At 47.2% G+C, this 268,913-nt stretch overlaps 5 protein-coding genes and 1 long non-coding RNA gene across 7 annotated transcripts; 3 read left to right on the top strand and 3 right to left on the bottom strand.

Annotated features, from left to right (window-relative positions):
- The first annotated feature begins 29,336 nt into the window (after positions 1 to 29,336).
- FBXO41 (F-box protein 41) lies at positions 29,337 to 132,864 on the top strand. Its single transcript, XM_075261872.1, has 13 exons — positions 29,337 to 29,516; positions 83,577 to 84,544; positions 106,034 to 106,259; positions 109,956 to 110,035; positions 110,135 to 110,463; positions 110,671 to 110,903; positions 112,815 to 112,930; positions 127,279 to 127,431; positions 127,518 to 127,613; positions 127,747 to 127,865; positions 130,337 to 130,495; positions 130,573 to 130,688; positions 132,070 to 132,864. The coding sequence occupies exons 2-13, from the start codon at positions 83,811 to 83,813 to the stop codon at positions 132,130 to 132,132; spliced, it is 2,424 nt and encodes an 807-aa protein (XP_075117973.1). The 5' UTR covers positions 29,337 to 29,516; positions 83,577 to 83,810; the 3' UTR covers positions 132,133 to 132,864.
- Positions 129,140 to 130,021, top strand: LOC142196650 (uncharacterized). The gene is made up of 3 exons (XR_012715269.1): positions 129,140 to 129,176; positions 129,486 to 129,549; positions 129,964 to 130,021. It is a non-coding gene; the product is annotated as an uncharacterized LOC142196650 (long non-coding RNA).
- Positions 132,865 to 137,450: 4,586 nt separating the features above from the next.
- On the bottom strand, positions 137,451 to 142,367 carry CCT7 (chaperonin containing TCP1 subunit 7). Its single transcript, XM_075261891.1, has 12 exons — positions 142,274 to 142,367; positions 140,612 to 140,765; positions 140,431 to 140,537; positions 139,958 to 140,083; positions 139,824 to 139,876; positions 139,569 to 139,740; positions 139,334 to 139,498; positions 139,070 to 139,258; positions 138,889 to 138,986; positions 138,513 to 138,645; positions 138,228 to 138,434; positions 137,451 to 137,966 (listed from the first exon to the last, which is right to left on the bottom strand). Exons 1-12 carry the CDS (start codon positions 142,277 to 142,279, stop codon positions 137,748 to 137,750), a joined length of 1,629 nt encoding a protein of 542 aa, XP_075117992.1. The 5' UTR covers positions 142,280 to 142,367; the 3' UTR covers positions 137,451 to 137,747.
- Positions 142,368 to 142,733: 366 nt separating this feature from the next.
- Positions 142,734 to 149,455, top strand: PRADC1 (protease associated domain containing 1). 2 transcript variants are annotated; one of them, XM_075266615.1, is made up of 5 exons: positions 142,736 to 142,871; positions 147,423 to 147,523; positions 147,744 to 147,853; positions 148,477 to 148,644; positions 148,998 to 149,176. In XM_075266615.1, exons 1-5 carry the CDS (start codon positions 142,811 to 142,813, stop codon positions 149,116 to 149,118), a joined length of 561 nt encoding a protein of 186 aa, XP_075122716.1. In that variant the 5' UTR covers positions 142,736 to 142,810; the 3' UTR covers positions 149,119 to 149,176. The 2 variants fall into 2 exon arrangements, with proteins under 2 accessions (XP_075122724.1, XP_075122716.1); XM_075266623.1 differs by lacking the exon at positions 147,744 to 147,853 and having other exon boundaries at positions 142,734 to 142,871; positions 148,998 to 149,455.
- Positions 149,456 to 149,652: 197 nt separating this feature from the next.
- GLOD5 (glyoxalase domain containing 5) lies at positions 149,653 to 169,149 on the bottom strand. The gene is made up of 4 exons (XM_075261901.1): positions 169,046 to 169,149; positions 155,383 to 155,532; positions 153,921 to 154,076; positions 149,653 to 150,260 (listed from the first exon to the last, which is right to left on the bottom strand). Exons 1-4 carry the CDS (start codon positions 169,082 to 169,084, stop codon positions 150,123 to 150,125), a joined length of 483 nt encoding a protein of 160 aa, XP_075118002.1. The 5' UTR covers positions 169,085 to 169,149; the 3' UTR covers positions 149,653 to 150,122.
- Positions 169,150 to 201,337: 32,188 nt separating this feature from the next.
- On the bottom strand, positions 201,338 to 211,383 carry SMYD5 (SMYD family member 5). Its single transcript, XM_075261847.1, has 13 exons — positions 211,284 to 211,383; positions 209,887 to 209,995; positions 209,584 to 209,723; positions 209,193 to 209,314; positions 207,988 to 208,057; positions 207,772 to 207,876; positions 207,402 to 207,464; positions 206,865 to 206,935; positions 206,683 to 206,789; positions 206,463 to 206,519; positions 206,289 to 206,383; positions 202,043 to 202,113; positions 201,338 to 201,760 (listed from the first exon to the last, which is right to left on the bottom strand). The coding sequence occupies exons 1-13, from the start codon at positions 211,374 to 211,376 to the stop codon at positions 201,628 to 201,630; spliced, it is 1,236 nt and encodes a 411-aa protein (XP_075117948.1). The 5' UTR covers positions 211,377 to 211,383; the 3' UTR covers positions 201,338 to 201,627.
- Positions 211,384 to 268,913: the final 57,530 nt, after the last annotated feature.

The raw sequence follows: 268,913 nt of genomic DNA, 5'->3' as shown, positions 1-268,913 counted from the left end.
CCTGCTGTGCAGGGATCTTGTCCTAAGCTCTGTCTTATTGTTAGCTGTAAAGCTGGGGTATTGTTCCTATAAGTTTTCAATATCCATATTGTAATTTCCCAGATTCCCAAATTCGGAGGGTGTTTCCAATTTCCTCATTTCTGAGGGATGATCTACTTGGTTTGGGGATTAGCCGGATGGCCTTACCTTCAGATGTTCAGCTCTGATGCGGGATTATGTCAGGTCAGATGTGATGCTCCTGTTGCTTACAGCCGGTCTGTGGGTAGGATTCTTCTCTTGTATTCTTGTCTTGTATTGTTTCCCTTCTTATCTGTATTTCTTCATTGGGATATTTTAGTCCACCAATGGTTTGTTCTCAATATGATTGATATTTTCCAGTATTTCCCTGTCTGCAGTTCATTACAAGGTTTAGAGGTGTGAGCTCAGCAGCTCATGTCCATGCTGCTGCTCTGCTCACTGTACACTCGCCGCCCTCTTCTGGTCCGTGCTTGTACAGAGCATGCACCGCTGCATGCTCTGTACAGTGGCTGGGATTGGTAAGTGACGCCACGGGCCCCACAGACATCATTATTATACGTAGGGGTCTTTTCAGACCCCCGAGTATAATGATCGGGGGTTCAGGAAAGGTAAACAAACATAAAAAACTGTTTACTTACCTTTCCACGCTCCGGGCCGGTTTGGGCCTACTTCTGGACACTCCCTGACGTCACTGGACACAGAGCCCGGTCATATGACATTCAGGGTCATGTGACTTCTCAGTCATGTGACACCCCGGACGTCATTAAGGAAGGCCGACAACACCGAGGACTGCAGCGGAGCAAGAGATAGGTAAGTAACATTGTTTTTTATGTTTGTATCCCCCCCTCAGTCTCCGATTATTATACTCTGGGTCTGAAAAGACCCCAGAGTATAATAATTGTTCATGGCTGCTCACAATGGGACATAAGTGTACAGGGGCCACTATGGGACATAATACTGTGTGCAGGAGCAACTATGGGGCATAATAGTATGTGCAGGGGCCACTATGGGACATAATACTGTGTGCAGGGGCCACTATGGGACATAATACTGTGTGCAGGGGCCACTATGGGACATAATACTGTGTGCAGGAGCAACTATGGGGCATAATAGTATGTGCAGGGGCCACTATGGGACATAATACTGTGTGCAGGGGCCACTATGGGACATAATACTGTGTGCAGGGGCCACTATGGGACATAATACTGTGTGCAGGAGCAACTATGGGGCATAATAGTATGTGCAGGGGCCACTATGGGACATAATACTGTGTGCAGGGGCCACTATGGGACATAATACTGTGTGCAGGGGCCACTATGGGACATAATACTGTGTGCAGGAGCAACTATGGGGCATAATAGTATGTGCAGGGGCCACTATGGGACATAATACTGTGTGCAGGGGCCACTATGGGACATAATACTGTGTGCAGGGGCCACTATGGGACATAATACTGTGTGCAGGGGCAACTATGGGGCATAATAGTATGTGCAGGGGCCACTATGGGACATAATACTGTGTGCAGGGGCAACTATGGGGCATAATAGTATGTGCAGGGGCCACTATGGGGCATAATACTGTGTGCAGGGGCCACTATGGGGTATAATACTGTGTGCAGGGGTCACTATGGGGTATAATACTGTGTGCAGGGGCCACTATGGGACATAATAGTGTGTGCAGGGGCAACTATGGGGCATAATAGTATGTGCAGGGGCCACTATGGGACATAATACTGTGTGCAGGGGCCACTATGGGAATTTATACTGTGTGCAGGGGCCACTATGGGACATAATACTGTGTGCAGGGACCACTATGGGACATAATACTGTGTGCAGGGGCCACTATGGGGGATAATACTGTGTGCAGGGGCCACTATGGGACATAATACTGTGTGCAGGGGCCACTATGGGGGATAATACTGTGTGCAGGGGCCACTATGGGACATAATACTGTGTGCAGGGGCCACTATGGGGACATAATACTGTGTGCAGGGGCCACTATGGGACATGATACTGTGTGCAGGGGCCACTATGGGACATAATACTGTGTGCAGGGGCCACTATGGGACATAATACTGTGTGCAGGGGCCACTATGGGACATAATACTGTGTGCAGGAGCAACTATGGGGCATAATAGTATGTGCAGGGGCCACTATGGGACATAATACTGTGTGCAGGGGCAACTATGGGGCATAATAGTATGTGCAGGGGCAACTATGGGGCATAATAGTATGTGCAGGGGCCACTATGGGACATAATACTGTGTGCAGGGGCCACTATGGGACATAATACTGTGTGCAGGGGCAACTATGGGGCATAATAGTATGTGCAGGGGCCACTATGGGACATAATACTGTGTGCAGGGGCAACTATGGGGCATAATAGTATGTGCAGGGGCCACTATGGGACATAATACTGTGTGCAGGGGCCACTATGGGACATAATACTGTGTGCAGGGGCAACTATGGAGCATAATAGTATGTGCAGGGGCCACTATGGGACATAATACTGTGTGCAGGGGCCACTATGGGACATAATACTGTGTGCAGGGGCCACTATGGGACATAATACTGTGTGCAGGGGCCACTATGGGGCATAATACTGTGTGCAGGGGCCACTATGGGGTATAATACTGTGTGCAGGGGCCACTATGAGACATAATACTGTGTGCAGGGGACACTATGGGACATAATACTGTGTGCAGGGGCCACTATGGGACATAATAGTGTGTGCAGGGGCAACTATGGGGCATAATAGTATGTGCAGGGGCCACTATGGGACATAATACTGTGTGCAGGGGCCACTATGGGACATAATACTGTGTGCAGGGGCCACTATGGGACATAATACTGTGTGCAAGGGGCCACTATGGGATATAATACTGTGTGCAGGGGCCACTATGGGGCATAATAGAGTATGCAGGAATGCGGGTCGGGGGGGGGGGGTCGGTTGGGGTCTTCAGCTGGCGTCGGTGGAGGGGGGGGGGGTTGGGCATGTCAAAAGTTCGCCATGGGGCCCCGCCGGTCCTAGTTGTGCCACTGCCTACATACTAGACTAAATGTTCAGAAATATTGGGTATGGATATAGAAAACAGCAACCAAGGTTCTGATGGTGGTACCCAGCATCTCCTCCTGTTTACTCCCAACTAACTCCCAGCTTATTCCCGGCTCAGTCCCGGCTCACTCCCGGCTTATTCCTGGCTCACTCCCGGCTTATTCCTGGCTCACTCCCGGCTTATTCCTGGCTCACTCCCGGCTTATTCCCGCTTATTCCTGGCTCACTCCCAGCTTATTTCCGGCTCACTCCCCGCTTAATCCTGGCTCATTCCGGCTTATTCCTGGCTCACTCCCCGCTTATTCCTGGCTCACTCCCCGCTTATTCCCGGCTCACTCCCGGCTTATTCCCGCTTATTCCTGGCTCACTCCCAGCTTATTCCTGGCTCACTCCCAGCTTATTCCCGACTCACTGCCAGCTTATTTCCGGCTCACTCCCCGCTTATTCCTGGCTCACCCCCGGCCTTATTCCTGGCCCACTCCCGGCTTATTCCCGCTTATTCCCGGCTCACTCCCCGCTTATTCCTGGCTCACTCCTAGCTTATTCCTGGCTCACTCCCGGCTTATTCCTGGCTCACTCCCAGCTTATTCCCGGCTCACTCCCCGCTTATTCCTGGCTCACTCCCAGCTTATTCCCGGCTCACTCCCGGCTTATTCCCCGGCTCACTCCCGGCTTATTCCTGGCCCACTCCCGGCTTATTCCTGGCCCACTCTCCTGGCCACTCCCGGCTTATTCCTGGCTCACTCCCGGCTTATTCCCGCTTATTTCTGGCCCACTCCCAGCTTATTCCTGGCTCACTCCCGGCTTATTCCCGCTTATTCCTGGCACACTCCCGGCTTATTCCTGGCTCACTCCCAGCTTATTCCCGGCTCACTCCCAGCTTATTTCCGGCTCACTCCCCGCTTATTCCTGGCTCACCCCCGGCTTATTCCTGGCCACTCCCCGCTTATTCCCGGCTCACTCCCGCTTATTCCTGGCTCACTCCCGGCTTATTCCTGGCTCACTCCCGGCTTATTCCTGCTCACTCCCAGCTTATTCCCGGCTCACTCCCCGCTTATTCCTGGCTCACTCCCAGCTTATTCCTGGCCCACTCCCGGCTTATTCCTGGCCCACTCCCGGCTTATTCCTGGCTCACTCCCAGCTTATTCCTGGCCACTCCCGGCTTATTCCTGGCTCACTCCCAGCTTATTCCTGGCTCACTCCCGGCTTATTCCCGGCTCACTCCCGGCTTATTCCTGGCCCACTCCTGGCTTATTCCTGGCTCACTCCCGGCTTATTCCCGGCTCACTCCCAGCTTATTCCTGGCTCACTCCCGGCTTATTCCTGACCCACTCCCGGCTTATTCCTGGCTCACTCCCGGCTTATTTCTGGCCCACTCCCGGCTTATTCCTGGCTCACTCGCGGCTTATTCCCGCTTATTCTGGCACACTCCCGGCTTATTCCTGGCTCACTCCCGGCTCAGTCCCGGCTCACTCCCGGCTTATTCCTGGTTCACTCCTGGCATATTCCTGGCTCACTCCCGGCTTATTCCTGGCTCACTCCCGGCTTATTCCTGGCTCACTCCCGGCTTATTCCTGGCTCACTCCCGGTTTATTCCTGTCTCACTCCTGGCTTATTCTGGCTCACTCCCGGCTTATTCCTGGCTCACTCTTGGCTTATTCCTGGCTCACTCTTGGCTTATTCCTGGCTCACTCTCGGACAAGGAGTAAAAAACACTGCACATTTACTGACAAGTGCTTATTTTACTGACAGGTAAGACGGTACGTATATTCACCACAGCAGGGAGGCATCTCTGCTCCCTCCCTGCTCAAAGCACACAAGGACAGTGTACAGCAGTCAGCGTGGCGGTATAATGTTCTGTGATCCAGTGGCCGGCGCCCAGTCCAGCACACAATGTGACATCTGCTTATTAATCTGTAGACACTTAGTCATCACCAGAGAACATTAGTCAGAAGGAAAAACTACTGACCTACATTACAGCTACCAAGTATATGGCTAAACCCCAAAAGTACTACTCTATGCCCCATATAGACAATATTCATGTATATAGGAAACAGTAGTTATATTCTTGTACATAGGAGCAGTATTATAGTAGTTATATTCTTGTACATAGGAGCAGTATTATAGTAGTTATATTCATGTACATAGGAGGCAGTATTATAATAGTTATATTCTTGTATATAGGAGGTAGTATTATAGTAGTCATATTCTTGTACAGAGGAGGTAGTATTATAGTAGTTATATTCTTGTATATAGGAGTAGTATTATAGTAGTTATATTCTTACACATAGGAGTAGTATTATAGTAGTTATATTCTTGTACATAGGAGTAGTATTATAGTAGTTATATTCTTGTACATAGGAGTAGTATTATAGTAGTTATATTCTTGTATATAGGAGTAGTATTATAGTAGTTATATTCTTGTACATAGGAGTAGTATTATAGTAGTTATATTCTTGTACATAGGAGCAGTATTATAGTAGTTATATTCTTGTACATAGGAGCAGTATTATAGTAGTTATAATTCTTGTACATAGGAGTAGTATTATAGTAGTTATATTCTTGTACATAGGAGGTAGTATTATAGTAGTTATATTCTTGTACATAGGAGTAGTATTATATTAGTTATATTCTTGTACATAGTAGTAGTATTATAGTAGTTATATTCTTGTATATATGAGGTAGTATTATAGTAGTTATATTCTTGTACATAGGGGTAGTATTATAAGTAGTTATATTCTTGTACATAGGAGCAGTATTATAGTAGTTATATTCTTGTACATAAGAGGTAGTATTATAGTAGTTATATTCTTGTACATAGGAGTAGTATTATAGTAGTTATATTCTTGTACATAGGAGCAGTATTATAGTAGTTATATTCTTGTACATAGGAGGTAGTATTATAGTAGTTATATTCTTGTACATAGGAGTAGTATTATAGTAGTTATATCTTGTACATAAGAGGTAGTATTATAGTAGTTATATTCTTGTACATAGGAGTAGTATTATAGTAGTTATATTCTTGTACATAGGGGCAGTATTATAGTAGTTATATTCTTGTACATAGGAGTAGTATTATAGTAGTTATATTCTTGTACATAGGGGCAGTATTATGTAGTTATATTCTTGTACATAGGAAGTAGTATTATAAGTAAGTTATATTCTTGTACATAGGGGCAGTATTATAGTAGTTATATTCTTGTACATAGGAGTAGTATTATAGTAGTTATATTCTTATACATAGGAGCAGAATTATAGTAGTTATATTCTTGTACATAGGAGGTAGTATTATAGTAGTTATATTCTTGTACATAGGAGTAGTATTATAGTAGTTATATTCTTGTACATAGGTGTAGTATTATAGTAGTTATATTCTTGTACATAGGAGGTAGTATTATAGTAGTTATATTCTTGTATATAGGGAGTAGTATTATAGTAGTTATATTCTTGTATATAGGAAGGTAGTATTATAGTAGTTATATTCTTGTACATAGGAGTAGTATTATAGTAGTTATATTCTTGTACATAGGAGTAGTATTATAGTAGTTATATTCTTGTATATAGGAGTAGTATTATAGTAGTTATATTCTTGTACATAGGAGCAGTATTATAGTAGTTATATTCTTGTACATAGGAGTAGTATTATAGTAGTTATATTCTTGTATATAGGAGCAGTATTATAGTAGTTATATTCTTGTACATAGGAGTAGTATTATAGTAGTTATATTCTTGTACATAGGAGGTAGTATTATAGTAGTTATATTCTTGTATATACAGTCCTATGAAAAAGTTTGGGCACCCCTATTAATCTTAATCATTTTTAGTTCTAAATATTTTGGTGTTTGCAGCAGCCATTTCAGTTTGATATATCTAATAACTGATGGACAACAGTAATATTTCAGGAGTGAAATGAGGTTTATTGTACTAACAGAAAATGTGCAACATGCATTAAACCAAAATTTGACCGGTTGCAAAAGTATGGGCACCCTTATCATTTTATTGATTTGAATTCCCTAACTACTTTTTACTGACTTACTGAAGCACAAAATTGGTTTTGTAACCTCAGTGAGCTTTGAACTTCATAGCCAGATGTATCCAATCATGAGAAAAGGTATTTAAGGTGGCCAATTGCAAGTTGTTCTCCTATTTGAATCTCCTCTGAAGAGCGGCATCATGGGCTACTTAAAACAACTCTCAAATGATCTGAAAACAAAGATTGTTCAACATAGTTGTTCAGGGGAAGGAGACAAAAAGCTGTCTCAGAGATTTAACCTGTCAGTTTCCACTGTGAGGAACATAGTAAGGAAATGGAAGACCACAGGGACAGTTCTTGTTAAGCCCAGAAGTGGCAGGCCAAGAAAAATATCAGAAAGGCAGAGAAGAAGAATGGTGAGAACAGTCAAGGACAATCCACAGACACCTCCAAAGAGCTGCAGCATCATCTTGCTGCAGATGGTGTCACTGTGCATCGGTCACAATACAGCGCACTTTGCACAAGGAGAAGCTGTATGGGAGAGTGATGAGAAAGAAGCCGTTTCTGCACGTACGCCACAAATAGAGTTGCCTGAGGTATGCAAAAGGACATTTGGATAAGCAGCTTCATTTTGGATGAAGGTCCTGTGGACTGATGAAAGATTGAGTTGTTTGGTCATACAAAAAGGCGTTATGCATGGCGTCCAAAAAAAACAGCATTCCAAGAAAAACACATGCTACCCACTGTAAAATTTGGTGGAGGTTCCATCATGCTTTGGGGCTGTGTGGCCAATGCCGGCACCGGGAATCTTGTTAAAGTTGAGGGTCGCATGGATTCCACTCAGTATCAGCAGATTCTTGAGAATAATGTTCAAGAATCAGTGACGAAGTTGAAGTTACGCCGGGGATGGATATTTCAGCAAGACAATGATCCAAAACACCGCTCCAAATCCTCAGGCATTCATGCAGAGGAACAATTACAATGTTCTGGAATGGCCATCCCAGTCCCCAGACCTGAATATCATTGAACATCTGTGGATGATTGGAAGCGGGCTGTCCATGCTCGGCCACCATCTAACTTAACTGAACGCGAATTGTTTGTCCAAAATACCTTCAACCAGGATCCAGGAACTGATTAAAAGCTACAGAAGCGACTAGAGGCTGTTATCTTTGCAAAAGGAAGATCTACTAAATATTAATGTCACTTTTCTGTTGAGTTGCCCATACTTTTGCACCGGTCAAATTTTGGTTTAATGCATATTGCGCATTTTCTGTTAGTACAATAAACCTCATTTCCAATCCTGAAATATTACTGTGTCCATCAGTTATTAGATATATCAAACTGAAATGGCTGCTGCAAACACCAAAATATTTAGAACTAAAAATGATTAAGATTAATAGGGGTGCCCAAACTTTTTCATAGGACTGTAGGAGGTAGTATTATAGTAATTATATTCTTGTACATAGGAGGTAGTATTATAGTAGTTATATTCTTGTACATAGGGGGCAGTATTATAGTAGTTATATTCTTGTACATAGGAGGCAGTATTATAGTAGTTATATTCTTGTACATAGGAGCAGTATTATAGTAGTTATATTCTTGTACATAGGAGGCGTATTATAGTAGTTATATTCTTGTACATAGGAGTAGTATTATAGTAGTTATATTCTTGTACAAAGGAGCAGTATTATAGTAGTTATATTCTTGTACATAGGAGGTAGTATTATAGTAGTTATATTCTTGTACATAGGAGTAGTATTATAGTAGTTATATTCTTGTACATAGGAGTAGTATTATAGTAGTTATATTCTTGTACATAGCAGGCAGTATTATAGTAGTTATATTCTTGTACATAGGAGTAGTATTATAGTAGTTATATTCTTGTACATAGGAGTAGTATTATAGTAGTTATATTCTTGTACATAGCAGGCAGTATTATAGTAGTTATATTCTTGTACATAGGAGTAGTATTATAGTAGTTATAGTCTTGTACATAGGAGTAGTATTATAGTAGTTATATTCTTGTACATAGGAGCAGTATTATAGTAGTTATATTCTTGTACATAGGAGTAATATTATAGTAGTTATATTCTTGTACATAGCAGGCAGTATTATAGTAGTTATATTCTTGTACATAGGAGCAGTATTATAGTAGTTATATTCTTGTATATAGGAGTAGTATTATAGTAGTTATATTCTTGTACATAGGAGTAGTATTATAGTAGTTATATTCTTGTACATAGGAGTAGTATTATAGTAGTTATATTCTTGTACATAGCAGGCAGTATTATAGTAGTTATATTCTTGTACATAGGAGCAGTATTATAGTAGTTATATTCTTGTATATAGGAGTAGTATTATAGTAGTTATATTCTTGTACATAGGAGTAGTATTATAGTAGTTATATTCTTGTACATAGGAGTAGTATTATAGTAGTTATATTCTTGTACATAGCAGGCAGTATTATAGTAGTTATATTCTTGTACATAGGAGCAGTATTATAGTAGTTATATTCTTGTACATAGGAGTAGTATTATAGTAGTTATATTCTTGTACATAAGAGGTAGTATTATAGTAGTTATATTCTTGTACATAGGAGGTAGTATTATAGTAGTTATATTCTTATACATAGGAGCAGTATTATAGTAGTTATATTCTTGTACATAGGAGGTAGTATTATAGTAGTTATATTCTTGTATATAGGAGGTAGTATTATAGTAGTTATATTCTTGTACATAGGAGGTAGTATTATAGTAGTTATATTCTTGTACATAGGAGCAGTATTATAGTAGTTATACTCTTGTACATAGGAGTAGTATTATAGTAGTTATATTCTTGTACATAAGAGGTAGTATTATAGTAGTTATATTCTTGTACATAGGAGCAGTATTATAGTAGTTATATTCTTGTACATAGGAGGTAGTATTATAGTAGTTATATTCTTATACATAGGAGCAGTATTATAGTAGTTATATTCTTGTACATAGGAGGTAGTATTATAGTAGTTATATTCTTGTATATAGGAGGTAGTATTATAGTAGTTATATTCTTGTACATAGGAGGTAGTACTATAGTAGTTATATTCTTGTACATAGGAGTAGTATTATAGTAGTTATATTCTTGTACATAGGAGCAGTATTATAGTAGTTATATTCTTGTACATAGGAGTAGTATTATAGTAGTTATATTCTTGTACATAGGAGTAGTATTATAGTAGTTATATTCTTGTACATAGGAGCAGTATTATAGTAGTTATATTCTTGTACATAGGAGTAGTATTATAGTAGTTATATTCTTGTACATAGGAGTAGTATTATATTAGTAATATTCTTGTACATAGGAGTAGTATTATAGTAGTTATATTCTTGTACATAGGAGTAGTATTATAGTAGTTATATTCTTGTACATAGGAGGTAGTATTATAGTAGTTATATTCTTGTACATAGGAGTAGTATTATAGTAGTTATATTCTTGTACATAGCAGGCAGTATTATAGTAGTTATATTCTTGTACATAGGAGCAGTATTATAGTAGTTATATTCTTGTACATAGGAGTAGTATTATAGTAGTTATATTCTTGTACATAGGAGTAGTATTATAGTAGTTATATTCTTGTACATAGGAGCAGTATTATAGTAGTTATATTCTTGTATATAGGAGGTAGTATTATAGTAGTTATATTCTTGTACATAGGAGGTAGTATTATAGTATTTATATTCTTGTACATAGGAGTAGTATTATAGTAGTTATATTCTTGTACATAGGAGTAGTATTATAGTAGTTATATTCTTGTACATAAGAGTAGTATTATAGTAGTTATATTCTTGTACATAGGAGTAGTATTATAGTAGTTATATTCTTGTACATAGTAGTATTATAGTAGTTATATTCTTGTACATAGGAGTAGTATTATAGTAGTTATATTCTTGTACATAGGAGTAGTATTATAGTAGTTATATTCTTGTACATAGGAGGTAGTATTATAGTAGTTATATTCTTATACATAGGAGCAGTATTATAGTAGTTATATTCTTGTACATAGGAGGTAGTATTATAGTAGTTATATTCTTGTATATAGGAGGTAGTATTATAGTAGTTATATTCTTGTACATAGGAGTAGTATTATAGTAGTTATATTCTTGTACATAGGAGTAGTATTATAGTAGTTATATTCTTGTACATAGGAGCAGTATTATAGTAGTTATATTCTTGTACATAGGAGTAGTATTATAGTAGTTATATTCTTGTATATGGGAGGTAGTATTATAGTAGTTATATTCTTGTACATAGGAGTAGTATTATAGTAGTTATATTCTTGTACATAGGAGTAGTATTATAGTAGTTATATTCTTGTACATAGGAGGTAGTATTATAGTAGTTATATTCTTGTACATAGGAGGTAGTATTATAGTAGTTATATTCTTATACATAGGAGCAGTATTATAGTAGTTATATTCTTGTACATAGGAGGTAGTATTATAGTAGTTATATTCTTGTACATAGGAGTAGTATTATAGTAGTTATATTCTTGTACATATGAGTAGTATTATAGTAGTTATATTCTTGTACATAGGAGGTAGTATTATAGTAGTTATATTCTTGTACATAGGAGGTAGTATTATAGTAGTTATATTCTTGTACATAGGAGGTAGTATTATAGTAGTTATATTCTTGTACATAGGAGTAGTATTATAGTAGTTATATTCTTGTACATAGGAGCAGTATTATAGTAGTTATATTCTTGTACAAAGGAGCAGTATTATAGTAGTTATATTCTTGTACATAGGAGTAGTATTATAGTAGTTATATTCTTGTACAAAGGAGCAGTATTATAGTAGTTATATTCTTGTACATAGGAGGTAGTATTACAGTAGTTATATTCTTGTACATAGGAGTAGTATTATAGTAGTTATATTTTTGTACATAGGAGTAGTATTATAGTAGTTATATTCTTGTACATAGGAGTAGTATTATAGTAGTTATATTCTTGTACATAGGAGTAGTATTATAGTAGTTATATTTTTGTACATAGGAGTAGTATTATAGTGTTATATTCTTGTATATAGGAGTAGTATTATAGTAGTTATATTCTTGTACATAGGAGTAGTATTATAGTAGTTATATTCTTGTACATAGGAGTAGTATTATAGTAGTTATATTCTTGTACATAGGAGGTAGTATTATAGTAGTTATATTCTTGTACATAGGAGTAGTATTATAGTAGTTATATTCTTGTACATAGGAGTAGTATTATAGTAGTTATATTCTTGTACATAGGAGGCAGTATTATAGTAGTTATATTCTTGTACATAGGAGTAGTATTATAGTAGTTATATTCTTGTACATAGGAGCAGTATTATAGTAGTTATATTCTTGTACATAGGAGCAGTATTATAGTAGTTATATTCTTGTACATAAGAGGTAGTATTATAGTAGTTATATTCTTGTACATAGGAGTAGTATTATAGTAGTTATATTCTTGTACATAGGAGTAGTATTATAGTAGTTATATTCTTGTACATAGGAGTAGTATTATAGTAGTTATATTCTTGTACATAGGAGTAGTATTATAGTAGTTATATTCTTGTACATAGGAGCAGTATTATAGTAGTTATATTCTTGTACATAGGAGGTAGTATTATAGTAGTTATATTCTTGTACATAGGAGTAGTATTATAGTAGTTATATTCTTGTACATAGGAGTAGTATTATAGTAGTTATATTCTTGTACATAGGAGTAGTATTATAGTAGTTATATTCTTGTACATAGGAGTAGTATTATAGTAGTTATATTCTTGTATATAGGAGCAGTATTATAGTAGTTATATTCTTGTATATAGGGGGCAGTTTTATAGTAGTTATATTCTTGTTTGGGGCCTATGTTCGGAGTATGGAGCACAGGTGATGTTCGCACCTCAGTACATTGTTCTCTCTTGGTATAGATATTTGTCACATCACTGGATCTTTATAATTTTTCTGCTCAGATATTTGGCTGCCGTTATGTAATTGTAGAGGATGTCAATAATTAATGATCACGTCTTTGCTGTCTGTCATCACACGTCTCGAGGAGACAACAATACATTATCATTTATTTTACTGCTGTTACAGTACGAGACAAAATTCAGAGACTGCAAGGAAACTATCAAAAATTATCCCAGCAGCACAGAGTTTTTCAGGAGAAGTGTGTGTGTATCTTGTTGGAAGTCACAGACTGATCTTTTCTGGAAGAAACAGGACCTTCCCAAAACCACAGGAGAGGAGTGTGCTGACAATGTGGGAGTCCCCAGCAGCACAGAGTATTTTAGGAGAGGAGTGTGCCGGCGAGCACGGTGATACTGATACCAGAGGAGGATTGGGCTCTGCAGCCATTGAATCCACAGTGTTGGTGAATCTTCTGTACTATACTGCTCAGCACTCAGTGGCGCCCCCACTCTGTCACTACACGTGATCTGCCTACACTTTGAGGCTGAGTCTTTTCGGTTTCTCCACTTTTTAATATTTAGGAAGGGAGACCTCAGGAAGTGACTCCTAATACAAGCGACCTCTAGAGAACCTGCCATTGTGTCCGTAATCTATATATAGGTGACAGCAGGGCGAGGGGCTGGATATTATACACCGGGGGCAATGGGGCAGGGGCTGGATATTATACACAGGGGGTAATGGGGCAGGGGCTGGATATTATACACTGGGGGTAATGGGGCAGGGGCTGGAGATTATACACTGGGGTAATGGGGCAGGGGCTGGAGATTATACACTGGGGTAATGGGGCAGGGGCTGGAGATTATACACTGGGGTAATGGGGCAGGGGCTGGAGATTATACACTGAGGGTAATGGGGCAGGGGCTGGATATTATTATACACCGGGGGTAAGGGGGCAGGAGCTGGATATTATTATACACCGGGGGTAAGGGGGCAGGGCTGGAGATTATACACTGGAGGTAATGGGGCAGGGGCTGGATATTATACACTGGGGGTAATGGGGCAGGGGCTGGATATTATACACCGGGGGTAATGGGGCAGGGGCTGGGTATTATACACCGGAGGTAATGGGGCAGGGGCTGGGTATTATACACCGGGGGCAATGGGGCAGGGGCTGGATATTATACAGCGGGGGTAATGGGGAAGGGGCTGGATATTATACACTGGGGGTAATAGGGCAGGGGCTGGAGATTATACACTGGGGGTAATGGGGCAGGAGCTGGATATTATTATACACTGGAGGTAATGGGGCAGGGGCTAGATATTATACACTGGGGGTAATGGGGCAGGGGCTGGATATTATACACTGGGGGTAATGGGGCAGGGGCTGGATATTATACACCGGGGGGTAATGGGGCAGGGGCTGGAGATTATACACCGGGGGGTAATGGGGCAGGGGCTGGAGATTATACACTGGGGGTAATGGGGCAGGGGCTGGAGATTATACACTGGGGGTAATGGGGCAGGGGCTGGATATTATACACTGGGGGTAATGGGGCAGGGGCTGGATATTATACACTGGGGGTAATGGGGCAGGGGCTGGATATTATTATACACCGGGAGTAATGGGGCAGGGGCTGGATATTATACACCGGGGGCAATGGGGCAGGGGCTGGATATTATTATACACTGGGGGTAATGGGGCAGGGGCTGGATATTATACACTGGGGGTAATGGGGCAGGGGCTGGAGATTATACACCGGAGGTAATGGGGCAGGGGCTGGATATTATACACCGGGGGCAATGGGGCAGGGGCTGGATATTATTATACACTGGGGGTAATGGGGCAGGGGCTGGATATTATACACTGGGGGTAATGGGGCAGGGGCTGGATATTATATACTGGGGGTAATCGGGCAGGCGCTGGATATTATACACTGAGGGTAATGGGGCAGGGGCTGGATATTATACACTGGGGTAATGGGGCAGGGGCTGGATATTATACACTGGGGGTAATGGGGCAGGGGCTGGATATTATACACCGGAGGTAAGGGGGCAGGGCTGGAGATTATACACTGGAGGTAATGGGGCAGGGGCTGGATATTATTATACACCGGGGGAAAGGGGGCAGGGGCTGGATATTATACACTGGAGGTAATGGGGCAGGGGCTGGATATTATTATACACCGGGGGTAAGGGGGCAGGGCTGGAGATTATACACTGGAGGTAATGGGGCAGGGGCTGGATATTATATACTGGGGGTAATGGGGCAGGGGCTGGATATTATACACCGGGGGTAATGGGGCAGGGGCTGGGTATTATACACCGGAGGTAATGGGGCAGGGGCTGGATATTATACACCGGGGGCAATGGGGCAGGGGCTGGATATTATACACTGGGGGTAATGGGGCAGGGGCTGGATATTATACAGCGGGGGTAATGGGGAAGGCGCTGGATATTATACACTGGGGGTAATGGGGCAGGGGCTGGATATTATTATACACTGGAGGTAATGGGGCAGGGGCTGGATATTATACACCGGGGGTAATGGGGCAGGGGCTGGATATTATACACTGGGGGTAATGGGGCAGGGGCTGGATATTATACACTGGGGGTAATGGGGCAGGGGCTGGATATTATACACTGGGGTAATGGGGCAGGGGCTGGATATTATACACTGGGGGTAATGGGGCAGGGGCTGGATATTATACACCGGGGGTAATGGGGCAGGGGCTGGATATTATACACCGGAGGTAATGGGGCAGGGGCTGGATATTATACACCGGAGGTAATGGGGCAGGGGCTGGATATTATACACCGGAGGTAATGGGGCAGGGGCTGGATATTATACACCGGGGGGTAATGGGGCAGGGGCTGGATATTATACACCGGGGGGTAATGGGGCAGGGGCTGGATATTATACACCAGGGGCAATGGGGCAGGGGCTGGATATTATACACCGGGGGTAATGGGGCAGGGGCTGGATATTATACACTGGGGGTAATGGGGCAGGGGCTGGATATTATACAGCGGGGGTAATGGGGAAGGGGCTGGATATTATACACTGGGGGTAATGGGGCAGGAGCTGGATATTATTATACACTGGAGGTAATGGGGCAGGGGCTGGATATTATACACTGGGGGTAATGGGGCAGGGGCTGGATATTATACACCGGGGGTAATGGGGCAGGGGCTGGATATTATACACTGGGGGTAATGGGGCAGGGGCTGGATATTATACACTGGGGGTAATGGGGCAGGGGCTGGATATTATACACTGGGGGTAATGGGGCAGGGGCTGGATATTATACACCGGGGGCAATGGGGCAGGGGCTGGATATTATTATACACCGGAGGTAAGGGGGCAGGGGCTGGATATTATACACCGGAGGTAATGGGGCAGGGGCTGGATATTATACACCGGAGGTAATGGGGCAGGGGCTGGATATTATACACCGGGGGGTAATGGGGCAGGGGCTGGATATTATACACCAGGGGCAATGGGGCAGGGGCTGGATATTATTATACATTGAGGGTAATGGGGCAGGGGCTGGATATTATACACCGGGGGGTAATGGGGCAGGGGCTGGATATTATACACCGGGGGTAATGGGGCAGGGGCTGGATATTATACACTGGGGGTAATGGGGCAGGGGCTGGATATTATACACCGGGGGTAATGGGGCAGGGGCTGGATATTATATACCAGGGGCAATGGGGCAGGGGCTGGATATTATACCCTGGGGGTAATGGGGCAGGGGCTGGATATTATACACTTGGGGTAATGGGGCAGTGGCTGGATATTATACACCGGGGGTAATGGGGCAGGGGCTGGATATTATACACTGGGGGTAATGGGGCAGGGGCTGGATATTATACCCTGGGGGTAATGGGGCAGGGGCTGGATATTATACACTGAGGGTAATGGGGCAGGGGCTGGATATTATACACCGGGGGTAATGGGGCAGGGGCTGGATATTATATACCAGGGGCAATGGGGCAGGGGCTGGATATTATACCCTGGGGGTAATGGGGCAGGGGCTGGATATTATACACTTGGGGTAATGGGGCAGGGGCTGGATATTATACACTGGGGGTAATGGGGCAGGGGCTGGATATTATACACTGGGGGTAATGGGGCAGGGGCTGGATATTATACACCGGGGGCAATGGGGCAGGGGCTGGATATTATACACTGGGGGTAATGGGGCAGGGGCTGGATATTATACACCCGGGGGGTAATGGGGCAGGGGCTGGATATTATACACTGGGGGTAATGGGGCAGGGGCTGGATATTATACACCGGGGGTAATGGGGCAGTGGCTGGATATTATACACCAGGGGCAATGGGGCAGGGGCTGGATATTATACACCGGGGGTAATGGGGCAGGGGCTGGATATTATACACTGGGGGTAATGGGGCAGGGGCTGGATATTATATACTGGGGGTAATCGGGCAGGCGCTGGATATTATACACTGAGGGTAATGGGGCAGGGGCTGGATATTATACACCGGGGGTAATGGGGCAGGGGCTGGATATTATATATTAGGGGCAATGGGGCAGGGGCTGGATATTATACACTGGGGGTAATGGGGCAGGGGCTGGATATTATACACTGGGGGTAATGGGGCAGGGGCTGGATATTATACACTGGGGGTAATGGGGCAGGGGCTGGATATTATACACTGGGGGTAATGGGGCAGGGGCTGGATATTATACACTGGGGTAATGGGGCAGGGGCTGGATATTATACACTGGGGGTAATGGGGCAGGGGCTGGATATTATACACCGGAGGTAATGGGGCAGGGGCTGGATATTATACACTGGGGGTAATGGGGCAGGGGCTGGATATTATACACCGGAGGTAATGGGGCAGGGGCTGGATATTATACACCGGAGGTAATGGGGCAGGGGCTGGATATTATACACTGGGGGTAATGGGGCAGGGGCTGGATATTATTATACACCGGGGGGTAATGGGGCAGGGGCTGGATATTATACACCAGGGGCAATGGGGCAGGGGCTGGATATTATACACTGGGGGTAATGGGGCAGGGGCTGGAGATTATACACTGGGGGTAATGGGGCAGGGGCTGGATATTATACACCGGAGGTAATGGGGCAGGGGCTGGATATTATACACCGGGGGTAATGGGGCAGGGGCTGGATATTATACACTGGGGGTAATGGGGCAGGGGCTGGATATTATACACCGGGGGTAATGGGGCAGGGGCTGGGTATTATACACCGGAGGTAATGGGGCAGGGGCTGGGTATTATACACCGGGGGCAATGGGGCAGGGGCTGGATATTATACACTGGGGGTAATGGGGCAGGGGCTGGATATTATACAGCGGGGGTAATGGGGAAGGGGCTGGATATTATACACTGGGGGTAATAGGGCAGGGGCTGGAGATTATACACTGGGGGTAATGGGGCAGGAGCTGGATATTATTATACACTGGAGGTAATGGGGCAGGGGCTAGATATTATACACTGGGGGTATTGGGGCAGGGGCTGGATATTATACACTGGGGGTAATGGGGCAGGGGCTGGATATTATACACCGGGGGGTAATGGGGCAGGGGCTGGAGATTATACACTGGGGGTAATGGGGCAGGGGCTGGAGATTATACACCGGGGGGTAATGGGGCAGGGGCTGGAGATTATACACTGGGGGTAATGGGGCAGGGGCTGGAGATTATACACTGGGGGTAATGGGGCAGGGGCTGGATATTATACACTGGGGGTAATGGGGCAGGGGCTGGATATTATACACTGGGGGTAATGGGGCAGGGGCTGGATATTATTATACACCGGGAGTAATGGGGCAGGGGCTGGATATTATACACCGGGGGCAATGGGGCAGGGGCTGGATATTATTATACACTGGGGGTAATGGGGCAGGGGCTGGATATTATACACTGGGGGTAATGGGGCAGGGGCTGGAGATTATACACCGGAGGTAATGGGGCAGGGGCTGGATATTATACACCGGGGGCAATGGGGCAGGGGCTGGATATTATTATACACTGGGGGTAATGGGGCAGGGGCTGGATATTATACACTGGGGGTAATGGGGCAGGGGCTGGATATTATATACTGGGGGTAATCGGGCAGGCGCTGGATATTATACACTGAGGGTAATGGGGCAGGGGCTGGATATTATACACTGGGGGTAATGGGGCAGGGGCTGGATATTATACACTGGGGGTGATGGGGCAGGGGCTGGATATTATACACTGGGGTAATGGGGCAGGGGCTGGATATTATACACTGGGGGTAATGGGGCAGGGGCTGGATATTATTATACACCGGGGGAAAGGGGGCAGGAGCTGGATATTATTATACACCGGGGGTAAGGGGGCAGGGCTGGAGATTATACACTGGAGGTAATGGGGCAGGGGCTGGATATTATTATACACCGGGGGAAAGGGGGCAGGAGCTGGATATTATTATACACCGGGGGTAAGGGGGCAGGGCTGGAGATTATACACTGGAGGTAATGGGGCAGGGGCTGGATATTATTATACACCGGGGGAAAGGGGGCAGGAGCTGGATATTATTATACACCGGGGGTAAGGGGGCAGGGCTGGAGATTATACACTGGAGGTAATGGGGCAGGGGCTGGATATTATATACTGGGGGTAATGGGGCAGGGGCTGGATATTATACACCGGGGGTAATGGGGCAGGGGCTGGGTATTATACACCGGAGGTAATGGGGCAGGGGCTGGATATTATACACCGGGGGCAATGGGGCAGGGGCTGGATATTATACACTGGGGGTAATGGGGCAGGGGCTGGATATTATACAGCGGGGGTAATGGGGAAGGCGCTGGATATTATACACTGGGGGTAATGGGGCAGGAGCTGGATATTATTATACACTGGAGGTAATGGGGCAGGGGCTGGATATTATACACTGGGGGTAATGGGGCAGGGGCTGGATATTATACACCGGGGGTAATGGGGCAGGGGCTGGATATTATACACTGGGGGTAATGGGGCAGGGGCTGGATATTATACACTGGGGGTAATGGGGCAGGGGCTGGATATTATACACTGGGGTAATGGGGCAGGGGCTGGATATTATACACTGGGGGTAATGGGGCAGGGGCTGGATATTATACACCGGGGGTAATGGGGCAGGGGCTGGATATTATACACCGGAGGTAATGGGGCAGGGGCTGGATATTATACACCGGAGGTAATGGGGCAGGGGCTGGATATTATACACCGGGGGGTAATGGGGCAGGGGCTGGATATTATACACCGGGGGGTAATGGGGCAGGGGCTGGATATTATACACCAGGGGCAATGGGGCAGGGGCTGGATATTATACACCGGGGGTAATGGGGCAGGGGCTGGATATTATACACTGGGGGTAATGGGGCAGGGGCTGGATATTATACAGCGGGGGTAATGGGGAAGGGGCTGGATATTATACACTGGGGGTAATGGGGCAGGAGCTGGATATTATTATACACTGGAGGTAATGGGGCAGGGGCTGGATATTATACACTGGGGGTAATGGGGCAGGGGCTGGATATTATACACCGGGGGTAATGGGGCAGGGGCTGGATATTATACACTGGGGGTAATGGGGCAGGGGCTGGATATTATACACTGGGGGTAATGGGGCAGGGGCTGGATATTATACACTGGGGGTAATGGGGCAGGGGCTGGATATTATACACCGGGGGTAATGGGGCAGGGGCTGTATATTATACACCGGAGGTAATGGGGCAGGGGCTGGATATTATACACCGGAGGTAATGGGGCAGGGGCTGGATATTATACACCGGGGGGTAATGGGGCAGGGGCTGGATATTATACACCAGGGGCAATGGGGCAGGGGCTGGATATTATTATACATTGAGGGTAATGGGGCAGGGGCTGGATATTATACACCGGGGGGTAATGGGGCAGGGGCTGGATATTATACACCGGGGGTAATGGGGCAGGGGCTGGATATTATACACTGGGGGTAATAGGGCAGGGGCTGGATATTATACACTTGGGGTAATGGGGCAGGGGCTGGATATTATACACCGGGTGTAATGGGGCAGGGGCTGGATATTATACACTGGGGGTAATGGGGCAGGGGCTGGATATTATACCCTGGGGGTAATGGGGCAGGGGCTGGATATTATACACTGAGGGTAATGGGGCAGGGGCTGGATATTATACACCGGGGGTAATGGGGCAGGGGCTGGATATTATATACCAGGGGCAATGGGGCAGGGGCTGGATATTATACCCTGGGGGTAATGGGGCAGGGGCTGGATATTATACACTTGGGGTAATGGGGCAGGGGCTGGATATTATACACTGGGGGTAATGGGGCAGGGGCTGGATATTATACACTGGGGGTAATGGGGCAGGGGCTGGATATTATACACCGGGGGCAATGGGGCAGGGGCTGGATATTATACACTGGGGGTAATGGGGCAGGGGCTGGATATTATACACCCGGGGGGTAATGGGGCAGGGGCTGGATATTATACACTGGGGGTAATGGGGCAGGGGCTGGATATTATACACCGGGGGTAATGGGGCAGTGGCTGGATATTATACACCAGGGGCAATGGGGCAGGGGCTGGATATTATACACCGGGGGTAATGGGGCAGGGGCTGGATATTATACACTGGGGGTAATGGGGCAGGGGCTGGATATTATATACTGGGGGTAATCGGGCAGGCGCTGGATATTATACACTGAGGGTAATGGGGCAGGGGCTGGATATTATACACCGGGGGTAATGGGGCAGGGGCTGGATATTATATATTAGGGGCAATGGGGCAGGGGCTGGATATTATACACTGGGGGTAATGGGGCAGGGGCTGGATATTATACACTGGGGGTAATGGGGCAGGGGCTGGATATTATACACTGGGGGTAATGGGGCAGGGGCTGGATATTATACACTGGGGGTAATGGGGCAGGGGCTGGATATTATACACTGGGGTAATGGGGCAGGGGCTGGATATTATACACTGGGGGTAATGGGGCAGGGGCTGGATATTATACACCGGAGGTAATGGGGCAGGGGCTGGATATTATACACTGGGGGTAATGGGGCAGGGGCTGGATATTATACACCGGAGGTAATGGGGCAGGGGCTGGATATTATACACCGGAGGTAATGGGGCAGAGGCTGGATATTATACACTGGGGGTAATGGGGCAGGGGCTGGATATTATTATACACCGGGGGGTAATGGGGCAGGGGCTGGATATTATACACCAGGGGCAATGGGGCAGGGGCTGGATATTATACACTGGGGGTAATGGGGCAGGGGCTGGAGATTATACACTGGGGGTAATGGGGCAGGGGCTGGATATTATACACCGGAGGTAATGGGGCAGGGGCTGGATATTATACACCGGGGGTAATGGGGCAGGGGCTGGATATTATACACTGGGGGTAATGGGGCAGGGGCTGGATATTATACACTTGGGGTAATGGGGCAGGGGCTGGATATTATACACTTGGGGTAATGGGGCAGGGGCTGGAGATTATACACTGGGGGTAATGGGGCAGGGGCTGGATATTATACACCGGGGGTAATGGGGCAGGGGCTGGATATTATACACTGGGGGTAATGGGGCAGGGGTGGATATTATATACCAGGGGCAATGGGGCAGGGGCTGGATATTATACACTGGGGGTAATGGGGCAGGGGCTGGATATTATACACCGGGGGTAATGGGGCAGGGGCTGGAGATTATACACTGGGGGTAATGGGGCAGGGGCTGGATATTATACACTTGGGGTAATGGGGCAGGGGCTGGATATTATACACCGGGGGTAATGGGGCAGGGGCTGGAGATTATACACTGGGGGTAATGGGGCAGGGGCTGGATATTATACACTTGGGGTAATGGGGCAGGGGCTGGATATTATACACTGGGGGTTATGGGGCAGGGGCTGGATATTATACACCGGGGGTAATGGGGCAGGGGCTGGAGATTATACACTGGGGGTAATGGGGCAGGGGCTGGAGATTATACACTGGGGGTAATGGGGCAGGGGCTGGAGATTATACACTGGGGGTAATGGGGCAGGGGCTGGATATTATACACCGGGGGTAATGGGTCAGGGACTGGAGATTATACACTGGGGGTAATGGGGCAGGGGCTGGATATTATACACTGGGGGTAATGGGGCAGGGGCTGGAGATTATACACTGGGGGTAATGGGGCAGGGGCTGGATATTATACACCGGGGGTAATGGGGCAGGGGCTGGATATTATACACCGGGGGTAATGGGTCAGGGACTGGAGATTATACACTGGGGGTAATGGGGCAGGGGCTGGATATTATACACTGGGGGTAATGGGGCAGGGGCTGGAGATTATACACTGGGGGTAATGGGGCAGGGGCTGGATGGCCCGTTCGGCCATCGTATTTCATATCTAACCATATGAATGCCATAACAAATGTTTTACAATTTGTAATTTTTAGGTATTTTCTTTAAATGATCCCAAACTTGTCACTTTCCTGCCGTTCTGATTCCTATTCCGGCGTCTCCAGAGTAAGGACAGACCTGCAGCCTCCTCGCGTTTCTTCTTCTTTTCCCAGGTTTCAGTATCAGGTATACAGCGCCATCTATCAGCCGAGATCTGTAACTACAAGGAACAGAAAACCTGAGGATTCAGCCCCAACAATCCACAGAGACCAGATCTGTCCTCAGAAAGAGGTAGAGAGAAGACAGTAATGGCCGGAGCTCGTAGGGCTTATTCAGACGGCCAAATAAAGTACATTACACAGGCCATATACAGCACATTACACAGGCCATATACAGTGTTGGCCAAAAGTATTGGCCCCCCTGCAGTTCTGTCAGATAATCCTCATGTTCTTCCAGATAATGATTGCAGTCACAAATTCTTTGGTAATATTTTCATTTAATTTGTCTTCAATAGAAAACCACAAAAAGAATTGTCAAAAAGCCAAATTGGATATAATCCCACAGCAAACATAAACAAGGGGGTGGACAAAAGTATTGGCACTGTATGAAAAATCATGTGATGCTTCTCTAATTTGTGTAATTACCAGCACCTGTTACTTACCTGAGGCACCTAACAGGTGGTGGCAATAACTAAATCACACTTGCAGCCAGTTGAAATGGATTAAAGTTGACTTCACCTCTGTCCTGTGTCCTTGTGTGACCACATTGAGCATGGAGAGAAGAAAGAAGACCAAAGAACTCTCTGAGGACTTGAGAAGCAAAATTGTGAGGAATCCTGAGCAATCTCAAGGCTACAAGTCCATCTCCAAAGACCTGAATGTTCCTGTGTCTACCGTGCGCAGTGTCATCAAGAAGTGTAAAGCCCATGGCACTGTGGCTAACCTCCCTAGATGTGGACGGAGAAGAAACATTGACCAGAGATTTCACCGCAAGATTGTGCGGATGGCGGATAAAGAACCTCGACTAACATCCAAACAAGTCCAAGCTGCCCTGCAGTCCGAGGGTACAACAGTGTCACCCCGTACTATCCAGCGTCAGCGTCTGAATGAGAAGGGACTGTATGGTAGGAGACCCAGGAAGACCCCACTTCTTACCCACAGACAGAAGCCAGGCTGGAGTTTGCCAAAACTTACCTGAGAAAGCCAAAACCGTTCTGGAAGAATGTTCTCTGGTCAGAGGAGACAAAAGTAGGAGAAGGCCTCAACATAGAGATTACATGAAAAAAAGAGAGAAGAAGACGCCCCCTACAGTCAGACATGGCGGAGGTCCCTGATGGTTTGGGGTTGCTTTGCTGCCTCTGGCACTGGACTGCTTGACCGTGTGCATGGCATTATGAAGTCTGAAGACGGCCAACACATTGTGCAGCATCATGTAGGGCCCAGTGTGAGAAAGCTGGGTCTCCCTCAGAGGTCAGGGCTCTTCCAGCAGGACAAGGACCCAAAACACACTTCAGGTCAGCACTAGAAAATGGTGGTGAGAGAAAGCCCTGGAGACTTGTAAAGTGGCAGCAATGAGTCCAACCCTGAATCCCATAGAACACCTGTGGGGGGGGGGGGGGGGGGGAGAGATCTCTTGGTGGCAGTTTGGAGAAGGCCCCCTTCACATCTCAGGGGGGACCGCGAGCAGTTTGCCAAAGAAGAAGGGTCTAAGATTCCAGCAGAGCCTTGTAAGAAACTTATTGCTGGTTAGCGGAAGCGGTTGTGCGCAGTTATTGTGTCTAAAGGTTGTGCTACCAAGTATTAGGCTGAGGGCGCCAATACTTCTGTCCGCACCAGTTTTGGAGTTTTGTGTAAAATGATCAATGATGTGACTTTTTTTCATTCTCTTTTGTGTTTTTTCATTGCAAACAAAATAACTGAAGATATTACCAAAGAGTTTGTGCTTGTAATCATTATCTGGAGACACCGAGGATTATCTGACAGGACTGCAGGGGGCGATACTTATACTGTATATACCCTGTGTCACTTATATACTATATAAGAGTCTGTGCTGTGTAATCATTATCTGGGGGACACCGAGGATTATCTGACAGGACTGCAGGGGGCGATACTTATACTGTATATACCCTGTGTCACTTATATACTATATAAGAGTCTGTGCTGTGTAATCATTATCTGGGGGACACCGAGGATTATCTGACAGGACTGCAGGGGGCGATACTTATACTGTATATACCCTGTGTCACTTATATACTATATACAGAGTCTGTGCTGTGTAATCATTATCTGGGGGACAGCGAGGATTATCTGACAGGACTGCAGGGGGTGATACTTATACTGTATATACCCTGTGTCACTTATATACTATATAAGAGTCTGTGCTGTGTAATCATTATCTGGGGGACACCGAGGATTATCTGACAGGACTGCAGGGGGCGATACTTATACTGTATATACCCTGTGTCACTTATATACTATATAAGAGTCTGTGCTGTGTAATCATTATCTGGGGACAGCGAGGATTATCTGACAGGACTGCAGGGGGCGATACTTATACTGTATATACCCTGTGTCACTTATATACTATATAAGAGTCTGTGCTGTGTAATCATTATCTGGGGGACACCGAGGATTATCTGACAGGACTGCAGGGGGCGATACTTATACTGTATATACCCTGTGTCACTTATATACTATATAAGAGTTTGTGCTGTGTAATCATTATCTGGGGGACACCGAGGATTATCTGACAGGACTGCAGGGGGCGATACTTATACTGTATATACCCTGTGTCACTTATATACTATTTAAGAGTCTGTGCTGTGTAATCACTATCTGGGGGACAGCGAGGATTATCTGACAGGACTGCAGGGGGCGATACTTATACTGTATATACCCTGTGTCACTTATATAGTATTTAAGAGTCTGTGCTGTGTAATCATTATCTGGAGACACCGAGGATTATCTGACAGGACTGCAGGGGGCGATACTTATACTGTATATACCCTGTGTCACTTATATACTATATAAGAGTTTGTGCTGTGTAATCATTATCTGGGGACAGCGAGGATTATCTGACAGGACTGCAGGGGGCGATACTTATACTGTATATACCCTGTGTCACTTATATACTATATAAGAGTCTGTGCTGTGTAATCATTATCTGGGGGACAGCGAGGATTATCTGACAGGACTGCAGGGGGCGATACTTATACTGTATATACCCTGTGTCACTTATATACTATATAAGAGTCTGTGCTGTGTAATCATTATCTGGGGGACAGCAAGGATTATCTGACAGGACTGCAGGGGGCGATACTTATACTGTATATACCCTGTGTCACTTATATACTATATAAGAGTCTGTGCTGTGTAATCATTATCTGGGGACAGCGAGGATTATCTGACAGGACTGCAGGGGGCGATACTTATACTGTATATACCCTGTGTCACTTATATACTATATACAGAGTCTGTGCTGTGTAATCATTATCTGGGGGACAGCAAGGATTATCTGACAGGACTGCAGGGGGCGATACTTATACTGTATATACCCTGTGTCACTTATATACTATATAAGAGTCTGTGCTGTGTAATCATTATCTGGGGGACAGCGAGGATTATCTGACAGGACTGCAGGGGGCGATACTTATACTGTATATACCCTGTGTCACTTATATACTATATAAGAGTCTGTGCTGTGTAATCATTATCTGGGGGACAGCAAGGATTATCTGACAGGACTGCAGGGGGCGATACTTATACTGTATATACCCTGTGTCACTTATATACTATATAAGAGTCTGTGCTGTGTAATCATTATCTGGGGGACAGCGAGGATTATCTGACAGGACTGCAGGGGGCGATACTTATACTGTATATACCCTGTGTCACTTATATACTATATACAGAGTCTGTGCTGTGTAATCATTATCTGGGGGACAGCGAGGATTATCTGACAGGACTGCAGGGGGCGATACTTATACTGTATATACCCTGTGTCACTTATATACTATATAAGAGTCTGTGCTGTGTAATCATTATCTGGGGGACAGCGAGGATTATCTGACAGGACTGCAGGGGGCGATACTTATACTGTATATACCCTGTGTCACTTATATACTATATAAGAGTCTGTGCTGTGTAATCATTATCTGGGGGACAGCAAGGATTATCTGACAGGACTGCAGGGGGCGATACTTATACTGTATATACCCTGTGTCACTTATATACTATATACAGAGTCTGTGCTGTGTAATCATTATCTGGGGACAGCGAGGATTATCTGACAGGACTGCAGGGGGCGATACTTATACTGTATATACCCTGTGTCACTTATATACTATATAAGAGTCTGTGCTGTGTAATCATTATCTGGGGGACACCGAGGATTATCTGACAGGACTGCAGGGGGCGATACTTATACTGTATATACCCTGTGTCACTTATATACTATATAAGAGTCTGTGCTGTGCAATCATTATCTGGAAGACACCGAGGATTATCTGACAGGACTGCAGGGGGGGCACGACTTTTGGCCAACATTGTATACAGGTAGCACAGGGTATATATACAGACAGTACACGGTATATACAGGCAGTACACGGTATATACAGGCAGTATACGGTATATATACAGGCAGTACACGGTATATATACAGGCAGTATACGGTATATACAGAGAGTACACGGTATATACAGGCAGTACACGGTATATACAGACAGTACATGGTATATATACAGGCAGTACAGGGTATACAGTACATACAGGCAGTACACAATATATACAGGTAGTACACGGTATATACAGACAGTACACGGTATATACAGGCAGTACACGGTATATATACAGGCAGTACACGGTATATACAGGCAGTACATGGTATATACAGGCAGTACACGGTATATATACAGGCAGTACACGGTATATACAGGCAGTACACGGTATATACAGGCAGTACACGGTATATACAGGCAGTACACGGTATATATACAGGCAGTACACGGTATATACAGGCAGTACACGGTATATACAGGCAGTACACGGTATATACAGGCAGTACACGGTATATATACAGGCAGTACACGGTATATACAGGCAGTACACGGTATATACAGGCAGTACACGGTATATACAGGCAGTACACGGTATATATACAGGCAGTACACGGTATATACAGGCAGTACACGGTATATACAGGCAGTACACGGTATATACAGGCAGTACACGGTATATATACAGGCAGTACACGGTATATACAGGCAGTACACAGTATATACAGACAGTACACGGTATATACAGGCAGTACACGGTATATACAGGCAGTACACGGTATATACAGGCAGTACACGGTATATATACAGGCAGTACACGGTATATACAGGCAGTACACGGTATATACAGACAGTACACGGTATATACAGGCAGTACACGGTATATACAGGCAGTACACGGTATATACAGGCAGTACACGGTATATATACAGGCAGTACACGGTATATACAGGCAGTACACAGTATATACAGACAGTACACGGTATATACAGGCAGTACACGGTATATACAGGCAGTACACGGTATATACAGGCAGTACACGGTATATATACAGGCAGTACAGGGTATATATACAGGAAGTACACGGTATATACAGACAGTACACGGTATATACAGGCAGTACACGGTATATACAGGCAGTACACGGTATATACAGGCAGTACACGGTATATACAGGCAGTACACGGTATATATACAGGCATTGCTGTTACTCTGCTGACTATGAGGAGAATCCCATTTTATATCAGAATCTGACAAGATGCCTCAGTCCTGGGGACCGTCTACAAATATACCAGGGCTGTAGTCAGCGTAGTCCCCGCCCTGTGGCCGGCAGGTGCAGGCTATCCTCGGCTCTGGCAGGCTGCGGCCTCCCTGCGGTTATACTGAGGCAGATCTCGGGTACAGTCCAGTCCACACCTGCAGGATGTGTCGGTGCGGCAGTACTGGGGGCAGGCTCTTTGTAGACGGTGCCTTAGTGTGCGGCACATCTGGGCAGCTCAGGAGGTCCTCACGTTAGAAGACACTGCGGGCATCTGCAGGGAGGAGGAGGAGGAGGAGGCACCCCAATATTACCGGGCACAGGAGGTGAGTGGGGCCTGCACCGTGCCCGGGTCACTGCCAGCCTGACAGGAGGAGGCGGCGGTGCAGACATGGAGGGGCGGCATGTCTCCTCTATACACTGAGGGCACCTGTACTGGGGGGTCACTGCAGCAGGAGGTAGGAGGGGGGCGCCACAGCCCAATATCGTGACATGTCGTGTGTGTCAGCCCACCTGTGTACGTGTATAGACGGCTATCTATGTGTGTCCTGTATGTACAGTATATATGTGTGTGTGTGTGTGTATACTGCCTTCTATAGATATATATATATGTATGTACTGACCTCACATCTGTATGACATCATCTACACACATCATATCTGTCAGTCATCTATCTCCTATCTCTCTATCTATCTATCTATCTATCTCCTATCTATCTATCTCCTATCTATCTATCTATCTATCTATCTATCTATCTCCTATCTATCATCTATCTATCTATCTATCTATCTATCTATCTATCTATCTATCTTTCTCCTATCTATCTATCTATCTATCTATCTATCTCCTATCTATCTATCTATCTATCTATCTATCTATCTATCTCCTATCTATCTATCTATCTATCTATCTATCTATCTATCTATCTATCTCTTATCTATCTATCTATCTCCTATCTATCTCTCTATCTATCTATCTATCTATCTATCTATCTCCTATCTATCATCTATCTATCTATCTATCTATCTATCTATCTATCTATCTATCTATCTCCTATCTATCATCTATCTATCTATCTATCTATCTCCTATCTATCTATCTATCTATCTATCTATCTCCTATCTATCATCTATCTATCTATCTATCTATCTATCTATCTATCTATCTCCTATCTATCTATCTATCTATCTATCTATCTATCTCCTATCTATCTATCTATCTATCTATCTATCTATCTATCTATCTCCTATCTATCTATCTATCTATCTATCTATCTATCTATCTATCTATCTATCTCTTATCTATTTATCTATCTCCTATCTATCTATCTATCTATCTATCTATCTATCTATCTATCTCCTATCTATCTATCTATCTATCTATCTATCTATCTCCTATCTATCTATCTATCTATCTATCTATCTATCTATCTCTTATCTATCTATCTATCTCCTATCTCTCTCTCTATCTATCTATCTATCTATCTATCTATCTATCTCTTATCTATCTATCTATCTCCTATCTCTCTCTCTATCTATCTATCTATCTATCTATCTCCTATCTATCTATCTATCTATCTATCTATCTCTTATCTATCTATCTATCTCCTATCTCTCTCTCTATCTATCTATCTATCTATCTCCTATCTATCTATTTATCTGTCTATCTATCTCTCTATCTCTCTATCTATCTATCTATCTATCTATCTCCTATCTATCTCTCTATCTATCTATCTATCTATCTATCTATCTCCTATCTATCTATCTATCTATCTCCTATCTCTCTCTCTATCTATCTATCTATCTCCTATCTATCTATTTATCTGTCTATCTATCTCTCTATCTCTCTATCTATCTATCTATCTATCTATCTATCTATCTATCTATCTCTTATCTATTTATCTATCTCCTATCTATCTATCTATCTATCTATCTATCTATCTATCTATCTCCTATCTATCTATCTATCTATCTATCTATCTCCTATATATCTATCTATCTATCTATCTATCTCCTATCTATCTATCTATCTATCTATCTATCTATCTCCTATCTATCTATCTATCTATCTATCTATCTATCTATCTATCTCTTATCTATTTATCTATCTCCTATCTATCTATCTATCTATCTATCTATCTATCTCCTATCTATCTATCTATCTATCTCCTATCTATCTATCTATCTATCTATCTATCTCTTATCTATTTATCTATCTATCTGTCTATCTATCTCCTATCTATCTATCTATCTATCTCTCTCTCTCTATCTATCTATCTATCTCCTATCTATCTATTTATCTGTCTATCTATCTCCTATCTATCTATCTATCTATCTATCTATCTCCTATCTCTCTATCTATCTATCTATCTATCTATCTATCTATCTCCTATCTATCTATCTCCTATCTATCTATCTATCAATCTATCTATCTCCTATCTATCTATCTATCTATCTATCTATCTCCTATCTATCTATCTATCTATCTATCTATCTCCTATCTATCTATCTATCTATCTATCAATCTATCTATCTCCTATCTATCTATCTATCTATCTATCTATCTATCTATCTATCTCCTATCTATCCCCTATCTATCTATCTATCTATCTATCAATCTATCTATCTCCTATCTATCATCTATCTATCTATCCATCTATTTATCTATCTATCTATCTCCTATCTATCTATCTATCTATCTATCTATCTCCTATCTGTCTATCTATCTATCTATCTATCTATCTATCTATCTATCGCCTATATGCTATTGTGAGGTGGTGTGCGGTAGTAATGTAGTATTATGGGGTAATGTGAGGTAGTAATGTAGTGTCACGGAGCAAAGGTATACGTCTTCCTCCGGATGGTCTTTTGAATCAACACGGACGCAAGAGGTCGGGAGACAACAGCAATTTATTGTAATCCACAAAGTTAGTAGCCGGCAGCGGTCACATCAACCGTAATAACAATAAGTCCACAGAAGTCACAATCCAATGATAGCTTTGGTTCCTTGGTCCTGTAACTAAGTCCTGGCTCTCTGCAGAGCTGTGCACAGGCCGGCTAACACATACTAACTGCTAGCTATATACTATATACTAAGACTGTTACACCTATATCTGTGGGGGGGGAGGGCTGAGTCACAGATCCTTCCCCCCTCACCTATACCAAGGAGAGCAGACTCCCTGTCTACTATGGACAATGCACCATCCAACATCTTCTTGGAGACACAGATCAGATTATCTCCACCCATTGTCCTCACTGGTCCTCACTAGTTAGAGGTATTTGCATACAATGTGCTAACACACTAGACCCCAATCAGCCAACTACACACTGATGTATACAACAGGTTAGAGAATACATTCCACATGAAATATATATTACACATTGCCTATAGTATAGACTCTAACCATCCCGTGACAACCCCTCCCCCTCTCAAAACATGTGCATGACACAATTGGCCTACACAGGTAAATTGGGGAATGCACATCAGTCTCTATAGCTCATATGTCTTCCTGCCGGGATAACCCATCTGCGTTCTGGTGTTGGTTCCCTCGGCGGTACTGAATGGTAAAGTTGTAGGGTTGAAGGGCTGGCATCTGGCAGAAAATCCGGTCGATCCATGTTGGCGTCTCTCTGAGCTTGGCTTCGGGTCACTGCTCCCACAAAGTGGCACTGTAGATTTCCAACATCGTTGCCTAACAGAACATCGGCCGGCAGCCCGCTCATCACACCAATTGTGCATCGTTTTGGTCCATAACCATAGTCGAGTTCCACGGTAGCTTTAGGAATACGTTTCCGAGTACCTCCTGCCAACTCGATAGAAAGGCCAGGGCCCTCCTCTAGGGCCTCGGGTCGAACCACTCGGGGGTCCGCTACCGTTAGGAAAGCTCCCGAGTCCCGGAATCCAACAACTGTTCGGCCATCCAGTAGGACCTCCTGCAAGTGCTTCCGCTGAAGGTTTGCAGGATGTGTGGCAGAAGGCTGAATCCCATAGACCCCTGGAGGTGGAACAGATGGGTCATTCATGGAGTCATCTGGAAATGGGGCCAAACTTTCTGTCCTAGGGGTGGTTCCCAGGTAGTGAATAGGCCGGGATGCCACGGTGGCCCGTGCCCCCATGTTAACAGGGCAACTAGCTTGCAAATGTCCAGGCCGCCCGCACCCAAAACATCTGCGCTCTAGCATTCTTCCAGTAGGTCGTTGTCTAGGGACAGGGTTGTTCATAGCTGGAGGCCGATGGGCTGGGGCAGGGGTAGAGGGGGAATTGTAATCCTGAGGCCGGACACGAAAGGTGGGTGGCTGGATGAAGGTTGTCTGGCGGACTGTGGTAGTTTTCCGCTCCTCTGCAAACAACCTCTTCCACTGCGGCTTGATGGTCAGGCCCTCATCTGCAAGAGAAGCAGCTTGCTCCACTGTGGCTGGGTTCCGTTCCAGCACCCACTCACGGATCTCAGCGGGGCACTGGGAAAAGAACTGTTCCTTAAGTATGACTTGGAGGATCTTATCGACTGTGACAGCCTCCTCTCCTTCTAGCCATCGCTTGCATGCTTGCTTCAACTTGTGGGCGAACATGTGGAAGGAGCTTCCCCCATTGTAAGACAAAGAGCGGAACTGAACTCGGTAGGACTCTGGAGTGACTGCATAATACTTCTGCACCGCTCTTTTAATGGCCTCATAGTCCCGCTGATCACTAGGGTCCATGGCTCTGAGAGCTTCCGCAGCCCCATCTCGTAGGTGCCCCACCAGATACCGGACCCAATCCTTCTCTGGGACTTCCATCAGGTGGCACTGGTGTTCGAAGTCCTGAAAATATCCATCAACATCCCCAGCCGCTTCATCAAAGGTCTTGAAGTGTTTATGGGAGACATATGGTGGTTCTCTTACTGTTGGGCTGGGGGTCGACGTTTGATTATAATTCCGCGCAGTTATCTCAGCCATTCGCATTTCATGCGCCATTCTTTCCTTTTCATGCGCCATTCTCTGTTCCTCCTTCTCCGTTTCCTGAGCCCTCTGTAATGCTCTACTCCTTTGCTCTGCAGTTGCTCCTAGCCCCAGCACTGCCAATTCCTCCTCATACAAAACAACCCATCTGCTCTTTTGGGTCTGTACCTGCCACTCCCGTATCTCTCCAGTCTCCTGGGGGCAGCCCTCCTCATGGTCGCTTTGCAGGGTCATCTCCTCCAGTGCCTCGATCAGTTGCTCTTTCGTTCTTCCCTGGTAACTCAGGTTTAGTTCCCGGGCCCTTACTTGTAGACTTGCCATAGTCCAGTTCCTGTATTCTGAGGTTGTGGCTCCATTAATCGCTGAGCTGCTGTAGTCCATCTCGCTGTCCGCTGTTGATCCCACCGCTGCCAACCAGTTGTCACGGAGCAAAGGTATACGTCTTCCTCCGGATGGTCTTTTGAATCAACACGGACGCAAGAGGTCGGGAGACAACAGCAATTTATTGTAATCCACAAAGTTAGTAGCCGGCGGCGGTCACATCAACCGTAATAACAATAAGTCCACAGAAGTCACAATCCAATGATAGCTTTGGTTCCTTGGTCCTGTAACTAAATCCTGGCTCTCTGCAGAGCTGTGCACAGGCCGGCTAACACATACTAACTGCTAGCTATATACTATATACTAAGACTGTTACACCTATATCTGTGGGTGGGAAGGGCTGAGCCACAGATCCTTCCCCCCTCACCTATGCCAAGGAGAGCAGACTCCCTGTCTACTATGGACAATGCACCATCCAACATCTTCTTGGAGACACAGATCAGATTATCTCCACCCATTGTCCTCACTGGTCCTCACTAGTTAGAGGTATTTGCATACAATGTGCTAACACACTAGACCCGAATCAGCCAACTACACATTGATGTATATAACAGGTTAGAGAATACATTCCACATGAAATATATATTACACATTGCCTATAGTATAGACTCTAACCATCCCGTGACATGTAGTATTATGGGGTAATGTGCGGTAGTAATGTAGTATTATGAGGTAATGTGAGGTAGTAATGTAGTATTATGAGGTAATGTGAGGTAGTAATGTAGTATTATGGGGTAATGTGAGGTAGTAATGTAGTATTATGGGGTAATGTGAGGTAGTAATGTAGTATTATGAGGTAATGTGAGGTAGTAATGTAGTATTATGAGGTAATGTGAGGTAGTAATGTAGTATTATGAGGTAATGTGAGGTAGTAATGTAGTATTATGAGGTAATGTGAGGTAGTAATGTAGTATTATGAGGTAATGTGAGGTAGTAATGTAGTATTATGAGGTAATGTGAGGTAGTAATGTAGTATTATGAGGTAATGTGAGGTAGTAATGTAGTATTATGAGGTAATGTGAGGTAGTTATGTAGTATTATGAGGTAGTGTGAGGTAGTAATGTAGTATTATGAGGTAATGTGAGGTAGTAATGTAGTATTATGAGGTATTGTGAGGTAGTAATGTAGTATTATGAGGTAATGTGAGGTAGTAATGTAGTATTATGAGGTAATGTGAGGTAGTAATGTAGTATTATGAGGTAATGTGAGGTAGTTATGTAGTATTATGAGGTAGTGTGAGGTAGTAATGTAGTATTATGAGGTAATGTGAGGTAGTTATGTAGTATTATGAGGTAGTGTGAGGTAGGGTAATGTGCTGTAGTAATGTAGTATTATGAGGTAATGTGAGGTAGTAATGTAGTATTATGGGGTAATGTGCGGTAGTAATGTAGTATTATGAGGTAATGTGAGGTAGTAATGTAGTATTATGAGGTAATGTGAGGTAGTTATGTAGTATTATGAGGTAATGTGAGGTAGTAATGTAGTATTATGAGGTAATGTGAGGTAGTTATGTAGTATTATGAGGTAATGTGAGGTGGTAATGTAGTATTATGAGGTAATGTGAGGTAGTTATGTAGTATTATGAGGTAGTGTGAGGTAGTAATGTAGTATTATGAGGTAATGTGAGGTAGTAATGTAGTATTATGAGGTAATGTGAGGTAGTAATGTAGTATTATGGGGTAATGTGCGGTAGTAATGTAGTATTATGAGGTAATGTGAGGTAGTTATGTAGTATTATGAGGTAATGTGAGGTGGTAATGTAGTATTATGGGGTAATGTGCTGTAGTAATGTAGTATTATGAGGTAGTGTGAGGTAGTAATGTAGTATTATGAGGTAATATGAGGTAGTAATGTAGTATTATGAGGTAATGTGAGGTAGTTATGTAGTATTATGAGGTAATGTGAGGTAGTAATGTAGTATTATGGGGTAATGTGAGGTAGTTATGTAGTATTATGAGGTAGTAATGTAATATTATGGGGTAATGTGCGTTAGTAATGTAGTATTATGGGGTAATGTGAGGTAGTAATGTAGTATGTAGTACGTAGTATGAGGTAATGACGTCTTCTGGCAGGTAGTGGAGTTTTGTGAAGAAGTTCTGAGGACTTATGAGGAGATCTTGTGGTATTGTGTATGTAATGTAATGAGTAATAGTAAGGAGACATGGAGGTGTGTGGTAAGGTGAGGCCTTGTAGGTTCTCCCAGTCTCTAGTACAAGTCTCTGGGGCCCCCGGCTGCTGTGTGGTTGGTTGTGCGCCATGTACAGTGCGGTCCTGTGCACTCACCTCAGTTACTAGAGCGCCCCCTGGTGTCCTAGAGGTGTCACACAGATGGCGGCTCCCCTCAGGACTGCCCGGGTGCGGCAGTGTCCACCATGGTGAGAATCGTTATAGATCGCACATATGGCCGTCTCGTCTGTATACTGGATGGCGATCGCATGTGAGGAGGCGGGAAATGTGCGTTCTGTGTGACATGGCCTTACACGTGAGAAGATGTGACCTACTAGTGAGGTGGTGACGTCATGTCTTACTGAGTCCATGTGATAGTGAGGTCATGTCATGTAATAATCAGCTCATGTAATATGAGGTCATGTGATAATGAGGTCATGGCATATAGTAACGAGGTAATATGATGTAATAATGAGGTCAAGTGATAATGAGGCTATGCTATGTGATAATGAGGTCATGTGATGTTATAATGAGGTGCTCTGTGAATTAGGTCCTTACATGTAATAATGAGGTCATGTGTTAATGAGGTCATGTGATGTAATAGCGAGGTCATTGATAATGAGGTCCTGTGATGTCATAATGTGGTGATGTCATGTAATATTGAGGTCATGTGATATAATAATCATGTGTTGCTCTGTGTATTAATGAAGGGACACTATAGCTTACACACTCAGTGACTTATCTGACAATGGGGCGTCTCCCGTCAGCGGAGGTTCCGTCATTGTCTGATGTGTGGAGGTCTCAGAGGTTGGACCCCCACCATGATGGCGCAGTCTTATATGGTGTACATACGAGAGAGCTCTGCCCCAGGTCATGTGCACTCACTGGCCAAAAATAATACTGCACCGAGGATCAATCGCGTCCTGTCCAGGAGAATCTTCCTGTGATGACAATATTACACCGAAAGAGAAAGTTATTAGTAAACCTGAACAATGGGGCGCAGGCTCTGGGACGCTGATGGCACCTCTAGCCTGGATACAAGATACTATATACAGCAGGACATGGCGGTATACAGCAGACCTTCGATGGGGCTTCTAGAATCTGTCCACCAACCTGCCAGTGCCCTTTGGTTAAGTCCAGAACAAACAAAGGGCAGAGCGCTGAGCGTGCTTATGGTGTAGATGAGTATGAGTTGGTCCCTCACCTGCAGCTGTTGTGAATGAGTCCCAACACCAATGCAAGCCTCGAGGTGGCGGTGGAATCCACAGACTGGTCACCGAGGACCGGACGGTAATGGAAGGAAGGAGGCCAGTGGTTAGAGATGGACGTCTGCGCTCTCTGCTCCACAGATTGGAGTGTCAACAAGATGAATAAAATATAGGACCTTTATTGGAGAAAAACATACTGCACAAGGCGTTGCGAGCTCCACAAGCTCTTCTTCAGGTGCACAGTTACTTGCTAGGTGAGGTCAGATGTGTGCACCATGGTGCACCAGGGTTACCAGACTCCAGGAGAGGCAGTACAGCACGCCCTTCTAGAGTCACAGTGCACACCTGACGTTCGGTTGCAGTTTCTGCTGAACAAGCAGGATGAGCAAACAAAGTTACTCGCCTGGAACTGCGGCAGTCCATGGACCCAGTTGTCAGGGGACAGTATGCAGCAACGTGACCCAGTTCATGGCACCGCCAACACCCGGGGTGATATGAGGCTCCATTTTGAGACCTGGGTTTAAAGTTCACAGTCCGAGCTGCCTGTTCCCCCTCTGAGTGTCCTCCCATCACAACCTTCCTCACCCCCATAGTAGTTGGTACAGTCTTACTCGTCTTGGAGACGTCTTCAGTAGCTCCTCGGTGGCTCGGTACCGTTCCACTAAACACACCAGTGGTCAGCCATTGTAGGTCCCACCTGTGTAACCCAGCGCTGAACCTTAGGTGGAAGTGACCTGGTGTACTTGTCCAGTACCAGTCTCTCCACCATCTGGGCCGGAGTGGCCTCCTCAGGCTGGAGCCATTTCTTTACCAGATACACCAGGTCATGCCTCTGGGATCGGGGCGGAGGACTCTCAGAGAAAGTCCATGGTGCACTCTCCCAGCACCTACGTGCATGTTGACCCTGGGATATGCCAAGATCTCACCTCTCAGTTTAGGGTACTCCTTAGCCTCCTGTTCACACAGGTCATAGAAGGCCTTCTGAGGTTCCCGGTGAGAATCGGCTCCACAACATCGGCCCACTCGACAAGTCCCTCAAAAACCCAAAGATATGTCTCCACGTCATTTATGGATGCGATCCTTAGCAGGACACTCTATACGGCAGCTCGGGCAGCGCTCTGTACCCTCTGGGTCTCTCTTACACCTGTACTCTCTACTGCCGTCCTCTGGTCGACCAGAGCATTGCCGAGCTGCGTCATAAGCCACAAGTTCATCTCCTACAGCTGTGCCTGAGCTTCGTGCGTTCACCTCTCGGCTTCCATCTGGGCTTGTTGCTGCTGCGGTAGGACGACCTGCCCAAACTGTTTTACAAAGTCCTCCATGCTGGAGCTCTGCTTTAACCTCTCCTGCAGCCTTCACCCAGGACATAGGACAGGGGGAAAAAATGGATGTTTGACTCTTTAAGACCATTTAAATTGGCATGCCCGCATCCGAAGCTCCATATGTGGGGGAGGTACAAGCAGAGGTGCGGACCCAACCAGTCACAGACAGCGACACAGAATCTGTAGCAAACAGGTTTATTTAGAAAAAAAACTGCAAAATAAATAAATGGTCACGTCAGGCACAAAAAGGAGCAAAATAAAATACAGCCTTAACTTCAGGCAAAAAAAGAGCAACAAAACCTGCTCGTCTGAGCGCTAACTAAGTACTAACTAGTACTACCAGTCACACAAACCAACCAAAAGAGGACAGAGCCAGGCACCTCCTCTCCTTCCTGGATCTCCTCAGAAGTTCAGCTCTGCAGCCTTTTATGGCCCAGTAACGAACCCGGGGCTGAGGCCTATTCAAGACCCAGCCGGGACCTCAAATAGCTCAGAAATCAGGAGGAGATATACCGGGACTCCAGCACTCTGCCTGTCACCTTCTCATAGTACACAGTGACTGCACCATCAGAATAGTGAGCGCAGCTCTGGAGTATAATACAGGATAAGTAATGTAATGTATGTACACAGTGACTGTACCAGCAGAATAGTGAGTGCAGCTCAGGAGTATAATACAGTATAAGTAATGTAATGTGTGTACACAGTGACCAGCAGAATAGTGAGCGCAGCTCTGGGTTATAATACAGGATAAGTAATGTAATGTATGTACACAGTGACTGCACCAGCAGAATAGTGAGCGCAGCTCTGGGGTATAATACAGGATAAGTAATGTAATGTATGTACACAGTGACTGCACCAGCAGAATAGTGAGCGCAGCTCTGGGGTATAATACATTATAAGTAATGTAATGTATGTACACAGTGACTGCACCAGCAGAATAGTGAGCGCAGCTCTGGAGTATAATACAGGATAAGTAATGTAATGTATGTACACAGTGACTGCACCAGCAGAATAGTGAGCGCAGCTCTGGGGTATAATACAGGATAAGTAATGTAATGTATGTACACAGTGACTGTACCAGCAGAATAGTGAGCGCAGCTCTCGGGTATAATACAGGATAAGTAATGTAATGTATGTACACAGTGACTGTACCAGCAGAATAGTGAGCGCAGCTCTGGAGTATAATACAGGATAAGTAATGTAATGTATGTACACAGTGACTGTACCAGCAGAATAGTGAGCGCAGCTCTGGAGTATAATACAGGATAAGTAATGTAATGTATGTACACAGTGACTGCACCAGCAGAATAGTGAGGGCAGCTCTGGAGTATAATACAGGCGAAAGTAATGTATGTACACAGTGACTGTACCAGCAGAATAGTGAGCGCAGCTCTGGAGTATAATACAGAATAAGTAATGTAATGTATGTACACAGTGACTGTACCAGCAGAATAGTGAGCCCAGCTCTGGAGTATAATACAGGATAAGTAATGTAATGTATGTACACAGTGACTGCTCCAGCAGAATAGTGAGCACAGCTCTGAAGTATAATACAGGATAAGTAATGTAATGTATGTACACAGTGACTGCACCAGCAGAATAGTGAGCGCAGCTCTGGGGTATAATACAGGATAAGTAATGTAATGTATGTACACAGTGACTGCACCAGCAGAATAGTGAGCGCAGCTCTGGAGTATAATACAGGATAAGTAATGTAATGTATGTACACAGTGACTGTACCAGCAGAATAGTGAGCGCAGCTCTGGAGTATAATACAGGATAAGTAATGTAATGTATGTACACAGTGACTGTACCAGCAGAATAGTGAGCGCAGCTCTGGAGTATAATACAGGATAAGTAATGTAATGTATGTACACAGTGACTGTACCAGCAGAATAGTGAGCGCAGCTCTGGAGTATAATACAGGATAAGTAATGTAATGTATGTACACAGTGACTGCACCAGCAGAATAGTGAGCGCAGCTCTGGAGTATAATACAGGATAAGTAATGTAATGTATGTACACAGTGACTGTACCAGCAGAATAGTGAGCCCAGCTCTGGAGTATAATACAGGATAAGTAATGTAATGTATGTACACAGTGACTGCACCAGCAGAATAGTGAGGGCAGCTCTGGAGTATAATACAGGCGAAAGTAATGTATGTACACAGTGACTGTACCAGCAGAATAGTGAGCGCAGCTCTGGAGTATAATACAGGATAAGTAATGTAACGTATGTACACAGTGACTGTACCAGCAGAATAGTGAGCGCAGCTCTGGAGTATAATACAGGATAAGTAATGTAATGTATGTACACAGTGACTGTACCAGCAGAATAGTGAGCGCAGCTCTGGGGTATAATACAGGATAAGTAATGTAATGTATGTACACAGTGACTGTACCAGCAGAATAGTGAGCGCAGCTCTGGAGTATAATACAGGATAAGTAATGTAATGTATGTACACAGTGACTGTACCAGCAGAATAGTGAGCGCAGCTCTGGAGTATAATACAGGATAAGTAATGTAATGTATGTACACAGTGACTGTACCAGCAGAATAGTGAGCGCAGCTCTGGGGTATAATACAGGATAAGTAATGTAATGTATGTACGCAGTGACTGTACCAGCAGAATAGTGAGCGCAGCTCTGGAGTATAATATAGGATAAGTAATGTAATGTATGTACACAGTGACTACACCAGCAGAATAGTGAGCGCAGCTCTGGAGTATAATACAGGATAAGTAATGTAATGTATGTACACAGTGACTGTACCGGCAGAATAGTGAGCGCAGCTCTGGAGTATAATACAGGATAAGTAATGTAATGTATGTACACAGTGACTGTACCAGCAGAATAGTGAGCGCAGCTCTGGGGTATAATACAGGATAAGTAATGTAATGTATGTACACAGTGACTGTACCAGCAGAATAGTGAGCGCAGCTCTGGAGTATAATACAGGATAAGTAATGTAATGTATGTACACAGTGACTGTACCAGCAGAATAGTGAGCGCAGCTCTGGAGTATAATACAGGATAAGTAATGTAATGTATGTACACAGTGACTGTACCAGCAGAATAGTGAGCGCAGCTCTGGGGTATAATACAGGATAAGTAATGTAATGTATGTACGCAGTGACTGTACCAGCAGAATAGTGAGCGCAGCTCTGGAGTATAATATAGGATAAGTAATGTAATGTATGTACACAGTGACTACACCAGCAGAATAGTGAGCGCAGCTCTGGAGTATAATGCAGGATAAGTAATGTAATGTATGTACACAGTGACTGTACCGGCAGAATAGTGAGCGCAGCTCTGGAGTATAATACAGGATAAGTAATGTAATGTATGTACACAGTGACTGCACCAGCAGAATAGTGAGCGCAGCTCTGGAGTATAATACAGGATAAGTAATGTATTGTATGTACACAGTGACTGTACCAGCAGAATATTGAGCGCAGCTCTGGAGTATAATACAGGATAAGTAATGTAATGTATGTACGCAGTGACTGTACCAGCAGAATAGTGAGCGCAGCTCTGGAGTATAATACAGGATAAGTAATGTAATGTATGTACACAGTGACTACACCAGCAGAATAGTGAGCGCAGCTCTGGAGTATAATACAGGATAAGTAATGTAATGTATGTACACAGTGACTGCACCAGCAGAATAGTGAGCGCAGCTCTGGAGTGTAATACAGGATAAGTAATGTAATGTATGTACACAGTGACTGCACCAGCAGAATAGTGAGCGCAGCTCTGGAGTATAATACAGGATAAGTAATGTAATGTATGTACACAGTGACTGTACCAGCAGAATAGTGAGCGCAGCTCTGGAGTATAATACAGGATAAGTAATGTAATATATGTACGCAGTGACTGTACCAGCAGAATAGTGAGCGCAGCTCTGGAGTATAATACAGGATAAGTAATGTAATGTATGTACACAGTGACTGTACCAGCAAAATAGTGAGCGCAGCTCTGGAGTATAATACAGGATAAGTAAGGTAATGTATGTACACAGTGACTGCACCAGCAGAATAGTGAGCGCAGCTCTGCAGTATAATACAGGATAAGTAATGTAATGTATGTACACAGTGACTGTACCAGCAGAATAGTGAGCGCAGCTCTGGAGTATAATACAGGATAAGTAATGTAATGTATGTACACAGTGACTGCACCAGCAGAATAGTGAGCGCTGCTCTGGAGTATAATACAGGATAAGTAATGTAATGTATGTACACAGTGACTACACCAGCAGAATAGTGAGCGCAGCTCTGGAGTATAATACAGGATAAGTAATGTAATGTATGTACACAGTGACTGTACCGGCAGAATAGTGAGCGCAGCTCTGGAGTATAATACAGGATAAGTAATGTAATGTATGTACACAGTGACTACCAGCAAAATAGTGAGCGCAGCTCTGGAGTATAATACAGGATAAGTAAGGTAATGTATGTACACAGTGACTGCACCAGCAGAATAGTGAGCGCAGCTCTGCAGTATAATACAGGATAAGTAATGTAATGTATGTACACAGTGACTGTACCAGCAGAATAGTGAGCGCAGCTCTGGAGTATAATACAGGATAAGTAATGTAATGTATGTACACAGTGACTGCACCAGCAGAATAGTGAGCACAGCTCTGGGGTATAATACAGGATAAGTAATGTAATGTATGTACACAGTGACTGCACCAGCAGAATAGTGAGCGCTGCTCTGGAGTATAATACAGGATAAGCAATGTAATGTATGTACACAGTGACTGCACCAGCAGAATAGTGAGCGCAGCTCTGGAGTATAATACAGGATAAGTAATGTAATGTATGTACACAGTGACTACACCAGCAGAATAGTGAGCGCAGCTCTGGGGTATAATACAGGATAAGTAATGTAATGTATGTACACAGTGACTGTACCGGCAGAATAGTGAGCTCAGCTCTGGAGTATAATACAGGATAAGTAATATAATGTATGTACACAGTGACTGTACCAGCAGAATAGTGAGCGCAGCTCTGGAGTATAATACAGGATAAGTAATGTAATGTATGTACACAGTGACTGCACCAGCAGAATAGTGAGCGCAGCTCTGGAGTATAATACAGGATAAGTAATGTATGTACACAGTGACTGCACCAGCAGAATAGTGAGCGCAGCTCTGGAGTATAATACAGGATAAGTAATGTAATGTATGTACACAGTGACTGCACCAGCAGAATAGTGAGCGCAGCTCTGGGGTATAATACAGGATAAGTAATGTAATGTATGTACACAGTGACTGCACCAGCAGAATAGTGAGCACAGCTCTGGAGTATAATACAGGATAAGTAATGTAATGTATGTACACAGTGACTGTACCAGCAGAATAGTGAGCGCAGCTCTGGGGTATAATACAGGATAAGTAATGTAATGTATGTACACAGTGACTGCACCAGCAGAATAGTGAGCGCAGCTCTGGAGTATAATACAGGATAAGTAATGTAATGTATGTACACAGTGACTGCACCAGCAGAATAGTGAGCGCAGCTCTGGAGTATAATACAGGATAAGTAATGTAATGTATGTACACAGTGACTGCACCAGCAGAATAGTGAGCGCAGCTCTGGGGTATAATACAGGATAAGTAATGTAATGTATACGCACACAGTGACTGCACCAGCAGAATAGTGAGCGCAGCTCTGGAGTATAATACAGGATAAGTAATGTAATGTATACGCACACAGTGACTGCACCAGCAGAATAGTGAGCGCTGCTCTGGAGTATAATACATGGTGTAACTCAGGATCTGACACTGGGATAAATTTATGGGTGACCTTGGGGGTTGGTGGAGATCAGGATACATGAGCGCTGTGTCTGTATAGTATTTAGACCTTGATTAATATTTATGCACTGAAGAGGAGAGGGTAAATCTTTGTAAACATGGCTGAATACAATTGTTACCATGGCAGCTGCGGAGCAGGAACCTGGCGAGATCTTAAAAGCTTCCCGACTTTTCTGGAGTTAGTATTGTGCGGGCAGATGCCGAGGCTGCTGTGCTCACTACAGGCACTTCACTAATTATAGGGCCAAGCGGCCACAGCAGAGCGCCCCCTACCCACCTCCACCCCCCATCCGGTATACATCCAGCAGACCGCACAGTTATGGACCACAATACCCCCTATACATACAGGCAGCCGGGCCCTACAGGTTCACACCACCATACCCTACTATTACCCCCTACACATACAGTCAGCCGGACCCTACAGCTTCACACCACAATACCCTACTATTACCCCCTACACATACAGTCAGCCGGACCCTACAGCTTCACACCACAATACCCTACTATTACCCCCTATACATACAGGCAGCCGGGCCCTACAGCTTCATACCACAATACCCTACTATTACCCCCTATACATACAGTCAGCCGGACCCTACAGCTTCACACCACAATACCCTACTATTACCCCCTATACATACAGTCAGCCGGACCCTACAGCTTCACACCACAATACCCTACTATTACCCCCTATACATACAGTCAGCCGGACCCTACAGCTTCACACCACAATACCCTACTATTACCCCCTATACATACAGGCAGCCGGACCCTACAGCTTCACACCACCATACCCTACTATCACCCCCTATACATACAGGCAGCCGGACCCTACAGCTTCACACCACCATACCCTACTATCACCCCCTATGCATACAGCCAGCCGGACCCTACAGCTTCACACCACAATACCCTACTATTACCCCCTATACATACAGCCAGCCGGACCCTACAGCTTCACACCACAATACCCTACTATTACCCCCTATACATACAGCCAGCCGGACCCTACAGCTTCACACCACAATACCCTACTATTACCCCCTACACATACAGACAGCCGGACCCTACAGCTTCACACCACCATACCCTACTATCACCCCCTACATATACAGTCAGCCGGACCCTACAGCTTCACACCACCATACCCTACTATCACCCCCTATACATACAGCCAGCCAGACCCTACAGCTTCACACCACAATACCCTACTATTACCCCCTACACATACAGTCAGCCGGGCCCTACAGCTTCACACCACAATACCCTACTATTACCCCCTACACATACAGTCAGCCGGACCCTACAGCTTCACACCACCATACCCTACTATCACCCCCTATACATACAGGCAGCCGGACCCTACAGCTTCACACCACAATACCCTACTATCACCCCCTATACATACAGTCAGCCGGACCCTACAGCTTCACACCACAATACCCTACTATCACCCCCTATACATATAGTCAGCCGGGCCCTACAGCTTCACACCACCATACCCTACTATTACCCCCTATACATACAGGCAGCCGGGCCCTACAGCTTCACACCACAATACCCTACTATTACCCCCTACACATACAGTCAGTCGGACCCTACAGCTTCACACCACAATACCCTACTATCACCCCCTATACATACAGGCAGCCGGACCCTACAGCTTCACACCACAATACCCTACTATTACCCCCTACACATACAGGCAGCCGGACCCTACAGCTTCACATTACAATACCCTACTATTACCCCCTATACATACAGGCAGCCGGACCCTACAGCTTCATACCACAATACCCTACTATCACCCCCTATACATACAGGCAGCCGGGCCCTACAGCTTCACACCACAATACCCTACTATTACCCCCTATACATACAGCCAGCCGGACCCTACAGCTTCACACCACAATACCCTACTATTACCCCCTATACATACAGCCAGCCGGACCCTACAGCTTCACACCACCATACCCTACTATCACCCCCTACACATACAGTCAGCCGGACCCTACAGCTTCACACCACAATACCCTACTATTACCCCCTATACATACAGGCAGCCGGACCCTACAGCTTCACACCACAATACCCTACTATCACCCCCTATACATACAGCCAGCCGGACCCTACAGCTTCACACCACAATACCCTACTATTAACCCCCTATAAATACAGGCAGCTGGACCCTACAGCTCTGGGCCACAATACCCCACCATCACCCCTGTATAGGGCCAGAGGGTCCCTGCGGCTCCGATTCACCATCTTCCACCCACACATGCACCATATTGCTTTTCTGACCCTGTGTGACTTACGACTTCTCAGCTACCTCAGTATATGAACACTTCCGTATACACTGTGACCTATATACACGTTGTGAGGACTGTGGGTCACCGCTATTACATGTCTGTGGTCGGCACGTGTTGGATTATGTGTACGGAGAAGTTGCCGGTTGCGTGCGTCAGCCGCTGTGAGACGCCATAAGCCCACCACTTCCTCTTCTATAAGATTACAGGCTTCCATTAGACGGTGTGCAATGTATTGATCCTTATGTACGGTGGAGTCTATGGGGCCGGATGAATGGATGACGCACCTCCGCCTCTAAGACCCCGAGTCGTTGCCGCCTGATTTTCCGTGGTGTTTATTATGGAGACTTACGCTCCTATTTGTAGATAATGTGAGCGCCACTTATCTCATCTACTGAATAGTCACTTCTGGTCGCCGCTGCTCCCGGTAGGAGACGCTTCAGGTGACGGCGACGTTCCTGTGCGCGTAATCCGGTTAATATGATGAAGAGTTTGATTCATTTTTACATAACAAGACTCTTGAAAGTTTCGGAATCGCCAGCAGATTAAGTCAACGGGAGCGGCATAATCCACTTACTGGAAATGTCTACCTGCTCCCTGTCAGCGGATCCCACACACGTAGCCTGTAGACACTGCATGTACCTCCATATGGTGTCTGTATACCGCACAGTGGTACGCTTCCTGCCATATGGTGTCTGTGTACCGCACAGTGTTATACTCCCCGCCATATGGTGTCTGTATACCGCACAGTGTTATACTCCCCGCCATATGGTGTCTGTGTACCGCACAGTGATATATACTCCTCGCCATATGGTGTCTGTGTACCGCACAGTGTTATATTCCCCGCCATATGGTGTCTGTGTACCGCACAGTGTTATACTCCCCGCCATATGGTGTCTGTATACCGCACAGTGGTATGCTTCCCGCCATATGGTGTCTGTGTACCGCACAGTGTTATACTCCCCGCCATATGGTGTCTGTATACCGCACAGTGTTATACTCCCCGCCATATGGTGTCTGTATACTGCACAGTGTTATGCTCCTCTCCATATGGTGTCTGTGTACCGCACAGTGATATACTCCTCGACATATGGTGTCTGTGTACCGCACAGTGTTATATTCCCCGCCATATGGTGTCTGTGTACCGCACAGTGATATATACTCCTCGCCATATGGTGTCTGTGTACCGCACAGTGATATACTCCTCACCATATGGTGTCTGTGTACCGCACAGTGTTATACTCCTCGCCATATGGTGTCTGTATACCGCAGACTTTTATGCTCCCCGCCATATGGTGTCTGTGTACCGCACAGTGGTATGCTTCCCGCCATATGGTGTCTGTGTACCGCACAGTGTTATACTCCCCGCCATATGGTGTCTGTATACCGCACAGTGTTATACTCCCCGCCATATGGTGTCTGTATACTGCACAGTGTTATGCTCCTCTCCATATGGTGTCTGTGTACCGCACAGTGATATACACCTCGACATATAGTGTCTGTGTACCGCACAGTGGTATGTTCCCCGCCATATGGTGTCTCTGTACCGCACAGTGGTATGTTCCCCGCCATATGGTGTCTCTGTACCGCACAGTGGTATGTTCCCCGCCATATGGTGTCTCTGTACCGCACAGTGGTAAGCTCCCCACCATATGGTGTCTGTATACCGCACTGTGGTATACTCCCCTCCATATGGTGTCTGTGTACCGCACAGTGGTAAGCTCCCCACCATATGGTGTCTGTGTACCGCACTGTGGTATACTCCCCTCCATATGGTGTCTGTATACCGCACAGTGGTATGTTCCCCGCCATATGGTGTCTGTGTACCGCACAGTGGTATGTTCCCCGCCATATGGTGTCTCTGTACCGCACAGTGGTATGTTCCTCGCCATATGGTGTCTCTGTACCGCACAGTGGTAAGCTCCCCACCATATGGTGTCTGTATACCGCACTGTGGTATACTCCCCTCCATATGGTGTCTGTGTACCGCATAGTGGTATACTCCCCTCCATATAGTGTCTGTATACCGCACAGTGGTATGTTCCCCGCCATATGGTGTCTCTGTACCGCACAGTGGTAAGCTCCCCACCATATGGTGTCTGTGTACCGCACTGTGGTATACTCCCCTCCATATGGTGTCTGTGTACCGCACAGTGGCATACTCCCCTCCATATGGTGTCTGTATACCGCACAGTGGTATGTTCCCCGCCATATGGTGTCTGTTTACCGCACAATGGTATGTTCCCCGCTATATGGTGTCTGTGTACCGCACAGTGGTATACTCCCCTCCATATGGTGTCTGTATACCGCACAGTGGTATGTTCCCCGCCATATGGTGTCTGTGTACCCCACAATGGTATGTTCCCCGCTATATGGTGTCTGTATACCGCACTGTGGTTTACTCCCCTCCATATGGTGTCTGGGTACCGCACAGTGGTATGCTTCCCGCCATATGGTGTCTGTGTACCGCACAGTGTTATACTCCCCACCATATGGTGTCTGTGTACCGCACAGTGGTAAGCTCCCGGCCATATGGTGTCTGTATACCGCACTGTGGTATGTTCCCCGCCATATGGTGTCTGTGTACCGCACAGTGGTAAGCTCCCGGCCATATGGTGTCTGTATACCGCACTGTGGTATGTTCCCCGCCATATGGTGTCTGTGTACCGCACAGTGGTATACTCCCCTCCATATGGTGTCTGTATACCGCACAGTGGTATGTTCCCCGCCATATGGTGTCTGTTTACCGCACTGTGGTATGTTCCCCGCCATATGGTGTCTGTGTACCGCACAGTGGTATACTCCCCTCCATATGGTGTCTGTATACCGCACAGTGGTATGTTCCCCGCCATATGGTGTCTGTTTACCGCACAATGGTATGTTCCCCGCTATATGGTGTCTGTGTACCGCACAGTGGTACGCTTCTCTAGAGGAGTCCTTATCATTAGGCTTCTGAGTGCAGCCGGTCCGTAGATTTTACTTCACTGTGTACAAGTATGGAGTCTGATAATACTGCAACAATGTGCACAAGATCTAAGACACCTAATATATCCAAGATGGCCACACTCTTACTTTTTGTCTCTTCAATCCTGTGAAGAGTGTAAAAGATTTACTAAGAGAGTCTCTAAATCCTGGCACTATCCTTGGGCTCGAGGAGATCCCATAGAATAGATCCACCATAGATCCCTTCTGTACAGTGGGATTCCCTTAGTGTGGTGGATTTCTATGGACAGCAGTGAGGAATATGCAATCAAGGCCTCATTGGTGAGAAAAATGGAGTTTGCTCTGAGCGCCACCTTCTGGAAGCAGTGACCACCTTGTGGATACCTTTATGTGGTGCACTGCGGTGAGCACTGGTGGTAATACTGGTTGGCACTTGACTTCTGTGTGGTACTGCAATGCTGATCACATCCCTGGTATCTAATGGTTAGTACATATACCTCTGGTTAATAGATCACATCCCTGATATGTAGAGGGTTAGCACATGTACCTCTGGTTACTAGATCACAATCCTGGCATGTAGTGGGTTAGTACATGTACAGTGTTGGCCAAAAGTATGTGCACCCCTGCAATTCTATCAGATAATACTCGTGTTCTTCCAGATAATGATTGCAATCACAAATTCTTTGGTATTATCTTCATTTATTTTGTCTTCAATGGAAAACCACAAAAAGAATTGTCAAAAAGCCAAATTGGATCTAATTCCACAGCAAACATAAAAAAGGGGGTGTAAAAGTATTGGCACTGTTTGAAAAATCATGTGATGCTTCTGTAATTTGTGTAATTAACAGCACCTGTTACTTACCTGAGGCACCTAACAGGTGGTGGCAATAACTAAATCACACTTGCAGCCAGTTGAAATGGATTAAAGTTGACTCCACCTCTGTCCTGTGTCCTTGTGTGACCACATTGAGCATAGAGAAAAGAAAGAAGACCAAAGAACTGTCTGAGGACTTGAGAAGCAAAATTGTGAGGAAGCATGAGCAATCTCAAGGCTACAAGTCCATCTCCAAAGCCCTGAATGTTCCTGTGTCTACCGTGCGCAGTGTCAGTAAGAAGTGTAAAGCCCATGGCCCTGTGGCTAACCTCCCTAGATGTGGACGCAAAAGAAACATGGACCAGAGATTTCACCGCAAGATTGTGCGGATGGCGGATAAAGAACCTCGACTAACATCCAAACAAGTCCAAGCTGCCCTGCAGTCCGAGGGTACAACAGTGTCACCCCGTACTATCCAGCGTCAGCGTCTGAATGAGAAGGGACTGTATGGTAGGAGACCCAGGAAGACCCCACTTCTTACCCACAGACAGAAGCCAGGCTGGAGTTTGCCAAAACTTACCTGAGAAAGCCAAAACCGTTCTGGAAGAATGTTATCTGGATCTAGTGGGTTAGCACATGTACCTCTGGTTAGTAGATCACATCCCTGGTATGTAGTGGGTTAGCACATGTACCTCTGGTTAGTAGATCACATCCCTGGTATGTAGTGGGTTAGTATACGTACCTCTGGTTAGTAGATCACATCCCTGGTATGTAGTGGGTTAGTACATGTACCTCTGGTTAGTAGATCACATCCCTGGTATGTAGGGGGTTAGTACACGTACCTCTGGTTAGTAGATCACATCCCTGGTATGTAGTGGGTTAGTACATGTACCTCTGGTTAGTAGATCACCTCCGTGGTATATAGTGGGTTAGTACATGTACCTCTGGTTAGTAGATCACATCCCTGGTATGTAGTGGGTTAGTACATGTATCTCTGGTTAGTAGATCACATCCCTGGTATGTAGGGGGTTAGTACACGTACCTCTGGTTAGTAGATCACATCCCTGGTATGTAGTGGGTTAGTACATGTACCTCTGGTTAGTAGATCACCTCCGTGGTATATAGTGGGTTAGTACATGTACCTCTGGTTAGTAGATCACATCCCTGGTATGTAGTGGGTTAGTACACGTACCTCTGGTTAGTAGATCACATCCCTGGTATGTAGGGGGTTAGTATACGTACCTCTGGTTAGTAGATCACATCCCTGGTATGTAGGGGGTTAGTACACGTACCTCTGGTTAGTAGATCACATCCCTGGTATGTAGTGGGTTAGTACATGTACCTCTGGTTAGTAGATCACATCCCTGGTATGTAGGGGGTTAGTACACGTACCTCTGGTTAGTAGATCACATCCCTGGTATGTAGTGGGTTAGTACACGTACCTGTGGTTACTAGATCACGTCCGTGGTATATAGTGGGTTAGTACATGTACCTCTGGTTAGTAGATCACATCCCTGGTATGTAGTGGGTTAGTACACGTACCTGTGGTTACTAGATCACGTCCGTGGTATATAGTGGGTTAGTACATGTACCTCTGGTTAGTAGATCACATCCCTGGTATGTAGTGGGTTAGTACATGTACCTCTGGTTAGTAGATCACATCCCTGGTATGTAGGGGGTTAGTACATGTACCTCTGGTTAGTAGATCACATCCCTGGTATGTAGTGGGTTAGTACACGTACCTGTGGTTACTAGATCACGTCCGTGGTATGTAGTGGGTTAGTACATGTACCTCTGGTTAGTAGATCACGTCCGTGGTATATAGTGGGTTAGTACACGTACCTCTGGTTAGTAGATCACGTCCGTGGTATATAGTGGGTTAGTACACGTACCTCTGGTTAGTAGATCACATCCCTGGTATGTAGTGGGTTAGTACACGTATCTCTGGTTAGTAGATCACATCCCTGGTATGTAGTGGGTTAGTACACGTACCTCTGGTTAGTAGATCACATCCCTGGTATGTAGTGGGTTAGTACACGTACCTCTGGTTAGTAGATCACATCCCTGGTATGTAGTGGGTTAGTACATGTACCTCTGGTTAGTAGATCACCTCCGTGGTATATAGTGGGTTAGTACATGTACCTCTGGTTAGTAGATCACCTCCGTGGTATATAGTGGGTTAGTACATGTACCTCTGGTTAGTAGATCACATCCCTGGTATGTAGTGGGTTAGTACATGTACCTCTGGTTAGTAGATCACCTCCGTGGTATATAGTGGGTTAGTACATGTACCTCTGGTTAGTAGATCACATCCCTGGTATGTAGTGGGTTAGTACATGTATCTCTGGTTAGTAGATCACATCCCTGGTATGTAGGGGGTTAGTACACGTACCTCTGGTTAGTAGATCACATCCCTGGTATGTAGTGGGTTAGTACATGTACCTCTGGTTAGTAGATCACCTCCGTGGTATATAGTGGGTTAGTACATGTACCTCTGGTTAGTAGATCACATCCCTGGTATGTAGTGGGTTAGTACACGTACCTCTGGTTAGTAGATCACATCCCTGGTATGTAGGGGGTTAGTATACGTACCTCTGGTTAGTAGATCACATCCCTGGTATGTAGGGGGTTAGTACACGTACCTCTGGTTAGTAGATCACATCCCTGGTATGTAGTGGATTAGTACATGTACCTCTGGTTAGTAGATCACATCCCTGGTATGTAGGGGGTTAGTACACGTACCTCTGGTTAGTAGATCACATCCCTGGTATGTAGTGGGTTAGTACACGTACCTGTGGTTACTAGATCACGTCCGTGGTATATAGTGGGTTAGTACATGTACCTCTGGTTAGTAGATCACATCCCTGGTATGTAGTGGGTTAGTACACGTACCTCTGGTTAGTAGATCACATCCGTGGTATATAGTGGGTTAGTACATGTACCTCTGGTTAGTAGATCACCTCCGTGGTATATAGTGGGTTAGTACATGTACCTCTGGTTAGTAGATCACCTCCGTGGTATATAGTGGGTTAGTACATGTACCTCTGGTTAGTAGATCACATCCCTGGTATGTAGTGGGTTAGTACATGTACCTCTGGTTAGTAGATCACCTCCGTGGTATATAGTGGGTTAGTACATGTACCTCTGGTTAGTAGATCACATCCCTGGTATGTAGTGGGTTAGTACATGTATCTCTGGTTAGTAGATCACATCCCTTGTATGTAGGGGGTTAGTACACGTACCTCTGGTTAGTAGATCACATCCCTGGTATGTAGTGGGTTAGTACATGTACCTCTGGTTAGTAGATCACCTCCGTGGTATATAGTGGGTTAGTACATGTACCTCTGGTTAGTAGATCACATCCCTGGTATGTAGTGGGTTAGTACACGTACCTCTGGTTAGTAGATCACATCCCTGGTATGTAGGGGGTTAGTATACGTACCTCTGGTTAGTAGATCACATCCCTGGTATGTAGGGGGTTAGTACACGTACCTCTGGTTAGTAGATCACATCCCTGGTATGTAGTGGATTAGTACATGTACCTCTGGTTAGTAGATCACATCCCTGGTATGTAGGGGGTTAGTACACGTACCTCTGGTTAGTAGATCACATCCCTGGTATGTAGTGGGTTAGTACACGTACCTGTGGTTACTAGATCACGTCCGTGGTATATAGTGGGTTAGTACATGTACCTCTGGTTAGTAGATCACATCCCTGGTATGTAGTGGGTTAGTACACGTACCTGTGGTTACTAGATCACGTCCGTGGTATATAGTGGGTTAGTACATGTACCTCTGGTTAGTAGATCACATCCCTGGTATGTAGTGGGTTAGTACATGTACCTCTGGTTAGTAGATCACATCCCTGGTATGTAGGGGGTTAGTACACGTACCTGTGGTTACTAGATCACGTCCGTGGTATATAGTGGGTTAGTACACGTACCTCTGGTTAGTAGATCACATCCGTGGTATATAGTGGGTTAGTACACGTACCTCTGGTTAGTAGATCACATCCCTGGTATGTAGTGGGTTAGTACATGTACCTCTGGTTAGTAGATCACATCCCTGGTATGTAGTGGGTTAGTACACGTACCTCTGGTTAGTAGATCACATCCCTGGTATGTAGTGGGTTAGTACACGTACCTGTGGTTACTAGATCACGTCCGTGGTATGTAGTGGGTTAGCACATGTACCTCTGGTTAGTAGATCACATCCCTGGTATGTAGTGGGTTAGTACATGTACCTCTGGTTAGTAGATCACATCCCTGGTATGTAGTGGGTTAGTACACGTACCTCTGGTTAGTAGATTACATCCCTGGTATGTAGTGGGTTAGTACACGTACCTGTGGTTACTAGATCACGTCCGTGGTATATAGTGGGTTTGTACATGTACCTCTGGTTAGTAGATCACCTCCGTGGTATATAGTGGGTTAGTACATGTACCTCTGGTTAGTAGATCACATCCCTGGTATGTAGTGGGTTAGTACATGTACCTCTGGTTAGTAGATCACATCCCTGGTATGTAGTGGGTTAGTACACGTACCTGTGGTTACTAGATCACGTCCGTGGTATATAGTGGGTTAGTACATGTACCTCTGGTTACTAGATCACATCCCTGGTATGTAGTGGGTTAGTACACGTACCTCTGGTTAGTAGATCACATCCCTGGTATGTAGGGGGTTAGTACATGTATCTCTGGTTAGTAGATCACATCCCTGGTATGTAGTGGGTTAGTACACGTACCTCTGGTTAGTAGATCACATCCCTGGTATGTAGGGGGTTAGTACACGTACCTCTGGTTAGTAGATCACATCCCTGGTATGTAGTGGGTTAGTACACGTACCTCTGGTTAGTAGATCACATCCCTGGTATGTAGTGGGTTAGTACATGTATCTCTGGTTAGTAGATCACTTCCCTGGTATGTAGTGGGTTAGTACACGTACCTCTGGTTAGTAGATCACATCCCTGGTATGTAGGGGGTTAGTACACGTACCTCTGGTTAGTAGATCACATCCCTGGTATGTAGTGGGTTAGTACACGTATCTCTGGTTAGTAGATCACATCCCTGGTATGTAGTGGGTTAGTACACGTATCTCTGGTTAGTAGATCACATCCCTGGTATGTAGGGGGTTAGTACACGTACCTCTGGTTAGTAGATCACATCCCTGGTATGTAGTGGGTTAGTACACGTACTTGTGGTTACTAGGTCACGTCCGTGGTATATAGTGGGTTAGTACATGTACCTCAGGTTAGTAGATCACCTCCGTGGTATATAGTGGGTTAGTACATGTACCTCTGGTTAGTAGATCACCTCCGTGGTATATAGTGGGTTAGTACATGTACCTCTGGTTAGTAGATCACATCCCTGGTATGTAGTGGGTTAGTACACGTACCTCTGGTTAGTAGATCACATCCCTGGTATGTAGTGGGTTAGTACATGTACCTCTGGTTAGTAGATCACCTCCGTGGTATATAGTGGGTTAGTACATGTACCTCTGGTTAGTAGATCACATCCCTGGTATGTAGTGGGTTAGTACATGTATCTCTGGTTAGTAGATCACATCCCTGGTATGTAGGGGGTTAGTACACGTACCTCTGGTTAGTAGATCACATCCCTGGTATGTAGTGGGTTAGTACATGTACCTCTGGTTAGTAGATCACCTCCGTGGTATATAGTGGGTTAGTACATGTACCTCTGGTTAGTAGATCACATCCCTGGTATGTAGTGGGTTAGTACACGTACCTCTGGTTAGTAGATCACATCCCTGGTATGTAGGGGGTTAGTATACGTACCTCTGGTTAGTAGATCACATCCCTGGTATGTAGGGGGTTAGTACACGTACCTCTGGTTAGTAGATCACATCCCTGGTATGTAGTGGATTAGTACATGTACCTCTGGTTAGTAGATCACATCCCTGGTATGTAGGGGGTTAGTACACGTACCTCTGGTTAGTAGATCACATCCCTGGTATGTAGTGGGTTAGTACACGTACCTGTGGTTACTAGATCACGTCCGTGGTATATAGTGGGTTAGTACATGTACCTCTGGTTAGTAGATCACATCCCTGGTATGTAGTGGGTTAGTACACGTACCTGTGGTTACTAGATCACGTCCGTGGTATATAGTGGGTTAGTACATGTACCTCTGGTTAGTAGATCACATCCCTGGTATGTAGTGGGTTAGTACATGTACCTCTGGTTAGTAGATCACATCCCTGGTATGTAGGGGGTTAGTACACGTACCTGTGGTTACTAGATCACGTCCGTGGTATATAGTGGGTTAGTACACGTACCTCTGGTTAGTAGATCACATCCGTGGTATATAGTGGGTTAGTACACGTACCTCTGGTTAGTAGATCACATCCCTGGTATGTAGTGGGTTAGTACATGTACCTCTGGTTAGTAGATCACATCCCTGGTATGTAGTGGGTTAGTACACGTACCTCTGGTTAGTAGATCACATCCCTGGTATGTAGTGGGTTAGTACACGTACCTGTGGTTACTAGATCACGTCCGTGGTATGTAGTGGGTTAGCACATGTACCTCTGGTTAGTAGATCACATCCCTGGTATGTAGTGGGTTAGTACATGTACCTCTGGTTAGTAGATCACATCCCTGGTATGTAGTGGGTTAGTACACGTACCTCTGGTTAGTAGATCACATCCCTGGTATGTAGTGGGTTAGTACACGTACCTGTGGTTACTAGATCACGTCCGTGGTATATAGTGGGTTTGTACATGTACCTCTGGTTAGTAGATCACCTCCGTGGTATATAGTGGGTTAGTACATGTACCTCTGGTTAGTAGATCACATCCCTGGTATGTAGTGGGTTAGTACATGTACCTCTGGTTAGTAGATCACATCCCTGGTATGTAGTGGGTTAGTACACGTACCTGTGGTTACTAGATCACGTCCGTGGTATATAGTGGGTTAGTACATGTACCTCTGGTTACTAGATCACATCCCTGGTATGTAGTGGGTTAGTACACGTACCTCTGGTTAGTAGATCACATCCCTGGTATGTAGGGGGTTAGTACATGTATCTCTGGTTAGTAGATCACATCCCTGGTATGTAGTGGGTTAGTACACGTACCTCTGGTTAGTAGATCACATCCCTGGTATGTAGGGGGTTAGTACACGTACCTCTGGTTAGTAGATCACATCCCTGGTATGTAGTGGGTTAGTACACGTACCTCTGGTTAGTAGATCACATCCCTGGTATGTAGTGGGTTAGTACATGTATCTCTGGTTAGTAGATCACTTCCCTGGTATGTAGTGGGTTAGTACACGTACCTCTGGTTAGTAGATCACATCCCTGGTATGTAGGGGGTTAGTACACGTACCTCTGGTTAGTAGATCACATCCCTGGTATGTAGTGGGTTAGTACACGTATCTCTGGTTAGTAGATCACATCCCTGGTATGTAGTGGGTTAGTACACGTATCTCTGGTTAGTAGATCACATCCCTGGTATGTAGGGGGTTAGTACACGTACCTCTGGTTAGTAGATCACATCCCTGGTATGTAGTGGGTTAGTACACGTACTTGTGGTTACTAGGTCACGTCCGTGGTATATAGTGGGTTAGTACATGTACCTCAGGTTAGTAGATCACCTCCGTGGTATATAGTGGGTTAGTACATGTACCTCTGGTTAGTAGATCACCTCCGTGGTATATAGTGGGTTAGTACATGTACCTCTGGTTAGTAGATCACATCCCTGGTATGTAGTGGGTTAGTACACGTACCTCTGGTTAGTAGATCACATCCCTGGTATGTAGTGGGTTAGTACATGTACCTCTGGTTAGTAGATCACCTCCGTGGTATATAGTGGGTTAGTACATGTACCTCTGGTTAGTAGATCACATCCCTGGTATGTAGTGGGTTAGTACATGTATCTCTGGTTAGTAGATCACATCCCTGGTATGTAGGGGGTTAGTACACGTACCTCTGGTTAGTAGATCACATCCCTGGTATGTAGTGGGTTAGTACATGTACCTCTGGTTAGTAGATCACCTCCGTGGTATATAGTGGGTTAGTACATGTACCTCTGGTTAGTAGATCACATCCCTGGTATGTAGTGGGTTAGTACACGTACCTCTGGTTAGTAGATCACATCCCTGGTATGTAGGGGGTTAGTATACGTACCTCTGGTTAGTAGATCACATCCCTGGTATGTAGGGGGTTAGTACACGTACCTCTGGTTAGTAGATCACATCCCTGGTATGTAGTGGGTTAGTACATGTACCACTGGTTAGTAGATCACATCCCTGGTATGTAGGGGGTTAGTACACGTACCTCTGGTTAGTAGATCACATCCCTGGTATGTAGTGGGTTAGTACACGTACCTGTGGTTACTAGATCACGTCCGTGGTATATAGTGGGTTAGTACATGTACCTCTGGTTAGTAGATCACATCCCTGGTATGTAGTGGGTTAGTACATGTACCTCTGGTTAGTAGATCACATCCCTGGTATGTAGGGGGTTAGTACATGTACCTCTGGTTAGTAGATCACATCCTTGGTATGTAGTGGGTTAGTGCACGTACCTGTGGTTACTAGATCTCGTCCGTGGTATATAGTGGGTTAGTACATGTACCTCTGGTTAGTAGATCACATCCGTGGTATATAGTGGGTTAGTACATGTACCTCTGGTTAGTAGATCACATCCCTGGTATGTAGTGGGTTAGTACACGTATCTCTGGTTAGTAGATCACATCCCTGGTATGTAGGGGGTTAGTACACGTACCTCTGGTTAGTAGATCACATCCCTGGTATGTAGTGGGTTAGTACACGTACCTCTGGTTAGTAGATCACATCCCTGGTATGTAGTGGGTTAGTACATGTACCTCTGGTTAGTAGATCACCTCCGTGGTATATAGTGGGTTAGTACATGTACCTCTGGTTAGTAGATCACCTCCGTGGTATATAGTGGGTTAGTACATGTACCTCTGGTTAGTAGATCACATCCCTGGTATGTAGTGGGTTAGTACACGTACCTCTGGTTAGTAGATCACATCCCTGGTATGTAGTGGGTTAGTACATGTACCTCTGGTTAGTAGATCACCTCCGTGGTATATAGTGGGTTAGTACATGTACCTCTGGTTAGTAGATCACATCCCTGGTATGTAGTGGGTTAGTACATGTATCTCTGGTTAGTAGATCACATCCCTGGTATGTAGGGGGTTAGTACACGTACCTCTGGTTAGTAGATCACATCCCTGGTATGTAGTGGGTTAGTACATGTACCTCTGGTTAGTAGATCACCTCCGTGGTATATAGTGGGTTAGTACATGTACCTCTGGTTAGTAGATCACATCCCTGGTATGTAGTGGGTTAGTACACGTACCTCTGGTTAGTAGATCACATCCCTGGTATGTAGGGGGTTAGTATACGTACCTCTGGTTAGTAGATCACATCCCTGGTATGTAGGGGGTTAGTACACGTACCTCTGGTTAGTAGATCACATCCCTGGTATGTAGTGGGTTAGTACATGTACCTCTGGTTAGTAGATCACATCCCTGGTATGTAGGGGGTTAGTACACGTACCTCTGGTTAGTAGATCACATCCCTGGTATGTAGTGGGTTAGTACACGTACCTGTGGTTACTAGATCACGTCCGTGGTATATAGTGGGTTAGTACATGTACCTCTGGTTAGTAGATCACATCCCTGGTATGTAGTGGGTTAGTACACGTACCTGTGGTTACTAGATCACGTCCGTGGTATATAGTGGGTTAGTACATGTACCTCTGGTTAGTAGATCACATCCCTGGTATGCAGTGGGTTAGTACATGTACCTCTGGTTAGTAGATCACATCCCTGGTATGTAGGGGGTTAGTACATGTACCTCTGGTTAGTAGATCACATCCCTGGTATGTAGTGGGTTAGTACACGTACCTGTGGTTACTAGATCACGTCCATGGTATATAGTGGGTTAGTACATGTACCTCTGGTTAGTAGATCACATCCGTGGTATATAGTGGGTTAGTACACGTACCTCTGGTTAGTAGATCACATCCCTGGTATGTAGTGGGTTAGTACACGTACCTCTGGTTAGTAGATCACATCCCTGGTATGTAGTGGGTTAGTACACGTACCTCTGGTTAGTAGATCACATCCCTGGTATGTAGTGGGTTAGTACACGTACCTGTGGTTACTAGATCACGTCCGTGGTATATAGTGGGTTAGTACATGTACCTCTGGTTAGTAGATCACCTCCGTGGTATATAGTGGGTTAGTACATGTACCTCTGGTTAGTAGATCACATGCCTGGTATGTAGTGGGTTAGTACACGTACCTCTGGTTAGTAGATCACATCCCTGGTATGTAGTGGGTTAGTACACGTACCTGTGGTTACTAGATCACGTCCGTGGTATATAGTGGGTTAGTACATGTACCTCTGGTTAGTAGATCACCTCCGTGGTATATAGTGGGTTAGTACATGTACCTCTGGTTAGTAGATCACCTCCGTGGTATATAGTGGGTTAGTACATGTACCTCTGGTTAGTAGATCACATCCCTGGTATGTAGTGGGTTAGTACACCTACCTCTGGTTAGTAGTCATGAGGTTAGTGTCTTATACATACAAGTCCTCACTATTGCAGCCATCCTTATATGTGTATTGGGGGACCCCATTTTGACAAACACACGGACCCCCACAGTCTAGTATTTGCCAGGGTGGGGCGGTGGGAGATGTTAATGTTTGGAATCATTCTCACATCCGGAGCTCTGCGAATAACACTAAAGTGGTGATAACACGAGAGGAGATCACAGTGTCAGGCGTGAGTCATTACAGCACAGCTGAATATCGTCACAGTGTGGCGGTGGGGACAATATGTGTGCTGTGTGAGCGGAGAGCCACCTGTGACTAGAGGAAGTGCTCTGTGTGCCATAGAGGAGAGTGGAGCCGTCTCATGGTATCACCGCATGTGCTACACCGGTACCTCAGCCATATCTTACACCCTCTCTTCTGCCTGGTGTCTCGTATATCTCACATGTATGGTTACCTGTTCTTGTATTGTGTGTATGAGGGAGATACAAGTGTGTGCGGCACAGAGAGGCAGTCTCCTGTACAGCAGATATACAGACATGGCAGCTTGTATGTCTATGCAGAGGACGGCCATCCACATACGAAGCAGCTACGGTAGGTATCTGTCAGTACGGCTGTAGGGTAAAGCTGCGCAAAACCTTCAAAATAATTCTCTTCTATGAAAGATGTGCAGATTTAGTTGGGTCTAGAGTAAGAAGAGTCCTGGGGGATGGACAGCGCCCCTCACAGGGGGATCTTTGCTGTAGCTGAAGAAAGAAATCTGATGTGAAGTTGTCTTGGTTTCCTAAAAATCTCGATGGTTGTTTAGGTGTCAGGCTGGTTGACGGGCTGGTTGTTAGTTTCATTGGCTGGTTGGTTGATGATCAGATTGGTTTGCAGTCTGGTTGGATGACTGTTGAGTTGGTTGATTGGTTGGTTGTCTTATTGGTTTGTTTGTGCTCTAGGCGGTTGGGTTAGTTGTTTGGTTGCTTGTGTGGATTGTTGGTGGGTTGGTTGTTTGTCTTGTTGGTTGGTTGGTCGTCCCGTTGATTTGGTTGTAGGTGCCCATCTCACTGGCATGCATAAGCTTTACCATATCTATGGAGCAGATCTTTACCACTGTCCCAACAATAAGAAGTGCCGCCTTCTCTGAGTAATGTCTGTGAAGGTTTTAGGTCTTTAGACTGTAGTTCTACTTGTCCTAGTCAGATATTCAGACTCTCAAGGATGTTTCACAACTCGCTCCTACTTCTATGGCCTGAGGGAGCCGCTGGGATGGGCACTGATGGTCAACAAGTCTAAGGATTTGTGAGTTAATGCTGTAAGATACAGCTACATAGAGATAGTAACCCACTGACCGGGATGGTGTATGTACTAGGTATATACTGTACAGTGATGGAACCCTGGTGACGGTGTATGTACTCGCTATATACTGTACAGTGGTGGTACTCTGGTGACGGTGTATGTACTAGGTATATACTGTACAGTGATGGTACCCTGGTGACGGTGTATGTACTCGCTATATACTGTACAGTGGTGGTACTCTGGTGACGGTGTATGTACTAGGTATATACTGTACAGTGATGGAACCCTGGTGACGGTGTATGTACTAGATATATACTGTACAGTGATGGTACCCTGGTGACGGTGTATGTACTAGGTATATATTGTACAGTGGTGGTACTCTGGTGACGGTGTATGTACTAGGTATATACTGTACAGTGATGGTATCCTGGTGACGGTGTATGTACTAGGTATATACTGTACAGTGATGGAACCCTGGTGACGGTGTATGTACTAGATATATACTGTACAGTGATGGTACCCTGGTGACGGTGTATGTACTAGGTATATACTGTACAGTGGTGGTACTCTGGTGACGGTGTATGTACTAGGTATATACTGTACAGTGATGGTATCCTGGTGACGGTGTATGTACTAGGTATATACTGTACAGTGGTGGTACTCTGGTGACGGTGTATGTACGAGGTATATACTGTACAGTGAAGGAACCCTGGTGATGGTGTATGTACTAGATATATACTGTACAGTGATGGTATCCTGGTGACGGTGTATGTACTAGATATATACTGTACAGTGATGGTACCCTGGTGACGGTGTATGTACTAGGTATATACTGTACAGTGATGGTACTCTGGTGACGGTGTATGTACTAGATATATACTGTACAGTGATGGTACCCTGGTGACGGTGTATGTACTAGATATATACTGTACAGTGATGGTATCCTGGTGACGGTGTATGTACTAGGTATATAGTGTACAGTGATGGTACCCTGGTGACGGTGTATGTACTAGGTATATACTGTACAGTGATGGTACCCTGGTGACGGTGTATATACTAGGTATATACTGTACAGTGATGGTACCCTGGTGACGGTGTATGTACTAGATATATACTGTACAGTGATGGTACCCTGGTGACGGTGTATGTACTAGGTATATACTGTACATTGATGGTACCCTGGTGACGGTGTATATACTAGCCATATACTGTACAGTGATGGTACCCTGGTGACGGTGTATGTACTAGGTATATACTGTACATTGATGGTACCCTGGTGACGGTGTATATACTAGCCATATACTGTACAGTGATGGTACTCTGGTGACGGTGTATGTACTAGGTATATACTGTACAGTGATGGCACCCTGGTGACGGTGTATGTACTAGGTATATACTGTACAGTGATGGTACCCTGGTGACGGTATATGTACTAGGTATATACTGTACAGTGATGGTACCCTGGTGACGGTGTATGTACTAGGTATATACTGTACAGTGATGGTACCCTGGTGACGGTGTATGTACTAGGTATATACTGTACAGTGATGGTACTCTGGTGACGGTGTATGTAATAGGTATATACTGTACAGTGATGGTACCCTGGTGACGGTGTATATACTAGGTATATACTGTACAGTGATGGTACCCTGGTGACGGTGTATGTACTAGGTATATACTGTACAGTGATGGCACCCTGGTGACGGTGTATATACTAGCCATATACTGTACAGTGATGGTACCCTGGTGACGGTGTATATACTAGGTATATACTGTACAGTGATGGTACCCTGGTGACGGTGTATGTAATACGTATATACTGTACAGTTATGGTATCCTGGTGACGGTGTATGTACTAGATATATACTGTACAGTGATGGTACCCTGGTGACGGTGTATGTAATACGTATATACTGTACAGTTATGGTATCCTGGTGACGGTGTATGTACTAGGTATATACTGTACAGTGATGGTACCCTGGTGACGGTGTATGTAATAGGTATATACTGTACAGTGATGGTACCCTGGTGACGGTGTATGTACTAGCCATATACTGTACAGTGATGGTACCCTGGTGACGGTGTATGTACTAGATATATACTGTACAGCGATGGTACCCTGGTGACGGTGTATGTACTAGGTATATACTGTACAGTGATGGTACTCTGGTGACGGTGTATATACTAGGTATATACTGTACAGTGATGGTATCCTGGTGACGGTGTATGTACTAGGTATATACTGTACAGTGATGGTACCCTGGTGACGGTGTATGTAATACGTATATACTGTACAGTGATGGTACTCTGGTGACGGTGTATGTACTAGGTATATACTGTACAGTGATGGTACCCTGGTGACGGTGTATGTACTCGCTATATACTGTACAGTGGTGGTACTCTGGTGACGGTGTATGTACTAGGTATATACTGTACAGTGATGGAACCCTGGTGACGGTGTATGTACTAGATATATACTGTACAGTGATGGTACCCTGGTGACGGTGTATGTACTAGGTATATACTGTACAGTGGTGGTACTCTGGTGACGGTGTATGTACTAGGTATATACTGTACAGTGATGGTATCCTGGTGACGGTGTATGTACTAGATATATACTGTACAGTGATGGTACCCTGGTGACGGTGTATGTACTAGGTATATACTGTACAGTGATGGTACCCTGGTGACGGTGTATGTACTAGGTATATACTGTACAGTGGTGGTACTCTGGTGACGGTGTATGTACTAGGTATATACTGTACAGTGATGGTATCCTGGTGACGGTGTATGTACTAGGTATATACTGTACAGTGGTGGTACTCTGGTGACGGTGTATGTACGAGGTATATACTGTACAGTGAAGGAACCCTGGTGATGGTGTATGTACTAGATATATACTGTACAGTGATGGTATCCTGGTGACGGTGTATGTACTAGATATATACTGTACAGTGATGGTACCCTGGTGACGGTGTATGTACTAGGTATATACTGTACAGTGATGGTACTCTGGTGACGGTGTATGTACTAGATATATACTGTACAGTGATGGTACCCTGGTGACGGTGTATGTACTAGATATATACTGTACAGTGATGGTATCCTGGTGACGGTGTATGTACTAGGTATATAGTGTACAGTGATGGTACCCTGGTGACGGTGTATGTACTAGGTATATACTGTACAGTGATGGTACCCTGGTGACGGTGTATATACTAGGTATATACTGTACAGTAATGGTACCCTGGTGACGGTGTATGTACTAGATATATACTGTACAGTGATGGTACCCTGGTGACGGTGTATGTACTAGATATATACTGTACATTGATGGTACCCTGGTGACGGTGTATATACTAGCCATATACTGTACAGTGATGGTACCCTGGTGACGGTGTATGTACTAGGTATATACTGTACATTGATGGTACCCTGGTGACGGTGTATATACTAGCCATATACTGTACAGTGATGGTACTCTGGTGACGGTGTATGTACTAGGTATATACTGTACAGTGATGGCACCCTGGTGACGGTGTATGTACTAGGTATATACTGTACAGTGATGGTACCCTGGTGACGGTGTATATACTAGCCATATACTGTACAGTGATGGTACCCTGGTGACGGTATATGTACTAGGTATATACTGTACAGTGATGGTACCCTGGTGACGGTGTATGTACTAGGTATATACTGTACAGTGATGGTACCCTGGTGACGGTGTATGTACTAGGTATATACTGTACAGTGATGGTACCCTGGTGACGGTGTATGTACTAGATATATACTGTACAGTGATGGTACTCTGGTGACGGTGTATGTAATAGGTATATACTGTACAGTGATGGTACCCTGGTGACGGTGTATATACTAGGTATATACTGTACAGTGATGGTACCCTGGTGACGGTGTATGTAATACGTATATACTGTACAGTGATGGTACCCTGGTGACGGTGTATGTAATACGTATATACTGTACAGTGATGGTATCCTGGTGACGGTGTATGTACTAGATATATACTGTACAGTGATGGTACCCTGGTGACGGTGTATGTAATAGGTATATACTGTACAGTGATGGTACCCTGGTGACGGTGTATGTAATAGGTATATACTGTACAGTGATGGTACCCTGGTGACGGTGTATGTACTAGCCATATACTGTACAGCGATGGTACCCTGGTGACGGTGTATGTACTAGGTATATACTGTACAGTGATGGTACTCTGGTGACGGTGTATATACTAGGTATATACTGTACAGTGATGGTATCCTGGTGACGGTGTATGTACTAGGTATATACTGTACAGTGATGGTACCCTGGTGACGGTGTATGTACTAGGTATATACTGTACAGTGATGGTACCCTGGTGACGGTGTATGTACTAGGTATATACTGTACAGTGATGGAACCCTGGTGACGGTGTATGTACTAGGTATATACTGTACAGTGATGGTACCCTGGTGACGGTGTATGTACTAGGTATATACTGTACATTGATGGTACCCTGGTGACGGTGTATATACTAGCCATATACTGTACAGTGATGGTACTCTGGTGACGGTGTATGTACTAGGTATATACTGTACAGTGATGGCACCCTGGTGACGGTGTATGTACTAGGTATATACTGTACAGTGATGGCACCCTGGTGACGGTGTATGTACTAGGTATATACTGTACAGTGATGGTACCCTGGTGACGGTGTATGTACTAGGTATATACTGTACAGTGATGGTACCCTGGTGACGGTGTATGTACTAGATATATACTGTACAGTGATGGTACTCTGGTGACGGTGTATGTACTAGGTATATACTGTACAGTGATGGTACCCTGGTGACGGTGTATGTACTAGCCTTATACTGTACAGTGATGGTACCCTGGTGACGGTGTATGTACTAGGTATATACTGTACAGTGATGGTACCCTGGTGACGGTGTATGTACTAGATATATACTGTACAGTGATGGTACTCTGGTGACGGTGTATGTACTAGGTATATACTGTACAGTGATGGTACCCTGGTGACGGTGTATGTACTAGGTATATACCGTACAGTGATGGTACCCTGGTGACGGTGTATGTACTAGGTATATACCGTACAGTGATGGTACCCTGGTGACGGTGTATGTACTAGGTATATACCGTACAGTGATGGTACCCTGGTGACCGTGTATGTACTAGGTATATACTGTACAGTGATGGTACCCTGGTGACGGTGTATGTACTATGTATATACTGTACAGTGATGATACTCTGGTGACGGTGTATATACTAGCCATATACTGTACAGTGATGGTACCCTGGTGACGGTGTATATACTAGCCATATACTGTACAGTGATGGTATCCTGGTGACTGTGTATGTACTAGGTATATATTGTACAGTGATGGTACCCTGGTGACGGTGTATATACTAGGTATATACTGTACAGTGATGGTACCCTGGTGACGGTGTATGTACTAGGTATATATTGTACAGTGATGGTACCCTGGTGACGGTGTATATACTAGGTATATACTGTACAGTGATGGTACCCTGGTGACAGTGTATGTACTAGGTATATACTGTACAGTGATGGTACCCTGGTGACGGTGTATGTACTATGTATATACTGTACAGTGATGGTACCCTGGTGACGGTGTATGTACTAGGTATATACTGTACAGTGATGGTACCCTGGTGACGGTGTATATACTAGCCATATACTGTACAGTGATGGTACCCTGGTGACGGTGTATATACTAGGTATATACTGTACAGTGATGGTACCCTGGTGACGGTGTATGTACTAGGTATATACTGTACAGTGATGGTACCCTGGTGACGGTGTATATACTAGCCATATACTGTACATTGATGGTACCCTGGTGACGGTGTATGTACTAGGTATATACTGTACAGTGATGGTACCCTGGTGACGGTGTATATACTAGGTATATACTGTACAGTGATGGTACCCTGGTGACGGTGTATGTACTAGATATATACTGTACAGTGATGGTATCCTGGTGACGGTGTATGTACTAGGTATATACTGTACAGTGATGGTACTCTGGTGACGGTGTATGTACTAGGTATATACTGTACAGTGATGGTATCCTGGTGACGGTGTATGTACTAGGTATATACTGTACAGTGATGGTACCCTGGTGACGGTGTATGTACTATGTATATACTGTACAGTGATGGTACCCTGGTGACGGTGTATGTACTAGATATATACTGTACAGTGATGGTATCCTGGTGACGGTGTATATACTAGGTATATACTGTACAGTGATGGTACCGTGGTGACGGTGTATGTACTAGGTATATACTGTACAGTGATGGTATCCTGGTGACGGTGTATATACTAGGTATATACTGTACAGTGATGGTACCGTGGTGACGGTGTATGTACTAGATATATACTGTACAGTGATGGTATCCTGGTGACGGTGTATGTACTAGGTATATACTGTACAGTGATGGTACCCTGGTGACGGTGTATGTACTATGTATATACTGTACAGTGATGGTACCCTGGTGACGGTGTATGTACTAGATATATACTGTACAGTGATGGTATCCTGGTGACGGTGTATATACTAGGTATATACTGTACAGTGATGGTACCGTGGTGACGGTGTATGTACTAGGTATATACTGTACAGTGATGGTATTCTGGTGACGGTGTATGTACTAGGTATATACTGTACAGTGATGGTACCCTGGTGACGGTGTATGTACTAGGTATATACTGTACAGTGGTGGTACTCTGGTGACGGTGTATATACTAGGTATATACTGTACAGTGGTGGTACTCTGGTGACGGTGTATATACTAGCCATATACTGTACAGTGATGGTACCCTGGTGACGGCGTATGTACTAGTTATATACTGTACAGTGATGGTACCCTGGTGACGGTGTATGTACTAGGTATATAGTGTACAGTGATGGTATTCTGGTGACGGTGTATGTACTAGGTATATACTGTACAGTGATGGTACCCTGGTCACGGTGTATGTACTAGTTATATACTGTACAGTGATGGTACCGTGGTGACGGTGTATGTACTAGGTATATACTGTACAGTGATGGTATTCTGGTGACGGTGTATGTACTAGGTATATACTGTACAGTGATGGTATCCTGGTGACGGAGTATATACTAGATATATACTGTACAGTGATGGTACTCTGGTGATGGTGTATGTACTAGATATATACTGTACAGCGATGGTACCCTGGTGACGGTGTATATACTATCCATATACTGTACAGCGATGGTACCCTTGTGACGGTGTATGTACTAGGTATATACTGTACAGTGATGGTATCCTGGTGACGGTGTATATACTAGCCATATACTGTACATTGATGGTACCCTGGTGACGGTGTATATACTAGCCATATACTGTACAGTGATGGTACCCTGGTGACGGTGTATGTACTAGGTATATACTGTACAGTGATGGTACCCTGGTGACGGTGTATATACTAGCCATATACTGTACAGTGATGGTACCCTGGTGACGGTGTATGTACTAGTTATATACTGTACAGTGATGGTACCCTGGTGACGGTGTATGTACTAGGTATATAATGTACAGTGGTGGTACTCTGGTGACGGTGTATGTACTAGGTATATACTGTACAGTGATGGTACCCTGGTGACGGTGTATATACTAGCCATATACTGTACAGTGATGGTACCCTGGTGACGGTGTATGTACTAGTTATATACTGTACAGTGATGGTACCCTGGTGACGGTGTATGTACTAGGTATATAGTGTACAGTGGTGGTACTCTGGTGACGGTGTATGTACTAGGTATATACTGTACAGTGATGGCACCCTGGTGACGGTGTATGTACTAGATATATACTGTACAGTGATGGTACCCTGGTGACGGTGTATGTACTAGGTATATAGTGTACAGTGGTGGTACTCTGGTGACGGTGTATGTACTAGGTATATACTGTACAGTGATGGTACCCTGGTGACGGTGTATATACTAGCCATATCCCGTACAGTGATGGTACCCTGGTGACTGTGTATGTACTAGGTATATACTGTACAGTGATGGTACCCTGGTGACGGTGTATATACTAGGTATATACTGTACAGTGATGGTACCCTGGTGACGGTGTATGTACTAGGTATATACTGTACAGTGATGGTACCCTGGTGACGGTGTATGTACTAGGTATATACTGTACAGTGATGGTACCCTGGTGACGGTGTATATACTAGCCATATACTGTACAGTGATGGTACCCTGGTGACGGTGTATATACTAGGTATATACTGTACAGTGATAGTACCCTGGTGATGGTGTATATACTAGCCATATACTGTACATTGATGGTACCCTGGTGACGGTGTATATACTAGGTATATACTGTACAGTGATGGTACCCTGGTGACGGTGTATGTACTAGGTATATACTGTACAGTGATGGTACTCTGGTGACGGTGTATGTACTAGGTATATACTGTACAGTGATGGTACTCTGGTGACGGTGTATATACTAGGTATATACTGTACAGTGATGGTATCCTGGTGACGGTGTATGTACTAGGTATATACTGTACAGTGATGGTACCCTGGTGACGGTGTATGTACTAGGTATATACTGTACAGTGATGGTACCCTGGTGACGGTGTATGTACTAGGTATATACTGTACAGTGATGGAACCCTGGTGACGGTGTATGTACTAGGTATATACTGTACAGTGATGGTACCCTGGTGACGGTGTATGTACTAGGTATATACTGTACATTGATGGTACCCTGGTGACGGTGTATATACTAGCCATATACTGTACAGTGATGGTACTCTGGTGACGGTGTATGTACTAGGTATATACTGTACAGTGATGGCACCCTGGTGACGGTGTATGTACTAGGTATATACTGTACAGTGATGGCACCCTGGTGACGGTGTATGTACTAGGTATATACTGTACAGTGATGGTACCCTGGTGACGGTGTATGTACTAGGTATATACTGTACAGTGATGGTACCCTGGTGACGGTGTATGTACTAGATATATACTGTACAGTGATGGTACTCTGGTGACGGTGTATGTACTAGGTATATACTGTACAGTGATGGTACCCTGGTGACGGTGTATGTACTAGGTATATACTGTACAGTGATGGTACCCTGGTGACGGTGTATGTACTAGCCTTATACTGTACAGTGATGGTACCCTGGTGACGGTGTATGTACTAGGTATATACTGTACAGTGATGGTACCCTGGTGACGGTGTATGTACTAGATATATACTGTACAGTGATGGTACTCTGGTGACGGTGTATGTACTAGGTATATACTGTACAGTGATGGTACCCTGGTGACGGTGTATGTACTAGGTATATACCGTACAGTGATGGTACCCTGGTGACGGTGTATGTACTAGGTATATACCGTACAGTGATGGTACCCTGGTGACGGTGTATGTACTAGGTATATACCGTACAGTGATGGTACCCTGGTGACCGTGTATGTACTAGGTATATACTGTACAGTGATGGTACCCTGGTGACGGTGTATGTACTATGTATATACTGTACAGTGATGATACTCTGGTGACGGTGTATATACTAGCCATATACTGTACAGTGATGGTACCCTGGTGACGGTGTATATACTAGCCATATACTGTACAGTGATGGTATCCTGGTGACTGTGTATGTACTAGGTATATATTGTACAGTGATGGTACCCTGGTGACGGTGTATATACTAGGTATATACTGTACAGTGATGGTACCCTGGTGACGGTGTATGTACTAGGTGTATACTGTACAGTGATGGTACCCTGGTGACGGTGTATGTAGTAGGTATATACTGTACAGTGATGGTACCCTGGTGACGGTGTATGTACTAGGTATATACTGTACAGTGATGGTACCCTGGTGACGGTGTATATACTAGGTATATACTGTACAGTGATGGTACCCTGGTGACAGTGTATGTACTAGGTATATACTGTACAGTGATGGTACCCTGGTGACGGTGTATGTACTATGTATATACTGTACAGTGATGGTACCCTGGTGACGGTGTATGTACTAGGTATATACTGTACAGTGATGGTACCCTGGTGACGGTGTATATACTAGCCATATACTGTACAGTGATGGTACCCTGGTGACGGTGTATATACTAGGTATATACTGTACAGTGATGGTACCCTGGTGACGGTGTATGTACTAGGTATATACTGTACAGTGATGGTACCCTGGTGACGGTGTATATACTAGCCATATACTGTACATTGATGGTACCCTGGTGACGGTGTATGTACTAGGTATATACTGTACAGTGATGGTACCCTGGTGACGGTGTATATACTAGGTATATACTGTACAGTGATGGTACCCTGGTGACGGTGTATGTACTAGATATATACTGTACAGTGATGGTATCCTGGTGACGGTGTATGTACTAGGTATATACTGTACAGTGATGGTACTCTGGTGACGGTGTATGTACTAGGTATATACTGTACAGTGATGATACTCTGGTGATGGTGTATATACTAGCCATATACTGTACAGTGATGGTACCCTGGTGACGGTGTATGTACTAGATATATACTGTACAGTGATGGTATCCTGGTGACGGTGTATATACTAGGTATATACTGTACAGTGATGGTACCGTGGTGACGGTGTATGTACTAGGTATATACTGTACAGTGATGGTATTCTGGTGACGGTGTATGTACTAGGTATATACTGTACAGTGATGGTACCCTGGTGACGGTGTATGTACTAGGTATATACTGTACAGTGGTGGTACTCTGGTGACGGTGTATATACTAGGTATATACTGTACAGTGGTGGTACTCTGGTGACGGTGTATATACTAGCCATATACTGTACAGTGATGGTACCCTGGTGACAGTGTATGTACTAGATATATACTGTACAGTGATGGTACCCTGGTGACGGTGTATGTACTAGGTATATACTGTACAGTGATGGTATCCTGGTGACGGAGTATATACTAGATATATACTGTACAGTGATGGTACTCTGGTGATGGTGTATGTACTAGATATATACTGTACAGCGATGGTACCCTGGTGACGGTGTATATACTATCCATATACTGTACAGCGATGGTACCCTTGTGACGGTGTATGTACTAGGTATATACTGTACAGTGATGGTATCCTGGTGACGGTGTATATACTAGCCATATACTGTACATTGATGGTACCCTGGTGACGGTGTATATACTAGCCATATACTGTACAGTGATGGTACCCTGGTGACGGTGTATGTACTAGGTATATACTGTACAGTGATGGTACCCTGGTGACGGTGTATATACTAGCCATATACTGTACAGTGATGGTACCCTGGTGACGGTGTATGTACTAGTTATATACTGTACAGTGATGGTACCCTGGTGACGGTGTATGTACTAGCCATATACTGTACAGTGATGGTACCCTGGTGACGGTGTATGTACTAGGTATATAGTGTACAGTGGTGGTACTCTGGTGACGGTGTATGTACTAGGTATATACTGTACAGTGATGGCACCCTGGTGACGGTGTATGTACTAGATATATACTGTACAGTGATGGTACCCTGGTGACGGTGTATGTACTAGGTATATAGTGTACAGTGGTGGTACTCTGGTGACGGTGTATGTACTAGGTATATACTGTACAGTGATGGTACCCTGGTGACGGTGTATATACTAGCCATATCCCGTACAGTGATGGTACCCTGGTGACTGTGTATGTACTAGGTATATACTGTACAGTGATGGTACCCTGGTGACGGTGTATATACTAGGTATATAGTGTACAGTGGTGGTACTCTGGTGACGGTGTATGTACTAGGTATATACTGTACAGTGATGGTACCCTGGTGACGGTGTATATACTAGCCATATCCCGTACAGTGATGGTACCCTGGTGACTGTGTATGTACTAGGTATATACTGTACAGTGATGGTACCCTGGTGACGGTGTATATACTAGGTATATACTGTACAGTGATGGTACCCTGGTGACGGTGTATGTACTAGGTATATACTGTACAGTGATGGTACCCTGGTGACGGTGTATGTACTAGGTATATACTGTACAGTGATGGTACCCTGGTGACGGTGTATATACTAGCCATATACTGTACAGTGATGGTACCCTGGTGACGGTGTATATACTAGGTATATACTGTACAGTGATGGTACCCTGGTGATGGTGTATATACTAGCCATATACTGTACATTGATGGTACCCTGGTGACGGTGTATATACTAGGTATATACTGTACAGTGATGGTACCCTGGTGACGGTGTATGTACTAGGTATATACTGTACAGTGATGGTACTCTGGTGACGGTGTATGTACTAGGTATATACTGTACAGTGATGGTACCCTGGTGACGGTGTATGTACTAGGTATATACTGTACAGTGATGGTATCCTGGTGACGGTGTATGTACTAGATATATACTGTACAGTGATGGTACCCTGGTGACGGTGTATGTACTAGGTATATACTGTACAGTGATGGTACCCTGGTGACGGTGTATGTACTAGGTATATACTGTACAGTGATGGTACCCTGGTGACGGTGTATGTACTAGGTATATACTGTACAGTGATGGTACCCTGGTGACGGTGTATATACTAGCCATATACTGTACAGTGATGGTACCCTGGTGACAGTGTATGTACTAGGTATATACTGTACAGTGATGGTACCCTGGTGACGGTGTATGTACTAGGTATATACTGTACAGTGATGGTACTCTGGTGACGGTGTATGTACTAGGTATATACTGTAAAGTGATGGTACTCTGGTGACGGTGTATGTACTAGGTATATACTGTACAGTGATGGTACTCTGGTGACGGTGTATGTACTAGGTATATACTGTACAGTGATGGTACCCTGGTGACGGTGTATGTACTAGCCATATACTGTACAGTGATGGTACCCTGGTGACGGTGTATGTACTAGCCATATACTGTACAGTGATGGTACCCTGGTGACGGTGTATGTACTAGGTATATACTGTACAGTGATGGTACCCTGGTGACGGTGTATGTACTAGGTATATACTGTACAGTGATGGTACTCTGGTGACGGTGTATGTACTAGATATATACTGTACAGTGATGGTACCCTGGTGACGGTGTATGTACTAGGTATATACTGTACAGTGATGGTACCCTGGTGACGGTGTATATACTAGGCATATACTGTACAGTGATGGTACTCTGGTGACGGTGTATATACTAGCCATATACTGTACAGTGATGGTATCTTGGTGACGGTGTATATACTAGCCATATACTGTACAGTGATGGTATCCTGGTGACGGTGTATATACTAGCCATATCCCGTACAGTGATGGTACCCTGGTGACGGTGTATGTACTAGATATATACTGTACAGTGATGGTACCCTGGTGACGGTGTATGTACTAGATATATACTGTACAGTGATGGCACCCTGGTGACGGTGTATATACTAGATATATACTGTACAGTGATGGCACCCTGGTGACGGTGTATGTACTAGATATCTACTGTACAGTGATGGTACCCTGGTGACGGTGTATATACTAGGTATATACTGTACAGTGATGGTACCCTGGTGACGGTGTATGTACTAGGTATATACTGTACAGTGATGGTACCCTGGTGACGGTGTATGTACTAGATATATACTGTACAGTGATGGTATCCTGGTGACGGTGTATGTACTAGGTATATACTGTACAGTGATGGTACCCTGGTGACGGTGTATGTACTAGGTATATACTGTACAGTGATGGTACCCTGGTGACGGTGTATGTACTAGGTATATACTGTACAGTGATGGTACCCTGGTGACGGTGTATGTACTAGGTATATACTGTACAGTGATGGTACCCTGGTGACGGTGTATGTACTAGGTATATACTGTACAGTGATGGCACCCTGGTGACGGTGTATGTACTAGGTATATACTGTACAGTGATGGTACTCTGGTGACGGTGTATGTACTATGTATATACTGTACAGTGATGGTACCCTGGTGACGGTGTATGTACTAGGTATATAGTGTACAGTGATGGTACCCTGGTGACGGTGTATATACTAGCCATATACTGTACAGTGATGGTACCCTGGTGACGGTGTATATACTAGCCATATACTGTACAGTGATGGTACCCTGGTGACGGTGTATATACTAGCCATATACTGTACAGTGATGGTACCCTGGTGACGGTGTATATACTAGCCATATACTGTACAGTGATGGTACCCTGGTGACGGTGTATATACTATCCATATACTGTACAGTGATGGTACCCTGGTGACGGTGTATATACTATCCATATACTGTACAGTGATGGTACTCTGGTGACGGTGTATGTACTAGGTATATACTGTACAGTGATGGTACCCTGGTGACGGTGTATGTACTAGATATATACTGTACAGTGATGGTACTCTGGTGACGGTGTATATACTAGGTATATACTGTACAGTGATGGTACCCTGGTGACGGTGTATGTACTAGCCATATACTGTACAGTGATGGTACCCTGGTGACGGTGTATGTACTAGGTATATACTGTACAGTGATGGTACCCTGGTGACGGTGTATATACTATCCATATACTGTACAGTGATGGTACCCTGGTGACGGTGTATATACTAGCCATATACTGTACAGTGATGGTACCCTGGTGACGGTGTATATACTAGCCATATACTGTACAGTGATGGTACCCTGGTGACGGTGTATATACTAGCCATATACTGTACAGTGATGGTACCCTGGTGACGGTGTATATACTATCCATATACTGTACAGTGATGGTACCCTGGTGACGGTGTATGTACTAGATATATACTGTACAGTGATGGTACCCTGGTGACGGTGTATGTACTAGGTATATACTGTACAGTGATGGTACCCTGGTGACGGTGTATGTACTAGGTATATACTGTACAGTGATGGTACCCTGGTGACGGTGTATGTACTAGGTATATACTGTACAGTGATGGTACCCTGGTGACGGTGTATATACTAGGTATATACTGTACAGTGATGGTACCCTGGTGACGGTGTATGTACTAGGTATATACTGTACAGTGATGGTACCCTGGTGACGGTGTATGTACTAGGTATATACTGTACAGTGATGGTACCCTGGTGACGGTGTATGTACTAGGTATATACTGTACAGTGATGGTACCCTGGTGACGGTGTATGTACTAGGTATATACTGTACATTGATGGTACCCTGGTGACGGTGTATGTACTAGGTATATACTGTACAGTGATGGTACCCTGGTGACGGTGTATGTACTAGATATATACTGTACAGTGATGGTACCCTGGTGACGGTGTATGTACTAGGTATATACTGTACAGTGATGGTACCCTGGTGACGGTGTATGTACTAGGTATATACTGTACAGTGATGGTACCCTGGTGACGGTGTATGTACTAGATATATACTGTACAGTGATGGTACCCTGGTGACGGTGTATGTACTAGGTATATACTGTACAGTGATGGCACCCTGGTGACGGTGTATGTACTAGGTATATACTGTACAGTGATGGCACCCTGGTGACGGTGTATGTACTAGGTATATACTGTACAGTGATGGCACCCTGGTGACGGTGTATGTACTAGGTATATACTGTACAGTGATGGTACCCTGGTGACGGTGTATATACTATCCATATACTGTACAGTGATGGTACCCTGGTGACGGTGTATATACTAGCCATATACTGTACAGTGATGGTACCCTGGTGACGGTGTATATACTAGCCATATACTGTACAGTGATGGTACCCTGGTGACGGTGTATATACTATCCATATACTGTACAGTGATGGTACCCTGGTGACGGTGTATATACTATCCATATACTGTACAGTGATGGTACCCTGGTGACGGTGTATGTACTAGGTATATACTGTACAGTGATGGTACCCTGGTGACGGTGTATGTACTAGATATATACTGTACAGTGATGGTACTCTGGTGACGGTGTATATACTAGGTATATACTGTACAGTGATGGCACCCTGGTGACGGTGTATGTACTAGCCATATACTGTACAGTGATGGTACCCTGGTGACGGTGTATGTACTAGGTATATAGTGTACAGTGATGGTACCCTGGTGACGGTGTATGTACTAGGTATATACTGTACAGTGATGGTACCCTGGTGACGGTGTATGTACTAGATATATACCGTACAGTGATGGCACCGGCTGTTGTATAGTTGGTTGTCCTCTCTGGCCGGTGGCCTCTCGGTGACATTCGGTGACGTACATCTGTTGCTTCGTCTGGTGTAGACGTCTCCTCTCACGTTCCATCATGGCGGCTCCTGCGTCCTACGATCCGTCGCCATCTCCTGTTTATTTTTATTCTGATGAAAGAGACATTAGACCTGTAACGAGGAAACGGCTTGAGAATAGATATGAAGGAATCACTGAGGGCGTCACGAGGCGTCCCTCACCATGGGAACAGGTAATAAGAAGAAGAAAGTGTGTCAGCCCCGAGACATCCGCCTCTCCGAGGAGAAGACTCCTTATCAGCCCGCCACATGCCGCACACGCTAACAACACGCTGACGTCCCACAATCCAGAGCACACGGGAGTGATCTGTCATGTGTGAACGAGGCTTAACCACAGCAGCCAAACATCAGGGGTGCAGTTATTACCCCCCCTTAGCACCCTGCGGTATAACATGGGGTATATAGGACATCCATCTCCTATCCGTCCATCTGTCCGCCATGTTTCCTCTCCGCAGAACCTTCTAGATAACGTAGTTTGAGGAGTTGGCGGTGTAACGTCTCTCGGTATGGCGGGCGGCGCTCCTGCCATGGTAAGCGGGTATTTATATGGATAACACTTCACCTTGATGTCACTTGATAGTTCCTCCTGTAAATTGGGTATTTGCATGAACTATAAATAAGATGAAAGGCTGGCGCGCCCGGCGCTGAGAACATCCTGCAAATCCTCGCCGCCTGGCGCTGTTCACACTTACATCTGTCAGGTGATTCGCTCCTTGTCTTACTTTACAGAGACTTATGATTGTCTTCGGATTGCGGCGGCGGCTGCTTCAGGGGTCTTGGGTCGTAGGTGGAGGTTCCGGAGAATATGGGGCAATAAAGTGGGGGGCTGGTGCTTCTAGACCGCCGCGTCTGAGCTGTACCGACCTCCGCATCACCCAGCTTTCCAAGGAACTGAGCTGACGTCTCGACTTTGTTGCAAGTTTCTTTAGGTTTGTGTTTTCTAGGAAGCGTCTACGTGCCAGACAGGGTTTTGCCGTTTCAGCCGGAGCGCTGTCACGGGAGGGGGTGAGGGCTGGCAGTGACAGGCGCCCCCTGTGGTTACTGGAGGAAGGGGGGGGGGTAGAGTCTTTCTTTGCCTCCTCTCGCTCCTTCCTCTCCCCGGCTGTCACACAGCATCTCGTCTCCCTGAAGCCACCGCGTCACGCTGCGTCCACCACTCACTAAAGGTTATCCCTCTAAATCTTCCATAAACCGGTCCTGACACCCGTCATAGGACAGGGGCCCCGGGGGCCACCGCCTTCCCCGAGCTCTCGGAGCCGGAGATTTACAGCTAAATTCTGGGAGCCGAAGAAAGTGAAGCCCTAATATGTGGTGCGGGCCCCCGATGGAGCGTTCCCAGAATATCGGATGTATGTGATTATCGGACATGTAATATGCGTGTTCAGCCGCCCTCAGTGTAGGATGTGGTCACAGCGGTCACCAGGGGGCAGTATTTATAGTCTCTAGTTGCCCGCAGCAGATTCTCATTATTTGGACTGTATGGCTGGACACGACAGGGGGTAGAGTGCCCAATATACACGCTCGGGGCAGGTTTTATGCGCCCCCAGGCAAAACACGTCAGAGAAGAGAATCCGTCTCTGCAGGTTTCTATATATACTCGGAACAGAAACAGGAGGAGCCCAAAGAGCCAAAGATTCACCGTGAAGATCTTCACTTACAGGAATTGTGTAGTTCGGGGTAATGGTCGATAGAAACCAAAATCATTAACCAATTGGCATCTGTAATCCAACCTCAGCCAGTAGGAGGCGGTAGTACGAGGCTGCTAGCACAGGAGTACATGGGGCTGGGGTGTCAGTGCCGAGATTGGGTTGTCAGCAGACATCTGTCTGCTAGGAATCAGACTATACTGCCAGATAGCACGACCAAGTGTGCCGTCTGTGGGGGGGTCCCGTGCGCCGCTCCCGCCCTGCTCAGTGGAATTGGAATGGAATGAACCCCCAATAGAAAGAGATGTAACACAGAAGGCAGGATGGCACTCTGATGTCATCGCGGTGTGACGTCAGCGCCCTGGCACCCACTGGGCCTCCCCGTATGCTCTGATGTCTCTGCACATGCTCAGATGAACCATCACCAGTATCCGATTTACAGAACGAGAGAGAATTGTTTTAACCACTTGTTGTCCGTGTGACTTTATCTGCACCGTACGGGGTTGTTAGTCCGCCATCCTACACTCTCCCAATCCTTACATTGTCATACAGTGCTAAAATAATACAGCCCTACAGACGTACAGTAACCTTATAATACACTCTACACACAGCTACTTTATAGTGACCACATAATACGGGCAAACATACCGTCATATAAGGAGCACATAACTACAATAATCTAAGACTTCACCCCGAAAGACAGTAGTGCCGCGTAATGTGTCGTAACATATAATATAGTAAAGCATTACCTGAATAATGCTGCCATATAGTGAGCACATAACTAATCTATTACCTAACAATACACCCTGCAAACAGTACCAACATGTAATATACAGTGATCACATAATACGGGCAAACATTGCCTAAATAATACCGCCATATAGTGAGCACATAACTAATCTATCACCTACCAATACACTCTGCACACTGCCATATAGTGAGCACATAACTAATCTATCACCTACCAATACACTCCGTACACTGCCATATAGTGAGCACATAACTAATCTATCACCTAACAATACACTCTGCACACTGCCATATAGTGAGCACATAACTAATCTATCACCTAACAATACACCCTGCACACTGCCATATAGTGAGCACATAACTAATCTATCACCTAACAATACACTCTGTACACTGCCATATAGTGAGCACATAACTAATCTATCACCTAACAATACACTCTGTACACTGCCATATAGTGAGCACATAACTAATCTATCACCTAACAATACACCCTGCACACTGCCATATAGTGAGCACATAACTAATCTATCACCTAACAATACACTCTGTACACTGCCATATAGTGAGCACATAACTAATCTATCACCTACCAATACACTCCGTACACTGCCATATAGTGAGCACATAACTAATCTATCACCTAACAATACACTCTGTACACTGCCATATAGTGAGCACATAACTAATCTATCACCTAACAATACACCCTGCACACTGCCATATAGTGAGCACATAACTAATCTATCACCTAACAATACACTCTGTACACTGCCATATAGTGAGCACATAACTAATCTATCACCTACCAATACACTCTGCACACTGCCATATAGTGAGCACATAACTAATCTATCACCTACCAATACACTCCGTACACTGCCATATAGTGAGCACATAACTAATCTATCACCTAACAATACACTCTGTACACTGCCATATAGTGAGCACATAACTAATCTATCACCTAACAATACACCCTGCACACTGCCATATAGTGAGCACATAACTAATCTATCACCTAACAATACACTCTGTACACTGCCATATAGTGAGCACATAACTAATCTATCACCTACCAATACACTCTGCACACTGCCATATAGTGAGCACATAACTAATCTATCACCTAACAATACACTCTGCACACTGCCATATAGTGAGCACATAACTAATCTATCACCTAACAATACACTCTGCACACTGCCATATAGTGAGCACATAACTAATCTATCACCTACCAATACACTCTGTACACTGCCATATAGTGAGCACATAACTAATCTATCACCTAACAATACACTCTGTACACTGCCATATAGTGAGCACATAACTAATCTATCACCTACCAATACACTCTGTACACTGCCATATAGTGAGCACATAACTAATCTATCACCTAACAATACACTCTGTACACTGCCATATAGTGAGCACATAACTAATCTATCACCTAACAATACACTCTGTACACTGCCATATAGTGAGCACATAACTAATCTATCACCTAACAATACACCCTGCACACTGCCATATAGTGAGCACATAACTAATCTATCACCTAACAATACACTCTGTACACTGCCATATAGTGAGCACATAACTAATCTATCACCTACCAATACACTCTGCACACTGCCATATAGTGAGCACATAACTAATCTATCACCTAACAATACACTCTGCACACTGCCATATAGTGAGCACATAACTAATCTATCACCTAACAATACACTCTGCACACTGCCATATAGTGAGCACATAACTAATCTATCACCTACCAATACACTCTGCACACTGCCATATAGTGAGCACATAACTAATCTATCACCTAACAATACACTCTGCACACTGCCATATAGTGAGCACATAACTAATCCGCACTGACGCCTGTGACTTCTTTCTCTCTGCAGTGGTGGAGGTGGCAGATTGCAGCTCGTCTGAGTGATCCGCTGACGCGACAGATCTCGGCGCCTTCTTTTCCATCTCCTGTGGACGTCAGAGATGAGCCCATTCTTGTGCAGACTGTTGAAGTCTTGCTCTCCCCGCACTTGTTACCCATCCAGATTCCCCGGCACACCATGACCCTCTGCGGCATCCTGCTGGGATTCGGGCTGGAGGACCAGCAGCCCCGTCTGAGCTGAGGCATGGCCTCTCTGGATCTGCCCTATCGGTGTCCACGGTGCGGTGAGCACAAACGTTTCAGGAGCCTGTCCTCGCTGAGGGCCCACCTGGAATATAACCACACCTACGAGACCCTCTATGTCCTGTCCAAGACCAACAGCATCTGCGACGCCACGGTTTTCCCCCTGACCAGCGAGGCGGCCTTGCTGACCCCTGCCCATCGTAGGGAGGTCTTTGAAAGCACATCTTTCCAGGGCAAGGAGCAGAGGTTCACTTGGGACTTAGTCCAAGCAGAAGACTTCAGCCAAGCCTCCACGTGTTTCACCCAGGAGGTGGAGATTCCACTGGGGGAGATTTTCACCAAGACCACCATGGCGTCTCACTCCCCTCCTCCGGCCGCGGTGGCAGCAGCTGCCGCGGCCTCTGCGGCTGTGGACGCCGCCTATGAGGAAGGTCTGGCCAGATTGAAAGTCAGGGCGTTTGAGAAGCTGGAGGTGGACAAGCGCCTGGAGAAGCTGACCGAGGAGGTGGAGCAAAAAATCGCCACCCAGGTGGGAAGGCTGCAGGTGGAGCTGGAGAGGAAGAGTACGGAGCTGGAGAAGGCCAAGCAGGAGAGCGTCCGTCTGGGGAGGGAGAAGCAGGAGCTGGAGGACCGGGCATCAGAGCTGACCAGGCAGGTGGACGTCAGTGTGGAGATGCTGGCCTCCCTCAAGCAGGACCTGGTGCAGAAGGAGCAGGAGCTGACCAAGAAACAGCAGTAAGTGACCGGCCCAGACAGGACGCCCACCCCCAAACTGCAGGGGGACACAGTGGTGCACAGGGGGCAAAAAGGTCTCAGGACACTCCCCAACCTACAACTAGTCCATATGTGACAGACCACATAGCAGACCCCTCAGATATAGACCTCAGGTCAGACCCACTATGTATAGACCCCAGATCAGGCCCACTATATATAGACCCCAGATCAGACCTCCTATATATAGACCCCAGACCAGGCCCCCTACATATAGACCCCAGACCAGGCCCCCGTATATATAGACCCCAGGCCCCCTATATATAGACCCCAGATCAGGCCCCCTATATATAGACCCCAGATCAGGCCCCCTATATATAGACCCCAGACCAGACCTCCTATACATAGACCCCAGTCCAAGCCCCCTATATATAGACCCAAAACCAGGCCCCCTGTATATAGACCCCAGATCAGACCTCCTATACATAGACCCCAGACCAAGCCCCCTATATATAGACCCAAAACCAGGCCCCCTGTATATAGACCCCAGATCAGACCTACTATATATAGACCCCAGACCAGGCCCCCGTATATATAGACCCCAGGCCCCCTATATATAGACCCCAGATCAGGCCCCCTATATATAGACCCCAGACCAGGCCCCCTATATATAGACCCCAGATCAGGCCCCCTATATATAGACCCCAGACCAGGCCCCCTATATATAGACCCCAGACCAGGCCCCCTATATATAGACCCCAGATCAGACCTCCTACATATAGACCCCCAGATCAGGCCCTCTATATATAGACCCTAGATCAGGCCCTCTATATGCAGACCCCCAGACCAGGCCCCCTACATATATAGACCCCAGACCATGCCCCCTATATATAGACCCCAGACCAGGCCCCCTATATATAGACCCCAGACCAGGCCCCCGTATATATAGACCCCAGACCAGGCCCCCTATATATAGACCCCAGACCAGGCCCCCGTATATATAGACCCCAGACCAGGCCCCCGTATATATAGACCCCAGATCAGGCCCCCTATATATAGACCCCAGACCAGGCCCCCTATATATAGACCCCAGATCAGGCCCCCTATATATAGACCCCAGACCAGGCCCCCTATATATAGACCCCAGACCAGACCTCCTACATATAGACCCCCAGATCAGGCCCTCTATATATAGACCCTAGATCAGGCCCTCTATATGCAGACTCCCAGACCAGGCCCCCTACATATATAGACCCCAGACCATGCCCCCTATATATAGACCCCAGACCAGGCCCCCTATATATAGACCCCAGACCAGGCCTCCTATATATAGACCCCAGACCAGGCCCCCTATATATGGACCCCAGACCAGACCCCCTATATATGGACCCCAGATCAGACCTCCTACATATAGACCCCCAGATCAGGCCCTCTATATATAGACCCTAGATCAGGCCCTCTATATGCAGACCCCCAGACCAGGCCCCCTACATATATAGACCCCAGACCATGCCCCCTATATATAGACCCCAGACCAGGCCCCCTATATATAGACCCCAGACCAGGCCCCCTATATATAGACCCCAGACCAGACCTCCTACATATAGACCCCCAGATCAGGCCCCCTATATATGGACCCCAGACCAGACCCCCTATATATAGACCCCAGACCAGGCCCCCTACATATATAGACCCCAGACCAGGCCCCCTACGTAAAGACTCCAGATCAAGCCCCTTATGTGTGTGTATATACACTTAGACTCCTGTGAGTAGACAGTAGACCCCATGTACAGATACTAGACCCTTGTATGCAGACTCCAGACCCTGTATACAGACAGTAGACTCCCATATACAAACACCAGACTTGTATACAGACTCCCTTGTAACCAGACCCCGGACTGTTCTCCCGACTACAGACCGTACTCCTCTGTTTCCAGACACTAGGCTTGTTCCTGCACGACCCCCACACCTGGGCACCATCTTGATGCCGGGGTGGCCTCAGGAGTGGAGAGAAGTTTGGGGAGACTGCTGAGAGATGTGACCTATCCCTGGCAGTCTCTCCATATAAGATAAGATAAGATATTCCTTTAATAGTCCCACAATGGGGACATTTCAGTGATACAGTTTCATAGATGTACAGTAGTATATAACAAGAGAGAAACACATACAGCTCATGGCAGATAGAGAAATCCTAGGAATCAGAGCAACTAAAAAGGAATGAAACAGACACACTGCAGGATCATTTAGTTCTCTGTGCGGAGTGATGTTAATAATAATAATAATAATAATAATACAGCCGACTTGGTTGTAGGACACGAGGAGGGGGGTCACAGCATGTAGATATAACAAGCAGAAATTTTGCAGAGGTGGGGGACATATGCAGCTATCATGATAACACGTGGTAGTTCCTATGGTAGGTGGTGAGACCTCCTGCTCACAGCTGATAGTTCGGTATCTTGTATCAGCACTATTGTCCATTAACCACCAAAAATGCCCCAAATCTCCTTCATCACAGCCCTCCTCCTCCTCCTCCTCCTTCTCCTCCTCCTCCTTCTCCTTCTCCTCCTCCTCCTTCTCCTCCTCTTCCTCCTTCTCCTCCTCTTCCTCTTCCTCCTCCGTCCTTCTTACCACTGTGTTCTACTGCCCAGAGAGGTCTGGAGCCATCCCGGTATACATGGTGCTGCTCTCTTGCCAAGCTTCCATAACTCCTGGGGTAGGTGGGTGATGGTTCCCAGGTTGTAACAGAGTCCCACGTGTCCACAGTAATAGAAAGAAATACCAGTCAGCTGTAGCATCTTCACACATCAGCAATTGATGCCATATATATATATTACCTATAGCCTCGGCATATTCACCAGACTGTAACAAACCCTCAGCTGTGAGCAGCGCGGGCTCAGGCAGGTCTGGAGGGAGGGTGAGGAGCTCGTCCTGGTAATTGGGCTTGCTATGGTTACACGCCATTGTCGGACACAAGTATAATTGTAAGTCTGTATATCGGGGGGAGCGCAGGCCGGACAATGGGGGCCCCAGAGGAACACAAGGGCCATTGTATCCATAGAGGCGTCACCCGCTACTGCCCAGAGAGGCAGCGATAGTCACCGACTGTCACATCACTATGGTGCAGTCCTATGTATCACCACAGATCACAGTGAGGGCAGTGTTCGCAGCTCTGGTGGTGACTGGAGGAGGTGACGTGGGATTGTTAACCCTTTATTACACCCTGCTGTCAGTGAGTGGTAACAGATGGCCGACATGTGACTGTACCTGATGTGACGTAGATGACTAGAGGTACTCACACGTCTCACATATATATATATATATATATATACACTCACAGTATAGACCCCTCACAGCACACAGGCTTAGCTCAGCTCTCCCTCATAGAGAACCAGGTTATGGATCCAGAAGCAAGAAATGGCGCCCCCTATGTCTACACAGGCATTGCAGCCACATAGTGCCCTACTGTATAGCCATACAGTGCCAGTGCCCAGAGGGCTGTAAATTATACACACATAGAGCCATACAGTGTCTACGTAGAGCCACAATGACTCTATAGGCGCCTTTATACAGTATACAGCAATATCCATATAGTATACATAATTGTCCATATAACTTACAGCAGTATCAATGTAATATACAGTAATGTGCAGTGTCCTTATAGTATACAGCAGTGTCCATATAGTATACGGCAGTGTCCATATAGTATAAGGCAGTGTCCATATAGTATAAGGCAGTGTCCATATAGTATAAGGCAGTGTCCATATAGTATACAGCAGTGTCCATATAGTATAAGGCAGTGTCTATATAGTATACGGCAGTGTCCATATAGTATAAGGCAGTGTCCATATAGTATACGGCAGTGTCCATATAGTATACGGCAGTGTCCATATAGTATACGGCAGTGCCCATATAGTATACGGCAGTGTCCATATAGTATACGGCAGTGTCCATATAGTATAAGGCAGTGTCCATATAGTATAAGGCAGTGTCCATATAGTATAAGGCAGTGTCCATATAGTATACGGCAGTGCCCATATAGTATACGGCAGTGCCCATATAGTATAAGGCAGTGTCCATATAGTATACGGCAGTGTCCATATAGTATACGGCAGTGTCCATATAGTATACGGCAGTGTCCATATAGTATAAGGCAGTGTCCATATAGTATACGGCAGTGTCCATATAGTATAAGGCAGTGTCCATATAGTATACGGCAGTGTCCATATAGTATACGGCAGTGTCCATATAGTATACGGCAGTGTCCATATAGTATAAGGCAGTGTCCATATAGTATACGGCAGTGTCCATATAGTATACGGCAGTGTCCATATAGTATAAGGCAGTGTCCATATAGTATACGGCAGTGTCCATATAGTATACGGCAGTGTCCATATAGTATAAGGCAGTGTCCATATAGTATAAGGCAGTGTCTATATAGTATAAGGCAGTGTCCATATAGTATACGGCAGTGTCCATATAGTATACGGCAGTGTCCATATAGTATACGGCAGTGCCCATATAGTATACGGCAGTGTCCATATAGTATAAGGCAGTGTCCATATAGTATAAGGCAGTGTCCATATAGTATACGGCAGTGTCCATATAGTATACGGCAGTGTCCATATAGTATACGGCAGTGCCCATATAGTATACAGCAGTGTCCATATAGTATAAGCAACTCCATCCTCAGCGGCCAGCAGGACATCTATCTCTGTGCAGTATATATGCCCCCACCAGGGTCCCCCTACCACAACCCCGACACTTACGAGGTCCTACAAAGGGAAGCTGTCCACTTCCAACCCAAAGGCAGAGTACTAATATGCGGAGACCTGAATGCAAGGACAGGCACAGAGTTAGACTACCTGCCCCCGGACGACAACCCACATACGCACGGTAGTGAGATCCACCACCCAGAACCCACACAGACAAGAAGAAACAGCCAAGACAGAATTGTCAACAAGAGTGGGAGACAACTGCTGAACATGTGCCGAAGCCTAGGACTGTACATAATAAACGGACGTACCACAGGCGATCCCAGAGGACGCTTCACACTAAACTCTCAAGTGGGCAACAGCGTGGTGGACTATGCCATTACAGACGCAGACCTGTCAGACATAGAAGACTTCACAATCGCACCTGACTCCCATCTATCAGACCACAACCAGATCCTACTATACATGAGAACCAGGAACAAAACACCCACACATGAGCCCCAACAGTCCGGCCTCTACAACCTACCAAGACATTTCACATGGGCCAACCACCAGGCCATAGAATATAGCAACGCAACCAACCGACCCGAAATCAAGACACTGCTCACAAACTTCCATACAAACAACTATCAGCCAGACCAACAGGGAGTCACCAGAGCTGTGAAGGATCTCAAGTACATCCTACAGACCACAGCAGAACTAGCAGGCCTGAAACGAACCAAACCCATAAGACAAACCAACAAACAGTCCCACAAATGGTTCGACAGCGACTGCAAAGCACTACGCCATACCCTAAGAACAGCCTCCAACCAAAAACACAGGGACCCCAACAACAAGGAGGTGAGGGAAGCCTACAACAATCTATGCAAGCAATACAAGGGCACCCTCAGAGAGAAGAAACAGAGGGACCTCTCCCACAAAATAGAACAACTAGAGGACTCCCTCCAGGACAGCTCATTCTGGGAGACCTGGCACCACATGGGCACAAAGCCCAAGAAAAACTCTCTCCACATCCAAAATGGCAATATCTGGCTCAACTACGTCAGAGGTCTCTACAAAAACATCCCAGAAGAAGAACTAACTCCAGAACAGCAACAGATAATCACCAAACTGAGGGACATGGAGAAAGTCATCAAAGACTTCCAGAACCCTCTGGACTCACCAATCACCATAAAAGATATACAGGAAAGAATTGCCGTGCTGAAAGGCAAAAAGGCCAGTGGCCCTGACGGCATCCTACCAGAGATGATCAAATACAGCTCTCCAGCAATACACGCGGCACTGGCAAAGCTATTCACCCTCGTGCTCAATGCTGGACACTTCCCCAAAGACTGGAACAAAGGCCTCATAACCCCCATCTACAAGAATGGGGACCAATATGACCCCAACAACTACAGAGGGATCTGCGTCAGCAGCACATAGCTAGGGAAACTGTTCAACAGCATCATCAATAACAGAATCCTCACCTTCCTCACACAACACGGGGTCCTCAGCAAGAGCCAAGCAGGGTTCATGCCAAACCACCGCACCACAGACCATATCTACACCCTGCACAGCCTCATCAAGACGCACGTCCACAACACCAGAAGAGGCAAGATATTCGCCTGCTTCGTGGACTTTAAGAAGGCGTTTGATTCAGTATGGCACCCAGGCCTACTCCTAAAACTCCTAGAGAGTGGAATAGGAGAAAGAACGTACGACGTCATCAAGAGCTCCTACACCGGAAACCAGTGCAGTGTGAAGGTGAATGGGAAAAGGACCGCATACTTCCAACAGGCCCGAGGGGTCAGACAAGGCTGTAGCCTGAGCCCAACGCTCTCCAACATCTATATCAATGAACTGGCTACAGCCCTGGAGGCCTCACCAACCCCAGGCCTCACCCTGAACAATCGAGAGGTGAAGTTCCTGCTATACGCCGATGACCTCCTACTCCTGGCCCCCACCGAGAAAGACCTCCAAGAAAACCTGTCAGTGCTGGAAAAATTCAGCACCACATGGGCCCTACCCATCAACCAGAAGAAGACCAAAGTCATGGTATTCCAGAAGAAGGGCCACAATAAAGCCTCCACCACCTCACAATTCACACTGAACGGCTCCACACTGGAGAAAACCAACAGCTACACCTACCTGGGGCTGGAGCTCAGCCAATCAGGAAGCTTCAAAGCAGCAATAGAAACCCTGAAAGCAAAAGCCTGCAGAACCTTCTACGCCATCAGAAGACAACTGTACCACCTCAAACCACCGGTGAGGGTCTGGCTGAAGATATTTGACGCTGTCATCTCCCCGATCCTTCTCTATGGCAGTGAGGTTTGGGGCCCAGCCACCTACCCAGACCAGTCAAGGTGGGATTCCAGCCCAACAGAGAACTTCCACCTGGAGTTCTGCAAATACCTGCTACATGTCCATCGCAACACCACCAACATGGCCTGCAGGGCAGAGCTAGGCAGACTCCCCCTATGGCTCACCATACAGAAGAGGGCGCTAGCTTTCCAGGCACACATCCAGGGGAGCGACTCCTACCACCACCAAGCATGGCTAAGCCACCTGAGCAAACCAGACATTCACCAACCAAACAGCAGCCAACCACCAAACCAAAAACACCAACAGATGATAACCAAGGCCGAAATAAAGGCGACCACAGAGGCAAACAGAGAGCGGTACATTGAAGAATGGAGAAACGAAATAAATAACTCCAAGAAACTCACCAATGTGTACCAATCCCTACAAAGGGACTACACCATGGCCACCTACCTGGAGAGAATACGCCACCCCAAGCACAGACAGACCCTGAGCCGGTACAGACTGAGCGCCCACAACCTAGAGATAGAGACGGGGCGATACAGGCAGACGTACAAGCCACGGGAGAAGAGACTGTGCCAGCACTGTGACCAGGGGGTCCTAGAAGACCAGACCCACTTCCTGCTACACTGCACCAAATACTCAGCTGTGAGGGCCGTCTACTACCAAAGACTCTCTGCCCACATCCTAGACTGGGAGAAGAAGAAACTCTACATCCTACTGGGAGAAGAAGAGGCCACTGTGGAGATCGCTGCCCAATACGTGTCCAGCTGTCACCAAACCAGAGGAAGATGAGACTCCACGGACTGTTATATTTATCCCAATACACCCGCCCCACCCCCACCTCCCCATATAGCAGTCACCAACGAAGAGGAAGATGAGACTCCATGGACTGTTATATTTATCCCAAAACACCCGCCCCACCCACCCCCACCCCCATATAGCAGTCACCAACGAAGAGGAAGATGAGACTCCATGGACTGTTATAACCGAACCCCCCCCCCCCCATACCCACCACCCACCCAACCCAACTCCCCCACCCACCCACTTTACTAGCTTTGGCAATGCCAAATACCTATTCGGACGTGCCAATAAAGCATTTTTTGATTTGATTTGATTTGATACAGCAGTGCCCATATAGTATACAGCAGTGTCCATATAGTATACGGCAGTGTCTATATAGTATACAGCAGTGTCCATATAGTATAAGGCAGTGCCCATATAGTATACAGCAGTGTCTATATAGTATACAGCAGTGCCCATATAGTATACAGCAGTGTCCATATAGTATAGAGCAGTGTCTATATAGTATACAGCAGTGTCCATATAGTATAAGGCAGTGTCCATATAGTATAAGGCAGTGTCCATATAGTATACAGCAGTGTCTATATAGTATACAGCAGTGTCCATATAGTATAGAGCAGTGCCCATATAGTATACAGCAGTGTCCATATAGTATACAGCAGTGTCTATATAGTATAAGGCAGTGTCCATATAGTATAAGGCAGTGTCCATATAGTATACAGCACTGTCCATATAGTTTACAGCAGTGTCTATATAGTATACAGCAGTGTCCATATAGTATAAGGCAGTGTCCATATAGTATACAGCAGTGTCCATATAGTATACAACAGTGTCCATATAGTATAAGGCAGTGTCCATATAGTATACAGCAGTGTCCATATAGTATACGGCAGTGTCCATATAGTATACGGCAGTGTCCATATAGTATACGGCAGTGTCCATATAGTATACGGCAGTGTCCATATAGTATAAGGCAGTGTCCATATAGTATAAGGCAGTGTCCATATAGTATAGAGCAGTGCCCATATAGTATACAGCAGTGTCCATATAGTATACAGCAGTGTCCATATAGTATACAGCAGTGTCCATATAGTATACAGCAGTGTCCATATAGTATAAGGCAGTATCCATATAGTATACAGCAGTGTCTATATAGTATACAGCAGTGTCCATATAGTATACAACAGTGTCCATATAGTATAAGGCAGTGTCCATATAGTATACAGCAGTGTCCATATAGTATACAGCAGTGTCCATATAGTATAAGGCAGTATCCATATAGTATACAGCAGTGTCTATATAGTATACAGCAGTGTCCATATAGTATACAGCAGTGTCCATATAGTATAAGGCAGTATCCATATAGTATACAGCAGTGTCTATATAGTATACAGCAGTGTCCATATAGTATACAACAGTGTCCATATAGTATAAGGCAGTGTCCATATAGTATACAGCAGTGTCCATATAGTATACAGCAGTGTCCATATAGTATACAGCAGTGTCCATATAGTATACGGCAGTGTCCATATAGTATAAGGCAGTGTCCATATAGTATAAGGCAGTGTCCATATAGTATACGGCAGTGTCCATATAGTATAAGGCAGTGTCCATATAGTATAAGGCAGTGTCCATATAGTATAGAGCAGTGCCCATATAGTATACAGCAGTGTCCATATAGTATACAGCAGTGTCCATATAGTATAAGGCAGTATCCATATAGTATACAGCAGTGTCTATATAGTATACAGCAGTGTCCATATAGTATACAGCAGTGTCCATATAGTATAAGGCAGTATCCATATAGTATAGAGCAGTGCCCATATAGTATACAGCAGTGTCCATATAGTATACAGCAGTGTCCATATAGTATAAGGCAGTGTCCATATAGTATAGAGCAGTGCCCATATAGTATACAGCAGTGTCCATATAGTATAAGGCAGTGTCCATATAGTATACAGCAGTGCCCATATAGTATACAGCAGTGTCCATATAGTATACGGCAGTGCCCATATAGTATAAGGCAGTGTCCATATAGTATAGAGCAGTGCCCATATAGTATACAGCAGTGTCCATATAGTATAAGGCAGTGTCCATATAGTATACAGCAGTGTCCATATAGTATAGAGCAGTGCCCATATAGTATACTGCAGTGTCCATATAGTATACAGCAGTGTCCATATAGTATAGAGCAGTGTCCATATAGTATAAGGCAGTGTCCATATAGTATACAGCAGTGTCCATATAGTATAAGGCAGTGTCCATATAGTATACAGCAGTGTCTATATAGTATATAGCAGTGTCCATATAGTATACAGCAGTGTCCATATAGTATAGAGCAGTGTCCATATAGTATAAGGCAGTGTCCATATAGTATACAGCAGTGTCCATATAGTATAAGGCAGTGTCCATATAGTATAAGGCAGTGTCCATATAGTATACAGCAGTGTCTATATAGTATATAGCAGTGTCCATATAGTATAGAGCAGTGTCCATATAGTATACAGCAGTGTCCATATAGTATAGAGCAGTGTCCATATAGTATAAGGCAGTGTCCATATAGTATACAGCAGTGTCCATATAGTATAAGGCAGTGTCCATATAGTATACAGCAGTGTCTATATAGTATATAGCAGTGTCCATATAGTATAAGGCAGTGTCCATATAGTATAAGGCAGTGTCCATATAGTATAAGGCAGTGTCTATATAGTATATAGCAGTGTCCATATAGTATAAGGCAGTGTCCATATAGTATAAGGCAGTATGGCCCCATCGTTCTGCCTGTTAGTTTTAACCTAGCGTCCATAGAAGGAAGAATTGACTTGGAATTGGGTCTGTCTTTCATCGTGCAGGGGGGTCTTTAGCATGTACGTTACAATAGTCGCACCCCTCTGAAGAAGAGCGGCTCGCAGGTCACTCAGCCCCTCCTCCCCACCCACCACATCGGCAGTCAGATTGCCGGTGACCCCACGCCTGTGTGTGAGGTCCAGCAAGTGGGTGACCCTGCGGCGCCAAAAGATGCCACACAGGTGAGTATTAGAAGATGAGGTGAGTATGAGAATAGCGCAAATGCAAACCCCCATCCCCCTACTGGTCTCCTTCATGGCCTCAATGACTATGGCTCGCTCCCCTTCCCTTCCTGGGACCATGGTGAGGTCCTATATGGGGGCCCTCCACCTTAACGAATAAGCCCCTTTTATGGGGCGCTCCTGGGGCTTATCTTGCCGCTCACAAGCGGCTACTTTTTGTCTTGGGGATCCTTATCTTGGCTTTCGGTAGCTTTATTAGACCCTGGCCTAGTCTTCCGAAGCCCCCGGCCAGCCTCCACATCAGCAGTGCCCTGCACCAGCTATTATTCTACTTTATTCCCCAGCTTCAGCCACGGACTAGGCTACAAATAGGCCTGCACTCCTCGGGTTCCATAAAATATAACTTTTAATAAGCCATTTAATGGCTTATTAAAAGTTATATTTTATGGAACCCGAGGAGTGCGGACCTACTATTTTTGGTTAAAGATTCAGCTGTGGAGTTGCCTTATTCAGTCCGGAGGTTAAAGGCCGTGCACCCGGAGGGTTATCTTGGAGCATACTTATATGGTGAGATCGAGACTTTCTTTTCTTTTTTTCGCATCTACAAATAGGCCTGCCCTTTTCCTGAGTTTCCAGGGCCTTCAAACTCTTCGGGGGCCTTCTCATTGACCAGGGGGCTGTTCTAGGAAGACCCCTTCCTTCTGACCAGCTTGCCAATCCCCTTGGACCTCCTTCACTGCTTTGGCTGGCTCATCAATGCCGAAAAGTCCTGCCTTGTGGCTCCTCTGAACATGGAATTCCTGGTCATGATTCTCGATTACACCAGGGCAAGTTTCTCCTGCCGTAGTCCAAGACCCTGGCCCCTGATCTGATATGTTTCACCTTCGGTGGGTTCCTCTGTGCTCTCTTTGCTTCTTCCTGCGAGTCCTGGGCACAATGTGCTTAGCTTTTGATGCTCTCCCTTTGGCTCAGTTCCACTAGAGCCATTGCAATTGCCGTTTTTGGCTCGATGGAACAAGTCTACATCCATCTTGACCACCCGTCTTTCCTGTCTCTGTTTGCCGAGGGTTTCCTTGAGGACTTTCCTCTCCAGGAATCTCTCAGTGTCCCGGCTGGGAAAGAGGTCTTTGGTGCCTTGACCGTTCCGGGAATGTGGTCCAAAGCTGAAACCTCCTTCAGATCTATCTTCTGGAACAGGGGGCCATTTTCTTAGCCCTATCTCATTGGACCTCTCTTCTCCAAGGATGTCTGGTCACAATCCAGACCAACAGCTCCTCAGTGGTCACCTACTTGTCCCATCAGGAACACCAGGTGCAGTGCGACCGTACAAGAAGCCTCCTTATCTCTCCTTTGGGTGGAGTTCTGGCTCTTTTGACACTCCATACTCATGGTATGGACCATTGAGCGGCAAACTAGCTAAGTCGAGTAAACTTTGACCAGGGCAAGTGGTTGCTTCATCAGCAAATCTTCCTTCAGCTGTGCTCTCTCTGGGGTACGCCCGAAGTTGACCTCTTCGCCTAACATCTGAACCATCCCTGGATCCTTGAGCAATTTCTACCAACGCTCTCGTGACTTCCACCTTCTGTACCTGTTCTCTTCTCTTCCTCTTCTCTCAAAAAACTTAAGCCCGATGGGGTTCCAGCCATCCAGGTGGTGACAGATTGCCCCTACCAGGCCTGCTGTGTGGACCTCATGTTCCTGCTGGCAGACGCTCCTTGGCCCTTTGCTCTGCAGGTTGACCTGTGTTCCTCCCCACCTTGTTCAGCCGCTTGCCGCATGCCTGTTGGAGCCGAGGTTCTGAGGCATTGTGGGTTTTCGGAGCCTGCTATCCAGTCCATGCTCAAGGCCTGGAAACCCGGATCCTGGCTTTTTTCCAGTCTTGTCTGGATCAAGGCCTTGGACTTTCTTTTCTTAAAGGACAGGTTTTCTGCCTCTTTATTCTTTTTCAGAAGACCTTGGCCTTCCCGCCTCAGGTGAAGACTCTACTACAGAGAGTGGCACACTGCCCCCCCCCATAGCGTCCACCTGTTGGTTCCTAATTTCGTCCCTGAGGTGCTTCAGGCTCCCCACTTCGAGACTGTGGGTTATACCTCTTCAACTTCTGTCCTGGAAAGTCACTTTTCTGGTGGCCATTACTTACATCCGCAGAGTCTCCGAATTTGCTGCCCTGTCCCAGCAGCCTCCCTTTCAGGTTCTCCAGAAGGACAAGGTTTTCCTTAGTCCACCACCTAAGGTGGTTTCTTAATGTACATCAATGAGGACTTAGACTTTCCATCTTTCTGCCCGGACCCCAAGGTGAGCGTTCTCTTCTCTCCTGGATGATGTCCAGGCGATTTGGGTCTATTTGTGTCTCGCTACCCTTTCCATCTTCAGGGCCTGTCTGGTTCCAAGGTTTCCATCTCCCGATGGATCCAGTCTCCGATTTAGCAGACCTATCGACTTCCGGGTAGGCATCTGCCCTTCCATGTGACAGCTCTCTCCACAAGAGCTATCGGAGTATCCTGGCCTCCATCCACACCTCACCGAGTCTTACCAGATCCTTTCTGCGTCCTCTGCCGATGCCATTTTGGGTCGTAAGATTCAGGAAGTAACTGTGCGCTAGGTTGTTTCCCACCCTCGGCTCTAGGACATCCCATGGTGCTTTGTCCACCAGTGAATACAACGAGAAAAGGATTTTACGGTGAGTACGGAATACAATCCCAAAATCCCTCTTCTGATATTAACCCCTTCATGATTATGGACCACAGATGGCATTGTCCCCTCCATTATACGAGACCACCGGGCATGTCGGTGTTAACACCATTTAATGTCTGAGCTGACTAGGGATGGTGACATTAACCCCTTCAGTACATGGATATTACCATCCCTTATTCCCTGTATAGACCCCCAAGGAGGCAGTGCAGTAACATGGCGGCTCTGCACACTGTAGCAATGGTGCCATCTACTGGGGAGAAGTTAGAACTGCTGCACAAAACATAAATTACTGATTTGCAGCAACATCTGTGCTCATACAGATACTGAGATACCCCCGGACCATCAGTATGAGATCACTAGGTGGTAGACATACATGTGCTGAGATACGCCCGGACCATCAGTATGAGATCACTAGGTGGTAGACATACACGTACTGAGATACCCCCGGACCATCAGTATGAGATCACTAAGTGGTAGACATACATGTACTGAGATACCCCCGGACCATCAGTATGAGATCACTAAGTGGTAGACATACATGTACTGATACCCCCGGACCATCAGTATGAGATCACTAGGTGGTAGACATACATGTACTGATACCCCCGGACCATCAGTATGAGATCACTAGGTGGTAGACATACATGTACTGATACCCCCGGACCATCAGTATGAGATCACTAGGTGGTAGACATACATGTACTGATACCCCCGGACCATCAGTATGAGATCACTAGGTGGTAGACATACATGTACTGATACCCCCGGACCATCAGTATGAGATCACTAAGTGGTAGACATACATGTACTGATACCCCCGGACCATCAGTATGAGATCACTAGGTGGTAGACATACATGTGCTGAGATACGCCCGGACCATCAGTATGAGATCACTAGGTGGTAGACATACACGTACTGAGATACCCCCGGACCATCAGTATGAGATCACTAGGTGGTAGACATACATGTACTGATACCCCCGGACCATCAGTATGAGATCACTAGGTGGTAGACATACATGTACTGATACCCCCGGACCATCAGTATGAGATCACTAGGTGGTAGACATACATGTACTGAGATACCCCCGGACCATCAGTATGAGATCACTAGGTGGTAGACATACATGTACTGAGATACCCCCGGACCATCAGTATGAGATCACTAAGTGGTAGACATACATGTACTGAGATACCCCCGGACCATCAGTATGAGAATCACTAAGTGGTAGACATACATGTACTGAGATACCCCCGGACCATCAGTATGAGATCACTAAGTGGTAGACATACATGTACTGAGATACCCCCGGACCATCAGTATGAGAATCACTAAGTGGTAGACATACATGTACTGAGATACCCCCGGACCATCAGTATGAGATCACTAGGTGGTAGACATACATGTACTGATACCCCCGGACCATCAGTATGAGATCACTAGGTGGTAGACATACATGTACTGATACCCCCGGACCATCAGTATGAGAATCACTAAGTGGTAGACATACATGTACTGAGATACCCCCGGACCATCAGTATGAGATCACTAGGTGGTAGACATACATGTACTGATACCCCCGGACCATCAGTATGAGATCACTAGGTGGTAGACATACATGTACTGATACCCCCGGACCATCAGTATGAGATCACTAGGTGGTAGACATACATGTACTGATACCCCCGGACCATCAGTATGAGATCACTAGGTGGTAGACATACATGTACTGATACCCCCGGACCATCAGTATGAGAATCACTAAGTGGTAGACATACATGTACTGATACCCCCGGACCATCAGTATGAGAATCACTAAGTGGTAGACATACATGTACTGATACCCCCGGACCATCAGTATGAGATCACTAGGTGGTAGACATACATGTACTGATACCCCCGGACCATCAGTATGAGATCACTAGGTGGTAGACATACATGTACTGAGATACCCCCGGACCATCAGTATGAGAATCACTAAGTGGTAGACATACATGTACTGATACCCCCGGACCATCACTATGAGAATCACTAAGTGGTAGACATACATGTACTGAGATACCCCCGGACCATCAGTATGAGATCACTAGGTGGTAGACATACATGTACTGATACCCCCGGACCATCAGTATGAGATCACTAAGTGGTAGACATACATGTACTGAGATACCCCCGGACCATCAGTATGAGAATCACTAAGTGGTAGACATACATGTACTGATACCCCCGGACCATCAGTATGAGATCACTAGGTGGTAGACATACATGTACTGAGATACCCCCGGACCATCAGTATGAGATCACTAAGTGGTAGACATACATGTACTGAGATACCCCCGGACCATCAGTATGAGAATCACTAAGTGGTAGACATACATGTACTGATACCCCCGGACCATCAGTATGAGATCACTAGGTGGTAGACATACATGTACTGATACCCCCAGACCATCAGTATGAGATCACTAAGTGGTAGACATACATGTACTGAGATACCCCCGGACCATCAGTATGAGAATCACTAAGTGGTAGACATACATGTACTGATACCCCCGGACCATCAGTATGAGATCACTAGGTGGTAGACATACATGTACTGATACCCCCAGACCATCAGTATGAGATCACTAAGTGGTAGACATACATGTACTGAGATACCCCCGGACCATCAGTATGAGAATCACTAAGTGGTAGACATACATGTACTGAGATACGCCCGGACCATCAGTATGAGATCACTAGGTGGTAGACATACATGTACTGATACCCCCGGACCATCAGTATGAGATCACTAGGTGGTAGACATACATGTACTGATACCCCCGGACCATCAGTATGAGATCACTAGGTGGTAGACATACATGTACTGAGATACCCCCGGACCATCAGTATGAGATCACTAGGTGGTAGACATACATGTACTGATACCCCCGGACCATCAGTATGAGATCACTAGGTGGTAGACATACATGTACTGATACCCCCGGACCATCAGTATGAGATCACTAGGTGGTAGACATACATGTACTGAGATACCCCCGGACCATCAGTATGAGAATCACTAAGTGGTAGACATACATGTACTGATACCCCCGGACCATCACTATGAGAATCACTAAGTGGTAGACATACATGTACTGAGATACCCCCGGACCATCAGTATGAGATCACTAGGTGGTAGACATACATGTACTGATACCCCCGGACCATCAGTATGAGATCACTAAGTGGTAGACATACATGTACTGAGATACCCCCGGACCATCAGTATGAGAATCACTAAGTGGTAGACATACATGTACTGATACCCCCGGACCATCAGTATGAGATCACTAGGTGGTAGACATACATGTACTGAGATACCCCCGGACCATCAGTATGAGATCACTAGGTGGTAGACATACATGTACTGAGATACCCCCGGACCATCAGTATGAGAATCACTAAGTGGTAGACATACATGTACTGATACCCCCGGACCATCAGTATGAGATCACTAGGTGGTAGACATACATGTACTGATACCCCCAGACCATCAGTATGAGATCACTAAGTGGTAGACATACATGTACTGAGATACCCCCGGACCATCAGTATGAGAATCACTAAGTGGTAGACATACATGTACTGATACCCCCGGACCATCAGTATGAGATCACTAGGTGGTAGACATACATGTACTGATACCCCCAGACCATCAGTATGAGATCACTAAGTGGTAGACATACATGTACTGAGATACCCCCGGACCATCAGTATGAGAATCACTAAGTGGTAGACATACATGTACTGAGATACGCCCGGACCATCAGTATGAGATCACTAGGTGGTAGACATACATGTACTGATACCCCCGGACCATCAGTATGAGATCACTAGGTGGTAGACATACATGTACTGATACCCCCGGACCATCAGTATGAGATCACTAGGTGGTAGACATACATGTACTGAGATACCCCCGGACCATCAGTATGAGATCACTAGGTGGTAGACATACATGTACTGATACCCCCGGACCATCAGTATGAGATCACTAGGTGGTAGACATACATGTACTGAGATACCCCCGGACCATCAGTATGAGATCACTAGGTGGTAGACATACATGTACTGATACCCCCGGACCATCAGTATGAGAATCACTAAGTGGTAGACATACATGTACTGATACCCCCGGACCATCAGTATGAGATCACTAGGTGGTAGACATACATGTACTGAGATACCCCCGGACCATCAGTATGAGATCACTAGGTGGTAGACATACATGTACTGATACCCCCGGACCATCAGTATGAGATCACTAGGTGGTAGACATACATGTACTGATACCCCCGGACCATCAGTATGAGATCACTAGGTGGTAGACATACATGTACTGATACCCCCGGACCATCAGTATGAGATCACTAGGTGGTAGACATACATGTACTGATACCCCCGGACCATCAGTATGAGATCACTAGGTGGTAGACATACATGTACTGATACCCCCGGACCATCAGTATGAGATCACTAAGTGGTAGACATACATGTACTGATACCCCCGGACCATCAGTATGAGATCACTAGGTGGTAGACATACATGTACTGATACCCCCGGACCATCAGTATGAGAATCACTAAGTGGTAGACATACATGTACTGATACCCCCGGACCATCACTATGAGATCAATAGGTGGTAGACATACATGTGCTGAGATACGCCCGGACCATCAGTATGAGATCACTAGGTGGTAGACATACACGTACTGAGATACCCCCGGACCATCAGTATGAGATCACTAGGTGGTAGACATACATGTACTGATACCCCCGGACCATCAGTATGAGATCACTAGGTGGTAGACATACATGTACTGATACCCCCGGACCATCAGTATGAGATCACTAGGTGGTAGACATACATGTACTGATACCCCCGGACCATCAGTATGAGAATCACTAAGTGGTAGACATACATGTACTGATACCCCCGGACCATCACTATGAGATCAATAGGTGGTAGACATACATGTGCTGAGATACGCCCGGACCATCAGTATGAGATCACTAGGTGGTAGACATACACGTACTGAGATACCCCCGGACCATCAGTATGAGATCACTAGGTGGTAGACATACATGTACTGATACCCCCGGACCATCAGTATGAGATCACTAGGTGGTAGACATACATGTACTGATACCCCCGGACCATCAGTATGAGATCACTAGGTGGTAGACATACATGTACTGAGATACCCCCGGACCATCAGTATGAGATCACTAGGTGGTAGACATACATGTACTGAGATACCCCCGGACCATCAGTATGAGATCACTAAGTGGTAGACATACATGTACTGAGATACCCCCGGACCATCAGTATGAGAATCACTAAGTGGTAGACATACATGTACTGAGATACCCCCGGACCATCAGTATGAGATCACTAGGTGGTAGACATACATGTACTGATACCCCCGGACCATCAGTATGAGATCACTAGGTGGTAGACATACATGTACTGATACCCCCGGACCATCAGTATGAGATCACTAGGTGGTAGACATACATGTACTGATACCCCCGGACCATCAGTATGAGATCACTAGGTGGTAGACATACATGTACTGATACCCCCGGACCATCAGTATGAGAATCACTAAGTGGTAGACATACATGTACTGATACCCCCGGACCATCAGTATGAGAATCACTAAGTGGTAGACATACATGTACTGATACCCCCGGACCATCAGTATGAGATCACTAGGTGGTAGACATACATGTACTGATACCCCCGGACCATCAGTATGAGATCACTAGGTGGTAGACATACATGTACTGAGATACCCCCGGACCATCAGTATGAGAATCACTAAGTGGTAGACATACATGTACTGATACCCCCGGACCATCACTATGAGAATCACTAAGTGGTAGACATACATGTACTGAGATACCCCCGGACCATCAGTATGAGATCACTAGGTGGTAGACATACATGTACTGATACCCCCGGACCATCAGTATGAGATCACTAAGTGGTAGACATACATGTACTGAGATACCCCCGGACCATCAGTATGAGAATCACTAAGTGGTAGACATACATGTACTGATACCCCCGGACCATCAGTATGAGATCACTAGGTGGTAGACATACATGTACTGAGATACCCCCGGACCATCAGTATGAGATCACTAAGTGGTAGACATACATGTACTGAGATACCCCCGGACCATCAGTATGAGAATCACTAAGTGGTAGACATACATGTACTGATACCCCCGGACCATCAGTATGAGATCACTAGGTGGTAGACATACATGTACTGATACCCCCAGACCATCAGTATGAGATCACTAAGTGGTAGACATACATGTACTGAGATACCCCCGGACCATCAGTATGAGAATCACTAAGTGGTAGACATACATGTACTGATACCCCCGGACCATCAGTATGAGATCACTAGGTGGTAGACATACATGTACTGATACCCCCAGACCATCAGTATGAGATCACTAAGTGGTAGACATACATGTACTGAGATACCCCCGGACCATCAGTATGAGAATCACTAAGTGGTAGACATACATGTACTGATACCCCCGGACCATCAGTATGAGATCACTAGGTGGTAGACATACATGTACTGAGATACCCCCGGACCATCAGTATGAGATCACTAGGTGGTAGACATACATGTACTGATACCCCCAGACCATCAGTATGAGATCACTAAGTGGTAGACATACATGTACTGAGATACCCCCGGACCATCAGTATGAGAATCACTAAGTGGTAGACATACATGTACTGATACCCCCGGACCATCAGTATGAGATCACTAGGTGGTAGACATACATGTACTGATACCCCCGGACCATCAGTATGAGATCACTAGGTGGTAGACATACATGTACTGAGATACCCCCGGACCATCAGTATGAGATCACTAGGTGGTAGACATACATGTACTGATACCCCCGGACCATCAGTATGAGATCACTAGGTGGTAGACATACATGTACTGAGATACCCCCGGACCATCAGTATGAGATCACTAGGTGGTAGACATACATGTACTGATACCCCCGGACCATCAGTATGAGAATCACTAAGTGGTAGACATACATGTACTGATACCCCCGGACCATCAGTATGAGATCACTAGGTGGTAGACATACATGTACTGAGATACCCCCGGACCATCAGTATGAGATCACTAGGTGGTAGACATACATGTACTGATACCCCCGGACCATCAGTATGAGATCACTAGGTGGTAGACATACATGTACTGATACCCCCGGACCATCAGTATGAGATCACTAGGTGGTAGACATACATGTACTGATACCCCCGGACCCTTATGCCCCCCCTCCCTTGTTTAGTCCCTTCTGTGTCTTTTGGTTGTGCTGCCCCCTGGGGGTCTTATTTCTTTCCACTGTACAGATGGCTGGTGGAGAACCTAATACACGGAGCCATGACTGTTAGCGCTCTGCGCCATCGCCACGCTCCTGTATCCCCCTCATTATGTAGGAACAACACTTAGAGAGAGGTGCGAGCTCACGTCCTGCGGCTTGGCATTGTCAACGCGGGGTTAACGACATTATAAATAAACACAAAACGCCACCCCCCCTCCGAAAACAAGGAAAGACGCCAGAAACGTAACCCCTTAGTGCCAGCGGAGCAGCAGAAAGTGCAGCCTGTACGATGGATCAGCGGCACTTCTCATATACCTGGTGCTTCCGCTTCTCACCATTTTCAGGATCTCTGGTTGCTGTCAGTGACTGTGCTCAGTCTTGTCTACGTCCTGCTCTTACAGCTGCAGGGTGTCACAGTGTGTCGGTGCAGACAATCCTCCTCCAGTTCTCTTTCTTACCTGTCCTGATACATAGTAACAAGCTCAGCAGCTGTGAGAGCAGGACAAAGCTTTGTCATCCTGTGTAAGCTGCAGACTTTGCTTTATCCCACAGGGAAGTGGTAGAAATCGACTTGTTCCTGAAAGAGACAGCCAGCCGAGAAGCCAACGCCAAAGTGCGCCTGCAGCAGTTCATAGAGGAGCTCCTGGACCGCGCCGACAGGGCCGAGAAACAGCTGCAGATCATCAGCAGCTGCGGCACTACCCCCAATGGCAGCCTGGGCAGGTGCAGCATCCCTGGGTACAAAGTGACGGACTCTCGGGTACAAGGATCCAGGCAGGTAGGTCTATGGGCGGGGAGCTCTTACAAGAGGGGGGTTCTAGAGGTAGGTAGGTCTATGGGCCGGGAGCTCTTACAAGAGGGGGGGTTCTAGAGGCAGGTATGTCTGTGGGCGGGGAGCTCTTACAAGAGGCGGGGATTCTAGAGGTAGGTAGGTCTATGGGCGGGGAGGTCTTACAAGAGGGGGGTTCTAGAGGCAGGTAGGTCTGTGGGCGGGGAGCTCTTACAAGAGGGGGGTTCTAGAGGCAGGCAGGTCTATGGTCGGGGAGCTCTTACAAGAGGGGGTTCTAGAGGCAGGTATGTCTGTGGGCCCGGAGCTCTTACAAGAGGGGGGTTCTAGAGGCAGGTAGGTCTATGGGCGGGGAGCTCTTACAAGAGGCGGGGATTCTAGAGGCAGGTAGGTCTGTGGGCAGGGAGCCCTTACAAGAGGCTGGGTTCTAGAGGCAGGTAGGTCTGTGGGCCGGGAGCTCTTACAAGAGGGGGGTTCTAGAGGCAGGTAGGTCTGTGGGCTGGGAGCTCTTACAAGAGACTGGGTTCTAGAGGCAGGTAGGTCTATGGGCGGGGAGCTCTTACAAGAGGGGGGTTCTAGAGGTAGGTAGGTCTATGGGCGGGGAGGTCTTACAAGAGGGGGGTTCTAGAGGCAGGTAGGTCTGTGGGCGGGGAGCTCTTACAAGAGGGGGGGTTCTAGAGGCAGGCAGGTCTATGGTCGGGGAGCTCTTACAAGAGGGGGGTTCTAGAGGCAGGTAGGTCTGTGGGCAGGGAGCTCTTACAAGAGGGGGGGTTCTAGAGGCAGGTATGTCTGTGGGCTGGGAGCTCTTACAAGAGGCGGGGATTCTAGAGGCAGGTAGGTCTGTGGGCAGGGAGCCCTTACAAGAGGCTGGGTTCTAGAGGCAGGTAGGTCTGTGGGCCGGGAGCTCTTACAAGAGGGGGGTTCTAGAGGCAGGTAGGTCTGTGGGCTGGGAGCTCTTACAAGAGACTGGGTTCTAGAGGCAGGTAGGTCTATGGGCGGGGAGCTCTTATAAGAGGGGGGTTCTAGAGGCAGGTAGGTCTGTGGGCGGGGAGCTCTTACAAGAGGGGGGTTCTAGAGGCAGGTAGGTCTATGGGCGGGGAGCTCTTACAAGAGGGGGGTTCTAGAGGCAGGTAGGTCTATGGGCGGGGAGCTCTTACAAGAGGGGGGGTTTTAGAGGCAGGTAGGTCTGTGGGCCGGAAGCTCTTACAAGAGGGGGGGTTCTAGAGGCAGGTAGGTCTATGGGCGGGGAGCTCTTACAAGAGGGGGGTTCTAGAGGCAGGTAGGTCTGTGGACGGGGAGCTCTTACAAGAGGGGGGTTCTAGAGGCAGGTATGTCTGTGGGCGGGGAGCTCTTACAATAGGGGGGTTCTAGAGGCAGGTAGGTCTGTGGGCGGGAAGCTCTTAAAAGAGGGGGGTTCTAGAGGCAGGTAGGTCTGTGGGCGGGAAGCTCTTACAAGAGGGGGGTTCTAGAGGCAGGTATGTCTGTGGGCGGGGAGCTCTTACAATAGGGGGGTTCTAGAGGCAGGTAGGTCTGTGGGCGGGGAGCTCTTACAAGAGGGGGGTTCTAGAGGCAGGTATGTCTGTGGGCGGGGAGCTCTTAAAAGAGGGGGGTTCTAGAGGCAGGTAGGTCTGTGGGCGGGAAGCTCTTACAAGAGGCTGGGTTCTAGAGGCAGGTATGTCTGTGGGCCGGGAGCTCTTACAAGAGGGGGGTTCTAGAGGCAGGTAGGTCTGTGGGCGGGAAGCTCTTAAAAGAGGGGGGTTCTAGAGGCAGGTAGGTCTGTGGGCGGGAAGCTCTTACAAGAGGGGGGTTCTAGAGGCAGGTAGGTCTGTGGGCGGGGAGCTCTTACAAGAGGGGGGGTTCTAGAGGCAGGCAGGTCTATGGTCGGGGAGCTCTTACAAGAGGGGGGTTCTAGAGGCAGGTAGGTCTGTGGGCCCGGAGCTCTTACAAGAGGGGGGTTCTAGAGGCAGGTAGGTCTATGGGCGGGGAGCTCTTACAAGAGGCGGGGATTCTAGAGGCAGGTAGGTCTGTGGGCAGTGAGCCCTTACAAGAGGCTGGGTTCTAGAGGCAGGTAGGTCTGTGGGCCGGGAGCTCTTACAAGAGGGGGTTTCTAGAGGCAGGTAGGTCTGTGGGCTGGGAGCTCTTACAAGAGACTGGGTTCTAGAGGCAGGTAGGTCTATGGGCGGGGAGCTCTTACAAGAGGGGGGTTCTAGAGGTAGGTAGGTCTATGGGCGGGGAGGTCTTACAAGAGGGGGGTTCTAGAGGCAGGTAGGTCTGTGGGCGGGGAGCTCTTACAAGAGGGGGGGTTCTAGAGGCAGGCAGGTCTATGGTCGGGGAGCTCTTACAAGAGGGGGGTTCTAGAGGCAGGTAGGTCTATGGGCGGGGAGCTCTTACAAGAGGGGGGTTCTAGAGGCAGGTAGGTCTATGGGCGGGGAGCTCTTACAAGAGGGGGGGTTCTAGAGGCAGGTAGGTCTATGGGCGGGGAGCTCTTACAAGAGGGGGGTTCTAGAGGCAGGTAGGTCTATGGGCGGGGAGCTCTTACAAGAGGGGGGTTCTAGAGGCAGGTATGTCTGTGGGCTGGGAGCTCTTACAAGAGGCGGGGATTCTAGAGGCAGGTAGGTCTGTGGGCAGGGAGCCCTTACAAGAGGCTGGGTTCTAGAGGCAGGTAGGTCTGTGGGCCGGGAGCTCTTACAAGAGGGGGGTTCTAGAGGCAGGTAGGTCTGTGGGCTGGGAGCTCTTACAAGAGACTGGGTTCTAGAGGCAGGTAGGTCTATGGGCGGGGAGCTCTTATAAGAGGGGGGTTCTAGAGGCAAGTAGGTCTGTGGGCGGGGAGCTCTTACAAGAGGGGGGTTCTAGAGGCAGGTAGGTCTATGGGCGGGGAGCTCTTACAAGAGGGGGGTTCTAGAGGCAGGTAGGTCTATGGGCGGGGAGCTCTTACAAGAGGGGGGGTTCTAGAGGCAGGTAGGTCTGTGGGCCGGGAGCTCTTACAATAGGGGGGTTCTAGAGGCAGGTAGGTCTATGGGCGGGGAGCTCTTACAATAGGGGGGTTCTAGAGGCAGGTAGGTCTATGGGCGGGGAGCTCTTACAAGAGACTGGGTTCTAGAGGCAGGTAGGTCTATGGGCGGGGAGCTCTTACAATAGGGGGGTTCTAGAGGCAGGTAGGTCTATGGGCGGGGAGCTCTTACAAGAGACTGGGTTCTAGAGGCAGGTAGGTCTATGGGCGGGGAGCTCCTACAAGAGGGGGGTTCTAGAGGCAGGTAGGTCTATGGGCGGGGAGCTCTTACAAGAGGGGGGTTCTAGAGGCAGGTAGGTCTGTGGGCGGGGAGCTCTTACAAGAGGGGGGTTCTAGAGGCAGGTATGTCTGTGGGCGGGGAGCTCTTACAATAGGGGGGTTCTAGAGGCAGGTAGGTCTATGGGCCGGGAGCTCTTACAAGAGGGGGGTTCTAGAGGCAGGTAGGTCTGTGGGCGGCGAGCTCTTACAAGAGGCGGGGATTCTAGAGGCAGGTAAGTTTTGGGCAGCGAGATTCTGCAGGGACAGCGATTCTGCAGTCAGGGAGGTTCGGAAGTGAAGAGGTTCTAGAGGCAGTCATGAGATGCCCATTGAGTTTTATTAGTACAGGTAGATGCCCCTTGAAGGATTGACCACTGACAAGGTGAAATAGAGCTGACGTCTTCTGTGTCTCCTTGCAGAGGGCAGACAGGCACCAGGGGCCCGGCTCCTCCACCCATGGATCGTACCCGGTCACCCAGCGATCCTCCTCATGTATTGGGTGAGTTATCTGCGCCCTTGTATCACAGGGTGTGTATATGACAAGTAGGTTTCGGAAGTGATAGATGACACCATGGCCAATGTCCACTTCTGTTCCCAGGGCCCCGGGCCGGGTGAAGACCGTATCTCAGAGCTCGGGCTGTTACGACAGTGATGGGGCAGAGCAGATCCAGGTGGACGATGGCCTGGAGTCTCAGCGCTATTCCGGGAACAGCAATGTCGCTGACAGCAGCTTTGAGAGGAACAACAACCACCGTGGTTCTGGTCTCCGCAGGCAGGCCATCCAGAACTGGCACCGCCGGCCGTACAGGAACAGCACTGAGGGAGAAGAGGGCGACATATCAGATGTGGGATCCAGGACCACGGAGTCCGAGGCCGAAGTCTGGGAGCAGGAGAGCATCGGCTCTTCGGGGGCTGGGCGAACAAAGGGTGGGTCTTATCTGTGCTGCTTCTAAACTCCTAGGTGGGTTTTATATACAGGAACGTCTGCTCTCCAGAGTCACATGGGTAAACTGTTGGAAGATATTTGACCCTCTGGGCTGATAGTATTGACCCCGCATTTATCTATGTTAGGGCTCCGTTACTGCAGGAGCAGTGTTTGCTAACAGTGTACTGTGCCTTTAAATCCTCCGCCAGGCCGCTGTGATGGGAGGATGCTGAGGCCGGAGAAGGGCAGCCCGTCCCGAGCCAATGAGGTCATCAGCCCTGAGATCCTGAAGATGCGGGCAGCGTTATTTTGTATATTCACCTACCTCGATACCAAGACTCTGCTGCGGGTGGCCGAGGTCAGCAGGGACTGGAAATTTGTGGCCCGGCATCCGGCTGTGTGGACTCGGGTTTTCCTTGAGAATGCCAGAGTGTCCCCCAAGGTAAGTCATGGTGTGGGGTTACCAAATGAGGTACCAAACTATGCAGGAGGCACTCCGCTATAGCGTGGTTCCTGCAGCAGGGCCCTGGCTACGTGTGGTGATAACATGGCCGCCCCTCTCTTACAGACTGTACTATTGATCCCGAGTCTCTCCATCCATCTCCCTACATGTCAGTATATGTAATGGCCCCATTATAGGTTCAGATCAATACACTCACACTTTACACGCTCATTATACTTAATTTTATGTGCAAGAGAGTCAAAGGTGTCGGTACTTAAAGAAAATCTCCATGAAGAGCTGTACCTCCTCCTAATGCCCTCAGTATACAGCTCTGATCACTATATACACCTTCAGTGAGCTTACTGGATATGTAATGAAGAAAAATCCATCATTTTCTCTTCCTTTCCATCACTCCCTGCTTCATCCGGTGGATGTGGGAGGAGACTTGTGCACTGCTTGTGAAACTCCGCCCTGTGCCACATGACACTCACTGTGCTGCTTTCACAAATCTCAGAGCAGGAGTGACCTGACCGCCACATACCACCAACACTATTATGAGTCTTTAAGATGTCACATTACAGGCGTGTATATCTGTTGTGGGAAATTAGATCAGTAAAAGTACAGGCAAAAAACACAAACCTGCTTGGCTGAGCTCTAACTAATCACATACATAAACCTGCCTGGCAGAGCTGTAACTAAACACATACATAACCCAGCCCGGGTGAGCTTTAACTAAACATATATATAAACCTGCTCTACTGAGCTCTAACTATACGCATACATAAACCTGCTTGGCTGAGATCTATCTTAACACATACATAAACCTGCTTGGCTGAACTATACCTAAACACATACAAAAACCCACTCTACTGAGCTCTAACTAAACACATAGATAAACCTGCTTGGCTGAGCTTTAACCAAACACATGCATAAACCTTCTCGGCTGAGCTCTCGCTAAACACGTACATAAACCTGCCCGCCTGACTTCTAACTAACCATATACATTAACCTGCCTGCGTGACCTCTAACTAACCACATACATAAACCTGCCCACCTGAGCTCTAACTAACCATATACACAAACATGTTTGGCTGAGCTCTAACTAGCCATAAACATAAACCTGCCCATCTGAGCTCTAACTAAACACATACATAAACCTGCTCGGCTGAGCTCTCATTAAACACGTACATAAGCCTGCTGTGCTGAGCTCAAACTATACATATACATAAACCTTCTCGGATGAGCTCTCATTAAACACATACATAAACTTGCCTGCCTGAGCTCTAACTAAATACATACATAAACCTGCCCGCCTGAGCTCTAACTAACCACATACATAAACTTGCCTGCCTGAGCTGTAACTAAACAAATACATAAACCTGCCTGTCTGAGCTCTAACCACATAAACCTGCCCGCTTGAGCTGTAACTAACCACATACATAAACTTGCCCATCTGAGCTCTAACTAACCACATACACAAACCTGCTCAGCTGAGCTCTAACTAACCACATACATAAACCTGTCTGTCTGAGCTCTAACCACATACATAAACCTGCTTGTCTGAGCTCTAACCACATACATAAACCTGCCTGTCTGAGCTCTAACTAACCACATACACAAACTTGCCTGCCTGAGCTCTAACTAAACACATATATAAACCTGCCTGCCTGAGCGTTAACTAACCACATATATAAACCTGCCCAACTGAACTCTAACTAACCATATACACAAACCTACCCATCTGAGCTCTAACTAATCACATACACAAACCTGCTCGGCTGAGCTCTAACTAAACACATAAATGATCACCATACATAGCTGGGGGAAATATATCAACATTCCAGCACCCTGCATGTCACCTTCTCACACTGTCTATATGGTCATTCACATTGTCCTGTTTTATGCCTACAGTTTCTGGTAACCCTCTCACAGTGGTGCACACAAACCCACTCTCTGACCCTGCAGAACCTCAAACCTCGGCAGAGAGGGAAGAAGGAAACTAAGGAAGAATACATGAAAAGCACAAGGTGACGTATTTCTTGTATGGCCAGCTTCTATAATACTGCTTTACTATGTACAAGAATATAACTAGTATAATACTGCTTTACTATGTACAAGAATAAAACTACTATAATACTACTCCTATGTACAAGAATATAACTACTATAATACTACTCCTATGTACAAGAATATAACTACTATAATACTACTCCTATGTACAAGAATATAACTACTATAATACTGCTCCTATGTACAAGAATATAACTACTATAATACTGCTCCTATGTACAAGAATATAACTACTATAATACTACCTCCTATGTACAAGAATATAACTACTATAATACTGCTCCTATGTACAAGAATATAACTACTATAATACTGCTCCTATGTACAAGAATATAACTACTATAATACTACCTCCTATGTACAAGAATATAACTACTATAATACTACTCCTATGTACAAGAATATAACTACTATAATACTGCCTCCTATGTACAAGAATATAACTACTATAATACTGCCTCCTATGTACAAGAATATAACTACTATAATACTACCTCCTATGTACAAGAATATAACTACTATAATACTACTCCTATGTGTAAGAATATAACTACTATAATACTACTCCTATGTACAAGAATATAACTACTATAATGCTGCTCCTATGTACAAGAATATAACTACTATAATACTACTCCTATGTACAAGAATATAACTACTATAATACTGCCTCCTATGTACAAGAATATAACTACTATAATACTGCTCCTATGTACAAGAATATAACTACTATAATACTGCCCCTATATACAAGAATATAACTACTATAATACTGCCCCCTATGTACAAGAATATAACTACTATAATACTACTCCTATGTACAAGAATATAACTACTATAATACTACTCCTATGTACAAGAATATAACTACTATAATACTACTCGTATGTGTAAGAATATAACTACTATAATACTACTCCTATGTACAAGAATATAACTACTATAATACTACCTCCTATGTGTAAGAATATAACTACTATAATACTACTCCTATGTACAAGAATATAACTACTATAATACTACATCCTATGTGTAAGAATATAACTACTATAATACTACCTCCTATGTGTAAGAATATAACTACTATAATACTACCTCCTATGTACAAGAATATAACTACTATAATACTACTCCTATGTACAAGAATATAACTACTATAATACTACTCCTATGTACAAGAATATAACTACTATAATACTGCTCCTATGTACAAGAATATAACTACTATAATACTACGCCTATGTACAAGAATATAACTACTATAATACTGCTCCTATGTACAAGAATATAACTACTATAATACTGCTCCTATGTACAAGAATATAACTACTATAATACTACTCCTATGTACAAGAATATAACTACTATAATACTACTCCTATGTACAAGAATATAACTACTATAATACTACTCCTATGTACAAGAATATAACTACTATAATACTACCTCCTATGTACAAGAATATAACTACTATAATACTACTCCTATGTACAAGAATATAACTACTATAATACTACCTCATATGTGTAAGAATATAACTACTATAATACTGCTCCTATGTACAAGAATATAACTACTATAATACTGCCTCCTATGTACAAGAATATAACTACTATAATACTGCTCCTATGTACAATATATCTACTATAATACTACTTCTATGTACAAGAATATAACTACTATAATACTGCTCCTATGTACAAGAATATAACTACTATAATACTACCTCCTATGTACAAGAATATATTATACTATAATACTACTCCTATGTACAAGAATATAACTACTATAATACTACTCCTATGTACAAGAATATAACTACTATAATACTGCTCCTATGTACAAGAATATAACTACTATAATACTGCCCCCTATGTACAAGAATATAACTACTATAATACTACCTCCTATGTACAAGAATATAACTACTATAATACTACTCCTATGTACAAGAATATAACTACTATAATACTACTCCTATGTACAAGAATATAACTACTATAATACTGCTCCTATGTACAAGAATATAACTACTATAATACTGCTCCTATGTACAAGAATATAACTACTATAATACTACTCCTATGTACAAGAATATAACTACTATAATACTACTCCTATGTACAAGAATATAACTACTATAATACTACTCCTATGTACAAGAATATAACTACTATAATACTACCTCCTATGTACAAGAATATAACTACTATAATACTACCTCCTATGTGTAAGAATATAACTACTATAATACTACTCCTATGTACAAGAATATAACTACTATAATACTGCTCCTATGTACAAGAATATAACTACTATAATACTACCTCCTATGTACAAGAATATAACTACTATAATACTGCTCCTATGTACAAGAATATAACTACTATAATGCTGCTCCTATGTACAAGAATATAACTACTATAATACTACTCCTATGTACAAGAATATAACTACTATAATACTACTCCTATATACAAGAATATAACTACTATAATACTACTCCTATGTGTAAGAATATAACTACTATAATACTGCTCCTATGTACAAGAATATAACTACTATGATACTACCTCCTATGTACAAGAATATAACTACTATAATACTACCTCCTATGTACAAGAATATAACTACTATAATACTACCTCCTATGTGTAAGAATATAACTACTATAATACTACCTCCTATGTACAAGAATATAACTACTATAATACTGCTCCTATGTACAAGAATATAACTACTATAATACTATTCCTATGTACAAGAATATAACTACTATAATACTGCTCCTATGTACAAGAATATAACTACTATAATACTACTCCTATGTACAAGAATATAACTACTATAATACTACCTCCTATGTACAAGAATATAACTACTATAATACTACCTCCTATGTGTAAGAATATAACTACTATAATACTGCTCCTATGTACAAGAATATAACTACTATAATACTACTCCTATGTACAAGAATATAACTACTATAATACTACCTCCTATGTACAAGAATATAACTATTATAATGCTGCCTCCTATGTACAAGAATATAACTACTATAATACTACTCCTATGTACAAGAATATAACTACTATAATACTACCTCCTATGTGTAAGAATATAACTACTATAATACTGCTCCTATGTACAAGAATATAACTACTATAATACTACTCCTATGTACAAGAATATAACTACTATAATACTACCTCATATATACAAGAATATAACTACTATAATACTGCTCCTATGTACAAGAATATAACTACTATAATACTACTCCTATGTACAAGAATATAACTACTATAATACTACCTCCTATGTACAAGAATATAACTACTATAATACTACCTCCTATGTACAAGAATATAACTACTATAATACTACTCCTATGTACAAGAATATAACTACTATAATACTGCTCCTATGTACAAGAATATAACTACTATAATGCTACTCCTATGTACAGGAATATAACTACTATAATACTACTCCTATGTATAAGAATATAACTACTATAATACTACTCCTATGTACAAGAATATAACTACTATAATACTGCTCCTATGTACAAGAATATAACTACTATAATACTACTCCTATGTACAAGAATATAACTACTATAATACTGCTCCTATGTACAAGAATATAACTACTATAATACTACTCCTATGTACAGGAATATAACTACTATAATACTACTCCTATGTACAGGAATATAACTACTATAATACTGCCCCCTATGTACAAGAATATAACTACTATAATACTGCTCCTATGTACAAGAATATAACTACTATAATACTACCTACTATGTACAAGAATATAACTACTATAATACTGCCCCCTATGTACAAGAATATAACTACTATAATACTGCTCCTATGTACAAGAATATAACTACTATAATACTACTCCTATGTACAGGAATATAACTACTATAATACTACTCCTATGTACAAGAATATAACTACTATAATACTACCTCCTATGTACAAGAATATAACTACTATAATACTACTCCTATATACAAGAATATAACTACTATAATACTGCTCCTATGTACAAGAATATAACTATTATAATGCTGCCTCCTATATACAAGTATATAACTACTATAATACTACTCCTATATACAAGAATATAACTACTATAATACTGCTCCTATGTACAAGAATATAACTATTATAATGCTGCCTCCTATATACAAGTATATAACTACTATAATACTACTCCTATATACAAGAATATAACTACTATAATACTGCTCCTATGTACAAGAATATAACTATTATAATGCTGCCTCCTATATACAAGTATATAACTACTATAATACTACTCCCATGTACAAGAAAGAAAGATTATGAATGATAATCTGTTTTCCCTGAGCCCAAACAGCAGCACAACTGGGGTATTTCTGCCCCTATGAGCTGTTAGGACAGGTGGAATTTTTAATTACCTAACAGCTTTTGACCTCTATAAGAGGCCGGAAGACCTGCTCCTCCCTTGTGTTAGTAACAAGTATAGTATACAGAGAGTAACTACAAAGTGGTACACACACATACACAAAATCTGTACAATAGCACCTCTTGGGGAGGGAGCCTTGTACTGCTGTTTGGGCTAAGGGAAAACACATTATCATTCATAATCTTTCTTTCCCCCTACGCCCAACAGCAGCACAACTGGGGATTTAGCAAGTATTATCTCCCCTAGGGCGGGACCTCCTGGCAGGCTGAAGCCAAGACGGAGTGCCCAAATGCTGTAGCATCGGCCGTACGCCAGTCCAATCTGTAGTGTTTGGCAAAAGTCAGCTGTGAGCTCCAAGAGGCTGCAGCACATATCTGCTCTAGAGAGAGGAACCGTGTCTCTGCCCATGATGTCGCCACTGCTCGGGTGGCATGGGCTCGTAGGAAATCTGGAACAGGAAGATTCTGAGCCCGTAGGGAACAACTAATGGCCTCTCTGATCCATCTAGACAGGGTTACCTTTGATGCTTTAGAGCCTCTATTGTGGCCAAACACATTGACTAGAAGATTCTCTGATCTTCGGAACGGTGCTGTACGATCCAGGTAGATACGTAGTGCTCTTACCAGATCCAGTGTGTGTAGCTTCTCCTCCTGCTCAGTGGCAGGGGAGGGAAAGAAGCCCAGTAGGGTGATCACTTGATTGGTGTTCTGAAGTGTGGGTACCTTCGGCAAGAATCCTGGGACGAACCTTAGCTGTACTCTGTCAGGAAAGAAAGTTATGAAAGGTTCGGAGGCTGCTAGAGCCTGCAATTCGCCAACCCTCTTGGCGGAGGTTATTGCCAGCAGAAAGGTCACTTTAAATGACAGGTACTTCCAGTCCACTTCAGATAATGGTTCGAAGGGGGGCGCACATAGCCCTTGTAGAACCGCGGCCAGGTCCCACCTGGGGACAGGGGGCCGTACCTGGGGGCGGAGCCTGGCAGCCCCCCTAAGGAACTGTTTGACAAGAGGATCTTGTGATAATCGCGTCTCCAGGAGAGCAGATAGAACTGACACTTGAACCTTGAGGGTGGCAGGTGCTAGTCCTCTCTCCAAGCCGTTCTGTAAGAACTCCAGGACTGCATCTCTGTCTGGATCGCGGTGGCTGCCTGTACACCAATCTCGGAATATCCGGGCGATCCTTTGGTAGCTCTGATTGGTTGCCTCTGCTCTTGAATGGGCTAAGGTACTTAGCACTCCCTGGGACAATACTCTGTCTGCGCATATGGCGCGGTTAGCCTCCAGGCAGTGAGGTTGAATTTGTCTAGGCCCAGGCATGGCCGACTGTTCAGTGACACCAGGTTCCTGACTGGTGGAAGCCTCCAGTAGTTCCCCCGACTCCTAAGGATAAGGTCGGTGAACCATGCCCTTTTTGGCCAGAACGGCATGATCACTATAGCCGAAGTCTGGTCCTGCCTGAGTTTCGCCAATACCTTCGGTATCATCGGGATGGGAGGGAACACGTATGCCAGTTCGAACCTCCATGGTATTGACATGGCATCCACAGCCAAAGGGTTGTCTTCCCGGTACAGGGAGCAAAACCTTTCTACTTTGGCATTGTGTTGGGTGGCCATCAGATCCACCTCGGGGAGACCCCACCTCCTGGTCAGGTAGTGGAAGATGTCCTGGTTCAGGGACCATTCGCCTGCGGTCGGCCGGCCTCTGCTGAGTTGATCCGCTAGGATGTTCAGGCGGCCCTGGATATGTACCGCGGCCAGCTGGGAGAGGTTCCGTTCTGCCCAGGAGAAGATCAGGTTGGTGACTTGCATGAGCGAGGGGGACCTGGTTCCTCCCTGCTTGTTGATATAATGGACTGTCGTCAGATTGTCTGATCTTACTTTGACCGCTTTCCCTCGTAGAAGTGGTGCAAATGACAGAAGGGCTCGATGAACTGCGGTAAGCTCGCGCCAGTTGGATGAGTGCGTCCTCTCCCGCTGATTCCATGTACCTTGTACCGGGGTCTCCTCCAGATGAGCTCCCCAGCCTGTGAGGGAGGCATCTGTAGTCAACAGGGTCCAGGCGGGCTGGACCGAGGACTTCCCATCTCGCAGATGGGTCCACCAGGGCAAGGTTTGCCGGGTGCTGATGGTTAACTGGATTGGCTTCTGTAAACCTGAAGGACTGTGATTCCAGACTCTCAAGATCTCGTTCTGTAGAGGGCGCATATGCCATAGGGCCCAAGGAACTGCATCTAGGGCAGCGGACATCAATCCGAGGACCTTCATCGCCGTCCTGATGGTGACCTTCCGTGTGGAAGACAAATGATGTGCCGCCCGAGCAATTTTCCTTTTGCGAGGAGAGGGTAGAGAGACCGTCATGTTGAGAGAGTCTAGAATAAGTCCCAGGAACTGAACTCGTGTTGATGGCACCATTACTGACTCCTGCCAGTTTACCAGCCACCCCAGCGTGCACCTGCGTGGTAAGAACCTCCTTTGAATGAGCCTTGAGAAGCCAGTCGTCCAGGTACGGGACTATGAATATGCCTTGAAGGCGCAGGGCGGCAGCGACCGGAGCTATGACCTTTGTGAAGGTGTGGGGGGCAGAGGATATGCCGAACGGGAGGGCTGCGAACTGGAAGTGCGCCTCTTTCCCCTGTATGTCTACGGCAATCCTTAGGAACTTTCGGTGTGCCAGAAAGATGGGTACGTGGAGATAGGCGTCCTTCAGGTCCAGAGTGACGAAGTGATCTCCAGGGTGCATGAAAGGTAGTACTGACCTTATGGTTTCCATGCGAAACCGCAGCCTGCGGATGAAGTGATTCAGATACCTGAGATCGATGATCATACGCCACTCGCCTGATGGCTTGGGGACCAAGAAGACTGGAGAGTAGACGCCTGTGCCTTGGAACCATCTCTAGCGTGGCCTTGTCCACGTACTCCTGAATCAATCTCTCCAGATGAAGTTGTTTGGGGCCCTGAAGAGGGCGGGTTCTTACCATCTTCTCTGGCGGCTGGGAAACAAAATTAATTTTATAACCTTCCTGGATCATCTGGATGACCCAGGGGTCCCGAATATTCTGCCGCCAGGCCTCCACATAGTGGGAAAGACGACCGCCCACCCCAGGGGAGGGGGGGGGGGGAGTAGGAAGGGGGGGTGTACTGAGAGGGAATTAGAAGGGGGCATTCTTACGGCCACGAGATGAGCCCCGACCTCTTCCTTTCCCGGATCGCCGCTGGCCTCTGGTGCCTCTTCGAGTGCCTCTTCCTCGAAAGGAGGTACTCCGACCTTCAAGGGGCTGTGGCAGGTTCTTGCTCTTAGAGTCGGCCCAGCCTTCCATGATGTGGTCGAGCTCCCTTCCGAACAGCCGTCCGGGCTCAAAGGGGAGACCACAGAGGCTATTTTTGGAAGTAAGGTCAGCCTTCCAGGGCTTCAGCCATAGGGGTCGGCGAGCCACAGTAGCCAGTGCCATGGATCTAGCCGCCAGACGGGTCTGAAAATGGGTAGCTTCTGTCAGGTGATCCACCAACAGCGTGATGTCGGACACTGCCGCGAGGAGATCATCACGATCCACGCCGGAATCGATGTCCTTGGCCAGGGATGACAGTTCTGCGCGTAAGCCAGTTGCTACCTCATTCGCGACCATGCCCAAAGAGGCCTGGGCAGAGGCGGACGAATATACACGCCTCAAAGATCCTTTGACTCGGCGATCCATGGGGTCCCTGAGGCCCGAGCCGTCCTCTGATGGAAGGATGGAGCGCCTTGATAACTTGGCCACGGCGACGTCCACCTTTGGCGGGGGACCCCACGCCTTTAGTTGACTCTCAGAGACGGGAAAAAGTGCCTTGAAGCGTGTGGATGGCGCAAAGGATCTCTCCGGGTGCCTCCATTCGCCCTCCATCAGGCGGAGCATCTCCGAAGAGGGCCTGAAGGTACGAGACCTACGGCTAGAGCCTTCCCCGCCTTCCCGGTCTCTGATTCTTAGGGTCTTGAATACTCTGGACATTTTGTCCAGGGGAAAAATCTCCTTCTCCTCCTCCGTACTAGAAGACGACTCCACATCCCTGAGGCGCAGCTTTTCCAGAGGCGGCAGGGACAATTCACAATCCAGCCGTGGCCTCTTGGCCAGGGAGACGGCTTCCATTCTTTTCATGGAGTCCTGGACGTACCCCTTCACCCAGGACACCATCTCTCGCATGGGAGTTGTTTCAACAGAGGGGGCCCTGCACCCCTGACAGAAGCGATATTGGGAGTCATCAGGCAGCGGCACTCTACAAGAAGCGCACGCCAGATGCTTCCTTTTGGAAGTAGCCTTCCTTCTAGGCGGAACAGTGGAGGAAGAAGAAGACATTCTGAGGAGGAAGAAAAGGGATACACTAACTACTTACTGCACTCAGAGATGCAACTCTCCAACCTCCCTCCCCCCCCCCCCCCCCCCGGCCATGTCCACCAAACCTTAGTCAATGAAGACAGTTCTCCAGCACAGAAATTGACCAGGGAGCTTCACCAACTGATGTGCTAGCAACCGGAGCGACAAGCACTAACTGAAGCTCTAAGGGGACTTAAATAGGCCAGGGGGCGGGGTTTTGCCCGGAGCCCCGCCCAAGGGGTAGGGGCTACAACGGAGCCAGAATCTCATGAAAAAAAAAAAAGGGGGGAGGGGAGAAGACAGGGGGAGGGGGATCTGACCCAGGTATGGTCCCCAGGACCGGGGGACCCCCCTCCCGAACTACCGTGCAATGCTCGTGTCTAGGGGTTGTTCTCTTCCCCTCCGCCGCGAGACCCGCGCACTGCGCATGTGCGGCGGACCCTGTTAGACGGCGGACCGGAGGAACCTGAGAAAGGTTCCTAGGTCTAGCGTTCCTAGGGGAAAGCCCTGACCCGGCGAGCCGGCAGGGTCCCCGCCGGGAGAAGGGGACCTCTGCTGAAAAAAGAGGATGTCCAGAAAAAGATCTTCTGCTGTCAGGTACCGGTGGGGGAGAGTAGTGGACCCCTATAGGAGGTCAGAACATCTGCTCCCCCCCTGACCACCTGTCCTGTCCCACAGGACAGAAAAAAACACAAGGGAGGAGCAGGTCTTCCGGCCTCTTATAGAGGTCAAAAGCTGTTAGGTAATTAAAAATTCCACCTGTCCTAACAGCTCATAGGGGCAGGAATACCCCAGTTGTGCTGCTGTTGGGCGTAGGGGGAATATAACTACTATAATACTGCTCCTATGTACAAGAATATAACTACTATAATACTTCCCCTATGTACAAGAATATAACTACTATAATACTACTCCTATGTACAAGAATATAACTAGTATAATACTACTCCTATGTACAAGAATATAACTACTATAATACTACTCCTATGTACAAGAATATAACTACTATAATACTGCTCCTATGTACAAGAATATAACTACTATAATACTACCTCCTATGTACAAGAATATAACTACTATAATACTGCTCCTATGTACAAGAATATAACTACTATAATACTGCTCCTATGTACAAGAATATAACTACTATAATACTACCTCCTATGTACAAGAATATAACTACTATAATACTGCTCCTATGTACAAGAATATAACTACTATAATACTACTATGTACAAGAATATAACTACTATAATACTGCTCCTATGTACAAGAATATAACTACTATAATACTACCTCCTATGTATAAGAATATAACTACTATAATACTACTCCTATGTACAAGAATATAACTACTATAATACTACTCCTATGTACAAGAATATAACTACTATAATACTACCTCCTATGTACAAGAATATAACTACTATAATACTGCTCCTATGTACAAGAATATAACTACTATAATACTGCTCCTATGTACAAGAATATAACTACTATAATACTACCTCCTATGTACAAGAATATAACTACTATAATACTGCTCCTATGTACAAGAATATAACTACTATAATACTGCTCCTATGTACAAGAATATAACTACTATAATACTGCTCCTATGTACAAGAATATAACTACTATAATACTACTCCAATATACAAGAATATAACTACTATAATACTACTCCAATATACAAGAATATAACTACTATAATACTACCTCCTATGTACAAGAATATAGCTACTATAATACTACTCCTATGTACAAGAATATAGCTACTATAATACTGCCTCCTATGTACAAGAATATAACTACTATAATACTACTCCTATGTACAAGAATATAACTACTATAATACTACTCCTATGTACAAGAATATAACTACTATAATACTACTCCTATGTACAAGAATATAACTACTATAATACTGCCCCCTATGTACAAGAATATAACTACTATAATACTACCCCTATGTACAAGAATATAACTACTATAATACTACTCCTATGTACAAGAATATAACTACTATAATACTGCTCCTATGTACAAGAATATAACTACTATAATACTGCTCCTATGTACAAGAATATAACTACTATAATACTACTCCTATATACAAGAATATAACTACTATAATACTACCTCCTATATACAAGAATATAACTACTATAATACTACTCCTATGTACAAGAATATAACTACTATAATACTACTCCTATATACAAGAATATAACTACTATAATACTACCTCCTATATACAAGAATATAACTACTATAATAATACTCCTATGTACAAGTATATAACTACTATAATACTACTCCTATGTACAAGAATATAACTACTATAATACTACTCCTATGTACAAGTATATAACTACTATAATACTACTCCTATGTACAAGTATATAACTACTATAATACTGCTCCTATGTACAAGAATATAACTACTATAATACTACTCCTATGTACAAGAATATAACTACTATAATACTACCTCCTATGTACAAGAATATAACTACTATAATACTACTCCTATGTACAAGAATATAACTACTATAATACTACTCCTATGTACAAGAATATAACTACTATAATACTACTCCTATGTACAAGAATATAACTACTATAATACTACCTCCTATGTACAAGTATATAACTACTATAATACTACTCCTATATACAAGAATATAACTACTATAATACTACTCCTATGTACAAGAATATAACTACTATAATACTGCTCCTATGTACAAGAATATAACTACTATAATACTACCTCCTATGTACAAGAATATAACTACTATAATACTACCTCCTATGTACAAGAATATAACTACTATAATACTACTCCTATGTACAAGAATATAACTACTATAATACTACTCCTATGTACAAGAATATAACTACTATAATACTGCTCCTATGTACAAGAATATAACTACTATAATACTACTCCTATGTACAAGAATATAACTACTATAATACTGCTCCTATGTACAAGAATATAACTACTATAATACTACCTCCTATGTACAAGAATATAACTACTATAATACTACCTCCTATGTACAAGAATATAACTACTATAATACTACCTCCTATGTACAAGAATATAACTACTATAATACTACCTCCTATGTACAAGAATATAACTACTATAATACTACTCCTATGTACAAGAATATAACTACTATAATACTACTCCTATGTACAAGAATATAACTACTATAATACTACCTCCTATGTACAAGAATATAACTACTATAATACTACCTCCTATATACAAGAATATAACTACTATAATACTACTCCTATGTACAAGAATATAACTACTATAATACTACCTCCTATGTACAAGAATATAACTACTATAATACTGCCTCCTATGTACAAGAATATAACTACTATAATACTGCCCCTATGTACAAGAATATAACTACTATAATACTACTCCTAGGTACAAGAATATAACTACTATAATACTACCTCCTATGTACAAGAATATAACTACTATAATACTACCTCCTATGTACAAGAATATAACTACTATAATACTACCTCCTATGTACAAGAATATAACTACTATAATACTACTCCTATGTACAAGAATATAACTACTATAATACTACCTCCTATGTACAAGAATATAACTACTATAATACTACTCCTATGTACAAGAATATAACTACTATAATACTACTCCTATGTACAAGAATATAACTACTATAATACTACTCCTATGTACAAGAATATAACTACTATAATACTACTCCTATGTACAAGAATATAACTACTATAATACTACTCCTATGTACAAGAATATAACTACTATAATACTACTCCTATGTACAAGAATATAACTACTATAATACTACTCCTATGTAGAAGAATATAACTACTATAATACTACTCCTATGTACAAGAATATAACTACTATAATACTACTCCTATGTACAAGAATATAACTACTATAATACTACCTACTATGTACAAGAATATAACTACTATAATACTGCTGCTATGTACAAGAATATAACTACTATAATACTACTCCTATGTACAAGAATATAACTACTATAATACTACCTACTATGTACAAGAATATAACTACTATAATACTGCTCCTATGTACAAGAATATAACTACTATAATACTACCTCCTATGTACAAGTATATAACTACTATAATACTACTCCTATGTACAAGTATATAACTACTATAATACTACTCCTATGTACAAGAATATAACTACTATAATACTGCTCCTATGTACAAGAATATAACTACTATAATACTGCCCCCTATGTACAAGAATATAACTACTATAATACTACCTCCTATGTACAAGAATATAACTACTATAATACTACTCCTATGTACAAGAATATAACTACTATAATACTACTCCTATGTACAAGAATATAACTACTATAATACTACTCCTATGTACAAGAATATAACTACTATAATACTACTCCTATGTACAAGAATATAACTACTATAATACTACCTACTATGTACAAGAATATAACTACTATAATACTGCTGCTATGTACAAGAATATAACTACTATAATACTACTCCTATGTACAAGAATATAACTACTATAATACTACTCCTATGTACAAGAATATAACTACTATAATACTGCTCCTATGTACAAGAATATAACTACTATAATACTGCCCCCTATGTACAAGAATATAACTACTATAATACTACCTCCTATGTACAAGAATATAACTACTATAATACTACTCCTATGTACAAGAATATAACTACTATAATACTACTCCTATGTACAAGAATATAACTACTATAATACTACTCCTATGTACAAGAATATAACTACTATAATACTACTCCTATGTACAAGAATATAACTACTATAATACTACCTACTATGTACAAGAATATAACTACTATAATACTGCTGCTATGTACAAGAATATAACTACTATAATACTACTCCTATGTACAAGAATATAACTACTATAATACTACCTCCTATGTACAAGTATATAACTACTATAATACTACTCCTAGGTACAAGAATATAACTACTATAATACTACCTACTATGTACAAGAATATAACTACTATAATACTACCTCCTATGTACAAGAATATAACTACTATAATACTGCTCCTATGTACAAGAATATAACTACTATAATACTACTCCTATGTACAAGAATATAACTACTATAATACTACTCCTATGTACAAGTATATAACTACTATAATACTGCTCCTATGTACAAGAATATAACTACTATAATACTACTCCTATGTACAAGAATATAACTACTATAATACTACTCCTATGTACAAGAATATAACTACTATAATACTACTCCTATGTACAAGAATATACCTACTATAATACTACTCCTATGTACAAGAATATAACTACTATAATACTACTCCTATGTACAAGAATATAACTACTATAATACTGCCCCCTGTGGCTGAATCTCTACATTACTAGGGGCTGTCTTGAAGCCGGCCTGGAATCTCTGCTGAAAGCTACTGGAGGAAACCTGTTAATACTGCGGATATCCCACTGTCCGAATGTCCTGACAGACCGCTCCCTGTGGTTGGCGAGCTGCTACTGTCGGGCGCTGCAGGCGGTCACATACCGGTACTGTCTTCGCTGTATTACATTCATACACTGGTGTATTTTGGGTCTTCTCTCTGTGATTCTTCTTTGTCTTGTTGACCCTACAGAAGTGCTACAGATCCTGTGGGCCATGAAGTCATCTGGGCTTTGGGTGCTGGGTGCAGAGACATTATCTCCCTCCAGGTGGCGCCCTTACATCCATGGTGAGTCAGATATACAGAACCGTCATCCTCAATGAGCTGCTCCCACTGCAGGCTGATGGGTCCAGATGAGGTCTGATCGCCCCCTGTGGGTCAGGACCTTATTCTCATACACTATTGTGTCTTCTCTCCACAGCCAGCAGCCCACAAGATTCAGTAACCGCTGCCTGCAGATGATTGGACGATGCTGGCCACACCTCCGGGCGCTGGGCGTTGGGGGGGCCGGCTGTGGGGTGCAAGGGCTCTCCTCACTAGGTACTTACTATAGTCAGGTGCAGGTGCAGTGTAATGTAGTGCACAACGATAGGTTCAGGTGCAGTGTAATGTAGTGCACAGCGATATATGCAGGTGCAGTGTAATGTAGTGCACAGCGATAGGTGCAGTGTAATGTAGTGCAGAGGGGTAGCTACAGGTGCAGTGTAATGTAGTGCACAGCGATAGGTGCAGGTGCACTGTAATGTAGTGCACAGGGGTAGGTGCAGGTGCACTGTAATGTAGTGCACAGCGATAGGAGCAGGTGCAGTGTAATGTAGTGCACAGCGATAGGTGCAGTGTAATGTAGTGCACAGCGATAGGTGCAGGTGCAGTGTAATGTAGTGCACAGGGATAGGTGCAGGTGCAGTGTAATGTAGTGCAGAGGGGTAGCTACAGGTGCAGTGTAATGTAGTGCACAGCGATAGGTGCAGGTGCACTGTAATGTAGTGCACAGCGATAGGTGCAGGTGCACTGTAATGTAGTGCACAGCGATAGGAGCAGGTGCAGTGTAATGTAGTGCACAGCGATAGGTGCAGTGTAATGTAGTGCACAGCGATAGGTGCAGGTGCAGTGTAATGTAGTGCACAGGGATAGGTGCAGTGTAATGTAGTGCACTGCGATAGGTGTAGGTGCAGTGTAATGTAGTGCACAGCGATAGGTGCAGGTGCACTGTAATGTAGTGCACAGCGATAGGTGCAGGTGCAGTGTAATGTAGTGCACAGCGATAGGTGCAGGTGCACTGTAATGTAGTGCACAGCGATAGGTGCAGGTGCACTGTAATGTAGTGCACAGCGATAGGTGCAGGTGCACTGTAATGTAGTGCACAGCGATAGGTGCAGGTGCACTGTAATGTAGTGCACAGGGGTAGGTTCAGGTGCAGTGTAATGTAGTGCACAGCGATAGGTGCAGGTGCACTGTAATGTAGTGCACAGCGATAGGTTCAGGTGCAGTGTAATGTAGTGCACAGCGATAGGTGCTGGTGCAGTGTAATGTAGTGCACAACGATAGGTTCAGGTGCAGTGTAATGTAGTGCACAGCGATATATGCAGGTGCAGTGTAATGTAGTGCACAGCGATAGGTGCAGTGTAATGTAGTGCACAGGGGTAGGTGCTGGTGCAGTGTAATATAGTGCACAGGGGTAGGTGCTGGTGCAGTGTAATGTAGTGCACAGGGGTAGGTGCAGGTGCAGTGTAATGTAGTGCACAGTGTTAGGTGCAGTGTAATGTAGTGCACAGGGGTAGGTGCAGGTGCAGTGTAATGTAGTGCACAGTGTTAGGTGCAGGTGCAGTGTAATGTAGTGCACAGGGGTAGGTGCAGTGTAATGTAGTGCACAGCGATTGGTGCAGGTGCAGTGTAATGTAGTGCACAGGGGTAGGTGCTGGTGCAGTGTAATGTAGTGCACAGCGATTGGTGCAGGTGCAGTGTAATGTAGTGCACAGGGGTAGGTGCTGGTGCAGTGTAATGTAGTGCACAGGGGTAGGTGCTGGTGCAGTGTAATGTAGTGCACAGGGGTAGGTGCAGGTGCAGTGTAATGTAGTGCACAGTGTTAGGTGCAGTGTAATGTAGTGCACAGGGGTAGGTGCAGGTGCAGTGTAATGTAGTGCACAGTGTTAGGTGCAGGTGCAGTGTAATGTAGTGCACAGGGGTAGGTGCAGTGTAATGTAGTGCACAGCGATTGGTGCAGGTGCAGTGTAATGTAGTGCACAGTGTTAGGTGCAGTGTAATGTAGTGCACAGGGGTAGGTGCAGGTGCAGTGTAATGTAGTGCACAGTGTTAGGTGCAGGTGCAGTGTAATGTAGTGCACAGCGATTGGTGCAGGTGCAGTGTAATGTAGTGCACAGGGGTAGGTGCTGGTGCAGTGTAATGTAGTGCACAGCGATTGGTGCAGGTGCAGTGTAATGTAGTGCACAGGGGTAGGTGCTGGTGCAGTGTAATGTAGTGCACAGGGGTAGGTGCAGGTGCAGTGTAATGTAGTGCACAGCGATTGGTGCAGGTGCAGTGTCATGTAGTGCACAGTGTTAGGTGCAGTGTAATGTAGTGCACAGGGGTAGGTGCAGGTGCAGTGTAATGTAGTGCACAGTGTTAGGTGCAGGTGCAGTGTAATGTAGTGCACAGGGGTAGGTGCAGTGTAATGTAGTGTACAGCGATTGGTGCAGGTGCAGTGTAATGTAGTGCACAGGGGTAGGTGCTGGTGCAGTGTAATGTAGTGCACAGCGATTGGTGCAGGTGCAGTGTAATGTAGTGCACAGGGGTAGGTGCTGGTGCAGTGTAATGTAGTGCACAGGGGTAGGTGCAGGTGCAGTGTAATGTAGTGCACAGCGATTGGTGCAGGTGCAGTGTCATGTAGTGCAGCACGATTACTTAGTTGTGCATAGCGGTCTGTCCAGGTATAAGGTATTGTAGTTTCTCCACATATTTCGTAGGGTTACGTCCTCCGCTCACCCCGTCTTACTGTAATTCTTCCCCTACAGCTCGGAACTGTATGCGTCTGCAAGTGTTGGAGCTGGACCACGTAACTGAGATCAACCAGGAGGTGGCAGCAGAGGTCTGCAGGGAAGGTCTGAAGGGTCTGGAGATGCTGGTCCTAACCTCCACCCCAGTCACTCCTAAAGCTCTCCTGCACTTCAATAGTTAGTATCGCCCCCATGTGGTGAGGAGCAGGAGGAGTCTTGGTGTCTGCTACTGACCTGCTTGTGGTTTTCCATAGGTGTCTGTCGTAATCTGAAGTCCATTGTGGTTCAGGTGGGAATTGCTGATTACTTTAAGGACCCGAGTAGCCCCGAGGCCCAGAAACTGTTTGAGGAGATGGTTAACAAGCTGCAGGTAAGTAGTGGCCATACTGCCCAGAACCTGCGGTGCTCATGGCAAACTCGCAACACTGTCCAGTCCTGGTCACTGCCCAGTCTGGGGGCCGCAAACAGAGGGTTCAGTATTAACTACTGGAGTGCTGCATACTGTACGGTCACTACAATATACGGCCAGGTTACCACATAAACCGTCAAGTCACTATGTGTGGTCTGGTTAGGACACCACGGAACTGGTTTGGTCGAAACTCTACAGATCAGGTCTGGTTGGGACGTTACAGATCAGGTCCGGTTGGGACGTTACAGATCAGGTCCGGTTGGGACGTTACAGATCAGGTCTGGTTGGGACGTTACAGATCAGGTCTGGTTGGGACGTTACAGATCAGGTCTGGTTGGGACGTTACAGATCAGGACTGGTTGGGACGTTACAGATCAGGTCCGGTTGGGACGTTACAGATCCGGTCTGGTTGGGACGTTACAGATCAGGGCTGGTTGGGACGTTACAGATCAGGTCCTGCTGGGATGTTACAGATCAGGTTCGGTTGGGACGTTACAGATCAGGTTCGGTTGGGACGTTACAGATCAGGTCCGGTTGGGACGTTACAGATCAGGTTCGGTTGGGACGTTACAGATCAGGGCTGGTTGGGACGTTACAGATCAGGTTCGGTTGGGACGTTACAGATCAGGTTCGGTTGGGACGTTACAGATCAGGGCTGGTTGGAACGTTACAGATCAGGTTCGGTTGGGACGTTACAGATCAGGTTCGGTTGGGACGTTACAGATCAGGTTCGGTTGGGACGTTACAGATCAGGTTCGGTTGGGACGTTACAGATCAGGTCCGGTTGGGACGTTACAGATCAGGGCTGGTTGGGACGTTACAGATCAGGTCCGGTTGGGACGTTACAGATCAGGGCTGGTTGGGACGTTACAGATCAGGTCCGGTTGGGACGTTACAGATCAGGGCTGGTTGGGACGTTACAGATCAGGTTCGGTTGGGACGTTACAGATCAGGTTCGGTTGGGACGTTACAGATCAGGACTGGTTGGGACGTTACAGATCAGGTCCGGTTGGGACGTTACAGATCAGGTTCGGTTTGGACGTTACAGATCAGGTCCGGTTGGGACGTTATAGATCAGGACTGGTCACGATGTTACAGATCAGGACTGGTTGGGACATTACAGATCTAGTCCGGTTGGGACGTTACAGATCAGGTCTGGTTGGGACGTTACAGATCTAGTCCGGTTGGGACGTTACAGATCAGGTCTTGGCAGGACACCCCATGGCCTCAAATGATTTCTTGAAGGTGTAAATTGGTGACCTAAGCAACCTAGGACCCACTCTAGCCATCTTTAAGACCGGTAATGTTAGACATGGACTACATGACCTTTCTTGTGTTCCAGGCTCTTAAGAAGAGGCCGGGATTCTCCAAGATCTTACACATTAAGGTGGAGGAGGGCTGCTAACCCCAACAAAACAGACTATGTGATCTTGAGGTCTCCTCCGATGTAACCGTGCCATCTCGCCATGGGCAGTGCCGCAAAGACCTATTGCCAAATATGTGTATCCAAGAGTGTTTCCAGAAGATGGCAGCGCAGAGTAGGGCGGCCGCCAGGTCCGGTCTATCAGGACTCTTCTATCTCCAGGGTTCTTCGTATTCCTCCTCCTCGTCACGTGTGAGTTCATTGCGATAGCCAAGAAAACCCCCCGGAGGGAGACGGCAGAGAGCTGGGAACGCTCCCAATGTCCGTGTTGATTATTCTTTGTGTTTCGCGTCCAGTGAGATATCCATATAGATCTGTATATTATATATATCCATATTTTATTGAGAAATATATCTATACTGTTATTTATGAGGCTGCAGGGGACGCTGAGAGGTCGTCACCTCCTGAGGAGCTCGTACAAGACTGGATCCTTCTCCTCCCCGGGATTCATCTTGGGAAGGCAATAATGCACATTTACCGATCTACAACCAACCAAGCTCATGAGGCCGATGAAGAACCACCAGACGCCATAGGAGCCACCACCAGCCTCAGTCAGGAGCCATCTTATGGAGCGAACCATGTTGGAGCATGTGCCCCCCCCCGTGTGTGGACTTTCTGTTTCCCGTGATGGTTCCAGGTGCTACAAGAGGCTCTGACACCGCCGACATCTTTATCCATGTGTTCCATTCATTCCATGGGCTCGGGTCCTGTAGGAGATAGTCAGCCGAGGTGGCCCCCCCAATATCTCCTGGCTCTGATCTTGGACGAGTCAATCGTCAGGCCTTTTCCTTTCTTAAAGGGCCAGTCCAGTCTTCTTGAGTTTCAGTTCCTGAATTGAAATCTTCTTTCTGTATCTACTGGTTGACTTTAACCCTTACCTTCCTGCAATCCACAAGAGCTGCACGTTGCCGCCATCTTGGTGGTCAGGCCATGTCTTACCGCTAGGTGTTGGTGACTGATGTCGAGCCCCGTAGATTGCTGTATGTCACTCCCAATGGGTATCAAGTATTAGTGTGTCCATTACATGCCGCACCGAGGCGTCATCCTGCAACTTTATTCATTTAGATTGCATGTGCTAAGTGGATGTCCCCGGGTAATTCGCCTTTACCCTCTGACCCCTGGAGGTCTGACGCTGTGGGCAGCAGACTGTCCGGGGCGTTCACTGCCACCATTATACCCCAGGGTTGATGCCACAATCTGCGTTAAGTTTCATGAGGTTTTTTTCAGTAGTGCAGCCTCATCGTGCCTCCTTGGTAGTGCGGCCGTTGTGTCATGTGATCATTGGTTCATAGGTTCTTTCGCTTTCTCACTCGTTCCGCTTGGGCCGGAGCTGCGACAACCTGCGGTCAGAGGGGAGGGGCTTGATACCAAGCACAACTTTACCCACTAGAGGGCGCTACCACCTACAGAATCTGTTAATCTTAGAGAATAGGTCCGTCTTGGGAGATGGAGGGAAACCGTATTACAGGCGGCATTGTGCCCGCTGTGCCATCCCCTTACACCTTCTCGTGTGCCGTGGAGCGGGTCCACGAGGTGACGCTGTTTGGGGTCTCGGACTCCAGTCCATGTGATGGGGATAAAGACGTTGAGCCCCCTATGGGGTTACAATATGGTTTCTACATTGTAGCAGCTCATGACTGTTCTGGTCATGGGGTGACTAAGCTCCGCCCAGTTGTCAGCAGTAATAGGTGTTGTCAGTCTAGGAGCAGTGGTGTAGATAGACGTCGTACTGGATCCCTAGTGGCCCCACCATAGACGCAGTATTATTATCATGGATGATTGGTTGGTGGGCACTAGCCCCGCCCCCTATAGATATAATAGACCTTATATAGAGACTAGACGGCAGCCAAGATGACCTTTATTTTTATACAGAGTTCTATGTTGGATTCAGATATTTACAATGAGATGTAATAAGAGCAGAGCGGGGTCTACGAGGGCGAGCCTTACCCTGGTGTCCGGTGGACTTGCACTTCACTCACCCACCACTATGCGGCACCACGAGCGATCGTCCTCCTGACCACTGGTCCCGCCCAAGGGTATCTGAAGGCCTCTCGCTCAGTCCACAGATGGCGCCACTTATCCCCCCCCCCCCCCCCCGTCTTGCCTTTTTTGATATCCTGCGCTGCATGGTTTCCTCCACCTGCCTTCTGTACACTGAGCGGGAAGGATTCGGAACAAGTCTGTGCAGCGCGGAGAGGCAGTCTCCTATATAGCGGATGACCAGAGGCCCCCCCTATAAGCAGCCGTTGCTGCAGTGGAGTGGTCGAGCACAGACGTCCATGGCTATTGTAGGATCTCGTCAGGACTGACCCCCGTGAGGTGGCGGAGCACAGGGCAGGCACCATTTCATTCATTTGCACTATTATTATTATTTGACGTGGTTTCCTCCGTCGTCGTCTCACAGAGTCTGAAGCGATCGGTTTTCTTAGGAGGAGTCTTAACCCCCCCCCCGTGATTCTGGAATCGATAAGTAAATGTGAGATTATTGCCCGCGTTCTTGTACCTCTGAGATCTAACCAGCCACTGTTGGTCCCTCGGATATCAATTGAGAAAAAAAAATTGTTTTCTTGAATTTAATAAAAGTTGATACCTTTATGTCCATCGTTCATTTCCTGGGAGGCCTCGGTGCAGGAGTGAGTCCGCTCTGTCTGTGAGTGCTGTGTGCAGAATCTCTAGAGAACTCACTACAACCAATTTCTACACTACCTATATGTGCAGTATGCATAGTCTCCAGTTCCATTCAGAGTTTTCACTGCACACTGCTAGTTTATACTATCTCTGTGTGCACAACCTGCAGTGTATTTCTATTGAGATGTAACTTCCCACTGCCTATTATCTGTGGGTGCTGTGTGCACAACCTCCAGTGTATTTCTATTGAGATGTAACTTCCCACTGCCTATTATCTGTGGGTGCTGTGTGCACAACCTCCAGTGTATTTCTATTGAGATGTAACTTCCCACTGCCTATTATCTGTGGGTGCTGTGTGCACAACCTCCAGTGTATTTCTATTGAGATGTAACTTCCCACTGCCTATTATCTGTGGGTGCTGTGTGCACAACCTCCAGTGTTACTCAGACTGCCAATCTATACTTTTAGAATTATGACAAACTATTCCAGGCCTGTTATTGATAAAAGAAGCAATCCAAGCTGTATTCATTGTCAAAAGCCCCATTATGTCACAGTAGTCCTGGTAGTGAGGAAGCTAAAGAGTAGGGACTACTGGAACAGGCTCCCGGTAAATCTGGGGAAGAATATGCAAATCTGTCTCCCATGATGTTAATACAGGGAGACAGTGCCTCAGGCATGCAGCCCACTAGGCGGAGCACATAATGGGAGACAGATTTGCATATTCTTCCCATGATTCCTCACAGTGGAGCGCAAGTGGCTTAATAAGTCTCCACACACCTATACGGTGGTTTCTCCCTGAGGAGTGACAATATCCCCATAACCAGGTAAATCTGTACATATACATCATCATACACCTTGGCCCCTGACCAGGAATTCATCTATAGAATTACTTTTTGGAGTATATTTGGGGAAACTGGACCCTGAACATCTAATAAGGGTCTGTTTATGTGAGAAGTACGGCCACAATACACATCAAGGAGCATCTATCAGGGCCATGTTACTGCTGCTGAACGTCTTAGAGGAGCTCCTTGGGGGAAAGGACTTGTAATGAGTTTCAGGTAATCCCCAGATTTATTACCTTTTCATACAGCACACAGTCTGCAGAGCGCCCCCTATATGACACTGACTTATTCTTTTCGTTTTCCTTATACTACGGCTATAAGCTTTATTCCTGTGACCACAATACGACGTCCATCTCTTTATAGCTATATACTCTTATATACTCTCCTCACCTTAGTGTCACGATATCAAAACCCATTCTCAATCAACATCCAGACATCACAAAGGCCCCCTCCACCCACGCACCTCCAGACACAACCCCTCCATCCCGCACCTCCAGACATGACATATACCCCGGCACCTCCAGACACACCACCCCTCCACCCCGCACCTCCAGACACACCACCCCTCCACCCCGCACCTCCAGACACACCACCCCTCCATCCCGCACCTCCAGACACACCACCCCTCCATCCCGCACCTCCAGACACACCACCCCGCACCTCCAGACACACCACCCCTCCACCCACGCACCTCCAGACACAACCCCTCCATCCCGCACCTCCAGACACAACCCCTCCATCCCGCACCTCCAGACATGACACACCACCCCTCCACCCTGCACCTCCAGACACAACACCCCTCCACCCCGCACCTCCAGACACACCACCCCTCCACCCCGCACCTCCAGACACACCACCCCTCCACCCCGCACCTCCAGACACACCACCCCGCACCTCCAGACATGACCCCTCCATCCGGCACCTCCAGACACGACCCCTCCATCCGGCACCTCCAGACACGACCCCTCCATCCGGCACCTCCAGACACGACCCCTCCATTCGGCACCTCCAGACACGACCCCTCCATCCCGCACCTCCAGACACGACCTATACCCTCGCAACTCCAGACACGGCATACACCCCTGCACCTCCAGACATGACCTATACCCCCGCACCTCCAGACATGACCTATACACCTGCACCACCAGACATGACCTATACCCCCGCACCTCCAGACACAACCCCTCCATCCTGCACCTCCAGACACGACCCCCTCCATCCTGCACCTCCAGACATGACCTATACCCCCGCACCTCCAGACACGACCCCCTCCATCCCACACCTCCAGACATGACCTATACCCCCGCACCTCCAGACACGACCCCTCCATCCTGCACCTCCAGACATGACCTATACCCCCGCACCTCCAGACACAACCCCTCCATCCCACACCTCCAGACATGACCTATACCCCCGCACCTCCAGACACGACCCCTCCATCCCGCACCTCCAGACATGACCTATACCCCCGCACCTCCAGACACAACCCCTCCATCCCGCACCTCCAGACATGACCTATACCCCCGCACCTCCAGACACAACCCCTCCATCCCGCACCTCCAGACATGACCTATACCCCCGCACCTCCAGACACGACCCCTCCATCCCACACCTCCAGACATGACCTATACCCCCGCACCTCCAGACACAACCCCTCCATCCTGCACCTCCAGACATGACCTATACCCCCGCACCTCCAGACATGACCTATACCCCTGCACCTCCAGACATGACCTATACCCCCGCACCTCCAGACACGACCCCTCCATCCCACACCTCCAGACATTACGTACACCCCGGCACCTCCAGACACGACCCATCGCCCAGGCCTCGGTTACGCAGTGCAGTGCATTTATTATCGAGTTGCTTTTGTTCAGAGAAAATAAATACAGTAACAAAAAACGGGAATATCAGAGCAACGTGAGCGGATGATGAGCATGAGGATCTGGTCCTGCTGAGAGGTGCACAAGGACTCCCCTGACTCACAGACCAGAGATTTCCGGTAACCGTCTCCACCTCGAGCCGCCCTGACAATTACAGAACAAGCGGCGGCTCCAGAGCCTGTGGGATAGGCCCATGTGATGGTTACCGCCCATCCTCCTCTGCGGGTTACACACCCACCAGGGGTTAATGCTGATGCGGTCTGCCTCTGCCCCGCCCACCACCAGCGGCGTCTACCGTAGAGCGGGGGTTTTTGATGGTCTCGTCCACAGACAGGATAAGACACGCGGCTTCGGAGGCTGCGGTCAGGGCGTTGATCCTCACAATGGCCGGCTCCCAGACACAGGCGTCAAAGTTATCGGCGATATCTTCGTTGTTCACGTCCACTCCGTACCACACGCCGCCCTGCGAACACGGGAGAGTAAGGGTTAAACAAAGCGGCGTGATGACATTTACAGGGAGCCCTGACATTACTCTGCCATTTATCACTGGATTAGGGTGACGGGCGAGGCGTCTGCTGCCAACATCAAAGGTCTGCGCACACCGCGACGCCAAACACTGTAAGTGATAGAGACTGTGGGGGGGCAGGTACTACTATGATCATGGCGCCACACCCTACTCATCCACAGGTGCCCTATAGGGGCCGTGGCATGTCCGGGCACTCACCTGCGCATGCTTCGCCCTCAGCTTGTTCAGGATGTTAGTGGCATCGAATCCGGCGTTGTCGCAGAGCTGCCGGGGAATGATCTCCAGGGCCTTGGCGTAAGCACCGATGAGGAGCTGCTGCTTGCCGGGAATGGTCCTGGAGTAATCCCTCAGGTACTTGGAAAGTTCCATCTCGATGGCTCCGCCCCCAGCGACCACAGAGTCATTCTAAAGAAGGAAAGGTAACGAAAAATCAGCCTGCGTCCGTCCCGTGCGCAGCAAGGGATTGTGGGAAGGGACACTGACCTTGATGGCTCTGCGTACAATCATGATGGCGTCGTGCAGAGATCGCTCCGTCTCCTCCATGAACTGCTCGGCGCCCCCTCTGAGGATGATGGTGCAGGTCTTGGCCTTCGGGCAGCCAGTGAAGAAGTTGTACCTGCAAAAGTCAGCAAGGAGCAGGAGACCACGTTTACTATCTATCTTGGAGCCCATCTTGAGATTTCAGGATCGTTTTTGAATTCTGATTTTCAATCATTTTCCAGTCGATCCCGATCGTGAAATTTGCTCGATCGCTGATCGGGATCTGATCTTTCCCGATCGCTCTTATATTAAACATGTTACAATTTACTCATCTCTTCCCCTCTACAAACCCGGATAATGACAACCCCCACACACTCACCTTTCTCCTCCCACTTGGGCCTCCTCAAACACCGCGCACTGTCCCAGCACGTCGTCCGTCAGAGCGTTCACACTGGTCTGGATGGAGCCGCCGCAGGCCTGAGAGAGACCGCAGAGCGTTACACACACACGGAGTGCAGAACATCCCCACCATTCTATACACTACCACCACCAGCTCCTACCATCATGGTTCTCCTGAGGTCCTCCTCGGGAACTCTGCCGGCACAGAACAGGTCACGGTCCGCGAAGTACTGGGTGGCCACATCGCCGATGGGCAGCTTGGAGAGGATGACTTTGGCTCCGGACTTGTAGATCTTCTCCAGCTTGTCATAGAGGATGTTCCACTCGGCGTCCACAATGGCCTGGTACTCCTGTGATACAGACCAGTAGGTGGCACCATTGCTCTCCTCATCCAGTCCCTCCTTACCCTGTCCGGGCCCTCTTACCTCCACATTGTTGACCCGGACCTCCGCATTATCCTTCTCCGCCTTCAGCTCCAGCTCCACGTTCAGCAGGGCGATCTTGGGGGACTCGTATTTTTTACGCTGCATCTCAAAGCCGGCGTAGGAGAAAGTTTTCTTGAACGCAACTCCGGCCACGAGGTGAGAGTCCTGCGGGCACACAGCGTTAGTATCCCCTACATAGTATATTGGCGTGTCAGAGCGGGCACACGGCACCTACCTCCAGAGCCCCTCCCTGCACCTTCTTAATGCCAATCATCTTGAGCTGCAGCAGGTCGTCCAACATGGTCACGGCGTCCACCACCATCTTGGCAAAGAAGCCCTTCTGCCGAGCGATGAGCTTGGAGCTTAGGGCGGTGGCGGCACACTTCTCCAGCAGGCGCCGCTGCTCTCTACAAGACAAGCAGTACAATGGATTTAGGAATGGCCGGGCATTGGATCTCGGATGTGCAGACGCAGGGGATCGAGGACTTACTCCTTGTCCTCCTTCTTCACCGTCACGGCAAGTTCTCGGATCTTACTGACCGCCTGCAAAAAACACAACGCAGGGTTACAAGGTGACGCATGTAGAGATAACCAGGCGCTGGAGTAAGCAGTGTATACACTGACCAGCTGAGTGGCGGTGCGGAAGGCCCTGATGATGACCTGGGGGTGCAGCCCCTCCTCCACATAGGGCTTCAGCTGCTTCATGAATTCGGCAGCGAGCAGGGTCACAGATGTGGTGCCGTCCCCGACCTGCACAGATACAGAGAAATTACACAGCTGCAGCAGCAGGAACTCCAACCCCTATCAGGCGCACGCCATCCCGTGCATCAGTCTACATGACAGTAGTAGGGTTGTTCAGGAGCTGAAGGTTAGAGGTCATCATGGGTCGGGGTCAGACCGCACTGATGTATATAGAAGGTATACGGCCACAAGCAGTGTACACAGTGTCTGGTCTATACACCCAGATGTATACCGAGCACACGGCTCCCGGCAGCTGATTGGTACAGGACACATCATCAGTATCAGACAAGTCTCTTCAGATCCTGGACAATCCCTTTAAGTGTTACTGTGAGCAGACGACCCCCCTCCCCCATCACCTCTGCATCCTGGGACTTGGCGATGTCCACCAGGGTCTTGGCTGCAGGATGGACGACGTCCAGGAGCTTCAGGATGGTGGCGCCGTCATTGGAGATGGTAGCTTTACCTGTTATGGAGACACGAGGGTTAAACATGTCCTGCGGGGGCGGAGCTGCTGGATATGGAGGGGCGGGCACTCACCTCTGTCATCTACAATCAGCTTGTCCATACCCCGCGGGCCCAGGGTGGTACGCACCGCCTCAGCGATCACCTGGCAGGCATTGATGTTACTGACCAGCTGCGGGACGCCCTGAGACGTGTCGGTGCCTTCTTTCAGCAGGATGACGGGTGTGGGCTAGAAGAGGGCGACAACGACGACGGTGAGAATCGGGGCCGCAGCCCCCCCGTATACAGTATAATAACACCGCTATACACCGTATATGGTCACAGGAAACCAGGAGGGGTAACATACAAAAGTGTACAATATAATACCGCCACTATACAGTCAGGTGACAGGGAGCAACCCATATAGTACCAGAAGGGGGTAACAGCTGTATATAATATAATACCGCCAACCTGACACTACTATACACTATATATGGTCATGTGGTAGGGAATAAACCACGCCCCTGACCAGAAGGTGCCAACATACAGGTGTATAATAAAACACCGCTACTATCATCCCACTATACAGTCATGTGACAGGGAACAAGCCCCGCCCCCAATCTGGATTAGTTACCGTATATAAGCTCAGCAGGAGAGGACATAGTAGCGGCAGGAGGAGACAACAGAGAATATGGGCGGGGTCTGAGCGGAGACACCAACAGCCCCAGCACCGGGAAGAGATCATGTCGGCATTATGTCTGTAGTGTATACAGTGGTATGGCAGTATTATCTATACGTACACCAGGGCCACATACATGTATGAGATTCTACATTCTATAGGTATACAACATATCCTGATGACTGGTTACAGTATATACAGTCTATATGTGCTCCATGTAGACAGTGGTATGGCAGTATTATCTATACGTGCTCCCTGTATACAGTGGTATGGCAGTATTATCTATACGTGCTCCATGTATACAGGGGTATGGCAGTATTATCTATACGTGCTCTATGTATACAGGGGTATGGCAGTATTATCTATACGTGCTCCCTGTATACAGTGGTATGGCAGTATTATCTATACGTGCTCCCTGTATACAGTGGTATGGCAGTATTATCTATACGTGCTCCCTGTATACAGGGGTATGGCAGTATTATCTATATGTACACCAGGGCCAGATACATGTATGAGAGTCTATAGATCATTATATAGGTATACGGCAGATCCTGATGACTGGTTACAGTGTATACAGGCTATATGTGCTCCCTGTATACAGCGGTATGGCAGTATTATCTATGTATACAGCGGTATGGCAGTATTATCTATGTATACAGCGGTATGGCAGTATTATCTATGTATACAGCGGTATGGCAGTATTATCTATGTATACAGCGGTATGGCAGTATTATCTATGTATACAGCGGTATGGCAGTATTATCTATACGTGCTCCATGTATACGGCAGATCCCATTGATCGGTTACAGTGCGGCCATTACTCTGCAGACTCTCCGGGCACACAGTAACAGACCCTCAGCTGTGAGGCCCAGCCTCGGTCATTGGGGGGCGCTGATCCCCTCACTACACCCGGCCGGTCTCCCGGACACCCCACACGTGACCCTCCCGCCCCGGAGCCTCAGCCCAGTACATGAGACACAAAGAGGCGGCGTAGCGGAGGCCGGTCCGGAGCAGCCCTCACCCCCCGGGCCCCGGCCGCAGCCCCCCGCCGCAGGATGGCCCCGGATTCTCGCTCTCACCATCATCTTGTCGGATGTCTCAGGGTCAGAGCCGGCTCCAGCAATCCCACAATGCACCGCCAAGAACCTTCCGGAACCTTCCAACCGTCACGGGGCGTGGCTAAGACTGTACCATGGCGCTGCCTGCAGGGGCCACATCTGATTGGCCAATCACTGGTCCTATTAGTCAGACGTCAGAATGATAGCGGAAATACCTGTTACCATGGATACGAGAAGCCTGCGTGACAAGCCTCGCTCCGGATACGAGTAACACCTGATTGGATGTTGAGATACTTTAGCTCCATTCCTATTGGTCAGACACAAGGTCAGGCGGGGCCGGAGCCGAGAGCCGCTATCGGGCTCCTTCTTCATTGCGCCGGATGCGCTTCTATTAGAGCCATTACGTGCACGGACATCGAGTGACAGGCCAGGGAGCCAATCAGTGTCCGGCGTCTCTGCTCCAATAGCAGCGGTGTGGGCGGGGCTTGGTGCCGCTGGTGCGGGTCCTGTCAGGAGGCTCCGGATGGTCAGAGCGCGGAGAGAGACGCGGGGGGCAGAATGTGGCGGCGCTGCCTGCTGAGCCTGCTACTGCTCCTCTCACACCCCCTGCTGGCCTGGGGTACGTACTGCACGGGGGAAGGGCGGGAGTGTGCGAGATATGGTTTAGGTATGGGGCTGGGGGTACATGGGGGTGCGGAGGCGCCACCTACTGGTGTATATTGTGTATACAGGTGCCGGGGCTCCCCCTGCTGGTATATATTATGTATACAGGTGCCGGGCCCCCCCCTACTGGTATATATTATGTATACAGATGCCGGGGCTCCTCCTGCTGGTATATATTATGTATACAGATGCCGGGGCTCCCCCTGCTGGTATATATTATGTATACAGGTGCCGGGGCTCCCCCTGCTGGTATATATTATGTATACAGGTGCCGGGGCTCCTCCTGCTGGTATATATTATGTATACAGATGCCGGGGCTCCTCCTGCTGGTATATATTATGTATACAGATGCCGGGGCTCCCCCTGCTGGTATATATTATGTATACAGATGCCGGGGCTCCCCCTGCTGGTATATATTATGTATACAGATGCCGGGGCTCCTCCTGCTGGTATATATTATGTATACAGGTGCCGGGGCTCCTCCTGCTGGTATATATTATGTATACAGGTGCCGGGGCTCCTCCTGCTGGTATATATTATGTATACAGATGCCGGGCCCCCCCCCTTACTGGTATATATTATGTATACAGATGCCGGGGCTCCCCCTGCTGGTATATATTATGTATACAGGTGCCGGGGCTCCTCCTGCTGGTATATATTATGTATACAGGTGCCGGGCCCCCCCTACTGGTGTATATTATGTATACAGGTGCCGGGGCTCCTCCTGCTGGTATATATTATGTATACAGGTGCCGGGGCTCCTCCTGCTGGTATATATTATGTATACAGGTGCCGGGGCTCCCCCTGCTGGTATATATTATGTATACAGGTGCCGGGGCTCCCCCTGCTGGTATATATTATGTATACAGGTGCCGGGCCCCCCCCTACTGGTATATATTATGTATACAGATGCCGGGGCTCCTCCTACTGGTATATATTATGTATACAGATGCCGGGGCTCCTCCTGCTGGTATATATTATGTATACAGGTGCCGGGGCTCCTCCTGCTGGTATATATTATGTATACAGATGCCGGGCCCCCCCCCTTACTGGTATATATTATGTATACAGATGCCGGGGCTCCCCCTGCTGGTATATATTATGTATACAGGTGCCGGGCCCCCCCTACTGGTGTATATTATGTATACAGGTGCCGGGGCTCCTCCTGCTGGTATATATTATGTATACAGATGCCGGGGCTCCCCCTGCTGGTATATATTATGTATACAGATGCCGGGGCTCCCCCTGCTGGTATATATTATGTATACAGATGCCGGGGCTCCTCCTGCTGGTATATATTATGTATACAGGTGCCGGGGCTCCTCCTGCTGGTATATATTATGTATACAGATGCCGGGCCCCCCCCCCTGCTGGTATATATTATGTATACAGATGCCGGGGCTCCCCCTGCTGGTATATATTATGTATACAGGTGCCGGGCCCCCCCCCCTACTGGTATATATTATGTATACAGATGCCGGGGCTCCTCCTGCTGGTATATATTATGTATACAGATGCCGGGGCTCCCCCTGCTGGTATATATTATGTATACAGATGCCGGGGCTCCCCCTGCTGGTATATATTATGTATACAGATGCCGGGGCTCCTCCTGCTGGTATATATTATGTATACAGATGCCGGGGCACCACGTACTGGTGTATATTGTGTATACAGGTGCCGGGGCTCCTCCTGCTGGTATATATTATGTATACAGGTGCCGGGGCCCCCCCTACTGGCATATATTATGTATACAGGTGCCGGGGCTCCCCCTGCTGGTATATATTATGTATACAGGTGCCGGGGCTCCCCCTGCTGGTATATATTATGTATACAGGTGCCGGGGCTCCCCCTGCTGGTATATATTATGTATACAGGTGCCGGGCCCCCCCCTACTGGTGTATATTATGTATACAGATGCCGGGGCTCCTCCTGCTGGTATATATTATGTATACAGATGCCGGGGCTCCCCCTGCTGGTATATATTATGTATACAGATGCCGGGGCTCCCCCTGCTGGTATATATTATGTATACAGGTGCCGGGCCCCCCCCCCCCCCCTACTGGTATATATTATGTATACAGATGCCGGGGCTCCTCCTGCTGGTATATATTATGTATACAGATGCCGGGGCTCCCCCTGCTGGTATATATTATGTATACAGATGCCGGGGCTCCTCCTGCTGGTATATATTATGTATACAGATGCCGGGGCGCCACGTACTGGTGTATATTGTGTATACAGGTGCCGGGGCTCCTCCTGCTGGTATATATTATGTATACAGATGCCGGGGCTCCTCCTGCTGGTATATATTATGTATACAGGTGCCGGGCCCCCCCCTACTGGTATATATTATGTATACAGATGCCGGGGCTCCCCCTGCTGGTATATATTATGTATGCAGGTGCCGGGGCTCCTTCTGCTGGTATATATTATGTATACAGGTGCCGGTCCCCCCCCCCCCCTACTGGTATATATATTATGTATACAGATGCCGGGGCTCCCCCTGCTGGTATATATTATGTATACAGATGCCGGGCCTCCTCCTGCTGGTATATATTATGTATACAGGTGCCGGGGCTCCTCCTGCTGGTATATATTATGTATACAGGTGCCGGGGCTCCTCCTGCTGGTATATATTATGTATACAGATGCCGGGGCTCCTCCTGCTGGTATATATTATGTATACAGATGCCGGGCCTCCTCCTGCTGGTATATATTATGTATACAGATGCCGAGGCTCCCCCTGCTGGTATATATTATGTATACAGGTGCCGGGCCCCCCCCCCCCCCCCCTACTGGTATATATTATGTATACAGATGCCGGGGCTCCCCCTGCTGGTATATATTATGTATACAGGTGCCGGGGCTCCTCCTGCTGGTATATATTATGTATACAGGTGCCGGTCCCCCCCCCCCCTACTGGTATATATATTATGTATACAGATGCCGGGGCTCCCCCTGCTGGTATATATTATGTATACAGGTGCCGGTCCCCCCCCCCTACTGGTATATATATTATGTATACAGATGCCGGGCCTCCTCCTGCTGGTATATATTATGTATACAGATGCCGAGGCTCCTCCTGCTGGTATATATTATGTATACAGATGCCGGGGCTCCCCCTGCTGGTATATATTATGTATACAGATGCCGGGGCTCCCCCTGCTGGTATATATTATGTATACAGGTGCCGGGCCCCCCCCCTACTGGTATATATTATGTATACAGATGCCGGGGCTCCTCCTGCTGGTATATATTATGTATACAGATGCCGGGGCCCCCCCCTACTGGTATATATTATGTATACAGATGCCGGGGCTCCCCCTGCTGGTATATATTATGTATACAGGTGCCGGGGCTCCTCCTGCTGGTATATATTATGTATACAGATGCCGGGGCTCCCCCTGCTGGTATATATTATGTATACAGGTGCCGGGCCCCCCCCCCCCCCCCCCGATGCCGGGGCTCCTCCTGCTGGTATATATTATGTATACAGATGCCGGGGCTCCTCCTGCTGGTATATATTGTGTATACATGTGCTGGGGCTCCCCCTACTGGTGTATACTAGATATAGCATAAGTATGGGGCTGGGGGTACATGGGGGTGCGGAGGCGCCACCTGCTGGTGTATATTGTGTATACAGGTGCTGGGGCTCCCCATGCTGGTATATATTATGTATACAGATGCCGGGCCTCCTCCTGCTGGTATATATTATGTATACAGATGCCGGGGCTCCTCCTGCTGGTATATATTATGTATACAGATGCCGGGGCTCCTCCTGCTGGTATATATTATGTATACAGATGCCGGGGCTCCTCCTGCTGGTATATATTATGTATACAGATGCCGGGGCTCCTCCTGCTGGTATATATTATGTATACAGATGCCGGGGCTCCTCCTGCTGGTATATATTATGTATACAGATGCCGGGGCTCCTCCTGCTGGTATATTATGTATACAGATGCCGGGGCTCCCCCTGCTGGTATATATTATGTATACAGATGCCGGGGCTCCTCCTGCTGGTATATATTATGTATACAGATGCCGGGGCTCCTCCTGCTGGTATATATTATGTATACAGATGCCGGGGCTCCCCCTGCTGGTATATATTATGTATACAGATGCCAGGGCTCCCCCTGCTGGTATATATTATGTATACAGATGTCGGGGCTCCCCCTGCTGGTATATATTATGTATACAGATGCCGGGGCTCCTCCTGCTGGTATATATTATGTATACAGATGCCGGGGCTCCTCCTGCTGGTATATATTATGTATACAGATGCCGGGGCTCCTCCTGCTGGTATATATTATGTATACAGGCGCTGGCGGTGTGGATGGTGCGGGTAGTAGTAGCGGATTACATCTTCCATTAGTCTCTGCTGCTCTCTAATTAGATCCGCTTCTCTGACAGTTAATAATATAAGTGACCTCTCCGGTGACCTCTCATTTTGGGAGGGTCTTGTGGTGTCCTCACAGTTAATACTGGCCCCTCCTCTCGCCCCCAGGCCTCCGGATCCAGGATTACTTGTATTTCCAGGTGCTGAGCCCGGGCGACATCCGCTACATCTTCACGGCCACCCCGGCCAAGGACTTTGGGGGAGTATTTGTAAGTACTGAAGTGTGCTGGGGGCGGAGTCAGGTGGTTCTTAAAGGGGAACACCCACAAAAATGAAAGTTTCTGACATGAGGGATGCGGAGAGTTCCCCCCCAGAACAGGTGACCGTCCCTTTAAGACAAGTGACTAAAGGTACAGCAGTATCTTCGGTTGTCCCCCTAGCCCCGCCTCTTTAAAGCCTCCTCTGATTGGTTGCTCTGTTTTCTGTTAGAGCCAGAGATACGACCAGATCCACCTGGTCCCTGCCGATCCCCCCGAGGCCTGCGGAGAGCTCAGCAATGGCGCCTTCATCCAGGGGCAGATTGCGCTGGTGGAGCGTGGGTAAGTGATGAAGTGCTGCCCCCTCTGTACAGATATTGGTATGTCCTAAGGTGGAGTCACCCCCACAGTCTCCAGGGATTGAGCCGCGCCCCCTGACTACAACCCTGACACGTCGGATACAATGTAACATCTGACTGTATAAATAGAGTCTGGAGATTAACTCTGTGTGCGCCGCCCCTAGGGGTGGGAGCGATGGCGGTGACAGGCGGGAGGTACTGCAGTGTGACCAGACTAGGGCGGACCCTCAGACCCCAGCGGCCATCTTGCTGTCAGCTCTGGGGCGCGCAGTCTCATCCTGGTCTAGTCCTGCGCACACAGCTGAGGGTTTGGGACTATTGCATGTGTCTGGGCAATGCTCTGTGAGCGTGCTCCTGTGCTAATACGATGTTACAATGTGTCAGTCGGGAGCTCACAGAGCATTGTATAGACTGGAGACAACTGTAACAAACCCTCAGCTCCGAGCAGTGTGAGCTCAGACGCACTTTCTGCCTCTGGATGTGATGAAAGGTTTCGGCAATGGTGAAGAGAATTGTAGTATTGGATGCCGGCCCTTTAAGTGAGTGTGGCCCCTCCCTGCGCAGTAGGCGGAGTCTTAATTCTGACTCCTCTGGTTCCATTGACAGCGGCTGCTCCTTCCTGTCCAAGACGCGAGTGATCCAGGAACATGGCGGGCGAGCGGTCATCATCGCCGACGACTCATCCGACAACGACAGCGTCTACGTGGAGATGATCCAGGACAACAGTGGACGCACCGCCGAAATCCCAGCTCTGTTCCTGCTGGGGAGAGATGGGTGTGTACAGTGATGTGAGGGCGGAGTCATCTGGGGTAATTTGCATATTATAAAGTGTTATGGCTGCTAGTATAGGGGTTGTCACCCAGCTTGGCCATGCAGTTGGGTGACGTCCCTTGTGGCAGCCATGTTTATTTCACCCAGCTTTCCCAGACACTGATTTATCATCGGGTCATGTGATCGTTACACCTCCTGGTCGTTGTCTTATACTCCAGTCACCTCCAGAGCTGCATTCACAATTCTTTAGGGTTAAATTCTTGGAGGGACAAGTCCCAGTCCACCAGGGTGGGGCAGGATTGTGGCTGCAGCTTTGGTTATGACTAGAGTGTCTGATGGCTGCTCCTCTCTTGCAGGTACATGATCCAGCGCTCCCTGGAGCAGCACGGCCTCCCCTGGGCCATCATCTCCATCCCGGTCAACGTCAGCAGTATCCCCACCTTCGAGCTGCGGCAGCCGCCCTGGACGTTCTGGTAGTCTCTGAGGAGCTGCGGCGCCGCCCTGGACGTTCTGGTAGTCTCTGAGGAGCTGCGGCGCCGCCCTGGACGTTCTGGTAGTCTCTGAGGAGCTGCTGCGGCGCCGTCCTGGACGTTCTGGTAGGTTCTGAGGAGCTGCGGCGCCGCCCTGGACGTTCTGGACGTCTCTGAGGAGCTGCGGCGCCCCCTGCTGTGTTTTCTACCTGCGGCCAGCAGACGGCGCTGACTGTGTATTTCTATACAGGACGGTTTTTGCTTTTGTGAAGCTGATTTTTGTATTTCTAGATTCTCGTCTTCCGGACTGAGTGTTGTACATGATAAAGTCCCGATGGTTCTCACACGTCTCGTCTCATTGACCGTCTTCTTCACGGAACTGCAGAATAGTGAGTGCAGCTCTGGAGTAGCGAAAGCAGCTCGGCTTGTGCTGTGGAGGAATTCTATATATAAGCTGGACATTGAGAACCTGGGGGGCGTTGGGACAGGACCTGGGGGCCGATGTGACAGACGACTGATCTGCAGACATCTACATGACAAAGTACCAGAAATATTTTATTCAGAGCAGCTGAAACACCTGCTAGAGAGCAAGCACATCCCAGAGCAAGCGCGATACCAAGATATCACAGAGGGGGGCGCCATAGACTTCACCCTGACCAACTAAGGCGGCGACCACTGACAAGTCCCCTGACTACGACAGCTGGTGCAGCTGAGGGTTTGTTAGAACTGTATCTTAGAATCCTCTATAAGCTCCGCCCCTACTGATACAGTGTAACAAACCCTCAGCTGTGTGGGCTCGGTGCAGTCTCTGGATACAAATGGTTCTTGTTCACTGATGGCTTGCAGAGATTTCGCAGGAGTGTTATCAAGTACACAGGTTCCAGGGCGTGTTAACCCTTTCATTACTATAGAATTAGTCTCCGCCCACCAGGACCATAGCTGAAGCCTGTGCTGGCCCTGGGCTCGGTCTTACAGCAGTCGGAGACCTCCTATTGGCTCTCGCTCGGCTCCTCAGGGTTTCTTCAGGTCGGCCGGATAGTTGGAAACTTCTATTAGATTCTGATCAGGATCCCGAAAATACACAGACAGGATCTCCCCGACCGCGCCCGTCCGAGGCACCGGGCCCTCCTCTACCGGGACACCGCAGATCTGCAGGAAATACGGGGGATACCCATGTGAGATGTGGATGGAAACGGATATTAACTCTTCACAACTCAGGACCACTGGGAGGGATGTCCTCCCAATACACTAGACCACCAGGGATACCGGTGATAATCTCTCTATACACTAGACCACCAGGGATACCGGTGATAATCCCACAATACACTAGACCGCCAGGGATACCGGTGCTAATCCCACAATACACTAGACCGCCAGGGATACCGGTGCTAATCCCACAATACACTAGACCACCAGGGATACCGGTGATAATCCCACAATACACTAGACCGCCAGGGATACCGGTGATAATCCCACAATACACTAGACCACCAGGGATACCGGTGATAATCCCACAATACACTAGACCACCAGGGATACCGGTGATAATCTCTCTATACACTAGACCACCAGGGATACCAGTGCTAATCCCACAATACACTAGACCACCAGGGATACCGGTGATAATCTCTCTATACACTAGACCACCAGGGATACCGGTGATAATCCCACAATACACTAGACCACCAGGGATACCGGTGATAATCTCTCTATACACTAGACCACCAGGGATACCGGTGATAATCCCACAATACACTAGACCGCCAGGGATACCGGTGCTAATCCCACAATACACTAGACCGCCAGGGATACCGGTGATAATCCCACAATACACTAGACCGCCAGGGATACCGGTGATAATCCCACAATACACTAGACCGCCAGGGATACCGGTGCTAATCCCACAATACACTAGACCACCAGGGATACCGGTGATAATCTCTCTATACACTAGACCACCAGGGATACCGGTGATAATCCCACAATACACTAGACCGCCAGGGATACCGATGCTAATCCCACAATACACTAGACCACCAGGGATACCGGTGCTAATCCCACAATACACTAGACCACCAGGGATACCGGTGCTAATCCCACAATACACTAGACCACCAGGGATACCGGTGCTAATCCCACAATACACTAGACCGCCAGGGATACCGGTGATAATCCCACTAGACCGCCAGGGATACCGGTGATAATCCCACAATACACTAGACCACCAGGGATGCTGATGATAATCCCACAATACACTAGACCACCAGGGATACCGATGATAATCCCACAATACACTAGACCACCAGGGATACCGGTGATAATCCCACAATACACTAGACCACCAGGGATACCAGTGCTAATCCCACAATACACTAGACCACCAGGGATACCGGTGATAATCTCTCTATACACTAGACCGCCAGGGATACCGATGCTAATCCCACAATACACTAGACCGCCAGGGATACCAGTGCTAATCCCACAATACACTAGACCACCAGGGATACCGGTGATAATCTCTCTATACACTAGACCACCAGGGATACCGGTGCTAATCCCACAATACACTAGACCGCCAGGGATACCGGTGATAATCCCACAATACACTAGACCACCAGGGATACCGGTGATAATCCCACAATACACTAGACCACCAGGGATACCGGTGATAATCTCTCTATACACTAGACCACCAGGGATACCGGTGCTAATCCCACAATACACTAGACCGCCAGGGATACCGGTGCTAATCCCACAATACACTAGACCGCCAGGGATACCGGTGATAATCCCACAATACACTAGACCGCCAGGGATACCGGTGCTAATCCCACAATACACTAGACCTCCAGGGATACCGGTGCTAATCCCACAATACACTAGACCACCAGGGATACCGGTGATAATCCCACAATACACTAGACCGCCAGGGATACCGATGCTAATCCCACAATACACTAGACCGCCAGGGATACCGGTGCTAATCCCACAATACACTACAGCTGGGGGAGGCAACCTGCGACTGTTGTCAAACTACAACTCCCAGCATGCATACTTGCTCTGCTGTTCTTGGAACTTCCATGGAAGTGAAGGGAGCATGCTGGGAGTTGTAGTTACACAGCAGCTGGAGTGCTGAAGACTGCTGACCCCTGCACTAGACCACCAGGGATACCGATGATAAACCCACAATACACTAGACCACTAGGGATACCGATGGGAATCTCTCTATACACTAGACCACCAGGGATGCTGATGATAATCCCACAATACACTAGACCACCAGGGATGCTGATGATAATCCCACAATACACTAGACCACCAGGGATACCGATGATAATCCCACAATACACTAGACCACCAGGGATACCGATGATAATCCCACAATACACTAGACCACCAGGGATACCGATGATAATCCCACAATACACTAGACCACCAGGGATACCGATGATAATCCCACAATACACTAGACCACCAGGGATACCGATGATAAACCCACAATACACTAGACCACCAGGGATACCGATGACAATCTCTCTATACACTAGACCACCAGGGATGCTGATGACAATCTCTCTGTACACTAGACCACCAGGGATGCCGATGATAATCTCTCTATACACTAGACCGCCAGGGATGCCAATGACAATCTCTCTGTACACTAGACCACCAGGGATGCCGATGACAATCACTCTATACACTAGACCACCAGGGATGCTGATGACAATCTCTCTATACACTAGACCACCAGGGATACTGATGACAATCACTCTATACACTAGACCACCAGGGATACCGATGACAATCTCTCTATACACTAGACCACCAGGGATGCTGATGACAATCTCTCTATACACTAGACCACCAGGGATGCTGATGACAATCTCTCTATACACTAGACCACCAGGGATGCTGATGACAATCTCTCTATACACTAGACCACCAGGGATACTGATAACAATCACTCTATACACTAGACCACCAGGGATACCAATGACAATCTCTCTATACACTAGACCACCAGGGATGCCGATGACAATCTCTCTGTACACTAGACCACTAGGGATACTGATGACAATCTCTATACACTAGACCACCAGGGATGCTGATGACAATCTCTCTATACACTAGACCACCAGGGATACCGATGACAATCTCTCTATACACTAGACCACCAGGGATGCCGATGACAATCACTCTATACACTAGACCACCAGGGATACCAATGACAATCTCTCTATACACTAGACCACCAGGGATGCCGATGACAATCTCTCTGTACACTAGACCACTAGGGATACTGATGACAATCTCTATACACTAGACCACCAGGGATACTGATAACAATCTCTCTATACACTAGACTGCCAGAGATGCCGATGATAATCCCACAATACACTACAGCTGGGGGAGGCAACCTGCGACTGTTGTCAAACTACAACTCCCAGCATGCATACTTGCTCTGCTGTTCTTGGAACTCCCATGGAAGTGAAGGAAGCATGCTGGGAGTTGTAGTTACACAGCAGCTGGAGTGCTGAAGACTGCTGACCCCTGCACTAGACCACCAGGGATACCGATGATAATCCCACAATAATCTGGACCACCAAGGATGCCGATGACAATCTCTGTATAGACTAGACCACCAGGGATGTGATCTATAGAAACCAATAGAAAGTGTCCCTCTGTTATTAGGCTTCGTGGCCAGAGTGAAAATTGGAAAGTTAAAAAAAAAGTTATCAAAATTTCTTAATTTCAAAGACTATTTCATTATGTGGCAAGACCTTCCCTGTGAGGCAGCAGGTGACAAACCTCCAGGTGTTGCAGGACGGCGCTGAGCGGGGTCTCCGTGATCAGGCACAGGTCGGCCGAGCCCGCTTTGGGGTGTTTTGCTTTGGGTTCAAACTCTTTCCCAGCTTCATGGAGATTTATCTTCTGTATCCCGAATGTCAGCGCCTTCCTGTCCCCCTGAGGGAATAATACAGGACAGCACATGTCAGTAAGATCCTCTGCAAGTCCATAAGACTGCTACATGTCAGTAAGATCCTCTGCATGTCCATAAGACTGCTACATGTCAGTAAGATCCTCTACATGTCCATAAGACTGCTACATGTCAGTAAGATCCTCTGCAAGTCCATAAGACTGCTACATGTCAGTAAGATCCTCTGCAAGTCCATAAGACTGCTACATGTCAGTAAGATCCTCTGCATGTCCATAAGACTGCTACATGTCAGTAAGATCCTCTACATGTCTGTAAGACTGCTACATGTCAGTAAGATCCTCTACATGTCTGTAAGACTGCTACATGTCAGTAAGATCCTCTACATGTCTGTAAGACTGCTACATGTCAGTAAGATCCTCTACATGTCTGTAAGACTGCTACATGTCAGTAAGATCCTCTACATGTCCATAAGACTGCTACATGTCAGTAAGATCCTCTGCATGTCCATAAGACTGCTACATGTCAGTAAAATCCTCTGCATGTCCATAAGACTGCTACATGTCAGTTAGAGCAATACGTGTCAGTAAGATCCTCTGCAAGTCCATAAGACTGCTATATGTCAGTAAGATCCTGTGCAAGTTCATAAGACTGCTACATGTCAGTAAGACCCTCTACACGTCAGTAAGACTGCTACATGTCAGTAAGACCCTCTACATGTCTATAAGACTGCTACACGTCAGTAAGACCCTCTACACGTCAGTAAGACCCTCTACACGTCAGTAAGACCCTCTACCTGTCAGTAAGACCCTCTACCTGTCCGTAGGACTGCTACATGTCAGTAAGACCCTCTACCTGTCAGTAAGACCCTCTACCTGTCCGTAGGACTGCTACATGTCAGTAAGACCCTCTACCTGTCAGTAAGACCCTCTACCTGTCCGTAAGACTGCTACATGTCAGTAAGAGCCTCTACACGTCAGTAAGACTGCTACATGTCAGTAAGACCCTCTACATGTCTATAAGACTGCTACATGTCAGTAAGACCCTCTACACGTCAGTAAGACCCTCTACCTGTCAGTAAGACTCTCTACCTGTCCGTAAGACTGCTACACGTCAGTAAGACCCTCTACCTGTCAGTAAGACTCTCTACCTGTCCATAAGACTGCTACATGTCAGTAAGAGCCTCTACCTGTCAGTAGACGGCTGGGTGTAAGCCCTGAGTAATGGCAGGTATATTATAGCTCAGGATCAGAGGGCGACTCCTGGACTTCAGTGTACTGAGCGCTCGGGCACAGGTCGCCCCCTGCTGGCACCAGGACATTATAGTCTCCATACCTTGAAGGTGACGACGTCCATGCCCAGCACCCGGGTGTAGAATCCGACCGTGTCCGGGATACTGCGCACCGTCAGCACCAGGTGATCCAGATGTTTTATATGGAAGGGGGCCCGAGAGTCCGACACAAAGCGCAACAGCCGAGGGAAGACCTGACAGAAAAGATCAGCACACTGAAACACTCTGTGCTGCTGGGGACCCTGCTCCTCCCACTATGTAACTCTATAGGATCTGCACACTCCTCTCCTGACATCCTCTGTGCTGCTGGGGATCCTGCTCCTCCCACTATGTAACTCTATAAGATCTGCACACTCCTGATGTGTATATATAAGAGTAGTATTACCTGGGCTCTGGGTACTAGCAGGCGGCACGGTGTATATATAGCGGTAGTATTACTTGGGTACTAGCAGGCGGCACAGGGGCAGCACGGTGTATATATAGCGGTAGTATTACTTGGGTACTAGCAGGCGGCACAGGGGCAGCACGGTGTATATATAGGGGTAGTATTACCTGGGCTCTGGGCACTAGCAGGCGGCACAGGGGCAGCACGGTGTATATATAGGGGTAGTATTACCTGGGCTCTGGGTACTAGCAGGCGGCACAGGGGCAGCACGGTGTATATATAGGGGTAGTATTACCTGGGCTCTGGGCACTAGCAGGCGGCACAGGGGCAGCACGGTGTATATATAGGGGTAGTATTACCTGGGCTCTGGGCACTAGCAGGCGGCACAGGGGCAGCACGGTGTATATATAGGGGTAGTATTACCTGGGCTCTGGGTACTAGCAGGCGGCACAGGGGCAGCACGGTGTATATATAGGGGTAGTATTACCTTGGCTCTGGGTACTAGCAGGCGGCACAGGGGCAGCAGGGTGTATATATAGGGGTAGTATTACCTGGGCTCTGGGTACTAGCAGGCGGCACAGGGGCAGCACGGTGTATATATAAGGTTTAGTATTACCTGGGCTCTGGGTACTAGCAGGCGGCACAGGGGCAGTACGGTGTATATATAGGGGTAGTATTACCTGGGTACTAGCAGGCGGCACAGGGGCAGCACGGTGTATATATAGGGGTAGTATTACCTGGGCTCTGGGTACTAGCAGGCGGCACAGGGGCAGTACGGTGTATATATAGGGGTAGTATTACCTGGGCTCTGGGTACTAGCAGGCAGCACAGGGGCAGCACGGTGTATATATAGGGGTAGTATTACCTGGGCTCTGGGTACTAGCAGGCGGCACAGGGGCAGCACGGTGTATATATAGGGGTAGTATTACCTGGGTACTAGCAGGCGGCACAGGGGCAGCAGGGTGTATATATAGGGGTAGTATTACCTGGGCTCTGGGCACTAGCAGGCGGCACAGGGGCAGCACGGTGTATATATAGGGGTAGTATTACCTGGGCTCTGGGTACTAGCAGGCGGCACAGGGGCAGCAGGGTGTATATATAGGGGTAGTATTACCTGGGCTCTGGGTACTAGCAGGCGGCACAGGGGCAGCACGGTGTATATATAGGGGTAGTATTACCTGGGCTCTGGGCACTAGCAGGCAGCACAGGGGCAGCACGGTGTATATATAGGGGTAGTATTACCTGGGCTCTGGGTACTAGCAGGCGGCACAGGGGCAGCACGGTGTATATATAGGGGTAGTATTACCTGGGCTCTGGGTACTAGCAGGCGGCACAGGGGCAGCACGGTGTATATATAGGGGTAGTATTACCTGGGCTCTGGGTACTAGCAGGCGGCACAGGGGCAGCACGGTGTATATATAAGGTTTAGTATTACCTGGGCTCTGGGTACTAGCAGGCGGCACAGGGGCAGTACGGTGTATATATAGGGGTAGTATTACCTGGGTACTAGCAGGCGGCACAGGGGCAGCACGGTGTATATATAGGGGTAGTATTACCTGGGCTCTGGGTACTAGCAGGCGGCACAGGGGCAGAACGGTGTATATATAGGGGTAGTATTACCTGGGCTCTGGGTACTAGCAGGCAGCACAGGGGCAGCACGGTGTATATATAGGGGTAGTATTACCTGGGCTCTGGGTACTAGCAGGCGGCACAGGGGCAGCACGGTGTATATATAGGGGTAGTATTACCTGGGTACTAGCAGGCGGCACAGGGGCAGCAGGGTGTATATATAGGGGTAGTATTACCTGGGCTCTGGGTACTAGCAGGCGGCACAGGGGCAGCAGGGTGTATATATAGGGGTAGTATTACCTGGGCTCTGGGTACTAGCAGGCGGCACAGGGGCAGCACGGTGTATATATAGGGGTAGTATTACCTGGGCTCTGGGCACTAGCAGGCAGCACAGGGGCAGCACGGTGTATATATAGGGGTAGTATTACCTGGGCTCTGGGTACTAGCAGGCGGCACAGGGGCAGCACGGTGTATATATAGGGGTAGTATTACCTGGGCTCTGGGTACTAGCAGGCAGCACAGGGGCAGCATGGTGTATATATAGGGGTAGTATTACCTGGGTACTAGCAGGCGGCACAGGGGCAGCACGGTGTATATATAGGGGTAGTATTACCTGGGTACTAGCAGGCGGCACAGGGGCAGCACGGTGTATATATAGGGGTAGTATTACCTGGGTACTAGCAGGCGGCACAGGGGCAGCACGGTGTATATATAGGGGTAGTATTACCTGGGCTCTGGGTACTAGCAGGCGGCACAGGGGCAGCACGGTGTATATATAGGGGTAGTATTACCTGGGTACTAGCAGGCGGCACAGGGGCAGCACGGTGTATATATAGGGGTAGTATTACCTGGGCTCTGGGTACTAGCAGGCAGCACAGGGGCAGCACGGTGTATATATAGGGGTAGTATTACCTGGGCTCTGGGTACTAGCAGGCGGCACAGGGGCAGCACGGTGTATATATAGGGGTAGTATTACCTGGGCTCTGGGTACTAGCAGGCGGCACAGGGGCAGCACGGTGTATATATAGGGGTAGTATTACCTGGGTACTAGCAGGCGGCGCAGGGGCAGCAGGGTGTATATATAGGGGTAGTATTACCTGGGCTCTGGGCGCTAGCAGGCGGCACAGGGGCAGCACGGTGTATATATAGGGGTAGTATTACCTGGGCTCTGGGTACTAGCAGGCGGCACAGGGGCAGCACGGTGTATATATAGGGGTAGTATTACCTGGGCTCTGGGCACTAGCAGGCGGCACAGGGGCAGCACGGTGTATATATAGGGGTAGTATTACCTGGGCTCTGGGCACTAGCAGGCGGCACAGGGGCAGCACGGTGTATATATAGGGGTAGTATTACCTGGGCTCTGGGTACTAGCAGGCGGCACAGGGGCAGCACGGTGTATATATAGGGGTAGTATTACCTGGGCTCTGGGTACTAGCAGGCGGCACAGGGGCAGCACGGTGTATATATAAGGTTTAGTATTACCTGGGCTCTGGGTACTAGCAGGCGGCACAGGGGCAGTACGGTGTATATATAGGGGTAGTATTACCTGGGTACTAGCAGGCGGCACAGGGGCAGCACGGTGTATATATAGGGGTAGTATTACCTGGGCTCTGGGTACTAGCAGGCGGCACAGGGGCAGTACGGTGTATATATAGGGGTAGTATTACCTGGGCTCTGGGTACTAGCAGGCAGCACAGGGGCAGCACGGTGTATATATAGGGGTAGTATTACCTGGGCTCTGGGTACTAGCAGGCGGCACAGGGGCAGCACGGTGTATATATAGGGGTAGTATTACCTGGGTACTAGCAGGCGGCACAGGGGCAGCAGGGTGTATATATAGGGGTAGTATTACCTGGGCTCTGGGCACTAGCAGGCGGCACAGGGGCAGCACGGTGTATATATAGGGGTAGTATTACCTGGGCTCTGGGTACTAGCAGGCGGCACAGGGGCAGCAGGGTGTATATATAGGGGTAGTATTACCTGGGCTCTGGGTACTAGCAGGCAGCACAGGGGCAGCACGGTGTATATATAGGGGTAGTATTACCTGGGCTCTGGGCACTAGCAGGCAGCACAGGGGCAGCAGGGTGTATATATAGGGGTAGTATTACCTGGGCTCTGGGTACTAGCAGGCGGCACAGGGGCAGCACGGTGTATATATAGGGGTAGTATTACCTGGGCTCTGGGTACTAGCAGGCGGCACAGGGGCAGCACGGTGTATATATAGGGGTAGTATTACCTGGGCTCTGGGTACTAGCAGGCGGCACAGGGGCAGCACGGTGTATATATAGGGGTAGTATTACCTGGGCTCTGGGTACTAGCAGGCGGCACAGGGGCAGCACGGTGTATATATAGGGGTAGTATTACCTGGGCTCTGGGTACTAGCAGGCAGCACAGGGGCAGCAGGGTGTATATATAGGGGTAGTATTACCTGGGTACTAGCAGGCGGCACAGGGGCAGCAGGGTGTATATATAGGGGTAGTATTACCTGGGTACTAGCAGGCGGCACAGGGGCAGCACGGTGTATATATAGGGGTAGTATTACCTGGGTACTAGCAGGCGGCACAGGGGCAGCACGGTGTATATATAGGGGTAGTATTACCTGGGCTCTGGGTACTAGCAGGCGGCACAGGGGCAGCAGGGTGTATATATAGGGGTAGTATTACCTGGGCTCTGGGTACTAGCAGGCAGCACAGGGGCAGCAGGGTGTATATATAGGGGTAGTATTACCTGGGCTCTGGGCACTAGCAGGCGGCACAGGGGCAGCACGGTGTATATATAGGGGTAGTATTACCTGGGTACTAGCAGGCGGCACAGGGGCAGCACGGTGTATATATAGGGGTAGTATTACCTGGGCTCTGGGTACTAGCAGGCGGCACAGGGGCAGCACGGTGTATATATAGGGGTAGTATTACCTGGGTACTAGCAGGCGGCGCAGGGGCAGCACGGTGTATATATAGGGGTAGTATTACCTGGGCTCTGGGTACTAGCAGGCGGCACAGGGGCAGCACGGTGTATATATAGGGGTAGTATTACCTGGGCTCTGGGTACTAGCAGGCGGCACAGGGGCAGCACGGTGTATATATAGGGGTAGTATTACCTGGGCTCTGGGTACTAGCAGGCGGCACAGGGGCAGCACGGTGTATATATAGGGGTAGTATTACCTGGGCTCTGGGCACTAGCAGGCGGCACAGGGGCAGCACGGTGTATATATAGGGGTAGTATTACCTGGGCTCTGGGTACTAGCAGGCGGCACAGGGGCAGCACGGTGTATATATAGGGGTAGTATTACCTGGGCTCTGGGCACTAGCAGGCGGCACAGGGGCAGCAGGGTGTATATATAGGGGTAGTATTACCTGGGCTCTGGGTACTAGCAGGCGGCACAAGGGCAGCACGGTGTATATATAGGGGTAGTATTACCTGGGTACTAGCAGGCGGCACAGGGGCAGCAGGGTGTATATATAGGGATAGTATTACCTGGGCTCTGGGTACTAGCAGGCGGCACAGGGGCAGCACGGTGTATATATAGGGGTAGTATTACCTGGGCTCTGGGTACTAGCAGGCGGCACAGGGGCAGCACGGTGTATATATAGGGGTAGTATTACCTGGGCTCTGGGTACTAGCAGGCGGCACAGGGGCAGCACGGTGTATATATAGGGGTAGTATTACCTGGGCTCTGGGTACTAGCAGGCGGCACAGGGGCAGCACGGTGTATATATAGGGGTAGTATTACCTGGGTACTAGCAGGCGGCACAGGGGCAGCACGGTGTATATATAGGGGTAGTATTACCTGGGTACTAGCAGGCGGCACAGGGGCAGCACGGTGTATATATAGGGGTAGTATTACCTGGGCTCTGGGTACTAGCAGGCGGCACAGGGGCAGCACGGTGTATATATAGGGGTAGTATTACCTGGGCTCTGGGTACTAGCAGGCAGCACAGGGGCAGCAGGGTGTATATATAGGGGTAGTATTACCTGGGCTCTGGGCACTAGCAGGCGGCACAGGGGCAGCACAGTGTATATATAGGGGTAGTATTACCTGGGCTCTGGGTACTAGCAGGCGGCACAGGGGCAGCACGGTGTATATATAGGGGTAGTATTACCTGGGCTCTGGGCACTAGCAGGCGGCACAGGGGCAGCACAGTGTATATATAGGGGTAGTATTACCTGGGTACTAGCAGGCGGCACAGGGGCAGCACGGTGTATATATAGGGGTAGTATTACCTGGGTACTAGCAGGCGGCACAGGGGCAGCACGGTGTATATATAGGGGTAGTATTACCTGGGCTCTGGGTACTAGCAGGCAGCACAGGGGCAGCACGGTGTATATATAGGGGTAGTATTACCTGGGCTCTGGGTACTAGCAGGCGGCACAGGGGCAGCACGGTGTATATATAGGGGTAGTATTACCTGGGCTCTGGGCACTAGCAGGCGGCACAGGGGCAGCAGGGTGTATATATAGGGGTAGTATTACCTGGGCTCTGGGTACTAGCAGGCGGCACAAGGGCAGCACGGTGTATATATAGGGGTAGTATTACCTGGGCTCTGGGTACTAGCAGGCGGCACAGGGGCAGCACGGTGTATATATAGGGGTAGTATTACCTGGGCTCTGGGTACTAGCAGGCAGCACAGGGGCAGCACGGTGTATATATAGGGGTAGTATTACCTGGGCTCTGGGTACTAGCAGGCGGCACAGGGGCAGCACGGTGTATATATAGGGGTAGTATTACCTGGGTACTAGCAGGCGGCACAGGGGCAGCACGGTGTATATATAGGGGTAGTATTACCTGGGCTCTGGGTACTAGCAGGCGGCACAGGGGCAGCAGGGTGTATATATAGGGGTAGTATTACCTGGGTACTAGCAGGCGGCACAGGGGCAGCACGGTGTATATATAGGGGTAGTATTACCTGGGCTCTGGGTACTAGCAGGCGGCACAGGGGCAGCACGGTGTATATATAGGGGTAGTATTACCTGGGTACTAGCAGGCGGCACAGGGGCAGCAGGGTGTATATATAGGGATAGTATTACCTGGGCTCTGGGTACTAGCAGGCGGCACAGGGGCAGCACGGTGTATATATAGGGGTAGTATTACCTGGGCTCTGGGTACTAGCAGGCAGCACAGGGGCAGCACGGTGTATATATAGGGGTAGTATTACCTGGGCTCTGGGTACTAGCAGGCGGCACAGGGGCAGCACGGTGTATATATAAGGGTAGTATTACCTGGGCTCTGGGTACTAGCAGGCGGCACAGGGGCAGCACGGTGTATATATAGGGGTAGTATTACCTGGGCTCTGGGCACTAGCAGGCAGCACAGGGGCAGCACGGTGTATATATAGGGGTAGTATTACCTGGGCTCTGGGTACTAGCAGGCGGCACAGGGGCAGCACGGTGTATATATAGGGGTAGTATTACCTGGGCTCTGGGCACTAGCAGGCGGCACAGGGGCAGCAGGGTGTATATATAGGGGTAGTATTACCTGGGCTCTGGGTACTAGCAGGCGGCACAAGGGCAGCACGGTGTATATATAGGGGTAGTATTACCTGGGCTCTGGGTACTAGCAGGCGGCACAGGGGCAGCACGGTGTATATATAGGGGTAGTATTACCTGGGCTCTGGGCACTAGCAGGCGGCACAGGGGCAGCACGGTGTATATATAGGGGTAGTATTACCTGGGCTCTGGGTACTAGCAGGCGGCACAGGGGCAGCACGGTGTATATATAGGGGTAGTATTACCTGGGCTCTGGGTACTAGCAGGCGGCACAGGGGCAGCACGGTGTATATATAGGGGTAGTATTACCTGGGTACTAGCAGGCGGCACAGGGGCAGCACGGTGTATATATAGGGGTAGTATTACCTGGGCTCTGGGTACTAGCAGGCAGCACAGGGGCAGCACGGTGTATATATAGGGGTAGTATTACCTGGGTACTAGCAGGCGGCACAGGGGCAGCAGGGTGTATATATAGGGGTAGTATTACCTGGGCTCTGGGTACTAGCAGGCGGCACAGGGGCAGCACGGTGTATATATAGGGGTAGTATTACCTGGGCTCTGGGTACTAGCAGGCGGCACAGGGGCAGCACGGTGTATATATAGGGGTAGTATTACCTGGGCTCTGGGTACTAGCAGGCGGCACAGGGGCAGCACGGTGTATATATAGGGGTAGTATTACCTGGGTACTAGCAGGCGGCACAGGGGCAGCACGGTGTATATATAGGGGTAGTATTACCTGGGCTCTGGGTACTAGCAGGCAGCACAGGGGCAGCACGGTGTATATATAGGGGTAGTATTACCTGGGTACTAGCAGGCGGCACAGGGGCAGCACGGTGTATATATAGGGGTAGTATTACCTGGGCTCTGGGTACTAGCAGGCGGCACAGGGGCAGCACGGTGTATATATAGGGGTAGTATTACCTGGGCTCTGGGTACTAGCAGGCGGCACAGGGGCAGCAGGGTGTATATATAGGGGTAGTATTACCTGGGTACTAGCAGGCGGCACAGGGGCAGCACGGTGTATATATAGGGGTAGTATTACCTGGGCTCTGGGTACTAGCAGGCGGCACAGGGGCAGCACGGTGTATATATAGGGGTAGTATTACCTGGGCTCTGGGTACTAGCAGGCGGCACAGGGGCAGCACGGTGTATATATAGGGGTAGTATTACCTGGGCTCTGGGCACTAGCAGGCGGCACAGGGGCAGCACAGTGTATATATAGGGGTAGTATTACCTGGGTACTAGCAGGCGGCACAGGGGCAGCACGGTGTATATATAGGGGTAGTATTACCTGGGTACTAGCAGGCGGCACAGGGGCAGCACGGTGTATATATAGGGGTAGTATTACCTGGGCTCTGGGTACTAGCTGGCAGCACAGGGGCAGCACGGTGTATATATAGGGGTAGTATTACCTGGGCTCTGGGTACTAGCAGGCGGCACAGGGGCAGCACGGTGTATATATAGGGGTAGTATTACCTGGGTACTAGCAGGCGGCACAGGGGCAGCACGGTGTATATATAGGGGTAGTATTACCTGGGTACTAGCAGGCGGCACAGGGGCAGCACGGTGTATATATAGGGGTAGTATTATCTGGGCTCTGGGTACTAGCAGGCGGCACAGGGGCAGCAGGGTGTATATATAGGGGTAGTATTACCTGGGCTCTGGGTACTAGCATGCGGCACAGGGGCAGCACGGTGTATATATAGGGGTAGTATTACCTGGGCTCTGGGCACTAGCAGGCAGCACAGGGGCAGCACGGTGTATATATAGGGGTAGTATTACCTGGGCTCTGGGTACTAGCAGGCGGCACAGGGGCAGCACGGTGTATATATAGGGGTAGTATTACCTGGGCTCTGGGCACTAGCAGGCGGCACAGGGGCAGCAGGGTGTATATATAGGGGTAGTATTACCTGGGCTCTGGGTACTAGCAGGCGGCACAAGGGCAGCACGGTGTATATATAGGGGTAGTATTACCTGGGCTCTGGGTACTAGCAGGCGGCACAGGGGCAGCACGGTGTATATATAGGGGTAGTATTACCTGGGCTCTGGGCACTAGCAGGCGGCACAGGGGCAGCACGGTGTATATATAGGGGTAGTATTACCTGGGCTCTGGGTACTAGCAGGCGGCACAGGGGCAGCACGGTGTATATATAGGGGTAGTATTACCTGGGCTCTGGGTACTAGCAGGCGGCACAGGGGCAGCACGGTGTATATATAGGGGTAGTATTACCTGGGTACTAGCAGGCGGCACAGGGGCAGCACGGTGTATATATAGGGGTAGTATTACCTGGGCTCTGGGTACTAGCAGGCAGCACAGGGGCAGCACGGTGTATATATAGGGGTAGTATTACCTGGGTACTAGCAGGCGGCACAGGGGCAGCAGGGTGTATATATAGGGGTAGTATTACCTGGGCTCTGGGTACTAGCAGGCGGCACAGGGGCAGCACGGTGTATATATAGGGGTAGTATTACCTGGGCTCTGGGTACTAGCAGGCGGCACAGGGGCAGCACGGTGTATATATAGGGGTAGTATTACCTGGGCTCTGGGTACTAGCAGGCGGCACAGGGGCAGCACGGTGTATATATAGGGGTAGTATTACCTGGGTACTAGCAGGCGGCACAGGGGCAGCACGGTGTATATATAGGGGTAGTATTACCTGGGCTCTGGGTACTAGCAGGCAGCACAGGGGCAGCACGGTGTATATATAGGGGTAGTATTACCTGGGTACTAGCAGGCGGCACAGGGGCAGCACGGTGTATATATAGGGGTAGTATTACCTGGGCTCTGGGTACTAGCAGGCGGCACAGGGGCAGCACGGTGTATATATAGGGGTAGTATTACCTGGGCTCTGGGTACTAGCAGGCGGCACAGGGGCAGCAGGGTGTATATATAGGGGTAGTATTACCTGGGTACTAGCAGGCGGCACAGGGGCAGCACGGTGTATATATAGGGGTAGTATTACCTGGGCTCTGGGTACTAGCAGGCGGCACAGGGGCAGCACGGTGTATATATAGGGGTAGTATTACCTGGGCTCTGGGTACTAGCAGGCGGCACAGGGGCAGCACGGTGTATATATAGGGGTAGTATTACCTGGGCTCTGGGCACTAGCAGGCGGCACAGGGGCAGCACAGTGTATATATAGGGGTAGTATTACCTGGGTACTAGCAGGCGGCACAGGGGCAGCACGGTGTATATATAGGGGTAGTATTACCTGGGTACTAGCAGGCGGCACAGGGGCAGCACGGTGTATATATAGGGGTAGTATTACCTGGGCTCTGGGTACTAGCTGGCAGCACAGGGGCAGCACGGTGTATATATAGGGGTAGTATTACCTGGGCTCTGGGTACTAGCAGGCGGCACAGGGGCAGCACGGTGTATATATAGGGGTAGTATTACCTGGGTACTAGCAGGCGGCACAGGGGCAGCACGGTGTATATATAGGGGTAGTATTACCTGGGTACTAGCAGGCGGCACAGGGGCAGCACGGTGTATATATAGGGGGTAGTATTATCTGGGCTCTGGGTACTAGCAGGCGGCACAGGGGCAGCAGGGTGTATATATAGGGGTAGTATTACCTGGGCTCTGGGTACTAGCATGCGGCACAGGGCAGCACGGTGTATATATATAGGGGTAGTATTACCTGGGCTCTGGGTACTAGCAGGCGGCACAGGGGCAGCACGGTGTATATATAGGGGTAGTATTACCTGGGCTCTGGGTACTAGCAGGCGGCACAGGGGCAGCACGGTGTATATATAGGGGTAGTATTACCTGGGCTCTGGGCACTAGCAGGCGGCACAGGGGCAGCAGGGTGTATATATAGGGGTAGTATTACCTGGGCTCTGGGTACTAGCAGGCGGCACAGGGGCAGCACGGTGTATATATAGGGGTAGTATTACCTGGGCTCTGGGTACTAGCAGGTGGCACAGGGGCAGCAGGGTGTATATATAGGGGTAGTATTACCTGGGCTCTGGGCACTAGCAGGCGGCACAGGGGCAGCACGGTGTATATATAGGGGTAGTATTACCTGGGCTCTGGGTACTAGCAGGCGGCACAGGGGTAGCACGGTGTATATATAGGGGTAGTATTACCTGGGCTCTGGGCACTAGCAGGCGGCACAGGGGCAGCACGGTGTATATATATAGGGGTAGTATTACCTGGGCTCTGGGCACTAGCAGGCGGCACAGGGGCAGCACGGTGTATATATAGGGGTAGTATTACCTGGGCTCTGGGTACTAGCAGGCGGCACAGGGGCAGCACGGTGTATATATAGGGGTAGTATTACCTGGTCTCTGGGTACTAGCAGGCAGCACAGGGGCAGCACGGTGTATATATAGGGGTAGTATTACCTGGGCTCTGGGTACTAGCAGGCGGCACAGGGGCAGCACGGTGTATATATAGGGGTAGTATTACCTGGGCTCTGGGTACTAGCAGGCAGCACAGGGGCAGCACGGTGTATATATAGGGGTAGTATTACCTGGGCTCTGGGTACTAGCAGGCGGCACAGGGGCAGCACGGTGTATATATAGGGGTAGTATTACCTGGGCTCTGGGCACTAGCAGGCGGCACAGGGGCAGCAGGGTGTATATATAGGGGTAGTATTACCTGGGCTCTGGGCACTAGCAGGCGGCACAGGGGCAGCACGGTGTATATATAGGGGTAGTATTACCTGGGCTCTGGGTACTAGCAGGCGGCACAGGGGCAGCACGGTGTATATATAGGGGTAGTATTACCTGGGCTCTGGGCACTAGCAGGCGGCACAGGGGCAGCAGGGTGTATATATAGGGGTAGTATTACCTGGGCTCTGGGCACTAGCAGGCGGCACAGGGGCAGCACGGTGTATATATAGGGGTAGTATTACCTGGGCTCTGGGTACTAGCAGGCGGCACAGGGGCGGCACGGTGTATATATAGGGGTAGTATTACCTGGGCTCTGGGTACTAGCAGGCTGCACAGGGGCAGCACGGTGTATATATAGGGGTAGTATTACCTGGGCTCTGGGTACTAGCAGGCGGCACAGGGGCAGCACGGTGTATATATAGGGGTAGTATTACCTGGGCTCTGGGCACTAGCAGGCGGCACAGGGGCAGCACGGTGTATATATAGGGGTAGTATTACCTGGGCTCTGGGTACTAGCAGGCGGCACAGGGGTAGCACGGTGTATATATAGGGGTAGTATTACCTGGGCTCTGGGCACTAGCAGGCGGCACAGGGGCAGCACGGTGTATATATATAGGGGTAGTATTACCTGGGCTCTGGGCACTAGCAGGCGGCACAGGGGCAGCACGGTGTATATATAGGGGTAGTATTACCTGGGCTCTGGGTACTAGCAGGCGGCACAGGGGCAGCACGGTGTATATATAGGGGTAGTATTACCTGGGCTCTGGGTACTAGCAGGCGGCACAGGGGCAGCACGGTGTATATATAGGGGTAGTATTACCTGGGCTCTGGGCACTAGCAGGCGGCACAGGGGCAGCAGGGTGTATATATAGGGGTAGTATTACCTGGGCTCTGGGTACTAGCAGGCGGCACAGGGGCAGCACGGTGTATATATAGGGGTAGTATTACCTGGGCTCTGGGTACTAGCAGGCTGCACAGGGGCAGCACGGTGTATATATAGGGGTAGTATTACCTGGGCTCTGGGTACTAGCAGGCGGCACAGGGGCAGCACGGTGTATATATAGGGGTAGTATTACCTGGGCTCTGGGTACTAGCAGGCTGCACAGGGGCAGCACGGTGTATATATAGGGGTAGTATTACCTGGGCTCTGGGTACTAGCAGGCGGCACAGGGGCAGCACGGTGTATATATAGGGGTAGTATTACCTGGGCTCTGGGCACTAGCAGGCGGCACAGGGGCAGCACGGTGTATATATAGGGGTAGTATTACCTGGGCTCTGGGTACTAGCAGGCGGCACAGGGGCAGCACGGTGTATATATAGGGGTAGTATTACCTGGGCTCTGGGCACTAGCAGGCGGCACAGGGGCAGCACGGTGTATATATAGGGGTAGTATTACCTGGGCTCTGGGCACTAGCAGGCGGCACAGGGGCAGCACGGTGTATATATAGGGGTAGTATTACCTGGGCTCTGGGTACTAGCAGGCGGCACAGGGGCAGCACGGTGTATATATAGGGGTAGTATTACCTGGGCTCTGGGCACTAGCAGGCGGCACAGGGGCAGCACGGTGTATATATAGGGGTAGTATTACCTGGGCTCTGGGCACTAGCAGGCGGCACAGGGGCAGCACGGTGTATATATAGGGGTAGTATTACCTGGGCTCTGGGTACTAGCAGGCGGCACAGGGGCAGCATGGTCTGTGATCTGGAGTCGGCAGGAAAGGATTGTGACACTGAGTATTTTCCCTTCTGTATTATACAGTCTGTACTTCCTGGAGGAGGAGAAGTCACCGCCATCACCACCAGCAGCACCGCCGCCACCGCCACACCTCCAGAGAGACCGCCCAGCAGGAAGGACAGAGAGGATCACACAGCGAGAGGCTGCTATATACAGGGAGCGAGGCAGAGAGTGCCCCTTAGGGCTAGTTCACACGGGGACATGGACGCTGATTTTGACAGCGGATTTCGCGGCCAAATCAGCGTCCATACAATGTATCCCTATGTGAACCGCTCGCTTTTTTTTTCTGCTAGCTCGCTAGCAGAAAAAGAAGCGACATGACCTATCTTTCGGGCGGAAGCCGCTCGCGATGAGCCGCGGCTTCCGCCCAGCCGCAGCGCCCTCCATGTCTGCTCATTCATTTGAGTCGACAGCAGAGGTGAATTCCGCGACCGCGATGGTCGCGGCGGGAGCAGTTCACATAGTGTGGACATTGTATGGACGCTGATTTGGCCGCAAAATCTGCTGTCAAAATCAGCGTCCATGTCCCCGTGTGAACTAGCCCTTATATACAGTGAGCGAGGCTGAGAGTGCCCCTTATATACAGTGAGCGAGGCTGAGAGTGCCCCTTATATACAGTGAGTGCCCCTTATATACAGTGAGCGAGGCAGAGAGTGCCCCTTATATACAGTGAGTGCCCCTTATATACAGTGAGCGAGGCAGAGAGTGCCCCTTATATACAGTGAGTGCCCCTTATATACAGTGAGCGAGGCAGAGAGTGCCCCTTATATACAGTGAGTGCTCCTTATATACAGTGAGCGAGGCAGAGAGTGCCCCTTATATACAGCGAGTGCCCCTTATATACAGTGAGCGAGGCAGAGAGTGCTCCTTATATACAGAGAGTGCCCTTATACAGGGTGTCCGGAAAGTAAGTACACACAATGACAGGTTGGACTTTAGCCGGTATATGAAGCGTTTTTAATTAATGATCATGTGACCGGACATGCGCGGTTGTCGCTGCAGGTAGACGAGATGTCGGTTTCCTATCTCTCACTGCGCCATGTGAAAGGAGAAACGAAGAAGAGAAAGCCCTTCACATGGCGTAAGCGCGCCGCTCATCTAGACCCGTACACACGAGCGCTTCATAACACATCCCATTCACTTCAAAGGGAGCGCGCGTAATAGTATCAGGCCCTGTTCACACGGAATCTAGCACTGATTTTGCAGCAGATTCCTCCCTCATGCCAGAGGGTGCCCCTTATATACAGTGCACTGGCCAGAGGGTGCCCCTTATATGCAGTGCACTGGCCAGAGGGTTCCACTTATATACAGTGCACTGGACAGAGAGTGCTCCTTATATGCAGTGCACTAGCCAGAGGGTGCTCCTTATATACAGTGCACTAGCCAGAGGGTTCCACTTATATACAGTGCACTGGACAGAGAGTGCTCCTTATATACAGTGCACTAGCCAGAGGGTGCCCCTTATATACAGTGCACTGGCCAGAGGGTGCCCCTTATATACAGTGCACTGGCCAGAGGGTGCTCCTTATATACAGTGCACTAGCCAGAGGGTGCTCCTTATATACAGTGCACTAGCCAGAGTGTGCCCCTTATATACAGTGCACTAGCCAGAGTGTGCCCCTTATATACAGTGCACTAGCCAGAGGGTGCCCCTTATATACAGTGCACTAGCCAGAGGGTGCCCCTTATATACAGTGCACTAGCCAGAGGGTGCCCCTTATATACAGTGCACTAGCCAGAGGGTGCCCCTTATATACAGTGCACTAGCCAGAGGGTGCCCCTTATATACAGTGCACTAGCCAGAGGGTGCCCCTTATATACAGTGCACTGGCCAGATAGTGCCCCTTATATACAGTGCACTAGCCAGAGGGTGCCCCTTATATACAGTGCACTAGCCAGAGGGTGCCCCTTATATACAGTGCACTAGCCAGAGTGTGCCCCTTATATACAGTGCACTGGCCAGATAGTGCCCCTTATATACAGTGCACTAGCCAGAGGGTGCCCCTTATATACAGTGCACTGGCCAGAGAGTGCCCCTTATATACAGTGCACTGGCCAGAGAGTGCTCCTTATATACAGTGCACTAGCCAGAGGGTGCCCCTTATATACAGTGCACTGGCCAGAGAGTGCCCCTTATATACAGTGCACTGGCCAGATAGTGCCCCTTATATACAGTGCACTAGCCAGAGGGTGCCCCTTATATACAGTGCACTAGCCAGAGGGTGCCCCTTATATACAGTGCACTGGCCAGAAAGTGCCCCTTATATACAGTGCACTGGCCAGAGAGTGCTCCTTATGTACAGTGCACTAGCCAGAGGGTGCCCCTTATATGCAGTGCACTAGTCAGAGGGTGCCCCTTATATACAGTGCACTAGCCAGAGTGTGCCCCTTATATACAGTGCACTAGCCAGAGGGTGCCCCTTATATACAGTGCACTAGCCAGAGAGTGCCCCTTATATACAGTGCACTAGCCAGAGGGTGCCCCTTATATACAGTGCACTGGCCAGAGAATGCTCCTTATATACAGTGCACTAGCCAGAGGGTGCCCCTTATATACAGTGCACTAGCCAGAGGGTGCCCCTTATATACAGTGCACTAGCCAGAGGGTGCTCCTTATATACAGTGCACTAGCCAGAGGGTGCCCCTTATATACAGTGCACTAGCCAGAGTGTGCCCCTTATATACAGTGCACTGGCCAGATAGTGCCCCTTATATACAGTGCACTAGCCAGAGGGTGCCCCTTATATACAGTGCACTGGCCAGAGAGTGCCCCTTATATACAGTGCACTGGCCAGAGGGTGCCCCTTATATACAGTGCACTAGCCAGAGGGTGCTCCTTATATACAGTGCACTAGCCAGAGAGTGCCCCTTATATATAGTGTACTGGACAGAGAGTGCTCCTTATATACAGTGCACAGGCCAGAGGGTGCCCCTTATATACAGTGCACTAGCCAGAGGGTGCCCCTTATATACAGTGCACTAGCCAGAGGGTGCCCCTTATATACAGTGCACTAGCCAGAGGGTGCCCCTTATATACAGTGCACTAGCCAGAGTGTGCCCCTTATATACAGTGCACTGGCCAGAGGGTGCCCCTTATATACAGTGCACTAGCCAGAGGGTGCCCCTTATATACAGTGCACTAGCCAGAGGGTGCCCCTTATATACAGTGCACTAGCCAGAGTGTGCCCCTTATATACAGTGCACTAGCCAGAGTGTGCCCCTTATATACAGTGCACTAGTCAGAGTGTGCCCCTTATATACAGTGCACTAGTCAGAGGGTGCCCCTTATATACAGTGCACTAGCCGGAGTGTGCCCCTTATATACAGTGCACTAGCCAGAGGGTGCCCCTTATATACAGTGCACTAGCCAGAGAGTGCCCCTTATATACAGTGCACTAGCCAGAGGGTGCCCCTTATATACAGTGCACTGGCCAGAGAGTGCTCCTTATATACAGTGCACTGGCCAGAGGGTGCCCCTTATATACAGTGCACTAGCCAGAGGGTGCCCCTTATATACAGTGCACTAGCCAGAGGGTGCCCCTTATATACAGTGCACTAGCCAGAGTGTGCCCCTTATATACAGTGCACTGGCCAGATAGTGCCCCTTATATACAGTGCACTAGCCAGAGGGTGCCCCTTATATACAGTGCACTGGCCAGAGAGTGCCCCTTATATACAGTGCACTGGCCAGAGAGTGCTCCTTATATACAGTGCACTAGCCAGAGGGTGCCCCTTATATGCAGTGCACTAGCCAGAGGGTGCCCCTTATATACAGTGCACTAGCCAGAGGGTGCTCCTTATATACAGTGCACTAGCCAGAGAGTGCCCCTTATATACAGTGTACTGGACAGAGAGTGCTCCTTATATACAGTGCACTGGCCAGAGGGTGCCCCTTATATACAGTGCACTAGCCAGATGGTGCCCCTTGTATGCAGTGCACTAGCCAGAGAGTGCCCCTTATATACAGTGCACTAGGCAGAGGGTGCCCCTTATATGAAGTGCACTGGCCAGAGAGTGCTCCTTATATACAGTGCACTAGCCAGAGAGTGCCCCTTATATACAGTGCACTAGCCAGAGTGTGCCCCTTATATACAGTGCACTAGCCAGAGGGTGCCCTTATATACAGTGCACTAGTCAGAGTGTGCCCCTTATATACAGTGCACTGGCCAGAGAGTGCTCCTTATATACAGTGCACTAGCCAGAGTGTGCCCCTTATATACAGTGCACTAGCCAGAGGGTGCCCCTTATATACAGTGCACTAGTCAGAGGGTGCCCCTTATATACAGTGCACTAGCCAGAGTGTGCCCCTTATATACAGTGCACTAGCCAGAGGGTGCCCCTTATATACAGTGCACTAGCCAGAGAGTGCCCCTTATATACAGTGCACTAGCCAGAGGGTGCCCCTTATATACAGTGCACTGGCCAGAGAGTGCTCCTTATATACAGTGCACTGGCCAGAGGGTGCCCCTTATATACAGTGCACTAGCCAGAGGATGCCCCTTATATACAGTGCACTAGCCAGAGGGTGCCCCTTATATACAGTGCACTAGCCAGAGTGTGCCCCTTATATACAGTGCACTGGCCAGATAGTGCCCCTTATATACAGTGCACTAGCCAGAGGGTGCCCCTTATATACAGTGCACTGGCCAGAGAGTGCTCCTTATATACAGTGCACTAGGCAGAGGGTGCCCCTTATATGCAGTGCACTGGCCAGAGGGTGCCCCTTATATACAGTGCACTAGCCAGAGGGTTACCCTTATATACAGTGCACTAGGCAGAGGGTGCCCCTTATATGCAGTGCACTGGCCAGAGGGTGCCCCTTATATACAGTGCACTAGCCAGAGGGTGCCCCTTATATACAGTGCACTAGGCAGAGGGTGCCCCTTATATGCAGTGCACTGGCCAGATGATGCCCCTTATATGCAGTGCACTAGCCAGAGAGTGCCCCTTATATACAGTGCACTAGGCAGAGGGTGCCCCTTATATGCAGTGCACTGGCCAGAGGGTGCCCCTTATATACAGTGCACTAGCCAGAGGGTGCCCCTTATATACAGTGCACTGGCCAGATAGTGCCCCTTATATACAGTGCACTGGCCAGAGGGTGCCCCTTATATACAGTGTACTATCCAGAGTGTGCCCCTTATATACAGTGCACTAGCCAGAGGGTGCCCCTTATATACAGTGCACTGGCCAGAGGGTGCCCCTTATATACAGTGCACTGGCCAGAGAGTGCCCCTTATATACAGTGTACTAGCCAGAGTGTGCCCCTTATATACAGTGCACTAGCCAGAGGGTGCCCGTTATATACAGTGTACTAGCCAGAGTGTGCCCCTTATATACAGTGCACTAGCCAGAGGGTGCCCCTTATATACAGTGCACTGGCCAGAGGGTGCCCCTTATATACAGTGCACTGGCCAGAGTGTGCCCCTTATATACAGTGCACTGGCCAGATAGTGCCCCTTATATACAGTGCACTAGCCAGAGGGTGCCCCTTATATACAGTGCACTGGCCAGAGAGTGCCCCTTATATACAGTGCACTAGCCAGAGGGTGCCCCTTATATACAGTGCACTAGCCAGAGGGTGCCCCTTATATACAGTGCACTAGCCAGAGGGTGCCCCTTATATACAGTGCACTAGCCAGAGGGTGCCCCTTATATACAGTGCACTAGCCAGAGGGTGCCCCTTATATACAGTGCACTAGCCAGAGTGTGCCCCTTATATACAGTGCACTGGCCAGAGGGTGCTCCTTATATACAGTGCACTAGCCAGAGTGTGCCCCTTATATACAGTGCACTGGCCAGAGAGTGCTCCTTATATACAGTGCACTAGCCAGAGTGTGCCCCTTATATACAGTGCACTAGCCAGAGAGTGCTCCTTCTATACAGTGCACTAGCCAGAGTGTGCCCCTTATATACAGTGCACTAGCCAGAGGGTGCCCCTTATATACAGTGCACTGGCCAGAGAGTGCTCCTTATATACAGTGCACTAGCCAGAGGGTGCCCCTTATATGCAGTGCACTAGCCAGAGGGTGCCCCTTATATACAGTGCACTAGCCAGAGTGTGCCCCTTATATACAGTGCACTAGCCAGAGGGTGCCCCTTATATGCAGTGCACTAGCCAGAGGGTGCCCCTTATAAACAGTGCACTAGCCAGAGGGTGCTCCTTATATACAGTGCACTAGCCAGAGAGTGCCCCTTATATACAGTGTACTGGACAGAGAGTGCTCCTTATATACAGTGCACTGGCCAGAGGGTGCCCCTTATATACAGTGCACTAGCCAGAGGGTGCCCCTTATATACAGTGCACTAGCCAGAGGGTGCCCCTTATATACAGTGCACTAGCCAGAGAGTGCCCCTTATATACAGTGCACTGGCCAGATGGTGCCCCTTATATGCAGTGCACTGGCCAGATGGTGCCCCTTATATGCAGTGCACTAGCCAGAGAGTGACCCTTATATACAGTGCACTAGGCAGAGGGTGCCCCTTATATGCAGTGCACTGGCCAGAGGGTGCCCCTTATATACAGTGCACTAGCCAGAGGGTGCCCCTTATATACAGTGCACTGGCCAGATAGTGCCCCTTATATACAGTGCACTAACCAGAGGGTGCCCCTTATATACAGTGCACTAGCCAGAGGGTGCCCCTTATATACAGTGCACTAGCCAGAGTGTGCCCCTTATATACAGTGCACTGGCCAGATAGTGCCCCTTATATACAGTGCACTAGCCAGAGGGTGCCCCTTATATACAGTGCACTGGCCAGAGAGTGCCCCTTATATACAGTGCACTAGCCAGAGTGTGCCCCTTATATACAGTGCACTAGCCAGAGGGTGCCCTTATATACAGTGCACTAGTCAGAGTGTGCCCCTTATATACAGTGCACTGGCCAGAGAGTGCTCCTTATATACAGTGCACTAGCCAGAGTGTGCCCCTTATATACAGTGCACTAGCCAGAGGGTGCCCCTTATATACAGTGCACTAGTCAGAGGGTGCCCCTTATATACAGTGCACTAGCCAGAGTGTGCCCCTTATATACAGTGCACTAGCCAGAGGGTGCCCCTTATATACAGTGCACTAGCCAGAGAGTGCCCCTTATATACAGTGCACTAGCCAGAGGGTGCCCCTTATATACAGTGCACTGGCCAGAGAGTGCTCCTTATATACAGTGCACTGGCCAGAGGGTGCCCCTTATATACAGTGCACTAGCCAGAGGATGCCCCTTATATACAGTGCACTAGCCAGAGGGTGCCCCTTATATACAGTGCACTAGCCAGAGTGTGCCCCTTATATACAGTGCACTGGCCAGAGAGTGCTCCTTATATACAGTGCACTAGGCAGAGGGTGCCCCTTATATGCAGTGCACTGGCCAGAGGGTGCCCCTTATATACAGTGCACTAGCCAGAGGGTTACCCTTATATACAGTGCACTAGGCAGAGGGTGCCCCTTATATGCAGTGCACTGGCCAGAGGGTGCCCCTTATATACAGTGCACTAGCCAGAGGGTGCCCCTTATATACAGTGCACTAGGCAGAGGGTGCCCCTTATATGCAGTGCACTGGCCAGATGATGCCCCTTATATGCAGTGCACTAGCCAGAGAGTGCCCCTTATATACAGTGCACTAGGCAGAGGGTGCCCCTTATATGCAGTGCACTGGCCAGAGGGTGCCCCTTATATACAGTGCACTAGCCAGAGGGTGCCCCTTATATACAGTGCACTGGCCAGATAGTGCCCCTTATATACAGTGCACTGGCCAGAGGGTGCCCCTTATATACAGTGTACTAGCCAGAGTGTGCCCCTTATATACAGTGCACTAGCCAGAGGGTGCCCCTTATATACAGTGCACTGGCCAGAGGGTGCCCCTTATATACAGTGCACTGGCCAGAGAGTGCCCCTTATATACAGTGTACTAGCCAGAGTGTGCCCCTTATATACAGTGCACTAGCCAGAGGGTGCCCCTTATATACAGTGTACTAGCCAGAGTGTGCCCCTTATATACAGTGCACTAGCCAGAGGGTGCCCCTTATATACAGTGCACTGGCCAGAGGGTGCCCCTTATATACAGTGCACTGGCCAGAGTGTGCCCCTTATATACAGTGCACTGGCCAGATAGTGCCCCTTATATACAGTGCACTAGCCAGAGGGTGCCCCTTATATACAGTGCACTGGCCAGAGAGTGCCCCTTATATACAGTGCACTAGCCAGAGGGTGCCCCTTATATACAGTGCACTAGCCAGAGGGTGCCCCTTATATACAGTGCACTAGCCAGAGGGTGCCCCTTATATACAGTGCACTAGCCAGAGGGTGCCCCTTATATACAGTGCACTAGCCAGAGAGTGCCCCTTATATACAGTGCACTGGCCAGATGGTGCCCCTTATATGCAGTGCACTGGCCAGATGGTGCCCCTTATATGCAGTGCACTAGCCAGAGAGTGACCCTTATATACAGTGCACTAGGCAGAGGGTGCCCCTTATATGCAGTGCACTGGCCAGAGGGTGCCCCTTATATACAGTGCACTAGCCAGAGGGTGCCCCTTATATACAGTGCACTGGCCAGATAGTGCCCCTTATATACAGTGCACTGGCCAGAGGGTGCCCCTTATATACAGTGCACTAGCCAGAGGGTGCCCCTTATATACAGTGCACTAGCCAGAGTGTGCCCCTTATATACAGTGCACTGGCCAGATAGTGCCCCTTATATACAGTGCACTAGCCAGAGGGTGCCCCTTATATACAGTGCACTGGCCAGAGAGTGCCCCTTATATACAGTGCACTGGCCAGAGAGTGCTCCTTACATACAGTGCACTGGCCAGAGGGTGCCCCTTATATACAGTGCACTAGCCAGAGGGTGCCCCTTATATACAGTGCACTAGCCAGAGGGTGCCCCTTATATACAGTGCACTAGCCAGAGGGTGCCCCTTATATACAGTGCACTAGCCAGAGGGTGCCCCTTATATACAGTGCACTAGCCAGAGGGTGCCCCTAATATACAGTGCACTAGCCAGAGTGTGCCCCTTATATACAGTGCACTGGCCAGAGGGTGCTCCTTATATACAGTGCACTAGCCAGAGAGTGCTCCTTCTATACAGTGCACTAGCCAGAGTGTGCCCCTTATATACAGTGCACTAGCCAGAGGGTGCCCCTTATATACAGTGCACTAGCCAGAGTGTGCCCCTTATATACAGTGCACTGGCCAGAGGGTGCCCCTTATATACAGTGCACTAGCCAGAGGGTGCCCCTTATATACAGTGCACTAGCCAGAGGGTGCCCCTTATATACAGTGCACTAGCCAGAGTGTGCCCCTTATATACAGTGCACTAGCCAGAGTGTGACCCTTATATACAGTGCACTAGCCAGAGGGTGCCCCTTATATACAGTGCACTGGCCAGAGAGTGCCCCTTATATACAGTGCACTGGCCAGAGAGTGCTCCTTATGTACAGTGCACTAGCCAGAGGGTGCCCCTTATATGCAGTGCACTAGTCAGAGGGTGCCCCTTATATACAGTGCACTAGCCAGAGTGTGCCCCTTATATACAGTGCACTAGCCAGAGGGTGCCCCTTATATACAGTGCACTAGCCAGAGTGTGCCCCTTATATACAGTGCACTGGTCAGATAGTGCCCCTTATATACAGTGCACTAGCCAGAGGGTGCCCCTTATATACAGTGCACTGGCCAGAGAGTGCTCCTTATATACAGTGCACTAGGCAGAGGGTGCCCCTTATATGCAGTGCACTGGCCAGAGGGTGCCCCTTATATACAGTGCACTAGCCAGAGGGTGCCCCTTATATACAGTGCATAAGCCAGAGGGTGCCCCTTATATGCAGTGCACTGGCCAGAGGGTGCCCCTTATATACAGTGCACTAGCCAGAGGGTGCCCCTTATATACAGTGCACTAGGCAGAGGGTGCCCCTTATATGCAGTGCACTGGCCAGATGGTGCCCCTTATATGCAGTGCACTAGCCAGAGAGTGCCCCTTATATACAGTGCACTAGGCAGAGGGTGCCCCTTATATGCAGTGCACTAGCCAGAGGGTGCCCCTTATATACAGTGCACTAGCCAGAGGGTGCCCCTTATATACAGTGCACTGGCCAGATAGTGCCCCTTATATACAGTGCACTGGCCAGAGGGTGCCCCTTATATACAGTGTACTAGCCAGAGTGTGCCCCTTATATACAGTGCACTAGCCAGAGGGTGCCCCTTATATACAGTGCACTGGCCAGAGGGTGCCCCTTATATACAGTGCACTGGCCAGAGAGTGCCCCTTATATACAGTGTACTAGCCAGAGTGTGCCCCTTATATACAGTGCACTAGCCAGAGGGTGCCCCTTATATACAGTGTACTAGCCAGAGTGTGCCCCTTATATACAGTGCACTAGCCAGAGGGTGCCCCTTATATACAGTGCACTGGCCAGAGGGTGCCCCTTATATACAGTGCACTGGCCAGAGTGTGCCCCTTATATACAGTGCACTGGCCAGATAGTGCCCCTTATATACAGTGCACTAGCCAGAGGGTGCCCCTTATATACAGTGCACTGGCCAGAGAGTGCCCCTTATATACAGTGCACTAGCCAGAGGGTGCCCCTTATATACAGTGCACTAGCCAGAGGGTGCCCCTTATATACAGTGCACTAGCCAGAGGGTGCCCCTTATATACAGTGCACTAGCCAGAGGGTGCCCCTTATATACAGTGCACTAGCCAGAGGATGCCCCTTATATACAGTGCACTAGCCAGAGTGTGCCCCTTATATACAGTGCACTGGCCAGAGGGTGCTCCTTATATACAGTGCACTAGCCAGAGTGTGCCCCTTATATACAGTGCACTGGCCAGAGAGTGCTCCTTATATACAGTGCACTAGCCAGAGTGTGCCCCTTATATACAGTGCACTAGCCAGAGAGTGCTCCTTCTATACAGTGCACTAGCCAGAGTGTGCCCCTTATATACAGTGCACTAGCCAGAGGGTGCCCCTTATATACAGTGCACTGGCCAGAGAGTGCTCCTTATATACAGTGCACTAGCCAGAGGGTGCCCCTTATATGCAGTGCACTAGCCAGAGGGTGCCCCTTATATACAGTGCACTAGCCAGAGTGTGCCCCTTATATACAGTGCACTAGCCAGAGGGTGCCCCTTATATGCAGTGCACTAGCCAGAGGGTGCCCCTTATATACAGTGCACTAGCCAGAGTGTGCCCCTTATATACAGTGCACTAGCCAGAGGGTGCCCCTTATAAACAGTGCACTAGCCAGAGGGTGCTCCTTATATACAGTGCACTAGCCAGAGAATGCCCCTTATATACAGTGTACTGGACAGAGAGTGCTCCTTATATACAGTGCACTGGCCAGAGGGTGCCCCTTATATACAGTGCACTAGCCAGAGGGTGCCCCTTATATACAGTGCACTAGCCAGAGGGTGCCCCTTATATACAGTGCACTAGCCAGAGAGTGCCCCTTATATACAGTGCACTGGCCAGATGGTGCCCCTTATATGCAGTGCACTGGCCAGATGGTGCCCCTTATATGCAGTGCACTAGCCAGAGAGTGACCCTTATATACAGTGCACTAGGCAGAGGGTGCCCCTTATATGCAGTGCACTGGCCAGAGGGTGCCCCTTATATACAGTGCACTAGCCAGAGGGTGCCCCTTATATACAGTGCACTGGCCAGATAGTGCCCCTTATATACAGTGCACTGGCCAGAGGGTGCCCCTTATATACAGTGCACTAGCCAGAGGGTGCCCCTTATATACAGTGCACTAGCCAGAGTGTGCCCCTTATATACAGTGCACTGGCCAGATAGTGCCCCTTATATACAGTGCACTAGCCAGAGGGTGCCCCTTATATACAGTGCACTGGCCAGAGAGTGCCCCTTATATACAGTGCACTGGCCAGAGAGTGCTCCTTACATACAGTGCACTGGCCAGAGGGTGCCCCTTATATACAGTGCACTAGCCAGAGGGTGCCCCTTATATACAGTGCACTAGCCAGAGGGTGCCCCTTATATACAGTGCACTAGCCAGAGGGTGCCCCTTATATACAGTGCACTAGCCAGAGGGTGCCCCTTATATACAGTGCACTAGCCAGAGGGTGCCCCTTATATACAGTGCACTAGCCAGAGTGTGCCCCTTATATACAGTGCACTGGCCAGAGGGTGCTCCTTATATACAGTGCACTAGCCAGAGAGTGCTCCTTCTATACAGTGCACTAGCCAGAGTGTGCCCCTTATATACAGTGCACTAGCCAGAGGGTGCCCCTTATATACAGTGCACTAGCCAGAGTGTGCCCCTTATATACAGTGCACTGGCCAGAGGGTGCCCCTTATATACAGTGCACTAGCCAGAGGGTGCCCCTTATATACAGTGCACTAGCCAGAGGGTGCCCCTTATATACAGTGCACTAGCCAGAGTGTGCCCCTTATGTACAGTGCACTAGCCAGAGTGTGCCCCTTATATACAGTGCACTAGCCAGAGGGTGCCCCTTATATACAGTGCACTGGCCAGAGAGTGCCCCTTATATACAGTGCACTGGCCAGAGAGTGCTCCTTATGTACAGTGCACTAGCCAGAGGGTGCCCCTTATATGCAGTGCACTAGTCAGAGGGTGCCCCTTATATACAGTGCACTAGCCAGAGTGTGCCCCTTATATACAGTGCACTAGCCAGAGGGTGCCCCTTATATACAGTGCACTAGCCAGAGAGTGCCCCTTATATACAGTGCACTAGCCAGAGGGTGCCCCTTATATACAGTGCACTGGCCAGAGAGTGCTCCTTATATACAGTGCACTGGCCAGAGGGTGCCCCTTATATACAGTGCACTAGCCAGAGGGTGCCCCTTATATACAGTGCACTAGCCAGAGGGTGCCCCTTATATACAGTGCACTAGCCAGAGGGTGCCCCTTATATACAGTGCACTGGCCAGATAGTGCCCCTTATATACAGTGCACTAGCCAGAGGGTGCCCCTTATATACAGTGCACTGGCCAGAGAGTGCCCCTTATATACAGTGCACTGGTCAGAGAGTGCTCCTTATATACAGTGCACTAGCCAGAGGGTGCCCCTTATATGCAGTGCACTAGCCAGAGGGTGCCCCTTATATACAGTGCACTAGCCAGAGGGTGCTCCTTATATACAGTGCACTAGCCAGAGAGTGCCCCTTATATACAGTGTACTGGACAGAGAGTGCTCCTTATATACAGTGCACTGGCCAGAGGGTGCCCCTTATATACAGTGCACTAGCCAGAGGGTGCCCCTTATATACAGTGCACTAGCCAGAGGGTGCCCCTTATATACAGTGCACTAGCCAGAGGGTGCCCCTTATATACAGTGCACTAGCCAGAGTGTGCCCTTTATATACAGTGCACTGGCCAGAGGGTGCCCCTTATATACAGTGCACTAGCCAGAGGGTGCCCCTTATATACAGTGCACTAGCCAGAGGGTGCCCCTTATATACAGTGCACTAGCCAGAGTGTGCCCCTTATATACAGTGCACTAGCCAGAGTGTGCCCCTTATATACAGTGCACTAGCCAGAGTGTGCCCCTTATATACAGTGCACTAGTCAGAGGGTGCCCCTTATATACAGTGCACTAGCCAGAGTGTGCCCCTTATATACAGTGCACTAGCCAGAGGGTGCCCCTTATATACAGTGCACTAGCCAGAGAGTGCCCCTTATATACAGTGCACTAGCCAGAGGGTGCCCCTTATATACAGTGCACTGGCCAGAGAGTGCTCCTTATATACAGTGCACTGGCCAGAGGGTGCCCCTTATATACAGTGCACTAGCCAGAGGGTGCCCCTTATATACAGTGCACTAGCCAGAGAGTGCCCCTTATATACAGTGCACTAGCCAGAGTGTGCCCCTTATATACAGTGCACTGGCCAGATAGTGCCCCTTATATACAGTGCACTAGCCAGAGGGTGCCCCTTATATACAGTGCACTGGCCAGAGAGTGCCCCTTATATACAGTGCACTGGCCAGAGAGTGCTCCTTATATACAGTGCACTAGCCAGAGGGTGCCCCTTATATGCAGTGCACTAGCCAGAGGGTGCCCCTTATATACAGTGCACTAGCCAGAGGGTGCTCCTTATATACAGTGCACTAGCCAGAGAGTGCCCCTTATATACAGTGTACTGGACAGAGAGTGCTCCTTATATACAGTGCACTGGCCAGAGGGTGCCCCTTATATACAGTGCACTAGCCAGAGGGTGCCCCTTATATACAGTGCACTAGCCAGAGGGTGCCCCTTATATACAGTGCACTAGCCAGAGAGTGCTCCTTCTATACAGTGCACTGGCCAGAGGGTGCCCCTTATATGCAGTGCACTGGCCAGATGGTGCCCCTTGTATGCAGTGCACTAGCCAGAGAGTGCCCCTTATATACAGTGCACTAGGCAGAGGGTGCCCCTTATATGAAGTGCACTGGCCAGAGAGTGCTCCTTATATACAGTGCACTAGCCAGAGAGTGCCCCTTATATACAGTGCACTAGCCAGAGTGTGCCCCTTATATACGGTGCACTAGCCAGAGGGTGCCCCTTATATACAGTGCACTAGCCAGAGTGTGCCCCTTATATACAGTGCACTAGCCAGAGTGTGCCCCTTATATACAGTGCACTAGCCAGAGTGTGCCCCTTATATACAGTGCACTAGCCAGAGGGTGCCCCTTATATACAGTGCACTAGTCAGAGGGTGCCCCTTATATACAGTGCACTAGCCAGAGTGTGCCCCTTATATACAGTGCACTAGCCAGAGGGTGCCCCTTATATACAGTGCACTAGCCAGAGAGTGCCCCTTATATACAGTGCACTAGCCAGAGGGTGCCCCTTATATACAGTGCACTGGCCAGAGAGTGCTCCTTATATACAGTGCACTGGCCAGAGGGTGCCCCTTATATACAGTGCACTAGCCAGAGGGTGCCCCTTATATACAGTGCACTAGCCAGAGGGTGCCCTTTATATACAGTGCACTAGCCAGAGTGTGCCCCTTATATACAGTGCACTGGCCAGATAGTGCCCCTTATATACATTGCACTAGCCAGAGGGTGCCCCTTATATACAGTGCACTGGCCAGAGAGTGCCCCTTATATACAGTGCACTGGCCAGAGGGTGCCCCTTATATGCAGTGCACTGGCCAGATGGTGCCCTTTATATGCAGTGCACTAGCCAGAGAGTGCCCCTTATATACAGTGCACTAGGCAGAGGGTGCCCCTTATACGCAGTGCACTGGCCAGAGGGTGCCCCTTATATACAGTGCACTAGCCAGAGGGTGCCCCTTATATACAGTGCACTGGCCAGATAGTGCTCCTTATATACAGTGCACTGGCCAGAGGGTGCCCCTTATATACAGTGTACTAGCCAGAGTGTGCCCCTTATATACAGTGCACTAGCCAGAGGGTGCCCCTTATATACAGTGCACTGGCCAGAGAGTGCTCCTTATATACAGTGCACTGGCCAGAGGGTGCCCCTTATATACAGTGCACTAGCCAGAGGGTGCCCCTTATATACAGTGCACTAGCCAGAGAGTGCCCCTTATATACAGTGCACTAGCCAGAGAGTGCTCCTTCTATACAGTGCACTGGCCAGAGGGTGCCCCTTATATACAGTGCACTAGCCAGAGGGTGCCCCTTATATACAGTGCACTAGCCTGAGGGTGCCCCTTATATACAGTGCACTAGCCAGAGGGTGCCCCTCATATACAGTGCACTGGCCAGATAGTGCCCCTTATATACAGTGCACTAGCCAGAGGGTGCCCCTTATATACAGTGCACTAGCCAGAGGGTGCCCCTTATATACATTGCACTAGCCAGAGTGTGCCCCTTATATACAGTGCACTGGCCAGATAGTGCCCCTTATATACAGTGCACTAGCCAGAGGGTGCCCCTTATATACAGTGCACTGGCCAGAGAGTGCCCCTTATATACAGTGCACTGGCCAGAGAGTGCTCCTTATATACAGTGCACTAGCCAGAGGGTGCCCCTTATATGCAGTGCACTAGCCAGAGGGTGCCCCTTATATACAGTGCACTAGCCAGAGGGTGCCCCTTATATACAGTGCACTGGCCAGATAGTGCCCCTTATATACAGTGCACTAGCCAGAGTGTGCCCCTTATATACAGTGCACTAGCCAGAGGGTGCCCCTTATATGCAGTGCACTAGCCAGAGTGTGCCCCTTATATACAGTGCACTAGCCAGAGGGTGCCCCTTATAAACAGTGCACTAGCCAGAGGGTGCTCCTTATATACAGTGCACTAGCCAGAGAGTGCCCCTTATATACAGTGTACTGGACAGAGAGTGCTCCTTATATACAGTGCACTGGCCAGAGGGTGCCCCTTATATACAGTGCACTAGCCAGAGGGTGCCCCTTATATACAGTGCACTAGCCAGAGGGTGCCCCTTATATACAGTGCACTAGGCAGAGAGTGCCCCTTATATACAGTGCACTGGCCAGATGGTGCCCCTTATATGCAGTGCACTGGCCAGATGGTGCCCCTTATATGCAGTGCACTAGCCAGAGAGTGCCCCTTATATACAGTGCACTAGGCAGAGGGTGCCCCTTATATGCAGTGCACTGGCTAGAGGGTGCCCCTTATATACAGTGCACTAGCCAGAGGGTGCCCCTTATATACAGTGCACTGGCCAGATAGTGCCCCTTATATACAGTGCACTGGCCAGAGGGTGCCCCTTATATACAGTGTACTAGCCAGAGTGTGCCCCTTATATACAGTGCACTAGCCAGAGGGTGCCCCTTATATACAGTGCACTGGCCAGAGGGTGCCCCTTATATACAGTGCACTGGCCAGAGAGTGCCCCTTATATACAGTGTACTAGCCAGAGTGTGCCCCTTATATGCAGTGCACTAGCCAGAGGGTGCCCCTTATATACAGTGTACTAGCCAGAGTGTGCCCCTTATATACAGTGCACTAGCCAGAGGGTGCCCCTTATATACAGTGCACTGGCCAGAGGGTGCCCCTTATATACAGTGCACTGGCCAGAGTGTGCCCCTTATATACAGTGCACTGGCCAGATAGTGCCCCTTATATACAGTGCACTAGCCAGAGGGTGCCCCTTATATACAGTGCACTGGCCAGAGAGTGCCCCTTATATACAGTGCACTGGCCAGAGAGTGCTCCTTACATATAGTGCACTGGCCAGAGGGTGCCCCTTATATACAGTGCACTAGCCAGAGGGTGCCCCTTATATACAGTGCACTAGCCAGAGGGTGCCCCTTATATACAGTGCACTAGCCAGAGGGTGCCCCTTATATACAGTGCACTAGCCAGAGGGTGCCCCTTATATACAGTGCACTAGCCAGAGGGTGCCCCTTATATACAGTGCACTAGCCAGAGTGTGCCCCTTATATACAGTGCACTGGCCAGAGGGTGCTCCTTATATACAGTGCACTAGCCAGAGTGTGCCCCTTATATACAGTGCACTGGCCAGAGAGTGCTCCTTATATACATTGCACTAGCCAGAGTGTGCCCCTTATATACAGTGCACTAGCCAGAGAGTGCTCCTTCTATACAGTGCACTAGCCAGAGTGTGCCCCTTATATACAGTGCACTAGCCAGAGGGTGCCCCTTATATACAGTGCACTAGCCAGAGTGTGCCCCTTATATACAGTGCACTAGCCAGAGGGTACCCCTTATATACAGTGCACTAGCCAGAGGGTGCCCCTTATATACAGTGCACTAGCCAGAGTGTGCCCCTTATATACAGTGCACTAGCCAGAGTGTGCCCCTTATATACAGTGCACTAGCCAGAGTGTGCCCCTTATATACAGTGCACTAGTCAGAGGGTGCCCCTTATATACAGTGCACTAGCCAGAGTGTGCCCCTTATATACAGTGCACTAGCCAGAGGGTGCCCCTTATATACAGTGCACTAGCCAGAGAGTGCCCCTTATATACAGTGCACTAGCCAGAGGGTGCCCCTTATATACAGTGCACTGGCCAGAGAATGCTCCTTATATACAGTGCACTGGCTAGAGGGTGCCCCTTATATACAGTGCACTAGCCAGAGGGTGCCCCTTATATACAGTGCACTAGCCAGAGGGTGCCCCTTATATACAGTGCACTAGCCAGAGTGTGCCCCTTATATACAGTGCACTAGCCAGAGGGTGCCCCTTATATACAGTGCACTAGCCAGAGTGTGCCCCTTATATACAGTGCACTAGCCAGAGGGTGCCCCTTATATACAGTGCACTAGCCAGAGAGTGCCCCTTATATACAGTGCACTAGCCAGAGGGTGCCCCTTATATACAGTGCACTGGCCAGAGAGTGCTCCTTATATACAGTGCACTGGCCAGAGGGTGCCCCTTATATACAGTGCACTAGCCAGAGGGTGCCCCTTATATACAGTGCACTATCCAGAGGGTGCCCCTTATATACAGTGCACTAGCCAGAGTGTGCCCCTTATATACAGTGCACTGGCCAGATAGTGCCCCTTATATACAGTGCACTAGCCAGAGGGTGCCCCTTATATACAGTGCACTAGCCAGAGTGTGCCCCTTATATACAGTGCACTGGCCAGATGGTGCCCCTTATATGCAGTGCACTAGCCAGAGAGTGCCCCTTATATACAGTGCACTAGGCAGAGGGTGCCCCTTATATGCAGTGCACTGGCCAGAGGGTGCCCCTTATATACAGTGCACTAGCCAGAGGGTGCCCCTTAAATACAGTGCACTAGCCAGAGGGTGCCCCTTATATACAGTGCACTAGCCAGAGAGTGCCCCTTATATACAGTGCACTGGCCAGATAGTGCTCCTTATATACAGTGCACTGGCCAGAGGGTGCCCCTTATATACAGTGTACTAGCCAGAGTGTGCCCCTTAAATACAGTGCACTAGCCAGAGAGTGCCCCTTATATACAGTGCACTAGGCAGAGGGTGCCCCTTATATGCAGTGCACTGGCCAGAGGGTGCCCCTTATATACAGTGCACTAGCCAGAGGGTGCCCCTTAAATACAGTGCACTAGCCAGAGGGTGCCCCTTATATACAGTGCACTAGCCAGAGAGTGCCCCTTATATACAGTGCACTGGCCAGATAGTGCTCCTTATATACAGTGCACTGGCCAGAGGGTGCCCCTTATATACAGTGTACTAGCCAGAGTGTGCCCCTTAAATACAGTGCACTAGCCAGAGCGTGCCCCTTATATACAGTGCACTAGCCAGAGAGTGCCCCTTATATACAGTGCACTGGCCAGAGGGTGCCCCTTATATACAGTGCACTAGCCAGAGGGTGCCCCTTATATACAGTGCACTAGCCAGAGAGTGCTCCTTATATACAGTGCACTGGCCAGGGGGTGCCCCTTATATACAGTGCACTAGCCAGAGGGTGCCCCTTATATACAGTGCACTAGCCAGAGGGTGCCCCTTATATACAGTGCACTAGCCAGAGTGTGCCCCTTATATACAGTGCACTGGCCAGATAGTGCCCCTTATATACAGTGCACTAGCCAGAGGGTGCCCCTTATATACAGTGCACTGGCCAGAGAGTGCCCCTTATATACAGTGCAGTGGCCAGAGAGTGCTCCTTATATACAGTGCACTAGCCAGAGGGTGCCCCTTATATGCAGTGCACTAGCCAGAGGGTGCCCCTTATATACAGTGCACTAGCCAGAGGGTGCTCCTTATATACAGTGCACTAGCCAGAGAGTGCCCCTTATATACAGTGTACTGGACAGAGAGTGCTCCTTATATACAGTGCACTGGCCAGAGGGTGCCCCTTATATACAGTGCACTAGCCAGAGGTTGCCCCTTATATACAGTGCACTAGCCAGAGAGTGCCCCTTATATACAGTGCACTAGCCAGAGAGTGCCCCTTATATACAGTGCACTAGCCAGAGAGTGCTCCTTCTATACAGTGCACTGGCCAGAGGGTGCCCCTTATATGCAGTGCACTGGCCAGATGGTGCCCCTTATATGCAGTGCACTGGCCAGAGGGTGCCCCTTATATACAGTGCACTAGGCAGAGGGTGCCCCTTATATACAGTGCACTGGCCAGAGGGTGCCCCTTATATACAGTGCACTAGCCAGAGAGTGCCCCTTATATACAGTGCACTAGGCAGAGGGTGCCCCTTATATACAGTGCACTAGCCAGAGGGTGCCCCTTATATACAGTGCACTGGCCAGAGGGTGCCCCTTATATACAGTGCACTAGCCAGAGAGTGCCCCTTATATACAGTGCACTGGCCAGAGGGTGCCCCTTATATACAGTGTACTAGCCAGAGTGTGCCCCTTATATACAGTGCACTGGCCAGAGGGTGCCCCTTATATACAGTGCACTGGCCAGAGGGTGCCCCTTATATACAGTGCACTGGCCAGAGGGTGCCCCTTATATACAGTGCACTAGGCAGAGGGTGCCCCTTATATACAGTGCACTAGCCAGAGGGTGCCCCTTATATACAGTGCACTGGCCAGAGGGTGCCCCTTATATACAGTGCACTAGCCAGAGGGTGCCCCTTATATACAGTGCACTAGCCAGAGAGTGCTCCTTATATACAGTGCACTAGCCAGAGGGTGCCCCTTATATACAGTGCACTGGCCAGAGAGTGCCCCTTATATACAGTGCACTGGCCAGAGAGTGCTCCTTATATACAGTGCACTAGCCAGAGGGTGCCCCTTATATGCAGTGCACTAGCCAGAGGGTGCCCCTTATATACAGTGCACTAGCCAGAGGGTGCCCCTTATATACAGTGCACTGGCCAGATAGTGCCCCTTATATACAGTGCACTAGCCAGAGGGTGTCCCTTATATGCAGTGCACTAGCCAGAGAGTGCCCCTTATATACAGTGCACTAGCCAGAGTGTGCCCCTTATATACAGTGCACTAGCCAGAGGGTGCCCCTTATATACAGTGCACTAGCCAGAGAGTGCCCCTTATATACAGTGCACTAGCCAGAGGGTGCCCCTTATATGCAGTGCACTAGCCAGAGGGTGCCCCTTATATACAGTGCACTAGCCAGAGGGTGCCCCTTATATACAGTGCACTGGCCAGATAGTGCCCCTTATATACAGTGCACTAGCCAGAGGGTGCCCCTTATATACAGTGCACTGGCCAGATGGTGCCCCTTATATGCAGTGCACTGGCCAGATGGTGCCCCTTATATGCAGTGCACTAGCCAGAGAGTGCCCCTTATATACAGTGCACTAGGCAGAGGGTGCCCCTTATATGCAGTGCACTGGCCAGAGGGTGCCCCTTATATACAGTGCACTAGCCAGAGGGTGCCCCTTATATACAGTGCACTGGCCAGATAGTGCCCCTTATATACAGTGCACTGGCCAGAGGGTGCCCCTTATATACAGTGTACTAGCCAGAGTGTGCCCCTTATATACAGTGCACTAGCCAGAGGGTGCCCCTTATATACAGTGCACTGGCCAGAGGGTGCCCCTTATATACAGTGCACTGGCCAGAGAGTGCCCCTTATATACAGTGTACTAGCCAGAGTGTGCCCCTTATATGCAGTGCACTAGCCAGAGGGTGCCCCTTATATACAGTGCACTAGCCAGAGTGTGCCCCTTATATACAGTGCACTAGCCAGAGGGTGCCCCTTATATACAGTGCACTGGCCAGAGGGTGCCCCTTATATACAGTGCACTGGCCAGAGTGTGCCCCTTATATACAGTGCACTGGCCAGATAGTGCCCCTTATATACAGTGCACTAGCCAGAGGGTGCCCCTTATATACAGTGCACTGGCCAGAGAGTGCCCCTTATATACAGTGCACTGGCCAGAGAGTGCTCCTTACATATAGTGCACTGGCCAGAGGGTGCCCCTTATATACAGTGCACTAGCCAGAGGGTGCCCCTTATATACAGTGCACTAGCCAGAGGGTGCCCCTTATATACAGTGCACTAGCCAGAGGGTGCCCCTTATATACAGTGCACTAGCCAGAGGGTGCCCCTTATATACAGTGCACTAGCCAGAGGGTGCCCCTTATATACAGTGCACTAGCCAGAGTGTGCCCCTTATATACAGTGCACTGGCCAGAGGGTGCTCCTTATATACAGTGCACTAGCCAGAGTGTGCCCCTTATATACAGTGCACTGGCCAGAGAGTGCTCCTTATATACATTGCACTAGCCAGAGTGTGCCCCTTATATACAGTGCACTAGCCAGAGAGTGCTCCTTCTATACAGTGCACTAGCCAGAGTGTGCCCCTTATATACAGTGCACTAGCCAGAGGGTGCCCCTTATATACAGTGCACTAGCCAGAGTGTGCCCCTTATATACAGTGCACTAGCCAGAGGGTACCCCTTATATACAGTGCACTAGCCAGAGGGTGCCCCTTATATACAGTGCACTAGCCAGAGAGTGCCCCTTATATACAGTGTACTGGACAGAGGGTGCCCCTTATATACAGTGCACTAGCCAGAGTGTGCCCCTTATATACAGTGCACTAGCCAGAGGGTGCCCCTTATATACAGTGCACTAGCCAGAGGGTGCCCCTTATATACAGTGCACTAGCCAGAGTGTGCCCCTTATATACAGTGCACTAGCCAGAGGGTGCCCCTTATATACAGTGCACTAGCCAGAGTGTGCCCCTTATATACAGTGCACTAGCCAGAGGGTGCCCCTTATATACAGTGCACTAGCCAGAGAGTGCCCCTTATATACAGTGCACTAGCCAGAGGGTGCCCCTTATATACAGTGCACTGGCCAGAGAGTGCTCCTTATATACAGTGCACTGGCCAGAGGGTGCCCCTTATATACAGTGCACTAGCCAGAGGGTGCCCCTTATATACAGTGCACTAGCCAGAGGGTGCCCCTTATATACAGTGCACTAGCCAGAGTGTGCCCCTTATATACAGTGCACTGGCCAGATAGTGCCCCTTATATACAGTGCACTAGCCAGAGGGTGCCCCTTATATACAGTGCACTAGCCAGAGTGTGCCCCTTATATACAGTGCACTGGCCAGATGGTGCCCCTTATATGCAGTGCACTAGCCAGAGAGTGCCCCTTATATACAGTGCACTAGGCAGAGGGTGCCCCTTATATGCAGTGCACTGGCCAGAGGGTGCCCCTTATATACAGTGCACTAGCCAGAGGGTTCCCCTTATATACAGTGCACTGGCCAGATAGTGCTCCTTATATACAGTGCACTGGCCAGAGGGTGCCCCTTATATACAGTGTACTAGCCAGAGTGTGCCCCTTAAATACAGTGCACTAGCCAGAGGGTGCCCCTTATATACAGTGCACTGGACAGAGGGTGCCCCTTATATACAGTGCACTAGCCAGAGTGTGCCCCTTATATACAGTGCACTAGCCAGAGGGTGCCCCTTATATACAGTGCACTAGCCAGAGGGTGCCCCTTATATACAGTGCACTAGCCAGAGTGTGCCCCTTATATACAGTGCACTAGCCAGAGGGTGCCCCTTATATACAGTGCACTAGCCAGAGGGTGCCCCTTATATACAGTGCACTAGCCAGAGTGTGCCCCTTATATACAGTGCACTAGCCAGAGGGTGCCCCTTATATACAGTGCACTAGCCAGAGTGTGCCCCTTATATACAGTGCACTAGCCAGAGGGTGCCCCTTATATACAGTGCACTAGCCAGAGAGTGCCCCTTATATACAGTGCACTAGCCAGAGGGTGCCCCTTATATACAGTGCACTGGCCAGAGAGTGCTCCTTATATACAGTGCACTGGCCAGAGGGTGCCCCTTATATACAGTGCACTAGCCAGAGGGTGCCCCTTATATACAGTGCACTAGCCAGAGGGTGCCCCTTATATACAGTGCACTAGCCAGAGTGTGCCCCTTATATACAGTGCACTGGCCAGATAGTGCCCCTTATATACAGTGCACTAGCCAGAGGGTGCCCCTTATATACAGTGCACTAGCCAGAGTGTGCCCCTTATATACAGTGCACTGGCCAGATGGTGCCCCTTATATGCAGTGCACTAGCCAGAGAGTGCCCCTTATATACAGTGCACTAGGCAGAGGGTGCCCCTTATATGCAGTGCACTGGCCAGAGGGTGCCCCTTATATACAGTGCACTAGCCAGAGGGTTCCCCTTATATACAGTGCACTGGCCAGATAGTGCTCCTTATATACAGTGCACTGGCCAGAGGGTGCCCCTTATATACAGTGTACTAGCCAGAGTGTGCCCCTTAAATACAGTGCACTAGCCAGAGGGTGCCCCTTATATACAGTGCACTAGCCAGAGAGTGCCCCTTATATACAGTGCACTGGCCAGAGGGTGCCCCTTATATACAGTGCACTAGCCAGAGGGTGCCCCTTATATACAGTGCACTGGCCAGATAGTGCTCCTTATATACAGTGCACTGGCCAGAGGGTGCCCCTTATATACAGTGTACTAGCCAGAGTGTGCCCCTTAAATACAGTGCACTAGCCAGAGGGTGCCCCTTATATACAGTGCACTAGCCAGAGAGTGCCCCTTATATACAGTGCACTGGCCAGAGGGTGCCCCTTATATACAGTGCACTAGCCAGAGGGTGCCCCTTATATACAGTGCACTGGCCAGAGGGTGCCCCTTATATACAGTGCACTAGCCAGAGGGTGCCCCTTATATACAGTGCACTAGCCAGAGAGTGCTCCTTATATACAGTGCACTGGCCAGGGGGTGCCCCTTATATACAGTGCACTAGCCAGAGGGTGCCCCTTATATACAGTGCACTAGCCAGAGGGTGCCCCTTATATACAGTGCACTAGCCAGAGTGTGCCCCTTATATACAGTGCACTGGCCAGATAGTGCCCCTTATATACAGTGCACTAGCCAGAGGGTGCCCCTTATATACAGTGCACTGGCCAGAGAGTGCCCCTTATATACAGTGCAGTGGCCAGAGAGTGCTCCTTATATACAGTGCACTAGCCAGAGGGTGCCCCTTATATGCAGTGCACTAGCCAGAGGGTGCCCCTTATATACAGTGCACTAGCCAGAGGGTGCTCCTTATATACAGTGTACTGGACAGAGAGTGCTCCTTATATACAGTGCACTGGCCAGAGGGTGCCCCTTATATACAGTGCACTAGCCAGAGGTTGCCCCTTATATACAGTGCACTAGCCAGAGAGTGCCCCTTATATACAGTGCACTAGCCAGAGAGTGCTCCTTCTATACAGTGCACTGGCCAGAGGGTGCCCCTTATATGCAGTGCACTGGCCAGATGGTGCCCCTTATATGCAGTGCACTGGCCAGAGGGTGCCCCTTATATACAGTGCACTAGGCAGAGGGTGCCCCTTATATACAGTGCACTGGCCAGAGGGTGCCCCTTATATACAGTGCACTAGCCAGAGAGTGCCCCTTATATACAGTGCACTAGGCAGAGGGTGCCCCTTATATACAGTGCACTAGCCAGAGGGTGCCCCTTATATACAGTGCACTGGCCAGAGGGTGCCCCTTATATACAGTGCACTAGCCAGAGAGTGCCCCTTATATACAGTGCACTGGCCAGAGGGTGCCCCTTATATACAGTGTACTAGCCAGAGTGTGCCCCTTATATACAGTGCACTGGCCAGAGGGTGCCCCTTATATACAGTGCACTGGCCAGAGGGTGCCCCTTATATACAGTGCACTGGCCAGAGGGTGCCCCTTATATACAGTGCACTAGGCAGAGGGTGCCCCTTATATACAGTGCACTAGCCAGAGGGTGCCCCTTATATACAGTGCACTGGCCAGAGGGTGCCCCTTATATACAGTGCACTAGCCAGAGGGTGCCCCTTATATACAGTGCACTAGCCAGAGAGTGCTCCTTATATACAGTGCACTAGCCATAGGCACCCTTGCACTTGCACCTTCAGCAGTGGGGCCCCCTGTCAGCCGGCCCAGGTACAGCAGGACGCCCTGTATTTTGGGTGCTGTCTGTGTGGCAGGTCCTGATTTTTCTCTTATAAAGCCGGTGGATTGATCGGCTCTGCGCTCGCCTAGTGCTGGCTGAGTGCGGTTATTTATGTCCGGGCTCGCTCACATCTGCGCCCGCTCTCCGTTTCTGTTTCCTGCCCCAAACTGGCCAGAAGACGGAGACCTGGCGGCATTTCTCAAACCCTTCATGTGAATGAGTTTAGAGCGTGTCCGCCCGGGAGCGTTTTGTGGTTTCTGCAGTGAGACCATTTTTTGTTAACCAGAGTCGGACATGCAGGACTTTGTGTCCGGTTTTAAAAAAAAAACTGTTTGGCCGCAGAGAGCATAAACCGCGCCCCGGCGCTCACGGTGGACCCGGTCTGACAGGATTCCGTCTTCTGCCGGAGACCCGAACGCTGGTGTGAACTGAGTGCAATGTATTACATCATCGGACTGACCACTGGGGAAAAGGGGTAGCATTATATTGTTTGGGTGACTATAAAGGTGGTAGTACTCAGGGCGAGGGCCCAAGGCCTTCATCAGCACCCGACCTACCTGGGCAAGTGCTGGGGCCCACTCGGAAGTGCAGTATGGTACAGGGCCCGCGGCTAGCTAGAAAGGCCCCGGACCATGAGGATAGTGGTTGGGGGAAGCCTGGTTCTCTGTCTGCTATATATACTACTGCCATCTCCCGTCCGCTATATATATATATATATACTGCTGCCATCTCCCGTCCGCTATATATATATATATACTGCTGCCATCTCTCGTCCGCTATATATATACTGCTGCCATCTCCCGTCCGCTATACATATATATATACTGCTGCCATCTCCCGTCCGCTATACATACTGCTGCCATCTCCCGTCCGCTATATATACTGCTGCCATCTCCCGTCCGCTATATATATACTGCTGCCATCTCCCGTCCGCTATATATATATACTGCTGCCATCTCCCGTCCGCTATATATATACTGCTGCCATCTCCCGTCCGCTATATATATATACTGCTGCCATCTCCTGTCCGCTATATATATACTGCTGCCATCTCCTGTCCGCTATATATATATACTGCTGCCGTCTCCTGTCCGCTATATATATACTGCTGCCGTCTCCTGTCCGCTATATATATACTGCTGCCGTCTCCCGTCCGCTATATATATATACTGCTGCCGTCTCCCGTCCGCTATATATATATACTGCTGCCGTCTCCCGTCCGCTATATATATATACTGCTGCCGTCTCCCGTCCGCTATATATATATACTGCTGCCGTCTCCCGTCCGCTATATATATACTGCTGCCATCTCCCGTCCGCTATATATATATATACTGCTGCCATCTCCCGTCCGCTATATATATATACTGCTGCTATCTCCCGTCCGCTATATATATATACTGCTGCCATCTCCCGTCCGCTATATATATATACTGCTGCCATCTCCCGTCCGCTATATATATATACTGCTGCCATCTCCCGTCCGCTATATATATATACTGCTGCCATCTCCGAGCCCCATTAGTTGCCAGCTCAGGGAAGGTAATTAAAAGTAAGAAAAATATGCTCACCTGGAGGGAAGGGGTTCTGGACAGCATATAATACGGTGTGAGGGCCGCAGCGGAGCCTATAATACTGTGTGGGGGTCGCCGCGGAGCCTATAATACTGTGTGGGGGTCGCCGCGGAGCATATAATACTGTGTGTGGGTCGCCGCGGAGCATATAATACTGTGTGAGGGCCGCCGCGGAGCATATAATACTGTGTGAGGGCCGCAGCGGAGCATATAATACTGTGTGAGGGCCGCAGCGGAGCATATAATACTGTGTGGTGGCCGCCGCGGAGCATATAATACTGTGTGAGGGCCGCCGCGGAGCATATAATACTGTGTGAGGGCCGCCGCGGAGCATATAATACTGTGTGGTGGCCGCCGCGGAGCATATAATACTGTGTGAGGGCCGCCGCGGAGCATATAATACTGTGTGAGGGCCGCAGCGGAGCATATAATACTGTGTGGGGGTCGCCGCGGAGCCTATAATACTGTGTGGGGGTCGCCGCGGAGCATATAATACTGTGTGAGGGCCGCAGCGGAGCATATAATACTGTGTGAGGGCCGCAGCGGAGCATATAATACTGTGTGGTGGCCGCCGCGGAGCATATAATACTGTGTGAGGGCCGCAGCGGAGCATATAATACTGTGTGAGGGCCGCAGCGGAGCATATAATACTGTGTGGGGGTCGCCGCGGAGCATATAATACTGTGTGAGGGCCGCAGCGGAGCATATAATACTGTGTGGTGGCCGCCGCGGAGCCTATAATACTGTGTGGGGGTCGCCGCGGAGCATATAATACTGTGTGAGGGCCGCAGCGGAGCATATAATACTGTGTGGGGGCCGCCGCGGAGCATATAATACTGTGTGGAGCATATAATACTGTGTGGAGCATATAATACTGTGTGGGGCCTCTGCAGAGCCTATGATGTTGTGTGGGGGCCGGTGTGGAGTGTTACAATTAACAGTATCAGGCCCTGTTCACACGGTGGAGTCTAGCACTGATTTTGCAGCAGATTCCTCCCTCGTGCTGCCCCCTATAGTAACTAATCGGAGCAGGAGGATATAAAGAACGTTTCCTGCTGGATCTTACCACAGATGTCGCCTCAAATTCCTCGTAACTTTCTGAGGAGCGTCACTACCACCCTGTGGTGGATTATGAGATTGCAGCCTCCTCAGAAGGACCCAACCACCTGCTGCCGGACAATATCAGAAACTGCCCCGGAAATCTACAGCACAATAAATAAGATCTAGAGGCGCCCCCTGCAGAACCTGAAGTGTATAGGAAATAGAAGAGCTCAGATTCTGGAAAAGAATTCACTAGAAAACACAGAATGGCCCTAAAGTAAAAGCGGACCCCGCACTGGGGGCTCAAGGCATGAAGTAATAACTGCCTGTACAGAGCCTAGAGCCAACAGGACAAGAACACCTTGCGCACAGATCATACAGCCGCCACTAGGGGGAGCTCGCTACACACGGATCATACAGCCGCCACTAGGGGGAGCTCGCTACACACGGATCATACAGCCGCCACTAGGGGGAGCTCGCTACACACGGATCATACAGCCGCCACTAGGGGGAGCTCGCTACACACGGATCATACAGCCGCCACTAGGGGGAGCTCGCTACACACGGATCATACAGCCGCCACTAGGGGGAGCTCGCTACACACGGATCATACAGCCGCCACTAGGGGGAGCTCGCTACACACGGATCATACAGCCGCCACTAGGGGGAGCTCGCTACACACGGATCATACAGCCGCCACTAGGGGGAGCTCGCTACACACGGATCATACAGCCGCCACTAGGAGGGGGGGCTCGCTACACACAGATCATACAGCCGCCACTAGGAGGAGCTCGCTACACACAGATCATACAGCCACCACTAGGGGGAGCTCGCTACACACAGATTATACAGTCACCACTAGAGGGAGCTCACTACACACAGATCATACAGCCGCCACTAGGAGGAGCTCACTACATACAGATCATACAGCCGCCACTAGGAGGAGCTCACTACATACAGATCATACAGCCGCCACTAGGAGGAGCTCGCTACACACAGATCATACAGCCGCCACTAGGAGGAGCTCACTACATACAGATCATACAGCCGCCACTAGGAGGAGCTCGCTACACACAGATCATACAGCCGCCACTAGGGGGAGCTCGCTACACACAGATCATACAGCCGCCACTAGGAGGGGGGGCTCGCTACACACAGATCATACAGCCGCCACTAGGGGGTGCTCGCTACACACAGATCATACAGCCGCCACTAGGGGGAGCTCGCTACACACAGATCATACAGCCGCCACTAGGAGGGGGGGCTCGCTACACACAGATCATACAGCCGCCACTAGGAGGAGCTCGCTACACACAGATCATACAGCCGCCACTAGGAGGGGGGGCTCGCTACACACAGATCATACAGCCGCCACTAGGGGGAGCTCGCTACACACAGATCATACAGCCGCCACTAGGGGGAGCTCGCTACACACAGATCATACAGCCGCCACTAGGGGGTGCTCGCTACACACAGATCATACAGCCGCCACTAGGGGGAGCTCGCTACACACGGATCATACAGCCGCCACTAGGGGGAGCTCGCTACACACGGATCATACAGCCGCCACTAGGGGGTGCTCGCTACACACGGATCATACAGCCGCCACTAGGGGGAGCTCGCTACACACGGATCATACAGCCGCCACTAGGGGGAGCTCGCTACACACGGATCATACAGCCGCCACTAGGGGGAGCTCGCTACACACAGATCATACAGCCGCCACTAGGGGGTGCTCGCTACACACAGATCATACAGCCGCCACTAGGAGGGGGGGCTCGCTACACACAGATCATACAGCCGCCACTAGGAGGAGCTCGCTACACACAGATCATACAGCCGCCACTAGGGGGTGCTCGCTACACACAGATCATACAGCCGCCACTAGGAGGAGCTCACTACACACAGATCATACAGCCGCCACTAGGAGGAGCTCGCTACACACAGATCATACAGCCGCCACTAGGAGGAGCTCACTACATACAGCCGCCACTAGGAGGGGGGGGGGGGGGCTCACTACATACAGGTCATACAGCCGCCACTAGGGGGAGCTCGCTACACACAGATCATACAGCCGCCACTAGGGGGAGCTCGCTACACACAGATCATACAGCCGCCACTAGGAGGAGCTCGCTACACACAGATCATACAGCCGCCACTAGGGGGAGCTCGCTACACACAGATCATACAGCCGCCACTAGGGGGAGCTCGCTACACACAGATTATACAGCCGCCACTAGGAGGAGCTCGCTACACACAGATCATACAGCCGCCACTAGGGGGAGCTCGCTACACACAGATCATACAGCCGCCACTAGGAGGAGCTCACTACATACAGATCATACAGCCGCCACTAGGAGGAGCTCACTACATACAGATCATACAGCCGCCACTAGGAGGGGGGGGGGGGGGGGCTCACTACATACAGATCATACAGCCGCCACTAGGAGGAGCTCACTACATACAGATCATACAGCCGCCACTAGGAGGGGGGGGGGGGGGGCTCACTACATACAGATCATACAGCTGCCACTAGGGGGAGCTCGCTACACACAGATTATACAGCCGCCACTAGGAGGAGCTCGCTACACACAGATCATACAGCCGCCACTAGGGGGAGCTCGCTACACACAGATCATACAGCCGCCACTAGGGGGAGCTCGCTACACACAGATCATACAGCCGCCACTAGGAGGAGCTCGCTACACACAGATCATACAGCCGCCACTAGGGGGAGCTCGCTACACACAGATTATACAGCCGCCACTAGGAGGAGCTCGCTACACACAGATCATACAGCCGCCACTAGGGGGAGCTCGCTACACACAGATCATACAGCCGCCACTAGGAGGAGCTCGCTACACACAGATCATACAGCCGCCACTAGGAGGAGCTCGCTACACACAGATCATACAGCCACCACTAGGAGGAGCTCACTACATACAGATCATACAGCCGCCACTAGGAGGAGCTCACTACACACAGATCATACAGCCGCCACTAGGAGGAGCTCACTACATACAGATCATACAGCCGCCACTAGGGGGAGCTCACTACACACAGATCATACAGCCGCCACTAGGGGGTGCTCACTACACACAGATCATACAGCCGCCACTAGGGGGTGCTCACTACACACAGATCATACAGCCGCCACTAGGGGGTGCTCACTACACACAGATCATACAGCCGCCACTAGGAGGAGCTCACTACATACAGATCATACAGCCGCCACTAGGAGGAGCTCACTACACAGATCATACAGCCGCCACTAGGAGGAGCTCACTACATACAGATCATACAGCCGCCACTAGGAGGAGCTCGCTACACACAGATCATACAGCCGCCACTAGGAGGAGCTCGCTACACACAGATCATAGAGTCACCACTAGGGGGAGCTCACTACATACAGATCATACAGCCGCCACTAGGAGGAGCTCGCTACACACAGATCATACAGCCGCCACTAGGGGGAGCTCACTACACACAGATCATACAGCCGCCACTAGGGGGAGCTCGTTGCACACAGGTCATACAGCCGCCACTAGGGGGAGCTCGCTACACACAGATCATACAGCCGCCACTAGGGGGAGCTCGCTACACACAGCCACCACTACGGGGAGCGCGTTGCACACAGATCATACAACCGCCACTAGGAGGCACTCCCTCCCTCTGCGTAAACAGTTGACTTGGGTGTTGAATTAGATGACAACTGTCCATCCTCCTGTATGAACAGAGTTGTCACCCACCCCTATGACATCTCCCTAACCCCCCCACCAAGGGGCGCTCTACGCTCAGACAGAAGACACACAGAGGCGGCCATTGCTGGAGAGCTGTATATAAATAATTTAGTATCTGCCAATCCTATAAAATGCGTATCACAAGTGACCAGTATGAATGACAATGTCCATGTTTTGGGGGGAGGGGTACATGCAGCACCCGCCCCTCCCCCCTAGTTAGGGGTCCAGGCCGTAGATCCAGGGTCCGTATCGGGAGAGGAGTTTATGTAGAAAAGTTTTGAGATATCGTGATTGGTGGCAACAGGCAAAGCCAATTCAAGTGCTGGATTTTGGGCGCCGAGGACGGGCAGAGTCTCTTGGTGGGAGGCGGCTTGTATCAGACATCCGTCATCTCATCCTCCAGCTCCGCATCCTCCTCTTCATCTTCCTCCTCTTCCTCAGAAGTCACGTCTGGGTCCTCAGACTGCGACAGGCACTTAGGACAGCTGCAGACAAACAGATAGTTCTCCCTGGAAGAAGAAGGGACACCATCAGCATGCAGGATGGGGGCGGAGCCTAAAAACTACATGCATTAACCCCTCCCACCAAAATATCATCACACCCACATTACCCAGGATGCCGAGCTGTAGTACACATGGGATACATGGGGCTGTTACATCAGTGAGCTGCAGCAATTACACTCTGGCTGCCAGGGCATGCTGGGACTTGTAGTGTGACCGCAGAGTTAGTCACAGGTCGTCTCACACTAATGTAATAGTCAGAAGACACCAGCTGACACCTGCGAGAAATACCTGAGGATCTTGTGTCGGGAATGTCGGCTCCGATCCCTCTGACAGCAATCCAGATAACTTATACAGATCTCCTGAGGAAAGACAAGACCAGCAGAACAGTGAGCGCAGCTCTGGAGTATAATACAGGATAAGTAATGTAATGTATGTACACAGTGACTGTACCAGCAGAATAGTGAGCGCAGCTCTGGAGTATAATACAGGATAGTAATGTAATGTATGTACACAGTGACTGCACCAGCAGAATAGTGAGCGCAGCTCTGGAGTATAATACAGGATAAGTAATGTAATGTATGTACACAGTGACTGCACCAGCAGAATAGTGAGCGCAGCTCTGGAGTATAATACAGGAGAAGTAATGTATGTACACAGTGACTGTACCAGCAGAATAGTGAGCGCAGCTCTGGAGTATAATACAGGATAGTAATGTAATGTATGTACACAGTGACTGCACCAGCAGAATAGTGAGCGCAGCTCTGGAGTATAATACAGGATAAGTAATGTAATGTATGTACACAGTGACTGCAGAATAGTGAGTGCAGCTCTGGAGTATAATACAGGATAAGTAATGTAATGTATGTACACAGTGACTGTACCAGCAGAATAGTGAGTGCAGCTCTGGAGTATAATACAGGATAAGTAATGTAATGTATGTACACAGTGACTGCACCAGCAGAATAGTGAGCGCAGCTCTGGAGTATAATACAGGAGAAGTAATGTATGTACACAGTGACTGTACCAGCAGAATAGTGAGCGCAGCTCTGGAGTATAATACAGGATAGTAATGTAATGTATGTACACAGTGACTGCACCAGCAGAATAGTGAGCGCAGCTCTGGAGTATAATACAGGATAAGTAATGTAATGTATGTACACAGTGACTGCACCAGCAGAATAGTGAGCGCAGCTCTGGAGTATAATACAGGAGAAGTAATGTATGTACACAGTGACTGTACCAGCAGAATAGTGAGTGCAGCTCTGGAGTATAATACAGGAGAAGTAATGTATGTACACAGTGACTGCACCAGCAGAATAGTGAGCGCAGCTCTGGAGTATAATACAGGATAAGTAATGTAATGTATGTACACAGTGACTGCAGAATAGTGAGCGCAGCTCTGGAGTATAATACAGGATAAGTAATGTAATGTATGTACACAGTGACTGCACCAGCAGAATAGTGAGCGCAGCTCTGGGGTATAATACAGGATATGTAATGTAATGTATGTACACAGTGACTGCATCAGCAGAATAGTGAGCGCAGCTCTGGAGTATAATACAGGATAAGTAATGTAATGTATGTACACAGTGACTGCACCAGCAGAATAGTGAGCGCAGCTCTGCAGTATAATACAGGATAAGTAATGTAATGTATGTACACAGTGACCAGCAGAATAGTGAGCGCAGCTCTGCAGTATAATACAGGATAAGTAATGTAATGTATGTACACAGTGACCAGCAGAATAGTGAGCGCAGCTCTGGAGTATAATACAGGATAAGTAATGTAATGTATGTACACAGTGACTGTACCAGCAGAATAGTGAGCGCAGCTCTGGGGTATAATACAGGATAAGTAATGTAATGTATGTACACAGTGACTGCACCAGCAGAATAGTGAGCGCAGCTCTGGAGTATAATACAGGATAAGTAATGTAATGTATGTACACAGTGACTGCACCAGCAGAATAGTTAGCGCAGCTCTGGAGTATAATACAGGATAAGTAATGTAATGTATGTACACAGTGACTGCACCAGCAGAATAGTGAGCGCAGCTCTGGAGTATAATACAGGATAAGTAATGTAATGTATGTACACAGTGACTGCACCAGCAGAATAGTGAGCGCAGCTCTGGGGTATAATACAGGATAAGTAATGTAATGTATGTACACAGTGACTGCACCAGCAGAATAGTGAGCGCAGCTCTGCAGTATAATACAGGATAAGTAATGTAATGTATGTACACAGTGACCAGCAGAATAGTGAGCGCAGCTCTGGAGTATAATACAGGATAAGTAATGTAATGTATGTACACAGTGACTGCACCAGCAGAATAGTGAGCGCAGCTCTGGAGTATAATACAGGAGAAGTAATGTATGTACACAGTGACTGTACCAGCAGAATAGTGAGTGCAGCTCTGGAGTATAATACAGGATAAGTAATGTATGTACACAGTGACTGCACCAGCAGAATAGTGAGCGCAGCTCTGGAGTATAATACAGGATAAGTAATGTAATGTATGTACACAGTGACTGCAGAATAGTGAGCGCAGCTCTGGAGTATAATACAGGATAAGTAATGTAATGTATGTACACAGTGACTGCACCAGCAGAATAGTGAGCGCAGCTCTGGGGTATAATACAGGATATGTAATGTAATGTATGTACACAGTGACTGCATCAGCAGAATAGTGAGCGCAGCTCTGGAGTATAATACAGGATAAGTAATGTAATGTATGTACACAGTGACTGCACCAGCAGAATAGTGAGCGCAGCTCTGGAGTATAATACAGGATAAGTAATGTAATGTATGTACACAGTGACCAGCAGAATAGTGAGCGCAGCTCTGCAGTATAATACAGGATAAGTAATGTAATGTATGTACACAGTGACCAGCAGAATAGTGAGCGCAGCTCTGGAGTATAATACAGGATAAGTAATGTAATGTATGTACACAGTGACTGCACCAGCAGAATAGTGAGCACAGCTCTGGAGTATAATACAGGATAAGTAATGTAATGTATGTACACAGTGACCAGCAGAATAGTGAGCGCAGCTCTGCAGTATAATACAGGATAAGTAATGTAATGTATGTACACAGTGACCAGCAGAATAGTGAGCGCAGCTCTGGAGTATAATACAGGATAAGTAATGTAATGTATGTACACAGTGACTGTACCAGCAGAATAGTGAGCGCAGCTCTGGGGTATAATACAGGATAAGTAATGTAATGTATGTACACAGTGACTGCACCAGCAGAATAGTGAGCGCAGCTCTGGAGTATAATACAGGATAAGTAATGTAATGTATGTACACAGTGACTGCACCAGCAGAATAGTGAGCGCAGCTCTGGAGTATAATACAGGATAAGTAATGTAATGTATGTACACAGTGACTGTACCAGCAGAATAGTGAGCGCAGCTCTGGAGTATAATACAGGATAAGTAATGTAATGTATGTACACAGTGACTGCACCAGCAGAATAGTGAGCGCAGCTCTGGAGTATAATACAGGATAAGTAATGTAATGTATGTACACAGTGACTGCACCAGCAGAATAGTTAGCGCAGCTCTGGAGTATAATACAGGATAAGTAATGTAATGTATGTACACAGTGACTGCACCAGCAGAATAGTGAGCGCAGCTCTGGAGTATAATACAGGATAAGTAATGTATGTACACAGTGACTGCACCAGCAGAATAGTGAGCGCAGCTCTGGGGTATAATACAGGATAAGTAATGTAATGTATGTACACAGTGACTGCACCAGCAGAATAGTGAGCGCAGCTCTGCAGTATAATACAGGATAAGTAATGTAATGTATGTACACAGTGACCAGCAGAATAGTGAGCGCAGCTCTGGAGTATAATACAGGATAAGTAATGTAATGTATGTACACAGTGACTGCACCAGCAGAATAGTGAGCGCAGCTCTGGAGTATAATACAGGATAAGTAATGTAATGTATGTACACAGTGACTGCACCAGCAGAATAGTGAGCGCAGCTCTGGAGTATAATACAGGATAAGTAATGTAATGTATGTACACAGTGACTGCACCAGCAGAATAGTGAGTGCAGCTCTGGAGTATAATACAGGATAAGTAATGTAATGTATGTACACAGTGACTGTACCAGCAGAATAGTGAGCGCAGCTCTGGGGTATAATACAGGATAAGTAATGTAATGTATGTACACAGTGACTGCACCAGCAGAATAGTGAGCGCAGCTCTGGAGTATAATACAGGATAATGATGTAATGTATGTACACAGTGACTGCACCAGCAGAATAGAGAGGGCAGCTCTGCAGTATAATACAGGATAAGTAATGTAATGTATGTACACAGTGACTGCACCAGCAGAATAGTGAGCGCAGCTCTGGAGTATAATACAGGATAAGTAATGTAATGTCTGTACACAGTGACTGCACCAGCAGAATAGTGAGCGCAGCTCTGGGGTATAATACAGGATAAGTAATGTAATGTATGTACACAGTGACTGCACCAGCAGAATAGTGAGCGCAGCTCTGGAGTATACCCACCTCCCCTGGTTTGATGTCCTCCAGAGCGATCAGGTGCAGTAGATAGTTGTTGTCGGGAAATGAGGCCTCGGCATTGGGGACACAGCTGTGGTTGCCTGTGGGGTACAGCAGAAATGATCAGGGGCCGGGTGTATAATGGTCGGGTCCGTATAGCCCTTGGCTGTGGCTACTTACAGCAGCTCTGCAGCATGTACAGTCCGGAGCCCTCACAGTTCAGGAACTCGCCAGTCTCTGTAGAGTAGAGAAGTGACAGAGGGGATATCAAGGGGCTGTAGATTGTACCCCTTGTCCTCCACCAGGACTGTAGGGTATTATACATGATGGGGCTGTACCGTATACCCCACCCTCCCTGGTATATACATGATGGGGCTATAGATCATGCCCCGCCCCTCACCTTTCTCTATGTCCTTGTACAGCTGGTCTATCAGGCTGTCCAGCTTCTCTCTGTCCACGGCCGGCAGCTCCAGGGCGTCACAGGCATGAACCCACTGACTCAGCGAGCTGCAAGGACAACATAAAACCTGGACTAGTCATCTGATGTCTGACCCCAGGGCCCACCCTGATCTCTTCACTCACCTGGTGCCGATCCCCTGCCCATTGGTGCCCACCAGGGCAAAGAGAGAGCGGAAGCCCTCGGGGGTAAACCACTGCAAGAGACAAACAGCTGCGCGTTAAGGGCGCAATACTCACTCCAGGCTGCCCCCTGCTGGCTCACTAAACAGATCATGTCATGGTGCATTGTGGGAAATCAAACATGACTGGTCTAATATATTATGGGAAGATCTGGGTGTTGGTGGATGATGAGTGCAGCTCTGGAGGTGGCTGAAGTATAACACATGATGTGAATTATGAGTGCAGCTCTGGAGGTGGCTGTAGTTGTACTTGTGACATAAAAGCAGAATTATGAATGCAGCTCTGCAGAGTATAAGAATTACAAGACTTTTGATGAGCCTGCAGTATAAGATATGATGTAACTGCAGGATGCAGCTTTGGATGTGCTTGGAGTCTAAGACATAATGTGAGAGGAGAATTATGAATGCAGCTCTGGATACCCCATCAGTGGTTTATAGCTAAACAAGATACATACAGTAATCCCTGGTGGAGACGTCTTACCCGGCTGACTCTCTCCTCATGCAGAGCCTCCACAAAGAGGCGCCGCAGCTGATCCAGCTGTCCCTGTAAGACACAGAGAGACCAAATCCATCATGGGGCGCAGTGGACACCGGGCCGGTCACCACAGCACTCTGCAGAGGGCCGGACCCTGCGACCTGTACATGTCGGCCCTCGTACAGATCCTTGTATCTCACTGCTGCCCCCCGATCTGGATGTGATAGCAGAATTATGAATACAGCTCTGAATGGCCGATGCTTTGGGTACGAGGACTACAGATTACTACAATCATCAGCCCCAGGGGTCGGGACGCGTGATAAGCCAAATGTAGGGGGGGCTACAGTGTCTTGTGTCAGTCGTGCGTTTCGCTCACCTTAAACTTGTCCCCGAGCAGCTTGTGCACGATCTCCTCCTCCTCATTGGCCGTCTTGTTACAGAACTGGGAGAAGAGCTGCGGCCACCAGTCCTTGTCCTTGGCCTGTGCTCAGGAGAGAGGGCAGAGCGGTCACTAGTCTGCGCACGGGCGCCCCCTGCTGGATATTCACCTGCCACAGCATAAGGGCATGACCGGGCTCAGGCGCGCACCTACCTGCTTCACAGAGGCCACCATCCGGGCCATGAGCATGATGCTAGCCGTCTCCGGGGGGTAGTGCATGTTCCTGCAGGGGAGGGGGGTATATAAGAAGGCCGTTACTACAGAGCCCCAATATTGGGTCACCCCTGCCCTCCCCCCCCCCAATCCTGTTACTTTAACCCCTGAGATTCCAGTCTGACTTGCCAGCTGTGTAATTCTGCAGAGCTGCAAGTCAAGTACACAGCGCCACCCACAGGAGATGAGCAGTACACAGCGCCACCCACAGGAGATGAGCAGTACACAGCGCCACCCACAGGAGATGAGCAGTACACAGCGCCACCCACAGGAGATGAGCAGTACACAGCGCCACCCACAGGAGATGAGCAGTACACAGCGCCACCCACAGGAGATGAGCAGTACACAGCGCCACCCACAGGAGATGAGCAGTACACAGCGCCACCCACAGGAGATGAGCAGTACACAGCGCCACCCACAGGAGATGAGCAGTACACAGCGCCACCCACAGGAGATGAGCAGTACACAGCGCCACCCACAGGAGATGAGCAGTACACAGCGCCACCCACAGGAGATGAGCAGTACACAGCGCCACCCACAGGAGATGAGCAGTACACAGCGCCACCCACAGGAGATGAGCAGTACACAGCGCCACCCACAGGAGATGAGCAGTACACAGCGCCACCCACAGGAGATGAGCAGTACACAGCGCCACCCACAGGAGATGAGCAGTACACAGCGCCACCCACAGGAGATGAGCAGTACACAGCGCCACCCACAGGAGATGAGCAGTACACAGCGCCACCCACAGGAGATGAGCAGTATACAGCGCCACCCACAGGAGATGAGCAGTATACAGCGCCACCCACAGGAGATGAGCAGTATACAGCGCCACCCACAGGAGATGAGCAGTACACAGCGCCACCCACAGGAGATGAGCAGTACACAGCGCCACCCACAGGAGATGAGCAGTACACAGCGCCACCCACAGGAGATGAGCAGTACACAGCGCCACCCACAGGAGATGAGCAGTACACAGCGCCACCCACAGGAGATGAGCAGTACACAGCGCCACCCACAGGAGATGAGCAGTACACAGCGTCACCCACAGGAGATGAGCAGTACACAGCGCCACCCACAGGAGATGAGCAGTATACAGCGCCACCCACAGGAGATGAGCAGTATACAGCGTCACCTGCTCTTACCTCCAGGTCTCCTCCAGCTTATTGAGCGGATGTTGGGGGTTATCCCTGGAGGACCCCAGACACAGGACCTGGTGGTATTGTTCCCTGGCGGCTCGGAGACACTCGGCGCTGCAGTACGACACCTGCACATGGAGACAGAGGAGCGGATGGTCACACAGCAGAGGGCACAGCGCTGCGTCTCAGTGTATCAGAAACAAGTGGTGACCTCTACAGGGGAGCAACAACTTATCAGGGCACCTGGTTAGTGAACTCTGTCACCTATGGGATGGACACGCAGTACGGACACGCCGTGTAGTCAATCTGCTCCTGTAGTCAGTACCTTGTCCTGCCCATGCTTTACACTGCAACTTTGCTCTCTCAGTACTGATCACATGACTGACACCCCACATACCTGGCACTGAGGGCACTGCTGGTGCAGACCATTCTGGACTGTGCAGAGTTCGGGGTAGGGGAGGACCACATGGACATTTCCAGAAAGTCTCCGGGCGTTCTCCTCGGCCGTCTCCAGAGATCGCAGGCAGTGGTCGCAGGCTGACAGGATGAAACGGATATTCGGGGTGTTATATGAGCGGGATCAGGGCTGTGACTTACCATTCAGGGAAAGCTGGGTGGCAGTAATGATAGCCATACTAACAGTCACCCAGCTATGAACCCGACATGACACAGCAGCAGCAGATGATGGCGCCGTCCTCACCTCTGTATCTGTACAGCGCGTTCCACTGGAACTGGGAAGACACCAGCGGCTTCTCCTGGAATATGGTGTCCCCCTTCCGGATACTGCGGGCAGCAAACAGCCCCCTCCCCTAAATCACCAAGAGGAACAGGAAACAGTCAGTATGAGAAGACCCCTGGCCACTATATAGACAAAGCCCTGGCAAGAGGACGACTTATTACTATCAGTATGGAAAGCGGGAGAGGCTTCCCCAGGACACCCCCCAATCAGCGGGAGAGGCCCCCAGGACACCCCCCCCCCCCCCGGATCAGCGGGAGAGGCCCCCAGGACACCCCCCCCGGATCAGCGGGAGAGGCCCCCAGGACACCCCCCCCCCCCCCCGCATCGGCGGGAGAGGCCCCCAGGACACACCCCCCCCCCCGGATCAGCGGGAGAGGCCCCCAGGACACACCCCCCCCCCCCCGCATCGGCGGGAGAGGCCCCCAGGACACCCCCCCCCCCCCCCGCATCGGCGGGAGAGGCCCCCTGGATCGGCGGGAGAGGCCCCCAGGTCACCCCCCCCCTGGATCAGCGGGAGAGGCCCCCAGGTCACCCCCCCCCCGCATCGGCGGGAGAGGCCCCCTGGATCGGCGGGAGAGGCCCCCAGGTCACCCCCCCCTGGATCGGCGGGAGAGGCCCCCAGGACACCCCCCCCCCCCCCGCATCGGCGGGAGAGGCCCCCTGGATCGGCGGGAGAGGCCCCCAGGTCACCCCCCCCTGGATCAGCGGGAGAGGCCCCCAGGTCACCCCCCCCCCCCCCCCGCATCGGCGGGAGAGGCCCCCTGGATCGGCGGGAGAGGCCCCCAGGTCACCCCCCCCCTGGATCAGCGGGAGAGGCCCCCAGGTCACCCCCCCCCCCCCCCGCATCGGCGGGAGAGGCCCCCTGGATCGGCGGGAGAGGCCCCCAGGTCACCCCCCCCTGGATCGGCGGGAGAGGCCCCCAGGTCACCCCCCCCTGGATCGGCGGGAGAGGCCCCCGGGACACCCCCCGGAGGACGACTTATTACTGTCAGTATGGAGAGTGAGGGACCCCCCACAACTTCCTCCAGATCAGCAGGAGACGCCCCGACACCCCCCGGCCCCTCACTCTTTGCAGATGACATGACCCCCTCAATCTGATGTAAGGTTAGAGGAGACTCTATAGTCACAGGGCTGATGGGGGAGAGTCCCGGGGACCACCACTGACTGGGGCTGTTAGAGAATGGTGGGGGTAATGGGGCAGGAGGTGTGGCCAGAGTGACACATGGGGGGGGGGGGGTCTATGAGATAAGACGCGTCCTGTACATTCCGTAGACACCAGTACACACAGGGTGCGGCTCCGCTCCATGCACCCTCCGCACACACCGGACTCCTCGCCCTCCACATCCCGGCCTCGCTACCTTGCCGCTATTGATGAAACGGATCTCCACAGCCCGCCGGGCCGGCTCCGGCTCCACACAAAAGGAGAACACGTCGCACATGGAGGCGGCCATGATGGAAGAAAGAATGACCTGTGACCCGGAACCAGCTGACTAGGCGGCAGGTCACGTGATCAGAGCCGGCGAGAGCTTATTAATAAACCGACAGCGCACACCTGACGGCAATCACAGAGGGCGGGGACATGATGGGGATAAACCCCGCCCACTCGTATACACCACGCCCCCTATGTATCTACCTGCGGCTGAGACAGAGAAGGGGCGAGGTAAATAGTGATATACAGTATATAGGTGAGGTATATAGTGATATACAGTATATAGGTGAGGTATATAGTGATATACAGTATATAGGTGAGGTATATAGTGATATACAGTATATAGGTGAGGTATATAGTGATATACAGTATATAGGTGAGGTATATAGTGATATACAGTATATAGGTGAGGTAAATAGTGATATACAGTATATATGTGAGGTATATAGTGATATACAGAATATAGGTGAGGTATATAGTGATATACAGTATATAGGTGAGGTATATAGTGATATACAGTATATAGGTGAGGTATATAGTGATATACAGTATATAGGTGAGGTATATAGTGATATACAGTGTATAGGTGAGGTATATAGTGATATACAGTGTATAGGTGAGGTATATAGTGATATACAGTATATAGTGATATACAGTATATAGGTGAGGTATATAGTGATATACAGTATATAGGTGAGGTAAATAGTGATATACAGTATATAGGTGAGGTATATAGTGATATACAGTATATAGGTGAGGTAAATAGTGATATACAGTATATAGGTGAGGTAAATAGTGATATACAGTATATAGGTGAGGTATATAGTGATATACAGAATATAGGTGAGGTATATAGTGATATACAGTATATAGGTGAGGTATATAGTGATATACAGTATATAGGTGAGGTATATAGTGATATACAGTATATAGGTGAGGTATATAGTGATATACAGTATATAGGTGTATACAGTATATAGGTGAGGTAAATAGTGATATACAGTATATAGTATATAGGTGAGGTATATAGTGATATATAGTATATAGGTGAGGTATATAGTGATATACAGTATATAGGTGAGGTATATAGTGATATACAGTATATAGGTGAGGTAAATAGTGATATACAGTATATAGGTGTATACAGTATATAGGTGAGGTAAATAGTGATATACAGTATATAGGTGAGGTAAATAGTGATATACAGTATATAGGTGAGGTAAATAGTGATATACAGTATATAGGTGAGGTATATAGTGATATACAGTATATAGGTGTATACAGTATATAGGTGAGGTAAATAGTGATATACAGTATATAGGTGAGGTAAATAGTGATATACAGTATATAGGTGTATACAGTATATAGGTGAGGTAAATAGTGATATACAGTATATAGTATATAGGTTAGGTATATAGTGATATATAGTGAGGTAAATAGAGATACAGTATATAGGTGAGGTATATAGTGATATACAGTGATATACAGTATAGGTGAGGTATATAGTGATATATAGGTGAGGTATTTAGTGATATATAGTATATAGTATATAGGTGAGGTATATAGTGATATACAGTATATAGGTGTATACAGTATATAGGTGAGGTAATTAGTGATATACAGTATATAGTATATAGGTGAGGTATATAGTGATATACAGTATATAGGTGTATACAGTATATAGGTGAGGTAATTAGTGATATACAGTATATAGTATATAGGTGAGGTATATAGTGATATATAGTATATAGGTGAGGTATATAGTGATATACAGTGATATACAGTATAGGTGAGGTATATAGTGATATATAGGTGAGGTATATAGTGATATATAGTATATAGGTGAGGTATATAGTGATATACAGTATATAGTATATAGGTGAGGTATATAATGATATATAGTATATAGGTGAGGTATATAGTGATATATAGTGAGGTAAATAGAGATACAGTATATAGGTGAGGTATATAGTGATATACAGTGATATACAGTATAGGTGAGGTATATAGTGATATATAGGTGAGGTATATAGTGATATATAGGTGAGGTATATAGTGCGGTATATTATGAGGTAAATCCTATCCTATTAATATTATGTGAAAGTTTGTGTGTTTGGAAAAACCCGCTCGACCGATTTGGCTGAAATTTTCCACAAACATAGTCACTACACAGGATTGCGCAATAGGCTACTTTTCGTCACAATAGCGCACATATGTTTTTCCCAGGACCCCCCCAAAACCCAAACTCACACCACCATCTCTGCAATCTCACACACTTTGGACCATAGCAAGCCACAAAATTCATATTGCCCTCTGCAGCCTCGCCCCTGACCCCACACAATCTCATATACATAGACTTTACCACTCTGCCCCTCACCTTAACGATACTCCAGGAGGCGCTCTATAACGCTCCGGAGCAGCCATGTTTGCCGGCCCCCACCGCTCTGACGATCCGCGACACCGCCCACCCCGCCACTCCACTGTCTTGCCAGGAGCATGCGCATCTTAGCCACCTACAGAACGTGTTTCCAGCTCGCTACCATTTTGCGCCTCCACCATAGGCCGCAGCACCCGAACTACTCTCTCCAACCTGTATACTCCGATGTACCATTTCAACACACCACGGACACGCAACGGTCGATAATAATATCACCGATCTGCCTTACTGCCCACCTTAGAATTCCCTTCACATAAACTAGAACTCACGATTGGCGTCCCTGTTCTACTCATGTGTAATCTGGATACACCCCGATTGTGTAATGGCACGAGGCATCCTGCCGGGTGTTTAACTATGGCGGCCACCTGGGAGTCGGGCGGCCGCCATAGCCGCCTGGTGTCTGCTGGTGTGAAACACCATGTTAGGTGTCCCTGTGTCCAAAATCGCTGGCTCTACAAATCTATACAAATATTTTTATACCGTACAGTATTTAATAAATGTTAATTTTTATATTTAGCAATATATGTGAATTCTTCTTTGAAAAAAAATAAGACACCCCCTGAAAATAAGACATGGCGCATCTTTGGGAGCAAAAATTAATATAAGACACCGTCTTATTTTCGGGGAAACAGGGTATGGAGAGCAGATCTGGATGTGATCAGTTTCAGGCACCATCTCACATTTCCAAAACCCCTGAGGTGCCAAAAAAGAGGAAACCCCTAAAATATGAGCCCATTTGGAAACTAGAACCCTCAAGGAATTTATCAAGCGGTTTAGTACTTTGATCTTATAGATCTTTCACGGAATTGGGAAATGACAATGGAAAATTCCATTCCATTAGATACAAATTGTGGGGGCATTTCTCCTTTACCCCCTTGTAAACATAAAACATTTCTTGTTAACCCCTTCCCGCCGATGGCACTTTTTGACTTCCTGACCAAGCTCGATTTTTCAAAACTGCCATGTGTCACTTTATGTGGCAATAACTTTGGAACGCTTTAACTTACCAGAGTGATTTTGAGATAGTTTTTTCGTAACACATTGTACTTCATGTTACTGGTAAATTTTGGTAGATTTGTTTTGTGTTTAATTATGAAAAAATAAGAAATTTGGTGGAAATTTTGAAAAATATGCATTTTATAAAGTTTGAAATGATGTGCATTACATACAGATAGTCAGACCACCAAAATTATATCATAAATCTCATGTTCCAGGTCTCTGCTTTATGTCGGCATCAAACTTTAGTCGCCCTTTTATTTTTTACGGACATTATAAGATTTACAAGTGAAACAATATTCAAAATTTTCAAGAAATTTCTAAAACCCATTTTTTAAGGGACTAATCCAGTTATGAAGGTGTTTTGAAAGACCCTTGTATTAAAGCCCCCCATAAATCACCCCATTTTCAAAACTGCACCCCTTAAATAAGCCAAAACAACATATACCTAGTAGTTTAACCCTATAAGTGCTTAACAGGAATTAATACAAAATGGAGGTGAAATTTTCAAATTTGATTTTATTTTACTAATATTTTCGTTTAGCCCTAGAATTTGCACATTCACAAGGGGTTAAAGGAGAAAACGCCCCCCACAATTTGTTATGCAAGTTCTCCCGACTACCATAGTACCCTACTTGTGGGTGTAAACTAATATATGGACGCACAGCGAGATGCAGAAGGGAAGGCGCGCCAAAGAGCTTTTAGAGGGCAGATCTGGCTGTGATCAGTTTCAGGAACCATGTCGCATTTACAAAGTCCTTGAGGAGTCAAAACAGTGGAAACCTCTAGAAAGTGACCCCGTTTTGAAAACCGCACCCCTCAAAGAATTTATCAAGTGATGTAGTAGCATTAGTAACCCCAAAGTGAATGTGTAAGCTGTGCGGAGTAAATTGAGTGCACCAAATCCCATTCTATTTTCCCACTAGCTCCTATGACACGGATGGGGGAGAGGGGCATTCTGGGGGGTCAGCGCTGGTGTATAATCTCTCACATAAGCTCTAAATATGGGGGGTCCCCTGAAAACGCTTGTACCGCTTATACATTTCCTTCTAGTCGCAGCCACTTATGTCCTAATGATTTGGCGACTTTTGGGGTTTTTGTCTTCACATTGTACAAGCTAGATCTTTATTTTTATTTTCTGGCAATGTGGCCATATGAGGGCTTGGTGTTTGCGGTATTAGATGTGCTTTTCAATGCCACCATTTTGGGGCCTGTAACTTATTGACTACATTTTATTAACTCTTTCTGGGTGGGATGTAAAAGGAAACATCAATTCTGGCATTGCTTTTAGCATTTTTTTTTCCCGTGCAGCGTACAGCATAAGTAAGATGTTACCTTTATTCTGTGGGTCAGTATGGTTACAGCAATACCTTATTTATATTATTTTTTAATGCGTTGCTATTTGTGCAGAATAAAATTCAATTTAGGGAGCCTTCACACGGAGTAAACGCGCGTGTATTTTTGCAAAATACACGTGTAAAAATAAGACTCCCATTAACTTCAATGACATTTTACAGGCATATTTTTACACATGTAAAAAATATAATTGAAGTCAATGGGAGTCTTATTTTTACACGTGTATTTTGCAAAAATACACGCACGTTTACTCCGTGTGAAGGCTCCCTTAGGGGAAAAAATCAATTTTTTTTGCATCGCCATCTTCTGAAAGGCATAACATTTTTATTTTTCGGTAGACAGAGCTGGTTGAGGGCTTATTTTTTGCGGGATGACCTCTGCTTTTTATTGGTATCATTTTGGTTTTCATCTGACCATTTGATTACTTTTTATTGAACATTTTTTAAGGCAAAGGTGGTGAATAATCATTATTTTGTTCGGTTTTGTACGGGTTTTTTTATGACATTCGCCATTCGGGTTAAATAATGTTTTAATTTTATTGTTCAGGTTATTACGGACGCTGTGAAACCAAATATGTAATGTTTTTTTCTCTTTTTCTTTATTTTACATAGTAAAACATTTTATATGGGGAAAAAGGGATTTTTGGGGCTTTATTTATTTCTAATTTATTTTAAACTTATTTAAACTTTTTTTAATTTTTACTTTTTTAATCACTTTTTTTTTTATGTCCCCATGGGGAATTGAAGCAGTGATCGGCTGATGTAGCTGTAATACACGTGTTACACGTGTATTGCAGAGCACAGGAAGCAGTCACCCTGTGCAGACGCACGGGATGACAGCTTCCATCCTGGCAGGATCAGCCAGGTACGTAGAGGGGACGGCATGGGGCAGACCCGGGGTCACTGATCAGACCCCGGGCTGCCCACTACCAACACCGGCACCCCCCGAAACCGGCGCGGGGGGTGGTGATCGGCACCAGTATGTAGCAAAAACCTGGAGATGCCGGCGGTCATGTTTGCGGTTCCAGCCGCGGGTGTTACAGGGCATTGTCAGCCATATGTTATGGCTGACACCCGCAGGGCATGGTGCGCACACAGTTTATGTGTGCGCACCATGCAGCCGCTGTAGTACTACGGCGGTTTGCGGGAAGTCCTTCCCGGCAGCGCAGTACTATTACGGCGGATGTCGGGAAGGGGTTAAATAGCCGTAATACTCACCGATATATAGACGAACTAGATCATTTATTATATAGCTATAATCACACGTACCACAATACAATTCGTTGCAGGCCTGCGGACGTAACACAAGACAATTCATTAAGAATATGGAGGACCATTTATGGCAAGTACGTAGGTTTTAAACCGGATAGACAGACGTTAAAAATAGGTGACAATGTTCACATAACGCAGTATAAAGGCTCTTTATAAAGGGTATGAACAGACTTACACGGAGGAGATTTTTGTCGTCTCGGTCGTTAACACAAGATTTCAAAAACTTATGTATAAACTCGTTTATTTAGCGGATGAGCTGATAGAAGGTTCGTTTTACAGAGAGGAATTGGTGAAGGTGGCTGCCGATACTGACCGCGTCTGCAGAATAGAAAAGATACTGAAAAAGAGACGCGTGAGGGCGAGACTCATTTTTTCATGAAGTGGCTAGGTTACCCTACGTCTTTTAATTCTTGGATTAATGAAAATCAGCTGACTTCTATATAAATCATGGAATCTGGCTATTTTTTTTTAACCTTGCCTTGTAAAACCTCCTCCAGTACCTACCCCGAAAACACTATAACGACGTATACAACGAAATTAGCGCGGCCTCTCCATTTCTCGGGCCCCTTTGAAGTTGCTCTGACGAAAATCCAATATCTCCATTCTTGGAACATATTTGAAGCGTAGGAGGCTAACTTTTTTATCGCTAAAACCGGTGAAGCGCTCTCCGAGCACTTTCTAAGCCCCGTGTATTTTTCAATCTTGTAAGAATTAGTTTCAGCTCTGAATGACGAGATCAAGCAATTAAATCATGAAAACTTTAGGCTCTGCTATGATGAAATAAGGGGCACTATGAGGATCCCCACATCACGCACAACGCGATTCGAACTAGGATGCAAGCTGTCTAATATTTTTGGGTTACCGTGTTGATATAATGGTTCAGAGACTGAAAAGCACGCACGCCGACGGAAGCCGTATCCTGATATACACGCTGTACGTCTACAGCGACATCATACAAGATCAGTTGGTGGGTGACAGTTACATTCAACTTTTAAGAACCGTAGAGATTGGCGGAAAAAAAAAATCATATTGTCATGTTGCATTACAACCCCGGACTATATACCCCTCTGCACGAGGGCATTTGACTCCGTTAAAATATCAATATTAAATGACCAGGTTAAGCCTGTTAAATTCAAGTACGGCAGAACCATCGTACGATTGCATTTCAGACTGTGCAAGGACACGCTAAAATGCTGTCCCAGATGGTGTATGGCGATCCCAGTGTGTATGCCCGCTACTACGTTAATCAGTCTGGTAATGTTCTAGAAGGCTTCAAGGTGGATGAGTATATGTATGGCGCCGGTCTGTTTCGCCTTCTTTTCAGATGGGCCTCTTTTCAAACGAGGCCTTGATCTTGTGAAACCGCATGTAAAAATGGCTGCCAGAAATATCGCTAAAGACGCCATCACAAGTATATCATCAGCTGTGATGGACAAATTAAACCAGGAGCCGAAAGATCAGAGCGGCTCGGGCCTAGTTTATGTTGTGAAGAAACCCGCTAAAAGAAAACACAGCGCCTCATTTCCGTCTGTGCTCAAGAATAAAAACAATAGGTGTAAAAGACGCCGCCGCCAGAGACTTGTTAGACCGGCTGGAGACGACATCTTTTAGTGAAAAAATATGGCCTTTATACACGATGGATCTTTAGAGTGCACCAAATCCGAACTAGATATTTTTGATTTACCCCTGACGCAGACGAGCATAGAAAAATCGCTCTTTATTAGAGATGAGCAAACACTAAAATGTTCGAGGTTTGAAATTCGATTCGAACAGCCGCTCACTGTTCGAGTGTTCGAACGGGTTTCGAACCCCATTATAGTCTATGGGGAACATATACTTGTTAAGGGGGAAACCCAAATCCGTATCTGGAGGGTCACCAAGTCCACTATGACACCCCAGGAAATGATACCAACACCCTGGAATGACACTGGGACAGCAGGGGAAGCATGTCTGGGGGCATAAAAGTCACTTTATTTCATGGAAATCCCTGTCAGCTTGCGATTCTTGCAAGCTAACTTTTCCCCATAGAAATGCATTGGCCAGTGCTGATTGGCCAGAGTACGGAATTCGACCAATCAGCGCTGGCTCTGCTGGAGGAGGCGGAGTCTAAGATCGCTCCACACCAGTCTCCATTCAGGTCCGACCTTAGACTCCGCCTCCTCCGGCAGAGCCAGCACTGATTGGCCAAAGGCTGGCCAATGCATTCCTATGCGAATGCAGAGACTAAGGGCTAGTTCACACAGAGTTTTTTGGTCAGGGTTTTGAGGCCGTAAACGCCTCAAAACCCGGACCAAAAAGACGGCTCCCATTGAAATCAATGGGAGCTGTGCAGGAGCTTTTTCCGGGAGCCGTTTCTTCCGCCTCCCGGAAAAAAGAAGCAAGGTGTTCATTCTTCCGCCGAGTCGCCTCGCGAGTCAGCCTGAAGACACACCCTCTTTTGGACTCGGCCCATTCATTGAGCCTGATCCGGAGGCGGGTGCGCAGCTGGAAGCCGGTGCCGTGCACCGGCTTTCAGTTCCACAACACGTTTTATGGATCGGAACCTGAGGCAGCCTCCGCCTCAGGTTCCGATCCAAAAAACTCTGTGTGAACTAGGCCTTAGGCCTCAAAACCCTGACCAAAAAACTCCGTGTGAACTAGTCCTTAGCAGTGCTGAGCCAGTTCTGCTCAACTACACATCTGATGCTCACTCGGCTCTGCTACATCTGATGCACACTCGGCTCTGCTACATCACATGTAGCAGAGCCGAGTGTGCATCAGATGTAGCAGAGCCGAGTGTGCATCAGATGTGTAGTTGAGCAGACCTCTAGCTACGACTAAGAGGTCCTTTTCTCTACCTCGAAACGCGTCAGCTCTTTTCCTTTTTGTCATGGACCTACTGTGACATGAATTGTGATTTGCATCCTTCATGGATTTTTTAAGTTGATGCAATAAAAGTTATATTTTATGGAATTGGAGTAGGAGCTGGATTCCTTTCTATGTATCTCCTATAATCGTCCCATGGCCGACGGGCAGTGATCACGTGCTTCATCCATTCCTGTATCAAGTATCTTCATTTAACCCAGTGGAACTACACATTCCTCGTGGAAATCTCAAGTAAGTGGGCTGTTCAATCTCCTTCCCCGTTCCCCTCTTCAGCTGCTATCCCTAGCTATCCCTGCCTGTACAGCTATCCCTGTCTCTTAGTCACAAAGTTCACATTCTCATATGACCCAGATTTGAAATCCACTATTCGTCTAAAATGGAGGTCACCTGATTTCGGCAGCCAATGACTTTTTCCGATTTTTTTCGATGCCTCCGGTGTCGTAGTTCCTGTCCCACCTCCCCTGCGCTGTTATTGGTGCAAAAAAAGCGCCAGGGAAGGTGGGAGGGGAATCGAATTTTTTTGGAGTTTGCCACGTGATGTTCGATTCGAATCGAACACATCGAACAACCTGATATCCGATCGAACATGTGTTCGATAGAACACTGTTCGCTCATCTCTACTCTTTATAGAAGTACAGCCCATAGCAGCTCTCGCGGACAATGCCCCGTTGGAATTCTTCATTTCAGGGAGCGGGGAATATTATTACGACCTGAACAATACGCTTCTGTACATCACCTGCCGTATTGTGAAGGCGGACAATACGGCTATTCCCGCGGACGCTAATGTTGGCTTGAATAATTACTAGATATGAGCGAGTACTGTTCGGATCAGCCGATCCGAACAGCACGCTCCATAGAAATGAATGGATGCACCTGGTACTTCCGCTTTGACGGCGGCCGGCCGCTTAACCCCCCGCGTGCCGGCTTCGTCCATTCATTTCTATGCGAGCGTGCTGTTCGGATCGGCTGATCCCAACAGTACTCGCTCATCTCTAATAATTACCCAATAGCCACGCTTTTCAGCCAGACGGACATGACGCTCGGCGACAGACTTATTTCACGCTCGGTTAATTTGTACAGCTATAGAGCATACATAGAGACTATTTTAAATTACAACCCGCAAGCTCTGTCGTTGCAGTTCATGTCGGGCCTGTTCTATAAAGACACGGCCGGACACCATCATGAAAGGGCCCTTGTGGGTAATAATCTTGGATTTGCTAAAAGAGCTCGCTATACGTCACGATCTAGACCTGTACAGCTTTTAAGTCCCATTTTCGGCGATATATTTAATCAACCAAAACTCATACTGAATGGTCTGGATCTGAAAATTAAACTAACTAGAAATAAAGACTCTTTTTTTCCTGATGTCTGCGGATGCTGAACAATTTAAGGTGCAAATCTTACAAGCCTGCCTGTATGTGAAGCAGGTTCAGGTATCACCGGCTGTCAGAATCGGCCACAGCCAGGCCCTTCTATCGGCCACGACAAAGTATCCCTTTGATAGGGCTTGCCTCAAAGTTTGTAGTATACCCGCAGGTACGCGTCTTACGAACCAAGAAAACCTGTTTCTGGGACAAGTGCCTAAAACGGTTCTAATAGGCTTTGTTGACAATGAAGCCTTTAGCGGCTCATATAACCACAATCCACTATGCTTCCACCACTATAATGTGAATCAAGCATCACTTTACCTGGACGGTCAGCAGATCCCCGCAAGACCCTTTCAACCAGATTTTGAAACGGCTTCTGCCGTCAGGGAGTATGCGGCCCTTCTCCATATTTCAGGCAAGCAGAGAAGTGATAGTGGATCGGCCATAGACAGAGATGAATTTATAAACGGCTATGCATTTTGTGCATTTGATTTGTCACTGGATCAAGAACCGGGCGGACATTTTTCACTCATTAAAACAGGGAATCTTAGCACAGAGGTGCACTTTGCAGCGCCAACACCCCACACGGTGAATATGATCGTTTACTCTATTCATACAAATTGTGTGGAAATTAACAATCGCAGAGAAATCGTGTGAGATTTTTGATTAAACAACCGCAGCCATTTTCAGAAATGAATAGTCTACAACTTACAATTCTGGCTAAATCTGACCCATATATGAACCGTATATTTGTCGGTGTATTTCCGTGTGCTACAGCGACCCCCGGCGTACATTGTCAACACGGATGATTCTCGTAAATGCGTTTCGCACTGTGTCTTAATTATATTGTATCATGATGTCGCTATAATTTTTGACTCTTATGGATTTTCACCGGCTTTTGAGATGTACGCTCGGACCTTTGTCCATTTTGTAGAAAGGAATTGTAAGAGATACATCTATCAAAATAGTCAATTACAATCATTTATAACCTCTGTCTGTGGGGGCTACACCTTGTTCTTTTTATACCATTTAGCCCGGGGTGTCGCTTATAAGGAGGTGTTAGGGAGCCTTCACACGATGTAACGCTGCGCTGATTCTGATCGTAAAAACACATTCAGAATGAGCGCGTAAAAAGTAGCTCCCATTGACTTGAATGGGAGCCGGCAAACGTGCGCTCCCCACTGAAATCAATGGGAGGCTTTTATCCATATGCTTTCAATGTATTACGCACGTAATATATTGAAATTTTTCCCACTGACTGATTTTCTGACAATATTTGTAACATTGAGGCCGAATGGTTTTTGTTGCAGATTTTTGAGTCATTGACAAGAATGGCTGCAGAAGAAATGTATGACAATTTCTAGTCAATGAATAAGTAAATAATATGAAACACAGTTTTGGCATAAAAATGACATTTATTAGCGGTACATTACATATAGGGGGGTAGATGAATTATTGTCTCTCCAGGAACCGTCTTCTACTGCTCATCTCCGGCCTCATAATAATATTGTAGCATTTAGGAAGAAATATACAGCCCAAAATCCCCATTTCTGAGGCCAATATAGAGAATATCTCCACCATGACCATGTTCTTCCCCTTACTGCTCAGATACGCTGGGATGGCACAGATCCAGACACTGCAGAAGACCAGCATGCTGAAGGTGATGTACTTGGCTTCATTGTAGATATCAGGTAATGTCCTCACCATGAAAGCAAGAACAAAACTCACAGCCGCTAAAACCCCCAAATAACCCAACATGACATAAAAGGCCAGAACAGAACCTTCATTACACTGAATGATGATCCTTCCAGGATAAGAGTCTATGTCCAGCTCCTGAAATGGAGGAGAAACCGACAGCCAAATAATGCCATTCAGAAGCTGAAAGAAGGAGCCGACCAATACTACAGAATAAGGCAGTCTAACCCCCAGATATCTCCTCCAGGGGCTGCCAGGTCTGGTGGCTTTGAAAGCGATGGAAACTGTAATGGACTTGGCAAGGATAGAAGACACCGCAACGGTGAAGGCGACACCAGTGGAGATCTGACGTAGCCTGCAGATTATATCATCTGGACGACCAATGAACAGGAAGACACATAATAAACTCAACTTGAGGGACAGAAGAAGAATGAAGCTGATGTTCCGATTATTGGCTTTTACTATAGGAGTGTCCAAGAATATAATGAAAATCACTGACACAGAGATGGTTATGATAAGAAGTAGTCCAAACATGGAGGGGAATACGGCAGCCATGATGTCCTGCTGATAGGAGAGATACTCTATAGTTCTCGGTATACATTCGGCTCTGTATTCATTTGGCCATTGGTTATCAGGACACTTTAGACAATTCTCACTATCTGTAAATAATATAAGAAATACATGTAATATAAGATGATACATTTGAGATTACTTTTTTCTTGTTGTTGCAGAATGATTCCTAAAATGGCTTTATAGAAAGTGAATTGGTCCGTAATGCGTAGTATTTTCAAAAATTTGGAGGTTTGGCCGAACCAACAATTTTTAGAGATTAACATTTACAAATCATTATTATACTTTGGGGTCACCTCAGTAGTGCTATGGGGTCACTGATGTCACCCAGGAGGCTGTAATAGAGGTGGGGAAAGGAGAGGATGAGCATTTACTATATGTCTACATCTCTCCTGGGCCTCCATCTGTTATAGTCAGGGGTCTGAAGAGACCGGAGGGTATAATAATAACATTGTAAATAAATTGTACAGAGAGAATGCGGGAACTTTTTGATTCAACCTTATGCTATAACCCCTTCATCTTAGCTCCTTATCTTCTGCCTCCCTTTCATGTTCATGTACTGAAATACTGTATGTCTGTGACGCTCAGTCCCTCCTGCCCCTGAAATAATTCAGACCTCTTCATACATTATATATGATATGTGTAGCGGCAGATATTTACCAGATATGTTGGATATATGACCTTCTGGACATGGGGTACAATCATGGCAGCATGTGTGATAGCTTTCCTTTGGGGTCTGTCGGGTTCCTGGAAGACAAGCCGGAGAACACAAACCTACTGGAATCTGGAAAGAAGATATGTAATAAGTTATTGTTTTCTATTAGCTCAGATTCTTAGAAACACTAACAAATGTCAAAAATGAGATGGACATTTAGAAAGTGTTATTGTATATTGCGTCACTACAAAAGGGACACAAGGAATTCATCTGCCATGACTAAGTTCTCTGCTCTTGGTCTTCTTGGACACAACAGCACAGATTGAGATAATCTGACTGTGAGATATGTGATAGATTGTCTGATGCTGGTGCTGTACCCGTCACTGACTGCACATAATCTGTGCCTGCAATGCTCGCTGCTCAGTGCTGTGATGAGGCCGTTAGACACATTTTTAGTAAAAGCGCACAGTGTAGACCCTGCTGAACGACTGTGTGCACTTCTTAGTAGCAGTAATGAGCCGCACGTGTTACTCTGCATTTCGTCTCTTTGCTAATGGACTTTGCATTGACTGCTCACTGGCATAGTAGAAATGCAAAACTCAATACTATAGTGTATAACTGCATGCAGATCTTGTATATAGAAGTTCTGTGTAACTCCAGCCTTAGGACAATGTCTCACACCGTTACATATAAGTAAGATCAATTCCAGGTTATTTCTCATTACTGACTGTGAAGTTTTGCTGTTAATGAGACCACTAATGAGAAATAAACTGGAATTCATTTGCATTTTGCTTAACCATAGGGCCCCAGCACTGAGTGCAAAAATGACTTTGTCTAGAGCAGGGGTAGGGAACCTTCAGCACTCCAGCTGCTGTGAAACTACAACTCCCAGCATGCTCCATTCACTTCCATGGGAGTTCCCAGAACAGCAGAGCCAGTATGCATGCTGGGAGTTGTAGTTTTGCAACAGCTGGAGAGCCGTACGTTCCCTACCCCTGGTCTAGAGCATTGTGTGGCATCTCCCTCACCCGTCTTCTCGTATGAAGTCCATCTTCCTCTCCAGTCCTAAGTACTCTAACCTTCAGAACCACCACGCTGCAGTGTCTGCGCTTTATATCCTATTTACTGTTTCTACTAAGATCCTATCTCCCTAATCTCTCCCCTACACAATGAATACCTTTTCCATTACATACAGCTCTTCCGAAAAACAATCTGTGTAAACGCAGCCTAAGACATCAGTGAACTTAGATCTATAGTCCATCATGATTGATTGTCCCCGCTCATAAAGACTGCTTGCATGACATTATGATCTCTGAGGTCTTGATGTTGGCTGCCATTTTCATCAGTTTGTACAAATTAAACCACAAATTATTTAGATTCACTCAATTCAGAACTTTTTCAAAATTTTTTTAACAAATGTTTATTTTAAAAGAACCAGTTTGTTGATCTCTAGTGTAAGGCCTCATGCATACAACTATGTGCACAGTCGGTGTTTTTCACTGACCCATTCATATCTATGGCCCCATACACACAACCATGTATTTTCACACTCCGGTGTATGGGGATATGAGTAAAACTCAAGACAGGTATTATTCCTCTCCATTTTTCATACCGCGCTCATTGGCCTCTATCGGGCTGCGAAAGCATGGGCAGTACGTGGATCCATGTGCCATCTATGCCTTTCAATCACGAGTTGGCAACTCATACACTAAAGAGGTGAATATTGGGGGAACACGTCTTTTACTCAATTCACCTTACACTCATCAACCACCACCAATCCATATGGAACGTTGCACTCCACTTTTTATAATTTGGCATTCCTGGTTAATAGCCTGTATAGGAAATGTTTTCCCTACTTACAAGCCAGCAGTTACAAGTCTTAGGGTGCGCAGTGATGAGGAGGGATGCATGGGTGGCGTATATGGTAGAAGTTTTCCCCTGGGGCACACCTTGGCGTGGGCCACCTAGCTGATGGAGGTTTAGGATGCACTTGTTGTTAGGTGTGGTTAAGACACAGGAGACAGACTTCAATGGCGGCTGTGCTGCAGTGTTGGTGCCTGGCCACTACTTCAGGCCCTGTGTTGTGTATAGTATGGGCTCTGTACAGCTAATAGGTACAGGACTTCCTATCTATCTCCACCAACCCTCCACCTCCAGGTCATATATTTATGACCTATTATAAGGATAAGCAATAAAATCGTATATCTTGACAACCCCTTTATTTATTTCATTGTAAATATCTATTATAGTCAGCATGTTTGGACTTTCACCTGTCCATGTCTCCATTGTATCTTCTGTCGGTATATAGTCAGCTGTTCATCTTCCAGTTTGCTTGGATCAAACTTGCCCACGTATTGTGGAAATGGGATTATGTGATTAAGATTAGATTGTTTGTCTCTTCTTTTTACCCAGTTCACAATCTCTAGATATTCTGCCATCTCTCCTTTCTCATTGAAGCTGAAGGTTTCATTGTATAAACCAGAGAATTTCACTTTAGTTACAAACTTTTTCAGCTTAAAATAGAAGAAAACATTTGGCTTAAAATCATCACATTCCAATAATTTGATACCTAAAAGTTTTCAATTCTTGCTCTACCGGCCTGTGTGTACTAGAGGTCCTGTATCAGCATGACTGCGGGAGATACGGTGCACTCTGTACTATGGAGATACGGGCACTACTTGTAACCCCTACAGGAGGAGATCCCCATAATATGGCATCAATTTGTTTACTTTTGGATTAATATGAAATTTTACAGAAAGACGATTTCCATTCCATTGTTTAATATACAGACGCCTTTCCTTACCTTTTCGGGACATGTCAAATACAATCATATATGTATGTTAATGTTTCGGGAACTCGCCCCTTCATTAGGCATTGGTGCAGAGGCGGATAGTACAGCCTGGACCAATGCCTGATGAAGGGAAGAGTTCCCAAAACGTTAACGTTAACATTGTACTTTAAACCAAATTGTCATTTTTGCAGACATACATCAGAGTGCTGCCACGTATTTGTTCTCTAGTTTCTTTGTGGGAGTTGGTCAGGTTTCTAGCAAATGTGCACCTGTACTATTTTTGAGTGCGACCGCTTGTCATCTCCATGTTTGTAAAACCAAAAAAAACTCACAGCAAAAATATTACAAGAAAAATACATTTTATTACTTAAATGAAAACAAAAATGAAAGAGGGAAAGAGGTCGATAATGTATAATGTATAACAAACGCTAGGACCCTCCAATGTGCCGTCATTGTACACAACATACCTTCACAAACCCGAATAGTTGTGCATTACAGATGAGCGAGTAGTGAAATATTCAATATTCGATATTCATTTCGAGTAGACCTTCAATATTCGACTATTTGATCGAATATCGAACCCCATTATAGTCTAAGGGAAAAAAGGCTAGTTTCAGGGGATCCGAAATTCAACCAATTGGAGTCACCAAGTCCACTATGACACCCCAGGAAAAGATGCCAACACCTCTGCAATGTAACTGGGACAGCAGGGGAAGCATGTCTGGGGGCATCTAACACACCAAAGCCCCTCTATTACCCCAACATCACAGCCTAACAACTACACACTATACACACTCACTACAACCTCTATGGAAAGTGGGAAAATACCTGGAAACCTTCTTTCCTCCACATTAGTATGGACAGAAAAACAAATTTTAAGCTAAAGAAACATTAGCATGCACCCCTTTAAATCAAGTTGCCCATGAAAACCACAGATAGCATAGGCAAGGGGGAAATCAAACAGCACCCGCCCTGACCTGTCATTGTGTATGTGTGTATATCTCTTAGCTGTTAGATGTATATACTGAGCTTAAAACAAGAACTGGAGATGGGAAAGGTATATTGGGGAAAAGGTGGTACGGAATTGGAGCCCTTACAAGGGCTTTTGGGAAATTTATTTGCAAAAGGATTTTATATATAGATGGTGTACTGATGATGTATATACAGAGGGTGTGTATATATACAGATGGTGTATATACAATCTTCAAGCAGTGGTAGATGTAAGTTTAGCTCTTATAAGAGCTGTTGGTGTAAGATTCCTGCCTAAATTATTCTAATTCCCAGCTCCCCCTGCAGAGCGTCTCTCCCTGTCTAGTTCACAGTCGCATCTGAACTGAATCTGACATCCGCTATTCTTATAAATCCGAGGTCACCTGATTTCGCCAGCCAATGACTTTTTCCTATTTTTTTCGATGCCTACGTTTTCCTGCTTCCTGTCCGACCTCCCCAGCACAATTATTGGTGAAAAAAGAAGCCCCAGGGAAGGTGGGAGGGGAATTGAATTTTTACCGTGTTTACCGCGTGGTATTCGATCGAGTACGAATATTTCGAATACCCTATTATTTGATCGAATACCTACTTGATTGAATACTATTCGTTCATCTCTCTTGTGCATATAACTGCATAGAAAAGGAGATAAGAGCAGGAGGGTCATCTTAAATAGGTAAGAAATAAGCCGTAACTCATACTACAGGTTTGTGTGGTCATTCCCTATAGTATGTATGACGGCTTATTTCTATATACATTTTCCCGTGCTGGTGTATGTGTATGCCGGAATCCGTGGCTGGAGCTGGCATACATGTAATGGTTTTCTCAGCCAGAAGACATTATACAGAGCTAATATGGCATCATCTTGTATCAGGAGTGGCAGTATTAATGTATTACTCTATTAAAGTCCAATTCCTGGGACCCATGCTGACCAGCTGATAGTAGCACAATGTGTAGCTAAAAATATTAGTGGCCTGGTTTCAGCTCACTGTGCTCATGTTTTCTTTTCACATTGTTCCAACATTGATGAGAGTAAAAACCGTGTCTCTGCTTACACGTCATTCACATATACAAATAGACATATATACAGTTTTCACTCACTTTATGTTGGAATGTAATAGGTTTCAGTTGTTTTCCTCCTGTTATATGTAAAAAGGTGTATAAATCATGTAGAGCGTGCGCCATGCTCAGGACTGACACATACACTTTGTAGGTCACCGGATCTAGAAAGTAATGTAACACCCCCCTATAGGTCTCCCTTCCTGAACAGTTATGAAGAGGAAAATGATCAATTGTTGAAAATATTTCATTTTTGTTATCATTTCTTGACAAGCAAAACTGGTAAAAAATCCAGATGTCCTCCAATAACTTATCATCTGGTCGTTTGTATGGATGAAACGTTAATAAACGTTCCTGTAATCCCGGGATGTGACGTAATGGGGGAGAAAACACCAAACTCCGATCCACTATATCCTCCATTTTCAGATGTACAAGTTCTACGGCAAGGGACCACGATGTTGGAAGAATAACGGTTCTCTCTCTCAGAACAGAAATGACACGACTAAGTGACCTCATAGAATGTGTTATTAATGTCCCACAAATGATCACTATCTCAGAAGATGTGGCTCTCAGCTCTCTATGAAACGTTACAAACATTTCAAGAATAATTTTAAATTTAAATTCAATGCAAATTCCAAATTTCCGGAGTGTTTGGATCAGATGTTCAGCTTCACGTTCTCCGTGCTCGTCGTCTGTTGTTATTATCCCGACCCAATTCCATCCGAAAGTTTTGATAAATTTTGCAATTCCTACATGATGGGTCTCATAGTTTTCAACTGTCCGGAAAAAGTTTGGGTATAGCCTTCTACTGCTTAGAAGAGGATCCCTGGCCCCATAACTGATCTACAAGATTAAAAAGAAATATACGATAACACTTAAGAATGAGAACCAATTACGGGACTTAGATGTCTATATGGCCTTACCCAACAATCCGGTAAACAGTATTGCTGATAGAATAAGAGTAACTTTAAATAAACACCTTCATAGAAGAATCATTGACTCTGAAACCATGGCCTTATTAACAAAACAACATCCTATAAAATAAGATAATCCTAAAATAATCCTGTAATAGTCCCACAGTGGGGAAATTTCAGCATGTTACAGCAGCTTAGTAAGACAGATACAGGATAATACACAGTAATATATTACAGGACACACATATACTGAGAAGAGAAGATATACTAGGAGTCCATAGCAGCTAAGGAAGAGAAGAAGAAAGAAGGAAGACTTCATAGTCATAATCATTAGTCCTCTGTGCGGAGTCTTCGCTTGGTTTGATGTAGATTATACAGCCTGGTCGCGGTTGGAAGGAAGGACCTGCGATAGCTCCTTCTCACACTTGGGGTGAAGCAGATGGTCACTTACAGTGCTGCCAAGTGCCATCAAGGTCCCATACATGGGGTGGGATTTGTTCTCCTGCATGGAGGTCACCACAGACAGTGTCCTTCTGTCACCCCCCACCTGTACTGGGTCCAAGGGGCTCCCCAGGACAGAGCTGGCCCTTCTGATCAGCCTGTCAAGTCTATTTCTGTCCCTGGTTGATATACTGCTCCCCCAGCAGGCCACACCGAAAAAGATGGCTGAAGCAACCGCAGAGTTGAAGAAGGCCCTAAGAAGTGTCCCCTGGACTCCGAAGGCCCTCTCCTGAGCAGGTAGCATCTGCTGTGGCCCTTTCTGTGCAGCGCCTCCAGGTGATCAGCCCAGTCTAGTTTATTGTTGAGGATCACACCCAGATACTTATAGGTCCTGACTATCTCAATACATGTGCCCTGGATCTCCACTGGGGTCGGAGCACCTCCCTTTACGAAAGTCCACCACCATCTCCTTGGTCTTCCCAGCATTAATCCTGAGCTGGTTCTGCTGGCACCATTCAACAAAATCCCGGTTTATGTCTCTGTATTCCCTATCGTCACCATCAGTGATAAGGCCGACTATAGCAGAGTCATCGGAGGACTTCTGTAAGTAACAGCTGGAGGAGTTGTGCCTAAAGTCAGCAGTGTACAGTGTGAAGAGAAATGGGGCAAGAACTGGACCTTGTGGTGCCCCCGTACTACAGATCACAGTGTCAGACACACAGTCCCGGGCTCTCACATACTGAGGGCGGTTTGTCAGGTAGTCTAGGATCCAGTTGGACAGGTGGTGGTCCACACTGGTCATATGCACTCTACCAAAAATACATAAAAGATTATAAAATTCCCCTGGATGACCAATAGTCACCTCAATAGATTCCATTTTGTCTCCTCTGGTGATCTTTATTGAGAAATTCCTAACATCTCTGGTAAAGAAGACAGCATCCTTTTTATTAGACTCATCAATGTTCCTCTCCATGATACATGAAATAGGGAGTAAACCCACTGATGCCATATTAGTCACATTTGAAGCTGTAAGCCTTTATACTTCCATACAATGTCCTATGGGCGTATTAGCAACTAGGACACTGCTGCAGGATGCTAACACAGAACCCAGTGTCATAGAGCTATGCCTGGATTTACTTACAATTATACTGGAAGAGAATTAGTTTTTGTTTCCAGATACCTATTATGTGCAAAAGCAAGGTACAGCTATTGCGTCGAACATGGCGCCTCTCTGGATTATATTGAGTAGCATTTTGTATATCCCAACCCAAATTTCCAAATGTATGCCTGGGGTTGGAAGAGACTAGGTAGGCCCTAGTGTTTAGTTGGAAGAGTTCACGAATCAGATCAATTGTGTTTGGCCTGAACTCAGATTTACTCTACACCAAGACCCTATAACCATTAGTTTAAAAAAAAACAACAAAAAAAAAAATGAGCGGTTACTATTATTCGACTTAGGGTGCATGCACACTACGAAACGCCGGGCGTGTATGAGAGCCGTACACGCCGGCGTTACAGCAGGGCTGCCGAACACTTCCCATTCACTTCAATGGGAGCGCTCGTAAACGTCGCTGTTACGAGCGCTCCCATTGAAGTGAATGGGAAGTGTTCGGCAGTCTGCTGTAATGCCGGCATGTACGGCTCTCATACACGCCCGGCGTTACGTAGTGTGCATGCACCCTTATACACTAAAGAGACAGATAGGAATAGCCTACTGCATTACATGAGCTGCCACCCACCTGCAACCATCAAGTCACTCCCTAAATCCCAGTTTGCAAGACTACGCAGTCCAGACAGAATTTCTGCTGACCAAACAGTCATCAAAGAAAAGAGACAGAGAGAGGTCCACAATACATGTAAGGCCCGGGTGATGCAGACGCAATCCTGAATGAAGCTCCCAATAGAGTTCTATTGGAAGGCTTTTTTGGAGGCTGGTATTGAGGTGGATTCAGCGTCAAAATCAGCGCCAAAAAACTCAGTGTGCACAGACCCATACAGTGGTAATAGAGGTGACTGTCATTACACAAACATAAAACTGTATGATCCGTCACCAGTCGTGTCCTGTAACGTGCAGATGGTGCCTGGACATATAAAGTTAGTTTCAAACGGCATCATATCGTGTTGTAATGTGGGAGCGGGGACAGAGGAGGCTTTGTTTTAGGGATTTGAATTATGGTATGGAAGGGTTTACATTAGGACATGTGATCGGCCGGTCTGATAAGATGCGTCTTTAGTTTGTGCTTGAAGTTGTAGAAATTGGGAGTTAATCTGATTGTCCGGGGTAGAGCATTCCAGAGAAGTGGTGCAGCTCGGGAGAAGTCTTGTATACGAGCGGGGGAGGTTCTGATAATAGAGGATGTAAGTGTTAGGTCATTGAGTGAGCGGAGAGCACGGGTTGGGCGGTAGACAGAGATGAGGGAAGAAATGTAGGGAGGTGCGGCATTATGGAGAGCCTTGTGGGGGAGGGGGATAACTTTATATTTTATTCTATAATGAATAGGCAGCCAATGTAGTGACTGGCACAGACCAGAGGCCTCGCTGTAGCGTCTAGCCTGATAGATGAGCCTGGCCGCTGCATTCAGAATAGAATGTAGATTGAAGTGTCTTTAATGTATTGGTGGTGAGGAAAGGGCATATTCTGGAGATTTTTTTGAGGTGGAGGTGGAAAGTGATTGGATATGAGGGGCTGAAGGAAATGTCTGAATCAAAAACAACCCTCAGGCAGCGGGCCTACTGCCTAGGAGCTATAGTAAGGCCTGAGACTGTAATGGATACATCAGGGACAGATCTATTAGATGGTGGAAACAGTAGTAGTTCAGTCTTTGAGAGATTCAGTTTCAGAGAGTGAGGACATGATATTAGAGACAGCAGAGAGACAGTCACTGGTGTTCTGTATGAGTGCAGGGGTGATGTCCCGGGAAGATGTGTATAATTTTCTATATAACATGATTCTTTACACACATTATATTGATTTTTCTATATAGTGGTTTATTTTCATAGAGAATGAGGAAGGTCTAGATGAATGAAAATGTTTACATTACTCTACGGATTATATTATAGAGATATTGCTGATACTCTACAACACATTGAGGAAACAATGGCTTTTTTGGTGGGTGAAATGGTCTTTATTATTATTATCTCGAATTACTCAACACTGTGTCACCAACTGTATGAAACAGAACATGAGAGATCTGACCGATGAAAAGCTTAACCAGCCCAAAAATTTGGGTCTGTGACCATTTATAGGTTTCATCGGTGTATTCTTAGTAATCCAGAGAAGTGACTTACCTGGGTGTAGCCGAAAATGCTCAATAATTGGGCCATTGGGTTTGTAGTGGAAGGATTGAGATCTCCAATGTAACCGGCCAGTGCACCGTGACTGTTACATGAATAGTTAGGCACGATAGCTTCCCTCTCTGTCCTGGTCCTGGACATTATATGTAGAACATCTTTAAAAACTTTATTTATATGTCCACAGGAGTCAAACACATGATACCCCAGGGTGACATTAGGGAGGATATCGGGGCTCCCGTTAATCTCATCAATGGCAAAAATAAAAGCCATCAGCTGCTGATATTCTCTGGTATTGACACTGTAGGGACAATAAGATTTCATATCAGTCAGGCCGCACATAATGGAGCAAATTACTATTGTGGAAACGACTAGACTCAGGTTTAACGTGCGTTATAAAGTGGCACAGTGAGGCGCATCTTAGGTGTTTTCAGACAGGGTGCAGTTTAAATGCACCAAATTGTGTCAAAATTCTAGAATAAAATTCTGCCCTAAAGTAAGCCAACTAATAGGTGGTATAAACTTCAAGCTAGACAGCATGAGGATGCACCAGATTTGTCATCCAGCACCAGCCACTGTGATACATCTGGAGCATTTTCATCTCATCTCGGGAGGATTTATTGTTGGCTTCTGCTAGTTCTCACCTTTTCTTCTCTGGACAATCATTCTTTCTGAAGTCACATCTCTCCAAGACAAACATCAAGGACAGACAGACGTTCTGCAGGAAGGTCAAGGATTGGACTGCAGACTATCCGGGACATCTGGAAGAATGATTGTCTGGAGAAGTAAAGGTGACACTACCATGAGCCCTGTGTAATACGAACTGCAATTCTGATTCTGAGACCATTCATGTCTAGTCATTTCTCATCCTTACAAGGGACAATTAAGAACAGCCATGAATAAAGAATGGAACCCAAGAGCAACCTCTCCCGACCATCCAAGAGACATTTGATAATGGAAAAGGCTTTTATCTAACATGGAGACCATGTCACAGGAAAAAATGATACCTAAGTGGCTCAGTGAACAAAACATAAAAAAGTAGAAAAGTTGGATCCTTAGCTATAGGAAACTCCCAGATGGCTATCCCAATGAGAACCTTTGGTCAATACTCAAAAAGCAAATAGACAAGCAAAAACACAGAAGTGACGGTCTCCAAACACTTATCAGACAAGACTGGGTTGTCAGTAGGCAGGATTTGACCCAGAAGCTAATGTCCAGCATGCCAGGGGAAACTACAGAAAACTGGAAAAATAAGGGTTAACACTGGAATTATTGCAGGGCATTCAATAACACTTTTAAGCCAGTTTTCTGATGTATATCTGTACAAATGTGTCACATCTTTGGCGAGGATCCCTCTATTATGTTATAGATACAACACTTCCCCATTCTGCACCTTACTAATCACTTTCTGTGAAAGTGGGTGAAGCAGGCCCGGGAAGGACACCTTGGCCTGATATGTTTTGTTTTTTATCACTTATGGCACTAACCACTGTAGATCTGCCATGTGTCTGTCAGGCCATTTATCATGACTTCTGTGCAAGATGTATATATATATATATACTGTATATTACATTTTTTGTTTCTGTAGTGGCCCCAGAATTGTCCAGTTTTCCAGAATTGTCCAGCACTTTTTTTTTAATGTTTATTCACCCGTGGGGTTGGCATGTGTATATAGGGCTCATCAATACATCACATGAGGAGTCAATTAATTTAACTACACTGTCATAGTCATTTGAAGAATAGGTGTAGGTTGAAGTGTTCTTGGTTTATAACATCTCCATTTTTCAACACTCACCTGGACATACAGTATATGACTATTGACACACTGAGGGAGGGTAAAACCTATCCTATTCAGAAATTACAATTCACATGGGTGATATCAGTGTATGTTTGTTTGTGTGGACATTTTTTTAGCCTAAGTGGCGAATATTAAAAGTTAATTTTTAGCTATATTCTTTTTTTCAAACCAGTCAGCCAGGCTGTGAAAGTGTTGTAATAGTGATTGATTAAAACCCCTGTGAAGAGTATATTTAATTTGTCCAATTGTCCAGTTTTGCACTGGTGTATTTTGCATATCGTTTCTGTGTGTGTCCATAAGTGTCTCATTTTGGATATCAGTGAAAAACTTGCGATCGGTTGTTATGGAGACCTGGAGTAAAGCTGTGTGTATGTGACCTTGAGTAACAGTGTCATCCACAGCGCCCTGCCCCGTTAATGCTGACATAAAGCAGTGAAGAAAAATGGCTAGGTTGCTATGGAAACCTGGAGTAAAACTCTAATATGTGGTACTCTGTGCAGAGCCGTTTATCTAATCTTCCGGTGTGTGGTATGGTGTGCAGTGGTGTGTATCTAATCCTCTGGCATGTGGAATTGTGTGAAGACACGTGTATCTAATCCTTTGATGCTTGGTACTTTGTGCATAAGCGCGTATCTAATCCTCTGGCTTGTGGTACTGTATGCAGACATGCGTATTTAATCTTCTGGCGTGTGGTACTGTGTGCTGACTTGTGTATCTAATCCTCCAGTGTGAGGTATTGTGTGCAGACACGCGTATCTAATCCTCCAGTGAGTAATACTGTGTGCAGAAATGCGTATCTAATCCTTTGGCATGTGGTACTGTGTGCAGTGACACGTATCTAATCTTCCATCGTGTGGTATTGTGTAAAGACATACGTATCTAATCCTCCAGGGTGTGGAAGTGTGCACAGACGTGTGTATCTAATCCTGCGGCATGTGTAATTGTGTATAGACGTACGTATCTAAACCTCCGGGGTGTGGTGCTGTGTGCTGACATGCGTATCTAATCATCTGGTGTGTGGTACTGTGTGAAGACACGTGTATCTAACTCTCCCTATGTTGTTTTGTGTGCAGCAGTGCGTATCTAATCCTCCAACGTGTGGTATTGTTTACAGTGGTGCGTATCTAATCCTCCATTGTGTGGTAATGTGTAAAGACGTGCGCATCTAATCCTCCAGCGTGTGGAACTGTGCGCAGATGTGCATATCTAATCCTCCACCGTGTGCTGTTGCTTACAGTGGCGCGTATCTAATCCTCCATTGTGTGGTATTGTGTAAAGACATGCGTATCTAATCCTCCAGAGTGTGGAACTGTGTGCAGACATGTGTATCAAATCCTGCAGCATGTGGTATTGTGTAAAGACATGCATATCTAATCCTGCGGCATGTATAACTGTGTATAGACGTACATATCTAATCCTCCGGCTTGTAAAACTGTGTGAAGATGCGTGTATCTAGTCCTCTGGCATGTGGTGCAATGTGTTGAGGTGTGTATCTAAACCTCTGGCGTGTGGAACTGTGTGCAGACTCGCATATCTAATCCTCCGACATGTTGAATTGTGTGTAGATGCGTGTATCTAATCCTGTGGCGTGTGCCTTGGCGCATATTCATTCCTCCAGCGTGTGGTATTTTGTGCAGTAGCACATATCTAATCCTGTGGTGTGTGGAACTGTGTGCAAATGTGCGTATCTAATCCTCCTGCATGTGGTATTGTGTGCAGTGGTGCATATCTAATCCTCTGGCATGTGGCATTGTGTAAAGACATGCGTATCTAATTCTCCAGTGTGTGGTGCTGTGTGCAGACGTACATATCTAATCCTCTGGTCAGCGTGTGGTACTGTGTGCAGACGTGCATATCTCATTCTCCAACAAGTGGTATTGTGTGAAGTGGCGCATAACTAATCCTCTGTCATGTGGTATTGTGTGCAGATGCGTGTATCTAATCCAGGGTATCCTCCAGCACTGCTGATATTACTGTAATAGCTAGAATAGGACATATCACTATCGGGGTATCCTCCAGCACTGCTGATATTACTATAATACCCAGAACAGGACATATCACTATCGGGGTATCCTCCAGCCCTGCTGATACTACTGTAATACCTAGAATAGGACATATCACTATCAGGGTATCCACCAGCACTGCTGATACTACTGTAATACCTAGAATAGGACATATCACTATCAGGGTATCCTCCAGCACTGCTGATATTACTGTAATACCTAGAATAGGACATATCACTATCGGGGTATCCTCCAGCACTGCTGATATTACTATAATACCCAGAACAGGACATATCACTATCAGGGTATCCTCCAGCACTGCTGATATTACTATAATACATAGAATAGGGACATATCACTATCAGGGTATCCTCCAGCCCTGCTGATACTACTGTAATACCTAGAATAGGACATATCACTATCAGGGTATCCACCAGCACTGCTGATACTACTGTAATACCTAGAATAGGACATATCACTATCAGGGTATCCTCCAGCACTGCTGATATTACTGTAATACCTAGAATAGGACATATCACTATCAGGGTATCCTCCAGCCCTGCTGATACTACTCTAATATCTAGAACAGGACATATCACTATCAGGGTATCCTCCAGCACTGCTGATATTACTGTAATACCTAGAATAGGACCTATCACTATCAGGGTATCCTCCAGCACTGCTGATATTACTGTAATACCTAGAATAGGACATATCACTATCAGGGTATCCTCCAGCACTGCTGATATTACTATAATACATAGAATAGGGACATATCACTATCAGGGTATCCTCCAGCACTGCTGATATTACTATAATACATAGAATAGGGACATATCACTATCAGGGTATCCTCCAGCACTGCTGATATTACTGTAATACCAAGAATAGGACATATCACTATCAGGGTATCCTCCAGCACTGCTGATATTACTATAATACCTAGAACAGGACATATCACTATCAGGGTATCCTCCAGCCCTGCTGATACTACTGTAATACCTAGAATAGGACATATCACTATCAGGGTATCCACCAGCACTGCTGATACTACTGTAATACCTAGAATAGGACATATCACTATCAGGGTATCCTCCAGCACTGCTGATATTACTATAATACATAGAATAGGACATATCACTATCAGGGTATCCTCCAGCACTGCTGATATTACTGTAATACCTAGAATAGGACATATCACTATCAGGGTATCCTCCAGCACTGCTGATATTACTGTAATACCTAGAATAGGACATATCACTATCAGGGTATCCTCCAGCACTGCTGATATTACTATAATACATAGAATAGGGACATATCACTATCAGGGTATCCTCCAGCCCTGCTGATACTACTGTAATACCTAGAATAGGACATATCACTATCAGGGTATCCTCCAGCACTGCTGATATTACTGTAATACCTAGAATAGGACATATCACTATCAGGGTATCCTCCAGCACTGCTGATATTACTATAATACCTAGAACAGGACATATCACTATCAGGGTATCCTCCAGCCCTGCTGATACTACTGTAATACCTAGAATAGGACATATCACTATCAGGGTATCCACCAGCACTGCTGATACTACTGTAATACCTAGAATAGGACATATCACTATCAGGGTATCCTCCAGCACTGCTGATATTACTATAATACATAGAATAGGGACATATCACTATCAGGGTATCCTCCAGCCCTGCTGATACTACTGTAATACCTAGAATAGGACATATCACTATCAGGGTATCCTCCAGCACTGCTGATATTACTGTAATACCTAGAATAGGACATATCACTATCGGGGTATCCTCCAGCACTGCTGATATTACTGTAATACCTAGAATAGGACATATCACTATCAGGGTATCCTCCAGCACTGCTGATATTACTATAATACCTAGAATAGGACATATCACTATCAGGGTATCCTCCAGCACTGCTGATATTACTGTAATACCTAGAATAGGACATATCACTATCGGGGTATCCTCCAGCACTGCTGATATTACTGTAATACCTAGAATAGGACATATCACTATCGGGGTATCCTCCAGCACTGCTGATATTACTATAATACCTAGAACAGGACATATCACTATCAGGGTATCCACCAGCACTGCTGATACTACTGTAATACCTAGAATAGGACATATCACTATCAGGGTATCCTCCAGCACTGCTGATATTACTGTAATACCAAGAATAGGACATATCACTATCAGGGTATCCTCCAGCACTGCTGATATTACTATAATACATAGAATAGGACATATCACTATCAGGGTATCCTCCAGCACTGCTGATATTACTATAATACATAGAATAGGGACATATCACTATCAGGGTATCCTCCAGCACTGCTGATATTACTGTAATACCTAGAATAGGACATATCACTATCAGGGTATCCTCCAGCACTGCTGATATTACTGTAATACCTAGAATAGGACATATCACTATCAGGGTATCCTCCAGCACTGCTGATATTACTGCTATATCTATAAGAAACAGCTGAACATTCACCAGGGAATAATCCAAGAGACGCTGAGCCCTCAGAGCTGACACTCCTTTTTCTACAATACTACGGCCCCGCTGAGCAGAGATTCCCGGAGCTGCTGATACTCTCCATGTAGCAGAGCTGACTGATACACTTCTGTCCTGTGACTCTACATATCAGGTTTATGTATTTCCCACCCAATCCCTACTACATTACATAGGAGATTACTTACAATGAGCAGAGGAGATTTGGGATATGTGGTATTCCTATCTCATCATAAATAACCTGTGAGATCATGGAATGTACAGTGAATATTCCCCCAATGATGACGTCTCCTTCCTGATAATACTCATAGTCAAACATGTATTTCCAGGTGTAAATATCACATGCAGATCTCTGATCATCAAATCTACAGATCAGAGCGAGATGACCAATCCAGAACAGACTCTGGACAAGCGCCCAATCTGGAAATCTCCTAAAACTCATCCTTAGGTCTCATGTCCTGACATAGTAAAGTCACCGGTGATAACAGAACAGACTCTGGACAAGCGCTCAATGTGGAAATCTCCTAAATCCCAGAGCCATGGTCAGGTGTGGTGTGCTGTCAGTGGCAGCCATCAGTGACAGCAGCACAGACGGTCCATGATGCAGTGACGTCTCCTATCATGGCTGTGACGGGGAGGTTTATATATCTTATGTCTCCCATTCCTCTCCATACAGACTGTGTAACACAGGTGGAGTAATACACTGGGGGCCGCTCACCAGTCATGGCCGGGATTTCTTCACTGCTATACCGGGAACATAAATTTACTATTCTTATTTTATATTTGGTTTTATAAAAAGACTCCCTGCAGTAACATAATATACATGACGTCGTTCTACTCTGAAGATTCATTGTTCTCAATGGTCGTGAATAGTCATAAAAGTTCTAATAGTGAAACTCAAAACCTGCAGCATCCAATCCATAAGTGATCTGGCATTTAAGCCTACTAATCTGGATTCGGCTCATTTGGTGATCTTTTAGGGCGCAGCAGTTGTTCGCTGTATTGTTCCACCTCCTTTCCATACAACCTAAAAAACTTTTCAAGAAATGGAAGAAAAATCTTTAGCCCCTCCCCCCTCCCTCCAGTGTCATCTATAAGTAGTTCATGCACCAATGAGTAAAATTGGTTACAGTTACACATCTATCTATTGTGGTGCTGTTTGGTAACAATGTTTCTGCTTTTACCATCAGATTTGGAAACCTGTTTTGTTCTGTGCTTTACCTTGTCTGGTCTCTTCTGTTGGAGTAATTGGTTTATTAAGATCACGTGTTCTGTGACCAATCACAGTTTAGCCTTTCCTATATAAACTCACAGCTTACTCCATCCTGTGCCTGATTATTCTGGCTGTCTGCTCTGTGTTGCCCTGAACCTCACCACTACCTTGCTGCTCCTGAGTACCGAACTTTTGCTAACACCTGACTACGATTGATCTGCTCCTCCTGTGTACTGATCTTGGCAAACGTCTGACCACGGTTTCTTCTACTTCTGAGGTACTTATCCTTCATTTATTACTATTTAAGTACTGCCCCAGAACCCGTGCAAGTAGATGCCATCCGGGGACCAATTTCAACTGCTGAAAAACGTCGCCGCCTTGCTGAAAGATTATGCCTTTATTGTGGATAACCTGGACATTATGTTCTTGACTGCCCTAAGAAACCTCAACGGGCAGTTGCGGCAACTGAGATTCGACCAAATTTGGAATCTTGTCCCCACTGTGCTTCTCTTAGTCTGGTGACACAGCCTCTGTTTTCCACCACACCATGTCCTGACAATATGACCTCTAACCGACCTCATTCCACCTTACCAGTTCAGCTTTCGTATGGTTCCTACAAGTTGTCCACTACAGCAATGTTGGATTCCGGTGCAGCTGGAAATTTTATGGATATTAAGTTTGCATTTGATAATCATATTGAGCACAGTGCAAGATCTTCACCAGTTGAATTAGTAACTGTTGATGGGTCACCTTTAAATTCTGGTCCTGTTACTCATGAAACTACTGAACTGGAAGTATTGATTCATCAGGAGAGGATTAGTTTCCAGTTAATCTCTTCACCAAAATTTCCAGTAATTTTGGGCATACCATGGCTCAGCATCCACAATCCTTCAGTAGACTGGAAGTCAGGAAATGTAACTTTCACTTCTGAATATTGTCAACAAAATTGTCAACTGAAGCCGCCTATTCTTTCACAGGTGGGAGCTACTGAAAGATCCAGCACTATCGCTGCCGAATTACCTGAACCTTATAAAGACTTTAAAGATGTTTGTGACAAAAGGAATGCCGACCAGCTACCCCCTCACCGCACGTATGATTGTCCTATTGAACTGTTACCCGGTGCATCCATACCTTATGGACGCATCTATCCACTTGCAGAGATGGAGCTGAAGGTTCTGGATGAGTACATCAAAGAAAATCTGGCCAAAGGATTTATACGGCATTCCACTTCTCCGGCAGGAGCACCTATATTCTTTGTACCAAAGAAAGATGGCACATTACGTCCTTGTATTGACTACAGAGAACTAAATCAAATAACCGTTAAAAATCGTTATCCTCTTCTGCTTATTCCAGAGTTACTCGAGAGATTACGGTCAGCAAAGATCTTTACTAAGTTGGATCTACGAGGGGCATACAATCTTGTCCGTATACGACCTGGGGACGAGTGGAAGACAGCATTCCGAACACGCTACGGCCATTTTGAATCCCTTGTTATGCCTTTTGGACTTTGCAATGCCCCAGCAACTTTTCAACATTTTATTAATGATGTCTTCCGAGATCTGCTGGATCAATTTGTGGTGGCGTATTTGGATGACATATTAATATACTCTGAGAACCTTGAAGAACATCGTAAGCAGGTTACCATGGTTTTGAGCCGTCTAAGAGAGAACCAACTATATATTAAACTGGAAAAATGTGAATTTGAGTTTTTGGGGTACATCATTTCTACGGAAGGATTGCGCATGGACCCTAGTAAGATCCAAGCTATTTTAGACTGGCCTTCTCCCAAGAATGTCAAGGAGATCCAAAGATTTGTCGGCTTTGCAAACTTCTACCACAAATTTATTAGGAATTTCTCAAAAGTTATTAGTCCGATAACAAAATTAACCCAGAAAGGAATTCCTTATAAATGGTCTTCAAGTGCCGACGAAGCATTTAACCAATTAAAGACACTTTTTACTTCTGCTCCTATCTTAGTTCATCCTAATCCAGACCTCCCATTTATAGTTGAAGTGGATGCCTCAGACTCAGCCGTAGGAGCAGTGTTGTCCCAAAGAGTTGGAGATAAACAGTTGCTTCATCCTTGTGCTTTTTTTTCTTGCCTGATGTCTCCTCCAGAAAGAAACTATGACATTGGGAATAAGGAATTACTTGCAATTAAGAAAGCATTCACAGAATGGAGGCATCTTCTTGAAGGAGCATCTCATGTGGTTCAGGTTCTTACAGATCACCGCAATCTAGAATTTATTAGATCAGCCAAGAGACTTTCTGGTAGACAGGCTAGATGGTCTTTATTTTTTTCAAGATTTAATTTCATTATTTCCTACAGACCGGGATCCCGCAATGGAAAAGCAGACGCCTTATCCCGGATGTGTTCTGAAATAACACAAGATGACACATCCGAAACCACCATCTTACCTGCTAAGAATTTTGTAGGGGCAATCATTTCTAAGGATATACTTCAGAAGATCAAAGAAGGTTATAATGGAGATCCCTTCCTTAATCATCCCCCCACAGATATTGATTTGGGGTTTAGAGATGGGGTTTGGACTCTTGATCAGTGTGTATATGTTTCTGAGACTACTCGATTAGAAATTCTGCGCCTTGTTCACGACTCTAAACCCGCAGGTCACATGGGAGTCGAAAAAACCAAAGAACTTTTGTCTCGTTCATTTTGGTGGCCCAAATATCAAGTGGATGTAAAGAAGTATGTTTCTTCCTGTCAAACCTGTGCTAGGAATAAGACCCCTCGATCCTCACCAGTGGGATTACTTCAACCCCTTCCTATTCCATCTCGTCCTTGGGGTTCTGTTTCCATGGATTTTATTGTTGAACTACCATCTTCAAGAGATGCGTACAATTCTAGTAGTGGTAGACCGTCTGACCAAAATGGCTCATTTTATACCCACAAAGGGGGTACCCTCTGCTGAAGAGACTGCGGAATTAGTCATCCGAGAAGTTTTCCGCCTACATGGCATACCCGACAATGTAGTTTCTGACCGTGGGGTACAATTTACCTCAAAGTTCTGGAAGAGTTTTTGTGCCACTCTAGGAATTGAAGTAAACTTATCTTCTGCCTTTCATCCACAATCTAATGGGCAAACTGAACGCACTAACCAAACCCTTGAACAGTATTTGCGGTGTTACACAAGTTATCTCCAGGATGACTGGGTTAATTTCCTTCCTACAGCGGAATTTGCTTATAACAACTCCCAGCATTCTTCTACATCCCAGAGTCCATTTTTTGCCAATATGGGTTTCCATCCTACATTCATTCCCAACCTTCCAATTTCTTCTTCAGTTCCTGCTGTCTCCGACAGACTGTCTACCTTGAAGCAAGTTCAAGAAAGATTGACAAACGCTCTGCATGAAGCCCAAGATTGCTATAAGAAGACTGCTGATAGACATCGCAAGTCTTTTCCTTCCTTTGGTATAGGAGATAAGGTATGGCTCTCTACAAGAAATTTGAAGCTCAAGATACCTTCAGCCAAGCTAGGTCAGAAATTTATTGGACCATTTGAGATTGTGTCTCAAATTAATCCTGTAGCATTTCGTTTAAAGCTCCCAGACTCTATGCGGATTCACCGTTTTTCATTTCTCCTTTCTCAAGCCTTTTGTGGAAAATCCATTCCCGGGACGTAACTTGCCTCCACCAGACCCAGTTATTGTTGAAGGAGAAGAGAAATATCTGGTAGAAGATATTTTGGATTCTCGAATTCATCGAAATCAGTTACAGTACTTGATAAAGTGGCAAGGGTATGGTCCTGAATAGAGATGAGCGAACACTAAAATGTTCGAGGTTCGAAATTCGATTCGAACAGCCGCTCAATGTTCGTGTGTTCGAACGGGTTTCGAACCCCATTATAGTCTATGGGGAACATATACTCGTTAAGGGGGAAACCCAAATCCGTGTCTGGAGGGCCACCAAGTCCACTATGACACCCCAGGAAATGATGCCAACACCTCTGGAATGACACTGGGACAGCAGGGGAAGCATGTCTGGGGGCATCTAACACACCAAAGACCCTCTATTACCCCAACATCACAGCCTAACAACTACACACTTTCCACATTCAAAAAAACCTCTATCAAAGTGGGAAAATACCTGGAAACCTTCTTTACTCCCCAAATGGATGGACACAAACCCCAATTTAAGCTCAACAAACAGTAACAACCACCCCTTTAAATCACGTTCCCCATGACAACCACGGATGGAATAGACAATGGGAAATCCAAAAGCCCTCACCCTTAACTGTCATTTTGAGTGTGTGTGTGTGTGTGTGTGTGTGTGTGTGATGTGGTAAGACCTTCCAAAATTCACTTTTCTAGCCCTTAACATGAGCCCTTCCAAACAAAGTTACAGGACCTTAAGCTGAGCTACCAGCAGAGATTGAGGCCCTTGGCATGAGTAGAGCCTTGCACCAGCAGTGTTTTTGGCACTTAGGGTGAGTTGAGCCTTGTACCAGCGTGTGTCCCTTAACATCAGGCGGGCCCTAAGTTCTGCGCTTTGCACAAAAGTTCCACATTAACTAGGCTGAATGGTACAAAGATTAGTAGGCCCGAGAACCAGGAACAGGTCTTGCAATGGCTGTCGGATAACGCTTAAAGCACATTGTCCACCAGCCAGTCAGCCTAATACCTCCTCTTACCCAACAGTCTTGTCCTCCTTCCACCCAAAATTCCCAATCTTCCCAGAACAATAACCCCAACTGTCCCTGCTCCCCAGAGCTGTTCTCCCTTCCTTTGACTGTACCGCAACCTGTACCTCCATTTCGCGATTCCACGGACCTAACAGACGAGTATCTGTGTCCAGATGCTCAAACACTAGAGTCTCCTCCATTCCATCTCCGGTCGATTTGGTGGCGGATGACCAGCAACCCACCCTCATCGACGACGATGAGACGCAGTTGCTGTCAGGGCAGCCAGTTGACATGCGCATTGTGCAGGAGGAGGAGGCGAGACAGGAGTTGGAAGAGGAGGTGGTGGACGACGAGGACACCGACCCCACCTGGACAAGGTGGATGTCAAGCTGGGAAAGTAGTGTGGATGTTGAGGCAGGTGCAGCACCAAAAAGGGTAGCTAGAGGCAGAGACATGTCCAGAGGCAGAGGCCAGCTGCTTTGCCGAAGCCAGGCCAGACCCGGAATGTCCGAAGATGTTCCCTTTTGTACCCAGCCCAGAAAAACTCCCCCATCGAGGGCACGTTTCTTGAAGGTGTAGAGTTTTTTCAAGGAATGCGCCGAGGACAGATATAGTGTCGTCTACACAATTTGCCTCTCGAAATCAAGTAGGGGCCCTGAGAAGAGCAACCTGTCCACCACTTCAATGCACCGTCATTTGGAATCCAAGCAATGGAATCAGTGGAAGGCAGCAACGGCAGGACAAACGTCGCCCGCCGTTCATGCCACTGCCTCTGCTCACAGTGCTGGCGATGCACTCCAGAGGACGAGCCAGGACATCACTTCATCTGCCTCCGCCACTTTGTTGACTTCTCCCTCATCCTCCCCTGTTTCTGTCTTATCTCCTTCTCCTGCACCATCACAGGCACCATCAGGCGCTTCTTTACAACAACCCACCATCTCTCAGACATTGGAGCGCCGGCAGAAATACACCGCTAACCACCCACCCACGCAAGCCTAGAACGCCAACATCGCTAAACTGCTGGCCCAGGAGAGGTTGGCGTTCCGGCTTGTTGAAACTCCCGCCTTCCCGGACCTGATGGCAACTGTGGCACCTCACTATGCCGTCCCTAGCCGTCACAACTTCTCCCGGTGTGGCGTCCCCGCCTTGCACCAGCACGTGTCACTCAACATCAGGTGGGCCCTTAGTTCCGCGCTTTGCTGCAAGGTCCACTTGACCACCGACACTTGGACAAGCGCCTGTGGTCAGGGATGCTGTTTATCTTTAAGGACAGGCAGGGTGAATGTGGTGGAGTCTGGTCCCGGGGTGAAAACTGAGGTACCCTATCTCCTCTCCCAGGCCAAAATTCATGGCAGGAGTAGACTGAAACCCTACGATGCTGCAACCTCCACCCCAGCTACTAGCGGCAAACGCTAAAACACTGGCGTGGGGAGATGTCAGCAGGCCGTGCTGAAACTGATCAGCTTGGGGGACAGACAGCACAGTGCCTCCGAGGTCAGGGATGTCATCCTGGCTGAGATGGCATTTTTTTTTCCCTGCTACACCTGGGGCCTGGCATTTTTACGCCTGTGATAATTGCTGGAATCTGGTAGCGGCTCTGGAGCTTGCCCGCCTCCAACACGTTCCATGTTTGGCCCACGTCTAACCTAGTGGTGCAATGTTTTTTGAAAACATACCCAAATGTACCGAAGCTACTGTTGAAAATGCGGCGCTTGTGCGCCCACTTTTGCAAGTATACAGGAGTCGCTGCTAGCCTAAAAACACTCTAGCAAGGCCTACATCTGTCCAAACACAGGCTGTTGTCCGTCATTCACACACGCTGAAACCCTACAATACCATATCTTGAGCAGGGTGTGTGAGCTGCACAGACCTTTGATGGAGTTCCATCTACAAAACCCAAGGGTTCCTAAAGTCAGCTCCCAAAGTTTCTGCACCATGGGGTGGCAGGGGTGGCAGAGTTATGGCTAGGGGCAGAGGCATGGATAGGGATGATGTCTAGGGGCAAAAGCAGTGTGGATGTGGAGGCAAGCTAAGCAGCAAAAACTGGGGGTACAAGCTAAGGCATGGACTGGGGTGATGTCTAGGGGCAAAAGCAGTGTGGATGTGGAGGCAAGCTAAGCAGGGAAAAAGGTGGCTAGAGGCAAAGGGATGTCCAGAGGCAGAAGACAGCTGCATGACAGAAGCTAGACCTGAGCCAGCAAGGCCCAAGATGCCCTCTTTTCTAGCTTCCTTAGAAAAATTCCCCCATCGAGGCCACGTTCCTCGCTGGGGGAGATAATTTCTAAATGTATAGGTCGAGGACAAACTGAGTGTGGTTTACACACTTTGCAATGCGACTCCCCATCTCCCAGGCCTTTCATTCCAGGCTAAAGTACAGCACAACCCACCCACATGCCCAAGGCTTCAACGGCCTTATCTAAAAAATTCTGGCCCAGGAGATGTTGGGGTCCCAGCTTGTGGACACTCTGCCCTTTTTGGGCCTGCTGGCTACTGTGCCACCTCACTGTGCCATCCACACCAGCACTTTTCCCCAAACATGAGGCGGTCCCTAAGTTCAGCGCTTTGCCCAAAAGTTCCACGTGACCAGCTACGAATGGACAAGTGCATGCGGACAGGGACGCTACCTTTCAATCTTGGCACAGTGGTTGAATGTACTTGAGGCATGGACCGGGTCGCAAAATGTGGTGGACTGACTTGTCTCCCCACACAACATTCCTGGGAGGAGGGCTGTAACACCACCCTCCTCCTCCACTGTTAGATTGACCCCAGCTACGAGCTGGAAACGCTGCAACACTGGTGTGGGGAGACGTCAGCAGGCTGGGCTGAAGCTCATCAGCTTGGGAGACGGACAGCACACTGCCTCTGAGGTCAGGGATGCCATCCTGGATGAGATGGCAATTTGTTTATCCCCGCTGCCCCTGGGGCCAGGCTTTTTTGTCTTGTTGGAGGGCTCTGGAGCTTGCCAGCCTCCAACACGTTCCATGCCTGGCCCACGTGTTCAATGTAGTGGTGCAATGATTTTTAAAAACATACCCCAAATTAGCTGAGCTAAGGGTGAAAGTGCGGCACTTGGACACCCACTTTCCCAAGTCTACAGTACCTGGAGCTAGCCGCAATACACTCCAGCAAGGCCTACATCTGCCTGAAGCACCTACTGTTGTGCGAGGTCACCACACGCTCTAACCCTAGATACCGTATGTTCAGCAGGGTGTGTGAGCAGCAGAGACCTTTGATGGAGTACCAGCTACAAAACCCAAGGGTTCCTCAGAGTCAGCTCCCTCACTTTCTGCACCATGAGTTTCCATGGGTGGCAGACTTATGGCTAGAGGCACAGGCATGGATAGGGGTGATGTGTAGGGGCAAAAGCAGTGTGGATGTGGAGGCAAGCTAAGCAGCAAAAACTGGGGGTACAAGCAGCCGGTGGCATCATCACTGACAAGCACAGCTGTCTGTCAGCTGACAGGCTGACTTTCACCAAAATGAACAGACAATGGATAGACTCATCATATACATGTCAGTTACATGACAAATTTAGTGCAATTTGCAAGTCCAAGATGGGTTGGAGATCTGCAGAGAGGAATCTCACCACCTCTTGCGGGTGCCATCATTTGGAAGGCAAGCCCTGGGCTCAGTGGGTGAGAGCAAGCGCAGGATAATCGTCGTTTGGCCTGGCGGCCACTGCCTCTCCCACTGTTGACAGGGCTGGCGCTGCAGTCCAGACCAGCAGCCAGGACACCTCCACATCTGCCTCTGACACTTTGGGGAGTTCACCCTTATCCTCACCTTTTCCTGCCATTTCTCCTTTTGCCCGCGCCATCATGCGCCTCTTCCCAGCAACTCCCCATCTCCCAAGCCTTTCATTTCATGCTAAAGTACAGCGCAACCCACCCACATGCCCAAGGCTTCAACGGCCTCATCTCAAGAAATCTGGCCCAGGAGATGTTGGAATCCCGGCTGGGGGACACTCTGCCCTTTTTGGGCAGAGTGTCTACTGCGCCACCGCACTGTGCCGTCCACACCAGCACTTTCCCCCAAACATGAGGCGGTCCCTAAATTCAGCGCTTAGCCCTAAAGTTCCATGTGACCAGTTACGAATGGACAAGTGCATGCGGACAGGGACGCTACCTTTCAATTTTGGCACAGTGGTTGAATGTAGTTGAGGCGTGGACTGGGTCGCAAAATGTGGTGGCCTGACTTGTCTCCCCACACAACATTCCTGGGAGGAGGGCTGAAACACCACCCTCCTCCTCCTCCGCTGTTAAATTGACCCCAGCTACGAGCTGGAAACGCTGCAACACTGGTGTGGGGAGACGTCAGCGGGCCGTGCTGAAGCTCATCAGCTTGGGGGCCAGACAGAACACTGCCTACAAAGTGAGTCATGCCATCCTCGATGAGACGGCAATGTGGTTTTTGCCACTGCACCTGGGCCCAGGCATGTTGTCATGTGTGATAATGGCCGTAACCCGGGATCGGCTCTGTAGCTTGGCAGCCTGCAACATATTCCATGCCTGGGCCACGTTTTTAACTCATTGCTGCTAATCATTTTAAAAAGGTACCCCAATGTTCCTGAGCTACTGGTGAAAGTGTGGCGCTTGTGCGGATAGTTTTTAAAGTGTATAGTTGCCGCTGCTAGCCTCTATGCACTCCTACAACGCCTGTACCTGCTGGAACAACGGCTGTTGTGCGACGTCTCCACACTGCTGGCACTAAACATATCATGTGTTGAGCAGAGTGTGTGAGCAGCACAGACCTTTGATGTAGTTCCAACTCCAAAACCCTCGGGTTCGTCAAAGTCAACTCCCTCAGTTGCTCAACCATGAGTGGCCATGGGTGGCAGACTTATGTGAAATCCCATCCCATCCATTGCACTGGACACGAAACATTAGCATGCGCTCAGCACAACTTCGGATATGGCAGCTGCGTTAAGCAGGGTGCAGGGTACAACACAGACCAGGCCCGAGCACCAGGAACAGGTGTTAGAAATACTGCAGCATCCGCCATTTCCTTCCAATTTTGGGGTTTTGGACTCTCCACCGACTTGTCTGGACCTAAGTGGGGATCATGAGACACAGTTGCCATCAGGGCAAGCTGTGGTCATGTGCGGTTTGCAGTAAGGGGGCAGTGCGCAATTGGAAGAGGAGTTGGTGGATGACGAGGCCACCGACCCCACATGGACAGGGGTGATGTCTAGGGGCTAAAGCAGTGTAGATGTAGAGGGAAGCTAAATCAACAAAAAACCTGGGTAGAAGCAAAGGCATAAACTGGGGTGATGTTTAGGGGCTAAAGCAGTGTAGATGTGGAGGGAAGCTAAGCAGCAAAAACAGTGGGTAGAAGCAAAGGCATGCAAAACTCTACCCTGTTGGAAGACTTATTCCTAGGTCTGGAACACGTTAATGGCCCCCTGGACAAATTACTGCCACTCAGGGGCCTAGTGTCACCAGGAGGGACAAGTATAGGCGCATGTTGTGGGAATACCTGGCCGACACCAGCTCTGTCCTCTCCGATCCCTCTGTGCTCTACAGCCTACACTTATTTTCTCATCTTTTTTTCTGAACTGCACATCTCTTGCCTGCTTCCTTTGGGATCTTAGAAATGGTGGTCCACTTCCACAGATGGTAACTTCAATAGACAGTGTAACGGGAGTAGCTGAGGGATCGCTGTCTTAACCACTTTTTGGCACAAAATTAACTTCCAAAGCCAAATATGGTGCAAGTATATGATGCAAGGACACCTACACACCTATCTCTGACACATTGGGGAGTTCACCCTCATGCGCCCTTTTGGCCTGCACCATCATGCGCCTCTTCCCAGCCACTCCACATCTCCCAAGCTTTTCATTGCAGGCAGAAGTACAACACAACCCACCCCCATGCCCAAGCCTTTAACAGCCTCATCAATAAACTGCTGGCCCTGGAGATGTTGGTGTTTGTTTATGCTTCTGGATACCCAGGCCTTCCGTCAGCAGATGGCAGCTGGGGCACCTCCCTCTGCTGGGCCTAGCCGTTACTACTTCTCTTGGTGTGCTGTCCCTGCCTTGTGCCTGCATGTGTCCCATAACATCAGTCGGGCCCAGAGCTCTGCGCTTTGCTGCAAGGTCCACTTGACCACCGACACATGGACAAGCGCCTGTGGTCAGGGATGCTGCAGTGCTTATCTTTAATGACAGGCAGGGTGAATGTGGTGGAGTCTGGTCCCCGGGTGCAAACTGGGGCGGCCTATCTCCTCTCCCAGGCCAAAATTCATGGCAGGAGTAGACTGAAACCCTATGACGCTGCAACCTCCACCCCAGCTACTAGCGGCAAACACTGTAACACTGGCGTGGGGAGATGTCAGCAGGCCGTGCTGAAACTGATCAGCTTGGGGGACAGACAGCACAGTGCCTCCGAGGTCAGGGATGCCATCCTGGCTGAGATGGCATTTTTTTTCCCTGCTACACCTGGGGCCTGGCATTTTTGCGCCTGTGATAATGGCTGGAACCTGGTAGCAGATCTGGAGCTTGCCAGACTCAAACACGGTCCACGCATGGCCCACGTTTTTCAACTTGTTGGTGCCATGTTTCTTTGAAACCTACACCATTGTGCCTGATATACAGGTCAAAGTGGGGCCATTTTCGTAAGTGAGAACTAGCCTCTGCTAGGCAGAAAACATTCAGAGCACACTCCTCTCATCTTCGCACCGTTGGCTGGCGGAGGAAGATGAGGGGGTTGGAGTGGCATCTGATGTCCCTGTCCCACACGAGGCTAGAGGGTGCACTTCAGTGCATCCCATTGCTTCACCACAAATGGTGTGAAGGGGAGTGGAAAATGGAGGAAATGGAGAGTGACCCTTACAGTTGGGGCCAGCAAAGGCATGCCAAGTAACACACTGGCACACATGGCTGACTTCATCTTGGGTTGCTTTTCAACACATATTTCACATCATGAAGAACAAATAATACTGGATTTTTACAAGCCTCGAACCTCGGTCTAGGTCTAATGTCTGTTCCTTTCTTATATTAGGGGAGAGGGAAAAAAAATTACTTCAGTGATACGTTTAGCGTACATAGACTGCCTATTAATGTGTATCCCACTTAGTGTTGTTAGGGTTACACACCGTCACAACCTGGCTAAAGCTTCTATAGCTGTTAATAAAGTCAACATAACTTTACAGTATCCAAAAAGACAGCTGGTACCGAAAGAGAGCAAGACAAATGTCAACCAAAGCTGTGAGCTCTGAACACCCACAGTGACTTTGGCGTCATCATCATTATAAGGGAGCGGGTGGTAATAAATAACTTGGCAGTGCCTAAAACCCAAAAAGCTTATACAACTATATTTACATTAAGATACACAAATGACACTTTTTAGTAGCATGTCATGAGACAAGCTGATAAGATCTTCCTTTGTGCAGTGCTATTTGAAAGTTAAACGCTGCCTTTATTTTAATTCTGGAGAAGGTGCAGACATTAGATTTAGAACATGTTGTCTTCATTGTCCAAATCCTCTATATAGGTAATGTGTTTTTCGGGCCAAGCTGTCTGGGAACGAGCTGATGCAGCACTGACAACCTGGGTGAATATGGCAAGAGCCTGAGATGTAGGGTGAATGAATCCCCAAATTATTTGGGGAATTTCCACTCAGAAACTGGCACTATATACCAGTAGCAAAAATTGTGGGCGCACGTAACCCCAATATATTCTTTGAATTCCCAGTCAGAAACTGGCACTATATAGCAGTAGCAAAAATTGTGGGTGCACGTAACCCCAATATATTCTTTGAATTCCCAGTCAGACAATGGCACTATATACCAGTAGCAAAAATTGTGGGTGCACGTAACCCCAATATATTCTTTGAATTACCAGTCAGAAACTGGCACTATATAGCAGTAGCAAAAATTGTGGGTGCACATAACCCCAATATATTCTTTGAATTACCAGTCAGAAACTGGCACTATATACCAGTAGCAAAAATTGTGGGTGCACGTAACCCCAATATATTCTTTGAATTCCCAGTCAGAAACTGGCACTATATAGCAGTAGCAAAAATTGTGGGTGCACGTAACCCCAATATATTCTTTGAATTCCCAGTCAGACAATGGCACTATATACCAGTAGCAAAAATTGTGGGTGCACGTAACCCCAATATATTCTTTGAATTCCCAGTCAGACAATGGCACTGTATAGCAGTAGCAAAAATTGTGGGTGCACATAACCCCAATGTATTCTTTGAATTCCCAGTCAGACAATGGCACTATATACCAGTAGCAAAAATTGTGGGTGCACGTAACCCCAATATATTCTTTGAATTCCCAGTCAGACAATGGCACTATATACCAGTAGCAAAAATTGTGGGTGCACGTAACCCCAATATATTCTTTGAATTCCCAGTCAGAAACTGGCACTATATAGCAGTAGCAAAAATTTTGGGTGCACATAACCCCAATATATTCTTTGAATTCCCAGTCAGAAACTGGCACTATATACCAGTAGCAAAAATTGTGGGTGCACGTAACCCCAATATATTCTTTGAATTCCCAGTCAGAAACTGGCACTATAAAGCAGTAGCAAAAATTGTGGGTGCACGTAACCCCAATATATTCTTTGAATTCCCAGTCAGAAAATGGCACTATATACCAGTAGCAAAAATTGTGGGTGCACGTAACCCCAATATATTCTTTGAATTCCCAGTCAGACAATGGCACTATATACCAGTAGCAAAAATTGTGGGTGCACGTAACCCCAATATATTCTTTGAATTCCCAGTCAGAAACTGGCACTGTATAGCAGTAGCAAAAATTGTGGGTGCACGTAACCCCAATATATTCTTTGAATTCCCAGTCAGAAACTGGCACTATATAGCAGTAGCAAAAATTGTGGGTGCACGTAACCCCAATATATTCTTTGAATTCCCAGTCAGACAATGGCACTATATACCAGTAGCAAAAATTGTGGGTGCACGTAACCCCAATATATTCTTTGAATTACCAGTTAGAAACTGGCACTATATAGCAGTAGCAAAAATTGTGGGTGCACGTAACCCCAATATATTCTTTGAATTCCCAGTCAGAAACTGGCACTATATACCAGTAGCAAAAATTGTGGGTGCACGTAACCCCAATATATTCTTTGAATTCCCAGTCAGAAACTGGCACTATATACCAGTAGCAAAAATTGTGGGTGCACGTAACCCCAATATATTCTTTGAATTCCCAGTCAGAAACTGGCACTATATAGCAGTAGCAAAAATTGTGGGTGCACGTAACCCCAATATATTCTTTGAATTCCCAGTCAGACAATGGCACTATATACCAGTAGCAAAAATTGTGGGTGCACGTAACCCCAATATATTCTTTGAATTACCAGTTAGAAACTGGCACTATATAGCAGTAGCAAAAATTGTGGGTGCACGTAACCCCAATATATTCTTTGAATTCCCAGTCAGAAACTGGCACTATATACCAGTAGCAAAAATTGTGGGTGCACGTAACCCCAATATATTCTTTGAATTCCCAGTCAGAAACTGGCACTATATACCAGTAGCAAAAATTGTGGGTGCACGTAACCCCAATATATTCTTTGAATTCCCAGTCAGAAACTGGCACTATAAAGCAGTAGCAAAAATTGTGGGTGCACGTAACCCCAATATATTCTTTGAATTCCCAGTCAGAAAATGGCACTATATACCAGTAGCAAAAATTGTGGGTGCACGTAACCCCAATATATTCTTTGAATTCCCAGTCAGACAATGGCACTATATACCAGTAGCAAAAATTGTGGGTGCACGTAACCCCAATATATTCTTTGAATTCCCAGTCAGAAACTGGCACTGTATAGCAGTAGCAAAAATTGTGGGTGCACGTAACCCCAATATATTCTTTGAATTCCCAGTCAGAAACTGGCACTATATAGCAGTAGCAAAAATTGTGGGTGCACGTAACCCCAATATATTCTTTGAATTCCCAGTCAGACAATGGCACTATATACCAGTAGCAAAAATTGTGGGTGCACGTAACCCCAATATATTCTTTGAATTACCAGTTAGAAACTGGCACTATATAGCAGTAGCAAAAATTGTGGGTGCACGTAACCCCAATATATTCTTTGAATTCCCAGTCAGAAACTGGCACTATATACCAGTAGCAAAAATTGTGGGTGCACGTAACCCCAATATATTCTTTGAATTCCCAGTCAGACAATGGCACTATATACCAGTAGCAAAAATTGTGGGTGCACGTAACCCCCATATATTTTTTGAATTCCCACTCAGAAACTGGCACTATATACCAGTAGCAAACATAGTGGGTGTATATAGCCCCAATTCTATTGCTAGGGGACTTGCAGGGTATTTCTGGGGTGAAGGTGGGGGGGCACACCGTTGGAACGGGTATCGGGGTATATATCGGGTATACGGGAATACACTGTCAGTGTATTCCATTCAGGATCCGTGGAAAGCTGGGTTGCGGCGATTGAGCCCGTCAGTGCCACGTTACACTGACAAGCTTCTCCCTGGAATTTAGCTCTTATAAGAGCTGTTGGTTGTCTTCTCCTTCCTATCCTAGCCTGTCCCTGCCTACCCAGAATCTAAGCCCTAGCTAGCTGGACGGAAACCTCCGTCCTCGGTGAATTGCAAGCTCAGAATGACGCGAACCTGGGCGGCGCTGTTCTTTTAAATTAGAGGTCACATGTTTTCGGCAGGCAATGGGTTTTTCCTACTTTTTTCAACGTCACAGGTGTCGTAGTTCCTGTCCCACCTACCCTGCGCTGTTATTGGAGCAAAAAAGGCGCCAGGGAAGGTGAATCGAGTAATGGCGCACTTTACCACGCGGTGTTCGATTCGATTCGAACATGCCGAACAGCCTAATATCCGATCGAACATGAGTTCCATAGAACACTGTTCCCTCATCTCTAGTCCTGAAGACAATTCATGGGAACCTGTAAACAACATCCATGCTCCACAACTGGTAAGAGAATTTCATCAGCGCTATGCAGAAACGCCAAGCACCGTCCAGAGGACGCTCCTGGAGAAGGGGGAGTAATGTCACAAACTGAATTCACTGGGTCTTGAACCCATGACTTCCTGGCTATGTTCTGCGGCCTTAACCATAGCACTATTTGGAATCCTGTTTTGTTCTGTGCTTTACCTTGTCTGGTCTCTTCTGTTGGAGTAATTGGTTTATTAAGATCACGTGTTCTGTGACCAATCACAGTTTAGCCCGTCTTATATAAACTCACAGCTTACTCCATCCTGTGCCTGATTATTCTGGCTGTCTGCTCCGTGTTGCCCTGAACCTCACCACTACCTTTCTGCTCCTGAGTACTAAACTTTTGCTAACACCTGACTACGGTTGATCTGCTCCTCCTGTGTACCGATCTCGGCAAACGTCTGACCACGGTTTCTTCTACTTCTGAGGTACTTATCCTTCATCTATTAACATTTAAGTACTGTACCATTTGCCCCACCATTTCGACTCCAAATCTGATAACAAACATCGTTACATCTTGCGTGTCTTTGAGGAGTCCACCAAGAGGGTCAGCTGTGACAACGCATTAGTGATGGTAACAATCCCGCTCCTGTGTGTGATGGAAGAATCCCTCATCGCCATCAGGGATAACGCATTGTACGGCATTCGCTCATCTCTACTCTCTGCCACTAAGCCCAGGGCTTGCCTTCCAAATGACAGCGCACTCAAGAGGTGATAGGGCTTATTCACACTACGTATATGCCAGCTTATTCTGAATGTAAAACACGTTCAGAATAAGCGGCGTATAAAGCGGCTCCATTCATTTCTATGGGAGCCGGCATACGAGTGCTCCCCATAGAAATGAATGGGCTGCTTCTTTCACTCCGAGCAGTACCATTGAAGTGAATGGGAAGTGCTGGTATGTACGGCTAGCTCTGCTCATTCCGGAGTGTACACGCCGGCACTTCCCAGAGCCCCTACTCAATTTAGACTTACAAAGTGTGCAAACCGCACTAAATTTGTCATGTAAATGATGGGTCTATCCATTGGCTGTTCATTTTGATGAAAGTCAGCTCCAAGGGCCAAAAACACTGCTGGTGCAAGGCTGAACTAATTTAAAGGGCCTAAGACTCTGCTGGTAAGAGGCTGAAGTCACCGGAAGGGCCTCAATTAGGGTTGAGCGATCGTGTTTGGAAAAGATCGAATTCCGATCGGCGATCGAGAAAATTTCACGATCGCGATCGGAATTCCGAACACGATCTTTTTATGTGGGATCGAGATCGGTGATCTTTTCCCACAATGCTTTGTTCAGCCTTCACACTGAGTATACGCTGTATACTCAGTGTGAAGGCTCCACTGCAGTTCCATAGGAATGTATGGAAGCAGCCGACACACAGCCTTAACCCCCTGCGCGCCGGCTGCCTCCATTCATTCAAATGGGAGGCTAAACTAAACATCTCTAGCAGCTACTTACCTCTAGAGATGGCTGCTCCGTCCGGTGCCCTCCTTCTTCTTGCCTCGCTGCCCCGCCTGCCAGGTTAGTGTTTAAAGCGCTAGTTAGGCGGGGTTTGTGGCTTAGAGTGTGGGCATGTACAGGGCGGGGAGTACCCGCCCAGTACCCGCCCACACTCTCCTAACCTGGCAGGGAGGGGGCAGCGAAGGGGGAAGAGAAGCGCGGAGCGGCAGTGAAGCAAAGAAGAAGACACCGGGCACTGGAGCAGCCATCTCTGGAGGTAAGTGGACATCAGGGGGGACTAAGTAGCCAAAGGATTAAAAAAAATAAATAAATCCTCTGACTACTTTAGTGATTCACTACACAGCGTGGATTCTAACAATTGTTAGATCCCATGCTGTATAGTGAATAGGATTGCTTTTAAAATCCGATCTCCAATTAAATCCCATTGACTTGAATTGGGATCGAGATCGGGTTTGAATGAAAAATGATCGGAAATCGGATTTTAAAATCGATCCTGAAAAGTCAAGATCGGCTCAACCCTAGCCTCAATCTCTGCTGGGAGCTCAGCTTAAGGGCCTCTAACTTAATTTGGAAGGGCTCATGTTAAGGGCCAGAAAAGTGAATTTTGGAAGGTCTCACCACATCACACACATCCAAAATGACAGGTCAGGGTGGGGACTGTTGGATTTCCCATTGCCTATTCCATCTGTGGTTGTCATGGGGAACGTGATATAAAGGGGGGCTTGGTAATGTTTGTTGAGCTTAAAATTTGGGTTTGTGTCCATCCATTTGGGGAGTAAAGAAGATTTCCAGGTATTTCCCCCCCACTTTGATAGAGGTTGTAGTGAGTGTGTATAGTGTGTAGTTGTTAGGCTGTGATGTTGGGGTAATAGAGGGGCTTTGGTGTGTTAGATGCCCCCAGACATGCGCCCCCTGCTGTCCCAGTTACATTGCAGAGGTGTTGCATCATTTGCTGAGGTGTCATAGTGGACTTGGTGACTCTCCTGAGTCGAATTGTGGGTTCCCCTGAAACGAAGCATTTTCCCCCATAGACTATAATGGGGTTCGATATTCATTTGAATAGTCGAATATTGAGCGGCTCTTCGAAATGAATATTGAATATTTCACTGTTCGCTCATCTCTAATAGCTACGTTTGCGATTATAACATTTTGCAGGATTTGTGGCTGTAATACGGCACAGCTACCACTCAAACTCCATATAAATGTGAAATAGAAAAAAACTGCATTTGCACAATTTTCCCATGGGTTTTGTTATTCACTGTAAAGCAAAAATATCATTGAGATTCCGACGGTCGATGCAATCATGGATGTACTAATTGGACGTGCACATTCGTTCAGACTTGTGTGCTCTGTCTGCGTTGTACGGCGCAGGAGGGGTGTCTGCTCATGATTACCTGCACTTGGACTCTTCTCATTCTATTTTGGTACTGTTTGGGTTAACTGTTGCATTGTTGTGATTGACAGCTTATCTTCCAACCATGCCTGGGGTGGCTTCTGGACTTCCTTAAACTGGCCATCAGCCCACACATGGCTGCTGCCTATTGTGTCTCTGACCGTGCTAAGTGTTCCCCTTACTCTTGTATTGTATTTACTGACCTCTGCTTTTTGGCTTTTTGACTTTTGGATTGTGATTTGATATTATATATTCTCTCTGGTTTGACCCTTGGATTGCTGACTCCTCTTCCATGTTATTTTGTCTTGTCCTGTTCTTTCTTTTTAAACAGTAATTTTTATTGAAAATTTTTTGAAATATACAAAACATCAATGCATACAGAGCACAAAAACCAAAAACATGAATGTGAAAGAGGGGAAAAAAGGAAAGGGAGGGGGGGGGGGGGCTTTAGAGACCATTCAAAGTACAATACACATCCCATGGTGACCATATAGCTTGGAAAGCCTCAACGGTGTGGTTAAGTGAGGCCGTCAGATTCTCCAAACTGCGCACATCTTTTACCCGGGCAATGAGGTCTGGGTAGGAAGGAGGAGAGACCTTCTTCCAGCGGAGGGCAATTTTAAAAAAAAAAGTCAAATTCAAAAATTCAAATCCCCCCCCTTTCCCTAGAACACATATAAAAGTAGTTAAATACTGTGAAACACATACATGTTAGGTATCCCCGCGTCCAAAATCGCCCGCTCTACAAATCTATACAAATATTTTTCCTGTTCGGTAAACGCTGTAACGGGAAAAATAGTCAAAAGAGCCAAACTGCCATTTTTTTCACTGTTTTGATTTTGATAAAAATTATAATAAAAAGTGATCAAAGCAATAGTATTTCCCGAAAATGGTAGAACTAAAAAGTACACCCGGCCCCGCAAAAAAGATGCCCTATACATCCCCGTACATGGACGTATAAAAAAATTACGGCTGTCGGAATATGGCGACTTTTAGAAAAAAAATTTTTTAACACAGTTTTGGATTTTTTTTAAGGGGTCAAAATGTAAATAAAACCATATAAATTTGGTATCCCCGGAATCGTACCGAAACACAGAATACAGGAGACATGTCATTTTGGTTGCACAGTGCACGCCGTAAAACCAAAACCCGTAAGAAAGTCGCAGAAATGCATTTTTTCTTCAAATCCACCCCATTCGGAATTTTTTTCCAGCTTCCCAGTACATTATATAGAATAATTAATGGTGGCATCAGGAAGAAAAATTTGTCCCACAAAAATTAAGACCTCATATGGCTCTGGGAGCGGAGAAATAAAAAAGTTATGGGGTGTAGAAGGAGGGGAGTCAAAAATGAAAAATGAAAATCAAAAAATGCCATCGGCGGGAAGGGGTTAAGGGGGAGGGCTTCCGTTTTGGTAGGGTTAACCTTGTACCCAGAGAGATCTCCATATGACTTAAGGGCTTGAAGCAGGTTAGGAAGGGAAATGTGGGGGTTAGTGAGGCTCAGAAGGGCATGATCTGCAAATAAGCTAATTTTAAAGGGCTTGTCCTTAGCTAAGACCCCTGTAATATCAGGGTTGGACCTAATCCGGGCTGCAAGGGGTTCGATGCAAAGGGCAAAGATAAGGGGAGATAAGGGACAACCCTGACGGGTCCCATTGCGGATGGAAAACGGTGCAGAAACTGAGTTGGGGAGTTTCACCACAGCAGAGGGGCAAGGGTACAGCCTCTCGATCGCTGTAAGAAAAGCTCCAGACAATCCGAAGGCACCAAGGATGGCGCTCATAAACCACCAATCAAGACGGTCAAAAGCTTTCTCTGCATCGAGGCTCAATATGATGGTAGGGGTGGCAGAGCGGTTGGCTACATCAATTAAATCCACAGTCCTTCTGCTGTTGTCCCCCCCCTGACGATAGGGGATGAAACCCACCTGCTCCTTATGTATCAAAGAAGGAAGCCAAGCGCTAAGCCTATTTGTCAAAATCTTAGTGAAGAGCTTTAAATCTGTGTTTAGCAAAGCTATGGGACGGTAGTTGGAGCAATCTTGGTGATCCTTAAGGGGTTTAGGCACTAAAATAATATGAGAGTGGAGCATGGATTGGAGAATGGGAGCACCATCCAAAAAAGAATGAAAACGATGACACATGTGAGGGATCAAGTCTGCTTGGAATGTCTTATAATAAAGGTATGTGAAACCATCGGGGCCCGGGGCTTTACCATTTGGGAGTTCCTTAAGAGTGGTGCTAATCTCGTCCTCCGTAATAGGGGCATTTAAGGTGGCAAGTGCTGGGGAAGAAAGCCTAGGGAGGCGACAGGCCTCTAAATAAGAAGGCAAGGTAGCAGCTTGCGAGGACGGGTTGGCATTTGAGTGAGGAGGCAAATTACACAACTTCGTATAATAATCCTTAAACAGGGATGCTATAGAATCAGGATGGTAGTGGAGAACTCCCTGAGGATCCCGGATGGCATGTGGGGTGGAGGAGGTTTGGTGGTCACGGAGAGTCTTGGCTAGAAGGGTGTGAGCCTTATTGCCCCTTTCATAATATCGTTGCCGGTCTTGTCCTGTTCTGTGTATCACTTATCTAGAGTAGGGTTTGTCGTTCAGTTTTCCCCATCATTAGTACAGTTGTGATAAATAGTTTGGGCCTCGGGGTGTGCCCAGGTTTAGGGCTCCCTGTCTCCCCTTTCCCTAGCAGCTGTATTTAGGAATTATCTTCGGGCAATTCTAACAATTAAGCTGCAAAAGGCATTTCATTTTTTCGTTTTACATTCATATTATTTTGGGGATTGTCTGATCTTTTAATTGCTTTTTCTTAAATTTTTGAGGTGAAACAGCAAAATAAGCATTTTGGTATTTTTAGTCCTCATACGACATTCGCCCTACGTGACAAATATTTGTATATGTGTATAGATTGTGCCTTGTCGGACACCGGTCTCCCTTATAGGTTTGTTTTTACATGTATTTGTTTTTCTACGTGATGTAATAGAAGGAAAGTGATTTGTAAGACGGTATTTATTTTATGGTCTTTATTCTTTTACTTCTCTTTATAGATATTTAAGGTTATGCTAGCGCTGAGTTTTGAGATGGAATCTTCCTTAAAATCCACCCCAAGAAACGCCTCCCAATTCTACCATTTAAGTCAATGGGAGTTAAGTTAGAGGAGAGTGAAGCATTTTTATGCATCTTCAAGCAGATTCTGCCTGGAAAACCCCATTGACATCCATTAAAATGAATATGAGGCAGATAAAGAAACTGCTTTTTTTTTCAGCGTTTTTCGGAGCAAGTAGCCAATGGACCACAACCGATTTATACAATACACTACAAGCCTATGTCAAATCCACTGACTGCCATTAGGGGCTGCCTTTTGTTTGTGCGGCATTCCCTCTGCATTATAGATGATATATACGGCCGCTTCGTACAGCGCTCATTATGATTACGGCAATTCCAGATTTATTTAGAAGTTTATCACATTTTACTGCTTTTACTTTCTGAAAATGAAGGCTTTCCTGGGTCCCGTATTCTGACACCTAGAACTTTTCTACTGCACTGAGATATGTCAGGGCTCTGTATTTGCTGGACAAGTTGTATTTTCCATCGATACCAATGTTTGACATGCAGAACTTTTTGATCACTTTTTATTGTTATTTTTTTTTTTTTGGAAAGAAAAAGGACCAAATTGTGTTCATTTGCGCATTGCGGCATATATTTTTATGGCATTCACTGTACGGGATAAATAGGGCTATTTTTAGATAGTAGGGACTTATAGACACAGGGGGGTAATGAACATGTTGGTTTATTTTTTTGGTTCACATTATATATTTTTTAAAGTTTTTTTTATTATTGTTACTATTATTATTATTATTATTATTTGTTTATTAGTGTGTGATTTTTTTTATGTTTTTTTTTTGTTTTTTTCCACATGTCCCACAAGGGAACTTGTAGCTGGGATCTCAAATCCCCGATGCAATATACTGCAATACATAGTATAGCAAAACATCACATATTAATTCCTATTAGAACTGTCCCATGGCAATCCCTCAGAATCTTATAGTGTGGGGTTCAAAGGGCAATGGGGCAATTTTTCCTCTGTACCTCCTGGATGGTGTGATTGCTATTGATTACAGCATCCAGGGGGTTAATCCACCAGAGTTGCAGTATCCTCTAACCAGCGCCGCACCTCCCATGAGGCGACCTGAAGCGACCGCTTCAGGCGGCGCTATGCAAGGGCCCCGGGGAGGGCGGCATTTTTGCTTACCTAAGCCAGTCCAGGACAAGCTGTCCTGGACTGCCTTAGCATCAGCGTCACCAAGCGGTGGATTGGGGAGGACTTGTGGACGCAGCGCTGCTCCAGCAGCCTCCCCTCACGCTCAGGCAGAGAGCAGGTCCTCTCCCTGCCTGCTCTCTGCCTGCTAACGCCGCTCCGCCATGCCCCCTTCGCTCCGCCCCCTTCGCTCTGCCCCGCCCCCTCTACTCGCTTTCTGTTGGCCACCTCAGGCGGCAAAAAAGGTAGGTTCACCCCTGCCTCTAACTCTAGCAGCTTGTCCTGTCCCTCAGTGTGTAACACACCTGAATACTCGAAGTAATGCTGCAACATTACAGGTCCATACTCTTAGAGCCCTTATGGCTAACTATAAGCTCAGCTTGACGTAATAATACAGTGTAGAGCATTAAGCGGTTAATCGACTCCAGACTGTCATGGTAATGGATGGTGACCCCCAAATATTGCTATGGGGGCAGCGATATGAGTCAAAATGACAGCTCTTCAGATTCCTTGGTCACATATAATGCAGGCATATGAAGTGTTAATGCCCGTCATCAGAGAGGACTTGGTGGTTAGAAGATGTTAGTAAGATGTTAAAGGGTTAATATTATATAATCGTTCACAGATTACATGTGAACAGTAATGGCCACCAACCCCAGGTGTTCAGAATATGGCTGTTCTACTCTGTTTCTAAAACTCCAGATACTAGATGTAAGTGGGAGATATAGAAACAGCATAGTACAGTAATGTGGCTGCCCAGACGCCCGGATTATACAGATCACAGTCGGAACAAGTTAGCGCCACTCCCTGTATACTCTAGTGGCCAGGCACTGGTACTGCAGCTCAGCTTCAGCTTATGTCAGTGAGCCCAATACACAGGTTAAGGAGCCGACAGATCCCGATCCTCTGATGTGCACAGTAGGGGTGTCAAAAGTTGTACCGTACAGCTTATCATGGCAGGGACCGAATGTCCCCACCCCTCCTCCCTGATCACACAGTAACTGATGAATTCTGAGACTACAGTCCGCACAAAACTCCCCTCCCCAGTAATTGCACCATATAGGATATTGGAGATACTTTAGATTTCATTTTCCATGGGATTATGTGTTTTACTATATAGAATGTCGTAGATATAAAATGTTACTGACTGGAGATGAGCGAGTAGTGAAATATACGAGATTCGATATTCGTTTCCAGTAGAGTCTCAATATTAGACTACTTGATCGAATATCGAATCCCATTATAGTCTATGGGAAACAATGCTCGTTTCAGGGGAAACCAATATTAGACTAAGGAGAGTCACCAAGTCCACGAGTAGCAGGAGGAGAGTGTTTAGGAGGAGCGCGGTGCAGTTAAAGCGCACGGACCCCAATATAGTCTATGGGGTCCATTTTCTTTAACTGCACAGCACTTGCAGTTGCGCTGATAAAAGTAAGCTCCCTCGTAACCGCAAGCTGCCGGCTCTCCTGACTAGCAAGGACGAGCCTGGTACAGAACCAGCACTGATTTTCTGCAGGCTCGTCTTCTATTCTATTCTATTCTATTCTATTCTATTCTATTCTATTCTATTCTATTCTATTCTATTCTATTCTATTCTTCTCTGTATAAGGGTGCTAAGTATACACTGAGCTGATTCTGAACATAAAACACATTCAGAATCAGCGCGTACAAAGCAGATCCCATTCATTTCAATGGAAGCCGGCATACGAGCGATCCCCATTGAAATAAATGGGCTGCTTTTTTCCCTATTGGCTTCAATGTGATACGCATGTATGCTTAGTGTTAATTCACCCTTAAACATTATTGTATTATTCTCTGTATTGGACATTATTGGATTATTCTCTGTATTAGACATTATTGGATTATTCTCTGTATTAGACATTATTGGATTATTCTCTGTATTAGACATTATTGGATTATTCTCTGTATTAGACATTATTGGATTATTCTCTGTATTAGACATTATTGGATTATTCTCTGTATTAGACATTATTGTATTATTCTCTGTATTAGACATTATTGTATTATTCTCTGTATTAGACATTATTGTATTATTCTCTGTATTAGACATTATTGTATTATTCTCTGTATTAGACATTATTGGATTATTCTCTGTATTAGACACTATTGGATTATTCTCTGTATTAGACATTATTGGATTATTCTCTGTATTAGACATTATTGGATTATTCTCTGTATTAGACATTATTGTATTATTCTCTGTATTAGATATTATTGTATTATTCTCTGTATTAGACATTATTGGATTATTCTCTGTATTAGATATTATTGGATTATTCCCTGTATTAGACATTATGGTATTATTCTCTGTATTAGACATTATTGTATTATTCTCTGTATTAGACATTGTATTATTATCTGTATTAGATATTATTGTATTATTATCTGTATTATACATTATTGTATTATTCTCTGTATTAGACATTATTGGATTATTCTCTGTATTAGACATTATTGGATTATTCTCTGTATTAGACATTATTGGATTATTCTCTGTATTAGACATTATTGGATTATTCTCTGTATTAGACATTATTGGATTATTCTCTGTATTAGACATTATTGGATTATTCTCTGTATTAGACATTATGGTATTATTCTCTGTATTAGACATTATTGTATTATTCTCTGTATTAGACATTATTGTATCATTCTCTGTATTAGACATTATTGGATTATTCTCTGTATTAGACATTATTGGATTATTCTCTGTATTAGACATTATTGGATTATTCTCTGTATTAGACATTATTGTATTATTCTCTGTATTAGACATTATTGGATTATTTTCTGTATTAGACATTATTGGATTATTCTCTGTATTAGACATTATTGGATTATTCTCTGTATTAGACATTATTGGATTATTCTCTGTATTAGACATTATGGTATTATTCTCTGTATTAGACATTATTGTATTATTCTCTGTATTAGACATTATTGTATCATTCTCTGTATTAGACATTATTGGATTATTCTCTGTATTAGACATTATTGGATTATTCTCTGTATTAGACATTATTGGATTATTCTCTGTATTAGACATTATTGGATTATTCTCTCTATTAGACATTATTGGATTATTCTCTCTATTAGACATTATTGGATTATTCTCTGTATTAGATATTATTGGATTATTCTCTGTGTTAGACATTATTGGATTATTTTCTGTATTGGACATTATTGGATTATTCTCTGTATTAGACATTATTGTATTATTCTTTGTATTAGACATTATTGTATTATTCTCTGTATTAGACATTCCCTTGCGTCCCACCAGCGGCACAATATGGGGTATTTTCTGCCCCTGTGTGCGGGTAGGACAGGCGGAATTTTTAATTAGCCAGACTTAATACCTGGCTGGACCCTATAAGAGGGCACCACACCCCTCCCCCTGCATGTTTTTTTCTGTCCTGTGTGTGGACAGGTGGGGAGGACTTGGTGTCCTCCTATAGGGCTCTTTGGGTCACTTACCTGATCCTGAGTCCTGTCCCTCGCTGGGGCTCCTGACCTGAAAGAGAAGGCAGGGGTGTCAGCAGGGTCTTCCCCTTCTTTCCCCTTCTCCCCGTGCTCTGGCACTTACCTGCAGTGTCGGCGCTTCATGCGGAAGCTTCGGCTTCGGCCGTCGGCTGCGAGCGAGTGTAGGGGCCGGAACCCTGCGGCCGGCTCCCTCGTTCCTGGACGGGGAGGAAAACTTTGCGGCGCACTTCCGGTCGCGCTGCGACCGGAATTCTATAACATTAGCCCCGGAGAAGGAGCTAGATTTAGGGGCAGGGTTGTGCAGTCCCCTGGCCCCATTTCCCCCCCCCCCACTCTAGGTAAACAATTCTTTGTTTTGGGAGTCTTAGGGGGGTGGGAAGCAGGAAGGGGGCGGGGTTTCGGTGGACCCGCCCCCTTTTTTGGCGCTCAGTTTAAAAAGGATGGCAGGACACTCAGTCCTTGCCTTCCTAGTTTCCCACTAGTGGGGCTTGTGCAGTTTTGCAGTTTGCAGCTGAGCATTGTATTGGACATCTTGGTCTAAGCTGTTCCTCCATCTCTCACCTTACTCCCGGTAAGAAACCATTATTGAGTTTCATGTGTGTTACTCCTCTCATACAGTGATTCTATTTAGGTGAACATAGCGGTCGCTACTTTTTCACTACCATGTCCTCTTCCACCATTCCTCCTGGGGACCAGGAGAGGAGGAAATCTTCGGCTAAGAGAAAGCATTTTTCCTGCCGGGATTGCGATATTCCCTTACCTGATGGTAGGTGTAGTCTGGGGTAGGGGCTCTCTGCAGTAGGAGGTTGCTAATTAACCTCTATGTTCCAGGATACGATTGGTCACGTTGTCGGTCCTGCAGAGGGCCTCCTGCTGAGGAACCCTCCCCCAGGGACATGGTAATATGGATGAAGGATTATATGGTGAGTACGGTACAGAGAACAAGAGGAAAGATGGTTTCCCCACTTCTGTTAAGCTCCTCCTCCTTTTTTTGTAGGACGAGTCACTAAAGGACATCCGCGTGTCCATCACCCAGCTCTCCAAGAAGCAGTGGACAGAAGTGCGCTCTGCTTCTCCCCCCTTCCTGGAAAG

The sequence above is a fragment of the Leptodactylus fuscus genome, chromosome 1, assembly GCF_031893055.1.
Source record: "Leptodactylus fuscus isolate aLepFus1 chromosome 1, aLepFus1.hap2, whole genome shotgun sequence".
NCBI lineage: Eukaryota > Metazoa > Chordata > Amphibia > Anura > Leptodactylidae > Leptodactylus > Leptodactylus fuscus.
Note: the sequence above shows the minus strand (reverse complement) of the source record. Positions and strands in the feature narration are given on the sequence as shown.

Bases quoted from the DNA above. Each gene is read 5' to 3' on its own strand.
- FBXO41 (XM_075261872.1), top strand. From the start codon at position 83,811: ATGGCCTCTCTGGATCTGCCCTATCGGTGTCCACGGTGCGGTGAGCAC. The intron at 112,931-127,278 runs GTGACGTATTTC...CTACATTACTAG, and splicing joins GAATACATGAAAAGCACAAG to GGGCTGTCTTGAAGCCGGCC. The intron at 127,866-130,336 runs GTACTTACTATA...CTTCCCCTACAG, and splicing joins GCAAGGGCTCTCCTCACTAG to CTCGGAACTGTATGCGTCTG.
- CCT7 (XM_075261891.1), bottom strand. The intron at 139,259-139,333 runs GTAAGAGGGCCC...TCTGTATCACAG, and splicing joins TCCGGGTCAACAATGTGGAG to GAGTACCAGGCCATTGTGGA. The intron at 138,435-138,512 runs GTCAGTGTCCCT...TTCCTTCTTTAG, and splicing joins TTGTACGCAGAGCCATCAAG to AATGACTCTGTGGTCGCTGG.
- PRADC1 (XM_075266615.1), top strand. From the start codon at position 142,811: ATGTGGCGGCGCTGCCTGCTGAGCCTGCTACTGCTCCTCTCACACCCC. The intron at 142,872-147,422 runs GTACGTACTGCA...TCTCGCCCCCAG, and splicing joins ACACCCCCTGCTGGCCTGGG to GCCTCCGGATCCAGGATTAC. The intron at 148,645-148,997 runs GTGTGTACAGTG...CCTCTCTTGCAG, and splicing joins TTCCTGCTGGGGAGAGATGG to GTACATGATCCAGCGCTCCC.
- GLOD5 (XM_075261901.1), bottom strand. From the start codon at position 169,084: ATGCTGCCCCTGTGCCGCCTGCTAGTACCCAGAGCCCAG. The intron at 155,533-169,045 runs GTAATACTACCC...CTTTTCTGTCAG, and splicing joins TGCTAGTACCCAGAGCCCAG to GTCTTCCCTCGGCTGTTGCG. The intron at 150,261-153,920 runs GTTTGTCACCTG...TATTTCCTGCAG, and splicing joins CCGTCCTGCAACACCTGGAG to ATCTGCGGTGTCCCGGTAGA.
- SMYD5 (XM_075261847.1), bottom strand. From the start codon at position 211,376: ATGGCCGCCTCCATGTGCGACGTGTTCTCCTTTTGTGTGGAGCCGGAG. The intron at 209,724-209,886 runs GTGAGGACGGCG...TCATCCTGTCAG, and splicing joins CGCGCTGTACAGATACAGAG to CCTGCGACCACTGCCTGCGA. The intron at 206,790-206,864 runs GTGAGTGAAGAG...TTGTCCTTGCAG, and splicing joins GGGCAGGGGATCGGCACCAG to CTCGCTGAGTCAGTGGGTTC.